At 40.0% G+C, this 288,358-nt stretch overlaps 3 protein-coding genes across 6 annotated transcripts; 2 read left to right on the forward strand and 1 right to left on the reverse strand.

The window, feature by feature from the left end:
• Positions 1–6,432: 6,432 nt before the first annotated feature.
• ANGEL2 (angel homolog 2) lies at positions 6,433–25,270 on the reverse strand. 3 transcript variants are annotated; one of them, XM_060754294.2, is made up of 9 exons: positions 25,187–25,270; positions 20,029–20,435; positions 16,411–16,667; positions 15,506–15,575; positions 12,689–13,110; positions 11,634–11,760; positions 10,567–10,630; positions 9,625–9,788; positions 6,433–6,841 (listed from the first exon to the last, which is right to left on the reverse strand). In XM_060754294.2, exons 2-9 carry the CDS (start codon positions 20,426–20,428, stop codon positions 6,690–6,692), a joined length of 1,656 nt encoding a protein of 551 aa, XP_060610277.2. In that variant the 5' UTR covers positions 20,429–20,435; positions 25,187–25,270; the 3' UTR covers positions 6,433–6,689. The 3 variants fall into 3 exon arrangements, with proteins under 3 accessions (XP_060610277.2, XP_060610275.2, XP_060610278.2); XM_060754292.2 differs by having other exon boundaries at positions 16,411–16,670; XM_060754295.2 differs by lacking the exons at positions 6,433–6,841; positions 10,567–10,630 and having other exon boundaries at positions 16,411–16,670.
• Positions 25,271–29,864: 4,594 nt separating this feature from the next.
• Positions 29,865–33,275, forward strand: KTI12 (KTI12 chromatin associated homolog). Its single transcript, XM_060754291.2, has one exon. The coding sequence runs from the start codon at positions 30,162–30,164 to the stop codon at positions 30,924–30,926; it is 765 nt and encodes a 254-aa protein (XP_060610274.2). The 5' UTR covers positions 29,865–30,161; the 3' UTR covers positions 30,927–33,275.
• Positions 33,276–38,259: 4,984 nt separating this feature from the next.
• On the forward strand, positions 38,260–161,056 carry RPS6KC1 (ribosomal protein S6 kinase C1). Of its 2 annotated transcripts, XM_060754289.2 has the most exons (16): positions 38,260–38,555; positions 44,122–44,157; positions 54,234–54,354; positions 69,072–69,187; positions 71,859–71,952; positions 74,288–74,344; positions 76,292–76,654; positions 97,896–98,017; positions 100,547–100,639; positions 115,537–115,584; positions 117,731–117,863; positions 128,009–129,535; positions 129,807–129,896; positions 151,856–151,938; positions 153,851–153,946; positions 158,816–161,056. In XM_060754289.2, the coding sequence occupies exons 1-16, from the start codon at positions 38,451–38,453 to the stop codon at positions 158,924–158,926; spliced, it is 3,195 nt and encodes a 1,064-aa protein (XP_060610272.2). In that variant the 5' UTR covers positions 38,260–38,450; the 3' UTR covers positions 158,927–161,056. The 2 variants fall into 2 exon arrangements, with proteins under 2 accessions (XP_060610272.2, XP_060610273.2); XM_060754290.2 differs by lacking the exons at positions 38,260–38,555; positions 54,234–54,354 and having other exon boundaries at positions 44,126–44,157.
• Positions 161,057–288,358: the final 127,302 nt, after the last annotated feature.

The raw sequence follows: 288,358 nt of genomic DNA on the forward strand, positions 1-288,358 counted from the left end.
CAGGAAAGCCTAGAGAAGACAATTATGCTGGGGAAAGTGGAAGGCAAAAGGAAGAGGGGCCGACCAAAGGCAAGATGGATGGATGGCATCCTTGAAGTGACTGGACTGACCTTGAAGGAGCTGGGGGTGGTAACGGCCGACAGGGAGCTCTGGCGTAGGCTGGTCCATGAGGTCACGAAGAGTCGGAGACGACTGAACGAATGAACAACAAAGTGCTAAGCAGATTTCCAACCAATTCAATGTGCAGGTTTGGGAGAGAGGCAACTCATTTTGCAAAGGTTCTAGAAAGAGGTATGTGCGCATCCAAGCATAAACAGGGTTGTCTATTCTTTAGTAAAAGGAGAAAAAATACAAATTGTACAATATATTTCAGATTTTATACTAATCTGCCTTCATGCAATGTTCTAATTTGCTTAAATTAGAGCTTTGAGTTGATTATATCATTTACCATATTTCTAAGGTGCTGTGTCCAGAGGAGGGCAACTAAAATGATCAAAGGTCTGGAGAGCAAGCCCTATGTGGAGCGGCTTAAAGAGCTGGGCACGTTTAGCTTGAAGAAAAGGCTGAGGAGACATAATAGCCACAAATAAATATTTGATAGGAAGTCATAGGGAGGAGGGAGCTAGCCTTGGAGACTAGGATGCGGAACAATGGCTTTAAACTACAAGAAAGGAGAATCCACATGAACATTAGGAAAAACTTCTTGACTGTGAGAGCTGTTCAGCAGTGAAACTCTCTGCCCCGGAGTGTGGTGGAGGCTCCTTCGTTGGAGGCTTTTAAACAGAGGCTGGATGGACATCTGTCAGTGGTGCTTTGAATGCGATTTTCCTGCTTCTTGGCAAGAGGTTGGACTGGATGGCCCACGAGATCGCTTCCAACTCTATGATTCTATAATTCTATGAAGATACTTATCCATATATACTCATGTATTAGTTGAAGGTTTGGGGTGGGGATGGGAGAAAATTTTGATATGACTCATGGATAAGGCAAGGAACATTCTAGAGCAGTGGTTCCCAACTTTTTTTGACCAGGGACCACTTGACCAGGAACCATTCTCCAACATTAGTACCAAAAGAGTTTTTGGTGAACTTTAGATCCGGTTTAGTTAATTGGGGTGCTGAGTCAGAAAATTGCATTGGATAGACCACATTAGCTCTAGTTTGTGATACAGAACATATGCCATCCAGTAGTCACCATCGGCTCACTCACAGAAAACCATATTTAATAAGCCTCGGCACTATAAGAGGGTTTCGCGAGACCAGTTGCTCTCGTTGCAACAATGTAGTAACTGTGAGGCCGTGGACCATATTTTAGTTCTTGGGGACCACTGGTGGTCCACGGATCACAGGTTGGGAATCACTGTTCTACAGAGAAGACCATCTCAGGGTGACAGCCACCCCTGAATGCGACTGCTCCCATTTTGACATCCAATCATTCAAAAAGGGAAGCCCTGGCACTCAAGTGTTGTAACTGGAGGTCAGCTGTTACCAACCATGCTACGGATTTTGAAGAGGCACAAATAGATGGTGAAAGGGAGAAAAGTGCCAAGGGGAAGGCGCACCAAGCAAACCCTTGTTGTGATCATCTTCCACTTGGAAATCTATGTCTTCATTGTAAAAGACCATGCAGATCCAGAACAGGTCTCTACAGCCATTTACACACCCATCGCCAAGAGCACTCTTGGAAAGTAATCATACTCAACCATGAGAGATCCTTTACAGACAGATAGATTGACACTCTACTCAGAGATGAAGATGGTTCTTTCATAAAATAAAATAAAAGGCAAAGTATTTGGTAATGCTCTTTTCAAAAAAAGGAACCATCCCCTTCTTTGATTGGCAAAGGAAAGAGCTTATTCCACTCCTAGGACAATCTAAATGAAACACCAAACCCCTCTACTATCTCTGCATTCCTCAGAGAAGAAGCAACAGAGAGCTTTCTATTAAATGCACAATAAAACACACTGAGCTCACCAACCCAGAGTAACTATACTAACCAAAGTAAAATTATTTGTATGTATCATAAAAATGTTTATTATGTCTTCTGTAACACTGTTTCTGGATGAGGAACAGGGACTCTACCTTGGAAACTCTTCTCTTTGAGATCAAGCCAATTGTCATAGCTTTAAAGCCATAAAATTTCATTTTTAAAAAAGTGATGAATTTCCAAGTAACTGGACCTGAATAAAAAAACACATAGGTTTAGTCACATCTCTAAGATGTGGATTAATTATACCCAGTGCTGTTCAACATCCATATTAATGATTTGGATGAGGGTTTAGAAGGCATGCTTATAAATTTTGCAGAAGACACCAAATTTGGGAGACATAGCTAATAATTCAGAAGACAGGATCAGAATTCAAAACAACATTAACAAATTAGGGAGTGGGGCCCAAAATGAGTTTTCCGGGCCAGACAACCCGGAAATCTCATAACAACCCAAAATGAATTTCAACAAGGAGAAATGTAAGACTAAACTTTAAAGGTTTCCCTGGACATCAAATCTAATCGATGGGGGTGATGCTCATCTCAATTTCTAAGCCGAAGGCCAGCATTGTCCATGGACACCTCCAAGGTCATGTGGTCAGTATGACTGCATGGAGCGACGCTACCTTCCAGCCAAAGTGGTACCTATTGATCTACTCACATTTGCATGTTTTTTAACTGCTTGGTTGGCAGCAGCTGGGGCTAACAGCGGGAGTTGACCCAGCTCCCTGGATTCAAATCGCCAAACCTTTGGTTACCAAGTTCAGCTGCTCAGCGATTTAACAAGTTGCACCACCAGGGGGGCCTAAACTTAGGCAGAAATAATTAAATGCACAGATACAGAATGGGTGACACCCAGGTCGACAACAGTCCATGAGAAAGAGATCTTGGAGTTTTAATAGACTACAAGTTTAACATGAGCCACAATGTGATGCAGCACCAAAAATGGCCAATGGGATTTAGGGCTGAGTCTAGATCAAGTAACATGCCCTTTATTCTGCTTTGGTCAGACCTTAGCTGGAATACTGTGTCCAATTCTGGGAACCACAATTTAAGAGGGAAATTGGAAACCTGGAGGGCGACTGAAATAATCAAAGGTCTGGAGACCATGAATCCCTGTAAGGAGTGGCTTAAGGAGCTAGGTATGTTGAGTTTGCAGAAGAGAAGGTTGAGACGAGACCTGAAAGCCATGTTTAAATACTTGAAAGGATGTCATAAAGAAGAGGGAGCAGGCTTGTTTTCTGCTGCCCAGGAAACTGGAGCAATGGGTTCAAATTACAGGAAAGGAGATTCAAATGATTGTAAGAGCTCTTCAACAGTGGAACTCTCTGCCATGGAATGAAGTGGATGCCTCTTCTTTGGAGGCTTTAAAACAGGCTTGATGTCCATCTGTCAGGGGTACTTTGATCGTGCTTTTTCTGCATGGCAGCGGGTAGGACTGGATGGCCCATGTGGTCTCTTCTAATTTTGTGATTCTATGATCCCATGAATTGTAGTCCATTTCCCAAGTTGCTTGATATCTCTGCTTAAAACAAGAGGGTGAAGGGCAGCCTATGGACAGTATAGATATAGAACCACAGAGCTACTGCCCCTTGGCGCCTTTGTATGGAAAACATATGCTCTGCCACTAAATAGCAGCCCTTTTAAATATGGAGATGCTCAGAGGATGATTTTACAAATCAAAATACCAAGGACAAAAGGTGAAAATGGAAGGAAGCCTTTTAAAATTCTACACAAGTGAACAGTTTGGTCACAATTCATACCAACAGGATGGGAGTAAAAGCCTGTTCATTCGCTGCAGACTTTGGGCCCTTCATCAGTAATCAATCTATTCCCATGTGCCTTGAATATATTATGTGTGTCACATTAAACCATTAGCAAATTCTTCTTGAGTGCACTTTAGAGGACTGAACTGTAATCATATTCTAATGATTAATCTCACAAAGTGTGTTTCCATCTGTTCAGTCAAACCCATGGGGAAGTTCAATCTGACTTTTTCTTTAATAAGGTAAAGGTAGTCCCCTGACTTTAAGTCCAGTCATGTCTGACTCTGGGGTGTGGTGCTCATCTCCATTTCTAAGCCGAAGAGCCAGCGTTGTCCATAGACACCTCCAAGGTCATGTGGCCGGCATGACTGCATGGAGCGCCGTTATAGCAACCTCTAAAAACAAAGGTTATTTCAGGTGCTTGGCCCCTCCACATTGTGCTCCAATGTTGGTTGTGCGTGCCTTTCACTGTTTCAAATAGAAATATATGAATGTCAGCTTGTGTTTTGCAGAACACAAGTGAGCAATGGCTTCTGAGAGCCCGATAATGGAGAATATTGCTCAACTGTATTCGTGGTAAAAGGGCTTTACCCTCTTGAGCTAGCAGAACTGCCAGTTTTGAGCCTCCAGCAGCCATATCAGAGGTCAGGAACATAAACACCTAGTTATCAAAATCCCCATCCAATGTGGGTAAGTATAGAATGAGAAGGTTCATTACGGGATGGCATGAGGAGCAATCCAACATGATTAGGTTTCTCTTGGGGTTTTTTTTGTCAGGAGCTACTTGAGAAACTGCAAGTCACTTCTGATGTGAGAGAATCGGATGTCTGCAAGGTCATTGCCTTGGGACACCAGGATGTTTTACCATCCTTTTGGGAGGCTTCTCTCATGTCTCTGCATGGGGAGCTGGAGTTGACAGAGGGAGCTCATCTGCACTTTCCCCGGATTTGAACCTCCGACCTGTTGGTCTTCAGTACTGTCAGTACAAGGGTTTAACCCACTGCGCCACCTCTTGTGTCCACATTTCTCTTAATTTTTTCCATTGGGACCCCTCCGTCTTCACTAGTTACTTTCTCTAGAACTAAGCTAAGCAAAAAAGGGGTTGTGGTAGTGCAGTGGGTTAAACCGTTAAGCAGCAGAACCTGCTGATTGGAAGGTCAGCAGTTCGAATCCACGGAGAGCGTGAGTTCCTGTTGTTAGCTCCAGCTCCTGCCAACTTAGCAGTTTGCAAATATGTAAATGTGAGTAGATCAATAGATAACAGCGCTCCATGCAGTCATGTTGTCCACATGACTTTGGAGGCGTCTACAGACAACACCGGCTCTTTGGCTTAGAAATGGAGATGAGCAACACCCCCCAAAGTCAGACATGACTAGACTTAATGTCTAGGGGAAACCTTTACCTTTACTTAAGCTTAGAAAAAAATACTAAATTAAGATATACACAAGAAGATGTAGTTGGAGCTTTTTTTGTGTATTCCTTGATTTAGTAGCGTGGATCGCTCTTTGTGTCATCTTAGAATGAACCTCCAATGGTGAATCAAATCTTGTTTTCTCTAGATATGGCATGAGAAACAATTCATTCAGATTAGAAGATACCCAAGCCTACTATCCTGTCATCCCAAGAATGGATTGCTAGACAAAGATCAATAAATGGTTCACAAACATGGATATGGGGCAGGAAAAATGATCCCAGACTTATTCAATCTGGCCATTTGGTGATCACTGTAGCCCTACATCAGATGGATCTGTAACTTGGACAACCAGTGTAGTGTAGCAGTTAGTGTTGGACTGGCAGCTAGATTTAGTCACTAGTGATAAATGAAATTCATCAAATGACGCCATGATACCGAATGTGTGAGCATTTGTTGTCTCTCAGTCTGATAAAGGGTGTTTATGAGGATTGACATAGTGAAGACTGTCATGTATACCATCACAAGCTCAGTGGATGCAACTGACAGGGATGTGTATTGGACTGTTAGTATTTGCTGTGGTTTGGTTCCAGGGCCCCACATGGATACCAAAATCTCTAGATGGTGAAGTGCCACTGCATACTATCCCCCCCCCCCCCCCCACACACACACCTATACACATAATAAAAGTGAAAAATGTATATGTGTGTATGTAGCAGAAGTGCCCACTTACACAGACAGGTTACAGCGAGCACAAAGAACATGTAGCCCAAACGTTGCCAATGTCCTCCCCAAACACCATATTGACCACCACCCAAGGAATGCTTTAATTCAATGACAACGCCATCCCAGATCTGACATGTTCCCTCCACCACAAGCAGGCATCACAGGGTTCCCTGTGTGAAATTTGCATGACCTCACCCACTGCCTCTCCTTAACCCTTTCTTATCCTGCCCTACAGCACACAACAAGCACAGAAGATTGATTGTGGCAGGGTTTGGGGGTGATTGCCCTGGGAATTTGAGAACTGTACTTCACCCTTATCCAGAGAGCACTGAACCCAGCCAACAATGGATCCGGACCATACTTGGCCAATCATAACTGATGTCATTGGGCTTTTGAGGCTATGAAGTGTGGTAAAGATATATGACTACTAATCTCCTTGAAGGAATAAGGGAAAATAACCAAACAGCCATCCTGAACTCCAATTATGTCCCCACAGGATTGAAAGAATATTGGTTATGCTAAGAATACAAATAAAACTGATCACTGTATTAAAAAAAAACACTTTATATCATAACTTTGAAAACCAATTGAATTTCTTAAAAAAATACAGCACAAATACTTTCCATTATTTTTAAAAAGATGCCTTGATGTAAAAGTAGAATTTGCTTCTTTATCTGTGTGATGGTGATAATTGACAAAATATGTTTTATTTAAAAAGCTCACAAAGGAGGCATGTTCTCTCCAGTTGTTTTGAGTCTTTGTGGTTGGAGGAAAGATAAACCAGTCTTAATGATCTGGGTGTTATTCCTCCAGCTGGAACTTAGCGAGGAGTGGGAGGTGATCAGAAGAGTTGTTCTTGTTGGGAAGTCCATTGACTGCCCACAGATCTTGCTCAGTGACCAAAGACAATCGACCAAGGAGATTCAGACCGCCATCAAAAACACGTCCAGCTCCTGGAAGAGAAAGGAAAGACTGAAGTAAGTGTGTGTGTACAACTTGCAGGTTATTGTGGACTGAATTATGCAGGCCAGGGATGTGCTGCTATAGCCCTCCAAGACATTTGTTAGCCTCAAGTTTCCATCAACCCTCGCTATGATAGCTTTTGGTGATGAATTGGCGGGATATGCAGTCCAAAAACATCTTACCCGTTGCTTATTCCTGATGTAACCAATTGCAGTGATACTGAAACTATGATGGCGCAAGAACCTGGATTTGAAGTGCTCTTCTGAAATCAGTAGCATTTCGTGTACTGCATTATAGATTATAATTTTTGCTTAATATAAACATGCTTAGTACTGCATACAGTATACTCTTTGTTCAAAGTGATTCACACTTGCAATGTAGCTATAATACGTACAACTATCCAGATAGTTTTAATGATGAATTTTAAACTTCAACTCTGTGTCTACCTTTTATTTAAGTATTTTGATTATGTGCTTTAGCAATGTTGTAACCTGCCTGGAGTCGTGAGGGGAGGCGAGTAAGAAATAATAATAATAATAATAATAATAATAATAATATAATAATAATCATCATCATCATCAATGCAAAGCTGTGGTGAGGGAGCTGTCATTCTCCAGATATTGGTGATACCACAACCTATACACCTCAGCTATCTTTGCTAATAACCAGAAATGATGGAAACTTTAACAACAGCTAGAAGGCTACAGGTTGCCTGGTTCTCTCATAAAATTAGTAAATTTTGTTATCCCATGCATTAGAAATGTGGAGGCAGGGCTGAGGCGGAAAGGCAGAGGCTTACCAGTGCTCTCAAATGAATTCACAAAAAAAAAAAAAAAAAGATGTCACATAAAGAAGAAACATTTTATTGCTGCTTTTCCTAGCCATTATTCTCCACCCGCTCCTGTGATACAGGAGAAATATGTAGCTGAATGAGCATGGCTTGCCTGAGAAACTGGAATTCTTTGTTTAAAGGTCAGTCTCTTCACCCAAATGTCAAATGTTTAATCAAATGTCTCATTTCCTCAACTGCAAGTTCATTTCAGCGTGTGTTTGCTTCAATGTACAAATGCAGCATACACAAATACATGATAAAATGCACAATTTTTTTCATGTATTTGTGTTTGCTGTATTTGCACACTAAAGCAAACACATGCTGAAATGAACTTGCAGTTGAAGAAATGAGACATGTGTGTGTCATTTTTATAGGCCCTTTTCCTGGAGAGTGTACATTTTCCCCTCTCTAATATTAAGACATTTTGTGAACAATTCTCGAGATGCACATCTCTGCACTCTTTCCCTTAAAGTGCACACTTCTGGATACAAACTTAGCTGCAGACTGGACTGCAAAATTTCCATGCTGAAGTTTGTTCTGGCATCCCTAAATTTAATAGCTCTGTATAAGAATTTGTGCCAGACCTATTCTTCCTAGTGTCCTAATAAGATTCTCCTTGAAGTCACATAGTAGCATTCTAGCACCACCTGGTGATTTTTTTCAGGAACTCCTGACAACCAGATTTCTATGTTTTACAGTTGGCCAGCCAACATTTATGGATTTGATTATTCACAGAAGCAATTAATATGGTTTCTCTAGGAATCCCTAGGATTATAAGTAATAAATTGGGCACTTAGGTTTGTAATGCTTCCTCTCCCTCACAGGGAGAAAAAAAATCAGAATAAAACCGAACAGAGGTCAGGAAATATGATTCCTTACAGGTCCTTACTTTGCCATGTATAACATCAGCCTGGACTACAGAAAGTAATAGCTTTTCTTTCTGTGCAGTGAGCAACTTCATTTGGTCATTTCTATGGATTCGACTAATTAAAAGCTTAAGAGTAGACAAGGTTCACTTTTAAAAAATCTATTAGCAACCCAACCCATGCAGGGAGCAGAGTCAGTTCATGCAACAAAGACTGTGAACCAAAAAAACACAAAAAAAAAAAAACGTGGAGCCTGCAGTGCAAATAACCAATTAGCAGGATGCTATAGAATGAGGGAAATAAAGCGAAATATAAATAAATATAATAATAATATAGGATATAATAATATAAGACTCGTCTTGTGCCAGATTAAAGGTAGTCCTAGTGGTGATCGGCACACTGGCTGCAGTGCCTAAAAACCTCGGCCTGGACTCATAAACAATCAGCTCTGACAAAATCACCACCTGTCAGTTGCAAAAGGCTACCCTACTCAGATCTGCACACATTATTTACTGGTATATCACACAGTCCTAGACACTTGGGAAATGTCCAACTTGTGATTGAATACAAAAGCCAGTATAGCGATCTTGTTTGGTGTGTACTAATATTCTTGTGTATCAAATAATAATATAGGATGTAGGCTGTTAGTATTAACATGTCAGCTAGAGGGGAATTGGCTGTCAGTTCAACAAATATTCAAAATTAAGGAACAACTGGTTGTCTAGCTCCCTTGTTTTCCTGTTTTCCAAGCAGCTCCATTGTGGGGGAGTAGTAGGCTTTTTAATTCATAGGAATGATGATGTTTTAGCTAATATTTTGATAACTTTTATTGTTAATGCTGCTTTTGTGTGTTTTAACTTACTCTGGTTGCTATTTATTTTGCTTGATGTGTTATTATTTGTTTCTTTTGTTTCTTGTAGGTTACTGTTATTCATTTATGTTATGAGCCACCCCAAGTCCCATGGGGCTAGTAAAAAAAAAAAAGATGATGATGATGATGATTGCCGATACTCCTCTTGTTGACTTGCCCAGAAAAGTAGGTTAACAGGTAGACATTTGCTACAAATTCCATCACCTGATCCATCAGTTCTGCCATCCTTTGCTGCAGAATAGAAGATGTAATCCACCGTGACTGAGCTTCTGGAGTGGCAAGTTGTTACTTCTGGAATTCCAGTTTCAGGAAAATAATGAGAGTAGACTGAAGACAGTTGAAAACTGTGGTGTAAGTCTGTTGGTAACCTAAAATGGAGCACAATGTTTGAGAAGCATCAGTGTTTGCTGTAACACAAAATTCCAGATCAAGCACACTAGAGTTACTCTCTGCAGACTGGGACAATTCCAGATCATTCTGATCACAGATACACTGTTCTGTCTCTATAGAGATCATGTGCAGAGAACAGCATCAGTACAAAGGGGAATAATGTGTACAAGCCCAAAGTACATATAGCAGCATTTTCCTGGAAATGAGAATTTCCTCAGTCCTTAATAAAAGTGTCAGGGTAATTATATTCTCAGCAATTACATCCTGGAGAAAGTATGATGAAATCTGTGCTTAACACTAAACTAGTTTAGCATTTATATACACAAAGCCTGAATCTGCATGATTCTTCAGTTTCCTCCACTCCTCTCATGTTGGGGTATGACGATGACTAGAATATTGATACATCCAAGCTGGGACAAACTCTGCTTCTTCACATAAATATTACATTATGTTCTAGCTTAACACTTCCACATATCAAATTACATTAAATGATGAATGTTTCTCTTATTCTTTTCTTTTTGTGGGTACTTTTTGATATATGTGTATATCTTATATTCTGTTGCTGGTACTGAAATTAGTGTGTCTTACTATCAAGGGAATCTTAGAATTGATAAAATACGCCATATCATTTATTAATAACACAAGTTTTAGCTCTATGTTTTAAACACCAATAACCCCCTTTGAGCATCAACAAAACAAAAATATGGCCAGAAATTTGCTTACAAGACAGCAAACAAATAATTTGTCAAAATTTACCTATCTGTTACTAATAGGATATCCTCTGATTTTTTTGAACTTTCTTCTTTAATCTCTTTTTTTTCTGGAAAAGAAAACGGAGCATCAAGCACAGTTTGATAGGTCACTATTGTTCATGTTCTCCAATATCTCTACACTTAATAACAGCAGATGTCTAGGGTATCGGATAGAAAACTTTCATACCATTTATTGCTAAATTTAAAAACAAAAATTAAAAAAAATCTTATAAATATATTGGGAATTGAGTCCGGGACTTTCTACATCAAGACTGGAGAAAGTGTAGCCCTTGAGATGTTACTGAACTACAACTCACATCTGTCCTAATCAGCACAGCTAGGAAAAAAGAATGCTGAGAGTTGCAATTCGGTAACATCTATAGTGCTACACTTTGCTTGTTCTTGTTCTGCATCAGTGGTCTGAAACTGTATTAAGTCTGGGAGCTGAATTTTGTTTATTCAAGTGGGAGCAAAAGTAAAAGGATGAACCTGATAGTTTAAAGCTCTTATTGCTGATACCTCAACCTAAGTAGAGTCTATAAATTTTAAATCGGGGAAATAAAGAAAGTAGGAAAATGGCTAAATGGGTGTGATGGGGAAGAAGTGTGGCATTTGGGGAGGTATGGGCTGGATTTGGATCCAGGGTTTGAGGTTCTCTAATCTTGTTCTAACATACCAAGGAGGCGTTCTTTGCAACCAATGGACCTCCTTACTTTGGTGAAACAGACCTATGGGTTGTTGCTTACCTATCAACCTCAAAGTTGGCCAAGGGCTGATCTGTAGCTGCTTGGCTACAATATATTGTTTCTACTGAATATACTCTGACGCTGATGTGTTCCCAAACAATATGTGTTATTAGGTCTAAGTTTTATACTCATGAATTGTTTATGTTTTGTAAGCCGCCCCGAGTCCCTTTTGGGAGATGGTGGCGGGATATAAATAAAGATGATGATTTTGTATTATTATTATTATTATTATTATTATTATTATTATTATTATTAAATACAAACATTACTGGGGGCAAGGTAAAATCATTACAAAGCCAATCCAGGTATCAGTACAGAAATTTACCTTTCTCTTTTCCCAGTTGCCTCTCCTGCTCCTCATACATACAGTCCTGAGAAATGCCAAGGCTCTGAGGCCAAATGGGGATAGTGAGTATCCTATTGCCCCTTGGAGACTGCTCCTGGCCAGATACCTTTAAAAAATCAAACAAGAACACAAAAAAATCTGGAAGGGAATCAATATTTACTTTTAACCTTGAGATAATATATATAGGCCTGGGTAGGTGAATGCGAAATGATCTAAGGCCTAAATAATCTGAAAGCATCAACTCCTATCTGATTGCAGAAGCTAAGTAGGGTCAAGCTAAGCAGTACTTAGACGAGGGACTACCAAAGAATAACAGGTGGTGTAGACTACATTTCAGAGGAAGGAACTATCAAAAACACTACTGGATATTCCTTCCTTATGAAATTCAAGGAGTTGCCACAGGCTGAAAGATGCCTTGAAGACACATATATAAAGACACAGGTACACCCATGTGGTTAGAAAGCAATTTATAATTCCTGTTTTTCTGGTGGGCCCGACAGCTCCCAGAAATGATGTTTTGAGCAACTGGAAGTCACTTTTGCTCACTAGGGCAGTGTTTTCCTTTCTTTTCATATGTCCAACAGCACATAGGGAGCAAAACTGGTTCCTTAGGAGTCACTTTTGGACATAAAAAGCAATGTGGAGCACCCATTCTTGGCTGATGTCAAGAGTACTTTCTGGACATAAACGCTATAGGCACTCAAGTGCCACTACTCTATAGTTGTGGTGAATGGATTTCCGAACATGCTTCACACAGTCCAAGAATAGCATATTCCAGAAGAGTAACAGAATGGCCAAATAACATTTTAGGATGACTGCCTGACTCTACCAATCAAGTCATTAGAAAACTTTCAAACAGGCTCAAAGTAATTGCGGATTCCACCAAATGCAATTCTGTAAGCTCCTGCCATGATTTCGGACCAAACAGCATACTTCAAAATGAATAGTGTTGCAAGCCAGGAGACACTAATTTCATCTCATGTGTGCTTTGTACCTACTTTTTCTTAACTCCATTTTCACAAATGGGTACTTACTTTCCCTATTGCCAGTCCTTCATAATTCAGCTTTCCTTCCGTTAGAAAATTGTACAGTGGAGAATGAGGGACGGAATTGAAGTCACCACAGAAGACAAGGGGGCAGAAGCGCCCGTCTTCCCGAATGGCAACATTGGAAATTTCTGCCAAAATCATGGCCAGCTGGGTCAACTTTATGTCCCCGCGTCTTGGATTATACAGCAGATGTGTGTTGGCCACACAAATAGTGGCACCAGTCTTGCAGTAAAACCGAGGCTGCAAAAGCAACACCAGGCCCACATTATCCCTGTCCAAGAGCGGGATGTTGCGGCGGAAGAACTCCACTGGGTTTGAAGACAGGAGGCTGAACTTGGAGGTCTTGAAGCAAGTGGCACAGCCATCTGGTTTCCTGCCAGTCCTCATCTTATACTCACAATGATAGCCTTCAGAAAAGGGGATAAAGAAAAGGGGGGAGGGCAGGATATCACATTGTTGTTGATTTTGTAATATTGATTTGCCAGGTTGACCAAATGCTCAAACTTTCCAAGAAGATGGACCAATTTCAGATACATTCAAAAGAGTAACTCATGACTGTGGGCTACAGACAAGATCATGCAAGTAGACTTCTCATCTCCTTTGTTTATCCTTCAGGTCTACTTCTGGGGATTCCCAGCTCTCTGGAGTGCATAAGAGGGGCATGGAGTAAGATTACTTTCTATGAGGATTGCACTGGCTAACACACATTTTTGTGCCTAAAATGTTAGCCCTGTTTCTGGGTATATTTTACCTGCAGATTCCAAAAATGGCACCAGGTTTCCCTTATCAGCTCTAGTTTTTGAGATTTAGAATATAATGCATCTACCAGCTGCCATCTACTCACCTACAGGCAATCATGATAACGATATCTAAGAGACTAGAGCTTATATGGTCTATCCAAGTGGTTCCCAACCTGTGGTCCATGGACCACCATTAGTCTGCAAGAACAAATATATGGTATGTAGCCTCATCATTACAACATTGTTGCCTCAAAACCATGCAGCAACAAGAGCAACACCTTCTTACAGTGCCGAGGCAACAGGGATGTCAGGAGGGAAGAGGCTGACTACCCACAAAAGATTACTACTACCACATCAGATCCAGATTATTAAATATGGTTTTCTGTGGGGAGCAGATAGCAACTACTGGATGGCACATATTATGTATCAGAAACTAGAGCGGATGTGGTTTAGCCAATGCGATTTTCTGAATCAGCACCCCAAATAACCAAACTGAATCTAAAGTTGATCACAAACTGATTCACAACTCTTTTGGTACTAACGTTGGAGAGTGGTCCCTGGTCAAGTGATCCCTGGTTAAAAAAAAAAGTTGTGAACCACTGGTCTATTCAATCAAGATTACTTCATAAATGCCCCAAATAACCCCAGAAACAGGCCTATTGGGCTATTCTTTTCAGTGGCTGTTTCCAAGATTTGGAATTCTCTCCCAAGAGAGGCTCAGTTGACCCCTCACAGTTCTCCTTTTGTTGGAAGGCAGAGACATTTTAATATAAACCTTTTAAAACTTATTGGTATGGTGCAATGGTTGTGATGGATTTAATGTGTAAGAAATTTCGATGTGCTTTTAACTATTCTAAATGTTTAAAGAGCCTAGCTGTTCAATGCTTTTTTAATTTTTTGTATTACTGATTGCGTTAGCTATACAGTTTTAACATGCCGTTTTAATGCTTAAGCTGCTTCAGGTGCCACATGGGAGACAAGAGAGATATAAATAAGCAACTATTCTGTTTGATGGACAGACATCACTAAATATACCAGGTGCTGTTAGATATACTTCAGAGGAAGGAACTACCAAAACTACCTCTAGGTCTTCTTTACTTAAAAACCTTATGAAATTCATGGGGTCATCATAATGCAATTTGAAGGGACACACACATGGTTTTACAGACAAAGCTTCTGGGACATTTTTTAAAAAACAAAAAACAAAATATATAGATATAGATAAAAGGTAAAAAGGGGTCGTGGTAGTGCAATGAGTTAAAATGCGAAGCTTCTGAACTTGCAGATTAGAAGGTCAGCAGTTTGAATCTAGGGAGGGAGGTGAGCTCCTGCTGTTAGCCCCAGCTTCTGCCAACCTAGCAGTTCAAAAACATGTAAATGTGAGTAGATCAATAGGTACTGCTTTGGAGGGAAGGTAATGGCATTCTATGCAGTCATGCCAGCCACATGACCAAGGAGGCGTCTACGGACAACGCCGGCTCTTTGGCTTAGAAATCAAGATGAGCACCACCCACCAGAGTTGGACATAACTAGACTTAATGTCAAGGGGAAACCTTTACTTTTAAAAGGTAATAAATAGCAATCTGATATTCATTTGAAAGTGTTTTTAAGAATGTGTGCTTTTATTTCGTATTCCATTTTATTCATTTTAATTCTGTATAAGCATTTCCACCAGAATTCACCAAGCTTTTGTAAGACCAGGAGGAATAACACATAAGTAAACTAGTCATCAAAGGAGATGTTCAGACATAGAGCCCTTATAATGAAGATATACAGAACAAAAATATTTGGAGTTCATTTTGCATCCGATAAAAGGTGCAAATGTTTACAGTGCTTTGGGATTCTATTATGCTTGCTATCATGGATGAAACCATCAGTTATAAGGAAACTGGAGCTAAAAGCAAATATGTAAAGGCATGAGTACTCTATAAACACTGTCTAATATAAAGTAGCACCTTTTTAACTTTGTAATTATATGATAAACAGGTACATATTTGGTCTGACCTTCTGGACTATTTGGACTAATTTTTATTCTACATAACAAAAATAATGACATATATACCCAGAGCTTCCAAGCTTGGCTTGATCTGTGTTCCATACTGGTCTTCTTGGACTTCTTGTAAACAAAGTACCTGTGGAGTGAAACAGGAACAATTGCAATTAACCAACCACAATCACATCTGAATATCCTCCCAAAATATTACCTGCATTGTTTTGGAAAGAAACCTGATTTGAGACCTTGAACATCACTATTACAAAGAAAACACAAAATAACACAAGCCAACAAAATCAAACTTTTTGTAATCATCAGAGATGAGAGCAGCACAGTTTAAATCAATTTTTATGGTGTTTTTAAATATGTCTTTATTTCTTTTTCCATCACGTCAACTTTTTAAAATATGACGAATGGTACATTACAGCGCAGTACTGAAAAGTCTGCACATTTCACATCATATCCGTGTAATACAAGCCAACAAGTATTTTTCATCAGATATAATTTTAGGTCATTCTTTTAGAGTTTTTTTGCGCTGAATTCAGATCTGCGTTTATTTTTTCTCCATCACGCGTAGTTTTTGTGATGAGACTAATAGAACATTTAATGCATTTACACACTGAAATTAATTAGATTGAATTGATAAATGCATTCATTATTTGATTAGCCTCAGTGCAAAAACTACACGTGATAGAGAAAAAAACATAGATCTGAATTCAGCGCAAAAAACTCAAATGATTTCATAGCATTGAACCATGGCAATTAAAGTGGTATCAAACTTCATTAATTCTACAGTGCAGATGAACCTATGCAGACAATGTTGTGTTTTGAGAAAGGAATCATTCAACAGAGAGAAATACATGGCGCCACCTAGATATCATTACCCATAAATATTAACAGGAGAAATTCCCACATATTCACTTACAATCTGAAAAATGTATACTCTGCTACACATATATTAGCTTTCCACTTACATCTGCATTGAGCTTCTTGATCTCTGCAAGAATGTTGGGAAACCGATAGTTCCAAGTGAGGAGGTGATGTTGGCAGTGTTTATACAGGTGGGAGTTGTCTTCTAACAAGTCCTGGGAAAGGATGTTGTATGACATAACAGTGAAATCAAACTTTTCCCGTGAGTCTTTATTATCCTGATTGAGTTGTGTTTCTTCTTCAATCGTCTTCATTTTTTTGCTTTGCTGACAGAAGTATTCCCAGTGTCGCTTAAGCAAACCTACTGAAAGGCAACAAAAAAGGCTTTTATTCCTGACATAAAAGCTTATGTTTTAAGTAATGATTTCTCTTTCTGAGAATGTAGGAACGAAAGACAGAAAATCTTCCTAGCAGTGGCAACAAAGAGTTCCTTTGATAGAGTATAATTTCCAGGAAATTATGTAATCCAGCTTTTGAGATTCTGGGTAGCACATTGGTTCCTTTAGGTACATCAAGAAAATTGTAAGTTAACATTTCATTAAATTTTATAGTTTGTGTCAATCCATTTATCTCTCTGATGACAGGCCAGTCTGGAAAGCTATCTTTTAAAGAAAATCTATAGCCCAGTGGTTCGCAACCTTTTTTTTTTTTTTTTTTTTTACTAGGGACCACTTTGACCAGGGACCACTCTCCAACAAAAGGGTTACGAATCAGTGTTTGTGAACTTTAGATTGGGTTTGGTTATTTGGGGTGCTGATTCAGAAAATGGTATTGGATAGAACACATCAACTCTATTTTCCAATACAGAACATTTGACATCCATTAGTCACCATCTGCTTGGCCACAGGAAACCATATTTAATAATCTAGAGGTGATGTGATAGTAATATTTAGTTGCCTCAGCACTATAAGAGGGTTTTGCAAGACCAGTCACTCTTGTTGCTGTGCAGTTTCAAGGCAACAATGTAGTAATGGTGAGGCTGCGGACCAGATTTTCTTTCTTGTGGAGCACTGGTGGTCCACGGACCTTACTTTACTTAGGCAATCCCTCTTAGCCTGAGGATGATGGTCCTCCAAGTCTGGTGTCTTGGTGGTGGGTTCATTGGTGAGTTTGGAGCCCTATTCTTGATCCGAATGTTCTCCCACAGTGAGGACATCTGTTTCCAGGTGGAAGGCGATCCCAGTCAGGGTTGGCTTGATGCACCTTCCTCTTGGCATATTTCTCCGTTTCGCCCTCCATATGTGCCTCTTTGAATTCCACTGCACTGCTGGTCACAGCTGACCTCGTTCGAGTGCTCAAGGGCCAGGGCTTCCCAGTTCTCGGTGTCTGTGCCACAGTTTTAAAGGTTGGCTTTAAGCCCATTTTAAAATCTCTTTTCCTGTTCACCAACGTTACATTTCCTGTTTTTGAGTTGGGAGTAGAGTAACTTCTTTGGGAGACGGTAAGCGAGCATTTGGACAATGTGGCCTGTTCAGCAGAGCTGAAGGAGTAGGATCATTATTTCAGTGCTGGTGGTCTTTGCTTCTTACAACATCCTGACATTTGTCTGCCTGTCTTCTCAAGAGATTTGCAGGATTTTTTGGAAGCAACACTGATGGAATCGTTCCAGGAGTTGAGTGAGATGTCTTTAGACAGTCCATGTTTCGCAGGCGTATAGCAGGGTTGGGAGAACAATAGCTTTATAAACAAGCATCTTGGTCTCCCTATGGATGTTCCGGTCCTCAAACACACTCTGCTTCATTCAGACCACAGGTTGGGAACCACTGCTATAGCTGTTTTAAAATAAACAAGCCATCAGAAACAGCAAGTGTCTTATTAACCAGGGATACTAATAATTAGGCCAGAGTTTCTCAAAGTGTGCTCCCTTAAATAGGACCACAGATTGAGAAACATTGAATTAGGCAATAACTGGCTTATTTTTACAAAGGTGAAGTCACCTTGATAACTGAATGCTTTATTCACGACAGCAAATTTCCTTTAGAACCTCACAGAGAAGAGTTATATCATAGCTAAAAAGTAAAAAAAAAAGGTAGGATAGCCCTGGGACACCTGAATAAATGATTCTATTAACTTGATTTCTACAAGGGAGAATATAAGGGCCTCTGCACTGTTAGAAAAAGTCTGTTGGAAAACTTTGGAAAAGAATCCCCTCTTCCATGCAGCCTTCTCAATATCTGATTTATAGAACTGGGTAGGGAGGGAGAGAGAGTTTCCCTCTTTTGAGTTGTGCAAGGACCCAGGTTGTATCTGATTGCGGTTATGAAATAAATGTGTTTTAGTAATTAATATGTCCCTATGAATAAGGAAATATGTTTGGTATCTCAGTGGATTTCATCACTGTTAGCAAAGTGGTGTATATATGTGGAACACAAGAAATAGTCAACACTTTTTAAATTCCACCCTTCTTTTATGAAACACAGGAACACAGTGTCTTGCAATTTTATTCTCACAACACACCTATCCGCCAGATTAGACTAAAGAAACGTTCACTGGCTCAAAGTTACCAGGTACACTTGATAGCTGGTAGTGCACACACTTATAATATCAAGGTTGCCCTTCTGCAATGCACTTTACATTGGGCTACCTTTGTATCAAGTTTGGAAACTCCAGCTGGTTCAAAATACAGCCAGATTGGTTACAGGAACATCCAGGTGAGAGCATATTACATCCATTCTAAAGTCACTCCAGTGGCTACCAATTAGTTTCCAGGCAAAGTATGAAGTGTTGGTTTTACCTTTAAAGCCCTACATAGTTTGGGTACAGGTTACCTATAGGACCAGCTTCTCCCATACAATCCACTCCAACCAGCAAAAATCCGAGTGGCAACCACCACCCAGAGGACCTTTTCATTGGCTGCCCCAAGACTGGAATGATTTGCTGGAAGAGCTCTGACAACTAAATGAACTTTTGCAATACAAAACTTATTTGAAGACCTATCTTTCCTGGCAAGCCTAACCAGCCAGTTTTAATCATGAATTTTAAACTCGCATCCTGTGTTTTAATCTTTGTTATGTGTATTTCAATATGTATTGTATAGAAATACATTTTAATGTTTGTAATTTATAGAAATACACATTAATATGTGTATTTTATAGAATGTTTACAATGATTATGCATTTTAACTAAGCTGGAACCCACCTCAAGCCACAAGAAGAGGTGGGTAAGAAATAAAATTGTTCTTATTATACCTCAAGGTTTCCTGAAGTCTAACAGTGTATCTACACTATACAATTAATGCACTTTGAAACCACTTTAACTGCCATGGCTCAATGCTATGGAATCTTTGGGTTCACACTTTTGTGAGGCACCAGCACTCTTTGGCAGAGAAAGCTAAAGATACTGTAAACCAGGCATGAGCAAACTTCGGCCTTCTAGGTGTCCAGTACGTTGTTAGGAATTGTGGGAGTTGAAGTCCAAAACACCTGGAGGGCCAAAGTTTGCCCATGCCTGCTGTAAACCTACAATTCACATGATTCCATAGCATTGAGCCATGGCAGTTCAAACTCCCTTAATTCGACAATGTAGATGCAGCCTAAATCCTGTAAACCACAGAACTGAAAGATGTCTTGTAGACCATCTGGTCTAATACTCTGTTTAAAGCATTATTAGTTGGTTCTCCCTTCCTTATGTAACAAACTCTTAATGTTAAGGTGCCATAGTACCTCTTGATTTTTTCGTGCTTTCTTCCTTATGTTGAGGAGATGATGGTGCTTTGTTTGAAGAAGAGGTATTCAGGAGTTCACCAGGACTGCAAATAATGTCCTCATCCCCACTGCTTTTTTTCCGTTTTAAAGATGGCTCGTCATCCTCCGATTTCATCTTAGCAGCACACAAATGTATGGAACAATTCTGCACAAAGGTGGGGAGCTGCCAGTTCCAGGACAGAGGAAGCCTCCAGCCAGTAAAGAAGTCCTGAGAATTTGTGTAGAGATCAAAAGCCCACGAATCGTGTCCGGTTCTCTTTATGCACTGAAGAGGTTGCCCATTCTGGAGGAGGCTTTGAGCAAGATTCCAGTGGAAATTCCTCTCTCTGCCCAGTCTCTGTACATGGCGGGACAGCATGGGATATCTAGCGGGGGGGAAACAATGCAAGATAAAGGAAAACAAATGCTCAAAGGGTTGGCTTGATGCATCTGCAGAAACCTTATCCAAATAACTACAAACAAGGCTTGCTAGCTAATACTAATAACAGAATGAGACTTATTAATAAAACAGCTATACAGCCTATATGTTAAATCTAAGATGAAAATGTGGGATTTATTGTCATTTAGATACTTTGGATTGCAAAACCTTCACTCCCTTAGTGACAAGATTTATAGGGCAAGCCACTTGGAGAACAAAAGGATCTTCACCTCTGGATTACACACAGGCTCCCCTTTTCTATATCAGTCACCTTCAGAGCCAAACTAGGTCAATTGCATGAATTCATTCCACATACATTGTTTTGTTACACAGAACTCAATGAAAACAATAGCTTTTGGGGAGTAAAGAATTTTCACCAGGACCACTGTTGAGATATCTCCTGCACTCCAATGCTATTCAGTTACTCACCATCTCATTACTTACAGAAATGTTGCATTGGCTTCATTCACAAAATTATTACTACCAAACATGGCAAAAAAGGATCCCCAGCCAACCACAAAGGAGCAACTACAAGCAGCTTAAGGGTCCCTGTTTGTCATTTCTGAGAATACTCTGAAAATCTCTTTGTCATACATCTGGTAAGCATAATTAACAGCCATGTGAAGACAATAATGTTTATCCAAACTAAAGCAAGCACGGTCCTGTTTATTAGCTTAGTATGACTTCTGCATATGGTTGTGAGAGCTAAACAGTGAAGAAAGTTGACTGGAAAAAAGATCAACTCATTTGAAAGTTGGTGCTGAAGGACAGTTCCATGGAAACTTCTAAAAAGTCAAAAGATGGGTCTTAGAGCAAATCAAGTCCAAACTATCAGTAGAAGATTGCTGAACTAAAGCTGTCTTAGGTCCCTTCCACACAGCTGTATAAAATCCATATTGAACTGGATTATATGGCAGTGTGGACTCAAGATAACCCAGTTCAAAGCTGGTAGTGTGGATTATCTGCCTTGATATTATTATGTGGCCGTGTGGAAGGGTCCATAATGTGGACATATCAAGGTATAATGTGCCTCATTAGAAAAGGCAATAATGCTTAGTAAGGTGAAAGGCAGTAGGAAAAGAGGAAGACCAAATTCCAGATGGATAGACTCAATCAAGGAAGCCATGGCCATGAGTTTGCAAGGTAGGGCTGTGGATGATAGATTGTCTTGGAGGTCTCTCAATCATAGGTCAATACCATAAGTCAATGTTGTTTTGCTCTTAGCTGCCTTCATGTCAACTTGAATGAAAGATATTCAAGTCACCCTATCCTTAATAGCCCTGCTCAAGATAATCAAATTCACTAAACATTGCCACTTTAAAAAGAGTTAGTAGCTCTTTTTAAAAACAAAACAAACTCTTGAGTTACAGGTTACTTCTCTACATAATAAAGAACCACTGGGATATATCACGTGAAGATCATGCACTAACATAGGCTCATATACCTGTTTTAGGAACTTGTGGTTAGAATCAGAGATGGAGGACAGGGGATATTATATGGAAGAATAATTTTATTGCACTACATGACCCAGCATTCTCAAGATGAACTGCGAGATTAGTTTTAATTATGAAGGAATAGCATTTTTTTTTCCTCTCATGAAAATAAATTAGCTTGCAAACTAGCTAACATTTAGCACCTGCTGCTGGGTACCTGGTAGCTCTTACTTCCCTTCAAACTGAGACATATGTAAATAAAATTAAGCAAATAAAATAAATAGATAAATGTGTACTACATGAGAGAAATGTTTCAAGTTATTTGGTTATTTTCTGTTTCCCAGAGTGGCTGATACTTGGGCAAGGCTAAAATGTTTTCAGTACAATGGGTCCTTGGTATACATTTTGGCCCCTTCCACATAGCTGAATAAAATCCCACATTTTCTGTTTTGAACTGGAATATATGGCAGTGTGGACTCAGGGAACCCAGGGCCCTTCCACACAGCCCTATATTCCAGAACTAGTTGTACCCACCACGTGTTGCTGCGGCCAACTTTCCCTCTCTTTTTCTCTCCTTCTTTCTTTCTCTTTTTTCTTCCTCCTTCTCTACCTCTTTCCTTCCTTCCCCTCCCTTTTTCTTTCTCTACTTTCTTCTTTCTCTACCTATTCTTGGACTGTAACTCCCAGCAGTCCTCCTGATTGAGCTATCTACCTAGTATCTATCTAATCTATATATCTTATCTATTTGGAGGATTGCTTGGAGTTGCAGCCCAAGAATAGGAAATATGTACGGATTGGGATGCTTTCAAATAAATCCAAGGAGAAGCAAGCTTGCAGCTTGGAAGCCGTGCACTTGGAGCATCCTTCTCTCCTAGAGGATGCTGGGAGCTGTCATTTCCGCACATGTGCTGTATCATCATTTAGCCTTTTTGGGTTTTTAAGTCCTTTCTGCTATTTTTTGGGAGGGGTTTATGAGTGATGGTCACTCGTTTGTCTGTTAGGGGAGTAGTGTCCAAATTTCATGTCAGTTCTTCCAGTTGTTTTTGAGTTATGTTAATCCTACAAATGAACATTACATTTTTATTTATATAGACATCAAGGTAGAAAATCCCACAATATCTTCTTTGAACTGGGGGCCCTTCCACACAGCGATATATCCCAGAATATCAAGGCAGAAAATCCCACATTACCTGCTTTTAACTGGGTTACCTGAGTCCACACTCAGATAATGTGGGATTTTCTGCCTTGATATTCTGGGTTATATGGCTGTGTGGAAGGGCCCTGGAATTTGATTCTGCAACCTCCTATGGATACCAAAATCCATGGATGTTCTAGTCCCATTATATACATACAACAGTGTAATAAAAGTGCATTCCTTTTAGTAAACAGCAAAATCAAGGTCTGCATTTGGGTTTTTTTAAAAAAAAATTGCAAGCCTTGTATGGTAGAATCTGCAACTGCAGAATTCATGAATATGACTGTACAAAAGGAGAAGAATTGAAACAGAAAGTAAACAATTGGAGAACAGTTGCCATTGATTAGGATTACAGTTTGTGTGTAATGTTCATTTGTGGGATTAACATAACTCAAAAACCACTGGACTAACTAACACCAAATTTGGACACAATACACTTCTCAGACCAATGAGTGACCATCACTCATAAAAACATTGAAAAACACAACTTAAGGGTCTTAAAAAGCCAAAAAAAGCAAAATGACACGACAGCACATGCAAAAAAACTACTCCCCCTGGCAAAAAAACACACACACAATAGCATATCCAAATTCTCTTCTGGACTACAGCTCCTAGCATCCACTAGACAGGACCTTTTAGGAGAGGAGGATGATCCAAATGCACTGCTTCAAGCTGCAAGCTTTCTTCTCCTTGGATTTCTTTCAGAGCATCCCAATCCCTGAATATTTCCAATTTCCTACTCCTGGACTGCAACACCCAGAATTCCTCGAGATAGATAGATTAGATAGAGATAGATAGGTAGGTAGATAGGTAGATGGATCAGGAGGACTGCTGGAAGTTGCAGTCCAATAATAGGTAGAAAAGGAAGAAAGGGGAGAAAGAAAGGGAAAGAAAAGGTGGGGAAGGAAGAGGAAGAAGGAAGGAAGGAAGGAAGGAAGGAAGGAAGGAGAGAAAAAAGAGAAGGAAAGAGGGAGGGAAGGAGAGAAAAAAAGAAGAGAAAGAGGGGGGGAGTTTGGCTAACAGCAACATGTGGCAGGTACAGCTTGTGTGTGTGTGTGTGTGTGTGTATGAATCTATGAACCAGCTAGGATGTTAAGATCATCTGGGGAGGCCCTGCTCTCGGTCCCGCCTGCATCACAAGTACGGTTGGCGGGGACGAGAGATAGGGCCTTCTCAGTGATGGCCCCTCAGCTGTGGAACGCCCTCCCTACAAAAATTAGATCGGCTCCCTCCCTGCTAGCATTTCGGAGGAAATTGAAGACCTGGTTGTTTGAGCAGGCATTTGAATAGGCAGTGTAACTAATATAGAAATATGGAACATTTGGATGACGAGACTTGATCTTGATTTTAACTATGAGACGATATGAGATGTTGATGCTTATTGATTGTTATAAGAGTTTATCCTTTTAAATGCTTCTTAACTGTTTTTATCATGTTTTATGTATTGCATTGTGGTTGTGAACCACTCCGAGTTGCCCTGAGGGCAGAGAAGAGCGGTATAAAAATGCAGTGTGTGTGTGTATATATATATATATATAATTAAGTTGGCCCTTTTTGGTCAAAAGATATTTAGCCACCTGCAGTCCTTTTATTTTATCAGTTTTATACTAATTTATGTAATGCTTTTGATACGAAATAAATAAAAAGTTAATTATAATTCAACCTGATGCCTACTGTTATTGATTCCACATTCCCCAACACATCCCTTTCAGCGCACTGAACTGTGGATGCTGAGTGGTGTCAAACTGAGGGCCTTTCCACACAGCCATATAATCCAGAACATCAAGGCAGAAAAATCCCACAATATCTGCTTTGAACTGGGTTATCTGAGTCCACACTGCCATACATTCCAGTTCAAAGCAGATCATGTGGGTATTTATACAGCTGTGTGGAAGGGGCCTGCACTAATCCTATAGTGAGAAGGTTTCTCTCCTTCCTGGGATCAGCATAAGTCGAAGGCACAAAGAGGTCTCTCACGTAAGAGGGACGTGTGGCCTTCTCATTCAGGCATATTCTAGGCTCCTTTCCCCAGTGGGTGTTGATATCTCCCTCCTGGGGGGCCTTTCTCACCTCCGGGCGAGGCCCCTTCCCTCGACTCCTGGCAGTTCTCTGGCTCCGGGCTCCTTCCCTCCAAAGCGGGCATCGCAGAAGGCCGCCGGCTCCTTGGCCTTCCCTCCGGCAGCGGGAACAAGAGGCGACTCCCTTACGTCATCAAGCCCAGCCCCGCCTCCTGCCCAAGCCTTACAAACGCTGCCGCGGAGGCTCACGGGGGTTGTAGTTTCGCTTTCTCCAGAGCTAGAATGAAATAGACGCACTGCTATATAGACTTCCGGGCTCATTGAGCTCCAATTTTGCTTCATTTCCAGAATTAGTGCATCTACATCAGGCATGGGTCAACTTGGGCCCTCCAGGTGTTTTGGACTCCAACTCCCATAATTCCTAACAGCAGGAATTGTGGAAGTTGAAATCCAAAACACCCGGAGGGCCGAAGGTTGCCCATGCCTGATGTGGATACACTACAGCCATGGCAGTGACATCTCCGGCCCATCCTCTGTTTGGGTATCAGCTAGCACACCAACGACTTAAATCAAGAAATAGTTTTCTAAGATCTACAGAGACACTCACTAGAACACCTCAGCAAGCAAGAGTCCAAAAGTGGCAGGCTAAAACCCAGAACCTCAATCAATGGCTAATATTATTATTATTATTATTATTATTATTATTAAACTTTATTTGTACCCCACTAGCATCTCCCGAAGGATTCAATGCGGCTTACACAGGCCGAGGCCTCAACACACAAGACAACAGTACAGTCTAAGCAAATCAAACAATTAAAAACAGAATAAAGCAAAATAAACAACAGGCACAATACACTAAACACAATAAAACTGGGCCGGGCCAGAGTAAAGGGTACAAGAATTAAAAGTGCTGATGTGACAGGAGGTGTATATAGGGCTTCCAGGGCAAGTGCGATGTGCGATGTGCAGCAATCATTGGTTCTGATAAAGTGCTTATACCAAATGAGAGACTTCCCTCTGGGCACACAGAAAACTGGGCAATTTGGAAGGCGCTGAACGAAATGCAGAGCCCATTTTAAGAAATGGCAGGCTAAAACTCAGAACCTCAATCAATGGCTAATACCAAATGAGAGACTTCCCTCTGGGCACACAGAAAACTGGGCAATTTGGAAGGCGCTGAACAGACTGCGCTCTGGCACCACGAGATGCAGAGCCCATTGGGGCTACAAAGTGGAATCCACAACATGCGAGTGTGGAGAAGAGCAAACCACTGACCACCTACTGTTATACGCCTGTGAGACATGGACTATCTACAGACGTCACATGCAATTTCTAGGACGATTCCATTAGTGCTGCCTCTGGAAAATATCTTGGGAAGACAAGCGGACAAATGTCAGCATGCTGGAAGAAGCAAAGACCACCAGCACTGAAGCAATGGTCCTCCGCTATCAACTCTGCTGGACTGGCCATGTTGTCCGGATGCCCAACCACTGTCTCCCAAAGCAGTTGCTCTATTCCAAACTCAAGAACGGAAAACAGAGTGTTGGAGGACAGGAAAAGAGATTTAAAGATGGGCTCAAAGCCAACCTTACAAACTCTGGCATAGACACTGAGAACTGGGAAGCCCTGGCCCTTGAGCGCTCCAGCTGGAGGTCAGCTGTGACCAGCAGTGCTGCAGAATTTGAAGAGGCATGAATGGAAGGTGAAAGAGAAACGTGCCAAGAGGAAAGCGTGTCAAGCCAACTCCAACCAGGACCGCCTCCCACCTGGAAACCAATGCCCTCACTGTGGGAGAACATGCAGATCAAGAATAGGGCTCCACATTCACCTATGGACCCACCGCCAGTACACTGATCCTGGAAGACTATCCTACTCAGACAACAAGGGATTGCCTAAAACACTACAGAATGAATGAAGTTTGAAAGCACTTTTGACTGCAATGGCTCCATGCTATGAAACCATCAGAGTTGTGGTTTGGAGAAGGACCAGGACCAGCCAGAAAGAGTCAAAGACCTTGTGAAACTACAACTCCCAGGAATCCATAGCTGTTAGAGTGGCATCAAACTGCACCCTGGGTCTAAGTTTGCTTTGTTCTTTTAAATCAGGGATAGGGTAAATCTATGATCGTGGAACGAATGCAGTTTGACTTAACTTTTAAGTTCGGTGGCTCATGGGAACTGTAGTTTAGTGAGACACCAGCTGTAACGAAACACCCAATTAAAGTATATGTTTTTGATATGTTTATTAATATTAGCTAAGAGGTGGCCAGAAGCCATAGCAACATAGCCACCAGGCAGAAGAACATTTTATTTATTTATTTATTTATTTAAAACGTTTATATCCTGAGCTTCTCTACCCCCGTAGAGGGACTCAGACTGGCTGACAGCAAGAATTCAATGCTAACAATAGAAATCTTAAAAAACAACATATATCATCAGTAGATTAACAAATACATATAAAATAATACATACATAAGGGGTGGAGCCAACTGTCACTGGAGAAAAAGAATGTTGGTTTAAAAAGAGAGTCAGTTGGTCACTGGAAGAGTTCAAGGATGGTTAGTCCTAAGGAGGTGGGACTAGACCAAAAAGTTTAGGCTCCTGACAGGTAGTCAGGAAGTGAAAGGTTGCATTGAATAGTGAGACAGGTGTTTAATCTCCCATGTGGAGTAGTTAGGAGTTGGAAAAAGCCCAACTAAAGATTCTGGGACAGTTAGGGAGGCTGCTGGAAGCAGTCCAGGAAAGTTAGTCAGTGAGTTAAGGTCTGGAAAGAAAAAGCTGAGGAACAGCTGGGAAATTGGTTAAAGAAACAAGCTAAATATAGTTTGAAACCAATTCTTATGTATTCACATAACTGTCTTTTATGAAGAAGTGAATAGTTTTAGAGAAACCCATTTTGAAACATTGTTCTGTAAGCAGCAAACAATTGATACTATGTAAACACTATGCCTATGACACAAGAATTGTTACAAATAAACTGAGTTATACTGTTTCATCTTCAAACAAAGCCTCTCTCTCTCAATCTCTCGGTTAGAGATCTCAGGCAGTCTCTGTGCTTTCGTTTCAAATGGTGGCAAGTGGTGGGATGGTCTAAAAAGGCCACCCTGCTTGAAGATTTGTTCTTCCTTTTCCATCACATATTTAATGGTGGCAGCAGTGGGATTGAAAAATAAAAGGTCCACACTCCCAAGTGAAAGAACAGAGAGAGTTCCTCACACATTTAATGAGAAATAAAGCCTCACACCAGCGTCCTATATTAATATTAATATAATATTAATAATGTTGTAATGTAATACAGCATTACAGTACAATATATTATATAATACTGGTAGTGTATTATATAGATTGTGGTAGTACACTATAATTATTGCATATTATATATGTAATATTATTAATAATATTGCAGTATAGTAGTATAGTACAATATAGTAATATATAATACCCATATTGTGCTATGCTAATAATATAATGTTTTGTATATACATATAATATTAATAATATAATATAATACAATATAATACTACTAATAATACAATATAAATATTAATAATACAATATAAATAAAATACAATATAATCTATATAAATAAAAATGTAATGTTTGTTTGTGGGATTAACATAACTCAAAAACCACTGGACGAATTGACAGCAATACGCCTAACAACCCAATGAGTGACTATCACTCAAAAAATTGATTTTGTCATTTGGGAGTTGTAGTTGCTGGGATTTATAGTTCACCTACAATCAAAGAGCATTCTGAAACCCACCAATGACAGAATTGGGGCAAACTTCCTACACAGAATCCCCGTGACCGACAGAAAATTCTTAAGGCCATCCAGTCCAACTTTCTCTAGGGCAAGAAAACATAATCAAAGCCCCCCTGACAAAGAGCCATCCAGCCATAGGTGTATGTATATACTCTCTCTCGCACACACACAGATTTGAAAGGGACCCCTAAACAAGGACAATTCTATATATTGTAAGCCGCTCCGAGTCCCCTTCGAGGTGAGAAGTGTGGCATATAAATGCCGTAAAATAAATAAATAAATAAATAAATAATGTTGCATGCTCCAGAGTAGGCCAACCAGACAATCTCTACATCAACACAAGCATAAAGAAATTACATATATTAGAAACCAACACTTTCTCATTACTTTATTTTCCAGATCACCAGACTGGGCCACAGCAATGCGTGGCAGGGGACGGCTAGTAATATATAATAATAATGTAATATAAGTTGTTGCTCATTTGTTCAGTCGTGTCAGACGCTTTGTGACCTCATGGACCAGCCCACGCCAGAGCTCCCTGTCAGCCGTCACCACCCCCAGCTCCTTCAAGGTCAGTCCAGTCACTTCAAGGATGCCATCCACCCATCTTGCCCTTGGTCGGCCCCGCTTCCTTTTACCTTCCACTTTCCGCAGCATAATTGTCTTCTCTAGGCTTTGCTGAATGTAATATAGTAAAACTAATATATTAACTATAATTACTACTGATAATATATATATATATATATATATATATATATATAATTATATACTGTTTTATTATTGTATATTTGAAGTTGTAATGTTTTTGATTGTGAACCGCTAAAGCGAGATATATATAAATAAATAAATAAATAAATCTTCTCGCAGAGAGGGTTCAAGACGCCATATTTGTTAAGGGTGTTTTCACGGGAAGCACAACTGCCGCCATCTTGATTGAGGGCGAAAAACTGAGAGAACTCAACGAGGGAAGGCACTGAGGAGGTAATGCACTGTTTGAAAATGAATACTACCGTCTATGGAGAGCTAGGAAGCCATGTTTGTTAAGGGTGCTTCACAGGAAACGCATCCGCCGCCATCTTGGCTGAGGGCGGACGACTTAAGACATTTCCTCGAGGCAAGGCACTTGGGATGGTTTGAACAGTAGTGTAGCGTTTGGGAAGCCATGTTCGTTAAGGGCGCTTCACAGGAAACGCATCCACCGCCATCTTGGCTGAGGGCGGAAGACATCCACATTTCCTCGAGGAGAGAGGGAAAGCGCGGGGATGCCGCTGGTGGTGTTGTGCGGCCTGCCGGGGAGCGGCAAGACCCGCCGCGCCGAAGAGCTCCGCGCGGCGCTGGTCTCGGAAGGCGAGGCCTCAGAGCAGCGCCGGGTCTTCGTCGTCTCTGAGGGAGAGGGCGGCAAGGGCGAGGCCCGCTCGGCTCTGAGGGCCGAGGCGGAGCGCCTCCTGAGCCGGAGGGACGTGGTGGTGGTGGACGCCGGTTGCGAGCTGAAGAGTTTCCGCTACGAGCTCTTCTGCCTCAGCAAGCAGGCCCGGACGCCGCATTGCGTGCTGCTCTGCCCCGGGGGAGCCCCGCGCCCCGACCGGCCGCCCTTGGAGGAGCCCGACGGGCAAAACCGCTGGGACCGGCCGCTCTTCGTGGCCCCCGCGGAGCCCTCGGAGGCGCTGCCGCTGCCCGAGATCCGCGCCGCCCTCTTCCAGCGCCGCCCGCCCGCGCCCAACCGCTCCACGCGCGCCGAGCCCCTCCAGGACGCCGCCTTCCTCCACCGCCTCGACCGCCTCACGCAGGACGTGGTGGGCGCGCTCATGGAGGCCCAGCGGAAGGGCGCCCGGCCCGGGGAGGTGGTGCCCCTGCCCGGGATGGCGCCGCAAGGGTGGCTGCTCCGGCGCCCCCTCACCCTGGCCGAGCTCAGCCGCCTCCGGAGGCAGTTCCTCAGCTACGCCAAGATGCACCCCGGGGAAGGGGAGGGAGAGCTGCCCCGCCTGGGAAGCATGTTCCTCCAGTACCTCAGCCAAAACCTCCAGTGAACAAGGAAGACTCCTTGCCCTCTCTCCAGAGGCTGCTCAAAGAAGGAAGGCCTTCTCCAGTTTGGCACCAATGTGGAAGGAGAGGAAGGATGCCTAGACACAGCTCTCCAGTTTGGGAGCGAAAGACTTGAAAGGGGAAAGCAATGGAAGGATTGCATTGATACCTATGCACAACTTTACAGCTTGGGAGTGAATGACTTGGATGCGAAAAGGAGTGGAAGGATGTGATGCCTTGACACCTATACACAGCTCTCCAGTTTGGGAGTGAAAGACTTGAAAGTGGAAAGCAGTGGAAGGATGTGATGCTTTGACACATATGCACAACTTTACAGTTTGGGAGTGAATGACTTGGATGCGAAAAGGAGTGGAAGGATGCGATGCCTTGATACCTAGACACAGCTCTCCAGTTTGGGAGCGAAAGACTTGGATAGGGAAAGCAGTGGAAGGATGAGATGTTTTGATACCTATGTACAACTTTACAGCTTGGGAGTGAATGACTTGGATGCGAAAAGGAGTGGAAAGATGTGATACCTTGATACCTATACACAGCTCTCCAGTTTGGAAGCGAAAGACTTGGGTGGGGAAAGCATTGGAAGGGTGTGATGCTTTGATACCTATGCACAACTTTACAGCTTGGGAGTGAATGACTTTGATGCGAAAAGGAGTGGAAGGATGCGATGCCTTGATACCTAGACACAGCTCTCCAGTTTGGAAGCAAAATTCTTGGATAGGGAAAGCAGTGGAAGCATAGAGTGCCTTTTACACATTTGCACAGCTTTCTGTTTTTAGAGTGAACTGCTCGATTGTGGAAAGAAGTGAAAAGATAAGGTGTCTTGACACATATATACACCTCTCTGGTTTGGGAATGAAATACTTTGACTTTGGGTTGCTGTAAGTTTTCTGGGCTGTCTGGCCATGTTCCAGAAGCATTCTCTCCTGACATTTTGCCCACATCTATGGCAGCCATACTCACAGGTTGTGAAGTGTGTTGGAAACTCGGCAAGGGAGGTTTATATATCTGTGGAATGAGGTCCAGGGTGGGAGAAAGAACTCTTGTCTGCTTGTGGCAAGTGTAAATGTTGCAATTTGCCACCTTGATTAGCACTGAATGGCCCTGCAGCTTAAAAGCCTGAGTGATTCCTGCCTGGGGGGATCCTTTGTAGCTGCCTTGACACACATACATAATAGAGGTCTCCAGTTTGGGAGTGAAAGACTTGGGCTTTATAAGTCAGGGAGCTGAGACTCCTTGATGCACATACCTCTCTATCAAGGAATTTGGAAGATCTGGACTGGATGTCTGAGGGAAGCCTGGAAACCTACACACACAGAGAAATATACATCCAGATCTCTCCACTAAAGTGCTGGAAGTCCAGGGTGGCGGCAGGAAGATGGAATGCCTTTCCTCTGCAGTGAGGAAGTGGAAGACTTGGACTAGTAGGCTGCAAAAAGCTAGGAAGCCTTTATACACATGTACACGCCCCCTTGAAGAAAATCTGGACATCTTTACACACACAGAATTCTGAAATTTAGAAGAATGTGGAAAAGCAGGAGGCCTTTACACACACACTTCCCGTTTGGGTGTGAAAAGTCTGAGAAGCCTTTACACACCTCTCCAGTGATGTATTTGGAAGACCTGGGTTGTGGAGGACTGTAAGAAGCCTGGATAGCTATATACACAGATCTCTTTCATAAGTGAACGGCTAGAAGACCTAGACCAGAAAGATGGGATACTTTTACACACACACACACCTCTTTAATGAGGAATTTGGAAAATCTGGACTGGAAAGCCGTGGGAAGTCTGGAGGTGTTTACAAATGTGTGTGTAAACACACTGTCCTCTTCAGTGAGGGTCTGGAAGACTTGGACATAGAAGGTTGTGGGAAGTTGGGGTGCCTTACATATACATCAACCCCTTCAGTGATGAAGTGGAGAACTTGGACTGAAAGACTGGAAAGCCGGGATAACCTTTACACACACCCACACACACTTCTCTAGTGAGGTCTGGAAGACCTGTACTGGAAAGTTGTAGAAAGCTGGGAGGTCTTTACATACACAGCTCTCCGGTGGGAAGCTGGAAGATGCTTATATACACACAGTCACACAATTTTTATGCACCTGGTGCCATTCTGATTCAGCCCTGAATGAGGCCCTTCAGGAGAGGTGACTACTACTAGACATTCAGCCCTTAAGAGAGAAAAAAAACCCCATCCTTTTTGCTTTATGTATCATGCAGTGGTCATATTTGAACTGCATGGTTCTTGAATGGAGCCCAGCTGCCTGAGGATATTTTAATTGTGGGAGGTGCTCTGTTGAAAAAATATTTTAAATAAATATTTTTCATTCTCTTTGTATTATTATTTTTCATTTGTATGCTGCCTTTCTCCAAGAGTGTGGCCCAGGGGGCTTCTAGAAAGTGTTATTTTTAAAAACCACCCTTGAACAATATAATTTTAAAACTAAATCAGGACATAAAATGATAATATCATTTAAAAGACATACAAAAGTGTAACCAGATAAATACCCCAGGAAAAGCTTCCTGTTTATATATTAAAAGCCTGCTTAAATAATATATGATGTATATCATTTTTTGATTTGAATTTAGATTCATGCCTAAATGGAGGGATGATGGCTACCAGAGGTTCAGCACTGATTTACTGTATGTTTCTTTTTTAGCTGTTTACATCATGCAGGGGACTCCAAGCACCATAATACATTTGAACGGCATGGTTCTTGGAGTGCTGCTACAGGGCCCTTTACTGGAGCACAGAAATATTTAAACATGTTTCATACACTTTGTATGGTTTATTATTTATTTCATTTCTCCTAGAGTGGGACCCATGACTGATTCCAGAAAAAGCCATCAAAAAAACAATGAACAATAGAATTAAAATCAACATATAAAACAAAACAATCAACTTTCCATGTTCAGGAATTCTGTATCAATTACACTATCTGTGGTTTGAATATATAATATATATGTGTGTGTGTGTATAATCTGCAAAGTAAATCATGATTTTGCCATTTTATATAAGGGACCATATTTTCTTACACTATTGTATATAATGGGACATGAACATCCAGGGATTTTGGTGTCGCTTAAGGTGGTGCAGTGGGTTAAATCGCTGAGCTGCTGAACTTGCTGACCAAAAGGTCAGCGGTTCAAATCCAGGAAACAGAGTGAGCTCCTGCTGTTAGCCCCAGCTTCTGCCAACTTAGCAGTTGGAAAATATGCAAATGTGAGTAGACCAATAGGCAGGAAGGGAACTGTGCTCCATGTAGTCATGCCGGCGACATGACCTAGGAGGCATCTACAGACAACACCAGCTCTTTGGCTTAGAAATGGAGATGGGCACCACCCCGCAGAGACGGATATGACTAGACTTAATGTCAAGGGGAAACCTTTACCTTTACCTTAAAGTTGAAAAATTCCAGTCTTCATTTGTCTTTCTATATACAGAATGAATTGACAAACAACAAACCTTATCGCCATGTTGCAGCTCCACATGTAGTTTGAACTTTCAGGTAAAAGTGGGCAGTTAAGATAGGATCGGTCCTTTGGAAATTCAATTGGGATGTCCAATGAAAACTTTGAAGTTGCCATGGCAATACTGTCTGCAATGTGTCAAACCTTGGAACTATAGTTACTCTAATGTGATCTCACAATCCAAAATCCGTAGAATCTGTTCTCATGTAGAGATGTACATATTGGACAACACAAGTTGCCATTAGGGAAACAACACATAATATATATATTACTATATGTTAGTGCAATTTAAACTGTGCAAATAATATCAAATTATTATTATTGTTATTGATAATGATATTTATTAATATCCTGCCTTTCTCCCCATGGGGATTCAAGGTGGTTTACATCTACCCACACTACACAGTTCAAAAAGAGCAATACAAAAGTTTAAAAAATTAAATAGTAACCATCTATTTTGCTTTTCAGATTTAAGAAGAGGTACACACAACGTTTGAACAGAGGCAAAAGAAAGCTTGCTTTTCCATGCCTATTTTTATATGAAGTGATACGTTTAATCTCCCTTCATTGTTTATAGTAGATAGCTATGATCTTTATATCTGTAGCAGGCTACTTTGTTCTTAGTACGATAATTTTTTCTTGGTTAAATAAAGCCTTTCAATAAAACAGGAGTGGTTAAAATACCCAGCTGATATCCTGTAAGCACCAAAACGGATTAAAAATTAGGTATGACCCTATTTGTTAGAGCAGAGCTTTTCAAACATACCATGTTGGTGACAAACTTTTTAGACATAGTAATGGTGGCGTAGTAGGTTAAACCGCTGACCTGCTGAGCTTGTTGACTGAAAGGTTGCAGGTTCAAATCCGGGGAGCGGCGTGAGCTTCCGCTATCAGCCCCAGCTTCTGCCAACCTAGCAGTTTGAAAACATGCAAATGTGAATAGATCAATAGGTACCGCTCCTGTGGGAAGGTAACGGCGCTCCATGCAGTCATGCTGGCCATATGAGCTTGGAGATGTCTATGGACAACGCCGGCTCTTCGGCTTAGAAATGGAGATGAGCATCACACCCCAAGGTCGGACACGGCTGGACTTCATGTCAGGGGAAAACCTTTACCTTAATTCAGTTTAATTCTGTTAATTCACATTTTGCTACAGTTTTTCAATGAATATCTTGTAAGAGTCACAACCAATTCAACATAGTTTATGGCAGCCACAAAAAAGAAAAGTTTCTGGATTATAATAACTACTTTCAAAGGAAGTCCCCCACACTTAAACAAGAAATAGCACTTTTAACCAAGAACAGAATTGGTTTTTTTTATTTTTTCCCTATAGGTAAAGGTTTTCCCTTGACATTAAGTATAGTCGTGTCCGGATCTGGGGGATAGTGCTCATCTGATTTTTCTGAGCCGAAGAGTTGGCGTTGTCCTTAGACGCCTCCAAGTTCATGTGGCCAGCATGACTGCATGGAGCGCCATTACCTTCCTGCTATTGATCTACTCTCATTTGCATATTTTCAAACTGCTAGGTTGGCAGAAGCTGGGGCTAACAGCAGGAGCTCACCCTGTTCCCGAATTTGAACTGCCAATCTTTCGGTCAGCAAGTTCAGCAGCTCAGTGGTTTAGCCTGCTGCACCACCAAGGGATCCCTATAGTGTTATAATAAACGTTAAAGCAGACATGGGCAAACTTGGACCCTCCAGGTGTTTTGGACTTCAACTCCCACCATTCCTAACATGCATCACTAGACTACATACCCCAAAATTCCATAGCATTGAGCCATGGCAATTCAAGTGGTACTAAACTTGTTTGGCCGCAGGGTGGTGACCCCACTGGACGTGGCAGTCCAGTCAGTGATAAGAGAGGCAGACTATGTTTAGGGCACCTAAACATGTGGGGTGAGCAGAGTGGGTCTTCAAAAGGGCTGCTCAGTCATGGATACAGCTGCCGAACTACTCAACTGCCTTGGACCTTGAGGTGGAACGACTTAGTCTGTATCAACTGCCCATGTGCCAGTCTGTAACTAGGAGCTTCCAGATTTCACAATCCTGCCCCCGTCGCCACTCGCTGATTGCCATGGGACTTTGGTTGTTTTGTTTTGTCTCCCCCCCCTCCCCCTGGAAGACACCTGTGTGTGATTTTTTTTAATGTGTGGAGGTCGGTACACACTGATCAATACACAGTCTTCATAGACTGAGGTTCCTTGGGTGGCATAGTTTACCAATCTGTTGCAGGCTCAGCCTTCTGCCTTCACAGCAGTTGTAACGTACCATGTTATCCTCTGCCTGCTGTTGAGGTCTTTGGGTCTTCGGAGCATGCTTGATCTGGAACCTCCCTTGAGGCCACTCCTGGGAGTGCACGACTCTAGTCGTTGTGCCTGCAGGTTCATTGGAACACGCAAGCCCCTTCACCACGATAAGGTGACAGTCCATCGAGGGACACACACATATATACACCAACATATATATACACAAATATATACACACACAAAGCACATATACACAGACTGGGCCACAGTAACGCGTGGCAGGGGATAGCTAGTAAAATAAATAAATAAATAAATATATTCTATAGTGTAGATAAGGCATGGGCCAACTTGGGCCCTCCAGGTGTTTTGGACTCTAACCCCCAGCCTGAATGGTGGGAGTTGAAGTCCAAAACACCTGGAGGGCCCAAGTTGGCCTATGCCTGGGCCAAAGGCATTAATAATAATAAATAATAAACTTTATACCCCGCCACCATCTCCCCAGTGGGGACTCGGAGCGGCTTACATGGGGCCGAGCCCAAACAACATATTGCAGCAGAATAAAACCAAAACAAAACAAAACAAAACAAAAACAAACATCAAAATTACATAGGAAAAAAAAACATTCCAATAAACACAGTCACGTAACAGTGGGCGGGCCACATGTACAGGATAAAACAATTAAAAGATTCTAATGAGATAAAAATAGGAGCAGGTTATTTGCAGGGAGCTCGTAAAAACAAAGAGTTGTGAATGAATGGTGGGAGTTGAAGTCCAAAACACCTGGAGGGCCCAAGTTGGCCCATGCCAGGGCCAAAGGTATTGTGAAACTACAATTCCCAGGATTCTATTTATTTATTTACTTTGCTTGTATACTGCAATTTCTCAGCCCGTAGGCGACTCAACGCGGTTCACAACAAGAGCAAAAGTCAATTATAACAACATACAATTTAAAAACCATTGACAGCATAGTATACAAAGTAATGACACATCAATAACAACGCATTAACGTCTCATAACTAGAGTCGTGATCCAATTCGTCAGCCATAATTCCGTTCCTATATTCATCGTATTCATTGTGCTGTTTATCCGAATGCCTGTTCAAACAGCCAGGTTTTTAGTTTTCTTCGAAACACCATTAACGAAGGAGCTGATCTAATGTCCATGGGAAGGGCGTTCCACAGCCGAGGGGCCACCACAGAGAAGGCCCTGTCCCTCGTCCCCGCCAGCCGTGCTTGTGATGCAGGCGGGATCGAGAGCAGGGCCTCCCCAGAAGATCTTCTACCGCCTTGAGCCATAGCACTGAAAGTGATATCAAACTACATTCATTCTACAGTGTTGTAGATTAAACCTTAGCTTCCTTCTCATTTCTTGGTTGCAGGATTTAGGACCAAGATGGAATAATTCCATCCTAGAATTAAAGCACTACTGATGAGAAAGAAGACACCTCTATTTCTCTGCATGGTAGAATGAGCCTGGCACTTGTGGTGTCATCCAGCTCTAGAGTTGCATGGATTGGTCTGGGGGAATCCAAAGAGGACAAGGCGCCACGCAGTAGCAGCAGCAGCAGCATCATCTTCCGGCTCCCCTTCGACCTCGGAGGCGGGACCTGTCGGGATGCGGAGCGGAAGCGCTCCGCGGAGGCTCTCCCGTCCGCCATCCAGCGTCGCCGGGGAGGCTCTTGGCGGGGCCGCAGCTCTCCTCCCGCGGTTGTGCTCCTTCCGCCTCCGCCCGGAGCCTGTCCCGGGCTTGGATCGGGCCAGCCAGGGCCTCAAGGGGACCTTCCTCCGCCCCCAGGATGCTCTCCCCGCGGGACCGAGGCGGGGAAGTGGCCCGCTTCTACACGGTCACGGAGCCCAAGCGCCACCCGCGAGGCTATACCCTCTATAAGGTTACCGCCCGGGTAAGTACCCCTGCTTTGGGGTCTGGAAGGGAGAGGTCTCTCCAGGAGGAAAGGGTTCCCCTTCTACTACACTGTAGAATGAATGCAGTTTGGCACCGCTTTAACTGTCATGGCTCAATGTGATGGCATCCTGGGAGCTGGAGCTTTGCATCACTAGACTACATACCCCAAGATTCCATAGGTAGTTCAAGTGGTACTAAACCGCATTAATTCTATAGTGTAGATAAGGCATGGGCCAACTTCGGCCCTCTGGGTGTTTTGGACTCCAACTCCCATAATTCCTAACAGCCGTAGGCTGTTAGGAATTATGGGAGTTGGAGTCCAAAACACCCAGAGGGCCGAAGTTGGCCCATGCCTGGTGTAGATGCCCCAGAGCTTCCCCTTTTGGAATAGCTTTGGGTCTAAGGATGCTACAGCAAAAGTGCATCTATTTATCTATTTAAAACATTTATATTCTCCCCTTCTCACCCCGAAGGGGACTCAGCATATATACGACAAACATTCAATGCCAGGACAAGAATTCATATACACATACGTAAACATTAAAACCATTTATCTCAATATTAAAATACACTGTCTGGGTCATCTGCATCAAATCTAATTGGCCTGGGTCATCTGCATCAAATCTATTAAAATACACTGTCTGGGTCATCTGCATCAAATCTAATTGGCCTGGTAATCTTTCCTGTTTCCCTGTCCTGAAAGCTTGGTCCCACAGCCAAGTTTTTACCATCCTTCTGAAGGACAAGAGGGAGGGGGCTCACCAGGAAGGGAGTTCCATAGCCGGGGGGGGGGGGGGGCAATCACCCAGAAGGCCCTGTCTCTCGTCCTTACCAATCATGCCTGTGACAATGGCGGGACGGAGAGCAGGGCCTCCGCGATGGTTCATAGGAGGAGGTGTGTTTTGACAGGTAAATTGGGCTGCCTGGGACCATTTAGGGCTTTATAGGCCGAAGCCAGCACTTTGAATTGTGTCCGGTAGCAAACTGGCAGCCAGTGGAGCTGGCGTAATATTGGAGTTGTATGCTCCCTGTATGTCGCCCCAGATATTAATCTGGCTGCCTCTCGTTGGGCAGTTTGAAGCTTCCAAGCAGTCTTCAAAGGAAACCCTACGTAGAGTAGTCTTTCTTAAATGAAACGAGAACGTGGACCACCGTGTCCAAGTCTGACTTTCCAAGGTACGGGCGTAGCTGGCGCACAAGTTTTAACTGTGCAAAAGCTTCCCTGGCCACCGCTTCAACCTGGGATTCCAGGCTCAGTGATGAGTCCAGGAGAACCCCCAAGCTGCGAACCTGTGCCTTCAAGGGAAGTGTAACCCCATGCAGCACAGGCTGCGACCCTATACCCCATTCAGCCTTGCAACTGACCAGGAGGACCTCTGTCTTCTCTGGATTCAACTTCAATTTGCTCGCCCTCATCCAGACCGTCTAACTACTGAAGGCAGGAGATTCTTACTCTATAACAAGCATGGACAAACTTGGGCCCTCCAGGTGTTTTGGACTTCAACTCCCACAATTCTTAACAGCACTCCATGCAGTCACACAGGCCACATGACCTTTGAGGTGTCTATGGACAACGCCAGCTCTTCGGCTTAGAAACCGCTGTGAGTCGCCTAAGGGCTGAGAACAGCGGTATACAAATAAAGTAAATAAATAAATAAATAAATAAATAAATAAATAAATAGAAATGGAGATGAATACCACTCCCCAGACTAGACTTATTCCAAGGGGAAAACATTATTATTATTATTATTATTATTATTATTATTTTACTGACACAAAACCACCATCTCTCACAGCAAACGAGATCCATGTGCTGGATTTCGTATCACAAAATCACAAGTCGAACACTTCGCAAGCATCTAGGACTATGTGATGTATTTTCGAATGATGCACTCAGATCCAAGTCAGTTGGCCTTTTGAGTTGACAGATTGTGATTTTGTTGATGTTTATTGTTTCCGAATGCTGGCTGAGACCTTTTGGCATGGCAGCCAGTGTGCCAATGACCACTGGGACCACCTGTACTGGTTTATGCCAGAGCCTTTTCAGTTCGATTTTGAGGTCCTGATAATGGCTGAGCTTTTCCTGTTGTTTTTCCTCAATGCAACTGTCACCTGGTATGGCGACATCAATAATCCAAACTTTTTTCTTTTCCACAATCGTGATGTCTGGCGTATTGTGTTCCAAAACCTTGTCAGTCCGGATTAAAAAGTTATTATTATTATTATTATTATTAGCATCCTCCCAGTCCCGCAGATGTGGGGATGAGGATCTGCGATGTACAGGGCTTGACGAATGCAAGGGTGGGGTTAAAATTACTAGAAGAAACATTAACAACCTTTGATATGCAGATGATACCACTTTGATGGCCAAAAGCGAGGAGCCGAGGAGCCTTCTAATCAAGGTGAAAGAAGAAAGTGCAAAAGATGGGTTGCAGTTGAACATAAAAAAACCCAAGATTCTGGCAACCGGACTGATTGATAACTGTCAAATAGATGGAGAAAACGTGGAGGCAGTGACAGACTTTGTATTTCTAGGTGCAAAGGCTACTGCAGATGCAGACTGCAGCCAGGAAATCAGAAGACGTTTACTTCTTGGGAGGAGAGCTGTGACCAATTTCAATAATATAGTGAAGAGTAGAGAGATCACACTGGCGACAAAGATTCGCATAGTTAAAGCAATTGTATTCCTTGTAGTAACCTATGGATGTGAGAGCTGGAAGGCTGAGCAAAGGAAGATAGATGCTTTTGAACTGTGGTGTTGGAGGAAATTTCAGAGAATGCCTTGGACTGCGAGAAGATCCAAACAGTCCATAGTCCAGGAAATAAAGCCCGACTGCTCACTGGAGGGAAGGATGTTAGAGGCAAAGATGAAGTACTTTGGCCACATAATGAGAAAACAGGAAAGAAGAGGGATCTATGGATACTTTGGTTTCACATTCATAGGGTCACCATAAATTGAAGTTGGCCGGATGCAGTTAACAGCATAGTTAGGGCCAGTAGATTGTCGTGGTTTGACTATGACTTTGAAGACCAGGGTTTGAATCTCTACTCAGCCCTGGAAATGTACTGGGTGAACCTTGGGAAGCCACACTTTCTCAGTCTCCGAAATCTTGCCAACAAAACCTTGTGATAGATTCACCTTAGTGGTACCATGAATTGCAAAAGTCTTGAAGGTATATAAACTCAGCAGCTCAGATTTATTTACTTCTGCTCACCAAACTGGATGCAATTCAGTGTGGGAAGAATGAAGCAGAGTGCCTTTCTCTCAAAAGATAAGAAACAACTTGCACAGCAGGGCAGAAGATAAGAAAACCAGACTCATGCATTTCCAGGACAGTCCTCTCACTTAATCATAAACCTGAGGTTGTGTGGTGGGTGGGGCGGAGAAGAAGAGATTTAAAAGAAGTAAGGTGTTCAGGGCAGAAGGCTACATGTATAGATTTTGCAAGGCATGCGAGCAATAAACAGTGAAAGCTGGAATGGTTCCACAAATCAGAGATAGGTTCTTAAGTCAATACATAAAAATCTGTAGACAGATCTAAGAGATTACAATTTATATCCACCGGTTTTACATGTAGGTTAAAAAAACAAGAGCAGGAAATTTGAGATTCCTTTTCTCCACCTGCACACTTTTTATGTTGCTCTTGCATAGCCAGGCTGATGCACTTCAGGCTTGGAGCACAAGGTCAGGATGGACAGGGAACCCTTCTTAAAATAATGCTGTAGAATTAACACAGCTTGATACCCCTTGAATTTCCATGACTCAATGTTGTGGAATACTGGGAGGTGTAGTTTGAGGAGACATCAGTGTTCTTTAGCAGACAAAGTGAAAGACCTTATAAAACTACTTTGTAAATATAGTTTTCCCAAGAGACTTTCCTTTGAATAACAAGAGATAGAGATGTCTAAAAAAAAATAGCTGCATAAGAAAAACATTACAGAATACTTGATCTGAGATATGAGAAATCATGACTGAATTTTGATCAACAAGGGGGAACTGTTCAGTGTGCCAGTGCACTTCCACAATGCTTTGTATGCCGACTGCAGGATTTCATAGTGAGAAAAATGGAGTTTGTTGCCTGGAGATGTTCGTGTTTGATGTCCAATGATTTTATCAGTGATGATAATTAATATTTTTTTCAGTATGAGTCCCTGCTCCAGGATTTGGCTTGAGAGGCTCTCTCAGCTCACCTTTCTTAGTTCTGGGCCGTATAGAACAAGTGGGTCCATCTAGAACAGTGGTTCCCAATCTTGTTTTGACCAGGGACCACTTTGACCAGGGACCACTCTCTAACATTAGTACCAAAAGGGTTTCGAATCAGTTTTTGGTCAACTTTAGATGTGGTTTGGTTATTTGTGGTGCTGATTCAGAAAATTGCATTGCATAGACCACATCAGCTCTAATTTCTGATACAAAACATATGCCATCCAGTAGTTGCCATCTGCTCACCCACAAAAAACCATGATAACCCTATCTAAGAATCTAGAGCTGATGTGGTCTATCCAATGCAATTTTCTGAATCAGCACCCCAAATAACTCCAGGAACAGGCCTAAAAATGAAGACACCACAGTTCTTCTGTTTCTAGGTGCCACATGGAATGGTTCCACTCAGGGGGAGGGAGGAGGAGGAGCAGCAGTCAGGGGCTTGTTGTCATGCCTTTCATGAGTAGTCAGCCTCTCCCCTCCCAACATCCTCTTTGCCTCGGCACTATAAGAGGGCTTTATAAGACCAGTCGCTCTCATTGCAACGATGTAGAAACAGTGAGGCTGTGGACCATATTTTAGTTCTTGCGGACCACTGGTGGTCCACGAACCACAGGTTGGGAACCACTAATCTAGTGTGTGTGTGTATACATACATATATACGTATACATACACACTCACACTACATACACACCCATCCTGAAAATAGTCTTTAAAGATTTGATCTAATCTATAATACTTACTTACTTACGTGATCCCTCGTAGTCCGAGGATGATGGTCCTCCAAGTGTAGTATCCTGGCGGTGGGTGACTGTGGAGCCCTATTCTTGATCTGCATCTTCTCCCGCAGTGAGGGCATCAGCTTCCAGGTGGAAGGTGGTCCTGGTCGGGCTTGGCTTGTAAATTCTTCCTCTTGGCACGTTTCTCTCTTTGGCCCTCCATTCGTGCTTCTTCAAATTCTGCAGCACTGCTGGTCACAGCTGACTTCTAATGACAGCTAATCTTTATAATAGTGACTACTTGGTTGAACCCACACAAACCTGCTTGACCAGCATTACTTCTGTTGCTGAAGAAATATTTCCTCTTACCATGTTTGGTCTAGAGCAGGGGTAAGCAACTATGGGAGGACAGGACCATTATGGCTTTACGAGTCTGGGAATTGTAGTCTGAAAAGGGGCCAATTGCTAGGAGTGAGTTTTTGTGATTTGGCCACTGGCTGAGTAAATTACGATAAGTCAAAAGCTCCATGGGGTCCTAGGAATGTAATTGACTCACCCTTGATCTGCATTTATCATTGGATCCCTTCCTTTATATTTATAAAAGTTCAACCACTGAAAAGATATCTGCTTTTGTTTTTCAGATTGTTTCACGGAAAAACCCAGAAGATGTCCAGGAGGTAATGTGTTTGCGCTTTATTCATATTCTTGTTTTTATCTTTTTGTTTTTGAAAAAGAAATCAGTTTTGACATTTGGCATTATATTTCGGAACGTATGTATGGTACAAACCTATCTGTGGGTCTGCTCTGTCTTTGTTACAGAAAAGTCTTAAATAGGCACTTGCAATAGTAAGTGGGGATAGCTGAGCATCATGATTTGAATCCAAGCTGCCCGAGTCCAGAAATCTTGGTAGCTAAGTTTAGTCCTGTCAAATAATAATAATAATAATAATAATAATAATAATAATAATAATACAGTTGGTTATTTGTATACAAGCCAACTCCAGGGACTTTGACCTGTGTGTATTAATGATCTTCTATCTCATATGTGAGATATATACAAAATTGTCAAATGGATGAAGAGCTTGGGAAATTATATATTCCCCTTTCATAATATTTACTTAATGCCAATTTAATTATACTACTGTGTCATGTCTTCAGTGCCAGCTGAGGGGGCAAAGGGAGGATATGTCATGAAGATACAGTAAATATATGGTGGGCTCCATGATTTTTTAATGCAATGTTAATTTTTTGCACACTGTAGTCTTGCTGTAAATGCATGTTTAATAATAAAACATGAGAGCTTGAACCGAGGCTGACCAGCAGAGAAAGAAAGTGAAAAGTCAGGTGGCCAAAGAGTATTAAAAGGTACTATAAGTAGCAGTTGTTTGTTTGCTGAAGAATTGCTATGTGCTGTAATTGTGTATGTTGTTGTCAACATTGTCACCATCACCATCATTATCATTGCAATGGCAGTAATTACTTGGTGCTATACACCATTTCTTCTTAAACTGTGCCCCCCCCCCCCCATGGGGTCCTTGTAGCTCAGTGTCGAGGTTGTGAAAAAATTGGCAAAGGTTTCTGAGTTCCACCTAGACATTTATACCCTAGGGGGGATAGGCTGGGGTACAAATAATAATAATAATAATAATAATAATAATAATAATAATAGTTCCCAACCTGGGCTTCTCCATGTGTTTTGGACTTCAACTCCCAGAAATTCCAGCCATCTAACCAGCTGTTAGGAATTGTGAGAGCTGAAGTCCAAAACACCTGGAGAACCAAAGGTTGGGAACCATTGATTTACACAAATCTTTTAGCAACAGTGTGCAGTGTCTACAGTAGACTCTGCAGAAATGCTTCATGGGTCCATCAGTGGAACAAAAAATGCTGCTTGTGCTGTTCTTTGCCACAGGAGGGGAAAATGCTCATGGTTAATATGCCGTGAGTTGTGAGGAACATCAGAACAAATCTGTTAAATGTAGCTTGACATATTTGTCATATACCAGGCTTCGTCAGGAAAAGTTTGTGTGAGGACAAATCATTTTTCTTTATGAGAAGAGTATGTTGGCACATGAAGCCAATGTCTGGATATGTCATGAGGAACCAGTTGTGAGAACGCGCTGTGGGACGCTTGCATCCCAAATTAGTAACAGAAGATGAGTCTGTAGGTAGTGAAAGGAGTGAGAAAGTGAGTCAGAGGAGGGTGGATTGAAAGCACTGAGTTATGAGGACATGATGATTCAAAGCTAGTACAGAAAGGAACAGCAAGCAAATTTGGGGAGAAGGAGGTTGCTGCGACTACAGTAAGAGGGGACTAAAAGAGAAGCGCTTTAAATAGACAGAAGAATATAAACTGAAGATCCAGATAGATGCTGCATTAAATAGATAGCATATGGTAATATGTTTGTTACAATGGGGGTAAAAGAGTTTCATCTATATTCGATGTGCTGATAGGAGAAGTTTATTTTTTCTATCTCAGATGCAGTCCTAATGAAAACTAGACACAGTCTCCAACCATATTAGAAAAGAGGTTTCCTTTGGTGACAGCTCATACCAGCACACGGAGAGATTTTACTGAGAACTGTGGTTATTGGATGGGGGAGGATTAAAACATAATTCTCTGTATATTACTATGATGATAGTAAGAGGAGGTGTGTTTGTCTGTCAGAGTCATAGTTCCAAGACCAGGCAGTTGAGAGAACTGAAGGATGGCATGCGCAGTAACAGGAATGTGCACCTGATGGCTATTTAGTTTCTAAATGGTATCATTAAATATTAGGAGCCTCTGGTGGCGCAATGGGTTAAACCCTTGTGCCTGCAGGACTGAAGACCAACAGGTCAGAGGTTCGAATCTAGGGAGAGTGCAGAAGTGCTCCCTCTGTCAGCTCCAGTTCTCCATGCGGGGAAATGAGAGAAGCCTCCCACAAGGATGGTAAAACATCAAAACATCTGGGCAACGTTCTTGCAGACAGCCAATTCTCTCACACCAGAAGCAACTTGAAGTTTCTCAGGTTGCTCCTGACAGTAAAAAAAAATAATTAATATTAATTTCAGTCACAAGATGACAGACTTCTATAATCAGCACACAGATTTTAAGTTGATAAAGTTTGAAGCTGGGAGAAGTATTCTGATCAGGTTTAGTTAGCTCTAATCAATAGGATTCACACTAGTGTATCTGACTATGATAGTCTTTGCTTGGAGGTTTTGGTGTATTAGATTAAGGGCTATCCAACTTATGTGGAACTCGGTATTTTTGAAGATAACTGGGATATATACAGTTGCCCTTCCACATTTGCAGATTTAACTTTTGTCTGTTTGATTAGTTGCAGATTTAATTAATATGTTGTCTTAAAGAATCTTTAGTTCCTCCAGCATGACTCTCTAGGAATTGATCATAGAATTGTACTGGAGGTCCTAGAGATTCCTAAAGAGGTGTTATCACAAACGCAAATGCGTTTGGCAGGGACGAGAGACAGGGCCTTCTTGGAACGCTCTCCCAAATGAGATAAGAATGACTCCATCCCCCCTGGCTTTCAGGAAAAAATTAAAATCATTGCTTTGGGACCAGACTTTCGGACAGCAGACATAATTAGCACTTTAGTCGGACATTGACTGCAATGGCGTTACGGCAGATGATACCGTGATATTGTTTTACTGTTTTTATTTAATGCTGTATATACTGGTTTTAATGATTGCTTTTTGTATTTAATTGTGGTTATATTATTGTAATGGTTATGTAGCGGCCTTGTACCATTATTAAATGTAAGCCGTCCTGAGTCTCCCTTCGTGGGTAGAGAAGAGACGGGGTAGGAATACCAGAAATAAATAATAAACAAATTATCTCAGGTATTTCAAAAAGTGTTTTTAAATCCATTTTTCCCCCCTACAGTAGGCTCTCCACTTTCACAGATTGTGCATCCCTAACATCTGTAAAACTGGAGGGCCTATTGTATTGTAAAGTCCTTTTGGCTGTAGCCCTGGACATAAATATTTCAGAATATTATCTTCTGTGTAATGTAAACTGCAATGAATACAATTCTTCCTCAGTTTGGTGCCCTCCAAATGGGTTGAAATCTTTGTTGAAAGAAGATAATGTCTGGTGATGAAGTTTTATGATAGGGTTGGGTAGTATAGTTGAGCACCAAATTGCCATTGCTCTTCTCATTACATAGGGGATTTTGCTGTTAGCAATGTACAGAGGAACATAGATGGTCTGCACATTCACAAGCCATAGGCAGCAAATGGTTGGGAATGATGGGCACTGTAGTTCCACATATCTGCGGGAAGACTGAATAGAAGATGTTATAGTTCTATTCACCTGTTAATACAGAAGAACAAAGTTTCCTTGTTAGTGTCAAGACATTCTTATGTGATAGTGACAAGGAGCAGTTTGTAGCCTGGTGACTGAAGATAATTGCTTGAACTCTCTATGGAATGGACTTCAAATACCCTGGAGTGCGGCTGAGTTGCTAGTTTATTTTCCAAGCTTATATGCATCTCTTGCCACTGCTTCTTCTCTTCGCAAATTTGATGGATTTGGGGGGGGGGGATTACTTCTGTGTTCCAAATACTTTTCAGAAGCAAACCTAGTGATTTCAGTGGTTCTTACTTTAAAGTTAAGTGTGCTTAAGATTATTATCTTTCTTCATCTTAGAAGGTAAAAGTCCAGATAAAACAATAATAGCAAATTCTTAAATACATTTTTGTTCATTGGCATTCTGTACTTTTTGGTTTTTCTTTTCTCTCTGCTGTTCTACAGAATATGTGATTGCTTGGATACACAGATGTTAGAATACATCATTTTCTTTTCTTTTCTTGAGAAAGAACCGTAAATCTCAGTTAATTTGCAATTAAGATGCAAGGTTCCCTTACCATAAGAGTCATTGATTGTATTTGGATGCAACCCTCAACCCCTATTTACCATTACATGAACAAACCTAATGTATTGTCGAAGGCTTTAATGGCCGGAATCACTGGGTTGTTGTAGATTTTTCGGGCTATATGGCCATGTTCTAGAGGCATTCTAGAGAATGCCTCTAGAACATGGCCATATAGCCTGAAAAACCTACAACAACCCAACAAACCTAATGTTAGTTCTCCATTGTGGTCTCTGTGAAATTGCACATATAGGCAGTGATTGATTAGTTATGTTATTACTTAATTTTTGTTTATCTGTTACATTTTTAATTTTGTTATAGTTATTAATTTTCTTTTGGGAACTGGGGGGTTGTTTATTTCTCTTTGTTAGTGTATTCTGGCATTGAATATTTGCCATTTTTTTGTTGGAAACCGTCCTGAATCCCTTTGGGAAGATAGGGTGATATATACATAACGTATTACTATTACTATTACTACTAGTATTATTATTGTTATCTGTATTCCTGTTTTGTACTACTTCAGATTTGCTCAGCTATTGCAGCCCAACAGAACTTGGAAACTGTACTTGATGCCCAGAACTTGGAAACTGTACTTCTTGTACTATTTCTCTCAAGATCTCCCATGATCCGCAAGCCATGTAGCTTTTAAAGACAGGTTCCTGTATGATCTTGTAAATGAAGCAGCATCAGATCTGGTTCATACTTGGATGCAAGACTACCAATGAATTGCAGATTCTGTAGACCACTGTGGGTCCCGACCCCAAATGGGGTTGGTTTAGCTCAATGTTGGGGTCATGAAAAATTTGGCAACCATGAAAGGTTTTTGAATGCCACCCATTTGCACAAATCAACACATTCAGTGTTTACAGTGAACTCTGCAGGAAATGCTTCAGCTGGACTCCACAAAAAAATCAGCCTTTTTTAGCAAGCCTTGTAAATGCTGATTTATTATCAGCAAATGTTTGATTTTATACCTATTTTATATACATATATACCTGGGATCACGTAAAAATTTCTCAGACGGAAAGGGGTCAGGAGTGGAAAAAATCCCAAGAATGCCAGCTGTAGGTGATATTTCAGAGGACAGAATTGGCAAAACTACCTTTGAGCATTCCTTGACTAGAAAAACACTATCAAAATCAAACAAACAGATATCTTTCAGTATTATGCTAATTCAATATTAAGATAATGAAACACGCTATTCAAATCCTGGCATTATGCTCATCTCTGTGTTGATGAACCAGCTTGTTGATTGCATTTAGATTTTTAAGAGTTTGTCTTTTCCAATCAGTTATGAAGAAGTTAGAAACGGTGGTTTTGAAAACAATGAAATTCCTACACAACTTTACCTGTCTTTGCAAATACACTCAAGTAACCAAACTCAGAGGTTCTTAGCAGATTGTGTAGTGGCCCACACAGTGACATCTTCTAACCCGAGGAACTTCATTCTAACATACCATAATTCCTCTTTTTTTTTTAACTACTGAAAACAGGCTCTTAAAGCAAAAATCACAGGTGTTTTATTACTTGTATATCATTATTAGTGTTTTAAAAAAATACAATCAGTTGCTCAAATTAGACATAAAGCATAAAGCATATTGACAGTACTTTGGAAAACCAGAGTTTATACATGAAAAATACACTTTGGCTCAGATGCAAGGTGCAGTGAAACATTTTCCTGCCTACCAGAAAAGAATTTGCTACTTGTCCGTATGGAATGTCTGATGTTTAAAACTGGGGGAAAAGGGAGAAATAGCTGGAAAATAGTTAATTATAGTATTGATAGAATTATTTTGGTGGATATCAGTCAACATTGTTTTGTGTGTGTATCTGTGTTTATATGTGTCTGCGTGTCTCTTTTTATGCTTTTGTCATCCTCATACATATGTACCACAACTCCTTCCGTACAAAATTACATGTATCTTGCATTACTAGATAGAAATATGCAAACCTTTAAAAAAAGGTGGGGATAATCTTTATACCCATTTTTTTAAAAAAATGGGGGGAGGGATATAATCCCCCCACTTTTTCAGAATGTCACATTTGTATTTTCCCAAAATTAGCTAGTTAAAGTTAGGAAGATATTATTTTTTAAGGAGCTAACATCCGAACAAATTACATCTAAATAGTGTCTAATTTGTTTTTACCTCTAAGACTCAGGCTTAGGAAGAATTTGGATTTTTTTTAGAGGGATCATTGACTTATAGAATGGAAGAGACCATATGGGCCATCTAGTACACAAAGGAAAAGCCATGAAGGAAAAACACAAAGTTTCCCTGGCAGATGGTCATCGAGCCTCAGTTTAATAGTTTCCAAGGAAGGAGCTTCCCCCGTACTCCAAGGCAGAGAGTTCCACTGTTAAACAGCTCTCACAGTCAGAAAGTTCTTCCTAATGTTCAGGTGGAATCTCCTTTCCTGTAATTCGAACCCATTACTCCTAGTCCTAGTTTCAAAGGCAGCAGAAAACAAGTCTGTTCCCTCTTCCTTATGACACCCCTTCACATATTTATACATGGCTATCATGTCTCCTCTCAACTTTCTCTTCTGCAGGCTAAACCTACTAAGTTCTTTAAGATGCTCTTCATAGGGCATGGTCTCCAGACCTTTGATCATTTCAGTTGTCCTCCACTGAACACCTTCCAACTTGTCAATATCTCTTTTGAATGGTGGTGTCCAGGAATAGATAGAAGAATGAAGATACTTAAGGCTAGGAAGTAGGATTGGCAAGAAGCAACGCAATGTGCAAGACTCTGAGATTTTCATTTTGTGGACCTAGAAGACTAGTTTTTATTTTCCATCCCTATTTTCTGAAGTTGTGCCTTGGATACTGTGTCCTTCTCTGTCAGCTCCTGGTTGTTACTCAAGAGGAAGGTGTGGTTAGTGTTACTTTTTACTCTCTCCACTAAATTAGCTGAGAAAGCTATCCCAAATTATTACTTAGTCCTGTAAATTCTTCAACAGAAGTTACTGGTCTAGAAAAAGTGGATTAGCATGTTCACCTACATATCTATATTAACCAAGCAGGTCATTAAAAACATCTTAGGGCAAATTGTGAGTAAATAGATGGCTACTTAGATCTCTTTGATATACTGGTGTGAGAGTCTTGATGAAAGTCTTTGAGATGATTGATGTGTAACATCTTGTCAGTTTTATGTACCAATGTCCATTAAAGCTAAAGCCAGTCACTTCACAATCCTGTTGGGGGACTCTCGCCACCCCCTTTGGCTTCAGTATCTTATCCAAGAGGCATTTTTATCCGTAGGTTTTGATTAAATTAATGGAGTCAAATAGTGAAATCTTGGTTTTATTTTATAGTTAAACCCTGCAGTACTATGAGATAGAAGCATACCTGAATAACTAGTGTTTCAAGTGCATTATTTGCAGGGCAGTGAATGAAAGAAACACATAAAAGGGTAGTCTTGATACAACACAAAGCTGATTCAATAAGTCAGAAATCTTGTTCACATGGTGCAGATCCTATCTGTTTGCATGATAAATGTAGTGATATATGTGAACATGTGGTGTACCTACAGGTACGCCTGATTCTTTCAATTTTAAATGGTATAGAGAAATTGCACACTTAAATGTGTGTGTCAAGAGATTTCCACATCTTGCCCTTTATGGTGTGTGTGAGAGAGGAAAGGGAGAATGTGCAAGGCAAGGGATATAAAAGTAGGTCTCCTGATGTTGTTGGACAGTTCTTCCCATCACCCCTAATTATTAGCTAGATGGGCAAATTGGATGTCTGATAGAATTTTGACATTTAGATAGACAGAAGTTCCCTAACTCTGATGAAATCCTTTTATACCGTCATAAATAAAAGCTTTGCAGCTACTCATCTTTAGTGTCAATGTTGCGCACCTTTTCAGTATTTCTTTTTATTGGGCTTAATAGGCTACAGCCTTTTTCTTTCTAACCCCAAAGATGCAATTATTCTCAGTTTCAGCGCCTGTGGTGCACATAAGGGGATTATGTATAAATCCCTTTCTTGCAAGTGTATAATTTCTTTAGTAGTATAATTTTAGTTCTTTTATTATTGGGGGATTTCTAATTTTACCCTCTAATCTTCAAGATGTACTTAACACCAGGCAGAAAGTATTTGCCATGCCCAGCAGAATCTGCATCATTCTGCTCTTTCAGTTGTCATCCATTATAAGGTACCACAAAACTATGTTGATGGTTCTGAATTTGGGATTTATAATAGAAGCATTTAAGTTTGGGTTGGTAGAGACCACAAGGGCCATCTAGTTCAATCCCCTGTCACGGAGAAGTGCACAGTTTGGCTTATATCAAGACCTCAAAAAAGAATTTGATCTACTTTTCTAATATTTAATAACAATAATAACTTTAAAAAATATTCTGCCCTATCTCCCCAAAAGGACTCAGGGACTTAGGGAGTGTTCATCTAAAATTCTTAGAAACCAACCTGCTATTGGTTTAGTGTGCATCATTTTAAGTCCTATACCCCTACAGATATTTTAGCTATTTTCTGGTATACAAAAGGTTTGATTTAGGACAGTGGTGTGGAGATATTTGGGTTTAACCATATGAGTTTCTTTCTAGATTTTTTTGTATGTCAGGAGTGACTTGAGAAACTGCAAGTCACTTCTGGTGTGGGAAAATTGGCCATCTGCAAGGATGTTGCTCATGGACGCCTGGATGTTTTGATGTTTTACCATCCATGTGGGAGGCTTCTCTCATGTCCCTGCATGGGGAGCCAGAGCTGACAGAGGGAGCTCATCCACGCTCTCCCTGGATTCGAATCTGTGATCTGTCGGTCTTCAGTCCTGCAGGCACAGGGGTTTAACCCATTGCCCCACCAAGGGCTCCTTCTCAAACCTTATTTGTTCAAACATCTGGAAAGGGTTAGTAAAGGGAGTAAAGAACATTACTTGAAGGCCAAACCATCTTGGGATATTGAAAGCCTCTTCCTGTGATAGGGGGACAGTATGGAAACCATAACATTGTTTGTCTTCATCCGTGGCTTATCATCAGTTTGCGTATTTGTAAATGAAGCTTGTCAAACTCCCTAAAATATTATAAGGGTGCCACCTGCATGTATGTAAACAAATCAAATATTTCAAAACATTTGTTTCTCCCCAAAGCAAAGTTCAAATCAGGTAAGCTATACTGGTTTGGGAATTCTGTACCTTGGCTACCAGATAGTAGGGATTCTTAATACGAAACCCCAAAAGTGACTAGTAGGGCTGACAAAAGGCATGCAAAAGCAACCAGTTAGCACTTTTATTTTTACATATGAGAAATCACCAAGGGTGCATCTGCACTGTAGAATGAATGCAGTTTGACACCACTTTAACTGCTATGAATTGATGCCCTGGGATGCTGGGATCTGTAGCTTGGTGAGAGTCCAGCACTCTTTGGCAAAGACATTTTAAAACTTCAACTGCCGTAGGATAGCATTCCATAACATTGTGCCATGGCATTTAAAGTGCTGTCAAACTGCATTAATTCTACAAAAAGCAAGCCATGGTAGATTTTTCTTCTTCTTCTTCTTCTAATATTACAGAAATGAGCTTTAAGGTTGCTGGTGTGCTTGAACTTCTCTGTTGTGTATCCATCACTTTCTGAGCAAAAATGATGTTTTCCGTGGTTTGAGGGACTGTATTGGACACTAACCATTGCGTAATACATTGATTAATTAGAAAGAAATGTAAAAGGGTGATGAAAAGAAACTTTCCAGTGACAAAGGTGTGGGCAGAATGTATTGCTTTAGCTAAGGATGCTAGTGATTTAAAAATATGTCTCCTAGGGAACTTACAGTAAAGCTACTATGTTTGTTTCTGCCATACTTGGTAAATGCTCAACTAGCAGTAATAATTGCTTTATGGGTGTGTTTGTTTTCTGTTTTGCTTCAGATAGTCGTTTGGAAGAGATACAGTGACTTTAAGAAATTGCACAAAGAACTCTGGCAGATTCATAAACACTTATTCAGGCATACAGAATTGTTTCCGCCTTTTGCTAAAGCAATAGTATTTGGTAAGCATAAGTTTTTTTAATTGCTTCACTCATTTGGGAATGGCTGATTGATGCAAAAATGTGGGTGGTCATAGTTCTCTATGTGAAAACACCTTATAAACCAGGAATGGGCAAAGTTTGGCTCTCCAGGTGTTTTGGACTCCAACTCCCACCATTCCTAACAGCCTCAGGCCCTTTCCTTTCCCCCCTCAGCTGCTTAAGCATCTGAGGGGGAAAAGGAAGGGGCCTGAGGCTGTTAGGAATGGTGGGAGTTGGAGTCCAAAACACCTGGAAGGCCAAAGTTTGCCTGTGCCTGTTATAAATGGATGAGTATATGTGAGTGCGTTTGTGTGGTTTTATATTAATCAATAAAATGAAACAATCACTATTGAAAAATAACTCAAGTTATATTGTCTTTCTGTCTGTAATATGATAATTTATTATTGTTGAATACTTCCAGATAAAAATTATGTATACTGTGCAGAGTTGCAAATCTGCGGTAACACTTCTGTGGATTCAAAGTAGATCTAACTAGGTGCAGTCTTTTATTTATCTTTTAACTGTAGTTGGATTTTCAAGAAAAGTTGCCCCTTCTTTTTGTACAAAGCTCCTCATTATAAATAAATATAAATAAAACATTATTTATATCCTGCCACCATCTCCCCAAAGGGACGCAGGCGGCTTTATTTATTTATTTATTGCTATCAGGAGTGACTTGAGAACCTACAAGTCGCTTCTAGTGTGAGAGAATTGGTTGTCTGCAAGAATGTTGCCCAGGGGAAGCCTGGATGTTTTACCATCCTGTGGGAGCCTTCTCTCATGTCCCCGCATGAGAAGCTGGAGCTGACAGATGGGAGCTCATCCTGCTGCTCGGATTTGAACTGCTAACCTTTTGATCAGCTGTCCTGCCAGCTCAAGGGTTTAACCTATTGTGCCACCAAGGGTTCCACTCAGGGCGGCTCACAAAAGCACTCCAAAGTGCAGCACACATAAAATACACAAATACAGAAGCATATAAAACGATGACAATATAATTTTACACAATTTTACATGCATGCTTTTGAAAATCATGATAAACCCCCAACCACAGCTTTTAGTTACATGTCTAATAACGAGAAGTTGGTAGAGGTGGAGGGATTAATGTCATAGAATGAAACAGCTTTTGGACTAGAAAATTTTAAAAGTCCACAGCTTTATTATTATAGCTGTAAAGTGCTGGTGTGTCACAGATCCAGTAACTGGATGGCCCATCTATTGTCTGTGATAAGCCCCAACCTCTGACCGTAATACCAGGGGGCAACGGTGGGAAGATAGTGAGGATCTGCCATTTTGTTATTTCCTTGTGACCTGGGAGTCAGAAGGTTCTTGTGTATACCTGTACCTCCACAAAAGGTAAAGGTTTCCCCTTTACATTAAGTCTAGTCAGGTCTGACTCTGGGGGGTGGTGCTCATCTCCATTTCTAAGCTGAAGAGCCAGCATTGTCCATAGACACCTCCAAGGTCATGTAACTGGCATGACTGTATGGAGCACTGTTACCTTCACACAGAAACAGTACCTATTGATCTACTCACCTTTTCATGTTTTCGAACTGCTAGTTTAGCAGAAGCTGTGCCTAACAGCGGGAGCTCACCCTGCTCCCTGGATTCGAAGTGCCGACCCTTTGGTCAGAAACTTCAGCAGCTCAGCAGTTTAATCCACTGTGCCACTGGAGGCTCCTTTCCACCGTAAATGGGCCTCAACTTGATATGAAGGCTATGTTCAAATAAATCAAATAAATCTTGACTTATACCATACTGTTAAAATAGGGATAAAAGGGCGGTGGCGGGGGGAGCATACCATAGCGGAAAACCTTGAAATAGTGGTTCGGTAGGAATGCAGTTTATATTAGTGAGCCAATGTGGTGTAGTGGCTTCAATGTTGGACTATGAAACTGGAGACCCTGTTCAGCCATGGAAACCTACTGGGTGTCCTTGGGCAAGTCATAGTTTCTCAGGTCTAAAGGAAGGCAAAATGAAAACCTCTTCTGAACAAATCTTACTAAGAAAACCCTGTGATAAGCCCTCCTTTGATTTCTAGAAGTCTGAAATGACTTGAAGGCATACAACCATAAGAATAACAACATGAGGAAGGCAGTCCAAGACTGAATAGAACAGCGTTTCTCATCCTGGGGGTCGGGACCCTTGGAGGACCCTCGGGACCCATGGTCCTCGTTCTGCTTCTTGGCAGAATGGGGTTGGACTGGATGGCCCATGAGGTCTCTTCCAACTCTTTGATTCTTTGATTCTATGAGAGGTCGACACAGACCATCAGAAAACAGTATTTTCTGTTGGTCATGAGGATTCTGTATGGGAAGTTTGGCCCAATTCTATCGTTGGTGAGGTTCAGAATGCTCTTTTATTGTAGGCAAATTATAAATCCTAGCAACAACAACTCCCAACTGTCAAGATCTATTTCTCCCAAACTCCACCAGTGTTAACATTTGGGTATATTGAGTATTCATGCCAAGTTTGATCCAGATCCATCATTGTTTTAGTCCACAGTCCTCTCTGGATGTAGGTGAACTACAGCTCCAAAACTCAAGGTCAGCGCCCACCAAACCCTTCCAATATTTTCTGTTGGTCATGTGTGCCAAATTTGGTTCAATTGCATTGTTGGTGGAGTTTAGAATGCTCTTTGATTGTAGGTTAACTATAAATCGCAGCAACTACAACTCCCAAATGACAAAATCAATCCCTCCTCAACCTCACCAGTATTGAAATTTGGGCATATCGGGCATTTGTGCCAAATTTGGTCCCGTGAATGAAAATACATCCGGCGTATCAGATATTTACATTATGATTCATGCCAGTAGCAAAATTGCAGTTATGAAGTAGCAATGAAAATGATTTTATGGTTGGAGGTCATCATAACATGAAGAACTGTATTAAGGGGTCGTAGCATTAGGAAAGTTGAGAAACACTGGAATAGAAGAAGACCTGTGCTGAAACTTGCAGCTTTAATATCTGGCTCCAAGTTATCTGTTGAATGATGTTGCTCTTTCCTTGTTAAATTCCTTCTTGGGGATATCTTGCATTTCTCAGCAGCTTTCTGCTTCCTTACTGATGTAAGCTCATTCAGTGACTTCTTGGTCAGCTCACCTGGCAGTTGGTCCCGGATGGGGAAGGCTGTATCTTTGTTGTTCTTTCGGATTGTCTTGGCTGGCATCTTGCTCCTTGAATGATAATTGAGAATGTCAGCAGGAAATGTTTAATCCTGTTTTAACCTCTTTAAGTTACATGATCCTACTAAGGTTAGTCTCTAAAGAGTGAGAGAATTAATTATAGCTATGAAGATAATCAGTAAATAATGATCCCAGCTCCTTATCACAAGATAAGCTGTGAAGAAAAGCAGGGCGAGGAGAATGGTTTCAACACAGAAAAAGGGGATTAGGGAGTCTAATAAAGGACAGATAGAGCTCCACTGTCTTTAATAAGTACAGAATGAAGGATTATGCATTCCTAGATATACCTCATGCACCAAGCCTAAATTACCAAGGAAATGGGCAGCCTTAAGTATGGCAGCTCACTAGGCTGACAAATCCTCAGAGCTTTCCCTGTTATAGGTTTCCTCTTTTTATTGTCCAGGACATGAAGTCACTCAACCGGGTTCTAGATATAGTTCTTATAAAAGCTATTGTGGTTTAGCTGTCCCCAATGTAGCAGGGGCCAGAACATAGCGGTTACAGGAGGTATTGCAATTTGCCATGCCATAGTCTCTGATACATCTCCTACAAGGGTTTAGTATACCCTTTGCAAGGTATTTGTTCTTCAGATGTAGGTGGCTGCCTACCTTGCCATTTGCTAAGCTGCATTATTGCTGCCTGCTGTTTCTGCCTCCCTCTGCTGTCTCTTAGGTCTAGTTGCAGTTTTAGCTGGATCTACATGGTCCTATATCCCAGAATCTGATCACAGATTATCTGCTTTGAACTGGCTTATATGAGTCTACACTGTCAGATAATTTGGGATAATCATGTAATATGAGATCAGATCCTGGTATATATGGCAGAGTAGATAGAGCCTTTGTTACCACTGGTATTGATCACTCTCTCTCAGTATTGGTGCAACTGGACCCAGATCAAAAGTATGTTCATTTGTCTTTATGCTGAGAGGTGAAAGGAAGGTTCAAAGCTGCACAACACACATTATGGAAATAAAGAATGTGAGAAGTGAGAGTCAGGGAAGCTAGACATAATAAAACAAGACATGGAAGAATAAACATGGCAATACTTGGATGACTGAGATAAAGTGGATAGGAATGGAACATTTTGAGACAGATGATCACACAATATTTCATTCAGGCAATAAAAACCTTAGAAGAAATAGTGTGGTATTCACAGCAAGGAGAGATATAGCAAAAGCAATCAAAGCATATCATGCAAGGTCTGACCAAATCAGGTAAAAAAACGGACTTAATCCAACTAAAGGGGAACAAAAAATAAATATAAAGATTTTATTTTGGCTTTCAGGAAACTTCAGAGGCTTTCAGGAAACTGATCATGCATCAAAACAGATTTGTTTGTTAATCATAGGTGATTGGAATGCAAAAACAAGAAACAGAGCAGAATGAAAGATTGTAGAAAAGTTTGGTTAGGGATCAAGAAAGGAAGCAGGAGACCAACTGACTGAATTTTGCTCGGCCCACAGCTAGTTTATTGCAACCACATCCTTCAAGTGACATCTTCTGATTGCCAATGTAGAAATCAATCGGACTATATAACTGGATGCAGAAGACAGAGAATCTCCATTCTTTCTGCAAAAACAAGACTAGGAGCAGATTGCGGCACATAGCAGGGACTGCTAATATCAAATATTAGAGTAAAGCTACAGAAAACTGTAAACCAACTCTAATTTTGAATACCCATAGAATTTAAAGGGAACGTGAAAATAGATTTGCATTATTAAGCCTAATTGACCAGGAGCCACTAGACCTCGGTGCTGAAGCCAGGGACATTGCCAGGAAGGAATGCAAAAAGAAAAAAAATCACTACCTAGAGCCAAAAAAGAAAGAGAAGTCTAAATGAATGACAGATGAAAATATTCAAGGCAAAAATGAAAGGTGACAGAAATAGTCAGAACTCTGAATGCAACTGTTCATGAGGTGTGCACAGAGAGGAGAACTAATATAATAATCAATGCAAAGAAATAAAAGATGGCAACAAAAAAGGAAGAACAAGAATCTTCTTCCACAAAAGAGAATTCAATAGGCTCCACCCAAAACTTCATTTCCCAGAATTCTGCTTTCTTCCCATGTTAGAGCCTCAATGTGAGTGTGGTCTCTACCTGTCTCTCTCTGGGCCGACCATGTGCCGGGGGGGGGGGGGGGCTTCTTCTTTGCCTGGCCATCCAGCCAGGCATTCATCCCTTCCTCTTTCCCTCCTGTCCACCCCGAGCCCCACTTGCTGCCCCCATTGGAGAAAGAGCGGGGTTTCTCCCTCCACTCTGTCCTCTCCATCTTCAGGGCCCTTTGAGAGAACCAAACTCAGCCCTTTTGGGGGAGATGCGGCATCCACGACAGAGATCTGGAACCATTTATGAGACCTACATAACTGTTCTGAAAGTCACAGATCAGTGTTTTGAATCTTGTTTTTTGCATAGGTGCCCCTCCTGTTTCTTAATATGAGTCGTATGTACGAATCTTGCAAAATACATACAAATAAGGCACAAATGAAATTTTGCACACCCCTAATGTATACTCCGCATGGAAGAACTACAGTATGCCCTTGTATTACATGAGGGATCTGTTCTGGAACCTTTTACATAATATGATTTTTGTGTAAAATCTGGAATCCTTTTCCTGATTATCCTTATATCTTCAGTAAGCTTATTTTGAACAGTAAAAAGAATAACATAGTAAGTCCTCTGTATCCATAGGGGATGCCTTCCTGGCCAGAGCACAGTTACATAAAATGGCAGATATGACCAAACACCATTAAATTATCTCACTTCATACCAAAGAGTTGCGTTGGGAACCAAACATGCTTAGGGGGGATAGACTGCAGTGTAACCATGTGAGGTGGAGTAAAATAGAATAGTTAGATTGCAGGTGAGGTGGGAGGACTAGGATAGAGCACTTCATGCTGCAAAGTATTCTACTAGTTCATTATATTTTCCTTCAGAGTTGTTCTGTGTAAGAATCCATTAGTGATAAAGCAGTTTTATTTTTTTTCCTCTTGAGACCATCACCTTTTTTGGTCTCGTTAATTTTATTAAATTGCATAGACAACTTCAGAATTCTGGGGAGAATGTGCTCAAAGGATGTATTATTTAACAAATCTGTTGAACTAGAGATTGTAAAAACACTGTGTTATTACCGTGGCTTGCATTTACAATGGTGTGCATCAGGAGTAACACTTGTCAAAAGTAATAGTGCAATAAAAGAGGTAATGACTATTTGGAAAGAAGATGGCAAGACTGAAACATTTTATGCATTTCGAGTAGAAGAATTAAAGAGACTTAACTGACTATCATTGTTCTCTGATCTGAAAACACAACGAGCAAAACCTTTGTTCCATACTCTCAAGAGATTTGTTTTTAACATAAGTGAGTAAAAACAAAAACAAAAACATCGATTAGGAAATTCTTCCTTCTGTATACCTTAAGTACAATCCTTTGCATATTTAGGTGAGATAAAAAAAATAAACAAGTAAGTAAATAGATAAATAAGTAAATAAGTAAGTAAATCATTCAATAAATAGAAGTGTGTTTCACTGAGATTTGTTTGTGTCAGGAGGAACTTGAAAAAATGCAAGTTGCTTCTGGTGTGAGAGAATTGGCCGTCTGCAAGGACGTTTCCCAGGGGACACCTGGATGTTTTACCATCTTGTGGGAGGCTTCTCTCATGTCCCTGCATGAGAAGCTGGAGCTGACTGATGGGAGCTCACCCGCTCCCCAGATTTGAACCACCGACCTTTTGGTCAGCAGTTCCACTGGGATAAATGTTTAACCCATTGTGCCACCGGGGGCTCCTTTCATTGACATAAATGAGACCTATTCACAGATAATTGTGTTTACTTTATATCAGTGGTTCCCAATCTTTTTTGGACCCGGGACCACTTTGATCAGGGACCGCATTGACCAGGGACCACTTTGATCGGAGACCACTTGACCAGGGACTACTTGACCATGGACCAGTCTCCAACATTTGTACCAAAAGAGTTACCGATCAGTTTTTGGTCAAATTTAGATTTGGTTTGGGGTACTGATTCAGAAAATTGCATTGGATAGACAACATCAGCTCTAGTTTCTGATACAGAACATATGCCATGGTCAGCGACAGAGAAGGAGTGGCAGGTGGCATGAAAGGAGCGGAAATAAAATAAATAAATAAAGAGGAAGGAGGCTTGCGAACCAGATTTTCGTCTCTGCTATATATCATTGCCTTAAAATTTTTTACACTGAAAGTCCATTTCAAAACTAGGACTAAGAAAATATGCTTTTTAAAAGTTGAGTTGCTTAGTGATAGCATTTCCAAGTTTTAAAATTATTTTTAAGTCCACCTTTTCAATGCTGGCTTCTAATGTGTGATGAATTAATTTTTAAAATTTATTTTGGTATTTTGGTGACTCTCGTTGAATATGTAAGTCAATTTATCCTGGCTTAAAAAGATAGACTATAGTATGGAAGGCAATTCAAGTCTTTTTCATTATTCTGTGTAGAAAGAGTGAATTCAGTGTATTGTCCTATATTGCCAAATTTTTCCATACACAACAGGGAGATATTAGCTGGCATGTGGGAACCACAACATTTACTGAAGTATAAAATAAAATAAATGTAAAGTTTTGGGAAGAACCTAAAACAGCAGAGCAGGGACACGGTATGCTCAGTCGCCACAGAATGCCAAAATAGAAAAATTGTGAATATGGACTATACCCAACAATGGCATGGCTGGTTGGAACTTGCATTGCACCTTCTAATTTTTTGTTGCAAATTTACTTCTTTCTTTCAAAACACTGTCTCCTTATCCTATTTAGTGTGTCCTTATCCTTTTCTTCTTTACTAGTTATAGGCTGCAGCTGTACTTTTTATCACCCCATTGAGTGTCTTTTTGTTTGTGGGTGCTTTCAGAAGTGGGTTTTTATTGTGCAGTTGCATTCACTAAATTTTCCAGATAGACATGTTAAAACCAGTTTCTAGCTCTCTTTCCACGTTTTCCAAACTTCTTCATATGGTCCCTTATTAGAAAAAAAAAAACATTAAGGAAAAAAAGGTGAATAGCTGCACAATTCCATTATAACAACAACAACAACTCTTGTTGATTGTTAGCATTCACAGCTTTCAGTCTCAAGGCATTCTTTGTCCTTTTCATTGAATTGTAGGAGACATCACGCAGATTGTTGACCATCAGCGCTGTGCTATCATAGAATCATAGAATGATTCACTTCAAAGGAACTGTAAAGGCCATCTAGTTCAATACATAGTTAAGCACTCTCAAGATCTCAGTGGAGATCCTCACTAAAGATCTCCAAAGAAGGAGAGCCTTCAAAGAAGTTCGTTCTACTGTGGAAGAGTTTTTGACATCAGACATATTTCCTGATGTTTAGATGGGATCTGTTGGCCTGCAATTTAAACCAATGGTTGATGTCCTCTGGAGCAGTAGAACCCAAGCTGGCTCCTTCTTCTACATGACATTCCATCACATATTTAAAGATTACACTGGGCAACACACATTTTGGTTCCTCAAATGTTAGACCTGTTTCTGGGTATGGTTGACTTGCCAATTCCAAAAAATGGCACCAGTTTCTCCTTATCAGCTTTAGTTTTTGAAATAAAGAACATATGCCATATTCCAGTCACCATAACCATATCTAAGAAACTAAAGCTGACACGGTCTATCCAATACAATTTTCTGAATCAGCGCCTCAAAGGAACAGGCTCAAAAATAAGACACTAAGATTTTTTAAAACTTTATTTTATTTAAACCCTGCCTTTCTCTCCGAGGGGACTGAAGGTAGCTAGCAATCACACACTTTGATCAATTTCAAACAAAGCAAATACAAACATTAAAAAACAAAAACAATTAAATAGTATTGTGTGTCTGGTTAAAAATAAAATTAAAACATAAGAAATATAATTAAAATTAATTTTAAAACTGATTCCCCCCCCTCCCCCCAATTCCACTGTGTTATCATATCACTTCCCAATTTTTTCTTCTATAGGCTAAACATACTCAGTTTCTTAAGATGCTCTCTGAAAGCATTGGTTTCCAGACCCTTTACTGTGTTCTCAACCATCTCTTGATACAGTCCAGCCTTTCAATACCTTTCTTGTAGTGTCCAGAACTCTACTCAAATGAAGTCTTACCAAGCTAGAATAGAATGGTACAGTGACTATTTCTGTTGATGCATCCTAGAATGGACTATTTTGAGAGCTAAATCACGCTGTTCACATATGTTTAGCTTGCGTTTTAATTTCCATGGTGATATCTGTGTATTTTTTCTGACTGACCCTGGATTTGCACGTCTCAATGCTAACCCTACCCAGGTTACTTTTTGAACAAAAATTTCTTGAATCCACCAGTTTTTCCAAGCTCAGGCGTCACACCTAGCAACTTGTGTGGGGGAGGTTGTCTCTCGATATCTAGAGCGGGCTTGTTTTAGCGCCCAACCTTTTTTTAAAATGGCCGGGAGCTATTTCATTTATTACATAGCAGAACAATAGTCATGTTAGAAATTATGAACTATTGTGTTTGATTGGTTAGGCACTGGGTTCAAAAGCTCATTCAGCCGTGTGATTGAGTGACCTTGGTACATACCAATCACTCTGTCTAATTGTTTTTATCAGGGCTGTAATGAGTATTCTTGCCTCTCGGTGATGTACTAATATATACTTACTTACCTTTCTAATGCGTGTACTTGAAGTTTTTTACAAATATGTTTTCTCCATTATTCAGACAATAAGGTACATACTCCTTCTGAAAAAGCACTCATTTCCTTCATTGCCCATGTTTTGGCAGCCAGGGCTGCTGCTTATTAACTACCCACACATAGCAGTGAGTTATCAACAGATCTATTTGCAGAAGTACAACAAAAAGATCTTTAGAAACAAATAGCTGGATGTGGGAGGAAATGTATATTGAAAATGGCCTAATGAAGACTGACAGAATGCCTACTTTACTGTCAAGTCAAGGGAGTGGAAAACTGAGAGTGTGGGATTGGGAATCGGATGGAGTGATAAGACTCCTGAACAGAGATGCACAACACTTGTCGCATTTTCTTGCTGGTCTTTCTTAATCTGTGTTATTAGAAAAGTATATGAAACTATTCCCCAAGTTGTGGTTGTAGCCTCTTTTGGTGCTATACTTTTTCTCCCAATCCTGGAGCTGCTAGAGATATGGGACACATGACCCTTGTAACCATGGAATCCACATACTCCATATAATTTCACATATCTGTATCCAGGGGAAAATTGTTTCTCTAGGAATTTGTTAGGTCCTTCAGGTGATTGTACGGTGTGCTTCCTGTGGAAGTTACCACAGAGTTATATTGGAGCACATAGCAAATTCCTAGAGATGATCCTTCCTTGGAATCTCTAGATCCTCCAACACAGTTCTGTGAAATGGTGATACTGGAAGTGAGATATAATGTAATGATGTTCATATCTGTGGTTTCAGGTAATTGCAGGCTAGTCAGGAACTTATCCTCCATAAATAAAGGGGGAAAAGTTCTTACTGTATTTCTCTGTAGAGTACCTATTATGGTTACTTAATGCCAAACCATAGTTTGTAGAGTCCCTGTGGCCTAAATTCAGCTTTTAATTGCATCTAGAATAACTGCAACTCCTTCCAACTGTATTATACTGTGTAGAGTCATTGAGTCATTCTAACTTATATAAATGTTGACTTAACAAGTTCCCATTAATTTAGTCTTAATATTTTAGTTTGAATTAACAATTGGATTACCCTGTCAAGAGCATTGCATAAATAAGTATAAAACTAATAAAATAGAGGGAGTATTTATTTATTTATTTATTTACTGTACTTGTATACCGCTGTTTCTCAGCCTAGCTGGCGACTCAACGCGGTTTACAACAAAATACCAAATACAATAGTCAACAGTATACAATTTAAAACCATAAAAACATAATACACAATATTGGTACATCAATAACAATCCAATGCATCTCCTGACTAAAATCGTGATCCAGTTTCGTCGTCCATATTACCAATCCTTTAATCATCACATTCATTGCACCGAATTAACCAAATGCCTGTCCGAACATCGAGGTTTTTAATCTTCTTCGGAACACCATCAGCGAGGGGGCTGATCTTACCTCCATGGGAAGGGCGTTCCATAGTCGAGGGGCCACCACAGAACAAGTGGCATTGTGGGCAAGCATACAGTTGTTTGTTCTGTTTCACAGTAACACAAGGTGGAGGATTCTTCTAGGTAGTGTCATTTTGCCTGGTTGTCTTTTGATCTGCCCACTTTACTACTGAGTCTGTTCAGGGACTTCCAAGTTGCCCATTCTTGGTTTGCCCCTGGAGGTAGACCCTTGTAGGGGGCCATCCATTTGGGATTTCCTGGTTTAGTTGCCCAGAGAGATACTCTTGCTGTTGATGGGGGAACATTAAGAGGAGTGGTGGTGGTTCTTATGAAGCTTTCCCTTGAGTTAAGTCTGCTTGAAGGAGGCTGATAGCCATGCAGTGGATGGCTTTCACAGAGTTCAACCTTATTTCTTTCACAGTTACCACCGACATCCTGTTGCACATTGGGGAGGGGGGGGGGAGCAATGCCAGCTAGCTTATAGAGTTTATCAACAGGTGTAGGTTTGAGGCATCCTGTGATTATTACAAAGAGTTGGCAATTATAGACATAAGCTATTGTTCGAAGCTGGCATACACACTATTGTTAGTGCCACATGTGATTCCTAAATATCAAACTGCTAACAAACCATAGTGAGGACCACTTTTCTACCTTAAAAGATTGCTTTACTGTAGTGACAGTCATAAACTCATTGATGAATGGAAGCTATGTACTCAGCACATTGAGAACAACAGAGTGAGCTTCATACTGTATGTTTGTTTTAAATACAAAATATGTGAATTGGGTGGCAGGAAACTGAAGGAGACACTGCCTATTGGTGGTGGCATCTTGCAAGCTAGTGGAGCAAATATGCTGCTGCTGGTAGGCAGGATATGTGTGAATGTGCCTTCAAGTGGACTGCTGATTTATTGTGAACCCATGCGATCTAGGTGGTCGCTTAGTAGGCCTGATGGATTCAGAAGACCTAAGTGAAATGTGAGTTTTAACAAATATTTGGATGGAACTTGCTTGAAGTTTCCCTTGCTTGGATTCTTTTTCCAGCAGCCCTTGATTCTCTGGCTCTTACCATAATATTTTCCCCTCAGCAAACCCATAACAACCAAAGAAATTTGAATTTATACACTGCTATTACCTTCACTGTGGTTGCATGCCTGTCTTCGTCTCTCACAAAAGGATGGAAAACTAATAATTCTTCAGTTCCCACTTTGAAGTATAATGAGCTGTTATATTTGTTATTCATTGAAGTTACAGTAGAGCACCATGTACAACAGGATGAAATCCTTTGATGAGAAAAGTTCATAATGTTTTCTTGAATTTAGCTTGGACTTTTCCATCCTCTCTACTAAAAATGAAAAAACATTGGCACAGAGCATGGGAACTCCAAGCTAATGAATCTAGAGTTAATGATACTGGCTGTAGAAAGGTGAGTGTAAGGAGAAAAGAAAGCATCATTGAACCAGCTGAAACTCATACCCACATAAATTGATATAACATGCAGTCTGAATTCATATTTTAAATTTCTGTTTGGCTTCCTGATCAACATTCTAGGAGGCTTCAAAAATGTAATAATATTCCACAGAAGATTCTCAAGACTAGAGTCCACAGAGTTCATAATGTCCTCCAAATGTGTGTGTTACAACACCTATCATCCCTAGTCATTATGAGCAGTGATGAGAATTTGTAATTACCACATCTGGAGGATGCTACATAAGAGAAAGAAGGTCTTTTGTGCTGAGGAAGGTTTACTACTCTATATTGCAAGTTTCAAAAATAATCCTTAAAAACAACTCAGAGTATAACATTATAGCCAAGATCTCAGCTACTGTAACACAGAACAATCCAGATCTCAGAGGATAAGCCTCCGTAAACCCCAAAACTTTACTTTTTTAAAAGAGCACAAATGACCCAAATGTGCAACCTTCACTCAACATTGAATACCAGAAAGATTGTGGACCTATCATATGAACATCCTAAATAATAAACAATGAAGATCTGCATAGTTAAAGCAATTGTATTTCTCATAGTAACCTATGGGTGTGAGAGTTGGACTATAAAGAAGGGTGAGGGAAGGAAGATTTTGAATTGTAGTGTTGGAGGAAAATTCTGAGAGTGCCTTGGACCGCAGAAAGATCAAACCAGTCCATACTCCAGGAAATAATGCCCGGCTGGTCACTGGAGGGAAAGACATTAGAGGCAAAGATAAAGTACTTTGGCCACATAATGAGAAGACAATGATGCTGGGGAAAATGGAAGGAAAAGGGAAGAGGGGCCGACCAAGGGCAAGATGGATGGATGGTATCCTTGAAGTGAATGGCTTGACCTTGAAGGAGCTGGGAGTGGCCACGGCCAACAGGGAGCTCTGGCATGGACTGGTCCATGAGGTCATAAAGAGTCAGAAGCGACTGAATGAATAAACAACAACAACAAATAACTGTCAGAGCAATGTTAATCCCACCTAATTTTCAGTTTTTTTTAAATAGTTTTAATTCATTGCTTTCCCTAACTGTTAACATGCTTTACAATCCTGGGGGAAGAAATGCTTTTAAAACAAGTTAGCATTTTCTTACTGTGCCCTCATTTGACTCTTGACTAGTATTAGATGGGTAGCTGGTGCTAGGGTTTATATATAGCATGGTGTATACTCCTATATAAGTCTAGAAATTTTGTTCAAAAATCAGCCAACAAAACCTGTGTTGATTTATCCATGGGTCAATATAAGTATCGTATCTTAACTTACCAAAAAAAGTACATTTCGTTTGTCTGAGTAGAGTGATGAAAGAGCTTAGTGCATTCTCAAATAACCTAAAATTAGCACTGATCCCCTCTACTCACTTTGCTGTGGCACTACATTGGGTCTTTTGAAATGCCTGGGTGGGGAAATAGTGGTGGTGGCCAGGGACAGCTTCCCCCCCAAGTCAGCACTGCTGGTTTTCCATCTCTGAAATTGTCCATAGATCATATCAAAATCCATAATTTTGACTCTGAAACCAGCTCTTGAGATCGACTTATACACTAATATATGTGGTGGCAATGATAACAACAACAATAATATACATCTTATTCCTTCCCTTAAGCTGTGTAGGAAGATCTATAACTGAACATGTTATGGACATTCTCGTGACCAGCTCTAAATAATTTAATGTGTGGACATTGACTGACATATGTTAGTGTCCCTTGACTAATCAAGAGTGCTGTGTTGCATTTCCTCGAAAATGATGGAGTCTTGGGTTCTGTTAGTGGCTGCCAGGTTGTGTCAGTTACTCAGTCACAGAACATAAGATTCTGGGGACATTTGAGAACAGGAAGTGTGAAGCTTGCTGCTGTCTCCTGAAGCAATTGTGTGACTTCGTAGACAGAGGCCTTTCTTCTCGTAGGGGGTCCTACAAAGAAAAAAAAAGCTCAATTATTTCTAAGAATGTTGATCTTTTTATGTTTCAGGGCGATTTGAAGAGAGCGTGATTGAAGAGAGAAGACAGTGCGCAGAAGATTTGCTTCAGTTTTCTGCCAACATCCCAGCACTCTATAACAGCAAACAGCTTGAAGATTTCTTTAAGGTTAATACTTCTGAGCCACTCTGTGTCTCTTAAATGATGCCACTTGGCAGTAGGAGGAAAGTCCTCATACTGCTTTATGAGAGTTGCTGCTTTATGAGAGTTGATAGGCATACTGTTTGACATAAACATCAGAAAAGTGAATGTTAACTCTGGTGTAATGATGGATTATTAGAAAATGCCTAAGGCTTGTAGCCACCCATCTTTTAGATTTCATTCTCCATCTATAAATGGGATTGCTAATGATTAGCCTCCCAGGGTTGTTTGAAGACTGGATTAGGAGGCTTGTAATGCACTTCATGGAGCTGCAATAAGTTGACAGGCAAATTGATGGCACATATACACACAATGCAAAGAAAACTAAGCCAACATTGATAATTCTGTACTTCCATTGCCCACATCCTAAGAGCCCCCAGTGGTGCAGTGGGTTAAACCCCTGTGCCGGCAGAACTCAAGACCGACAGGTTGCAGGTTCGAATTCGGGGAGAGTGCAGATGAGCTCCCTCTATCAGCTCCAGCTCCTAATACGGGGACATGAGAGAAGCCTCCCACAAGGATGATAAAAACATTAAAATCATCCAAGCGTCCCCTGGGCAACGTCCTTGCAGACGGCCAATTCTCTCACACCAGAAGTGACTTGCAGTTTCTCAAGTTACTCCTGACACGACAAAAAAAATTGCCTACATCCTGCTATTCACTTAGGAAATGCATCTAAAGTTAAGCAGGTGGAGTGTCTCTTGATAAAATTGGGGCAATAGTGTCCTTAATGCTGTAGGCCTTTCCCTCTGGGCTGTGACTCATTGGAAGTATTGGAAGCAGGAGAAGACTGTATGGGTTGAGCATCCCTTGTCCAGAATTCTGAAATACAACATACTCCAAAATCCAAATTTGTTCACATTGGTATCTGAAATAGTGACACCTTTGCTTTTTGGTGGTCCAAGGTACACACACCTTTTTTCATGCACAAAATGATTGAAAATGATATATATATATTCACACACACACACACACACACACACACACAAAACATGCATGAATTTTGTGTTTAGACTAGGGTCCCATCTTCAAGAGATCTCGTTGTGTATGTATGCAAATACAGGTATTCCAAAATCAGCAAAAAATCTTAAATAGAAAACACTTCTGCCCCTAAGCATTTTGGATAAAGAATACTCAAATGGTACTATGATGTGCTGTAATGCTTATAAAAATTCACATGAGTATGTGCAGCAGTAACCATCTGCTAGGTGCCTTGTAGTACTATCAGATTTGTATGGCAAAATACCTTTGTTGGTTCTTCCCTGCCATAAATTGTTAGTATATGCGAGGAAAGAAGTGTTTCTAGTTTAGCTACTAGTCCTGCTTCCACCAATGTCTGAGATTCCATCTTAGGCTCCATATCCCCATGACTTTAAAGGGCTCTAATTATGTCCCTGGTGGTGCAGCGGGTTAAACTGCTGAACTTGCTGACTGAACAGTCGTAGGTTCAAATCCAGGGAGCGGTGTGTGCTCCCACTGTTAGCCCCAGCTTCTGCCAACCTAGCAGTTAAAAAACATACACTCCAACAGGAAGATAACAGTACTCCATGCAGTCATGCCGGCCACATGACCTAGGAGGTGTCTATGGACAATGCCAGCTCTTCGGCTTGGAAATGGAGATGAGCACCACTCCCCAGAGTCGGAATCGACTAGACTTAATATCAAGAGGAAACCTTTACCTAATTATATTGTATTGAAGACATCACAACAAATTCTTGTTGAAGGGAGCTTCCTTTGCTCTGGGTTGTTGTAAGCTTTTTCGGGCTATATGGCCATGTTCTAAAGGTATTTTCTCCTGATGTTTCACCTGCATCTATGCCAAGTATCCTCAGAGGTAGTGAGGTGAAGCTTTGTTTGCTTCTGTATTTTTTCTGTGGAATTTTATGGAGTCTGTATAGAGTATCCAGGAGGCCTTCCATCTAGGCATTGAGCAGATCCAGACTTTCTCAGACACATTTGCACTGTGTACCTTTAGACCACACCACTGGATCTAATCATGGTGTGATATACTCATATTTACTCAAGTCTAATGTGCCATTAAATCTTATGCGCACCTCTATTTTCAAAACCTTGAAACCAAAAAAAGTATTTGTAGATGAATACAATGCACAGCAGCAACAGGTACATTCTTTTAATTTGGCTTTATTTACAGTTACTGCCTGCTTAGAATTCCTTCTTTAAAAACAAAAGTGTTAGAACACCAAACCTTTCTGCAATGGAAAAGAAAACCTTGGGGTTCATCTATACTGTAGAATGAATCCACTTTAACTCCCCTGGTTCAATGCAATGGGGCTGTAGTTTCACAGGATCTTGAGCCTTCTCTCCAAACTACAAATCCCAGGATTACATAGCATTGAGTTGTGGCTATTAAATTACAGATGACATCCCTCAAATAGGAGCTCCAGGTGCTCCTGAAGCAGCTTCCCCATTGGCTTTGACTTGCATAATGCTGACTCCCCTGGTTTTGTTCAGAGCTTGATTTTGAATGGGATGATTTTAGAGTTTTGGATCCTTTTCAAAGAGTTGGTGGGTCACTTTTCTTGTAGTTCACTGCCCTAAAATGAAAGATGAACAAATTCACAGGAAATAATTGATGAATGTGAGTTAATCATTTCTCTCTATCACTGTTTCTCTCAAGGATGGAGAGGTACATGATGGATCTGAGCTGATTGGCCCGGCAGAACCTCTTTTGGATTCCTTGACTGACAGCTTATCTATCTGCAGTTCTGAAGGTTGGCATCTGTCTAGTTTTGCAAGTTTTTTCCCCTTCAGAAAACTCTGTTGAGTGGTAGGATGCTCAAGAAATTAAAAATTTATATTTTCATCCTAATTTCCTCTAGATGGCAGCATTAGCATTTCGTCTACAATTTTCTGATTCAGGCAAGCATGAGAAGTTTCTCAGAATTCCTACAAATGCTGTTCTTTTGCTATATGGGATAAAGTACATGTTGACGTTACTTAGTCAAGTTATTTTTATGGAGTTCTGCATTTATAAAAGGTGCCTTTTAGTACTGCGTGTCTTTTTCTTTACTTACGACATTTATTTATTGTCATTTCCTAGTAATCTTAAAAAAACACAAATGTGAATCAATGTAAAAGCTAAAACCAATTATAACAATCACAAAATATAAATCAAAACAAAGCACCAAAGAATGAGTTGATTTGTCAAGTTCTGTTTAGCTCATGTTGTTATTGTTAACTTCATACCATCTTAATTCTGTATTGGATTGTGAAATTATTTTAATTTTCATTAAAATTGATATATATATTTCTTGATATACTTTATGAACACTGGAAAAATGCCTTTTAATGTGTTATAAAATGTAAGCATACAGTACAAACCCCTATACCCATGGGACTGGGCTCCACGGTTTCACCTACCCACATCCGACAATTTTTTTTCTCTAGGAGTTTTCTAGGATCTTCACATAAGTCTGTGGTACACTTCTTGCCGACTGAATAATAGTGGGACTTTTGCAAGGAAACATACAAAGATTTTGTTACAAGATTGTAGTTTAAATAGAGCATATTTAGACTACAACTTACAGTACTCCAATATCTTTCCGTATCGCAAACACTTCATATTGTTGTTGTATACCTTTAAGATATGTTTGTCTTTTGTTGACCCAAAAGTAAACCTATCATGGGGCTTGCTTGGCAAAATGTCCTTCTTCTGAGGTTGGGAGAATGTGTTGCTAAAAGTCACCCAGTGGATTGGCATGACTGAGCAGGGATTTGAAACTTGGTCTCCAGAATCTTATTCCAGTGCTCAGATCTCTGCACCATGCTGATTCCCATATTTTTTTACACCCCACAAGTTGACCTTTGAGTCATGCTGGAGGACCTACAGATTTGTAAAGAGATGTTCCCTCAGGTAAAACAAAAGTGTTTTTGAATTCACCTTTAACCCTAACAAAAATGGAGGGGCAGCCGTGCAGTTTTCAACAACAACAACAACAACAACATAATAAAACTTTATTTCTAAATGGTAACTCTCTCCCAAAAAGGGACTCAGGGCGGTTTACAATACAAAAACAGGAAAACATTCAATGCCTTACAAAGTAACAAACAACATCAGGAATAATATAAAAGAATGCACAATAATAACAGTAAACTTGTAATGGAAGAATTAAGCATTGAAATGGGGACTAGGTAGTAATAAACCAAATTAGACAATAAACTAGAACATGTGTAAACATTAATAAAATATTTTGTTAAGGTTTTTTTTCCCCATAAGGTTGGCTTCACTTTGCTCTTCTTAGTAGAATTGTCAGGAGCCTCCGGTGGTGCAGTGGGTTAAACCCCTGTGCTGGCAGGACTGAAGACTGACATGTCGCAGGTTCGAATCTGGGGAGAGCACAGGTGAGCTCCCTCTGTCAGCTCCAGCTCTTCACGCGGAGACATGAGAGAAGCCTCCCACAAGGATGATAAAACATCAAAACATCTGGATGTCCCCTGGGCAATGTCCTTGCAGACGGCCAATTCTCGCACACCAGAAGCGACTTGCAGTTTCTCAGGTTGCTCCTGACACAGCCAAAAAAAAAAAAAAAAAAGAGTGTAGAATTGTCAATTGTTAGCCATGGCATGGCGGGAAACCTCTTCTCGCTCCTCTAAAAGTTAGTAAAGGGCAGAAAGAATTAATGTACCTATATTGCATTTCTCTTTGCAGTCCTTAATGGTTTTAACCTTATTGCTTGGAAATGTGTTGCTTCATTAACAATAACATGTAATATGATAAGAACAGATTAGTTTGGAGGCTCCTGACTTCTCAGTTAGCTAGACTTTTAGAGTGCAGATAATGCGGACTTCTTGAATTTAAAAGTATGTTTGTTGTTCTGCCTTCAAGTCCTCTTTGACTTAGGGCAGCCCTGTGGATGAGAGACCTCCAAGTGTGTATCTCCTCTGACAAATGTTCCCTCCCTTTTTTATGCTGAGCTGCTATGAGTTCTTTATCCAAGTTCTTTCTTCCTTTAATTAGTGCAATCTCTGTACTTGTTTTCATATATAAAAATTCATCAACTTTCTTCTCATATGCTCCTTCCCCCCTCCTCTTCTTTGTTTTTGAAGCACGGAAAGATGTTGGCGTCCTTGATGATGTGACACTTAGCCAATCAGAATATGGAGGTAAGAATAAATGGAATGAATTGGGAAGTCCTTGACTGTTTCTTTCTTCTGGTGTTAATGCAAGCAGGGCAACTGTGGCATTTCTTATTGCTTCTGAGATTAGCTGAAACCTTGAATTGCACTCCACGCAGCTGAGTTTCTTTTGACAAAGCAGGTAACCTGGAGGCCAGTTCTGTAACTGACAAGACGCCTACACGGAAATGGTGTTTTGTTACTGATGTCCTTCGTCTCTGAAACAGTGGGTCTTCACAGGGTGCCTGTTGTGGGAGTGAGACTTGAAGGAGCTGGGTGATGAAAGGGATCTAGACAATGGATGTGAGTGAAAGGATGACAAAGAAGGTTTTAAAAAATGATATGAGGGCATGTTTTTGATAGCGGGTACTTAAAAACTTGCTCTTGGGTTGATGACTGCCTGTTCTTCTGTTATTCCATTTGAGAGAGCTCTGGACTGCAGATTTTCTGCTGACCTATTTAAAGTCCAATTTTTAAAACAACATCAGCCCTCTTATAAGTAATTGATCTTAAAATATCAAGGATATGGTGGTTGTACCGTAATGTAAACCATTATAGACGTGCAGTTTGGTTAAACCATTCCAAAAGGCTTAGCGGAGTTACTGGTTCTCAGTAGGAAGGGATACATATTTTAATAATTGTATGAGGAGAAACAAGCTTTCGGGACAGCACAATAAAGCACCGATAGGAAACCTTACCATGCCAACTAGATGTGGATGTTTTTAAACAGTATATTTTAATGTTGAGAAAAAATATTTTTAATGTTGATGTATTCATATACTTTATTCATGTCTCAGCACTGAATGTCTGACGTTTGTATGTTGTGCTCTTCACTGAGTCCCCTTCAGGGTGAGAAAGGCGGAATATAAATGTTATAAATAAAGAAATAAATAATACTCATTGCAAATCTGAATACTTGGAGCTTAAAAAATGTTAGTGGGTTTGACTTGGTGCCAGAATGACAGCAGTGCTGGCACAAATCAGGTCTCTAATGAGAGGGTATTCCGCAAAGAGGGTGCTACAGGAGAGAAGATCCTACCCCATTTGCTCCCATAGTGTATTGCCACCAAGAACCGCTCTTGGACAGGTCTGCTGTTTCAAAACATTTTTGGTGATGATGGCAGTGGCTGGGGCATGCAGATTTGGGTGGTACATAGATGCAGCCCACAGGTCAAATATGAATCACCACTGATTTAAGAGATACTATCTCAGAGTAAGAAAATGGTAAACTCTAAACAGTTCCAGCCCAGCTTACCTGTTCGAACATATTTCCCTCTATGATTCCGCTCAGAGATTAAGATCTTCTGGGCAGGCCCTGCCCTTGGTCCCACCCCCTCCACAAGCATGTCTGGTGGGGACGGGAGACAGGGCCTTCTCAGTGGTGGCCCCTTGGCTATGTAATTCCCTCCCTAGTGAAATTAGAGCAGCCTCCTCTCTTATGACCTTCAGGAAGAAGGTAAAAACCTGGTTATGTGGCCAAGCTTTCAGACATCAATATTTTTAGTGCAATAAGAGAGTAAGGAATTGTGAACGGACCAATTGAATGACTACGGATTTGATTTTTGGATGGTGTGATTTTAATAGCTTTTTAAAAATGGAGTTGTTTAATGGTTGGGTTTTAATATAAACATTACTGTATTATCAGTATTTTAACTTTATGTTTTATTTCTACAATGTTTTCTATGGTTTATGTTTTATTATGGTTAGGTTTTTAATTTATAGTTATATGTTATGTCTTGCTATTATGTTGGTGTTCACATGTATGTATGGCATTGAATTTTGCCATTGTTAAGTTAGAAACAGCTTTGGGTCCCCTCAGGGGGACAAAAAGTGGTATATAAATGTAGCAAATAAATTAATAAATTAATAAATTAATAAGATTGGACTAGATGAATTCCTAATGTCTCCCAATTCCTTTCTTCCATTCCACTTAAGGTTTCTCCAGTGACAGTGACTTGATATCTTTGACTGTGGATGTGGACTCTCTTGCTGAGCTAGATGATGGAATGGCATCTAACCAGAATTCTCCAAGTCGATCTCTCGGCCTCGGCTTTACCGCTGATCCTCCAGCACAGGCTTCTGCCATTTCGGATCATGAATGGAGCAAACCTGATGGCGAGAGGGAAAGCCGTGGTCTGTTTACTGGGAGTTTAAAGGCCAGGCTTGGCAGGCGAGACTACTTGGATAAAGCAGGGGAGCTGATAAAGTTGGCCTTGAAGAAGGAGGAGGAGGAAGATTATGAGGCAGCTTATGGTTTTTATAGGAAAGGAGTGGATCTGCTCCTGGAAGGGGTTCAAGGTATGATCTTAATTCTTTATTTTTTTGTTGTATTAGTTTTTTTCAATGTAAATTAAGTCTTTATCCCCCACTTACCATCAAACGTATTCACAGCTATTTTCCTACCACCAAGTATATTTTTAAAAATAATCTGCATGCTGATAGACATTGGAATGTTTTCCAGGCGTGGAGATGTTCGTTTTTTGGACTACAGCTCCTGGAGTCCTTCGGTGAGCCTGGTCACTGAATAGGGATTTTGTAAATAATAGTAAATAATGACTCCCCACCCTAAAGCTTGAATTTTTATACATATACTTTTCTTTTAAACACAATACCAGGGCTCATCCTACTGCTAAAACATGCCTGGTTTAGAATTTACACATGTTTACCCTTCAATCTATATTGCCATTTCCCAATCATTAGGCCTTATGTCTGATTTCTTCCTTGCCATGTGATGAATGAGCGCTGAGAAATTTTGTTCCAGGGAACTGACTTTCCAGATGCCTCCGGTAGTGTAGAATATAAGTGTTCCTGGCACCTTTCCACCCAATTAAGCCCATAATAAATAACAATGATGCAATATATTTGCATTGCTGTTTTCCGGAAGGATTTTTGCCTGTATGCCTAGGAGTAACCTTTCCTCTCAGTGACTGTGTAATAAGGAGTGACATAGTAAGGAGTTTGAAAGTTTCACTTAGGTTCTGTTAAGTGAGGTTTCAAATTAATTTTAACTATACTTTATGGTGTAGTGGTTTTTGCATTGGACTACAACTCAGGAAACCAGGATTAAAATCTGTGTTCCAGCATGGGAAAACACTGGGTGACCTTGGGATAATCATACAGCCCCTCTAATCAGATCTTGCTAAGAAAAATCCGTAATAGAGCTTGCCATAAATTGGAAGTGACTTGGTGACCCTCAACTATAACAACAACACTCATAAACTATCCTTTGAAGTTGACTGTTTTCAAAGTTATTCAGATTAGCCTCATTGGGTGAGATTCGGTTTATCAAAAGTAGAAGGAAAGCCTGAAAACTACTTATGGCAATGCAAGGGACGAAGAAAATACAAGCCATGGGTTTAGTTTGGGATGCTGGGATGGTAACACTGTGGCTTTTTGTATTTATTATTTATTTTGTATCAAAAGCATTGCACAAATAAGTATAAAACTGATAAAAATAAAAGGAGCACAAGCGGCTAAATATTTTTTGACCAAAAATGGGCAACAGCTACAGCATTGTCTGTAGCTTTAAACCATTCTTCCTCTGTACATAAGGCAGGTCATTGTGAACAAGCATACAGATGCAGAGTTGTTTGTTCAGCTCCACAGTCGTACAAGGCAGAGGATTCTTCTAGGTAGTGCCATTTTGCCAGGCTGTCTTTTGATCTGCCCACTCCACTTCTGAGTCTGTTCAGGGGCTTCCAAGTTGCCCATTCTTGGTTTGTCCCTGGAGGAGGACCCTCATGGGGGGGGGGGGGCATCCAATTGGGATTTCCTGGTTTAGCTGCCCAGAGGGATACTCTTGCTGTTGATGGGGGAACATTAAGATGAGTGGTGATTCTCATGAAGCTTTTCCTTGATTTGAATCTACTGGGAGGAGGCTGATAGCCATGCAGTGGATGGCTTTCACAGTGTTCAACCTTATTTCACAGTTAGCAACAACTTCTCATTGCACATTAGAGGGGGTGGGGGGCAATGTCAGCTAGCTTGTGAAGTTTATCAACAAGTGTAGGTTTGAGACATCCTGTGATTATTCTGCATGTTTTGTTCAATATTATATTCACCTGCTTCACGTGGGCAGATTTATGCCAGGTGGGGCAGGCATACTCAGCAGTTAAGTAGAATAAGGTCAGGGATGATATTCTTATTAATTTTCTGCAGGATGTTATTGCATGCAGCTACTTTGTGCATGCAGTATTTCCTAAATGTTAGTGTTCGATCTAAGGTGACACTGAGATATTTAGGCATTTTGCATGAAGAGTACCTTTCTGGTGTACTAAGACATGAGAGTATTTGATAACAAAGTCATTTGAATTTTTCACTAGGGTTGGCAGAATTCTTTCTCTTGAATTTTAGTTAAAACCTGAAGTTTGCAACTTGGCTGTTCCACACCTTCTCATTATGTCATTATGATTCATGCTGAAATATCCCCTCCCAGTTGTTTGTATTATTAAAGCAATGCCCTTCGATATAAGTGGGGACAATAACAAATTAAAGTAATAAACCCTCTCTGGAGTCAATCTGATGATACATAGCAACAATGTTATAACATAATTCATAATATTGCGTTATTAGTAATCAAGATGCCTCTAATAGTGTGACACCATTTTCTAATGCTGTAACATTAGAAAATGTTGATCATTTCCACTACCTTGGCAGCCATCTCTCCACAAAAGTGAAAAACTCCTGAGCTCTGCGAGTGCAGCATTTTTCCGAATGAAGCAGAAAGTGTTTGAGGACCAGGACATCCATAGGGATGCCAAGGTGCTTGTTTATAAAGCTATTATCCTCCCAACCCTGTTATATGCCTGCGAAATGTGAATTGTCTACAGACATCACACTCAACACCTAGAAATATTCCATCAGTGTTGCCTCCAAAAAATCCTGCAAATCTCTTGGGAAGACAGGTAGACAAATGTCAACGTGCTGGAAAAAGCAAAGACCACCAGCACTGAATCGATGCTCTTACACCATCAACCCTGCTGGACTGGTCACATTGTCCAAATGCCCGATCACTGTTTCCCAAAGCAGTTACTATACTCCTAACTCAAGAATGGAAAATGGAATGTTGGTGGACAGGAAAAGAGATTTAAAGATGGGCCTAAAGCCAACCTTAAAAACTGTGGCATGGACACTGAGAACTGGGAAGCCCTGGCCCTTGAGCACTCTAACTGGAGGTCAGCTGTGACCAGCAGTGCTGCACAATTTGAAGAAGAACGAATGGAGGGCGAAAGGGAGAAATGTGCCAAGAGGAAGGTGCATCAAGCCAACCCTGGCCGGGACCGCCTTCCACCTGGAAACCGATGTCCTCACTGCAGAACATGCAGATCAAAAATAGGGCTTCACAGCCATCTATGGACCCACTGCCAAGACACTGCACTTGGAGGACCATCATCCTTGGTCTATGAGGGATTGCCTAAGTAAAGTATGTCACAAACATATTATGTATGGGGTTTCAAATTGCTTTATTTCTTTTATCCCCTTTTGATAGAGAAATATATTCTTGCTTTCTTCTTTCTCTTATCTCAAAGCCTGTATAAAGGGGGACTTATTTTCTTCCCTTTTCCTGCCACATCTTTCAATTTTATTTCATTGACTTAATGTTAAGTATAGAAAGGATTGGGAATATTTTATTTCAGCAAATGGCCAGCATTGAAAGCATTGTATAAATGTTGAAGTGATGGTGGTAGAAACTGTAAATAACATTGCAGATCCATATTATTGCCACTTGGTGGTGCCAAGCAAGTATGAATTGGTGCTCTCAAATTTCAGTGGCAGCCTAGAAGAGAAAAAAAAGCAGGAGAACATTTGTACTATCCCTAGATTTGAGAGCATTTACGCTATTTGTGCCATATTCCTGTTGAAGTTTCCAATCACCTCTTATCAAAATGATTTAGTGACTGAAGAAATGGATTTAGTGACTGAAGAAAGGCTTCCCATGCTTACCGGTGGGCTGTTAGGAATTGTGGGAGTTGAAGTCCAAAACACCTGGATTTAGAATAATCTCCCTATTGAGGTTATGGAGGTTTCAATTTTTGGTTATTTTTCTGCCATCAGCCAAAGACTGATTTCTTTGTGCAGGCGGTTTCTGATTATTAAGATTGTCAGTTCTCTCTGTTTTTTAATGAATTAATTTTAACGACTTTTACTGATTTTATTATTTAGGTACAGTTCTTTCAGGCAGTTGGTGTTTTTTAATCATAGGTGTTCTCACTGGACTAACTTGGCTTGGACTCTTTTGGAGGCTGTCTGATTCTATTCCCAAGTCTATCACTTCCCCATTTACTCTCATTAGAAATCAAATACCTGTCATAATCCTTTTCCTGTACTGAAATAATAGCCCCCAAGGAACAGAATATGCTTGCCCAATTTCTGACAAATTGATATTTTGTTTTATCTGCTTTTAAAGTTGATATACATTAAAAAAAGAGTAAACTGTCAAGAAGACATTTCTTTCATGGCAGAAGGGGAAGAAAAAAATGTTCAGGCATAGTTTCCTCTCTTGAAAGGATCAGGTGCTGCCAAGTTTCATTAGCTAAAGCCTTTACATTTAGATTTGTACAATAACAGCCTTTACATTTAGAGGGCGTTCGAAAGAAGACTCTTTTAACCCCCAAGGTTGCATGTATATCATTGTTCTGAAATTGTTAGAAATGATAAAAGTTAGCTCAAAGTGAAACCCCTGTACAGTTTTCCATGGGTAGTTGTAATGTTTTTGTTGAATGTGAATCTTCACATTTTGTGTGATTGGCTTCCTCTTTCCTCCCTGAATCACTTTTGAGAGAGAAAAACAGACTTATTATTATTATTATTATTATTATTATTATTATTATTATTTATTTACATGTACATAGCAACACAGCACACATTAGGTCCAAGTGTCTGGAATTCATCCCTGAATATTGCGCTCTTCCGAAGGGCCTAGGATATTGTTGTTGTTTTTATTAGTATTATTATAGTAGAATCTCGCTTATCCAGTCTTTGCTCATCCAATGTTCTGTATTATCCAATGCAGTCTGTCTCCCGTCCGGATCCACAGCTGTTTCAATACATTGCGATGTTTTGGTGCTAAATTTGTAAATACAGTAATTATTGCATAACGTTGCCATGTATTGAACTGCCTTTTCTGTCGATTTGTTGTAAAAACATGATGTTTTGGGGCTTAATTTATAAAATCATAGTGTAATTTGACGTTTAATAGGCTTTTCCTTAATCCCTCCTTATTATCCAACATTTTCACTTATCCAAACTTCTGCTGACCTGTTTATGTTGGATAAGCGAGACTCTACTATATTATTATTACGTTTTGGGGCACTTTAAATGAAAACGAGGCAGATTATAGTCGTAACCCCAAGATCTCAAGGCAAGAAACTCATGGTTTCAAAAAAATGCTTGCAAGGACTAGGTGTTGAATGTGAATAATGTATAAATCCCATATATAAGCACATTTTAGGTCAAAATTATGGATTTAGATAAGACCCATGAATAAGTTGAGGGCCATTCCACAGAAAGGTGAAAGCACTAATGCTGCCCTTGGTTGAGAGGCTGGTGCTTTTGCTTAGGTTTTGGTGGGGTGGACTGTGTTTTTGTCTTTTCCCACTTTACTCAGGGAGAATTCCTTTCTTGATAAGAGTTGAGGTACAGTACACTACTCACATTGACCTGGGGATAATACCACAGTGTGGACATCGGTTCCCAGGTAGAAGGTGGTCCCAGTCAGGGTTGGCTTGATGTGCCTTCCTCTTGGAAAGGTTCCTCCCTTTTGTTCTCCATTCTTTGAATTCTGTAGCACTGCTGGTCACAGCTGACTTCCAGTTAGAGCGCTCAAGGACCAGGGCTTCTCAGTTCTTGGTGTCTATGCCACAGTTTTTAAGGTTGGCTTTAAATTTCTTTTCTTGTCCACCAACATTCCATTTTCCATTCTTGAGTTGGGAGTATAGTAACTGCTTTGGGAGACGGTGATCGTGTATTTGGATGATGTGGCCAGTCCAATGGAGATGGTGGCATAGGAGCATTGCTTCAATGCTGGTGGTCTTTGCTTCTTCCAGCACACTGACATTTGTCTGCTTGTCTTACTAAGAGATTTGCAGGATTTTTCGGAGGCAACAGTGATGGAATCATTCCAGGAGTTGAGTGTGACGTCTGTAGACAGTCCATGTTTCACAGGCATTGAGGTTTATATATCTGTGGAATGTCCAGGGTGGGAGAAGGAACTTTTGTATGTTTGAGGCAAGTGTGAATGTTGCAATTGGCCAGCCTGATTAGCATTGAATGGCCTTGCAACTTCAAAGCATGACTGTTTTTGCCTGGGGGAGTCCTTTGTTGGGAGGTGTTTGCTGGCCGTGATTGTTTCCTGCCTGGAATTCCCCTGTTATTTGAGTGTTGCTCTTTATTTACTGCCCTAATTCTAGAGTTATTTTTAATACTGGTGGCCAGATTTTGTTCATTTTCATGTGTTTTAGTGTTTTAAATTAGTGTTTTATTGGGATTAGTTGTGAGTAAGTAAGTTCAGTGTAGAGCTCGCAGTGTTCCATGACCAGTGTGATGGAGAATTCTGGAAGCTGAATGTACTGTCCTTAAGTTCTGGCAAAAGCCATCTGTGTGATGCTGAATTAGATGATCACAATCTTTCCTGATCACAAATGGGAATTTTGTATTTGTGAAGCAATAGGTGAGGTGTTCACAGATGTTACCTTTCAATACCAGATAAATATGGCTATGTAAATCAGTTGTTGTGAACCACAAGTAGGAAGGTATTATTTAGTATCTTGCTGTGAGCTTCCCATCGGTACCTGCTTGGCCAGTAGGTTAACAGAATGCTGGACAAGATACGTCTTTGAGTGATCCAGCATGACTCTTTTTTATGTTCTGTCAGTATTTCCTAAAGCCACACTTCTTCATTGTTTGGAACCTAACTATGTTAAAGTCCTGCACAATAATTTTTTTATACAGCAGATAGAGCTCTCATAAGTATTTGTCCAGACAGCACTGGATTGATTATAATTTTGGAGAATATTCAAATCTCATTTAGCAAGTACAACAAATAAGGAATTCAAGTCCTAAAATAATGTTATATTGTCATGCATTTTGTTATTTACAAATGGAAGCCATTCCGACCATATTCTAGTGAAATGGGCGTGTAACTGCCTGTATATCCTGACTATGATTCAATCGTATTTGCTAAGCATCCAGCTTTCTCAATAGGACGCACTGTATTTTATCAAGCTATTTATACTAGCTATCCCAAAGTCCAGTCTTGCTATATTTAAGGATGTAATTAGTGAGTTTCATTTTATAATGCTTATTAATCTCATGCTATCTTGATTTTGATTGATTTTACTGTGTTGTTATGTAGCGTTCTTCCTGGTCGTTGCTTATACTATCAACTTTATTTGGAAATAATACTCACTGAAAGAAAAGGAAGGAGAAAAGAGATAAAAATGTAGTGCACACGCTGGCAACCTCAGGGCTGGACTTCTGCAGTATGCTTTACATTGGGCTACATCTGTACCAAGTTTGGAAACTCCAATTAGTTCAAAACAAGGCAGCCAGACTACCGTACTTACAGGAACACTTAAGAATGAGCATTTAACCCCAATACTAAAGTCACTCCACTGGCTGTCAATTAATTTCCAGGCAAAGTACAAAGTGTTGGCTTTGACTTTTAAAACCCTTCATGGTTTGGGTCCAAGTTACCTACAGGATCGCCTCTTCTCGTACAATCCACCCTGCACACTTAAGTGCTTTGGAGGGTGAGGGAGATATTCCAGCCTGCCAGAACCCAATTGGCAATTGTTGTCCAGAGGACCTTTTGATTGGTTGCCCCAAGACCATGGAATGACCTGCTGGAAGAGCTCCGATAGCTAAATGAGTTGTGGGAACTGAAGAACTTTCTCTTCTGGCAGGCATACCTTGTTAGTTTTAACTATGACCTTTAAATCATATTCTATGCCTATTGTGTTTTAACTTTTGTCTTGGGTATTTTGATATGTGTATGTTTTAATATATGCCATTGTGATTGTATTGTTTTATGTTTTAATATGTGATTTTATAGATGTATTTAACTATATTGCACCCTACCTCAAGCTGAAAGGAGAGGTGGGTAATACCTAAAATTGATATTATTATTATTATTATTATTATTATTATTATTATTATTATTATTATTATTTGATACACAACAAGAGTAGTACACAGCAAGCAAGATAGCTATGCTGGCTTTTGTATTCAATCACACCTTGGACACTTCCCAAAGTGTGCCACATTTCTCCCAGGTATTGTAATGTAACTGGGAAACACCCCGTCCTCATATCTGTTGGGTTATCTGAGCTCAAATAAATGTGATCATTCTTTATTGATAGGTAGAGAAATGTAATTTTGTTATGATTTCTTCATCACATGGAGTCTATCAATAAAAGGATGTGTTACTGTTTTCCCTTCAGATCATTCTTCAGAACTGGCCCTTATGGTTTTAAAATCTCTGCACTATCCAAGCAAGGGAAACCAAAGGGCAAAGAAACATGTCTATCTGTTTGGCTTCACCCTTTCATCCCAGGCTTTGTTTGACCAAGAAATATTGGTTATAAAGCCAAGCTGTTAAAAATTGCCAGACCTTACGAGGCATAGACCTGTCTCTTGTGGCCAAGGACATCATCCTCAGTCAGCAGAGAATTTGAAATTCTTGGCTGAGCTATGTTGTTTTTGCTTACTCTCTCTTGTCGCTTCCCACTTACAAGTCTTTCCAAGAAAACTGATTTGCTTGTCACTTCAGGGCGAAAGTAGTCCTATGCCAGTCTCTTGTTGAAGGCTAGGAAGCTGCTGTCTGATGACTTCCCAAGGCATCAGAACAAGAAACCTCTTGGCCCAAATTTTGTTCTTTGGCTACACGCCAAGTAAAAAGAGCTATGTCCGATGAAATGGCTAGAGAGCACAACCAGCCAGTTGAAATTTTTATTTCTGCTTCAGATTTGAAATGATCTTTAAAACCTGTCCCAACAGTATAGGTAATAATAGCCTTCACCAATGGGATGTGGTGAATCACACCTTCAATCGTCCTTTAGTTATCCTGGTTGACACTATAGATCAACACATCTTGAGGACACCAGGTTGAGGAAGAATAAAATACGTCAAGAAGCTAAGATTGAGTAAATTAATCTATAGTTTTGGTGAGATCCTAGCCCATCACACTTTCTCTGATCCCTCGTGTTAACCAAAACGAGCCAGAAAATGTCAACAAAATGTCATGTCAGACTGGTGTTTTTGCAACTACACACTCTTAAGGGGAAGTTCTGCAGTGTCAAAATACCACCATATTATTTCATGAGATTGAGGCCCCAATTCATAGAGTCATAGAATAATAGAGTTGGAAGAGACCACATGGGTCATCTAGTCCAATCTCCTGCCATGCATGAAAAGCATAGGGGACTCTGTAAGGTAAACACTCGTGTCCCTTTGGAATGTAAATTCCAAAATCCCTGTTGTACTGACTGAAGTTTATGGGAGTTGTCAGGCAAAACATCAGAAAGTCACCAGGTTGTCTCTGTCTTAGGCTAAGTGGTCAAGGATGCAGATTGATTGTTCTGTCCACTCTGGGCTTTGAAGTTGACTTTCCTATAGTCAGAATTAATTCTACTGCCATTCGTTCATTCTCATCCTCATTTGGGGCTCTGTAGGGTAAGTGAACAGTCTTCATTCTGACTTGATTCCAAGTCCATATTGTGATAATATCTTTATTAAGAACTGAATAACTCCAGGTAATTAGATTTGGGAGTACCTCAAGGGTACTTTTTGTGAAGATAGAAGCAGCTGTGTTTTTCCACATTGATGTAGTTTAGCTTCTTACATTTGTACAGAAATTTCTTCTGACTCAGTACAACATTAACACCCATTACAGATTGGTTTGGCATAAAATTATAATGTTTGCTTTATTAAAAGTGAACCTTATTCAGGCAATAACTGCAAACTGAATTTACTTATTACTTTTATTTCATTGAGAACATAGCTAAGGGATTCTGATTAGTAAGGAAAATCTCTTTGATTTTGCCTGTTCAAGAGAAGCACATAGAAACAATAAAACCAGAAGAATCATAGAATCATAGAATCAAAGAGTTGGAAGAGACCTCATGGGCCATCCAGTCCAACCCCCTGCCAAGAAGCAGGAATATTGCATTCAAATCACCCCTGACAGATGGCCATCCAGCCTCTGTTTAAAAGCTTCCAGAGAAGGAGCCTCCACCACACTCCGGGGCAGAGAGTTCCACTGCTGAACGGCTCTCACAGTCAGGAAGTTCTTCCTCATGTGAGAATAATCAGTATTAATAAAATGAAGGTTTTTATTCATATGTGTGTGAGGAGGTCCACTCTAGTTTTCCATAGGACCAAGCAGGCATGAAGCACTCATTCCTACAAAGAGCCTAGGCCACAGATTGCATTGATCTGATCCTATACATTGTTTTAAATCAAAGTGCTTTTGTTACATATTTTAGAAATATTTTGGAGTTGAAAGTATGAACAGTTTGTTCCTCTCTCATTCAAAAAATCTATTCTGGGTTCCATTTCCCCATTTTCTCCCATTTTTCAAAGAAATCAAAAGCTTTGAGAAAGTGGAGTAGAAATCCATCTTCCCACCCTCCCAACTTTTATTCAGTTCTTTTCTGGGCCTTCATATCTCTGCACTTAATGCCATAGGGCCACATTGACTCTGCCTTAATTTGTATGGCTCTGGATGTTGAGAAGGAAGGACACGACCTGGCCTTTCTGTAAAATGGATGCTGGAGGTCCTGTCTTTGATCAGCGTGCAGAGCAGTCTGAGGTCGGCACACCCCTCCAGGCCCATTGATTGCCCTCTGCTTTAGCGAGCAGCCTCCTTCTTAATTGACCCTTTTCTGGGCAAGTCCTTGAATGAACCATGTGCTGCACCGATACATTGCCCTCTCCGTTGTCATTGTTGAGTTGCAAGAGAGAAACCTTTTCGCAATCTTTTCTTCCAAAAAAGGAAGCAATGAAATATTTCCCAATTTTTTAAAATGTTGATACTTCATTTATTATTTTGTAAGCTGCCTGCTAGAATGACTTAACTGAAGAGTTGGTAACAAAATTAAGTACAAATGTCAGCCATAGAATTTGAATAGAATAGACTTAGAATGTGTGCCAACCCAGCTGGCATGGTCATAGAGGTGAACATTGTATTCTGAATTATCTGGATGATCACCACCTCTGTTGCAACAGGTTGTTTACTCCTATTACAGAGTATTCTGGGAAACATCTCAGTTCTTGCATAGTTCTACTTGAACAAATGTATTTCTCCTGCTTCAGTTTGCACATGGAAAGATCTTCTGTATCAATGAAATTTGGTCCAATGCAAAGTACAACAGCAGAAAAACTCTTTATTCTTACCTTTGGCTTTTTTTTGGTAAGCCGTTTGCAAAAATATATTTTAAAAGTCAAGCTATTTGGTATCTTCCAGGCAATGTGCAATGCAAATATATTATCTCCCTGCTTTGTTAGCTGTTCAAGCTGCTATAGCCCAGTTTCTTAGAATCAGGCTTCTGCTGAGTTCCTCTTTGTTGTCTAACAAGCTCCTCTCCTGCTTCCCTGGTTCTTGGCCATCTCTGTATCCCTCTGAGCTGAGTTGAGAGCTCTTCCAGAACAGAAGATGGAATACTTCTCCATCTTCTTACTCCATCTCTCCCACTGTTTTGGGGCTGTCTGAACAGCTTCAGAATATGGCTATGAAAACAGCTTCCTCGTGTTCCTGTGGTGCTTAAGTTGGAAGATAGAGTGATTCTGGCACCATTTTGTTTTCTTGCTGGAGCTGGGAATTGGTTGTTTCTCCCCCTGTTTACTTTTCTTCATGCTGAGCAAAATCCCAGTTTTTTACAATGCAGTATGAACACATAATTCACAAAAGAAAAACAAAACACTCTTGTGCCAGTTCAGCTGCTTCTGAATGCCAGCCCAAAGAAGGAGGCCTGAAGGAATCTGGAATATGTTGCAGGTTGGATTTTGAGAATGGTGCATAGGAAAAGAGGAAACTTGTTCTTTCTGTAAGATAATAGCTCTTCTCATAAGTAAGCAACTACAGGGGTAGGATCAATTGGAATAATAGAATCATGGAGTTGGAAGAGACTACAAGGGCCAGCCAGTTCAACCCCATCCGGCGAATACACCATCAAAGCATTTCTGACAAATGGCCATTCACCTTCTGCTTTAAAACCTCCAAAGGAGACTTTACCACACTTCAATATAGCATATACTACCATGGAATAACTCTTACCGTCAGATAGAAGAACCCTAGTAGATCAGGAAGGTCTCTCTAGTATAGCTTTCTGTTCACATAGATGTTTATGGGAAGTCCGTAAGCAGGGCATAAGTATACCAGGTCTCTTCAAGCCTTATTCCCCAGCTACTTGTTGCAAGAACAATACTGTTTTTGATATTGGAGATAGTATGCTGTACTCATGATTCGTAGCCATAGATAAGATTGAGCTTTATGTCATAAGCCGTTCTGCATTATATATGGAATCTATCATAGGCAAAACTACTGTTAGGTGGATCTGTAATTGGTTAAGCGGATGAACCCAGAGGGTTCTTACCAATGCTTCCGCCTCATCCTGAAAAGAAGTTACGAGCGGAGTGCTGCAGGGTTCCATCCTGGGCCCGGTCCTGTTCAACATCTTTATTAATGACTTAGATGAAGGGTTAGAAGACATGATCATCAAGTTTGCAGATGACACTAAATTGGGAGGGATAGCCAATACTCCAGAGGACCGGGATTGTGGCGCAGCTGGCTGAGTGTCAGCTGCATTAAGATCACTCTGACCAAAAGGTCATGAGTTCGAAGCCAGCCCGGGCTGGAGTGGGTGTCCAGCCATTGTGTAGCCCGTTGTCGACCTTTGCAACCCGAAAGACAGTTGCATCTGTCAAGTAGGAAAATAAGGGACCACCTTGTGTGGGAGGCTAAATTTAACTAATTTATGAGGCCATAAAGAAAGAAGACTCCGGGGAATGTGGAATGCGGAAGAACTTCATCGGTGTCGTTGATGGACGATGAAAAGCAGCAGCTCCCCCGGCGGCCAGAAAAAAGTTAAATAGCCTTTGTCTGTTAAATGTTGTTTGTCAAACTGGCATTGAATGTTTGCCATATATGTGTTTACTGTAATCCGCCCTGAGTCCCCTGCGGGGTGAGAAGGGCGGAATATAAGAACTGTAAATAAATAAATAAATAAATAAATAAATAGGACAGGAGCAGAATTCAAAACGATCTTAACAGATTAGAGAAATGGGCTGAAACTAACAAAATGAAGTTCAACAGTGACAAATGCACAATACTCCATTTAGGCAGAAAAAATGGAATGCAAAGATACAGAATGGGGGATGCATGGCCTGAGAGCAGTATGTGTGAAAAAGATCTTGGGGTCCTTGTGGACAACAAGTTGAACATGAGCCAACAATGTGATGTGGCGGCAAAAAAAGCCAATGGGATTTTGGTTGGCATCAATAGGAGTAGAGTGTCTAGATCCAGGGAAGTCATACTAAACCTCTATTCTGCCTTGGTTAGACCACACCTGGAATATTGTGTCCAATTCTGGTGGTCCATGGACCACAGGTTGGGAACCACTGCCCTAAATAGTAGAAATCTTTCAAGATTGGGCTGTATTTCCGTACATTCCTGTCTAGATCTCAAAGATCATTATATATGTAATTAGTATTCCACTATTCTTCTAATTCATCTACTTTGGACATATGCTTGATGAGTGAGCAAAGATGGCCTTTCCAGTAATGACTCCGAGATTGGAATGACTCCTTCTGTGTTGGCCTTCCTGTCATATTCAAAGTCTTTTTTTTATTTAGGTAGGCCTTCAGTAGTTAAAATGGATTGCTGCAGAAGTGGCTTTGAATGGATTGGATGTTTTCTTTTATTTGTGTTTTTAGAACAGTGCTTTTAATTGTAGATTGCTTATATATCTGTTCTGTAATTTGCTTGTATTCGTTTTGTTCAGTGTTGGTGTTAACTGTCCTGAGTGCTAATTCTAAGAGAAAGGTGAAAAAAATCTGATCCTGTATATGTAAGAGCAAAAAATCGTTGCAACTAGACTTCTAGAACGGCCAATTTGAAGGAAACCTTCGTGTGTCCACTGCTGGGCAGTATGTGGGCAGGCATGGGTTTGCATGTTTCCATGACCACAGTATCAACCCCTTTTATCTGATCAAGAGAGGAAACACATTCTCATAATAAGAAAAACGCTATTGTGAAAGTAAACTTTCATTTACAATAACTGCAGTGGAAACTCCCTCTTTCTGAGAAATAGGGTAAAATGCAGAATAGTCCCAGTATCAGCAGGAAGACTTATCTGAGCCATATTTTATATCACGTGACCAAAGCCATTCTCTTTCTTTTGGTCCAGCAGTCTCCATACACCAGAAGCTCCTAATCTTTTTTATGTGATTGGCATTTATTGATGATCAAATTCTACTTTCCTCAAATGGCCTCTCCTGAATAAATGACTTCCACATTGAGGCTGCCTCATCCCGCGCTTTCCATTGTCAAGCCCTCAAGCCTCTGCTGTGAAATTAACAAGCAGAGTCCTTTATTGATAAAACAAATTGATTATTTCAGTTGCTTTTGAAGCCTACCAAGGAAAGTAGTTGACACGTAGCAAAAGAAAATGCAATTTCTCCTCTTGCTTTCAATTATTGCGCTTTATCGCTTTTTGGCTCACTCTACAGTAGTTTTAAGAATTAATATCCCTTACTTACACAGATAGGAAGGAGATGCAAAGCATTAATTTTACAACAGCTGCAAAAGGGGTGGAAATACATTTTTGTATTAAGAGCCATAAATAACTAAACTTCTCACATCCAAGCAATATTTACACATCACTTTCTTTTCTGGAGTAACTTCATGTGGGGAAATGTTGTGGACCAAATGGATAATGTAGTAAAGAGTGTATTGATGACATACTCTGTTTGACAACTGAAAGCTATAGTACAAGAGAAAATGTCATCTAAATGAGTGCTCATTGAACTTCTTTGTAATGTATCATGAATCCATATATAATCCAAGTCCTAGATAGAAAGCCTTTTTTCCATCTAGGAGTAAGTGAAAAACCTAAGAGTAGATCATTACGTGCATAACCCACTCATGTAGGCATCAAGATTGTGTTTATAACACTTCCTATTCTTATTTTGGGGAGATTTCAAAGTCAAAATTATGGTTTGTACCTAAGATACATTTTAGTCGTACTTAAGATGAGGCTCAGTTTGCTTGAAAACAGTACATCATATAAGAAACAGGAGGTAGATCTAGCGACAAGATTCTAGTATATGACAGTATATTTTGCAGAGAGTAAGGTGGCAATGGTGTTTCTTTCTTATTTCTAGTAGCAGAGACAATATATTTCTCAATACCAGTGACTAGAGAACATGAATGAGGGAATGTGATTTTCTAGACAGAGTGTTGGACTAAATAATAGTAATAGTAACAACAACAACAGCAACAACAACAATAATAATAACAATATAACAACAACAATACAACAACACTTTATTTATATTCTGCCCTATTTCACCAAGGGGACTCAGATACATGGCAAACATTCAATGCCATTTTGGATAGACAGGACAGAGACAGACAGAAGAGAACAGAAACGAGGTATATTGTGTTGACGTCCACCTTTTTGACGCCTTGGAGGTTGTGCTCGAATCCAGCCCAGGGGAGTACACAGGATGTAAAAAACCTATTCTTGTATTTTTGTTGTTTTGATTATCTTTCCACATCATCTGCCCCTGCTTTTTTGATACTTTATAGAAGTGTTTAACTTTTATTGGGTTTTAAATGATTTAAATGATTGTTATTTAAAATGCTATTGGGCTGATTGGGGCATAAACTGTTGTCGTTATGTGTCTTCAAGTCGTTTCCAGTTTATGGTGACTTTAAGGCAAATTATCACAGGTTTGTCTTTGCAAGATTTGTTTAGATCAAATTTGCTTTTGCCTTCCTCTGAGGATTGGATAGTGTGATTTGCCCACTCCATGCCAAGAGAGGATTTGAATCCTGGTCTCCAGAGTCCAGCACTCAAACCACTACACCACAATGAGGTTAAGACTAAGCACTCAAACCACTACACCACACTGAGGTTAAGACTAAGCTTTGTACATAAGGGTTCTGGGGTAGAGGACACAGAATAATCATGGGATCATAGAGTTGGAAGAGACCACATGGGCCATCCAATCCAACCCAACCCCTGCCATGCAGGAAAAGCACAATCAAGCACTCCTGACAGATAGCCACCCAGACTCTTTTTAAAAGCCTCCAAGGAAGGAGCTTCCACCTCACTCTGAGGCAGAGAGTACCAATGTTGAACAGCTCTCACATTCAGGAGGTTCTTCCTAATGTTCAGGTGGAATCTCCTTTCCTGTCATTTGGACCCATTGCTCTGGGTCCTAATCTCCAGGGCAATCTTAAGTGGTAGTCTTAAGAATCTTGCATGCCCTCGAGGTTCTTGGAAAAAAGACAGGATATATATCAGATAAATATGATATATTAGTGTTTGTTTTTTGTAGGAAATTCGTAGGATATGAGTGACTGATAAATGTCATAAAAAACATCTAATGGATATGTGCCATGGGTTGGCCACATCTCCTCAGTGCATGTTCACTTTGAGTCAAGGTCGCAATCAGTTTCTGGCAGTCTTTGGTGGTTGCCAGAACATCATCACTTTGACAGAGAGCTCTATTGACATAAGTCTTGGGCCCCACTTCAGATATCTTTTGTTTCTAGCCTGAAGGTTCCCTGTCCATGAAGGGATAGGGAACCTTCAAATGTTTTCACCCATAATTACAGGTTGAGCATCTCAGAGGGTTTTTGGATTTCTCATTCATACACACACACACACACACACACACACACGGTTTACTCATGAATTTTAACTGGTTAACCAAATCCCCATGCTAAGTCTATGAGACGCAAAAAATTAAGAGCCCCTCCAGAACTGGCAGCACTATCTCAAGCAAATATTGACAATTTACTCACACTGTCATTACTTGCAGCAATAGCCGATGTAGCGAAGCAACCACGTTGTGGGTGTGTGTGTGTGTGTGTTGAATGCTCTCATTAAGGAGGCCAGACTTGGTGGAGGTGGTTGACAGGGGCAGAGCTGCAGGCTATTGAAGGCTGCTCTGCCCCCTGCTGTGCTCTTTGCTTCAGCGTGAGTTAGGAGGCAGGTTTCAACCCCCTCCTCGAAATTTTCAACCCCCCCCCCCCCGAATTTTTTTTCTGGCTACAGCCCTGTATATATGTATATATAAACTGTGGAATGCACAAATATCATACTGGTGAAGTTGCCACAAGTACAGGTGCTGCATGTGAGTCTGCCCTTGTAGGTGGGGGATTAATAGGTTTTTTCCTGTTTTGTTGTATTTACCTTTTGGTGGCATAGGAGAATTCATTTTGACCTGACTAGCTTGATTCAGCACTAGCGCAAATAGAAGAAACATTCATTTTTTAAGATGCAACTTAGTTTGCAGTGAAGAAAACAGATGACTAGAAATGACTGGGAATCCTATTATAGTCGCTGTATGGTCTCCCCCCGCTTTTTTTCTTTTTTAATATTCTGTTTGCAGTAATGGCGAACAGAGCATCTCAAAATAACCACTTTCACATTGCAACAAACACATCATCATTTGCTTAAAAAGAGTTATAATTACAGTTGACGAAGCATGGCCACCATAAAAATGCATTAGTTTGGCTTGACACATTAATTACCTGTTTTTGCAGATGTTTTTATATATTGTTGTGCGAACAGTTTACAAAATAATTACAGGAAAGTCATATGGAAAACAAGCTAAGGGGGTGGTTTCTCGCCTAAATATTTTCATTCATGTGAATTTGTGTGAGGCACAGCTGCTGTATAGCAAATGGAGAGAGAGAGAGAGAGAGAGAGAGAGATTGAGGAGGAATCTCAAAGGGTTTTTATTTGAAGGTCTCTGTCATCAGCATTACCACACTTTTTATATCTTTCTTCAGAGGAGGCTATTTTTAAAAAAAACATTTAAACGACGTTGCTGCTTTTTAAAAAATCTGACTGATTTAGGTGAAAAAACTTTGATCTCTATCAAATGAAACACAAATATCTGCTGGTATCTAGGAAAACACCTAAATAGAAAATGAATATTTTGTTTGAAGTGGGATGACCTTGCATGATCTTGCTGTAAAGAATAATTAAAAAGCTTTAATGCAGTTAACACTTGTATTCCTAATGTGTTTTCCCCTACTAAAAGAACCCTCAAAGCATTAAAAAGAATCCCAAGGTATATTTAGGAATAATGTGAGGCTGAATACAGTGCGGAAGATATCAAGATATATGATGGAAATTGGAGTTTTAACATTTAAGGATCATTAACGATGTCTTTGTTTCCTGTTTTGATGTTTCTTTAGTGACATTCTGTAGAGAAATCAGGGGTTTCTTTGGCATGTGTAGTGCATTAAATATTTCAAACTCAAAAAAGCATTGTTATTTGCAGCAGCTCTTTATGGTTTTATTTAAGGGGAAGACAAATGTTCTTTTGTTTTATAGCTGACAGCTCAAAAACAATGGAACTGAAAATGTCGATGTAAGTGAAGTGTTGAGCTGTGTGTACCTGATTGTGCAATGTTTATGGGTAGCAAAAGGTTAAATGTCTGAGATTTCGTGAGTTGTGCAAAAGCAACCCTGGACTCATTTTGTGAATGACTGAAATGAAGTGGGGGAAAAGTGAAAAGACTTTCAGAGCTCCATACTTACGAAGTGAATCTGGAATTGCAAATGTTATGCAAATACCAGCATTCATTTGATTTTTGATGCTGATTGGAAAGAGTGTGAAAGATAAGGAAGTATACCATATATATTTCTATGTAAGTTGACCTTATGGATAAGTCAAGAGCAGGTTTTGGGGGGGGGGTCAAAATTATCATTTTTGATATGACTTGAGGATAAGTTGAGGGTCTTCCATGGAGAGGAGAAAAAGCCAGTACCAATCACCCATAATTTTATTTATTTATTTATTTATTTATTTATTTACAGTATATATATTCCACCCTTCTCACCCTGAAAGGGACTTAGGGCGGATCATAGAACATATATACGGTAAATATTCAATAACATTCAATGCCATTATACAGTGACAGGACAGATAACAGTACAGATAGAGGTATATAGGCTTTTTCTATCTTCGGCGTCTTGGAGGTTGCGCTCAATTCCGGAAACGGGGGGGGGGGGGGGGGAGGTGCTGTTGCTCCATCCTCTAGGCTGAAGAGCCCTGTTCACAGATTTCCTCCTTTTGATTGAATAGTCGGCATTTTCTGATATATCTGTATGGTGCTATTAAAATACCTTTCCACTACAGCGGTACCTATTTATCTACTCACAGCTGTTTTTGATCTCCTAGGTGGGCAATGAACTGGGCTGAAGGTCAGGCGCTCACCTCTGACCCTGGCTTTGAACTGCCAACCTTTTGATTGGCCAGATTTATTGCCCTTGTACTATTTTGCAACCCAGGTATTCAAAAATCCAATAGTAAAAATAATAGAGGGAGCTGGTGCTTCTTTTAGGTTCTCCCAGGATGGATCAATTTCCCTCCTTTTACCACTGTTCTCAGATATAGTTCTTTTTTTAAAAAAAAGAGTTAAGTTATAGTACCTATATTGACACATGGATAAGTTGACTCAGGCTTTTTGCTCCATCAAGGTTTTCAAAGGTTCCCCCCCCCAACCCCCAACCCCCAACCGTTAAATAGAGAATGAGGTCATCTGAGAACTTGATGTTTTATTTTATTATTCCTTGAATATTGTCAGGGCTGCATAGAAAACTTTTGGGGATGCTTACAATGCACAAGCTGCACAGTTCTCACCCTGGTCTGTATCTGTATGTATGTGTTTATAAAATTACTTTTTAAAAACATAATCTTATAAAAATAATACAGTATCTTAATGTGTAGATTTCTTGTTGTTAAATAATTGTTTCATTGCCTTAACTTTTCTTTACAGTAAAATTTGTAGTATTAAGAAATGGGTTTCTCTTTAATACCAGTGTCTCAAACTGGTTCCATGCAGATGTAGTCAGTTGCAGTCTAGTATCTTTGAAGAGCACTTACTTCGTGCAGAAGACATGGTGCGCTAATCCCTAATTTTAGTTGGGTCTTATCTGAGGCAAATGTGTTTTTCAAGTGGCAGCCTTTTGGCATGTTTGTTGGTTACTGGCTAAGGATGATGGTAGCAGTGTATTGGGCTGAAAGGGACCCTGGTCTAGCTGTCTCAATGGTTATAAAACCCGCAGATACTCCAGATTTTCCTGCAAACTCTGGATTATTCCCCAATTTTTCTTAAAACAGAACAAAGGTGGGCTAAGGGCAAAAGATTTGAGATAATTACCAATAGTTGCAGTGCATGATGTAGATTGCCAGCTCTGGATTTGAGGGAAGTATGGATTTCTTTATTTGTTTAGAGAAGGTCCAAGAAAGAAAGAAAGAAAGAAAGAAAGAAAGAAAGAAAGAAAGAAGGCAGGCAGGCAGGCAGGCAGGCAGGCAGGCAGGCAGGCAGGCAGGCAGGCAGGAAGGAAGAAAGTAAGAAAAAAGAACTTGTGTTTCCTTGAGGCAAGTGTGAATGTTGCAACTGCCAGCTTGATTAGCATTGAGTGACCTTGCAACTTCAGAGCCTGGCTGGGGGAATCCTTTGTTGGGTGGTGTTAGCTGGCTCTGATTTTTTTCCTGTATGGAATTCCCCTGTTTTTAGTGTTGCTCTTTATTTACTGTCCTGATTCTAGAGTTTTTTTTTAATGCAGGTAGCCAGATTTTGTTCATTTTCATGGTTTCCTCCTTTCTGTTGAAATTATCCACATGCTTGTGATTTCAATGGCTTCTCTGTGTAGTCTAACATGATGGTTGTTAGAGTGGTCCAGCATTTATGTGTTCTCAAATAATAAGCTGTGTCCAGGTTGGTTCATCAAGTTCTATGCTATGGCTGTCTTCTCTGGTTGAATTAGTTTGCAATGTTCCTTGATTCATGTTTGGGCCTTGCTGCGTTTGGTGGTCCCTTTGTAGATTCGTCCACAGCTGTATGGTATATGGTAGACTCCTGCAGAGGTGAGAAGATCCCTCTTGTCATTTGCTGAATGTAGCATTTATTGGATTTACTTAGTGGGTCTGTAGATAGTTTGTAGGTTGTGTTCCTTCATCAGCTTCCCTATGTGGTCAGTGGTTCTCATAATGTATGGTAGACTTGATGTATGGATCTTTGTCTGTACTCTCATGGCTTGTTCTTGGTCTTGCATTTCTTCTGATGTGTGTGGTGGAGTATCCATTGGCCTGTAGAGCCTAGTTTAATTGGTTCAGTTCACCTTGGAGGAGGTGAGGTTCGCAGATTCTTTTTGCACAGTCTGCCAGGGCTTTCATTGTGCTTCTTTTTTGACTTGAGTGATGCTTAGAGTTTTTATGTAGGTTTTCTGATAGATTAAACTTTGCAAAGCTGATGGTCTTGTAGCAATAAATGTTGTCTTTTGGCACACAGGAGAATCAAGTCCAACTCGCCGTGAAGCAGTGAAAAGGAAAACTTCAGAATACTTGATGAGAGCAGAAAAAATTTCCAGCCTGTATTGTAGACCCTCATCAGAAGATGGTTCGACATCTGGGGTAAGATCTGCTTTATGAATAGAATACTTTAAACATTGTGTGTATGTGCCCTTGACTGTACACATGCATACAAACGTTTTTTGCTGTTTGTAGCTACTTGTATCACCTTACGATTATCAGTAGAAAGTTAATAATGTTAAATGAATATATGGAACAAATTAGAGATAGTTTTCCTGGCCTGTTTGGCCTGTCGGGGATAACTTCATCTGTGTACAGAATTTCCACTTAATAAAGAGGAATATATATTAAAATTGATCAGTAATAGTGAAGTCTAATTAAAAAGATTGAAATGAAATCAGTATAACAGTAGTGGTATAATTATTTGTAGCTTCCTTTTAAAGAAGATCTTCTTAATGAAAAGAGAACCAGGATTTTATCTGTTGTTATTGTTTACCACCTCAAACATATTCAGTGTACTCAAACAGTGTTTCATGAACAAAATTATTAAAAATATAATGATTATGAAATTACTGTCATGTTATGTATGTAATGTAAATATATAAAAAACATAAGCAAATTTCATGTTTAGACTTGGGTCCCCTTTCCAAGATATTTCATTATGTATGTATGTGCAAATGGAAAAAATCCCAAACACTTTTGGTCCCAAGCATTTTCACATAAGGGATACCCAGCGTAATGGCTCATTATAGTAGTACTTCTGGCAGACAAAGCTAAGTCTGAATTGTAGAGCTGGAATCCTTGCATTTGGATTTGCAGTTGAGGCCCAAGTCATCCTTTAACAAATCTTGACTTTGCCCTTCTTCAACAGCAGCAAAAAATAAAAATAAAAATAAAAATAAATCCCCGAGGACCTTTCTGTTCTTAGCATAGATGTCTTTTATTGCAGTCACACAAAACTATGTGTGATTGTCAATGACTGCTCTCACGTAGCGAACGTTAAAAGTTGCAAACTTCCTGTCTGTCTACATTTGTATCATGGAAGGACAAAAAAGGGCAAATGAGTCTTTCATCTTACTTTGAACAACCCTAAGAAAAGTCAAAGGCAGCTAGTTGCTGAGAACAAGGAAAGTGGAGGGGAGATTATTCTGATTTACGGAATGGCAATTACTGCTCTTTCTATTTTTGTTTTGAGCTGTTTTTTTCACAGCAAGCAAAAAAGAACACAGAAACAGAAATGAGCATATGCTTGGCAGACTTCAAAATTTTATCCTTTTTTTGGTGGGCAGTTTAAGGGTCTTTCTTGAGGAGCTGCATGTGTCTTATGACTTGTAATTTGTCAACTCCTTCTTCTGCTTTAACCTTATTGTTGAGATTATAGCCAAACTTAAAAACAGATTTTTGCACATCTGGATTTCTGAAATTCTTTTGCTTGTCCCATTGATGCAAAGAAAAGCTTTGTATAAAAGCCAGAGGAAGATTATGGTCTCACCTCAACTTTTTTTCTGTTCCCCCTTTCCAGTATTCTGTGCTACTCTCTCAATGTGTTATATATCCAGTAATTTATAGACTGGCAATCTTTAGATGTTTTGGGGTACAGCTTAGATAGTCCCTGGTTATTGGCCATGGAGCTGCAGTCCAAAACATCTGGCGGGCTCATGGTTATCTGTTCCTGTTCTTCCCCATGTGAAGGAAGGGTCATATGCTGCCCCACTCCCAAAATTGGACATGGAAATGCCCTTGTCCCTAGACACCCATATTCCATGCAGATTAGGATTCCATGGAAATCTATTTATACAATGCATAGGTTTTCTGCAATTCTTGGTGCTAAAAGTTCCTTCCTATCTGTAGAGAGCTGGGCATGGAATGCTACCCATCATTTCAGAAGCGATTCCTTTTTAAAAACAATATTTCACTAGATTTCAACAGCCCAGGTGTCTTGAATTACAATACCCATGAGCCAGAGTCAGCATGGTCAATAAAGGTTAGAGATACCTTCTGACAGTTAAGTAACAGCAGGTTGGGTAAAGATAGTTTCTGATATATTTAAGACGTGTTGTTGAAGGCTTTCATGTTTGGAGTCACTTGGTTGCTGTGAGTTTTCCAGCCTGTGTGGCCATTCTCTCCTGACATTTCGCCCTGAACGTCGGGAGAGAATGCTTCTGGAACATGGCCACACAGCCCGGAAAACTCACAGCAACCATTTCCTCTGTCTCCTCTATACTTCTGCCTCTCTATTTATATTATTTCATGCCCACAGTTATGGGTATAGATGGTTCTTTTCCAGAAATGTTCCTGAGTTTCATTGTGTGTGCAAAGAGCAGGGAAATTGCCTAAATTGCGAGCATATTTTATATATATATATATATATATATATATATATATATATATATATATTAATATTTCCCTTTTTTTGGGCTATATTTCCATTTTCAGTGTCCCTGCAATTTATTTACTCTCAACTTCTTTTTTTCTTTTTTGCATTAAGGACAAACAGCAAACTTCTTTCATCTCCCCTCTCTCTGATTTATGATAAATTTAGTTTCCTTCAGCCTGGCATTTGCTTCAGCAGGCAGTCTTCCTTCAAGTACCACCCTGATTGATGTTGTAATCTTTGATATCTTCCATTAGCCTCCAGGATCACTAAGTTCAAGGCCTTCTTGGAACCTAAGGAGCCCTGCCGAGGAACTGAAGGCCTTTAGAGTCCTTGGGGTGATTGACAAGGTAATTCTTCAGTGTCTCTTCAAGAGTTCAGTCATAAATCGACTGCATGCTGACATTCTGTCTTTGAAGCTGTGGATCTTAAGGATATGAAACAAAGGGGGAAAATGACTCAAATGCATCTGCACTTTAAAATAACAAAAGCAGAAGGAAAAAAAGGCTTTTATCTAAGCAATTCATGTAAGGTCATGCAAAATATATTTGAGCTAAAGTATAAGGCACATGTTTGGTGCCATTCTGAGAGAAGAGAGCTGTTTTTTTAATGCCCTGCTTACTGTGAACTTGCAAAAAAAGGAGAAGAAGAAAAGTGGCAATAAGTTACAGGCTTCTCACATGAATGACAACTTTGAAAGAACATAAGATAGAAAAATTGCGCAGCCTTATCTCACAGAAAAGGTGGTACCCACCTCCGTTTGAATGCAGATAAATGGACACTTTGCATAGATGGCATTCTGAGGCTGGGATTTGTTCAGACAGATGGATCTTTTAGGAAAGTTCTATACACAGAATGCTAAATTCCTGCTCATAGCGTTTCTCTCCACATTCACACTTATGACCTGTTGTAATGATTTTCATCTGACAGCTGTCATGGGAATTAAAAGAGGCTCCTAGGGAGACTGGGGGGTTTGATAAGATGATCGTCCCAAAAAGGAGAGATTACTGTGCCAAGGAAGGTTGCTGAAACCTGGCTTTCCTCTGAAGATACCTCTGTTTGGTTTTGGAGAACCATCACCTTCTGTATCACACTTTTAGGATTGAGATGGAAATGCTACTAGCCACTTTCAGTAGTTCTTCTAGAGTCAGATGGGAATCATGCACCCTTGCTGATGTTGTTGGACAACAGTACCCAGCACTTCTCTCTACTGGCTGTGCTAGCTAAATCTGCTTGGACTTGAAGTCCAACAGCATGATTTTTAGACCTGATCTAGGTTTTTTCTTGCAAGAACAACCCTTTAAGTATCTTAAACCAATGCTTCTTCTATCTTATTTTTGCCCTGTTCCCCCTTTCCCCCTAGAAACTTGCCACAGAATTTATTTATTTATTGTGTCAGAAGCAAACTGAGAATACAATTATAATGTATCAAAAAATCAGAAACAAAGTAAAAAACTTGGCATTACGCCAAATTTCTTTTGACCAGAAACTGGCCACTTGGAGTGCCTCTGGTGTTGCTGTAAGAAGGTCCTCCATTGTGCATGTGGCAGGGCTCAGACTGACTTGTAGTAAGTGGTCTGTGGTTTGCTTTTCTCCACACTCGCATGTCGTGGACGCCACCTTTGTGACCCTATTTCTTAAGGTTAGCTCTGCATGTCATGGTGCCAGAATGCAGTCTGTTCAGTGTCTTCTAAGTCTCATCTGGTATCAGCCAATGATTGAGGTTCTGGGTTTTAACCTGCCACTTTGGACTCTCGCTCGCTGAGGTGTTCCTGCAAGTATCTCTGTAGATCTTAGGAAACTGTTTTTTGTTTGAAGGCATTGGCTTGCTGGCTGATATCCAATCAGAGGATTGACCCAAGACATCAATGCCTTGGTCCTTTTACCAAAGACTGCCACTTCCCAGCAATATCAAGTGGTTCAATATTGGCTAAACAGTCTAATTTCTCCAGTGATGTAGGGCATAGACATCTTGTGATAATGCAGCATATCTCATTAAGAGCCACATCCACTGTTTCAATGTGGTGAGATGTACTCTACACTGGGCATGCATATTCAGAAGCAGAGTAGCAAAGGGCAATGTCTTCACTGTGTGGCAGCCCATGACTGGTAGCCTTTGTCCAGAGTGAAGTCATCATGTCATTGTAAACATATTCAGGGGTAGCCATGTTGGTCGTGCAACAAAATTCACAAAATAGTGATACAATTAACCCCGTACCTTTGTGGTTTTTAGTTTTGCAGATCTGATGATTCAGAGATTTGAATAAAATGTTCTCTCTAGAACTCTCCAAGTCTTCCAGTGCAATTCTGTGTTCAACTTCTAATGGAAGTTGACCATAGACTCATGCTTGAAATTTCTAGAGGTGTGCTATCTTAGTTTTTTTTATTAAGTTATTCCTTTTATTTATGTTTTTTCATGGGCTCCTGTGCCCCTAGCGCCAGCGAATGTGGAGAGCTGATTATACTTTTGTTGGCTAACCCAAATGTACAACGATTTAATTTCTTTAGTCAATGGGGTTGAAATTTTATTGCCTGTCATTCATTATATTCCCTTTGTCTCCATCCCCACCTGGTCAAGAAGGGGATTGGCCTCCGCTGTGTTGAGACCCTCCAGACCATCTTAACTGACAACAGACTAATATTTGAGGCAAAATGTAAGCCTGTTACTCTGATATTGCCATTTTCTTCTTCTGTGTGACTTTCCACATCCTTACCTGGCTAAGAAGCCATTAGAGCTTTGAAAGCTTGCATGATGCATTTTGGTTGGCGAAATAAAAGTATCACTACAGGCAGTCCCCAAGTTACAAACAAGATAGTTTGTTTAGGTTTGTTTTTAAGTTGAATTTGTATGTAAGCCAGAACAGGTACATTTTAAATGTGGCATTCCAGCTAAAGTATATATATATACTTTAGGTGTGACTGGTAGGGATGAGAAACAGGGCCTTCTCAGTGGTGGCCCCTAAGCTGTGCAACTCCCTCCCCAGTGAGATCAGATTGCCCCCCTCCCTCCTGGTGTTCAGGAACTTACTCAAAACATAGCTTTTAAAGCAAACATTTGGAGAGTGAGATGAAGCAGCCAAGATAACTTAGGGATTGGTGCAGTGTCTAATGTTTTATGTTATATTGTTTATGGTTGATGTTTTATAGCTCACTGATTTTAATTTACTATTATATGGTATTTTAGTTATGTGCCGTGTTTTATACTTTGTGAGGCATTGAATTTTGCCATTTACTTTGCTGTGAATCGCTTTGAGTCCCCCTTGGGGTACAGAAGCAAAAATAAATAAATAAATAAATAAATAAATGTGTGTATGTGTGTGTGTGTGTGTATGTCTTGGGTAGCATAGGGAAAGGTTAACCCCTGTGGTTTTTGTTTTGCTGTCTATGCTGTCAGAAGATTGTATCTCACTTTCTGTCCCTGTGATAATTGGATTTTGAAAAATCTGGCTTATGGTGGAAACAAGGATTAGTGCTAAAGCTTCAGTGGAGACACCTTTTCTCCGTGATAACTCTTCCAAGAGTGGATTTCCTTACTGAGGGCTTGATTTCTCTCACTTTGTCTCCCCCCCGTTCTTAACTATGAGTCGTTTGTAAGTCGGATGTTTGTAACCCTGTAATTCAAAGGACCCAATGTAAAGAGCTTCAAAGGAAAAACTCAATTCCTCCCCTTTAAAAGTTTCCAATTACTTTGTGAAGGGTTAATTCAAAGAGGAATTGCTTTTCTAGAAGCATTGGAATGGGGTATATATTTTATGAGAAAATGGATAAATAAAAATGCAGCTACTTTGGCTGTGGCAAGAAGCAATTTGCAAACTTTAAAAATGCCAGAAGGTTGGAAAGAGTGAGGAGTCCGCCGATTATTGTCTGGAGCATGTCCAGAGTTCTCTCACTGATGTGAGAGCATGCCCAGGGCTCTAGATTGGGGTACATATTTGAGTTCTTTGGGTGAGAAAAGAATAGTATACATATATACATATAGATACAAATACACATATACTCTCACACAAATAGTTGGTTGTTATAACAAAGTCAATGTGTGGTCTCAAGAATAAGTAGCAATTTTTCTTTCCCTGTTATGATGTGTAATGCATTAAACTTGAAATGCCAGGAGACCTTTCAATATTGTCTTTCTGCTTGAATTATGAACTTCAGGGCACTTACATTAGAATCAATTTAGTTCCATTTCCTTCAGTGGCATGAGGTCAGGCTTGTAAGTCAATGCCTTTCCCCTTTTCATCTGCTTGCATCTGCTTATAAGGGTCTGATCTGGTCTGGTGTTTCTTTCTTTGCATATTTATTAAACAGCCTAGATGCGCAAGAGCAATTTTACCAGCTGATGATAGCTTTCAGCTGTGTATACTTTGTAAATCTGTAAGAAGACGGGACAGTCCAGGAACTACTTAACCTCTTAATCCTTCACCAGGAGGGATGGAGCAGATAGCTGTAAGTCTTGGGGTGCAGCCATGTGTGGGATTCATCCATTGTTGGGCACCGACCAGAAATGTTTGTGTAGCAGCAAGATGGAGCTAGACTACTTCAGTCTGTGAGGGGCTGGCAGTCAGCAAATTGAAGGCAGTATCTTTGCCTTCTAAGCCAACCTTGCAAACCAAAGAAAAGGACCCAAGATCAGCAAACGCAGAAGGACTCGCCAGCCTTGTGTGTGCTCTCCCTCAACTTTCTCTTGCTGGCAAGTAAAGAGAGAGAGACAGCGAGAGAAGGGAAGGAAAGCACAGCCAGCGAATGAGGATTCTTGCCTCCTGGAGGTGATCCATGCTGCAGAAGTTTGGGCAGGTGGTTTTGTCCAGGCTGGACCAGCTGGTCACCCCAAATGGAACCAATTCATCTAGTTCTGCCTGATCCTGCTAGGTTTTAATGTCTGTGTAGTAAAGCCAAGGTGGCAGTGGTATTCCACATCAGAGGTTGGGAAGTTGCTCTTGGTAAGAATGAATATAATGAAATGCTGACGTTATCCATAATGGAATGGACACAAAAAGATGTTCTGGGACACTGCACACTATTCTGCTGATAGTCAGACATGGATGGCTTCAGTGAGTTATTATCATGGGCCTTCTTAAAAGTAGTTTTTCAAATCTGAATTTCATGTTTGTGTGTGTTTGAGACAGACAGGTGCAAGAGATTCAGCATCAGTTTCAATTGTTTATAATACCCAATCTTGCCTAGGTTTGTGTTTTGGTTGTGGCATTTTGTTTGAGCCATGTACACCTTGTCCATCTTTCTTTCCTTCTTCTCTTGCTTTCCCACATATACCTTTCCCTTCCCTCCTTTGTTTTCCTTTGTTTTTGTTCTTTCCCCTCTCTTTTCCCATCCCTTCTGTCCTTCTTTTCCCTTCCCTTCTTCCCCTTTTTTCCTCTCCTCCCATCATACTTCCCCTTTTCTTCATCTATCTTTTTCTTGGAAGTCAAACTCTCTGAGCCCCAGGACAAGATATACACACACACCACTATCTTCAAAATATAAATCTTCATTAAATTGCTTACAACACAGGCTACAATCTTCTTCACATTTGGATAGTTCTTGGCAGAACAAAGTAATAAGGTCCCCCTATTTCTCCTAAATGCACCAAACCCCATCTAGTCCTGGAATAATAATAATAATAATAATATTAATAATAATATTAATAACAATAATAATACTAACAACAACTTACTTGGATCTGCGCGCATCATTCGAAAATACATCACACAGTCCTAGATGCTTGGGAAGTGTTCGACTTGTGATTTTATGATATGAAATCCAGCATATAGATCTCATTTGCTGTGACAGATTGTGTTTTTGTGTCAGTGAAATAATACTTTATTTATATTTTGCCCTATCTCCCCGGGGGGACTCAAGGCAGATTCCAAACATAAAAGACAACATTCAATGCCTGAACACAACAAAATTCAATGTCCGAACACAACAACAATACATCCATAATAACAAAAAATGACAACCCAACATATAAAAACAAATTATGCCTTAACAACTAAAATTAAATTAAAATGCAACCTGTTGTATCTGACATAAGACAAAACATTAAACATGGAACAGAAGCATCAGTTTCCCAGTTCCTTGGGGGCACATAGATTAATCATTGTTCAAGATGTCTGTTGAGCTGGTGGGGCAAGCAGGGCACAGATAAGTAGGTAAACAGGGTATATCCTGGTTACTGTTTGAATGAGAGACTGCCTACAAATACTGGGTATTCCTTGCCTAAGAAAACCCTGTGAAATTTGTGCAGTTTCTAAAAGTTGATTGGTGACTTAAAGGCACACAGATACCCTTTCTGTCCTGTATAAAAACATAAATATGCAGCAAAGGTGATCTCTTCTATGCTAAAATAGAACTCTTAATAACTTGAGAGAAATGGCACGTGAGGCAATTAGACAGTGAGACCATGAAATAGCATGCGGAGAAATGGTAAAAAAACCCCTGTCCAGCACTGCTTTCCTAATCAAATTATCAGCATCCTCCAGCTGCTTTGAAATAATGAAAAAAAATGATCAAATTGTAGATTTCTCATATTTTTGCTTTGGCCCCCAGAAATCTTCAAGGTTGTGAAATTAATTCCAGGTTTTACAATCTAGCTTAGAAATGGGTGTCATGAAATTCTTTAAAAACATTATGTTATTTTCCTATTGACTTGTAATGGGAGGAGACAGCACTGTAGCTCATTAATTACAGTTATAGTAATACCCTTGTGTATTATGCTACTATTGATCTGCCTTTTAAAAAATGTACATATTTAACCTTTTAAAATTACAGGTTTAATTGGCTACTTCCTGGGCACTCTGTGTGGTATGCACTAGGAAGCTGGTAATGTTTCTGTTAAGATGCGCCCAGAAACTAGGACTTTGAGTTTGAGCAAGTATTTCATAGCTCGATGAGGGAATACTTTTGGAACTACAGCTTCCAGAATCCCCTGCCAGCATGATGGTTCATGGAGCTTTAAACTAAACTTTCCCCAAGCTCTTCAATCACCTACTGGGTCATCCTTTGGAGAAGAATGGCACAAAGTTTCACAATTTGAGATGAATTATCCAAAATGTAGACAGGATTCAGTGGAACATAAAAATTTGCAGAGGATAGACTTTTGCATCCCAGAGTAAAGATATGCACTCCCACCCTCAGTGTACCCTGCTGCAGATTAATTCTTGTTTCTCAGGGATTCACAAAATCTTGCTGTATACTTTTAGTTTGGATAAAGAAGCAATTGCTGTCGCTGTTTCACTCCATCCTAAAGAGCCAGAGGAGATGTTATTTCTTTTGCAGCTACAGTTGTTTGGGCCAAAATACTCGAAAGGCACCAGATCCCATCTGGTCTTGGAAGTTAAGCAGAGTCAGCCCTGGAGATGGCTAGTGAATGCCAGGTGCCATAGGTCACTGCTTCTTAAACTGTGGGTCTTGACCCCAAATTGGGTTCCCTTAGCTCAATGTTGGGGTCCCAAAAAGTTTTCTGAACATCACTTCTTGGCTGTTTTCGACATTTACATGAATCTGTTGTACAGTGTTTAAAGTGGACTCAGCAGGAGATGCTGCAGCCATACTTCTTAAAAAGGGAAATCAGCCTGTTTAGCAAGCCTTGCAAATGCTAATTTGCTATCAAGAAATGTTTGTTTTTTATACTTATACCTGTACATGGAGCCCTTGGTGGCACAATGGGTTAAACCCTTTTGTTGGTAGGACTGCTGACTGACAGGTCAGCAGTTCAAATCTTGGGAGAGCAGGTTGAGTTCCCTCTGTCAGCTCCAGCTCCCCATGCGGGGACATGAGAAAAGCCTCCCAACAAGGATGGTAAAACATTAAACATCCAGGCATCTCCTGGGCAATGTTCTTGCAGACAGCCAATTCTCTCACACCAGAAGCAACTTGCAGTTTCTCAAGTCACTCCTGACATTAAAGAACAAAAACAAAAAACTTATACTTAAAATTTCTTGGGCCATAAGGAGTTCTGAGTGGAAAAATTTTAAGAAGCCCTACTATAGGCTATATTTCAGAGGATGGATCTTGCAAAACCATCTCAAAATATTTTTTGTCTCAAAACCTTTAAAATTCATGGGGTTGCCACAGTTTGACCAGAAACTTGGAGGCACATACATACAGATACCTGTATGCTTCAGCACCAGTCTTTCCTGTTTGGGGAAGAGATGTCTGTTGCCAGACCAAACAGGAAATGGTTTCTTCCAAACTATATTTTTTGAAAAGTAAATAAAAGGGAGGGTTTAAAAATTTTTTTTGAAGTGAGGAGGTCACAATTAAAAACTTGTGTTTTGAAAATACACAGCGGGGCAGGTGGCGGAGAGGGAGGCAAAGCCCTCATGCTAAATTGATAGCATAATTCCACTGTGTTTAAGCACCATCTGAGGAGGTGCATTTATTTGTGGCTTTGAGTTCATCCAGTTGTGTCCCTTGCGACCTTGGCAGGGAGTTGAATAAGGTGACTAATGGCTCACCATATTCCCCGTTTCGGGTGGCTTGCTTGTTGCCCGCCTCTGGGCCTGCGACTCCCTTCTGCCGAATTCTGCGGCATTCCTTCCGTCTCTTATCTTGGCGCTTTGATGCATATGTTCTGAAGGTGGCCACCGTGACTTGCGGTGGCAGCAGATGGTAACCCTTCAGGCTGCCACCAGCTAGGCTGGTGTTAAGTTGGAAACTTTGCTTTTGATGAAGAGTCAGCAGTGCATATGAAAGAGCTCTTGCTGCAGAAGTATCTTTTAATTAAAAAAAATTAGCATACTGAAACAGTTGCTAATTTCTATGTATTTAAAGGTTTTCTAAAATCAACTTCTCTTCTGTAGGCTAAATAGTGGTTATTTACCAGCCTTCCCCCACTCCTCTTTTTCCCCCAGAATTTTTTTTTTGAAAGACACATTTATTTACATGTACAACCCTGTTATTTTCTTTTTTAATAAAGCAAACTGCTAGCTCCCGTTCAAAATCATGTCAGGCATTTTGCAGGGAAGATTGGAGAGGGCTGAGGTGGGGTAGCATTGAGTGATTCTGGTTGAATTATCACAAAGTTTTTGTAAGGAATTCAGTTTGCAGTCCTTATGTGGAATCATAACTATATACTTGACTGAGAGTAAACCTCATTTAATTCAACGTGGAAATGACAACTGTCATCAGTTGTACTTTTTTTTTCAGGCTGATACCTTATGTTAGAGTCATAGCGCTTGTGCCAGTTGTTAATTTTTCAGGTTTAAATATAAAATAATGTTTTTTAAAAAAATTGCAGCTTTGCCCTCCTCCCAAATTACCATGTTCCTAGTATCTTAGATGCCCTAATCTTCCCTTGCTCTTCCATTTATAATAATTTGTCCTAATTTGCATGCATTTTTGGTGCTTTTATGCTGACTTGGAGGCTGAAACTACTGTCAAAGCACAAAGACTCCTTTGAAGACACTGACTTGGTTTTTCTAGTCCTACTTTTTCATCCTGATCTGCATATTTCTCTTTAAAGCATTTTGAAAGGTTTTTTTTTTTTTTAAAAAAAAGAGAGGGATTTGCTGAAGTGCTACTGATATTGACCACAGAGCCATGTAAAGCAGGTATGTGCAAAACATGGCTCTGGGCTGCATTGGCTCCGGGGCTGTTTTTGCAGCCCTCCTCAGATTGTCTATAGAGATGGTGAACAGCCTTTCGTGCAGTGTTTTAGAAGCAAAGAATCACTTTTTAAATATGTCTCAGTCTATGTGTTGTCAAAGGCTTTCATGGCCATATAGCCCAGAAAACTCACAGTAACCCAGGTCTCAGTCTCCTGCACAGTTTGACATTGACAATAACTATCTTTTCAAAGCCAGAAGTGAATTCTTGACCACTTCTATTTTTTTCCTCATGTGCATCCTCAGAGAGCTCAGTGTCAGAAAATAGAGGTTACTCATCTGTGATTCAATCTGAACTAGGTGTTATATGGCTTACCAAGAAAGTCAATGTAGTGGAGTGGTTTGAGTCTTGCATTAGGATTCTGGGAGACCAGCATTTCAATGCCGTTGCCCCAGCCTGTGGTCAACCACAGAAACCCACTAGGTTACTTTGGGCAAGTCACATTATGTCACATTAGTAAACAAATTGGGTTAAGAAAAACTTGTGATCGATTGCCCTTAGGGCCACCATAAGTCCAAACGACTAGTAGATGCTGGAAAATGTAGGTGCCTTCCTTTCAGACGGAACCTCCTTTGAATTAAGGAGATTCAGTCTGGGCTTCCAATAATGTTTTCATTCTTGATGATCTTGTCTTGTTTTCCCCTTCTGATGCATCTTTTCTCTCTGTGAAGGGCTGACTATACAGGTCCTATTACTCTCCATCCAAAAGGATAAAGGAAAAAAAGGCCCAGTATTTTGAAAAGCTACTCCCAAGTCAGTGTAGACAGTACTAGCTGGAGTTGATCGAAGTTGGAATTGGCACCAACCTTGACCCCAACCTTTTTCCTGGATATGTGATCATACTTAGAAACAATGATATGAGCTTTCTGGAAAAAAAAATGAGAATGGGAGAATTTTCCTGTGCTTGAAATAATGTTATTTGATCTGACATGTTTGGTGTGGTCAAGTGCATTCAAACTTGGATTTTTTTCAGTGTAGAGAGAATAGCATATACTTCCATAATAACTAGCAAAAGATGACTAAATCTAAAAGAACATTATTTTTGTAGGACATGTACTTGAAAAGAGCTGTAAATAATACATCAACAGTATGACTTTCTTTTGCTGAGATATAACTATGGTACCCTCAGCTTCACCTACTAATTCCCTGCACAATATTAGTTTCATTTTAAGTTGAGAAAAATATGATTTAGTACAACAAATTGAATATTCTTTTTCAGATGTCTAAAGGATTGATATGAGTCTGTGAATTAGTTGCCTGAATACAAGCAACTAAATACATCTTTTTATTGTCTACTTTACCTGGGACTGATTGAGGAAAAAGAGGTTTTCTGTAACAAAAAAAGCTGAGCACTGTGCTTATGCGTTAGTTTGTTTTCCTGAACGTACTTACCACCTTGTAAGTTCACATCTGATAGCCCAGTGGTTTTCAACCTGTGGGTCCCCAAGGGTTTTGGCCGACAACTCCCAGAAATCCCAGCCGGGGTCCCCAGATATTTGGCCTTCAACTCCCAGAAATCCTAACAGCTGGTAAACTGGCTGGGGTTTCTGGGAGTTGTAGGCCAAAACACGTGGGGACCCACAGGTTGAGAATCACCGAGTGAGAGGAATAACCAAGAATAACCTCAGCTCACTGTTATGCCCCTGAGTCTTCCACATGCGGTTCATCCCCTATCTATATGTCTTCCATTTTTCGTGAAACCATGACATCAGATTTCTATAGAGCATTTTCCCCCAGCTACAAGCCTTGCAAAAGTGGCACTTCTAAGGTTGGCAAGCATGAGTTGTGTGAAGTGCCTGCTGGGTCATTCCTAAGAATTTCAAGGAAAGTGCAGGAAATAAGGCAATACTAATATGTAAGCTGTGATCAGCTTATGATCTACCCTTGCTTAGACAATAAGTACAGTAAACCTGTCACAAACTAGTTAGATGTAGATAAGCAAATACAAGGAATTAAAGAGAGCATTATTTTAATTGTATTCGTCCTAATAATGATATGCTATCAAAGGTAATTATTTCACGATGGCTTGGTTACAGCAGTTGTTTTATCCTGAAATGAAAGTATGTGTTGTGTGCTTTTGATTGGGAAAGATGATCATATCAAATTAGTCCAAATTAGATTTTTGTCTTTAGAAAGGTGAGCAAAGCCATGAGCAGTGTTATTAAATTGGTGTGTTCTTGCCTACAAATGATGCAGCACTCTTGAGGGTTAAAGAAGCGATTATTTTGTCCTTTATGCTGACGACTTCACTACTGATTAGCCTACTGTTGGTATTTTTTTTTTAAAAAAATGCTTGGCTCCTTATGATCTTTGTGTATGCAATGATAATATTAATCCAGAGTCGTAGGCCCATTCATTAAGAAATGACTCTAAAATGAGGTTGCTTCATGTAAATTTGGAGAGCTGCAGATGTTGCGTGCAGACGTTTCTTTTTTGGAATTAGCCGTATGGCTAATAATTTCCAAGTGGCTAAAGCTCTTGTTAGCAGGAGTGCTGGGGTGTTAAGAATGGCCCTATAAATAACTTTAAGAAGGGAAGTTGAAGGTGCTTCTTTTTAAAGACTATTGTTAACTAAACATTATTGCCAAGCAGATGGAAAGCATTCACCAGCCTGATGTTTTCTCTCTAATTATATTATCTCCAGTCCTGTACGGCTCAGTTGAAGAGGTGTATCCAGGGGCCAATTTATAATCATTTAACCAACACCTGTTTGGGAGAAATTGACAGTCAAAGGGCACATTTAAAAAAATATCACATATGTTCTTGTATTTACTGCCTCAATGTGAATGTTAGTTCGTTGCAAACAAACTTGGTCAAAAAGACAAAGTCCCAGGGAAAACTGGTGTATCACTTTCTAACCATCTTTATCTATTTTAATTTGGCATGTCTTTTCCTCCCTGTGCCTTGTGGCCAAACAGGGAAACCACAACTCAATTTTCCTCTAATGATTTATCCTATCACTTCCTAGTTTGTTTTTAAATAATCCTGCTTTATAATCTTGCATAGCCCTGATAGTAAATTCAGTAGTTGCACTACTTAAGACCAGCACTTGCAAACCCATGTTTAGATATATTACTTTGCTGACCCCAAATTAACGCATGTCTCTAGGAATTGTGTGTCTATTAAAAAGAATGTCCCACACATCATCCATGTATAAGAAGACTGAGTAGGACACTCCTGTCTTTCCACTGTGTGGAAGGTAGTGGGGCTGGGATGGGGAACATGGCAGAGGAGGTGAAGACATTGAGTGCATGCTTCCCCTCTGACCTAAGAAATATGACTTTTTGGACCACTGTTTCCAGAATCCCCCTGCAACCAGGTATTTCTGGAAGTTATGGTTCAAAAAGTTACTTTTCTGAGATCTGCTTCCTCTCATGTGATACATGCCAAACACCCTGTGCTGAAATTTGTAGAATCAGAAGTGCCATTCACAAAACAGGTACAACTTCTGTTAAACTTGCCTCCCATCTTAGACATTGTTTCTTTTCAATGCAGAACTAGTTCTTCATAAGGAAATAAAAAAAAACATTTTATTTTCTAGTTCCATGTATTATCAGCATATCGGTTAGAAGGTTTCAGGCAGTATCCATTTGTGCTCATGTCCTTCATCTTGACTTCCCATCAGCATCTGTTTGGCGACCATGAGAGCAGAATCTGCACTGGTTAGGTTTGGTAGCTTGTAAGCAGTCTATCCCGTTTGGGTTAGACTGCTTACAAGAGACACCGTGCCTCTTATACTGGAGGCAATATACAATATACCATGACTGCTAGGCTTATTGCCCATGAATTTGTCTTGTTCCTTTTTAAAGCTGACCATGATGGAGATTGTCCCTAATCTTACTCACACCATTCATATTTAGAGTTCTGTGCATGGTGGGGAAGAGCAGAAGAAAATAGTGCTGGTTGCATTTGCAAAGTCTATACAGGGACTTTGTGTAAACGAGACTATCAATACAGGGATGTTGCAGTTCTCAGAGTATACCTTTCAAAGATGTCATATGATTTAAGCAACAACAACAATGTATCTTGTTCGATTAATACTGTTAGATTTATGAGTGAGTTAAACTTCCAAATGAATAAAGGGTTTTTATTTATTTATTTATTTCATGCATTTCTACCCCACCCTTCTCTCCCCCGAAGGGGGACTCAGGGCGTCCTCACACAAGCATCATATGATGCTATCAGCATATAAACAATCAAAAATTACATTTAAAACATTAACAATAATTAAAAACACATTATACAATTCATTAAACGATAAATTAAACATGCCAATTAAAAACCAAATCCAAGTCAGGGTAAATCCAATATCGCAGATATCCTAAGTTTTCTTTCCAATTACCACTTTCCACTAATCAAACCTCTGGTCCCAAAGCCAAGTCTTCAATTGTCTTCTAAAGGACAGGAGGGAGGTGGCCAACCTGATGTCCTTAGGGAGAGAGTGCCACAGATGGGGGGGGGCACTGCCAAAAAGGCCCTGTCTTGAGGGGGGCACTCGAATTTGCATGCTCAGCCATGACACAGCAGGGAATGCCACTTCTGAGCCAACCATTTATAGCTACCATCTATAGTGTACATATGTTAATTAAAAATCATGAACTGCCATTTTAAAATATCTATTTCTGCATTAATTGGAGATGCCTTTTGAATGGGTCTGCCATCCTAATTCAAAGATGAACTTGCTGTAGGAGGCTAGAATTGAACATGGCAAATATGTACTTCTTTTGACTGATTGCAAAGATCTGCTGACAGAGAGTTCTGTCAGCAGAAGTACAGTGCTGACTAAGATCTGATAGCAGAAGACCTCAAAGATGAGCAGAGGAATGGTAAACAAGGAATGAGCCAGGTTATGCTTATGTTCTGTGCCCTTTTTTCTCATTTGCCTGATGTAGAAATCCAGGGACAACAATCATAATGCTATGGTAAAATTAAGCCAGCGTATCAGGAGCCCTAAGTAATTTCCAACATCCCTACGCACAGCTTCAGATCTCCTGGTGCCTCAGTGGGTTCTTTGTCATCTCAGGCTACATCTTAGTTAGTGACGTATGGAAGCATAAGACCAACTTATGCCTTTGCATTCTCCTTTTTTGGTCATTGAGAAGGTTGATATTCTTTTGCATGCCCTGTAGTGACCAGATTTCCCCTTGCCACTAACCACATAACTGTTTAAATGCTGTAGCTCCCTATGACCACTCAGTGGCAGTGGAAAGCATAGAGGAGGGTTGGAGAAAGGTCTGGCTATATCCCTATAGACCAGTGGTTCTCAACCTGTGGGTCCCCAGGTGTTTTGGCCTACAACTCCCAGAAATCCCAGCCACTTTACGAGCTGTTAGGATTTCTGGGAGTTGAAGGTCAAAACATCTGGGGACCTACAGCTCGAGAACTACTGCTATAGACAAACATAGGCAATTGACATCATCTGTTGATACCTTTAGAGGACTTTAGTGTTTGTGTCTCATTATGGGGACATTGTCAGGTACCTCTTTAACAATCCCCTCCACCAGTCATAGAATGGCTTTGTGGGATTGCAGACACTAAATGGCAAGTCAGTAATGGTATGCTGTGTGGTACAAGATCTCAGCCTTGGTAAGTTAGAATTGCACTCTGATTGGGTAAGCACTTTTTAATTACTTGTTTCTTCTAGGTTTTACTTGTAATGGACACCAGAACTCAGGAGACATTTATACTTAAGGTAAGTCACTATTTCCACCTTAATCACTTAATGTACTGTAGAGTAATGTCTTCTGTCATCTAACCACTCATCCTCTTGTACTTCAGGCTACCAAATCCAGACAACAAAATGTCATTGACATGTTTTATGGATGTGGGAGGATTGTGTTACTCATCTTCACTATTAAGCCACCACAATAATTCAGTAGTTTGTATTGTTGGGGGCGCTTATGTTACTCTGTCCTGAGTTACTCTGCCCTGAGTAAGGAGGGAGAATATCACATTCAGATATTTTTGATGGAAGTATACCACTCAGAAAAATGAAGGTATTCTTTATTTGCTGTCATAACTGCTCCCCGTCTTCACGTATGATTTGAATACATGTGTGGATCAAGATTCAGGGATAATGTTTACATTTTGGAGGGCATACCTGATCTTTTCCTGGAGCTACATCTCATACCATTTTGTTTGGAGGATCCAATTTTGCATTGTTAATTCTTTTCCCTGGGGGAAGTTAACTCCTTGGCGAAAGGTTGTATTTCATGGGGTGATTTAATAACATAATACATGAGCAATTTTCAGGAACTGTTGGGGATTGGTAGGCATTTGCTCCATGCAGTGAGTTATTGAACTGCAAGAGCCAGATCTTTGGTGAAATTTCCTCAACCATGGACTAACCCTGCTCATTTAGGCTGACAGTGGGATGGTACAGTGTCTTGTTTCCATTGATCCTTGCTCAGACATTAAGGTTTGGATATATTTTTGCACCACTTATTGTTCCTTGGGCCTGACTTGGGTTGCACAGTCATTTCTCCTCATGACATTTACCCTTGAATCTTGACTTACTCTTTGATCCTCACTATTGGTTGGCTCACAGGACTATTATCCTTGGCCCAGCCTTGTTGTCCTTGTGATTTGATCCCAGGAGAGGATATTATCCAATAACATGGGGACAGGTTCATACAGGAAGCTCTTGAAGGTGTTTCAAAACTAAAAGCATGGAGGGAACACAGGGATATGTGTGCTAGCTCTTTTCCTTCTGCTACTCAATCCTCCATATTGACAAGGAAATTCTGAGGAAAGAATATATCCCTCTTTGACAGGCCACAGTCAGTGTTGCATGATTGAGAACCCTTTAGGGATGGGATGTTCATGATGGAAGTATCTTCTTATTGTTCCTAGAATCAAGACTTTGTGTCTATTTTCTTGCTTCTTACAATATCAAATAAATCAAAAACTCTCTACCCCGAAGTGTGGTGAAGGCTCCTTCTAAGGAGGCTTTTAAACAGAGGCTGGATGGCCATCTGTTGGGGGTGCTTTGAACTAGATTGTCCTGCTTCTTGGCAGGGGATTGGACTGAATGGCCCATGATGTCTCTTCTAACTCTACGATTCTATTATTCTATGAAAATGAAAATGCACATTTCACTGAATGAAGTGGTGCAGAGGTGGGAATGATAGTAGCATTGAGATACCATGTTGGCTGTTTGCTATGTATTAGATGTTGGGAGAAACAAGAAGGAGGAAACATGGGAATGCTGTCTTTTAAGCAGCCGCCGCCTCATGTTTTTGTAAGATTTGCTTATGACCTGAATGGAATGAAAGACAAGTCAGGTTGCATGTCCACCAGCAGCAGTGCTTCTCTTATTACTCTTTTCTCTGTGTGTGCCACATTGAAAAATCATAACTCTCTCCTGGGAACAGAGCATGTCACCTCTTTCCCTTGCTTTCAGTCTGATGGAAATGCATGCTTACTCCAACACATCAAAATGAGGGAGGGATGTTTGCCATTGGAATGCCGGTGAATTTAATAGTTTACTTTCAAACTGAAAGCACAGCACTCCCCTAAAAAAGAGGCTTCTTTAAAAATAAAGGGTCACGGGGAAATAACTGAGTGTGATCCTGGTGACTTGGTTTGCGAGAGATTCTAATGAAAACATTGACCCATGTAATTGATTTTAATGGCAGCTTTGTGCCATCTTCTGTTCTCTGGATATGCGCCAGATGCCATCAGCAGGGCCTCCGGGGACTGAGGGGCATAGAGCAGCAGATGAGTGGTGTCTCTGAAGCCTGGAGTAACTCGGATAGATTAGTTTGGTTGATAAGCACAGAGCACAGCATGCTGCAAAGGCAACTGAGGGTACATCTGACCTTTTTGTTCTCTGTCAGGGTCTAAGGAAAAGTAGCGAGTACAGCAGGAAGAGAAAGACCATCATCCCCCGCTGCGTGCCCAACATGGTGGCTCTGCACAAGTACATCATCTCGGAGGAATCGGTGTTCCTTGTGCTGCACCACGCCAAAGGTTGGTCTGCGGATTCAGATACGTTGCAGAAATGGGGAGAGTGGGAGAGAGTGTTTGCTATCCAGTCAATGACCTCCAAATATTAGAGAACTGTCTTTCAGGCTGAAGGTTTTGGACCTGCACAAAACACAGCCACAAAGTTCATAAGTGCATGCTCCTGTATGTATGCAGTTACTCCCATGCAGTCTTCATTTTGTGTGGTTGATAGTTTTTCCACTTTATGTTTCAGCGAAGCTCTTTTTTTGCCCCTGTGAACATCAAAACACAGAGCTCAGGAAGGGGCAGCTGCCTTACTACTCTGACTTCCACAAAACAAGCTTTCACTTTACATAGGCAGAACATTTAGTTATAGTTATTCTTTCAGTAAGGCAACAAAACAGATACAGTATCTGTTTTGGGCTGATTATTTTAGTCAAAATAGCACTGTCACATGGCACCATTAGCAACATAATAATTGTTTAGAAGTACCTTTTTCAAGTGAATGCAAACTTACCTATGAATGGAAAACAGTATTGTTATTTATTTATTTATAGTATTTATATTTCGTCCTTCTTATCCTGAAGGGGACTCAGAGCGGATCAGAGAACACATATACCGCAAACATACAATGCCGTTGTACACTGACAAGATAGACAGCTGTACAGAGATAGAAGTATATATAGGCTTTTCCATCTTCAGCATCTTGGAGACTGCTTGGTTCTGACCACGGGGGTGTGCTGTCGCTCCACTTTCCCTGCAGAAAAGCTTTGTTTGTAAACTTATTCCTTGATCGAATCGCTAGCATTTTTATGGCATTGCCTTATGGGTGCCTTAAATACCTCCCCGCTTAAGCGATACCTATTTATCTACTCACATTGCTGTTTTCGAAACTGCTAGGTAGGCAGAAGCTGGGCTAAAGGTCAGGAGCACACCCTGACCCAGGCTTCGAACTGTCAACCTTTCAGTTGGCGAGATTTACTGCAACTGGCAGTTACTCCGCTGTACTAAAGCCCTGCCCTTTGCTAAAGCTCAGACCTTTGGAGAGGTTTACTTTGGAGGAGATTTCCTATTGGTTATGCTCACTGGAAGATTTAGTTTTAAAAAAGCCTTTTGCAAATTTTGCAGTGTATGATGGATCAGAGGCACACTTTATACTTCTGGAATTTGGGTCTGTTTTTCTTCCCTCCATTTTTTTAGCTTGGGAGACCACTCTGCCTAACTCTAAATGCATTCTTAATTATGAACAATACCCGCTTTGTATTTAGATACCAATAAAAAACATCCCTCATGCTATATGTTCAATACCCACTCTAAAGAATTTTGTTTCCAAAACTGGAGAGGGATGATTTAAACGAAACATGTGTGTCCTTTACATGGCATAACCCATTTCACATTGGCAATGGCTGAACTGACTAGGATTGACTTTCACTGGAACCCAGGCAACAGCTGGGGAGCCACAGGATTCGTTTCCTGAATTTGATTGTAATTTGAAATTAAAGATGGGTTTTCAGAAAGAAGAAAAGAAGGCTCCTCGGTTTTGGCAAATATCCTGGTTCCCGTTATGTAGCGAAAGGTACCTAATATCTATTCAAGATACTTTTAAATTTCACTTTAAAAAAAACTACAAGAGCTTTTGTTGAGTCTACAGTCACACAGTTGTTCTGATCTGGGTGTTTTAAGAAAATAGCCAGTGGCACTGCATAGGAGTTCAAAGCAACACCACACTGTTGTGCCTTCACTGTCTTTAGGAAATTACTGGTTTGTTCAGGGAACAGGTGGCAAAGAATAATTACCTTTTGATTTCCTCCATCCCAATAACACACGGATTTAACTGCTCTGCACATTTAATTATCCCTTTTGTTTCTGAACAGAATGGAGGGTTTAAATTAAAGTGTTCCTAATATATATATTTAAAAAACCATAAAATTGTTTGAAACTGAGACTCAAAAAAGTCTCAGAAAGCTCTTGGTTGCCCTTGGGAAGCTGACAGTATTAGGAATGCAACGAAGCTGAGATCACTCCTTGTTCATCCTGCCCCTCTGCTTAGCATAGTCTCTGAAAATTTGATTTAGTGGCCCAAACCCAGCATTTCTCATTTGGGTATGGTGTTGTGTCCTGTTCACTGTGCAATGTACCAACACTCTCTAGAACAGTGATTCTCAACCTGTGGGTCCCAAGATGTTTTGGCCTTCAACTCCCAGAAATCTGGTAAACTGGCTAGGATTTCTGGGAGTTGTAAGCCAAAACACCTGGGAACCCACAGGTTGAGAACCACTGTTCTAGAACAAGCTGCACAACCTGTGACCCTCCAGATATTTGGGACTCTAACTCCCAGAGGCCCTAGCCAGCTTGTCCAGTGCCTGGGAGTTCTGGGAGCTGAAGTCCAAAACACTTGGAGGACCACAAGTTGTGAAGGCATGTTCAAGAATGTAGGTAGGTCATGCCTTCTGTAGCAAGTATGTTGTAGGCATATATTCTTCAACCCGGACCCACAAAATTTGTTTTGCACCCTAACCCTCAATCAGATGTGCACCAAGGATGTGTGATTGTGACCCTTTATCCTTGGTATTCTTGGAGGTTGATGAGATAGGAAATTTCATCCATGGTTTCTCTGCACATTCAGACTGTTATGGGTTGAGTAGGTAAATGGTTGGGGTTGAAGCTGAATCTTCTATAACTATGGGTTTTCCTTATACTGATACATTATCAACCACCATTTTTGGCTGGGATACAACTAAAAAATTCGGTAGTTTTGATAGTTTCTGGATTAATTGATACAGGATGTATGCTCCCCCCAAAACTGGGCATACAGGTGAAAGATGGGGTGCTTGTTATATGTTGCTGCTGAAGCAAACTATAGTTTGTTAGAAATTTAATGTTATTTCTGAATCCATTCAATGGCACAAAATCAAGTAACTGGTTCAGAGATTGCTCAACCTTGCTCCCGAGGTAATTTCCTTGTTCTAGTAAAATATAGCAACAGGGAAGGCATGGAATCTTCTTGCTTGTTAGTGGTTTAGTTGGGCAATCCCTTTTGGTACTTTCGCTGTTATAGTTGAAGCCGGGGTATAGGGTGGCAACCTGTGTTGGACGGGGTTACACTCCCCCTGAAGACACAGGTCCGTAGCTTGGGAGTCCTCCTGGATTCATCGCTCACGCTTGAGGCTCAGGCTTCGGCGGTGACCGGGAGGGCCTTTGCACAACTGAGACTTGTGCGCCAGCTACGTCCGTACCTCACTAAGGCTGATCTGGCCGGGGTGGTCCATGCCCTAGTCACCTCTAGACTGGATTACTGCAATGCGCTTTACGTGGGGCTGCCCTTGAAGACGGCTCGGAAATTCCAATTGGTCCAACGGGTGGCAGCCAGGATGTTAACTGGGGCCCATTACAGAGAGAGGTCAACCCTCCTGTTTAAGGAGCTCCACTGGCTGCCGTTTATTTTCCGAGCCCAATTTAAGGTGCAGGTGCTTACCTACAAAGCCCTGAATGGTTTGGGACCACCCTACCTGCGTGACCGCATCGCTGTCTACGAACCCACACGCTCACTCTGGTCATCTGGAGAGGCCCTGCTCGTGATCCCGCCTGCGTCACAAGCGCGCTTGGTGGGGACGCGAGACAGGGCCTTCTCCGTGGTGGCCCCCCGCCTCTGGAACACCCTCCCAAAAGATCTCAGACAAGCCCCTACACTGGCAGTTTTCAGAAAGAATTTGAAAACCTGGCTGTTCCAATGTGCCTTTTCAGATTAGGAATCTCCCAGGACCAAATCCCAGAAGCACTTTAGTTACCAAGGTCACCGTACACCACACACTGCACTTTTATCTTAATCCTACACCCCTCCGACACATCAGCACTTTTAACCCTGTACCCTACTTTGGCCGACTCAGTTTTTTAATAATGTCTTGTCGTGTTCTACTGTTATTGTTTTTGCTTGACTGTTTTTTTATTTGCTATGTATTGTATTGTTGTATTGTTTTTGGGCTTCGGCCTGCTGTAAGCCGCATCGAATCCCTCGGGAGATGCTAGCGGGGTACAAATAAAGTTATAATAATAATAATTATACATGCCAGCAGTGGTGGTTTACTGTGATAGCCTTTCCCATCATATTAATAACAGAATAATACTCTGCGAGTATTGGGCAATGTCTGGTTTAGTAGGAACAGACGAGAGTTCCAGTAACAACAGTAGACTAGAATTCAAAGACATAATTCTGTTAATATCCTTTTAAATAAAGATATTTTCCCTGCTCCACCAATCCTTCCTCCTTTCATAACTGCAGAATGCTGAATGAGTTGCGGAAATGTTAATGACAAGCATCCGGTTAACTGAGAATATGGATCAATAGTGGGGTTTCTTTCCCTTCCCCTAAGCATATCAAAACATCCTAGATCAATCTTGTGGAGTCTCTCTCTCACTCCCCATCTTGGTTACAATATGTTAAATGGCTTGTTAGAAGTGGGAAAATTCATAAAATATCTGTTAGCTTTGTCACAAAGCACTTGGCAAGATGTGATGGAAAGCCAGTCTGAGGCCCCACTACTACTTAGCGGTGTCAGTGCCAGAAATGGTAGAAACAGATGCTTCAAAAAGAGTCTTGAGGGAGGTTTGGGAGGGGAGACTTTGATGGATATCAAAGTTTAAGTGGCTGTTGGAAAGTGTCAAATCTTTTTAAGCGTAAACAAGCTGGAGTTCATATCAATTTGGAAAGCTCTCAAGAAACTTCAGAATGAAGATGTTTCCTGTTAGCAGGCTGCAACGCTATTGCAGAACAATGCTTTAGAAGCATTATTTCTTTCCAGTCAAAAGTCTGAAGGGTCAGATGTAATGCCAACCATACATTTTGGTCCAAGCATGTAAAACTGGGAAACATGGTTTTCCCCTGGCTTTGAAAAGAGATGTGTAACAATCTTGCTTGACAGGGCAGCCTCTCTTGACATGTCAAGAGAATCCATCATGTCTGTTAACCATCCCCAAGTTGTTTTTTTTTTTTTTTGCCTCCAGCACCATATCACAGTAGAGAGTTCTCCACTTTATGCAAAAATGTCTCTGCACAAAAAGGATACTTCTTTTTCTTTTTGGAAAGGAAAGCAAGATACGTATATGCGCACACAGCAAACATGATATAAATAGCTGATTGATTCAAAAGATGCAAATAACCAATAATAGTGGGGTTTCTTTCCCTTCCTCTTAAGCATATCAAAACATCCTAGATCAATCTTGCGGAGTCTCTCTCCCACTCCCTTCTAACTCTCCCTTCTATCCTTTTAACTTTAAAAGTCCAGGAAGTAAGTAAGGTAGCCACAATTATAGCTTAGAATCATAGAATTACAGAATTGGAAGAGACGCTAAGGGCCTCCTGTTCTAACCCCATGCTATTGAAGATGCAATGAAATCACTCATAAGAGATGGCCATACTACGTTTGCTTGAAGACTTCTAAAGAACGAGCATCTCTCAGCCTATAGGGTCTGATTCCATAGATGTACAGTTCATACAATCAAGAAGTTCTTCCTAATTGGGTTTAACTACTCAAAGAAAGAAAGAAGATCCTACCTAAATATTAGTAAGAACTTTATTATAATAAGAACTGTTTGACAGTGGAACATGCTGCCTCAGGACCCTTCCACACAGCCATGTAACTCAGAATATCAAGATATAACAACCCATAATACCTGCTTTGAACTGAGTTATCTGAGTCCACACTGCCATATATTCCAGTTCAAAGCAGAAAATGTGAGATTTTATTCAGCTGTGTGTTTTGGAGACTCATTCTTTGGAGTCTGGATGGTCTTCTGTTAGAATTGCTTTGATTGTGTATTCCTGCATGGCAAAGCATTGGGCTGGGTGGTCCGTGTAATATCTTCTGACTGATGCTATTACTCTGATTTGCACAATTGTATAATTTGTACAAAGATCTTTCTTCAACATCCAAAATCTGTCTTATCTTGCTACCTTTCAAATGAGAAGAAAAGAAAATACAATTTGAAAGATCAAGAGAAATAAAGATTTACAATCCTGCCTTTGCCCATATCCTTTCTCAATGTTTTTATAGTGGAGAATATGTAGAAATACTTTTCAGGTCTAAGGGAACTCCTGCATAACAACATCAACAACAACACTTTATTTATCGTCCACCCTACCTCCCCAAGGGTGCTCAGGGTGCAGCAAACATTCAGTGCTGTTTGGACAGACAGGACAGAAAGGAGGTATGTTGTGTTGACGTCCAGCTTCGGCACCTTATGGAGGTTATGCTCAAATCCAGCCACGGGGATGCTGTCGTTCCATCCTCTATGACAGCGCTTCTCAACCTTTGGGTCCCTAGGTGTTTTGGCCTACAACTACCAGAAATCCCAGCCAGTTTGCTAGCTGTTAGGATTTCTGGGAGTTGAAGGCCAAAACATCTGGGGACCTACAGATTGAGAACCACTGCTCTATGACAAAGAGCCATCGGGACTTCCTCCTTCCTTTTGATCGCTGGCATTTTCTGGTCTTTTTATTTATTTTATTTATTTCCTATACTTATACCCCACCCTTCTCACCCCCCCCCCCCGGGGGGGGGGCGCGCTGAGTGGCCTCACAACAAGCATCATAAGATGCATTACCATCTGAAAATAATAAAAAACATTCAATGGTTACAAATAAAAAACATTAAAACAATTAATTAAAAACAATTGATTAAACATGCCAGTTTAATCAATAGTTTTTATGGTGTCGTAAAACACCTCCCCCATTTTTTAGCAGTACCTAATTTCTCAACTTACTGCTCTACGTTGTTTTCAAACTGCTTGGGCTGATAATCAGGTGCTCACCCCGACCCAGGCTTCGAACTGGCAACCTTTCAGTTGGTAGCTCTGATTGCTGCTGGTGATTTAGCAACTGTGCTATAGCCTGGCCCTGTTAAACATCATTTTACCTATGCCTTTAAAAGTTCATTTTTTTTAAAAAAAAATCACATTATTTTCTTATAGTATCTAGAAACCTCTTACAGAAGCCTAGTTTTTCAGGAAACCCTGGTTGAGAAACCCTTCTCTATCGCATGATATGTAGATATGAGCAAGTTTGGCCCTAACCTGAATTCAAATTGGTGGTATTTAGATTTCACGAAGGCTTCCATCACCTGGATACCAAATATTTTATTTTCCTTACAAAAAGCAGCCATGTTTCATTCTAAATTGGACCACAGTGTCACCATGATACAGGGATTCCTCTCATTTCCATGTGGCATTTTTTCAGCTTGACGTTTGAAGTTATCTCCTCTTACAGGACCATAAGCAACTTAGGAACAACTCCTGAAAATAACTTAGGGGATGTCCCACTCCAGCTATCCTTATCACAGCTCTGTCCCACTCCAGTAGTTCTGCTCTTAAACCTTGGGTACATAGTAGAATATTTTGTTGCAGGTCTCAATTGTCACATGTAGTTTGGCACATTGATGGTGAACTTATGCTCTTCCAGATGTTGCTAGAGAAGAACTCCCATAATCCTAAAAAGTGGCCATTCTGGCTGGAATCCATCGACATTTGGAGATTCCTGAATTAGTCTTATAAAATATTCTGTGCATGTCTTAATTCATTGCTAATGTATTCCAACATAAATCTGACCAGGAAGAGGGAAGGCTGAAAACTTCTCGAAACTCCTTTGAAGCAATTGATTCCCCACCTCCATAATTTTACATAATAATGGACAGCCAATAGTGTATTAGATTTGCGTAATGCATTTACGTGATCTTATCTGTCGCAGTGCAAGATGGGAAAGATTATTAGTGTGTCATTTGTAAAGACATAATTATATACCCAGATGGAAATATTGCTCTTCTGTGACCTAGATTGGGCTTTTTGAAAAAGAAAAGGAGGGGGAAAGGGAATAGGATTGTTTATTCTTTCTCCTTTTAATGTGTACAGCTATTAATTTTTTTTAATATTTCTATTGTGATTCTTTCTCAAAATATTTATAGATAGGTAGGGCTTTGTTCTAACGAAGTTAATTCTTTGAACCAAATGGAATAGTAATAGAATGTGTGATTTTCCTTCATTTTTATTGTTAACTTTTACAAACAGTTGTGTAGAATCTTACTTAAAATTTTGAGAGTCCATTGATAAAATAATGACAGCTTTCAGGAAGCACGTGCAGCTAAGAGCTTAGAGTTGAATTTGTAATAGTGACAATTATTTATAAAGCACAGTAAGTGGACATTGCATTTCATGGAACAAAACACAGATCTCTTCCTTTTGAAGTTTAAGATAAAGGGTCCCCCAAAAATGTATGCATCCTTAACAGCTTACAATTCTGGACTTTTAAAAACAATTCTCTACCCCAAAAGGATCAGAGAATCCAATAATAGAAAAGAAAATTCAAGTGAGGTTTGCAAGTCTGTTCTTTGACAGCACAGGGATAACAATTTGATCCCCTTACGTAAAATTGTAATTTAAGATGGAATTTGTAACTGAATCAATCACTACTATGACATTTATTCTTCAATTTAAATGTATTTTCTAAGCCTTGCTGCAGTGGCGCAGCAGGTTAAACTGCAAAGCTGCAGAACTTGCTGACCAGAAGGTTGGTGGCTCAAATCAATGGGATGGAGTGAGCTCCTGTTGTTAGCCCCAGCTTCTGCCTAACAGTTCGAAAACATGTGAGTAGATCAATAGGCACTGCTTCAGCGGGAAGGTAACAGCTCTCCAAGCAGTCATGCCGGCCACATGACCTAGGAGGCATCTTTAGACAATGCCGACTCTTTGGTTAGAAATAGAGATGTGCACCACCCCCCCAGAGTCAGACTCAACTAGACTTCATGTCAAGGGGAAACCTTTACCTTTTACTAAGCCTTCAAGAAAGCACCATAGTTATTATTAGCTGTTAAAGGATGCCTACATTTATTTATTTATTTACCATATTTATATCCCACCTTTCTTACCCTAGAGGGGACTCAAGGTGACCGTACAACAGGCAACAATTCAATGCATACATACAAGTGTCAAATAAACGACTACAATTTAAAACAAACAATTAAAACAGGAATGATTAAAACATCAATTCAATTAAAACATCAATTAAAATCACACCATCCAAAACATAATCTAGGGCCGTTCCATTTATCAATCACATTGATTCTTGGTCACTTATTGCACTGTGACAAAAGCTTGGTCCCATGACCACGTTTTAAGTTTTTTCCTGAAGGTCAGGAGAGAAGGAACTCGTCTAATCTCATTGGGGAGGGAGCTCCACAGACGAGGGGCCACCACTGAGAAGGCCCTCTCTCTCAGTAACATAAATGTGGTGTTAGTGATACCAAAACAACAAAAGAAGCTGGGCTTGGAGAGGTCAGAGGCTTTTAGCTGTAGATACAAGGGTCACCATTTTGTCCTCCATATCCACGGTTTTTGCATCCATGGATTCAATCATCCACATCTTGAAAATATTCCAGAAATAAATTCCAGAAAGAAACCTTAATTTTGCAATTATATGTAAGGGATACAATTTTATATTATTGTGTATAATGGGACTTGAGCATCCATGGATTTTGGTATTCACAGGGGGTCCTGAAATCAAACCTCCATGGGTAAGGGGTTTTCTTAACAGTCACAGTTTTGTGTTTACTTTTGGTACACCAATTTGGGCAAGTTTTTTTTAAAAAAAACATGTACTGTTTCACAGCTTGCTGATATGTGCAGATGCTAGTCTGTAATTGTGTTCTGGTTCATGTGTGTTTGGTATTTTGTTTTTACATTTTTATTAAAATGTGAACTGAACTAATTTCAAATTGGATTCTACTTAAGAGAAGATTTTGAAATTTAACAAGCATGTCTATCTCCTCAAAATATCTTCAGATTTCTCAATTTAATTGCAATTGATTACCAATAAACATTTCCTATAATCTTCTAATTTGAAATTAAATGAAAATTATTTGTTTTCCTTGTATAAAGCAAAACATAAGATAGGCCTAAATTTAAAAAGCAATAAATTGTCTTATATTCTGGAGACAGATGAAACATAAAGCTAATTCAGATGTTGTGCAATTAAGTAGGGTTAAGGGATAAGAAACAGACTCTAGTAAAATATCTTCCTTTGCTGTAACATATCTAACATGCAAATCCTTCTCTTTCTCTTGCTGTTATTAGCATTTCATGGAGTATAACTACTAATCTTGGTTGCTTTCTTTTCTTTGTTGTAGGAGGCAAACTTTGGTCTTATATCAGTAAGTTTTTGAACAGGAGCCCTGAAGAAAGCTTTGAAGCCCCTCCGTCTAGAAGATCCAGCTCTACAAAAATACATTTGCACAAAGCCACCCCTAGTCCTGAAGATGTAAGAGTTAGTATGGATTCTAGAGGAAGCATTGATGAGAGCATGCTGAAGGTTTTACCATTGAAGACCAGTCTCACTCCAAGTTCTCATGACGGTAGTAGTAACCAGGAAGATGGCCAAGAAAGTTCTCCCAGGTGGATTGATTCTGGGTCCAGTTCAGAGGAAGAATGCACTACAAGTTATTTAACATTATGCAATGAATATGGTCAAGAAAAGGTTGATCCTGGCTCCTTAAATGAGGAGTCCGTTATGAAAGCAGGTGACGGCATTCCCAAAGAGCCAGAAGGCATCCAGTCACATGGTGTTGTTGCTAGTGGGAGTTTGGGATCAGCATTCACATCTCAGGAAGTAAACATTTTTGCTGATGATGCTGATCCAGAAAGAGCTAGTCCTACTAGGATATCAGAATCGCTCAGTAAATCTAAGAACAGCCCTATGGAATTATTCAGAATTGACAGCAAAGACAGTACTACTGAACTTCTGGGGCTTGATTTTGGAGATAAGCTTTACAGTTTTAAATCAGAATCGTTGAAACAGTATTTGTTCATGCCAGATCGAGATAAGGGCCTTGATGCTATAGAAAACAAATTGGGCCCTGCATGTCAGGATACGATCAGCAGGGGTTCAAATGATTCTGTGCCAGTGATCTCTTTTAAGGATGTAGCCTTTGATGATGTCAGTAGTGTGGATGAAGGAAGACCTGATCTTCTGGTGAATCTACCAGGCATGACGGAACCAATGAAAGAAGCTACAGTGGATGGTCCTGCCAAACAGATGGAGCAGAATGGAGATGTTTTGGACAGCAAACTTTTGGAAACCCCAGATGTCTTGCAACTGAACAAAAGTGCAGAGCCAAGTACAGTGCCTGAGCAAAAAGTAGACCATTTGACTGGAGAAGAAGCAAGAGCGAAGCCTAGTGATAACCAGAAAGCAACCAGGACATTCCACATGGCTGCTAGCGATCCAACTGGTAGTGGTGACAGGACTCTTTTTCCAGGGCCTGGAACAGGAGCATCTTCATCATTAGATGCATTCAACAGGGAAGGGAACTGGTTGATGCAAGCAGGAGCTAAAGATTGTAAGGCAGATATAGACAATGAAGCTGTGCTTCTGTTTTCTGATCATATGAATGACTCAAGGAAAGAGGGAACGGTTTCCTCTTTGTTGCAAAAAGCAGAAAACAACCAGTCAGATGTGGGGGTCAGAGGAGAGAGTGAAATACACCAAATTTTTCAGGACCTTGATGAGAGATTAGCACTAACCTCCAGGTTTTACCTCCCAGAGGACTGCGTTCAAAGATGGGCAGCTGAAATGGTTGTAGCCCTTGATGCCTTGCATCGAGAAGGAATTGTGTGCCGTGATTTGAACCCAAACAACATCTTATTGAATGATCGAGGTCAGGAACTTCTGCAAATGCATTTCTTTTTATTCGCTGTTGCTTCCAATTAACTGAGTAGGCGTTTTATCTTGTAATTAGTATCTTCATTTCCTGTCTAGAGCTTCATTATCAGTGCAGCAAATTCACCCCCAGTAATAGCTTCTAGTACTTAATGATGCCATTATTCTTAATGATACTGTTTTTAGCTACAAAAGGAGTAATTACAGTTCACTTCTGCAGAAAATGGAAGGGAAAAATGTTTTGATTTCTCCTGTCGTTTTGTTTTTAGGACACATTCAGCTAACGTATTTTAGCAGGTGGAGTGAGGTTGAAGATTCCTGTGACAACGATGCCATAGAGAGAATGTACTGTGCCCCAGGTTAGAGCAATCACCTCAAATGTTTCACTTGGAAAACAGATTAGCAGCTTTCATTTTCCCATGGAGCTTTCATCCCATCCCACCCTCTGTTCCTTGGGAATACAAGCTGTTCAATATCTGCTGGCATTTTTAATTTTTTTTAATGTTTAAAATGTTATATTAGAATTTGACATGGTGATAGCAAAGCGAAGCATTAGCAGGAGAATCATGCTATGGATAATGTATTGTCGAAGGCTTTCATGGCCGGAATCACTCAGTTCTTGTGGGTTTTTTCGGGCTATATGGCCATGTTCTAGAGGCATTTCTCCTGACGTTTCGCCTGCAACTATAGCAAGCTTCCTCAGAGGTGACCTCACCTCTGAGGAAGCTTGCCATAGTTGCAGGCGAAACGTCAGGAGAAATGCCTCTAGAACATGGCCATATAGCCCGAAAAAACCCACAAGAACTGCATGCTATGGATGTTAGATTTAACATGTATGCAGAATGTTACTGAGGAGTTTTAAATTAAGAGGATGTGGAATTGGGAGCCATGTTCTGTGTGTAGGCAATGGGAATGAAGGTAGAACAAAAGGCCCTTATTTCTGTTGGGAATATGTTTCTGGACTTTGCATGGACACACAACACTGTGAATAACAGCAAACGTTAATGGAATCTATGACTTTTGGTCCAACAAAACCACAGAGCTTTGCTGGAAGACCTAAAAATGTTTAGAAAGTACAGTTTTATTGGGCATGTATAAATGAAACTACAAGTTATTAGTTGTATGGATATATGGTTTGTATTGTATATCACATGTGTTTGTGGGTCTGGGGAAAGAGAGGATTTAATACATTATCAGTTACATTGCCCTTTGTATAATGACCCTAGAAACAATTTTCTGGGAGCCCTTTTGGAAGAAAGGGCAGCATGACAACAGTGAACAGTTATATGTGAGCTGTTAGCAGATTATTCCAAAAATATAACATTAATGGTTGCTACATTTGCAGTCGTAGCCAAAAAAATCCAAGCTAAATTAGTAAAGTCCACAGCGAAAGCTAGAAATGGAAATGGAGATAGTTTGGGATGATACAAATCAGACATTAGTTATTGTTATTGTTATAATGTATAAGAGCCAGTATATGGAATAACTTGTAGTGTTTATATTGGAAAGTGTTTATTGTACTTTTAAAGGTTGTAGAGTGTTCCCTCGCTACTTCGTGGTTCACTTTTTGGCGGACTCGCTGTTTTGCGGGTTTTTGCCTCCCAGTTTATGAATAGTTGCCATTGTCCAGAGCGGTGTTCTAATCCTGCCTCCTGGCAATGATGGAGTTTGGAAGGGGGTTTCACCTTCCCCCTCAGGAAAGAGGCAGCCAATCAAGAGAGATTGCAAAGCAAAGCAGAGATAGCTAGCACAAAAAAAGAGAGTGTGTGGTGCCTTTAAATCTCCCCTCGCTTCTGCCTCACCCTTGGAACGCGATATACATATATATAGTGTCTCTACTTTATGGATTTTCACTTTTTGGGGTGGTCCTGGAACGTAACATCCGAGATAAGTGAGGGAACACTATATTATTTTATGTCATGGCCTATGGCTGGTACAATAAACAATTCATTCATTATATGAGGTAGGATTCACAGATAAGTGCATTCAGATAAATGTTCTTATGTAGATCTAGAATGCATCCAGATATAGAAATACAAGGGATGTATAGAAATAGAAGCACTGTAACAATATCATGTTTCCACATGTGCATATTATAAAATCAGTGGGTTGAATCTAAACTTAAGTCTGGGTAAACAGAATAAGCATGTAAGAAGTAGGAGTACTGTCATTCCTTTGATACTTATGTTGCTCTTCTTATGTTTAAATAAGAGATCCTCCTCAATTTGTGGAGGTTTACATGGTCTTGAATGCTGTATTCCTCATCATGTGGAAAGCATCCATAGATAGAGGCTCTTCAGACCATCACTCTTCATTTGAGGAGAACAATAGAAGCTGAGATGGAGAGGATCTAGTGCACTTGTATCTCTTTAGAGTGCGTCAAATAGGGTGAAGTACAACATGAAACCAAACTGTGTAGACGAGTTAAGCCTATTGGGCTTCAAAACAGGAAGTTTAATGAATGATGCTGTGGGAGAATCAGGGAATGCAAGTATTTTATACTTTCTGTTTCTGCGGTTCACACTAGGCTGGGTTGGGGATTTCTAATAATTGGTATGTTCCTTTCTGCAAAAGGTTCCTGCTGAATGTCATCTCTCTGAACTAGTTTTCTGTGCTCAGGGAATACTAACATTCAGCCATATGACTTTACCCCTGCAATCTGATTTTGCGCACTTTAGATAAAAAATTAGTATCTCAGATAATATTATCGCATTTTAGATAAAAAATTAGTATCACAGATAATATTATCTGCAGGAAGGTGAAACGTGGTGGCCCATACTATGGGCCAACATGTTTCCAGTATAAATCTCCTCTGGTGGGACATGTGCAAGTTCCCTTAGAAATATTGTGAGAACTTTGAAAGCTTGCTTACCAGAACAGGAAGTCAGAAGGAAGGTTCCTTTCTGTGTTCCTCTCTAGAATCTTTCTTCCACGGCAGAGGCTGTGGAAGTGTTTTGTGACTTGGGGTTGCATACATAATACTGCTGGTTTTATATACCAACTGCACTGGTTCTCAGCTGATTTTAAAGCCCAATGTAAAGGTCTTAGATTCAATTTCCAGCATCTCCACATAGGGCTGGGGAAGACTTAAGCCCATCAGGATTGATAGCACAGGGCTAGATAGCACAATGGTTTGATTCAGTACGGTATGACCTCCGTATCTGCATGTGTGAAACTGTGAGCAACAGCAAACCTTATTGAAGGAATAACTTTCATATTCATTCTCTCCAAGACTTAGGAAATGCCTAGAGATGACACCTTGCCCCTTGCTACCTCTAGGTGTTGCTAGGTCTTCCAGTGCAACTCTATGGTCAAGTTCCAGGAGAAACATGCCATAACATTGACCAGAGAACCTAGAAAATGTCCAGCTAGAATGTATTTTGTTAGACTCAAGTAAGTGAAATAGGTGCCATTCCCATGGATATGGGGGAAGTGCTAATAAGACATTTCCTGTTGCCATTTTAGTTTGGGATGAGAGTTTTTGAAAGGACACCTTTGATCCATCAGATTCTGTCCCCTGCTCTGCCTCCCATTACTATATGATATTAGGCGCTCTTGAATGAGTTTAAACCAGGCCTGTGCAACTTGCAGCCTTCCAGGTGTTTTGGACCTCAGCTTCTAGAATTCCTTATCATTGGACAAACTGGCTAGGGCTTCTGGGAGCTGGAGGCCCAAACAGCTGGAGGGCCACAGATTGTGCAAGTCTGGTTTAGACTGTTCTTTTCCATTCATTTTTATACTGGGCAGTATCACATGTTGGCATTAAACTGTTGGAACTGGGAAGGGGCTTCCTATCTATTATTTTAACTGCATTTATTCATGTGTCCTTAAAACTGGATCTTGAGGAATGCAAACCCTATGGAGCTGAGGTTTGCTAGGCAGGAGAGAGTAGGACAGAACATTTTACCACTACCACCAGCTGAACATTGTATTCAGCCCAAAGATTGGGTGTTTGGAAGAATGCTTAAAGAATTCTTTCTTTTCTTTTGAATTTTTAAAATGACAGTCTACCAAAAAAAAATCAATAAAATATAATCAATCAAATACAGTCAAATTCATAAAAAGCAAAAGAGATTACTAGCAAAATTTAAAATTTTCATCCTAGTTGATTCCTGTGTGGACTTATCAACTTCTTTTATTAATAGGCAAATTGGAATGAAATTTTCTTTCTGATTTCTCATTCTTTAAGTTTTGTTATGCAGATCTAGGGAAAAATAAAATAAATTGTACTTTAGGATAAAATATGATTAGGAATTTGAAAATATATTCACTAATTCATATATACATACAGTTTGTGCTTTAAAATGTCCTTACAGATGGATATAAAAATAGAATCAAATTAATTCATGTATGGATACATGCACATCTCATGCAAACCTGAAGTGTGTTCATCCCACCACTCCTTATTCCCCACCTCTGATTTACTTGTTTATTTCAGGGTAATTTTTAGTTGTTAACTTATAACCTTGATTGTTGCCTTTCATTTTGTTACAATGTTAATATGATGTGTTCATTATTTATTCAGCCTTTGGCCATGTACTTGCATAAAAATAAATGACACAACAATAGTAGATCTAGACATTATGCCTTTCTTCTTGTATAAATGGGCAAACCTAAGTACTTCAAGTTAATATGGATACTGATATAAAATAAATAGAAATTAGCAGAATGAATATAAAATCAGTGCTAACAAGGCTATTACAGGCTATCAAGTAATCAAAATGTAAGACCAAACCCATTCCAAAGCTGCAAATAACAGATAAAAGCAATATACTCTCACTTTCTTTACAATCAGACCCATGTAAATAGGATATCTTACCCAGCACCTGGATTGATAGATAGACAATATGTGACCCATGTACCTTGTTTGCACCTCATCCAATTTCTCCTTGGTGGATGCAACAGATTTGTTGGCAACAACTGGGAGGATGGGGAAGTCAGTAGAGCTCTTCATCTCCAGGAATTAGACAATAGAGAGGATGTTTTGCAAACAGACCTCAAGGTGGCACTTGGCCGAACAAGGTGGCACCCTAGACATTTAAGAACTAGGCAGGCTCATACAAATAAAGGTAATCTTTCTGATATTTTGGTTTCAATCCAATCAATGCATTCAGAGCAACCTGAAGTTTCCAAACACGTTTTACACGACCCCACATAAAGCACACTGCAGTAATCTGACTTAGACTATATCAGAAAGATCTCATGTAATGGGAGTGGTGGGACTTTAAGGCCAAGGCCACTAGAACCCTGGTTCCAACCCTTTTGTGAACTGCAGAGGGAGTGGCCTTTGTCTATCAGGGATTTTAACAAACCTGATACGTATAACTAAACACCCTTCATCGTATTTCTTCTTGTGGAAGGTGAAACATGTTGATCAGATCTCAAGTTACATTCACCTATATTTACTGGGATTGCTCCACGCTGATATGTATGCTTATCCATGTATGCTCTGTTTCCCATCTCTACATTTTTGTACTGGCTTCCTAATATTTAAGCAAGTGTCCTTTGGAAGTGTAACTCTCTAAAACAATGGTTCTGAAACTTTGGTCCTCCAGTTGTTTTGGGCTTTAGCTCCCAGAATTCCTGACCATTGGACAAGCTGGCTGAGGCTCCTGGAAGTTGAAGTCCAAAACCACTGGAGGAACAATGTTTGGGAATTACTTTTTAAAAAAATTGTCAGGATGAAGCTTCCTGTTGTGAATTTGTGTCCTTATAAAGGAAATATAGAAAATAGGGAAAGCATATCTCCCCTGCCCTTCAGGCAAAGTCTCCTATAGTGGGTTCACAATCTAAATCAGATAGAACACATAAGGAAAAGAGAATGGCAGTGGTGGGAGAATTAAGTCCAGAGGATGTTGGCTGCTCTTCTCTCCCTTGAAAGCCAAAGCAATGGCAGTTGGAATATGGAAGAAGGGTTTTTTTGCAACCACTAGGGACAAGCCTTGGTGGATAGCTGGATGCTCTTCTCTCCCTCTCAGGCCAGAACAATGGGAGTTGTACCATTGCTTCAATGCATTGTGAAAAGCTGTGCATGATTGTAAGCCAGTATTGCCCAAACTCTGGTCTTCCATTTGTTTGGGACTTTAGCCTCCAGAACACCTGATCATTGTCCAAGCCAGCTGAGGCGTCTATGAATTAAAGTCTAAAACACCTTGAGGACTACTATTTGGGAGTCATTGCTGCAGCTATGCTTGGAACTCTTACCTTCTTGTTATTGTCTGTCAGGCATCCAATATGGTTGGTAAGGACCTGCCAGAGGAAATTTTGTTGAGGACTGTCTCAGATCTGGAGCTCACCGTGATGAGAACAAAAACAACAACAATAAAAAACCCCAAAACAACAACAACAACAAAAACAAAACAAAACGAAAAGGAGCAGAGCTATTGCAAATATAGGCCTTTGTTGACTTATTTGGTCTTTGACACTACATAATTATAGCATCTCCATATCATTTTAACTACCATGGTTGCAGTTAAACTCCCTGAGATTTGGGGTTTGGTGTCTTGTTAGAATTCTTTGACAGAGAATTCTAAACACCTGACTAAAGATTCTAAGGGATGAAACCATTGAAAGTTAAGTGCTATCAAATTGTTATGATTGTGTAATCTCATGAAGTTTCTCATGTCTCTCTAGGTAAGACATGATAGGAGAACACAAACAGATGCAGCATCACAGAATTTTATTGCTGCACATAACAAGGGAGAAATGTTTCAACATGGTCTTGTCTCTTGTAGCAGCAATCACCTTGTATTCTTTCCCAGACATTTCACCCTCAAATGACTTGGCCATATTTGTAGCTTAAGGGGGATGCTTTGGGCATAATTGTGCCCAATTTATATCAAGTGGTTTTAACAACAACAGAGTTCTCTGTCAAATTATATACAGATGGAAAACAAGGGTGAATGGTGACATTACAAAAATGTGGATTTATTGTCTATTCCACAGATGAGGAATGTGCAACCTCCATATGCTGTTGGTACTGCAACTCCCATTATCCTTCTTCATTGGTTGTACTGGCTAGGATTTTTGGGACCTGCAATCCAACATGTATGGGGTCACATTTTAACCTATTCCAAGGACTTTTTGGTTTTATCTTATGGTGACTTTCCAAGTTAGAAAATGATTATTTGGCCTCTCCATTTGATGAAGAAAGGAGCAAGGTCACCTTTATGCTTAACAAGTAGCCCATGAGATCATCAGAAGATAGAAGAAGCCGGGCCCCATTTCGTTCGTCTCCCAATTCCGTGCCAATTTGGGGGGACTGTACAAGAATCACATATCAACAATTTCTCCATTGAAACCAGGCAGTTTCAGTCAACATGTTGGGAAGCCACGGTCCTTTCCATATTAGGATGGATGCAGGGAAAATGGTCATATTCCACAATTTTTTTGCTGCAGTCAATTTTATATACATCTTGTGAGGTTGAAGGCAGTGGCAGGTTTGTCACAATGTACCAGTCCATTTGTAAGCTTGTTCTTGTTTGATGGCCATGACAACTTTGTGCCACTCAGTCCTGCTTTCAATTGCATGCAGAAGCATTTACTTAGAACAGGCAAAGGCACATCAACAGAATGTGGCCTTATATTTAGCCCAAGATGTCATTGCAGATGACTTTGATGTTCTTATAAACAAATATCAGATGCACACAAAGATGGCTGGAGGAATGTAAGGAGTAACAACCCAAAAAGTGAAATTTCCAAATTTTAGGTTGATTTTTGGGTAGAAACAGAATGCTGGAGGAGATAGAGCAGTTTGAGCAGTCTTTAAAAGTTAAACATATGGTCATGAGGTAAAGGGATCATTTCCCATAAGAGAGCCACATAATTGCATAAATAACAATTTGCTTCCATATTTTCCCCTATAGAATGCAGAGGAGTGTGAAACTCCAATGTGTGTAGACTATAGGGATGGGATGCTGTCTGTAGGCTATGTTTTTGAAGTTCATTTGTCTCTTCTTTAGCAACGATTGCCGTACTCCAGAAAGGAAGGTAGTCTAGATGTTGAAAATCCTGCTTTTATTACCCCAGCTGAAAAATACACATGGAAAGTGCTCATTTGTTTTCAGATGAAAGAAGGACCAGAGATTGGATATGTAACTGTCAGAATCCCTAATCTAGCATGATCATTAGCCATGATGAATGGAGGATTATGTGAGTTGTTGTCATTGTTGTATACTTTCAAGTGATTTCTGATTTATGGTACTCTTAAGGCAAACTTAAGGGGTTTCTGGGAATGTGTAATACATTGAGTGTCACCCAAGTAGGAGCCCTGGTCTCCAAAGTCATAGTCCAATGACTATGCCAACCACCACGCCACACTCTGAGAGAGTTATAAGTCTCCAAATGTAGTATATCCATGTCTGAAGAAGGCAAATATTTGCAGTATGTAAAAATGTTATTTTGATTTATAATGGGAAAAAATGTCTTACAACAAAAAAATGGCTCCTTTCTCAAATTTGCTTTTCTGTAAACAAAGGATCAGGTTGGTTTGAAAACATGCATTTTTAGTAAAACATCTTTGGCTCTAAAACAGGGAGTGATTTTTTTAGAGTTGATCAGTAGGTGGCAGCCTACTATTAACAGATTTCTGTGGTCACCTTGGCCTAGCGTTTCCCTGCGTTGCACGAATGCTCTTGATACAGAAGAGCTTTGTAGTAATTAATTGTGCTCATCTGCTCTGTCGGCAATACAGGTTGCTGAGCATCCTAGCTGTGATCATATGGTCGGCCATTTCCCCTAGTTCATAAGATAGGCGACTTAAAGCCATTTAACCTGAAATCTGTGACCTCCTGACATAGGGCTAGCCAAAATCAAATGCTTGTTTCCCAGATTAAAGTCCTTATTTTTTCATTCCATAAAACTTAGCAAAAGGAATGATTAATTCCAAAATCTACAATAATGCTTTGTAATATTTCTGTAAAATATTTGTACAGTAATAATAATAATAAAAATAGTCACCATCATCATCTTTCTCTTTATTTATAACCCACACTTTCTCCCCGAAGGGACTTGGTGGTTTCCAAACAAAAAAGTGGCAAACATTCAATGCCATAATAAAGACAAACAAACCCAATCAAACCAATAAATAAACAACATCAATCAATATAAACTTATAATAACTAATCAATAAGTAAGAATATTAGAAACAAAACAAAATAATTAGTTAAAAAGCATAATAAAATCCCATTAATCACATTTACTTCGTAATAAAATCTGACCACTAAAGTGTATTAAAGCATTTATTTATTTATTTATTTATTTACGACATTTCTGCCCCACCTTTCTCAACCCCGGAGGGGACTCAAGGCAGCTTTACACACAGGCAACTATTAGATGCCTTAAAATAATGTACAATTACAATAAACATTTAAAAATAGAATTATAAAATGCATTAAAACATTTAAAAACATTTAAAACAACACCTTAACTATTAACCAAGCTATCCCACAATCGCAATCCGGGCCGTTCCAGTAGTCATTGCACAAAATTCCATATCTATGTATTGCACAAGTTCTCAAAAAGCTTGATAAAATGCTTTAAAACCACCAACAGAGCCAGGGTGGATTTCCAGCATTCAGAGGGGCTCTATATTAGGATGTTATAGTCCTCCTCTCTATAGGCTAAAGTGCAAAGATGGGGCTTTTAATTATTATTTTTTAGCGGAGAGGATGGGGGGGCATTTTTATTTGTTTGGGGAGGGAGTTCCAGAGGCAAGGGGCAATCACAGAGAAGGTCCTTTCTCTCGTTCCCATCAGCCACGCTTGAGGCGGGGGTAGGAGTGAGAGCAGGGCCTCCTCCGCTAACCACAGTGCCTGGGGTGGTTTATATGTGGATATGCGGTTAGTATAATAGCCTGGACCCGAACCGTTTAGGGCTTTATAGGTAAAATAACCTGCATTTTGTATTTAGCCCGGAATCGGACTGGTAGCCAGTGGAGCTGCCATAGAAGGGGAGTAGTTCTTTTCCTATACGGTGCTCCAGTTAATAACCTGGCTGTTAATCTCTGAGCTAGTTGAAGCTTCCAAACTATCTTCAAAGGCAGCCCCACGTAGAGAGCATTGCAGTAGTCCAATGGGATATGACTAAAGCATGGACTACCAACAATATTTCAACTGTGTTTGTTGGCTTTACTGTTATATAAGATAAACAATATGATTTTTTATTGGAGTGCTTTCCAAAAATTGTTCTCTGTGCTGAATTGTCCTCTCTCAATAGTGCCCTTGGGTTTTGACACTGAATGTAGAGGTGGATTAGAAGTTCATTTGAGATTTTTTAAAAAGAAGTAATCTGTAGCATTTGCAATTTTCTTCATGTTCGGAATGGAAAGAGCATGCAATTAAAGCCATTCAAATATGAGAGAAAGTGGAATGAAGGTCTATCCAGGTCTAGAGCTTTGCGCGTAATTCTAAAAACCTGTCTGTTGAATCCCGTTGTACTCAACTACTTTAGTACCAATTAGGTTGGCTTTTGAAAGCCTCCTTCAACATCTATATACCCTTGTCTACATTGGCCAAGTAAAGTGTCTACATGATCCTATCAAGTGCTGTAAGGAGTCTACATGACATTCTCAGGAGAAGCATTGCATTCCTCCGTTAATCCAGTACAATAGGAAACAGAATTTATTCCCATGCTTCTTGGAAGTGCTTGGAGTTGTGGATAATAATAATAATAATAATAATAATAATAATAATAATAATAATATTTTTTATACCCCGCCAGCATCTCCCCAATGGGGGCTCAGAGCGGCTTATGTGGGGCCATGCCCGGACAACATATTACAGTAATAAAATCAAAGCATATACAACAAACAACAACATCATCAAAATTACATAAGGAAAAAAACAGTCATAAAATAACATTCTAATCAACACAATCACAGTAACGATAACAATGGGTGGGCCACATGTAAAAGATATAAACAATTAAAAGCCTGTAATTAGATAAAATAGGAGCCGGACATTGTGAGGCTAAACTTCCCATTTGGAAGTCGCGAGCTCCATAGCAAAAAACGTTGAGGGGTGCAAAATGTCATGGTGTGCAACTGCTCACCAAAGGCGCAGCAGAAGAGCCAGGTTTTAAGGTTCTTTTTGAATGTTTCTAGTGAAGGTGCTTTCCTGATCTCTCCAAGTAAAGAGTTCCAAAGTCGGGGATAGGGCTGATCCAGCAAGATCAAGTTTCCACGCTTCCAACAGACCTCTGGCTGTATTACCAGTCAGAAGCAGATCCCTTGCAAAGGCTTGCTGGCAAAGTCATTTTGATGAAATCACAACAAAGTGTTCAGCCATGTTACCCACAGATGTAACACCATCAGCAAACCTCTTGAAGGAGCTGCTGGTGGCCAATGACACAATGGCAGTGTCAGCACCTAGGTCTGGCTGGCAGGCTGGATGCCAAAGAAGCTCCAGGGATGATCCTAGATTGCATCAGGGCAGTTTCCATGCAGTTAACCCTGGAATATTTCGGTCAGTATAGATTCAGTCTACATTGCAGGCACCTCTCTCCTCTTTAAAATAATGGTACCAATTGAATTTTTCCAGCTATGGTGAGGAAATATGTAGTTTTTTGTACATCTTACTAAAATTTTGTACATCTTACTAACACCGCTGTGAGTCGCCCCTGGGCTGAGAACAGCGGTATAGAAGCAAAATAAATAAATAAATAAATAAATAAATAAATAAATAAATAAATAAAATTCGTGTTTCCCATATTTAGAATGGAGGTAATTTATGCATTTTTTTTAAAAAAAACACCTGAATGTGAGAAAAAGCAAAATTGACCTCTGCTCCCCTCCCTAGACAAGGGTTTCCTTGTCCCTTGGAACAAATACATCTCATGAAAGTTAGAACAGTATTGCAAAATCTTAGAGCACATCCTTTGCATCCAGAAGTTGGCATTTTAATAGCCCCAATGCATCTTTAAAAAACATTCTGGAAAAGATATTCTCTTAAGAGCTACCGCCACACAATGTAGAGAAGGGATGAGAATTGTAGTGCTCTAGGTCTTGTTGGCTACAATTCCCAGCATCTGTAATCAGCATGACGATTGGTGAGAAATGTGGGGCGTTGCAGTTCAATACCTGGAGGACTTGCACAGTTTCCTTAAGTAGAGGACCATTTATTTATTATTTATTTATTGTATTTATAAACCGCCCTTCTCTGCCTGCATGAGACTGTAGGTCAGGTGTGGGAATCATGCAGCCCTTCAAATATTTCTTGACTACATTGGCTATGCTGGATAGGGTTGCTCAACATTGCAGTGCAGTTTATTTGTATTACTGTGGAAGCTGGAAAGTGAAGGAAGTGGATACATAGAAAATCAGCTCATTTGATATACAGTGCTAGAGAAGAGTTTTGTGGATACCGAAGACCGCTGATCCTGTGGGTCCTAGAGCAAATCAAGTCTGAACCTTTCTAGAAGCCGACTAAACTGAAGCTGTTACACGTTGGCCATGCCATGAGAAGAGAGGACTAAATAGACAAGATGATAATGCTTGGTGAACTGGATGACAGTAGGACAAGAGGACCACCATAGCTCAGATTGAGAGGCTCAATCAGAGAAGCTATGGTCCTGAGTTTGTAAGACCTGAGCAGGGCTATTGAGAATAGGGTTTATTTATTTATTATTTATTTGTTGTGTCAGAAGCGAGTTGAGGGTACAATTAAAATGTATTTAAAAACACAAACAGAGTTTTAAAAAACTTGGCATTATGCTAAATGTCCTTTGACTTGAAGCTGGCCACTTGGAGTGCCTCTGATGTCACTGTAAGAAGGTCCTCTATTGTGCATGTGGCAGGGATCAGGTTGGATTGTAGTAGGTAGTCTGTGGTTTGCTCTTCTCCACACTCGCATGTCATGGGCTCCACTTTGTAGCCCAATTTATTAAGGTTAGCTCTGCATCTTGTGATGCCAGAGTGCAGCCTGTTCAGTGCCTTCCAGGTCATCCAGTCTTCTGTGTATCCAGGAAGGAGTTTCTCATACGGTCTCAGCCACTGATTAAGGTGCTGGGTTTTAACCTGCCACTTTCGGATTCTCACTTGCTGAGGTCACTGAGACTAGGGTTATTTAAGCCCCTTCTACACTGCTATAAAATCCAGATTATCAAAGCAGATAATCCATATTATCTGCTTTGAACTGGATTATATGAGTCTACACTGCCATATAATTCCATTCAAAGCAGATAATTTGGATTTTATATGGCAGTGTAGAAGGGGCTTCGGAGATCTTTCATTCAAGGATCACCGTAAGTTGAAGTCAACTTGATGGCTGTTAACAAGATTGTTGGAACACCTGAAGGACTGCTATAGAGGCTGCTGGAATGTAGTGCTCACTTTTCAGTCTTAGTGATACTGTTTGGGGCTTCAGGATTCATGTGCCCTGCATCAAGTAGAACTGGATGATTTGGAATAAGGTGGCTTCCAAAATGACAATTGACTAACTAGTACATAAACTTATGCAAGGCATCAGTTTATCCAGTCTATTTCCACCTGCACCTATGTTAATTCATGACAGCAAAACCATGAAGTATGTTGTGGCACTTTCAGCAGTAAGGTGTTTATTGTGGCATAAGATTTTGGGGTTTATCCCCCTGCTCCCTATGACCTTGTATACATGTAATTGTTACTCGTAATAGCATTGCATGCATCTTGTGAAGGGCACTGTTTTGGAACCATAACACATGTGCTGATCTTTAAGGTGCCACAAGGTGTTTTGTTGTTCAAACTGTTTGATCCTCATTTAAAAACACACATACACACCTTATATATGTGTTTTTAAATTAAGCATATCAGAGTGAGGGGTGTTTGGATAAAAGGGCAAAGTTGTCCTGATCTCATGATGCAAATGTTTCACTTCTGTTTAAACATCCCTTTGCTCTCCGTCTCCCCTGGGAATCCTTATCACATATTTGTGCTAAAAAAACATTAACCACCTGCCCTATGCTTTGTAATATCAGCAACCGATCTTTTTATCTCTTGGTTAATGTGCCTTGGTATTTTGAAAGGGGGAGGGGGGAAAGGATGGTGGAGGGAAAAATTCCAGTAACAGATTCACTCTACAGGGACAGAAAATTTTGAGCAAATGCCAAGCTAGCAGGGGGGCTATTATTCTGCTCTATAAATAAGTTTGAAAAAAGAAACAAAAACACACACATACACACAAACCTTTTGAATCAACATGTTTTGGTCTAATTGAGGGGAAAGCAAGAAAAGATAAATTTTGAAATGCAAATGATCACCTTCTGTTATTGACATACATTTTTTTCCTTGCCAACTTTATGATCTTGGATTTTAAAAGAGTCATTGCCAGTGAAAGAAAGCAAACGGCAGAAGCTGCCGCTGTGAGCTCGCAACTAATCTGAAGTTTATAAAAGTGCAATTTTAAGTAGTTTTGGGGGGGGGGGGAGGGGAGGGTAGGAACCATTTCCGGCAAAGAATGATAAAGAATATCCTGAATTTGTGACTGTTCCATTGTTATTGACTTGTCACACAGCAGTATCCATTGCTATATACAGAACTATAGCCTTAGTCCGCATAAAGCCCAGTGTTGTTTATTCTGACGGGCAGCACCTTGCTATGATTCCAGGCAGAAGGCTTTTCTGGTGTCTGCTGCCTTATCCTTCAACTGCAGGCAACAAGGATTCAACTTGGGACCTTCTATCTGCAAAGCATGTGCTGTGCAATTGAGATACAATTCTCTCTCCTTATCCTGGTATCATTAACGTCTCCAGCTTTAGTTGAGGCTGTTTTTCCTCTATTTTTTCTTTGCAGCTGCCAGCTATCTAGAGAAAAGAGTATCTGAATGTATGCAGAATGCTTTTTGTTTCTCCCTGTGAAACATCCACTGCCTCTTTCTATATGTCTAGAATGATAGGAGAGGGCTTGTGGATAAGAGGGCTTGCATTCCTGTCTATCAACTGACCCATCAGATCAACTTAGATCTCTTCAGCCATTACCTCTTGGTGCCTTTGAAAGCTCTTGAAGAACACTGTTGTGGCAAAGTCTTTTAGAGCTTCTTGCTGCTCAGCAACAGACCTTCCTTGCTCCCAGTATTGTTTAAGACTGGATTCTCAGCTTTCACAGGTTGACATTTCAGAGAAGAAGAAGAAAGAGAATTGCATGAGTATTTCCAAGAAAATATACATATGCAGTGATGGAAGTGTGAGCTTTTGTCCTTTGTGCACATAGAGTTTCGACAACTAGAGCAGGTGTGTGTAGAGTTGATCCTTCAAGTGAATGTGGAACCCCAGAAGAACTTCACAGAAGCATTGGAACTTCCATTGCTTGGGATTCATCCACATTACACAGTTACAGAGCTATTACTCCACTTTTAACTGCTATTGTTTCATCCTGTGGAATTATGGGATTTGAAGTTTGGTGAGGCAGTGGCATTCTCTGGTTGGGAATTTTAAATGCCCCTCTTTACTTACTTACTTACTTACTTACTTACTTACTTAGTCAATCCCTCACTGTCCGAACAAGATTGTCCTCTAAGTCCAGTGTCCTGGTGGTAGGTACGTAAGTGACTGTGGAGCATTATTATTATTATTATTATTATTATTATTATTATTATTATTATTATTATGTGGAACCTGCATGTTCTCCCGCAGTGAGAGCATTGGTTTCCAGGTGGAATAATAATATAATAATACTTTATTTGCATTCTGCCCTATCTCACCAAAGAGAGTCAAGGCGGATTCCAATCACAAAAAGGCAAACATTCAGTGCCTGAGTATGACAACCAATATACACATAGTAAACAAAATAACAATCCAACATAAACAGGTTATAACTTAACATCTAAATTACAATAAAAATAATCTATCATTTAAATTATCACAAATTATATCGACATAAAAAAACAGAATGTCAGACAGAAGCAGTGATTTCTCCACACCGACAGCATTCAATTGAATATATAGATTTATTGTTTCCAAGAATGTTAATTGGGCAAGCAAGGTAAAACAGAGCACGGATATGAGTAACAGATCTTAGACATATAGTGGTGATATCATCATCAGTATTCCCTAGGATGGCAATTCAAGTGGAATAATAGCGCTATAATAGTGTAGTGTGAGTGAGTCCTTGGAATGCTGGTTGTCACCTTACACTGTTCTAAGCCATATACTCACTTGGATGAAGAAATTCATATAAGTGCTTTCCTCACCTTTTTCTTGAATTAGACTACAAGATCCGAGAGTCACTTTTATATGTTTGCACTGTAACTCTGAGTCTTCTATGGCAGGATAGAAGATAGAGAAGCACGATAGATATTAAATTAAATCAATAAACAGAAATGTTCCTGTTCAACTGGCATGGCAACTGGCTGTGCTGTTTGGGGATTCTGTGAGTTGAACTCCAAAAAAGAACTTCACTGTGCTCTGCTAAAAGGATACGGGAAGAGATTAGTTGTTTTTCAATAAAATTGGAAGTCGCCAAGAAGGGCAAGCTGGGAATGAATGTTTATCATCTTTGATAACACAGCGCTAAACAACTTTGTCCTTTTCATATTGCCAGATGGCTTTAGAGGAAGTGTTAAAAACCATCTTGGAGTAGCTAGCAGGAAGAAAAAGAAAGATCTCTACCCTCCCTGTTAATCTCTTTGAGCACATGGAGGATATTTTCCCTTTCTTTCGCAGAGCAGACATGCTCGTGCAATTTCAATTAAATGCTCCCCATATTCCAGGCTTTCGTTCATTATGGTGAGAATGGATATCTCTTGTTTTCTTTATTTAAACAAACCTATAAAATGTGTGCATAAGCTTTGCTTTTAAACATAATGATAGAGATTCAAAAGAAAGTTCCAAAGTATTTTTTCCAGGGCAGGATAAGGGAGAAGCATGGAGAAGACAAGCCAGTGGGAGACAAAATCCAAAGAGGATCTGGAATTTTTGGCAGAACAGCCTTGTTCTGATTTTAGCCTGCCATGTGGACAGGATGGTGCAAGGTGTGATTCAGGCCAAGATTGAGGCCAAGGAAGGGCTCCAAGTTGGCAGTCCATAGATCAAGGATAGCAAGCATTGAATGTGGAATGGGAGGAAAACAGGATTAGAGCTAGAGGTAGAGAAGGCAGAAGCACAGGCAGGCAGTGAGGTCCATAAATACACGTGGTGCAGAATAAATCCTTGCTAATGTTATATCCAGTCTGTTTCTCGTAAGCAAAGTTGTGGGAAGTCAGTGAGCTAGAGGATTTCTGTGCTGTGTGTTTAGGGCCCAGTGGCTTTGATCTTGGGCTCGATAATGGCATGGAAAGTGATGTGAATACGTTATTGCTGCTCTGGATATGAGCACAGCAGGAGAAACTGAATGAAGTGCAAGGCTACTTTTATCAGGAGAAAGTATTCCCCTGCCAAGAGAAAATCTGGGGGAAAAGTATACCTTCAGCATCTCCTTGAAAACAGAATGATGCAGATACATAAACTGGAAGCTTTTTGTGCTGCTTGCCTATCCTGAAGAAGAATATAGTAAGCCTTCTCATAGCCCAAGGATGATGGTCCTTCAAGTCTGGTGTCTTGGCGGTGGGTTTGTAGGTGTCTGTGGAGCCCTGTTCTTGATCTCCATGTTATCCTGCAGTGATGACATCGCTTTCCATGTGGAAAGCTGTCCTGGTCAGAGTTGGCTTGACATGCCTTCCTCTTGGTGCGTTTCTCCCTTTTGCCCTTCATTCGTGCCTCTTCAAATTCTGCAGCACTGCTGGTCACAGCTGACCTCCAGTTAGAGCATTCAAGGGCCAGGGCTTCCCAGTTGCCACAGTTTTTAAGGTTGACTTTGAGTCTGTCTTTAAATCTCTTTTTCTGTCTACCAATGTTACATTTCCCCTTCTTGAGTTGGGAATATAGTAACTGCTTTGGGAAACGGTGATCGGGCATTTGGACAATGTGGCCACTCCAGTGGTGTTGATGCCGTAGGAGCATCACTTCAGTGCTGGTGGTCTTTGCTTCTTCCAGTACGCTGACATTTGTCCACCTGTCTTCCCAAGAGATTTGCAGGATTTTTCAGAGGCAACACTGATGGAATCATTCCAGGAGTTGAGTGTGATGTCTCTAGTCAGTCCACATTTTGCAGGGTTGGGAGAACAGTAGCTTTATAAACAAGCACCTTGGTCTCCCTTGTCCTGGTCCTCAAACACTCTCTGCTTCATTTGGAAAAATGCTGCACTCTCATGTGGTGTTGTATTTCAGTGTCAATGTTGACTTTTGATGAGAGGTGGCTGCCAAGGTAGCAGAAATGATCAACATTTTCTAATGTAACACAATTAAGCTGTATTTTTGGCATTAGAGAGGGATTGGCTGGTGCCTGCTGGAAGAGAGCTTTGGTTTTCTTGATGTTCAGCGAGAGACCGAGCTTCTTGTATGCTCCTGCATAGGTGTCTAGAGTGACTTGTAGATCTTCCCTTAACTCTCATAACTGTGGAACCCATATCTGTAGGTTTACATACCTGTGCTGGAGGGGAAAAAGTCTTTTTAAGAATTTGCTAGGTCCTCCAGGCAACACATCCCCTGGATGTTATTGCGCTTGGAAGTCCTAGCACATTCTAAGAGGATACTCCTCTAGGAATTTCTGTGTCCTCCAGTGTCCCTCTATGATATGCTATGACTGGAAGTAAGGTAATTTAATTGAATTTGGTTGTATTTCACATAACCATAACTACTGCAGATACAAGGGCATTACTGTGATAGTCTTTTTTATGTGGAGAAAGTTATTCAGAGTACAGGATTAGGAAATACTTACATCCTAGTTATGAACTATCAGAAGAGAAACAGTAAGACTGGAAGTAAGGTAATTTATACCATATCAACACCATAGAATTAATGAAGTTTGATGGCCATGGCTTCATGTTATAGCATTATGGATGCTGTAGTTTTACATGATCCTTTGCCCTCTCTGCCAAAGAGTACTAGTGCCTCACCAAACTACATTGCCTAGGATTTTGGAGTGTTAAGCCATGGCAGTTCAAGTGGTGCCAAGCTGCATTAATTCAACAGTGTAGATGCACCTTGAGTGAATTGGTCAGAGCTGGGAAAAGCTACTTCTCTGGGACTTTCCTGGAATCCCGGGCCCAGTGACTGTGATAGTTCTAAGATTCTGGAAGCTGTAATTTCCAAAAGAACGTTGCCAAGATGTGAAATGCATATCACTATTCGTTAGTAAATTACATTTGAAAAAGGTATATGAACAACTGGTATATCTTCCAGAAGGAATCACTCTTAACACCAAGAAACAGTTTTCATTTAGTTTCATGAAGCTTTGCGTTGCAATGTCAAGATTTTGCATCTTGTTTAGTGTCTTTTGTACGTCAAGTATTTACAGTGCCAGTTAATCCATATCAGCACCAAGTCATAACACAAAATGTGGAGATGTTGAAACAAGATGAATACTTGTGCAGGGCACATTGGTAATAGCTGGAAAATGCTTGGTAACATCAGAATACATGAAGTCATCCACAATATAAATATGGGATTATAAAACTGTGAAGGAATTAGAGAATTGAACGAGGAAGAGTCTGAGCTCAGCAGTGGAGTATATGCTTTGTATGTCAGATGTCCCAGGTTGAGATCCTAATACCTTCACTTCGACCAGGAAACCTTTCTTTTTGAAAACCTGCAGATCAAAATGAACTAGCGGTTGTCTGACTTGTTATTTGTTCATAATTGGTCCAAATCCAAATAGAGTATTGCATATTCTCCCCTTTGCTGATACTAAGAATGCCGAGATCCTGCTAGAAATAATTGCTGTGATAGGAAAGCAACCCCACTAGTCACTTAAGTTTGTAGGTCATTAGTGTTTACTGAGTGAATGACTTGGCTGATGTGAATGCAATGGCTTCATTATTAAGAACCAGTATTTGGGTTTAGATGAATGGCAGTGTTAAAGCTCTCTTTTGGTGGATGAGGACTGGAGAGCTTTTTCTCCATGAAGAATCATATTTAGCTGGTTGGATTATGCATCACTTGAAAGCTCTTCACTATCTATATTTTTCTAATTTCCCTCCGTGATGCATTTTGTGAGTAAAGGTAACCATACTAACTTGATGTACTGAGTCTATTACTAGCAATAGGCCATTCAATAGGACCCATTCAAAGGAAGGCAGAGTGTACAGCAAATGTTTACCTGAAGCTTTTTCCTTGATTAAGGAAAATACCATCCTTTTAATTCTGAAAGTGGAAAGTGCAATTTCGAAAAGCCCAAGCTATGAGAATAGAGATGCTAGGAGATGGAAGAGTAAAATAAAAAGTCATTAAGAAAAAGCATCCAAGGGATAACGTTCTGTCCAGTGATTTGAACATAAGACTTAGTGAACTCTATGGTGTTTACTATGGAGTCAAAAAGTAATCCTAGTTATGACTGGCTTTGGTGAAAGTTGAGTGATAATTATGTTGCCTTTAAAAAAATTTTTTAAAAAGTATAGGGTATTAATCCAGAACAGTTAGACCCCCATAACTGTAGAACGCATACCTGCCGTTTCAATTACTTGTGTCTGTTGAGGGAGAAATAGTCACTCCAGCATTTGTTAGGTTCTCCTGGCAATTCTATGGTATACTTCCCCCCAAAGTTATCATACAGTTGTGTTGGAGGACCTAGCAAATTCCTAGAAAAGCTATTTTTCTAGGAATCTGCATCATCTAATATGAATTTATGGTATGTTGGCTGGAGCCCCCGGTGGCGCAATGGGTTAAACCCTTGTGCCAGCAGGACTGCTGACTGAAAGGTCAGCAGTTGGAATCCAGGGAGCGGGGTGACCCAGCTCCCCATGCAGAGACATGAGAGAAGCCTCCCACAGGATGGTAAAACATCCAGGTGTCCCCTGGGCAATGTCCTTGCAGATGGCCAATTTTCTCACCCCAGAAGCGACTTGCAGTTTCTCAAGTCGCTCCTGACATGAAAAAAAAAAGGTATGTTGGAACTGGAATTGAGGGAATTCAGTGGCATTCCATGGTTTCATATCCATGGTTTCACCTAACTGTGGTCCAGCCAGGACAGAATCCCCCACAGATGAGACCCTATATTGGGAGAAAGGTGGGATACAAATTAAGTAAGTAAGTAAGTAAGTAAGTAAGTAAGGAAATAAATAAATAAATAGAATCATATAATATAAATTACTGTTTTGAGTTTTGAATCTATTTAGAAGTGCCCATGGGCTTTAACAGTTCTCATAAAATGGGGTAACTAAATATAAATGCAGGAGCATCCAAAGCCTTGCCTGTTACTATCATTTCAAGGAATAAAAAAGAAAGAAAGAAAGAAAACAAAAAAGGAAACCTGGTAGCCTGGATCTTCCATGCATTCAGCTGTGAAATTGAATGTAAGTGGGTTGAATGTATGGAGCACACCACATTCTGATCCTTACAGGGCAATCTCTTCCCACAACATCAGAGATTTCTCCCCAGAAAACCACAATTTTGTTCCTAATCATCACCAGATCTGTTCATAAGCAGAATCCTCTCAATAACCCCCCCAATGCGTAATTTCTTATATCTTGGTTTGTACGCTGCCCTATCTTAGAATCTCAAGATGGGCAGCAAGGTGGGAGAATCATGAAAAAAAACAACATTGCTAACTTGCTAAAAACCTGTCATCCTTTGTTGCTGAGAGGTAAATGCTTTCTCAAGGCTACTCAATGAGCTCTGTACTCTTGTCCTTTTACCATTACTGCAAGCACTTAAGCGACGCTCCTTGTACAAGACACTGAAATAGCCTCTTGGGTGCATGCTCCTCCTGCCTCTGCTGTGAAAGGAGAAGGGCATTTCTCTTCAAATTGTATTGCTGCAAAGACAGACAACAAGAGGGGGCAGCTATGTTTCCAGAATTACATTTGGCAGGAATTGTGTTTGTGTGTTCATGCAAATGTATATGCATGCATAAGTATGTCAAAACATATTAAGTCTTAGCACTTAATTGATATCCTTATCTGAAGTGCACATTATTTTGTCTATAATGACCCTAAAGGCACTAGATCCCATCTGATCTTGGAAGCTAAGCAGAGTCAGCTCTGGTTAGTACTTGATGGAAGGCCACCAATCAATACCAGGCACTGTAGGCTATATTTCAGAGGAAGGAACTGGCAAAACCACCTCTAAATATTCCTTGTCTAAGGAAATCCTCTGAAATTTATGGAATTGCCTTAAGTCAATAGAGGACGTTTGAAAGCACATGCACACACATAATGGTGCGTGGCTGTGCTGGGGAAAAAAAGTCGTAGCACTCAGGAGCGGGGTAACAATCCTAATTTCAGATATGCTCCATCAGCATTACATTCTCCTTGTAAATATGCATTTGAAGGTGTACTTGATCCTTGCATTTTAATTGCAAATGTCTTTTATTCAGAAGTTGGTGTTGTCTTTGAAGAAACGGAAGCTTGTGACTGGTGGAGTCTGGGTGCCCTTCTCTTTGAACTTATTACTGGGAGGGTAAGACACTGCAGATAATTATAGAGCAAAAGATGTATGGCAAGGGATATCCACATTATTATTTACTAAAGGACAAGATGCAAACCTCTATAGCACGCAGAATTCTTTAACATTCAGATCAACTGATGATGTTGCATTGTTTTGCTACATATATGTATTCTTTGGCTAAGGGACAGGGCTTGTGTGGGGACAACAGTGTCCAGAAACTTCTAAAAAATCCTAGCCAGCAGGGAAGGTTATATCTTCTGCATCTGTTTGAGATTGTGATGGGTGGGGAATTACTCTTGGCCATCACCATTTTCCTTGGAGATGATGAGAGGTTGGAGTATATATGAAGACAGAGTCAAGGCAAGCTACCCACTTAATGGAGCCTGTGCCTCTTCCCCCACTTCTTATCATATAAACAGAACAGAGGAAGGAATTCAACTATGTAATCTCCTGATGGCGCAATAGGTTAAACCCTTGTGCCAGGAGGACTGGTTGACTGACAGGTTAGTGGTTCGAATCTGGGGAGCAGGGTAAGCTCCTTTCTGTTGAGCTCTAGCTTCTCCTGCAGGGACATGAGCGAAACCTCCCACAGGATGGTAAAACATCAAACATCTGGGCGTCCCCTGGGCAATGTTCTTGTAGACGGCCAATTCTCTCACACCAGAAGCGACTTGCAGTTTCTCAAGTCACTTCTGACATGAAAAAAACCCTATGTAATCATTCCCCAGTTTTTCACATTCACTACCAAATTCTCACAACTCCTTCAATAAAAATCTGCCAGCCATATTGAAGTTTTGGGTACAAGGCAAGCTGGTATTTTAATACAAATATTTAATTAGAAGAAAGTGATTCTTTTTAAATCATAGTTGGTGGCAGGTCTTCCTAGAACATCTCCCAGGTGAGATCGACGTCTTTGGCCATGAGAGGACAGTTAAACTAAAATTGGATTCAGTTATGTCTTTTGAGAGACAGAACTTAGGCCTCTGAGAAACTATCAATTCTCTTGGAACTACCGTAATACCAATAAGCATTCATTGCACAAGAGTTAACAAACTTAAGAATATATAGAGAGGGAAAGACAGAAACAACAACAACAACAACTTTATTTTTGTGTCCTGCCACCATCTCCCCGAAGGGACTCGGGGCGGCTTACATGAGGACCAAGCCTAAACAAACAGAGTTAAAATAAGCATGATAAAAATACATATACAAACATCATAAAACATACTTCATCATACAGCAACCAATAGCTGAGCTTATTGGACATTTCAAAACTAGGGAGTGGGGCAGTGACTTGTGCAATACAACTGCAAGAATAGGGCTGATAGAAAAATGCAAGAGCCAAATGATAAGTTAGGGCTGGAAGGGCCAAGTCAAACTGGTGCACTACAACTACAGGACAGGGACAATAGTAAAGTGCAAGAGATGAAAATTAAGTTAAGGCTGGAAGGGCCAATTCATCTAGTGAACCAATTAATCGAAGGCATATTGGAACATCCACGGTTTTAGGTCTTTACAGAAAGTGGACAGGGTGAGTGCTAATCTAATCTCCCTGGAAAGAGAGTTCCATATCTGGAGGCCACCACCAAGAAGGCCCTCTCCCTTATCCCCACTAACCTTGCTTGTGATGGAGGTGGGAGCGAGAGAAGGGCCTCCCCAGCAGATAGGAGAAGATGCAATCATGATTAAAAAAAAAAAACAACCATTCTTCAATCATCTTGAGATGTTTCCCCTGATTATTCTCTGGAGTTCATCCAGTCGATCAGGCTCCCAAGCTTGCATGTGAGAAAATTCATGAATGTTAATCGTTATCTTAAAAGAAAAAAAGACAGTACACTTATAAGTATGGTGACGTATATTACCTATTTTTCCTATTATTACTTTGTTTCACTAATGCATCACATTTCTTGTCGGTTGACTCTAGACCTTGGTAGAGTGCCATCCAGCAGGAATAAATACCCATACCTGTTTGAATTTGCCAGATCACATCTCGGAAGAGGCCAGATCACTTCTTCAGCAGGTAATTCCCTGGTTTCCTGTCGTGTTTGAACTATACTGGACAGACCCTTAAGAATTCAAATCAGAAAATATACTTAGTGTTCTGTAGGTTATCTTAGTGGGATTTCTGTTTTGCATCTCCCCGCTAAACAAAGATAAGAAGCTCCTTATCTTTGTTTAGCATTTCAGAGAAACAGAAGCAGATAGAACTGCACCTGTTCTTTAAAAGGAACAAAAGTATCAAAGACTTGACAAATGGGTGGCCAGCAGAGCAGTCTACACAAATGATATGCCCATAAAAGTCCATGATATCATAGGCCAAGATCCTGCATGGCAGAACATATGGGTTCTGCATGTTACACTGTTCTGTGTTATGCTATATCTCTCCAGCATTAATTGCCTGATTGAGAACAATGAGGTTGGATAATGTCTATCTATGTTCCCATTGTTGTTCATTCGTTCAGTCGTCTCCGACTCTTCGTGACCTCATGAACCAGCCCACTCCAGAGCTCCCTGTCGGCTGTCACCACCCCCAGTTCCTTCAAGGTCAGTCCAGTCCCTTCAAGGATGCCATCCATCCATCTTGTCCTTGGTCGGCCCCTCTTCCTTTTGCCTTCCACTTTCCCCAGCATAATTGTCTTCTCTAGGCTTTGCTGTCTCCTCATGATGTGGCCAAAGTATTTCAACTTTGTCTCTAGTATCCTTCCTGCCAATGAGCAGTCGGGCTTTTTTTCCTGGAGGATGGACTGGTTGGATCTTCTCGCAGTCCAAGGCACTCTCAGAACTTTCCTCCAACACCACAGCTCAAAAGCATCTATCTTCCTTCGCTCAGCCTTCCCTAAGGTCCAGCTTTCACATCAGTAGGTTACTACAGGGAATACCCATAGGCAGACTCTGGGGGGTTTCAGTGAATTTTGCAATAATTTTGTGTCTAACTATAGGGATATAACCAGATACACCACAATCTACTCCACTCTCATTAATCACTGAATGACCATGGGGAGGGGTGGGATGCAGCAGCTAAATGATGTGTCCAGGCTAGAAATGGGAAGGTCTGGGGAAAAAATCCAGAAAATGAGGGGTGGGAGTACGGAAAAATGGGGGGAAAACGGGAAGAAAAACCTCATTTTTTCCAGGTTTTTCCCAAGCCTTTCCATCTCTTGTCCAGATAGGAGGCTTGGGTTGTTGTGAAGGAGTAAGAAAATATCAACATCTCCATTACTGACCAAACAAACAAACACACATGCACACATCATATATCGGACTCAACTTTATGGATATTATTAGGAGAATGCCAATCATATTGGTTATGCAGGTAAAACTGGATAGTTGCCAAAAGAAAAACCTTTGACCCTTCAACCAGGAATTTCCAAGTCCCAGAACAGTGGTCTCAACCTGTGTGTTCCCAGGTGTTTTGGACTACAACTCCCAGAAATCCCAGCCAGTTTACCAGTTGTTAGGATTTCTCAGAGTTGAAGGCCAAAACACCTGGAGACCCATAAGTTGAGAACCACTGTCCTAGAAGCTTCAGCCAGCAAGGCCAATTGTAAGGGATTCTGGGCATTATAATTCAAACTACTTTGAAGGCCAGAATTTCCTCAACTCTGTTTTAAAGCATGATTCATGGGAAGAGGTTTAAAGAATAACAGAGAATGGAATAAGAGATTTTTACAGCTGCAAACATAGCAAGAGTGTGAACTTATTGCAAAGCCCTACTGATTTCACTGATCTTTAAGTGGATCTCCTGTAATGAGTGATCCAAACCTATCCATTGTGCATGGGATAGTTTATAACTCATGTGGTATCGTGATAAATTCACCCATAACTTAACCTCACTTAATTTAAAAAATCACCCCTTACTTGATTCACCCATTTGTGGCTTCCTCTTAGCAAAAGGGGTTGAAAATAAATGGAATTTTACCACTGGCATCTTTGAAAGCTTTTATTAAATAAATACATAGCAACGTTCAGTTCCTCTGAGACCATTAAGCCCAGTCATTTGCTATTTCCCTCCTCCCAAGTTCAAAGTCGCCGGGGTTTGAACAGGAAGCTGTCCCAGCCCTCGGCTGCACGTGGATGACTTTTCGGTGGAAGGGTCTGCTTCATTGGCTAGTAAATCAACCTTCTGTTGTATGTCTATCCAAGGAAACTACCATTCATTCTTTGAGGAAGCTTTGTCAGGAAAAGGAAAAAGGGGCTCTTGGCATGGCCAGTCATTTGTCATTGTGATTTTCCTCTTCCACCCCCTCATAGGTTGCTTGGGTCAACCCATCACTAAATGCCTAGGAGAGGAACATTGTGCCAAATGTGTCCTGTGACACGGCTTCCAAAACCAGTGACCTCATTTAGAGGGGAAAGAAAACACCACCAAAAAACTTCTCTTTATCTAGCCAACTCTCCAATTCAGAAGTCTTATTATTTAATTCCATTTGTCTAAAGATTTCCAATGAAGTGCTTCAGGCTGTCTGAACTGGCACTCTGTCTACAAGGTATTTCTCAAAGGTTGTCCCAGCCAGCATAATAAACCAACGTGTTTTCTATCCATGTAGATCTAGTGCAATTTATTCTGCATTTGCTTTCAAAGATTAAAGTTCTTTTTCTTGCAAAGGGGGAAACCTTCAGAACATAAATTTCTTTGCCCTTAACTTCACCACCTGCTGTCACTTGTTACATTTTTCCAGAGGATGGCAGAGTGACAATGACTGCGGCTGCTTATCTGCCGGCTCATGTATATTCACAAAAGAGGCTTGTTTTGCTATCTGCCTTATCTTTACCAAGGGAGGTTAGGGAGATTTTAAGTGGCGGAGCCAACTTAAGATGTGCAAATGAATACATTTTATGGGGAAATTTCTCACTTTGAGTATCGGGTGTCTGTGTTTGAAGGCATGTGCCCCAAAGAATACCGAGTACTCCTAAATGACAATTGGAGGTAGGGTGTTGCATTATCCTTTAGTCAGTTCTTTAGAGGAAACCCAGAAATGAAATTATTCTTTTGAACTGTTTATTTAGAATGCGACAGTCTCATAAGATAGCAAAATGTAAACTTCAGCTCCTTTATCCTTGGTAAATATTTTCATGCCTCTTTGCTGGTTACTTCCTTTCAAGCAATCATTCTCCATCGGAATTTGCAGATATGAAGAGCCGGCTTCAGTTTCTACATATATTCATCCCCCCACCCTTGTCTGAATATATTGTAGATTTTTTCAGCACAAAATAAACAAGCTACTTAGTTTTCATAATGTTGCCCATAATCTGCTCCCTTTAAAAAGTGTTGAAGAGATTCTGGATGCCTCTTCATCTCCAGGATTTTAAATGGCTATGCAAGCTAAGATTGCAGGTGGGGCTTGGAGCTTTAAAAATTAACATATAATCTAATAAATATCTAAGGATCTAGTGCACTACAATATTAAAATGAGAATTAGAACACAACCAGTGAATAGGAGGGAAGTGTGCTGGTACTCCCAGCATTGCCCAAGCTACCGTATATACTCGAGTATAAGCCAGCCTGAATACAAGCTGAGGCACCTTATTTTTGCCACAAAAATCTGAGAAAACTTACTGACTCGAGTATAAGCGTAAGGTGGGAAATGCTGTAGCTACTGGTAAATTTCAAAATAAAATAGATACCAATAAAATTACATTAATTGAGGCACACAGCTTCTCCTCTTGGCATAAGAGCAGTTGCTGTGAGAGGCCATGCGCCTTCCTCTCTTGGCACAGAAACCCAGCTGGGTCACTGTGCTGAGAAGGAAAAAGAGGAAGGAGTGCAGCTTCTCCTCACTACTCGGCACAGCAACCCAGCTGGCCCAGCCTGGCGGGATGGTGCTTTGCTGAAGAGCCATGTGCCTTCTTCTCCTCCCATCTTGGCACACCAACCCAGTTGGGTTGCTGTGCCAAGAGGAGAGGAGAAACTGTGTGCCTTCCTCTCCTCTCTCTTGGCACAGAGACCCAGCTGGGTTGCTGTATCAAAAGGGGAGGAGACGCACAACTGGCAGAAGCCATGCAAAGGCCTTCTTTCATGCCCAAGCCTTCTCGCCAGGGCTCTCACTTGAATATAAGCAGAGGGGGGCTTTTTCAGCATTGAAAATGTGCTGAAAAACTAGGCTTATAATAAAGTATATATGGTTATTTTGTTCAAGTTGAAGCCTGTGAGAGGGGAGGAAGTAGCCAAAATGATCCTGGTGTTCTTATAAAAGTCACAGAGTGTGCATGTTATATCTCTCTCCTTTTTCCTAGGTAGGTACTAGGTAGGCATGTATGGAAGACTTGCATCTTTATTTGCCCTTGGTATGAAAATATGTGTTAACAGATTGATATACCCAATAAAAAATTGTCAACCACATCAAAACTTTGCATATTTGGGGACATTTTTTGTAAAATATTTGTATAGCATCCTTTTTATATGTGAGAAGGCAGAAAACTATTTTGTGCAAAAGATGCTAAAAACATTAGCTTTGCACACAACCATGCCTACATATAAACTGCTGAGCTGCTGAACTTGCTGACCAAAAGTAGAGTGAGCCCCTGCTGTTAGTGTAAGCTTCTGGCAACCTAGCAGTTCGGAGACATGCAAATGTGAGTAGATCAATAGGTACCGCTTCTGTGGGAAGGTAACGGTGTTCCATGCAGTCATGCTGGCCACATGACCTTGCAGGTGTCTACAGACAATGCCGGTTTAGAAATGGAAATGAGCACCACCCCCAGAGCTAGACTTAATTTCAAGGGGAAACCTTTACCTTTACCTTGGCATTTGTTTTTATTAATTCCAGATTTAGGGATTCTCTAGTCCTTTGGATGTTATTGGACTATAACTACAATCTACCTTAACTATGCATCAGATCTGTTTGATTTACTGAGCTGTCCACTATTCTAACTGTGCTTTGTCTCAAAGCTTTTGCAGTTCAATTCTGGAGAGCGTCTTGGTGCTGGAATTGCTGGAGTTGACGACATCAAATCTCATCCATTTTTTGCCCTTATCGACTGGGCGGAGTTAACAAAGTGAAACGTCTCATGGGACTTCTGCCTGTGCTTCTGGCTTTGGACAAAGAACCCTTTTTTGGCTTGCTGCCACTGTAAAAGCCTTTAGATGTCTTAGGCGAGGCTGAATAAAATTGAAAATTGGGACGATTGCACCAGAAAAGAGAGGACTGTTTCAACCAGAATGAATGACTTGGCAAAAGTCAGGTGGGATCTGCACTACTGAGCACTGAAATCAGCCTTCTTGGAGGCTGGAAAGAAATGGGAGAACGATTACAAGTCTAGAACATTGCTTCCCGTCTGTCCTTCTGCAACATTGCATCCCATTTTCTGCAGTGTTTTGGAAACAAGTAGTGTCGTGTTGCCATAGATTTTTTTATCCCATTAGCACTACTGTCAGCCACTTGGGGTTGAGATGGGGAAGGCATGACAAGCAGGAGATCAACACAAGAGTAAAGTCTGGGCAGCAAAACCGAACTTGTGATCACATTTAGTTCCTTTATGGGAAACTGTGTGAAACACACACAAGCTCTTTAGGTTTACTTATTTTTAAAGTGACGATAGTGTGGAACTCCAGTTGTCCATGCCAGTACCTGTTGTATATACCAGTTAAAAGTAGTCCTTTTTTACAGCCTCAATAGCCTTCTTCCCTAAGCTAGGTAAAGCTGAGATGGGTAGGAAGTTGTGGAATGGGCAAAGAATAACGTATTAATAACACATGCTAAATAAAATAACTTGGTGCTTCTGCAATACTTGACATATAATATATATATACATGTATATTTCCATGTGGGGATGAAATGAAAATTGTCTCATAGTATCATGCAATGTAACATCATAGTGGGTGCATATCGTCTGCCAAAAGTTTGAAGAGAATAATCCTGCTATTGTTATCTTGGGCTTTATTGTTTGTTTTAAAGCACTAACTCTTTAACCTCAAGTGAATATTGTGTTTGAAGTCACTACAAGGCAGGAAGTCTTTTCTCTCAGCCGGATAATGATTGCTTTAAGTCATGTAACTTGGACCAAGGAACTAGAATGCAGAATAAACACATGTAGATACGATTCTTTAAAACAAGAACTACATTGAGCTTTTGGTTTACCAGACATGGTTGAGCTGAAACTCTCATTGGTCATAAACAGAGTTACTGGACTAACAGCACCTGGAAGACCCATATTCCCCATTTGTGGATTAAGACATTTTAGGTTTGATCTGTACAAGCAGATAAATCAGCTGGTACAGAGTTTTTGAGTCTGTAGAATCGCAGGTGGTGACTTTGAACAGATCTAGAAGAGCCGTGGTGGTGCAATGGTTAAACCCTTGTACCGGCTGGACTGCTGACCTGAAGGTTGGGTTGCTGACCTGAAGGTTGCTGGTTCAAATCTGTGAGATTGAGTGAGCTCCCGTTTGTCAGCTCTAGAAGCCTCCCAGCAGGATGGTATCACATCCGAGCGTCCCTTGGCCAATTTTCTCACACCAGAAGCGACTTGTTCTCAAGTAGCTTCTGACACAAATAAATAAATAAATAAATAAATAAAAAAACCTTGAGCATTTGGATGGATGAAATACTCTTTGGCCATAAAAAAAGCCCTGCCATATATCAGCCATGGGAAGACAGTGTGGTTTAATGGTTTGAATACTGGACTAGGGCTCTGGAAGACCATGGTTTATATCCCTTAGCCATAGAAATGCATAGGTCTTGGGCTGTTCATACTCTTTGAACCTTTGTGGAAGGCAATGCAAACCTCCTCTGAATAAGTCTTGCCAAGAAAACTCTGTCATTGAGTTTCCATAAGTTGGAGTTGACCTGAAGTAACAGTAACAGTCAAGCCAGGAGAATATTGATCAACCGTCTTTCCCGCCATCTTTCCTTTCTAGTGGACAAGCAGTTATCATGGTTTTTTTTTCTTTTGTCTTACTTTGTGGTTATGTGCGGAAAGTTCCTCTTAAATTCTGTAGGTACGAGAACTCAGTAGTTCCTGATTTTATTTGCATGTGGGGATGGGCACTTGTTTTTGAAAATGTCATTTTGTCTGTTCCCAAATTCTATGTCATTCAGTTTCTTTGTTGAAACAGTAACTTTTTATGTTGTTTTAGTATTGTGTATCCCTCCTAAGGAGGAGACAGCCTCCAAATAAACCTGCTTAATTGAAAGAGAGGTGTCCTATATTAAATTGGTCTACTAAGACACAGTTGGAAATGTTTCACAAGTTGACATGCTACACTTAGAACTTAGGGAAATTGCTCACTTGGACTACAACTCCCAGAATCCTGCAGTTATCTTAGCTAAAATTAAAATACTCTTCTACTTGTCATCAGTAAAATACCACAATTGAAACTAATGGGTTTCTGCACTTTTCTTGGAATCTGTCAATCCTTTTGAATTGAGTTACCAAGAACTTGTTTCAGGTGGATTACGCCCACTGACTACTCTCCTCCTCATCTATTGCAATTATGGTAGTTGTGCCAGCAGAACTTAAGAACATGTTGGTAACTTTGCTTGGGGAGGGGGGGTGGTGAGGGAAAAACTCAACACTTCTCTAGATATTTTTAAACAGAGGCTGGATGACCATGTGTCGGGAGTGCTTTGATTGTGTATTCCTGCATGGCAGACTGGGTTTGGACTTGATGGCCCTTGGGATCTCTCCCAACTCTGATTTTATGACTCCAGTTTGGGAGATGGTAGTTAGATATCCCATTATGATATTTGCATTTAAAAATAAAAAGACTTCCTTTTTAAAAATGTTTTCACAGATTTATGGACTTTTCAAAGAGTGTTTTATCATTTTAACGTGACCTTTCAGAGATATAAAAATGGCACTCAACTACCGAAGAATAAGAAGTAATTCCTGCAGATATCATGAAGAGAACCTTACTTGCTGAGATCAAAAGTCAACGTTGCCCAGTTTTCCATCCATATAAGGGCCAGTTGCTTATGGGAAGCAAGTTCACAACCAGGATCTGAGTCATGGACCACAGCAACTGATAAACAAAGGCATACTGCCTCTCATACTAGAGGGGACATAGATTAGTTGTGATGGTACCTTCATGAATTTGTCGAGTCTTCCATGAATTTGTCTAATTTTTGATTAAAACTACTGATTTTGGGGGCCATCACTATCATCTTATTAAAGTGAATTTTGTCATTTGTGCTATGTGCAGAAACATTATCTGCCCCGAATCTCTCACTGCTCAGTTTCAATGAATGGTGAAATGTTATAATGACAGGGTGAATTTCTTCCCATCTACTTTCTTTACTGTTGGCATTCTTTTACACACTTTTGCTGCATTCCTTCTTAATCTTCCTTTGGAAAGAGCAGTATAAAATACGTTTAGCCATTCTGTGCCTTCCTGAGAATCTACAATGCTTTACGCTTGATATAACCTTCAGCAGTCCTCATCACCTGAGTTGAGGAATTTTAGGCTTTTTTCCCAAATGAAAGATGCATCCCAGAATTTTAAAGGTAGTTATACTATGGTAGAGCATTTCTCCCTCTTTTACTAGGGAAGCATGGTCAGCAAATATGGCAAAGTGGAGCTAAGCCAAATCAACTGATTTACAGGTCGGAAACTTTTGTGTTCCTAAGATTCAGGCCTAACCATTAGTGTGAGGCAGTTGCCTCATAGAGGTAGAAGGCGGCCTCACAAGCCATTTGTCCAAAATAATGGTTACTCGCTCTCATGGAACACAGCATACCCTGAACTAGCCAGTGGTATTGATAGTGCAGTCCGGTTGCCAGTGCGGATGAAAAGGCTCAGATACCAATCCAGTTGATTTCTGTACATGGAGGAAATTATTATTATTTTTATTTTAAACACTACAAGATGAGTCCACAGCAGACAAGATCACTCTGCTGGCTGTTGTATTGGGTCACACGTTGGACACTTCCCAAGTGTCTAGGATTGTGTGATGTGTTGGCGAATAATGCGTGCAGATCCAAGTAGGGTGGCCTTTTGCAACTGGTAGATGGTAATCTTGTCAGTGCTGATTGTGTTTAAGGGCAGGCCAAGGTCTTTAGGCACTGTCCCCTGTGTGCCGATGGCCACTGGGACCATCTTTACTGATTTGTGCCAGAGTCTTTGCAGTTCGATCTTTAAATCTTCATATCGTGTCAGCTTTTCCAGTTGTTTCTCTTCAATCCTCCTGTCACCTGGGATTGTAACATCGACGATCCATGATTGTGAGGTCAGGAGTATTGTGCTCCAGAATTCTCTCAGTCGTCGTCGTCGTCGTCGTCGTCGTCTTCTTCTTCTTCTTCTTCTTCTTCTTCTTCTTCTTCTTCTTCTTATTATTATTATTATTATTATTATTATCATTATACCCTGCCTTTCGCCCTGTGTGGACTCAAGGCAGCTAAAAACCCCACACTTTGGAAATAGTTTGAAAAACAATTAAATAGTACAGTGTGGATTAAGGTAAAAGCAGATTAAAATATATTAAATACATTTAAGCCTTTAAAACTCACAGTTCCCCTGCCCTTGGAATATCATTTTTCCCTTGTTGTACCACTAACAAATTGATTTTGGGGTAGCCATGTTCATTTAATAAATCCAGTTGTCTATGACTAGTACCAAAACATATCAAACCCACTTGACCACATACACATTGCATTAGGTTCCTTGTACACAATTGTGTGTGATTATCTCGGTGCTGTTTTTTCGTCTTTCCTTCAGCTTTATCCGGAGAGCAAAGGGCAAATTCCTTTAGTTTTCAGGCTTTTCAACAACTTTCTGTTCATCCTAGTTCAGATGGTAACCTTAGGGTTTTATGAGCTCCCACCCCATGTGCATCAGAACAGGCTGCATCTGTTAGATGCCAGAATTGGATATTAATGGAAATTGGAAAAGGAAAAGACTTCATTTAACCAAAGGAAATCTGGAGGCTCTTTTTCTTCCCCTTTTGAAATTGTTCTGCTCCCGTTTTCCCCTCGTCTCTCCCTTGTGATAAAAACACAACCACAGGACTGTAAAAACATTGTAGGATGCAAACAGGTCACCAATAGAATTACTACTGTGGACGGTTATCCAACATTACATCATTCTCCAAAACTTTATTTGAACGAAACTGTCCCATGGCTACATAACAGGAACTTGTCTCAGGTAAGCTGGGGTAACAACTTCCTGTGATGAGAGGTGAGGAAATTTCCAAAGCTGAGAGAAATATAAAGCTTCCTTGGTATAGTTTTAGAAGAGCATCTCATTGTGAAGGCAACTCTCCCAAGGGCTATGTTGTTGTTGTACAAGATAAGAAATATTGACTGTCTCAAAAGATAGTTTTGCTCTTAAAAAATACTTTGCATGCAATTTGTATGCAATAACAATTTCCAAAAGGTTGTATAGCCCTGATATGGAATTCTGAAATCTGAAATACTTCAAAATCCAGAGTCATCCACATGTGTTTCCGAGATAGTGACATTTTTGCTTTCTGATAGTGTGATGCGTGCAAGTTTTATTTCATGGAAAAATAAATGTTTACAGTACTTTGCATAAAATTACGTTCAGGCTACGTGTATGAAGTGTATATGAAACATGCATTCATTTCATGTTTGGACTTGGATCACATCTTCAGGATATCTCATATATATGCAAATATTCCAAAATCCTTTAAAAAACCTTACTGGTCCCAAGCATTTCAGATAAAGAATACTCCAACTGTATCATCTAGAACAGTGGTTCTCAACCTGTGGGTCCCCAGGTGTTTTGATCCAACAACTCCCAGAAATCCCAACCGGTTTACCAATTGTTAGGATTTCTTGGAGTTGAAGCCCAAAACATCTGGGGACCCACAGGCTGAGAACCACTGATCTAGAACGAAAACAGACAAATAATAAAAATAGTGTTGAAAATACAATTAGAATATATCCATTAAAGAGCCGTGATGAGAAATAAGTTAAATCATATAATATCTGAAAAACAACATTTAAATCTGTTCCTGGAAATAAAATCATACATGTCTCCCTTGGGAATGTATTTTCCAAATTGTGGTCCTGTAACAGAAAAGCCTGACAGTTACAGATATAAAAATTTCCTGAAAGTTTGTAGTCATGGGAGACAGATTTCAGGTTTTAAAAAAATCTTTTAAAAAATGAAAAATGTAAAATTAGCATTTTTTACTGATTGCAAATTGCTTAGTTATTTTAAGAACATAAAATATGTGACATGTGAAAAGTATACTTTAGTCAGTGCCCATAGAAATTCAAGTGGAATAATAGTAATGTACACCAATATAGGGTGAAAGGGATTTCAGAAAATTGTAGAACTGTCTGGCTGTGGATTACAATGCATTTACTGTGTGCTTTCAAGTAAACTTTGAAACTTTATTTATTTATTTATTTGCTCTATCTGTTTCCTGCCTTTCTATACCCTGAAGGGGACTCAAGATGGCTTTACATATGGCAACTATTCAATGCCTTTGAACAACAAACAGTTAAAATACATATTAAAATTGAATGCACATAAAGCATTGCAATCGCTTTCAAAAATCATGCCATCCACAATTTTTTTTTGGCCTGTCAGGAGTGACTCCTGGTGTAAGAGAATTGGCCATCTGCAAGAATGTTTAGGAGGTAAATTGCTGTTTCTTGAGACTTCCAGATAGCTTTGGGATGGTCCAGATAACTTACATGAATTATAGGTTCAAACATAGCCTGGGGAGTAAGACTGAATGCTGTTCCAAGGCTGTAGTTAGCCTTCTCCTCAGTTCAGGACCTGATGTGTGAAATCCTTTGTAGATTATATGGACTCAAAGTTGGCATCACACACCTGCAATGAACCCTCCGTTTGGCTTGTAAATAATTAAGCTTTTAAAATGTCCCCGCAAAGACATACTGGGTGGCACACCTTAGAGCCATGGCTGCTTAGACTGAAGGGCTCTTTCCCTAAATCGAAATCTAAACTAAATAAGATGCAAAGGAATTGGAAATGTAATGATTGCATGTTCTTGTGACTGCCATGTCATTTGTTTTCTCAAGGACAACGAATGGGAAGCTGAAAAAACCACAGCTTCCTCTTTGGTAGGATTTATGACAGCGATTTAAGTAATAAAGTGAGCGCTTATTTGCTTTCGTAGCCATCAATGCTTTATAAAAAGAAGTTGCAATAGCACTTTAATGCTGCTGTTAAGAAGGAGACGACAGGGAGTGTTCAATCAGGAAATGCCTGTAATCCAAATGAGAAGCATTTAATGCTCCTTTTCTCACAGCTTCCAGTCGCATACTGTTCTCAATGATGGACCAAGATAAAATTGAACTGTTTGCACACTCCTTGGAGTTTTAAGCATTTCCATAACTAATCTCTTACAGTGTTTTGCATGCTGAAAAGGTGGAGGAAGAAGCAGAGCATGGAAAAGTTTGCAGATTACATTTCTCAGAATCTTCAAGCCAAAATGGCCATTGAGAGTCACAATGATTTCTGAGAAACTGTACTCCCTAAAGTATTTTTTTTTCATGTTCAGGAAAATAACCTTCACTGGTTATAGTCATACCAGTCATGGAGATCTCCCACTTCTGGTTTAATACTTTATCATTAACTGAAAAGAAGGAAGATTTTCTAAAACACAAAATGTCCCCTGACTAGATTTGACACCGACAGGGTGCATCCACACTTCTTTGCTTGTCACATTTATCTCCTGCCTATCTTCCAGGGAGCTGAAGGTGGCATATATGTTCCTTGTGTCCATGTTTACCTTCATATCAACTGTGTGGAACAGTCCTCATTCACTCAATGTGCTTCACAGTTGACTTAAGATTTGTAGCCTGGCCTCTTCAGGCCTAATGGAATAGTCTGATCAAGACACTGTGTATAGAATTGTACAAATGGCCAAGCCGACACCAAAACATGATTTGTCCACAGCTTAGGTAAGCTAGAATTCACTACTGCTTTATTGTGACCACATGAAGCTTTCCAGAGGGAAGCTGTATGTGCCCTGTAAAACATTTAGGAAAAATGTTTATTGAAACCTACCCTTAGATGTTCTACTTTAACTTCTATTTCACCAGCCATGTCACAAAGGGGGAGGAAACTTGAACTCTTGCCACTGGGATAATTATTTAATTTATGTGTCAACCAGGTCCATTGTTGCCTTAATATCTCACTACTCTAGGGTAAGGCATTTCTCTCCTTGTGGAGCACAGGCATACATCCACTTTTGATGGAACAATTTCAACACATTTTTTTCTGTGAGAGGCAAAAGATAAGAAAGTGCCACAGCACCTTTACTTTTGCTTTACAGTCAACCCCACATTCACTTAGAGGTGCAAGACCCTGTGAAAGTGGAAAACAAACGAATGAACTTTTTTAACTTGAGAGAGAACTTCTTTAGGAATCTCTAGGTCAGTAGTTCTCAACCTGGGGTCCCCAGATGTTCTTGGCCTACAACTCCCAGAAATCCTAACAGCTGGTAAACTAGCTGGGATTTCTGAGAGTTGTAGGCCAAAAACATCTGGGGACCCCAGGTTGAGACCACTGCTCTAGGTCCTCCAATGCAACTTGATGTCAACCTCCAATGGACATTGACCATAGAATTGCACATGAGAACTTAGAGATTCCTAGAGAGACCATGTTAATCAAAGCCACACATAATCAAATTTGTAAAATCTGTAAATGTGGAGGTTCAATACTAGTGTCCTCTAATATTCTAGAGGCATCAGGCTAGTTTAGGGAGCCCAGGACAAATCTTGTGGCAGAGAAGACGCTAACTAGCTAACTCTTATTTTTGTTTCTGTTCAGAGACAGTGACAGGTGTTGGGGGGCAGTGAATCCAATATGGGAGCTACATGTCATTGCTACTCCACGCCCATCATTTGCCACCTGAAATGGTTACCTTACTTTGCCTAATGTTAGGGTTGGTCCTTGGCAGAAACTCATACCTTTCTCCAAGGAAAGTAATCGAGTTAGAGGTTGGTAGAAATGGTGGAAGTGGCAGCGGTAGTGGTTAATCTACTAGGTTTTTTCCTGCCCAGGATGAATTGCATTCCTCATGTCCTTGCCACTGGGCCAAGAAGGACTAATGTGAGTACGGAAGAGATAATGCTCCCAAGCTTCTATGGATGGGTGACACAGCTTAAGGCAGTGCTCCAGCTGTTGGGGACCGCAGGCTTTTGTCCGCCAATGGCAGCTCCACATCCATCTTCTTGGCCAGTGAAGTGCTCAGTGAGGATTAAAACTTCTGCTGGAGGGTTGATCTGGCCTTGTGTTGGGCACCAGCAGAAGGACAGCGAAGAGGGAGGGCATTCACCCTGATTCTTCTGCAGCTGTAAACCCAAGATCCTAGGTTTGGCTGATCTGGGAAAAGCCCTTCTGGGGGAAGTAAACCACACTGGCCAGCTGGCAAATGATCTGGCTAGGGAAGCCTAAAACTGAATTAGGGGAGGGCCAGCCAAGAAAACAACAGATGTCGTGATGGTCAGAGGCTCTTTCAAAAACCCGGCAATGCAAAACCTCTTTCTAATTTGACTGGGGGTTAATAAGCGGCACATTTCTGGATAGTCTGGCTTGGCAGTGTGTAAACTTCTGAGCAATTCTCTTCTCCCAAATATGATGGAAAGGCAAATTAATTGAATTATAGGCACTAATATGCAGGAAACTGTTTAGCTGAGTATTTTGTCCTGCAAGGTTTCATACAACAAGGACAGGATACGACCACTCACAACTCTGTTTCTACGTTTCATTTATATGGCACTTTGAAACCATTTTGCAAAGAATTTTATTACCTGTACTAGGATTGTTTTCACAAAAATCCTAAGAGCACTGTGCTCTCTCAACTCCATTGTATGTACTGCTTGCCATCTGGGAAAAGGCCATTACTCAACCAACTTGAAAAATCACAGGTCAGAGGAAGATAAAAAATATTGAAAGCATTGTGGTGGGGTTCTCAGCAAGTTTCTATAACTAGAGCTAGCTGACAAGGTTTGCTTTAGGATAGTGATTTCCAATCTTTCGTCCTCTATGTGTTTTGGACTTCAGCTCCCGGAATCTCTTACTATTGACCAAAGTGGGTGAGGTTGCTGGAAGTTTAAAGTCCAAAACTCCTGGAGGACCAAGGTTTGGGAATTACTGCTTGGACTTGACCAAAGAGTCTGTAATATTCAATTGACACATCTTTGCCTGGCATAAGAGGCTTAATAAAAAGCAAAAATACCAGTGCAGTCCATGAGTTACAGTGGCTGGTGACTTCCATGCCAGTGAAATAGTTTATCCAAACTGGATTTTTGTCCAGACTTTAAAGGCAGTCTCAAACATACTGAACCAATTTGGGCATAGAGTCCAATATTTTGAATCAGAAATATTGAGCAATTAATCAGGTGTCTCTGCTGGAAGTTAATCATAGAATTATACTGGAGGATCTACAAATGTCTAGAGAAGTGTTATTTCTAGTTATCTCTGAGTCCTCCAGTGTGACTCTAATGACCTCATCACACACCCCAAAATCAGTGTCCTAGGACACTTCCAGCCTGTTTTGGGGAAAGAGACCCACGCCTCCCATCACATGACATCATGTGATTTCATGTGGAGACCCCGCCTCCAACCAGAGTCCTTGGATGTTTCCCTCACAACATGGAAGGCTTCCTGATTTGTTCTGGCTCAATTGGAGCCAGCATGAATCCTCTCCAGAAGGGTGACTCTTCCTATGTGTGATGGGGTAAGCATCTCCAAGTGGGAGCTGTACCCGGGGCTTCGCCTGGCGTTTATGATGAGGTGATAAGATATTCCAAGACAGAATGTATTAATTAAATCCATAAACTCAAAAATGTGGAGGGTTGACTATATGCAAATGTATCTCATTTTTAATTTGTTAACTGGCTAATGAAGGAATGAAGGTATACATAAAAAAGATGTACTGGAGACCCTCTACTTCAAAATTGATTTCATTCAGATATTCAGGGTGAAAACTACATAAAAGAACAAGTGACACACATAACTGTCTGCCTGGAGCATCAGAGATATATTACTTTACACTCAAATCCAGACCTTGGCAAAGCTATTTTTTGGACTACAATTCCCAGAATTACCTGGCCAGCAAGGCCTGTGGCAGTGCTGGCTAAGGCTCTGTGGGAGATTTAGTGCAGAAAAGTAACTTTGCCAAACTCTGCTTTCCTTATATAAATCCTATTATCATCCAATAAATTTTAAATACCAAGTAAAAAGAAAATAAAGAGAAAGCTAGTGTTATCACTGGAGTTATCACTTGAGCAGAACTTGGGATAGTTGTAGTTTCTTCTCCATTGAGCTATGAAACTCAGTGGGAGATCTTGAACAACTTTGCTTATCTCGCAAATGTTTTCATTGTGGACTGGAACTCCAAGGGGTCACAAAGAAGTGGCATCCCAATTTACTTATTTAGGACAATTAAAGTTAAACTAAGAGTATCTTTAAAGGACATTTGTCTTTGTATTTCATTGACAATGACCATCATCTCACTTTATAAAAGTACTAAATTTTGGAGAATGAGACATTTGGATTTCTGGAGAAAGCTCTACTTGGCACTTATATGTGTATTTGCAGATGTTACAGATGAATGTCTCAAGAATGGGAATCCTTATCATTTAAAATTCTCCCAAGGAAGCTGTCTTTAGGTGTGCTCCCCCTTCCTCCTTCCCTCTGCTCCCTTCCCCCCCTTCTCTTTTGTCTCCTTCAGCAATTGGAGTCAGAATTCCCAGCCAAACTGGAGAGAACATGGTTGCTGTTCCAGACCCCAGATGCCAATATGTGGCGGCATCTGGCTCATTGGCAGGCATCGCAGACAGTTGTGCTGGCTGCTTGTGAGCCTGTCATGTGGCTTATTTTGCTGTTAGGCACACTGATTCTTTGAGAATGTGGACCCAACCGAGGGAACAAAGAAATTGCGTGTGTGCTTGTGTGTGTGGATTACATGCATTAAAGATGCAAGTGTACAAAGCAACATGACCACTGTCTGATCCTTGATGTTGTTCTTGCTCCACTGTCTGTCCCATTCTGATACATCTTCTTGTGCCATTACTGTTTTTCAGGTGCCTTAAGGCATGGAGCTCCTTGAAAGACAATCACAAATAGCTCTAAATGTAGGGAGAAAATTCTCTCCTTGGAGGCCATATGTTTGGCTTGTGAAACAGCTTGATATAAAAAGGTGACATTTCTAACTGGAAAACTGAATAATAAAAATACTAATTCTAAAGAAGGCAGCTATAAACATCACTTGCCCGTGTCTTCAGATAGGGATGAGACTGTCGTAACAAAGGCAACCTCTCTGTGGTATGAAACAAAGTTTTCCCTTGAACTCCTAGTATTTTAAGTTCCTGTGACCCAGCTAGATTTGAACAAGGTACTTTTCAAATAGTGCAAAGAAATGCCTTCCATGTTCAAGGTACAACACCAAAAATACCATTCTTCCCAAGAAGGATTTTGATTATGTGAAAGAGGAAGGTCTGTTTTGCTTTGTTTGCCTTTTCTGCCTAAAGAGTTTTTCTCAGCAATAAGTTAGCAAGGACTTCCGGGGGGTATGTTTGTCCTTGTTTGCCATATGCTGAGGAAAGGATAACTAGCTCATTTACCAAGTCTGGTGTGAAACATGTGCTTACTCTATTGTTGCCCAGTGTAGGAAGTCTGGCTCAGGTTATCACAGATCATATCTGGCAGAGAGATATTGGTATGGAATACAATTGCACTCTTGCCTTGTAATCTATGAAACGAGCACAATCCACAAAACCTGCATTCATTCAAGTGTTCTGCATGTTGGGTTGCGAGGCATTACTCCCCCACCCAAAACTCACAAGGTGTCACTATACATACAACCCTCAGATTTTTGACAAGATGTAGGAAGACCAAGGATGGTTCAGGACAATTAGCTGAGGTTGGACATTCTCACTCAAACAATAATTATCACGAGCTAACGTGCATTGTGTACACAACTAACGGGTCTTTATCACACTAGGCTGGAAAACTGTAATTGCAGCAGGACAATACAATCTTTGGCTAGTACCTATCACACAATGTCATGTTTCTCCTGTGGCTGTTTTGTATTTCAGTCAGTAATGCAGCACATCTTTCCATGAATGGCAAACATTATCAGTGGTTCCCAATATAATTGTTGCTCCAATACAGCTATTGTGTAGTTCCAACACAATAATTCCAATGCAATCGATGCCTTCCATTTCAGTTCTGATATTTTGGTTGTCTTATGATGTGATTGGGTACAATTCCCCCCTCACTGTTCCCAAGCAGGGTGAGGTTTCTTTTACTCATTTTTTTCTTTTCTTTTTAAAATGGTATCATTTTGTTCTAACTGTGCAATTGTGACAAAAGTAAATTAAAAAATGGAAGGTGAGCATGCACAGGGTAGGGCATACATTGGTAGGAAAGTGGAGTTAGCAAGGCAGTGTGGAGAGTGATTGTGGGACTGTGTATCACCAAAGTATCACCATAGTGAGATTTCAGAAAAGTATGATATTTATTTATTTATTTACTATATTTATATTCTGCCTTTCTCAACCCTGAAGGGGACTCAAGGCAGTTTACATAAGCAATAATTCAGTGCCTTAAAAGCAATATACACTACAATTAAATAAACATTTCAATTAAAAATTTAAAAACAAGGTTAGATAACATTAAAACATTTAAAACATTACAATTACTATTATAAACCACGCTATCCGCAATCATAGTCCAGGCCATTCTAGTAGTCATTGCACATAATTCCAAATCCATCTATTTCACTGTATTATTCTCCAAAGGCTTGATCCCAAAGCCACATTTTCACTCTCTTTCTGAAGGTCAGGAGGGAAGGGGCTGATTGCTGGGGAGGGAGTTCCACAGCTAAGGGGCCACCACTGAGAAGCCCTGTTTCTCGTTCCCACTAATCATGCCTGTGAAGGAGATGGGATTGAGACAGGGCCTCTCTGAATGATCTTAATCGCTGAGGTGGTTCATAGGGGGAGATACGTTCAGACAGGTAAACTAGGTCAAAGCTAGCACTTTGAATTGTGCTCAGTAGCAGACTGGCAGCCTGCTACCAGTGATAGTGATTGTTTCCATACCAATATATTTCCATTTCTATAAACAATGCCACTGCTGCAAGACAACAGACTGGTGTGATAAAGTCCTAAATTATCATAATGGACTTTGAAGTACATCCAACTTGCCATGGCTCAGTGCTATGGAATCATGGGGATTGCAGTTTGGTGAAGCACCAGAACTTTTTGGCATAGAAGGATAGAGACTTTGTAAAACTATAACTCCCCTGATTATAAGGTTTTGAACCATGGTGGTTAAAGTTGTGCAAACTGCAGCCTTAGTTCTACTTTTGGTTTTGGGGAAAGGAAGAACTTGCTTTTGTTAACTAGCCCTTCCAAGTGCGGCCACAATAAGATTTGTTTTCTTTTTTTTCCAGGTTGAAACACCGATCTAGCTTTGATATTTGGCAGCCTCTCTGCTGTCCATTTGAGATAAGCTAACAGGAGTAGTGAATGACCCCGTTAGGAGTTCCACCCATTACATTGCAGGAGCTCACGTGAGCCTTTTGTGTGTTTTGGTTTAGCTTTTCTGGCACGCTGCGCGGAACCTCTGTACTGTCTTGTGGCCATCATTCCAGGGATGGCTTTGTGACCTGCCCTGCTGTTTCAGAGCAGCCTTTGCCACAACGCCAGCGCGTGCTCGTTCTCTCTCTCTCTCTCTCTCTCTCTGTCACATTGTTGGCACAGGCCTTGGAAATGTAGTATCTAAAATTAAAGATTTGTATCCGTTTTGGAAAATCTGAGCTGACCTTTGTCCCTCAAATGAGGAGAGGGTGGTTACGAGGAAAGACTTGGCTCTATCCAGAGCAATTAGGAAAAATACAGTTTGGAGCAGCTTTGTCCACCGAGGCATTTTATGAATACAAGTTAAGGGTTTTAAAAATCCCTAATCAAGAGCTCTTTATTCATTATGTTGTCATTATTTCTCTCTTTGTTTACTACCTTGGGATCCTCCTGCCTCAAGAAACTCAAGGCAGAACACAGGGAACGAGCCCATTATATCTCCATTGCAACTTTGTAAAGTAGACTTTGCATAATGAATCCAAAGATACAAAAAAAAAAGTCCAGCTGGTTCAGGCAAAAGACTCTCTAATCCATCACTCTGCTTCACACAATGGCCAACCACCAACCAACCAAAGAACAAATTCTTTTGTCAAGACCTCAAGTTGAGCATCAGAACAATTTACTTTTCATATTGAAGTGACCCAGCTGCTAGCATCCCTGAGCAGAGATTGGAAAAATTAGTTTTCAGGGAACTAAAACATGGCCTTGCTAGTTGGGAATTCTGGGAGCTAGGATGGAATAAAATAATACAGGAAGTCCAAGTGCTGGAACCTGGAGGAAAAAGTAAAAACAACAATAAAAAGTAACTTTTCCAACTCTACACATGATAGCCGAACAGGTATCACATTGTAAGGGAGGTAACTTATTTGAAGGCCAGAATAATAAAAGACTCCTTGGAAGGAGTCTTTTATTATAAGAGATGTCCCCTCTTTGAACTTTTTGAGGCTTTTTCTTTGATCTAGATTGAATGACATGCCAGAAAATCCTGTATTTTGGTGTAGGACTTTAATCGAGACTTTGGGCCCTTCTAGGCAGGCCCCATATCCCAGGATTTGATCTCAGGTTTTCTGTTTATCCCAGATTATCTGGCAGTGCAGAATCATATAATCCAGTTTAAAGCAGAAAACCTGGGATCAGATCCTGGGATATAGGGCCTGTCTGGAAGTGCCCAGAGATGTATGCATGATGTAATTTATGAGTGTGGGCAATATTCACAATAGAGAATTAAAGCAGTCTGATACTTTTGTGTCACTTTTCAGCCATCCTGAAAATGCCTGATTTTGGAGTATTTCGGATTTTGGATTTCTAGGTAAGGAATACTCAACCTGACTCAGATAGGACAGCAGCAGGCAATATCAGGCGTCTGTGGGTCTGACCAGGAAAGAAACATGCCCCAAACCTCAGGTAGTTGGAGCCAATCAGAGTTGATAATACTGATTAAGATGGACCAGTGTTCTGACTAAATATAAGGAAATCTCCTTTAAATATATGGGCCAAGCAAATGTTGACCCCATAAAAACTGTCCTATACCTCCAAGTATCCTTCACTACTGGTGCCAGGGTGTATGGAGCTGAAGTTTACTAAATAACGCTATTGCCTTTGATTTTTTATCACAAGGCTTTAGCCATAGGCTTATCAATCTATGCTGAAGGGCCATCTTGAGTCACATACTGGGAGGAAGGTGGGACAGAAGTTAATTAATGGGGCCAATTAATCAATTGGGATTTTTATAAGGCCACAGTTTCCACCTGTTCTGATTTCTCAGGGACAGTTCTGATTTATCTGTCATGCCAATTTTCCAGCTGATTTAAGATGTCCTAGTTTTCCCCTTTGCCCTCATTTTACTTTAGTTAATGAAAATCAAGTTAAAATTCCAAAAGTAGTTTTCACTCAATTAATAAGAGGAAAAGGGGTGAAATATTGACCTTCCTTGTAAACTGAGGCAAAAGCAAACTGCTGCATGTGTTTTTCCTCATTGATAACTTCTGCCACCTTGACCACACTCTGATGTTCCTTGGTCACATATGTCCCAGTTTCAATCACACCAGAAGTGACTTGCCATTTCTCAAGTTGCTCCTGACACTAAAATAAAATCTGTGAAACACAGGTAAGACTCACTATTCAACAACAGAACCAACTGGTCTGTTTGATTTCAAACTACCAAAAGGATCTAAGCTTTAACCGTAGTTTTGCCTCATTAAGAAGTAGACTCTGAGGGTGGGAACAGACAAGAGCGGGCCATTCCTGCCTCACATGTCATCATTTCTCTTGGCCAGGCTCAAATTGTTGTTGGGAATTGGAGTGTGTTTAAATTTTTCCAGAAACCACCCATTGGTGGACACCAGCATTTCACTATTAAGGCAGAGACATTCCAGAGCCTTTGTTTTGGAAACTAATAATTAAAAAGGACCATACCTAATGCTCTGTGAAGAATGTTATGGGACAAAATATTTCAGTTAGAGGACATGCCACATTTATCTCTTTATATAACCCTCACCCTTTATACACTTAAAATGAGGGCTGAAAGTAACATTTTTTGAAACTTTCTACAACTTATTGTGTACATTTTGCTCACAGAATCCATATTCCTTTATTTTCTAACCCATGTTTCAGTGCAGTTGCCACCATCTTCCAGCCTGATCCTTGTGCCTTTATTACTGGAGCGTACAAAGTCTGCCCTTCCGATGTGGCTGGACTGCAAGTTCCATCAGCGCTAACCTGTAGAGCCAATAACGAGAAATGTTAGTAAATATAGTCCTGCAAAATCTGGGGAATTATGCTGGGGAAAATGGAAGAAGGAAGAGGGGCCGACCAAGGGCAAGATGGATGGATGGCATCCTTGAAGTGACTGATTTGACCTTAAAGGAGTTGGGGATGGTGATGGCCAACAGGGAGCTCTGGCGTGGGCAGGTCCATGAGGTCATGAAGAGTCAGAAATGACTAAACAAATGAACAACAACAAAGTGCTTTACTGGAATTTAAGAGAGCTAGCTCCCATGTGACTTTGGCCTGGTTACGGGGCTTTCTCTTAGCCTGACCTGCCTCATATGTTTATTGTGTGGATATAATAGGAAGGAAGAGGATCATGTGTACCAGCTCACTGGAGAAAGGGCAGGAATTAAATGTAGTTAATTGTAAATATTTATATCATATGACCCTGTATTCATGTGGGATATGCTACGAGACTTCATGTGGATATGGAAAACCATGGATAATAACGAACCCTATTGAAAGGAAGGTCTTCTAGCCCAAGAATACCATGGAGTTGTGCTGAAGGACTTAGAGAATGCATAGAAAAGATGTTGGATGTAGATAAATGAAACTGTGGATACTAGTTTGGTGAATATGGGGACTGTACTGTATTGAATATGGGGACTGTACTGTACTGTATTGTGTACTGTATTGTGCTAACAGAAGCTGAAGAGATCAAGAGAAGGTGGCGAGACTATACAGAAGATCTGTATAGGAAGGATAATAATATTGAGGATAGTTTTGACGGTGTGGTGAATGAATTAGAACCAGACATCCTGAGGAGTGAGGTTGAATGGGCCTTAAGAAGCATTGCTAACAACAAGGCAGCAGGAGACGACGGGATCCCAGCTGAACTGTTTAAAATCTTAAAAGATGATGCTGTCAAGGTGATGCATGCCATTTGCCAGCAAATATGGAAAACACAAGAATGGCCATCAGACTGGAAAAAATCAACTTACATCCCCATACCAAAAAAGGGAAATGCGAAAGACTGCTCAAACTTCCGCACAGTGGCCCTTATTTCTCATGCCAGTAAGGTAATGCTCAAGATCCTGCAAAGAAGACTCCAGCAATACATGGAGCGAGAGTTGCCAGATGTTCAAGCTGGGTTTAGAAAAGGCAGAGGAACGAGAGACCAAATTGCCAATATCCGCTGGATAATGGAGAAAGGCAGGGAGTTTCAGAAAAACATCTACTTCTGCTTCATTGACTATTCTAAAGCCTTTGACTGTGTGGATCATAATAAATTGTGGCAAGTTCTTAGTGGGATGGGCATCCCAAGCCACCTTGTCTCTCTCCTGAGGAATCTGTACAAGGACCAAGTAGCAACAGTCAGAACTGACCACGGAACAACAGACTGGTTCAAGATTGGGAAAGGCGTACGGCAAGGCTGCATACTCTCACCCAACCTTTTTAACTTGTATGCAGAACACATCATACGATGTGCGGGGCTGGATGAATGCAAAGCTGGGGTGAAAATTGCTGGAAGAAACATTAACAACCTCAGATATGCAGATGACACCACTCTGATGGCCGAAAGCGAGGAGGAGCTGAGGAGCCTTTTAATCAAGGTGAAAGAAGAAAGCGCAAAAGCCGGGTTGCAGCTAAACGTCAAAAAAACCAAGATTATGGCAACAAGAATGATTGACAACTGGAAAATAGAGGAAGAAACCGTGGAGGCCGTGACAGACTTTGTATTTCTAGGTGCAAAGATTACTGCAGATGCAGACTGTAGCCAGGAAATCAGAAGACGCTTACTTCTTGGGAGGAGAGCAATGTCCAATCTCGATAAAATAGTAAAGAGTAGAGACATCAGACTGGCAACAAAGATCCGCCTAGTCAAAGCCATGGTATTCCCTGTAGTAACCTACGGATGTGAGAGCTGGACCTTAGGGAAGGCTGAGCGAAGGAAGATCGATGCTTTTGAGCTGTGGTGTTGGAGGAAAGTGCTGAGAGTGCCTTGGACTGCGAGAAGATCCAACCAGTCCATCCTCCAGGAAATAAAGCCCAACTGCTCACTGGAGGGAAAGATACTAGAGACAAAGTTGAAGTACTTTGGTCACATCATGAGGAGACAGGAAAGCCTAGAGAAGACAATTATGCTGGGGAAAGTGGAAGGCAAAAGGAAGAGGGGCCGACCAAGGGCAAGATGGATGGATGGCATCCTTGAAGTGACTGGACTGACCTTGAGGGAGCTGGGGGTGGTAACGGCCGACAGGGAGCTCTGGCGTGGGCTGGTCCATGAGGTCACGAAGAGTCGGAGACGACTGAACGAATGAACAACAACAACAACTGTATTGTGCAGCTAACTAACTACGCAACTAAGTCTATCACCTTACATCAACATTCTCACTATTTTTGGCCAATTTGCTAAAATAGAGGAAGGCAAATGTAGATGCTGTGTTGCTTGCAACCTCAAATACATTGTGCATTCTCATCTACGACTTAATTAGACAGGCAGAATTGCCTGTCCTACAACACTTTGACTTCACCTGAGGCATGGAGCTAGCTGACTCCCGTCACACAACGTCAGGCCCTGCCGGATTCGCCATGATGCGTGGCAAATTCCAGCTTTAATATGATGAGATCTTTGGTAAATCAGAGTGTTTTAGTGTGAAACATTACTTTCACACACAGAAACGCTGTCTTTATGAGTTGGCAGAGCCTTTAGCAGTGCTCTTATTCAACAGGGCCTTTTAAACATAAGTCCTCTACAGCTCTGTTTATGCGTAAGTCATGCTGAACCCATTTCCAAATCAGGAAGCTTAGAACTGCAGACTCAGAAGACAGTGGCTGTGATGGGGAAAGAATTCTGGACGAAAGAAGATAGAATCCACCTGAGGGTATTTAAACTGAAATCAGCAGTTTGAAAGTCAGGATGAAAGCCAGGCACTTCAAAAAGTTTGCAGAAAGGATAAGGATGGAAAGTGATTTGTAAGTTAGACATGGAAGAAAAGTGCAATGGTAGTGTACAGGCTTTTCATAAAAAATTGGAAGATAACACAAAGGCCATCTAGTCAAACCCCTATTCTATCTATTGCACTGTCAAACTACTTTGAATGTGATTTTCCTGCTTCTTGAAAGGGGATGGGGCTGGATGGCCCACAAGGTCTGTTCCAACTCTATGATTCTATATTCTTATAGTTGAAAAAAGGTTCTTCCTAATGTTCAGGTGGAATTTGAATCCACTGGTTCATGTTCTAGTCTCTGGAACAGCAGGAAACTTCTGTTTTCCACATGACATTCCTTCATATTTTTAATGGAAGCTATCATATCACCATATCATGGTGAAGTTATCTACACCAGCAAAATAATTCAGCTGCAGTTCAGAGTATTTCACCCTTTTTTTCCATATTATCATTGATATCTAATTTGGTGTTAATACAAAAAGCCCTAGGTTCAATCCCAAGCAACATATCACAAGTAATAGGATATAGCTCTCCTAGAGAACTGTTCCCAGTCCAAGCAGACACAGTAGTGAGTGGTGGCTTTCATACATTGGTGAGCTAATCCAAGGAGCTGAATCTATGCTGGGGATAGTACAGTACTTAGCAGCTTGGATAGCTTCTTTAACATTTTAGACTAAACCTGGAAGTGGATTTATCAACTTCACAAATATGTCAGTAGCCTCCAACCACCAATAGGTGTACCACTGGTTCTAAGAGATGTAAATGCTTTTGTATTTATTATAAACAAAACAAATAACTTCCAATAATGATCTTTTCAGCCCCTGGCACCTCTATTTTGGACCTCTTCACACGGGGCAAATTTCGGCAGCAACTCCAGTTCTGCAGCAGCTTTGCTATGGAGCCTTCTGGCTCCCCCCCCCCCCCTCGCCCCACACTGTAGAAGTACTTCTGGGGTGGCTCCATGGCAAAACTACTGTGGAACTGGAGTTGGCAGTGGCAACACAGGAAGCTCCCATGGTTATATTGCCCTCAATGGGGCAAGCCGGCCGGTGGGTGCTTTCCATCATGTGATACAGTAGTCAAGAGGATGCGACACATGGGGGTGAGAGGTTTCCTGCCCTGAAGGTGTACCGCCAGAATTGTCACAATCCACAGCGATTCTGGTTGTATGTTTGAAGAGGTCCTTAAAACAGTCTTCCTTTACCCAGCACCTAGAAGTGTGTTAAATCACAACATCCATCACCTCTAAACAGCAAGCTGGCTGGGAATGGGCGGCAGGGGTTGTAGGCAGTTCATCGAGAACAGTGGTTCTCAACCTGTGGGTCCCCAGATGTTTTGGCCTTCTACTCCCAAAAATCCTAACAGCTGGTAAACTGGCTGGGATTTCTGGGAGTTGTAGGCCAAAACACCAGGGGACCCACAGGTTGAGAAACACTGATTTATTTATTTATTTATTTTACTATATTTCTACACTGCCCTTCTCAGCCTGAGGGCAACTCAGGGTGGTTTACAAAACCAGCACAATTCGATGTCACAATAATACATAAACAGTTAAAAGCATATAAAGCATATAAACATCCATAAAACTCCATAAACAATAAAATCAATAAAACATAAAAACATAAATCCTCTGTATCTAATTTCCAGAATCTTTATCCATCTAGAACATGTTGGGTTAGTAGTGTAGCTAAGTTAAAACTAGCATCAAGATGATCTATCTGAGATATTTTTGGACAACCCACCCTACAGACAGCACACAGTACTGAGTTGATGGGCTAAAATGCTGAAACTGTATTTAAGATAGCTTCCAATGCATGGCTTGAAGACATTATCTTTGTGGAGTAAAATTCCCCCATCCAGCATGTTCAATTCCCAGAATCCCTCCAGCTTTACTGGCCATGTTTATAAGGGGGGGGGGGATGCTGGTAGTTGTAGTCCACAAAAATAACGTTTTCAAGCTCAGCTGTCTGTTGACGTAGTAAAGAGAACTCTCCTAAAGGATTTTTTTTCAAAGTTTGATTCAGGTTGAGGTATATCTGAACCCACCACTTTTTCTGCATTTGTTTGACAGACATGACAGCTTATCCTCATTATTATGGAAAATATAGGGTTGGTGGTAATTACTATCTGAATATGAATGGGTGCCGAAGTGGGCACTGCCGGATCTGGCCTTTCTTTGACAAGGCATAACTTTCTTCTGAATTTCTGTGTTAATTAATGCTTATTTTTTTAAAAACCACTTTAATTGGCAGTAAACACCTCAACTTTTTGTACTCATTAAAATGCAGCCATTGATGTGTGATGGATTTTTTTTAAAAAAAGCTTAATTAACTTTTCTTTCTGTATATATAACCTATAATAATGACAAACATTGAAGGCTGCTTCTCCCCCGACTCCCCACTGCCACATTGCTATCACTTCAAGAAAAGGCTATAGAAGCAGAAAACACATCCTGACTCAGTTAGGATCAGATGGCATTTGGAAGATCGTCGCATCAATGCTAAGTGAGACACTAACAGATCACACACTGCCTCTGTATGTGCAACACCTGCCACATCCAGAGTCAGAAGAAGGACCCCAGATTTGAGAACTGTGACCCTCTTGTTCACTTGAGCTACAAAGCCATAAATCAGGAGTCAGATAATAAAAAAAGTAGCTGAGTTTGGAAATGTAATTTTTTTGGACCATAACTCCCTATGCTGATGGGATACTGGTAATCCAAGAAAGTAACATTTTCAAGCTATGCCCCTGCCCCCCCCCCCAAGTCATTAACATGAATAGTTCTCAAGCTATGAGGCCTACAAAACTACAGATGAGTTTCCACATCTGTGTCTTTGACTTTTATCACTTTGATTTTTCACAGATTTGATTCAAATGTTCTGTCTACAAATTTCTCATTTTCCAGTTTGATTCTATGGTCAACTTCCTCCTGTCACACTAGAGAGATGTTCTCTATAGGAATCTTGGGGTCACCTAATGTGACTGAAGGAAGATGACCATAAAGTCACACTGGAAGACCTAGGAATCTCTAGGTCCTCCAAGCCAACTCATGCCACAAGACCTAGAAATTCCTAGATAGGTATGATCTATAGGAATCTTTAGGCCCTCTAGTGTTACCATAGAGGCAAGAAAAAAACCCCCACATTCTTTATTTGTGGTGTTCTATGACTCTAACTCTAGCAAATGTGGAGTGCTGACTATATGGAAAAATGAGAAATATTTATTGCCTAAATATTTTTATATTTATCTTGGGGCAGATCCAGACAGGCCTTTTATCCCAGGAGAATCCGCATTTTAAAAATATAGATTTTTTTCTGGGGGCCTATCCACACCCATCCCAGAAAGCACACACTTTCTGGGATGGGTTTCCAGATGTTCTCTCCGGACTAGCCTGAGAGAACATCTGGATGCCCTTGCCCCAAGCCTCCAGACCCCTTAGAAAAGTAATGAAAACTTACCCGACCTCCATTACAGGCTTCGGCCGGCTCTTCCCTCCTTCCCCCTGCTCTCCTGGCACGTCATTTCTACATGTTGGGACAACTGGCCGAAGCCAGAGATGGAGGTTGGGTAACTTTTCATTACTTTTCTAAGAGATCTGGGGGCTTGGGGGGAGGGGTGAGTAGTCCCACAGTTTACCTGGCTTATTTAGCCTGGTAAATTGTGGGAATACTGTCTAGACTGCAGTACTCTGCAGTCCAGAACCAGAAATTGTAGGTTTATCCCGCACCCTCTATCTAAAGACTTAATTCAAGACTGTCCAGAATGTTTTCTGGACAGCCCCTCCTTTATTGCAGTAGATACCGCAATAAAGGTACTGTCTGGATGGGCCCTTGAATTTGTAGAATTTTTGACTTCAGGATTGCCTTTTTGATCATGGACTCATTCATATACTGCAAAGTTAGAGCACACTCATGCTACTTTAACCAACATGGATAGAGACACCTTACCATCACAAGAAAAAACACCCCTATCTGCCTCTCAAAGGACCTCATACCACAGTTTATCCCCCCCCCCCCCCCCCCCCATGAAGAGCTGGGTTGCATTCCTCTCTTTAAACAGTATTCAGAGGACTCCTTAATTGTGAGGATCTGGGAATCTCTGGGAGGGCATAAAAATGGGGTGGATATTATGGGGAGGCGGGTGTGGCAGGGGGATGGTAACAAGACCCCTATAGGTCCTATAATAATTTTCTTCGGCCAGCACCTTAATCACTCTGACTTGGACACCACCTCAGCCCTGTTGACTTCTAAATGCCTTTTTACTTTTAATGTTTTGAGTGTTTGCTATCATTAGATCTAGTAGTAAACATGTTCTAAATGTTTGAATTATATATTTAAATGTCTAAGTTTGTTATTTTTGAGTTGTTCTACAAGTACACCTGATGTTGTTTATTTTATTGTTTATTATTTGATTTGTTTGTTATGTTATGCTGGCATTGAATGTTTGCCAATTTTCTGTTGTAAACCATCCTGAGTCCCCTCGGGGAGATAGGGCGGTATAGAAATAAAGTTTATTATTATTATTATTATTATTATTATTATTATTATTATTATTATTACTGCCATGGTTCTTGAGAAATCGAGCCCCCCTTTGAGAATATGAACTCCGAAGAAAAATACAATTTGAATTCTGAAGTCAAATACAATTTTTATTTTATTTTTACATTTTATAAATTTTCACAGTCTTGAAAGGGTAGTTATATTTTGGAGATAGCAGTGGGACTGAGCTGAGATCACTATATTATGAAATCACTATATTATGAAACCCAGTGGTTTACTCAGCACATCCGTTCCGTAGCTGTGTTCAGTTCATACAGGAGTTAGTAAAAGACTGATTCTTCAAGCACCCCTAGCTAGAATGCCCTCAATTTAAGATGTTTTGCACCGCACACCACTATCTGTTACAAAGAGATGTAACCTCATTAATGCATGTGCTAGTTATGTTTAGCCTACACTATGTTAATATGCTCACTTTGGAAATTTCACCTACTACAGCATGGAGTCCTTTCAGGTGCTCTGCTTTGTACAGTAGATGGGCAGCAGAGTTTGGAAATAACATGTTACAAAGAACAAGAGTTAATTGTAATTAACTTCCATTTGCAAAGCCTCAGACATTAATATATAATTCTATATAATTACAAAGTCACGTGGGGACATGATTTCTTTTTCTTGTGTAACTGTAACTATTTTTAGTTAATTTTATAGATGTAGGATTTGTATAGTCTCACCACATAAGCATGTGTTTTTGCTTGTTCCACAGGCCAGCAGCTTATAGTGGCCTCACTTTGAAAGTAACTTAAAAGTAACTATTTGAATAACAATAAAGCATATAGATATAGGATTGTTGTAGGTTTTTTCGAGCTATATGGCCATGTTCTAGAGACATTCTCTCCTGACATTTCGCCTGCATCTATGGCAAGCATCCTCAGAGGTAGTGAGGTCTTCATTATATAGATACATAATGGCAATGCCAAACAAGTCCTTTAGATTGCTGTGAGTATCTGGGATGTATGGTCATGTTCCAGAAGCATTCTCACAGAAATGCTGGACCACTCTAACAACCAATAGAGAGAAGGGATTTTCCGAAGTAAAAGGGCAAGAGGCCACTATACAACAAAAAGTAATAGTTATATAATCATAAGAATACATGTAGTATCTATGCTATAGAACTACAACATGCAATGTACTATCAGCTTGCACAAAGTATATTTAACAGCGATTCACAATGCAAATCTCTAAAATAAAAAAAAAATCCCTTATGTGGGATAAACAATTAATTCCTACAGAAAAAATACACAAATTTGTGAGTCCTTTTTGCAAACCAAAAATTTATCCATGACAGATCAAAGTTTATAAGTCCTTTCTTTGCAAGTCTCTTAATCATAAATTTCTTGATATGAAATAAACAGCTGATTCCTACAGCAGAATGCACAAGCTTGTAAGTCCTTTTTTAACGAAAGTTTGTCAACAACCAAACCAAGTATGCCAGTCTTCTTTTGGAATCCACAGTTTATAAACCACAACCAGTTTCGACTATGTTGAGTCTTCCTCAGGTGGTAATTGATACAAATGTTGAAATCCTCTATCAACCACCATGTCAGATTACACAGAGAAGCCATTGAAATCCACAAGTATGTGGACAATTTTAACAGAAATGAGAAAACCATGAAAATGAATAAAATCTAGCTACCAGTATTAAAAAACCCTCTAAAATCAGGACAGTGAACAAAGAACAACACTAAAAAAGGGGGGAATTCCAGACAAAAATTAATCAGGGCCCTCAAAGGATTCCCCCAGGCAGCAACCAGCCATACTTCGAAGCTGCAAAGCCATTAAATGCTAATTAAGGTGGCCAACTGCAACATTCACACTTGCCTCAAGCAGGCAAGAGCTCTTTCTCACACCCTCGACATTTCACAGATATATAAACCTCACTTGCCTAGTTTCCTACAGACCTCACAAACTTTGAGGATGCCTGAAAAATGTCAGGAGAGAATGTTTCTGGAACATTGCCATACTGCCCAGAATGCCTACAGCAACCCAATGATTCTGGCCATGAAGGCCTTCAACAATACAAAGTCCTTTAGGGATTGAGATTTCATCATAACGAATTGCTTTTTAAAAGCAGCCCTTCACTCTATGGGCCCTTCCACACAGCCCCATATCCCAGAATATCAAGGCAGAAAATCCCACAATATCTGCTTTGAATGGGTCATCTGAGTCCACACTCAGATAATGTGGAATTTTCTGCCTTGATATTCTGGGACATAGGGCCGTGCGGATGGGCCCTATGATGAACTGGAGCAGTTTGCCACTTCTGTGTACTCCAAGGTAATCAAAATGAGTACTTTTGTGACTTACAAAACCTGCTTTTCCTGTTGATTCTTCACTGGGTTCTTCTTCAAGAAGAACCCAGCTGTTGGGAACTATTGTCCATGTAGCACATTTCTCCTGTAGTCCTCAGTTTCTTTGCTATTGCTTTGACTTCTACAATTACTGTTCCTTTAACCTTTTTCTCTCTCTAGTGGCAATTGCTTTCTAGAAGGCTGTGCTGTGCGACTGCCAATGTTAGAATCATCACTATATCTCACCTCAGGCCTGGGTGGAATAGTTTTCTTTTGCCACTGTGACAGACATAAATCTATGTATTCATGGCAATTCTGCAAAGTGCTTGGTTAAGAAAAGGGACCCTGTATAAATCAAGATCCATACCTTGATTCACTACTGGTTTTGTTCACCCAAAATATGTCAGGCTCTATTACATATGACCGAAGTCTGCATTAATAATGGAATATGTTAAGTCTATTGTCACCTTGACCTGACTGAGACTACCCAGTTTGTCTTCCCCTAGTCGGTGTCTTGTCACCATCTCAGCCGACACCATTTAGGACAAGGACTGCATTTGCTTGTAAAATCTTTGTATGCGCAATGTAATTTTAATGCCATTAGAAATCCAGTTGACCATGGACTTTGGATAAGGGCCACATTCCTTTCCTCTACTACAGACAAACACTAATGGGAAACCAGATGTAGCATACAGAACACAGCCAGCCAGTTAATGCTAATAGCTCTTCGTTTTAACCTCATCCTCTTGGATAAGTTTACTATATACTATTATGATAAAGGGCATTCTACATCTGCTTTCACATAGTGTCTACAACCAGACATATATGGTTGGCTCTTCCCATTTGCATGTTTGATGTTTGCAAATTTGATTATTCACAGATTTGATTATTCTCTAGGAATGTTTAGATCCTCCAGTAATCCAACCCGCAAGTAACACAAGCCAAAACAAAATCAAACTTTTTGTAATCACCAGAAATGAGAGTAGCAATGTTTTAATCAATTTTTATTCTGATTTTAAACATGTCTTTATTTTTTTCCATTACATCAACTTTTTAAAAATGACGAATGGTACATTACATATATTTGTGTAACACAAGCCAACAAGTATTTTTCATCAGATATAATTTTAAGTCATTCTTATAGAATTTTTGCACTGAATTCAGATCTGTGTTTATTTTTTCTCCATGATGTGTAATTTTTGGGATGGGGCTAATTGAAAAATTAATGCATTTATGCACTGATATGAATAGAATATAATTAATCGCAAGCCAACAAGTATTTTTGATCAGATATAATTTTAGGTCATTCTTATAGATTTTTTTTTTGCTCTGAATTCAGATCTGTATTTATTTTTTCTCTATCATGTGTAGTTTTTGTGATGAGGCTAATCAAACAATGAATGCATTTACATACTGATATCAATTAGATTCTATTGATATCAGTTAATTGTTCAATTAGCCTCACTGCATTACATGTGATAGAGAAATAATAAACACAGATCCTATATAAACATCTCTAAAAATGGGGTGTGACTTAGAATCACAGGTGTATCTTATGTATTTTGTTGTTGTTGGTCCTGGAATTAGGATGTGTTTTATAATAGGTGGTGCCTTACAACGGAAAGCGCATGGCATTAGGCCTAGTGATGCAATTGCCTCATTCAATGTTCAAGTCAGCAATTCAAGTCAACATTGCTGTTGTTGGGTACCTATATTGTTGACTTATGGTCACCCTAAGATAAACCCTGTCACAGGGTTTTCTTGGTATGATTTGCGCAGAGGGAGTTTGCCATTGCTTTCCTCTGAAGTTAAAAGAGTGTAACTTGCCAAAGATCACCTGATGGGTTTTGCATGATCAAATGGGGATTCAAACTCTGGCTTTCCACAGTCATAGTCCAGCACTCAGACCACTACACTATGCTGGACAGCTACTGCAAATGATCTGAGAAAAAGGTGCCATCTTGCCTTTCATCTCAGGCAGCAACATGCTTTGAGAAGGCCTTGATATCTGCTGTGGTAGGGGCTGCCAGCTTCAGAGACTAGAGACACAAAGTATACTCTTAGGACTTTTCCAAACTGATCATTCCAAGATGACAGCTCTCTGGATTTTGTTGTGAGAGAGGAGTTGTTTCTGCCACATTTTGTTGGGACTGTTGGTAGTGGTTTCTTGAATTTACATTCAGAAATAATGATGACGATAATAATAATTTCCCTTATTATACATCACACAGTCCTAAATGCTTGGGAAGTGTTCGAATTGTGATTTTGTGATACGAAATCCAGCATATATATCTTGTTTGCTGTGTTATACTGTGTTTTTGTGTCATTAAAATAATTTCCATTAGAGCATTGATTTGCTGAGGTGGTCTTATGGCTGAAAGGCATTTCTTTCTTCTCTATTTTTAATTTTTTTAAAAAAGAATTATAGAGTTATACTGAAAAAATACTTGTGCTTTCCACAGATCAACTGTGATCACAAACTTCATTTTAACATAGTAGCAAAAATATCTAAAATGCAAAAAGGAGGGAAAGGGAAGGATATTGTCTTGCTTTGCTGTGTCTCAAAATTTAAAGAAAAACAATTGAAATAAAAAAGTGAGAATTACAATAACAACTGCTACAACTACTGCAAACTACAAGATCCTCCTGACATACTTGCCCTTCAGGAGGAGCCCTAAAACCCTACAGTTCTTAGCATTTTCTGTTGATTTTAATAGGAGTTGCACTGATCAGAAAAACTTTCAATTGCATTGTGGGTCTCATATATAAATGGGCATATAGCTATGAACAAAATATTATTTTAAGATGCTTCACCAGAGAAAAGTAACTATGGAGCAACATTTCTAGTATGCCCCAAAGCTTGAGAAATGGTGGTTTAGAAAAGCAAAACACTGACCCTCTGCAAACTCCTAGGTCACAAATAGGCTGGCGTAATATTTAGATGTTGTTGTTGAATTTTCCTTCTAATGCAAAATGAAGGAGAGCTTGGCACTTTCCTCAAATTTCTGCCATGATTGAGAGATGAGCGAGCCCAGTAACTGCAATATCCTATGGCTTTGGATATTCAAGGATATGATGACCGGGTAATAATGCCCAATTTTACACACTTCAGATCCATTAGTAGCAATTACCTTCCCTGAGGTGTTTTGAGTTAGTTTTAGTGCAGCATTCTTGCGGTTGGTGGATAATGAGAGTAATAATGTATACAGCATTTTCAAGTCTCTCTGTTTTTCGTCGCAATAATGCCATTAGGATGCCTATTTAACAAATGTGTTTCAGAGTCAAAGTTAAGATTTTTGTTAACAGTTCTCTCTTCCACTACCTCTCATCACCAGCTTGCTATATCACCACAGCTCAGTTTCCCTTTCAAAATGCAAACAAAGTTACTAGCTGTGATCTGTGTGTATATATGTATTTTAAAATATTGTTTGTTTCCGTGATACAAGAAAAATGTAGTCTCCCTTCTGAGGGCAGATTTGTGTTTATCTGAACCTGCACAGTTAAGCAGGGAATAAGTCTGCTATCTCCTGAAAACACCAATGGATGGTTTGATACTGATGAAACTGAAGTGACAAGTTATATCAACACTAAAAAGGCAATGCCATCCCCAGTTGTGTTTAGTTGAAAAATTTCATCCATATGCAGAGAGCAATACCCGGGTGTAAGTCCCCATTGGCCCTATACTCCATTAGCTTTTCAGGAAGGCACGGGTCTAATGGAGTATCAAAGTAATTTGGGACAAAGTAGGGTTTACTTCGCTTTTATTGAAGGCATCGTTTGGACACCTCCAGTAAAAGCATGACAGGGCCTGAATTTTGGGCCTTGTCTGGAAGGGACCAAGAATCCCAAAAGTTCCCAAAAGAATGGCCATATATTCATTCTCCATTTTTTGACATGTTTCTTTTCTTTTCTACATTATTGTAATTATTTTCTTACATAAGGGGAATAGCTCAATAGCACAATTCCAATAATAATCAAAAGTTTCAAAGGTAAAGAAAGGGCAAGTATGCAAAAATGTAAACAGTAATACAATATGGCCACTGAATCTGTGGGGGATACAAAGCCAGACTTTCCATGATATGTGAAACTATAGTGAACCAAATTATTTTCATTGGGAGAAATGGCAGAAGTACTAAGAAGAGAGTGAAGTTTGTGCAGCAGATCATGACTGAACAAATGAAACTGTGGATAAATTAAGACTGCATATATCAGTTATGTGAATATGGGGATCATATTGTAATTTACCCTTGAAGGACCTGGGGGTGGGGACGGCCGACAGGGAGCTCTGGTGTGGGCTGGTCCATGAGGTCATGAAGAGTCGGAAGTGACTGAACAAATAAACAACAACAATTGTACTTTATGATTTTCTAGGTACATCCTTTTGTTACCCCATTGAAAATAATAGGGCTTGCGATTATTTATGGTTTCACATATCCGTGTAAAGTCTAAGAATATATCCCCCATGAACATGGGGGTCACACTGTTTCCTTTACATCTCTAACCTTGAAAGAGCAATTGAGATCCATATCCTGATGGACACAGAAAATTGTATGAGAGCCATAGAAATACAATATTTTCCAAGGGGAATTTGATATGGTGAAATTCTCTTAATATTACTATTTTGATGAACCTGAGGAAAATGTGTGTGTTAATTCCAGGAACCTGTCAAATAAATATAGATCTTTTAAGGTACAAGCTTGATCATCCCACCCATTAAGCAAACTCTAAGAAATAGGGTAACAAATAGGTTACAAACTCAAACTTATACTCTGGTTTCTCTTTAGTTCGCATAGATCTTTTGCCTTTACCATCTCAAACATCTGAGATACAAGGCAACTCACCCAATCAATTAAACAAACTAACATTTCTTTTATTCCCATGTTCAAAAAATAAAGAGGAATTTTAATTCAAAAAGTCTATGATCAAGGCAATGAACAGGGTGGTGAGCATGGTCTCTGAACTCTGTATGGGTTGCAACAACAAGAGTTTTTGCTAACTCACTGAAGTGCTTAGTAAAGACAGAGGATCCTTGATGTTCCAGTAGGGCTGAAGCCTTTGCATGGTCACCTGAGGGAATCCACTTATAACTCTATTACCTGGCAAATTAGCAGAGTGATTCAGTCAGGTATATTTATCACGAAGAGAACCGAAGATAATTAATACACTGCATTGAATGCAAATTGCACCCACAGCACTTATCTCATTTTCAATTAGCACAAACGTTACAGCACTGCAGGCTTGTTATGGTTTTACCAGGAGCTGGGTAATTAATTTCTGTGAGCTACATATCCGACACCTGATAATGTCGTTTATTAATAAATGTCACCCTAGGTATCTGTTAGGAGAAGTAAATAAATTAAATGTTCAGTTGTCTGCCCTGCGTGGATCTGTTCTTACACCTCACTGCATCTTTCCCTTGTTTATCAGCTGGAATGGCTGCAGAGATTACAGTTAAAAACAAAAAACAAAAAGATGATATCAGCAGTAAACTGTAGGGTTGCCTCTTTTTTCCTGGCAAAGATCCTATAATTGCGTGTTGATCAGAGTGTCAACAGGCAGAACTATTTCTGGAACGATGGCACAGCGATGGGGAGAGCTTTTGAAAGCTGAACAGGGCTGGCCTAAGACATATTGCATCCTGAAGAACAGTAAGCGATAGTCTTCTTCTTCAAGTCAAGAGGCCAGCTATATTCTTTTGGAACATGGCATATACAATCTCAGAAGTTCATCTCCCCATCATTTGCAAGGGCAATATTTTTTTAAACCTCAAACCCTGAGGACTACAAAAACAAATACTGAAGCCTCTCAACACATTTGTTCCAACTAATACATAACAATCAAATTACTGCTCTCTCATGACACCTCAGCCTGCTTGAGTTGACAACTTCACTCTGCAACTAGTGGCCACCACATTCTGACTAATTGGAGGCATATGGAGTTTCATATACACAGATGGAGCTCAAGATGGGCATTTTCAGTTCCAGTAGTAGAACATAGACTATTCCCACATTTAGCTTTCCAGGAGACCTCCAACCACTCTCTTAAGGGTCTATGACCTGCATCTACTTTAAAACATTTATGGGGGCAGATGGAGAAAGAGACATTTCCTCTAATATTTAATGGCATTGAGACCTTTGGCCTAATAAAACAGGGCTCTCCTAGGCTAAGCTTGGCCAAATGTTCTACATCCCATACCCTACCATGGCTTTTAGGAGTCTGCAGAAGTCTTCCAGACCAACTTCAAAGCCTATTCAGATGTTATGTGGAGTAACTTTAGAAAACACAAGAGGAAGAGAGCATACACATGCTGTCTCCCTTGACTATAATGTAGAGAGGAACAATCTGAAGGTGAGAGTCTTTGTTACCCATGAAGACTCTCCATAAAGTTGGGGACCAAAATAAATCAGACACTGAGGAGGCCCTTCTATTTATCATTGAGTCCAAAATCCTTTTAGTGCAAGAACTTCAGCTAGAGTATCCCCAGCTTTGGACTGACATCCTGAGAACAAGACCTTACCACCTCTCTATACCCCTAGTGAACTGCTCTTACTATCAAGAATGTACCTTCTGACATTCAGTGAAATCTATCTTTCTGTAACTGAAAACCACTACACCTCGTTCTATCCTCTGGTGCAGCAGAGAACAGACATGCACCCTTCTCCATGTGACAACGCTTGAGATATTTAAAGAATGCAATCATGTCATCCTTCAGCCTTCTCTTCCATAGGCAAAATATCACTATGTTGTTCACCTTTCCTCATACCTTTATCATCTCACTTTCCATCTTTTGCTTAAAGCTGATATTCAAGATGGCTTACAAAATCAAGCTATATATCACAAAAACATGCACACATATTAATGCAATACATGTAAGTTGGGCTAACAAAATGTTTTTTTGTAGATTATACATATCATGTTGGTTTGAACATTGGACTATGACTCTGGAAATCCCCACTTAGCCATAGAAACCTATGGGGTGACCCAGGGTAAGTCACACTTTCTCAGCCTTAGAGGAAAGCAAAGGCAAACCTACTCTGGATACATTTTGCCAAGAGAAATAGGGTTGCCTTAGTGTTGCTATATACTGGAAAGAACTTGAAGGCACACAACAGTAGCAACAAACCTAACTATAGGGATATTTAAAAATAATACATTTCTGCATAATTATAGGCAGTAGTGCTGGTTCCACCCCCTCTGATGGTGTCACCCGACCTGCTTTGCACCCTGCTAGCAATGCCACTGATGCCTCTCCAAGAACAACACCATCTCCTGTGTGATGCAGTATTAGGTAATGTGGATTTTTGCCTGCTACACATTCCTCAGCAGTGTGGCCTACAGGCTTTCTACCTTCTGTTCTCCCCACCACAAGCTTAGCCAGGCCTGCTTGGCTCTGTATTTGGATATAGGATTTGCAGTTAAGTGCTTCTTTAGAAAGATAAAGTCAGTGCTTGAAGGATTCTGTTCTAAAAATGCCTTAGTTGGATTAGTGATCTCTCTCTAGACAAGTCTACGCATTTTCAAAGGCCAAATGGCTTGCGAGTATCATTTAAGAGTCATTTACTTCATGAAGGATGATGTATAAAACCGACGTTTAAGCGGCAACATAATATTCATGTTAAAAAGATTAGGAAACATGGGCTTTATGTGGATTTTCTCCTTCCCTCCCAGGTACACTGGATTCTCTGGCTTTGGAGCTCCCAAATGCATAATAAAATATATGCTCGTAGCCACAGGCAATTTTCCATCTCTTCTAATTAGAGACTCATGAGCTACTGTATGCGATACGGGTCTCCTATCTGGCATTCGGCCCAGTCATATTTGTATTGGCTCTGGTCCTACCACTGTTACCAGACCCCCCCAGCCAACAAGATCTTAGCAAACCACCAAGGTGGCATGGGGTTGCTTCCTTGCTAAGATGCTCCTTGAGGCTTAAACAACTCTACTGAGAGTAACATAATGTCTTGTTATACTTTCCAACTTGAATGCCATTTCCTGTTTGGAGACACCACTAGCTGCCTCCATTTTTAAATGCAAACTGTAATTGTCTTTAGTCACATTATAGTCGAAAACCAACAGGTGAATTTCTTCTTAGCAATGCATTGTTATTCTAGCAATATGTATCCTCTATCTATCTATCTATCTATCTATCTATCTATCTATCTATCAATCATTTGATTTATTGATTTCTGCAATACAGGACCTAAGATGCTGAAAGCACCAAATCCCATCTGATCTTGGAACCTGAGAGGGTTATTTCTGCTAAGTAATTAGATGGCATACACATAGAACATCTGTATCATTAAATATCATAAGTTACAATACACTTTAGTGCTTACAAAGTTATACACTTGAACAATAATACATTTGATAATACATTTGAATACTTACAAAATTATACACTTGAAAGTATGTTCTCCTCAGGAGATACAAATTTTTTTTGGTTGGTATCTACATAAAAGGAACGAAATGTGGCTATAATTTTTGTTAAGAATGGTTATTTTGTAGAAATATTACAGTATTTTACACATAAGAGAGGGTACTCACATGATACTCTGCTCTAAGTTGAGTTCCGGCTGCGAGTATGGGAAAGGTCTTTGGTATCCCTCCATTTAAAGGGAAAAGAACTACAAGTTGAACATGAGCCAACAGCGTGATGCAGCATCTTTAAAAGCCAATGGGATTTTGGGCTGCATCAAAAGTAGTATAGTGTCTAGATCGTATAATTGTATAATTGATTGTTTTAATTGTTTATAACTGTTGTCTATATATGTTATTTTATTGTTGTGTTGGTATCGAATTGTGCCTTTTGTATGCTGCCCTGAGTCCCCCCTTGGGGGCTGAGAAGGGCGGGGTAGAAGTATGCGAAATAAATAAAATAAATAATAAATCGAGGAAAGTCATGGTGCTTCTCTATTCTGCTTTGCTTAGACCTCACTTGCAATACTATGCCCAATTCAGAGCACCACAGTTTAAAAGAGATATTGACAAGCTGGAATGTGTCCAGAGGAAGGCAACTAAAATGATCAAAGATCTGGAGACCATGCCCTAAGAGGAACATCTTAAAGAACTGGGTATGTCTAGCCTGCAGAAGAGAAGGTTGAGAGGAGACATGATAGCCATGTATAAATATGTGAAATGGTGTCATAAGGAAGAGAAAGCAGGGTTGTTTTCTGCTGCCCTGGAAACTAGGAGCAATGGGTTCAAATTACAGGAAAGGAGATTCCACCCGAACATAAGGAAGAACTTCCTGACCATACGAGCTGTACAACAGTGGAATTCTTTGCCTTGGAGTATGGTAGAAGCTCCTTCCTTGGAAGCTTTTGAACAGAGGCTGAATGGCCATCTGTCAAGGGTACTTTGATTGTGCTTTTCCTGCATGGCAGGTGATTGGACTAGATGGCCCATGTGGTCTTTTCCAACTCTATTATTCTATGATATTTACACATGTAAATATTAAAATAACCATTTAAAGATCTCTAGGTCATCCAGTGCAACTCTATTGTCGACCAACAAAAATGTTCCCTCTGGTAAAAAAAGGAAGCATTTTTTTTGCAGTTTCCCCACTTTTATGAGGGCCCATGTGGACTATACTTTATAGTTATTGCTATTATAATAATTGAATATAAATACTGAGTTTTGTCTGAGATTATTAAAAAAGAATGATAGAAATGAGTGGTACAGAGCACAACTTGTAACTACAAAAATAACTGAAATCAGTTGAAATTATGCCACAAAAAGATGAAATTATCTGCCCTCATGTTATAATCACAATGTAATTTAGTTTCACCTTTACTGTGGGAAGTAATTCATTATGTAAAACTAGTGAGAAATGACAATTGGCCATGACTGAGAGCCAAAACTCAGTCTTCTATAAATACCGTTTTTCATCATATAATAGTTGCACCCCCCTTTTTTTTTTAAAAAAAAAAAGATTATTATGCGAGCAAATATTTTTGTAGCTACAGGATTTCCCTTAACTGCTAGCTGAGGGAAAACCCATAGCTACAAACCTGCCCTAGCACTTACCATTGAGAGCTACAAGGAGGGTAAAAGGGGGTGGGAGAAGGCTCACCCACGCGCCTCCCCTCCAAGCTACGGAGGGTTGCCTTGGTAAGACAGCCATCTGTAGTTCAGAGGGGAGAGGCACGCAGGTGGATAAAGGCCTCTCCCACTGAGCTACGGAGGGTTGTCTTGACTGTTAATGCGTTGTGAATGTGAAATTGCAAGTTGCAGTGCTATAATGCAGTTTTTGGTCACTGCAGAGGTCAAGGTTCTTTATCACACAATGCCCAAAATCTCCCCCTAAACCCACCTTTCAAACAGCTAAGATCCTGAACACAGCCATTGCTTTGTTGTTGGAGAACAGGTAGAGTTGTTGGAGAACAGGTATCCAATCCTTCAAAGATGTCATCTGGAGGGACCTCCTGAGGAGTCCTGGAAGTCTCTGCGGATGTTTGTCACTTTATGTCTAAGTACAGGAAAGTAGCTGGATTTATTTACTGTATTTATACCCCGCTCTTTTCACTCCGAAGGGGACTCAGAGCGGCTTACAGATTTTGGCAAAATTCAATGCCTCATTATACATACAAATAATAAATATAACATATAAAATTATGAAACAGTTAAAACATATAAATGAAATAAAACAAATTAAAACATAGTTTCCCAATCACTCCCCCCCCCCCCCAGGGCAAACAAAAGCCTGCTAGTAAAAGTGGTCTTATGCATTATTACCATGGGGTAAGGAGATATGAGGTGCTAGTCTAGAAGGCTAAATGATTAGGGTACAGGTGCCACAATTGGATGTGTCTATTGAGCTTTCCGCTCTCCAATGGTATGGTAGTAGCCATGGTGTATGTGTGCTTTGCTGAAAAGATGGGTTGGGGATAGCACCAAGACTTGTAGATATGGAATCATAACTAAGAGCCAGACATATGTTTCCCAATGCTAGAGTCAATTATTGACTTGTTTTTATATATGACTATAAAGTTTTCTTCCTTCTGCTCCCCACCCCCCACCCATTTCCTGAGCTCCAGTATGAATGTACAGGTTGAGTATCCCTTATCTGCTTGTGACCAGAAATGTTTGAGTCCCTCCCCCCCTAATTTTGATATATTTACATATTCATAATGAATATCTTTGAGATAGATCCAAAGTCTAAATGTGAAATTCACTTATGTTACAAATATACCTTCTACACATGGCCTGAGGATAATTTACTACACAATATTTTAAATAGTTCTGTGCATGAAATAAAGTTTGTGTATATTGAACCACTGAATGGCTTTGCTTCCCATTTATCTCCACTACAGTTTGGTGGAAAGACCACTGCTGAATAACATTCGGGGTAAAGCTTAACGGAGCTGGTCCTTCAGTCATAAAAATGAAAGAGATCTGCTTCTCACCTCTCTTTTCTCCAGTTTGCTAGAATATTTCATTCTTTCTTACCAAGCAGTTCTTTGTTTTATTAAATTGTCCTTGTTGGTTCCAATGAGAAGAGAAGTAGGGAAACAACTGAACTACGTACAAGCTAGAGAGCCAACCTGGTGTAACAGTTTAAGCATTTATTACTACCAGAGTTTGAATTCCCACTGGCTCACCTTAAGAAAGGAGCTCATCCCACAAGGAGGAGAGGTGTGTGTGTGTGAAATCATCTTCTTTGCATGGTGTTTCATTTTTAAATTTACTCACCACAATCACACAGGATTGCCTCCTCTAATTTCTAGTTCAACAATCTGCTTCATTTCTCATCATATGGGCAGGTGTTTCAAGGAGACCAGCATACTTTAAAACCACTTCTATCAATGAGATCTGGAGACCAGCACATTTTTGAACTACATCTTTCAATGAGATCTGCCCCATCCTCTTTAAACCCCTACTCTCAAAGATACCATCACACTTTTAAATCACTTCTTTCAATGAGATCTGCCCCATCCTCTTTACATCCCTACTGTCAAGGAGACCACCACACTTTTAAACCACTCTTTTCCATGACATCTGTCCAATCTTCTTTAAACTCCTACTCTCAAGGAGACAGCACACTTTTAAACAACTTATTTCAATGAGATTTGTCCCGTCCACTTTAAACCCCTACTCTCAAGGAGACCAGCAGACTTTGAAACTACTTCTTTCAATGAGATCCACACCATCTTAATCACTAATGGCGACAGAAGAAGCATTGAGGGACATTAGCAGACTGCCAACATGAATGCCTACACTGAAACATCACAATATGGAGTGTAAACAGATAAATCCATTACTTCCCATCCCAGGGAAAAATACCAGTTTTGAAGTATTTCTATGTGCAGAGAGAAGAGTGGACTCAATTCCTGTTCATCTTTCAACATGTTGTGGGGATGGAATCCCATGGGCAACCCACAGAATGGGCCGGGCTTTGTTTGATGGGATCTGTGGGATTCCATCTTTGAAGTGTGTAGAAATGGAGAAAAACCTCTGCCTCATGAGGTTCTAACAACCTTTATATACGGCTGCTGGAATTGCTTGATGACGTCTTGCATTGTCCTGGGGAGTGGGGAATCTGGCGCCCGATGTGCCACATGACCTGGCTTGAGTAAAGGGTGATCCCACAGGGAGAAGTATGGATCACATGGCTTCTTCCCATTTTGCCATGGTGGCAGCATGCGCCGGTTCTGCCCTACTTCATCCATGGAACCCCTCCTGTGTCATTTAATGGGAGCCAGTGGGCTCCGTGGGTCACTTGGGCTAAAATGCCTCCGATTTTAGCCCTTTGTGATGAGGTGCTAAGTCATAAAACTTCACAATGCATTGACCTTGTGGTTCTCATAAGTCAGAAACAACCTGAAAACACACAACAACCATGACAGGTGCAATCTGGCCAAACTGAGTAGACTGAATCTCAGTAAGACAACGCTCCTTCCCATTCCTGGAAAATCACATTTTGTAGCCTGCTGCTAGTAAAAATATCAACATTGGTAGTTCTGTTTTACAGAACTTTCCACATGTATAGTTCGTGTTGCTAGGGAAGTCATGTCTTCTGTACATCCCATTTCTTTTCGTTTCCTTTGTTCCTATTCTAAACTGTTCCAGTCAGCAGACTAAAAATCTTGCTAAGGGTGACTAAGACAATGATAAAAACTGTAAGTGGGATTGGTTTTGGTAATAAAAAGTCCTTCTGGTTATCATCATGCTAATATTTCCAAGGTTTATCTAAGTAAATGTTAAAGTTTTTCAAAGGTTCATTTCTTACATAATTTTTTAAAGTACCGTATTCTATTAAGATAGAAAGGCGGGTGGCTGGATTGGGAGGGAATTTGCATTGGTAAGTGATCGGAGCATAATAAAGAAAGGTTACCTGTTTGTTTGTCAACAGGATGAAATAAAGAATAGTAAAGGGAAAAAATCCTTCTGAAGCACCATTCAAAGGCAATCAAATATGTATTTAATTAAAGCAAACATAAAAATTAAAGTTACATGTCGAATCAATAAACGGCACTTTTTTCTACATGCATTTTGAACAAGACAGATCAGAATCTTGCATGATGAAGACATAACGTGTCATAATAATTAGGAGCACAGACAAAGGAACAGCTAATCAACATGCAAATGTATGCAGTTCTGGCGATTCAGATGAGGCAGATTTCTACCTCCTTTTTTTTTTTTGCTTGATTCATCTTCATTGCTAATCATCTGAAGGCTGCCAAATGTTCACTGACACTAATGTATTATAGGTCAAGAGAGGCAGGTCTTCACCTATTACCCCCACAAACAATATGCTTTCCTTCCCTGTTTCCTCTTCAGGATTTTCAGCAATTACTGCCAGATGCAATCAGACTCCTTGAATAGGAGCAACTGGGGCTTGTTTGTGGCTTGGATTCATTAGAATCAGAAGGATGAAGAAAGGAATAAATTACTTAATTGCACAAAAAAGTTGCAGCCAAAGTGATGGCGAAAGAGGCTGATTGTGTGGATGTGTATGAGGCCACTCTTGGAATGGATGATCTTAGAATAGCTGGTAGTTTGGCCCGGCAGATTCAGACAGACTTGGGTGTCCTCCAAAACAGATGGCTCCACGTACCATCTATTCTTCCCTTTGTCAGGTTTTACCATTTATTTGATCTTGTTCGTCTATGATGCTGCTTGTATTAGATGTAACACAAATATGCATTCAGATCATACCCATTTACTCTTGCCTCCCAACTTTCATTCTTTCTGTCTTTATCTCCCTCTCTCTCCCTTTTTTGTCTTTTTGATGAGATGATCAAGTTGAACAAAGCCCTTGTTGTCCCGTTCTGAGAAAGCGCTGAAAATGTGACTATTGCAAGTAATGTGCTCAAGCAGATTTGCCCTTAGGGTTTTAAGAATTTGAAGCTGCTTCTTCCTCCCTTCTCCTCCTCCTCCTCCTCCTCCCTGATGATGCATCATTTTGCACAAATGGAGGAAGACTGATCAAACAAAGCAAGTAAGTATTCTGAGGTTTCCAATGGAAATTAGCAATCGCATCTGTGTTAGCCAAATTGTTCTGTCCTCTATTGCAACCCCTTCTTAGATATTCTTTTCAGATTTCAGTCCAAGTGTATGATGCATGTGGGTGGTCTTAAAAATTATAACTTTTCTCTTTCTATTATATACTCACCACATCTCAGCTCTATGGAATCATCTATTCCTGATAATATTTTTGTGCTCATTATTACACAATCTCTCTTATCAGCCTATACATATTCCCCCTTATAAAGAATGATTGGGACTTCTTAAAAATCACACTCAGTATTTATGTCTGAAATCTTTATTTTGGTAATCATTTGTTAATCGATAATTTACATTGACTCTTTTAGAAGAGAAAATGGTATTTAATACTGTAAATAAATAAATACATAAATAAATATTTTATAATCAAGTAACAAATGTAATAAGTAGAGATACCTTTTGTTTGTTGTTTATGAAACGTGTTCAGTAATTTGCATTTGTTTGCTTCTTTCTTTATGTCTGTTTGTCTGACTGTCTTTCTTCCTTAATTTTTTCCTTCCTTTGCCGGATTTATAAATGTCTTTTTACTGAAAATTTCTCAGTGGGGTGCCATGGATCAAAATGAGGATATACAAGAAGTTAAAATGCAATCAGATATATGAATAAAACAGTGACTGACATTTCTTAGTTAGGAAATTCTTTCTAAAAGAGACATATCTTCAGTGGAGACTAAAAAGAGAAAAGTCAGGATATGTCTAAACTCCCTTGGAATAATATTCTGAAAATGGATGAAAGCACACTAAAGCTTCTACTCCACATAAACTCCAAGTGGATTTCAGCCCATTCAGAATCTACAGGACTCAGGAGTGTCTCAAGATCTTAGTGGCTGGTCACATTGGAATTGTTTAGGGCTTTGTACATTTTCACCAAAACTTTCTTCCAGGCCCAGTAGCAAATTTTAGAATTACAGAACTGGGAGCGATCACAAGAACCATCCAATCCAACCAGCTCCATGCAGGATGAACAATCAAAGTACTCCAGAAAGATAGTCATCTAAGCCTCTGTTTAAAAATCTTCATAGAAGATGATCCCACCACACTCAGTGACAGTGTATTCCAATGTTGAACAGCTCTTACTATCAGGAAGTTTTTCCTACTATTTATGTGGATAGGTCCTTGTATTGCATGCTGATATAGCATAGCCGTATCCAGATCTCAGAAAAGTTATATATCTGGACTAGAACTCCCAAACATTCCAGCCACCATGGTTATTGCTAAAAATAGCTCTCATTTTGCAATATTTGTTATAGGCAGCGTACTTGTTGAAAAAAATACTTTTCATATAAAAAGACTAAGTTCAATCCTTGACTTCTCCCATTAGAAAGCCAGAAATGATAAAATAATAATAATAATAATAATAATGCAAAGACTCTGGCACAAGCTAGTAAATATGGTCCCGGTGGTGATCGGCACATTGGGTGCAGTGCCTAAAGACCTTGGCCTGCACTTAAACACAATCGGCGCTGACAAAATTACCATTTGTCAGCTGCAAAAGGCCACCCTACTGGGATCTGCATGCAGTCCTTGACACTTGGGAAATGTTCGACATGTGATCTAATACAATAGCTAGCATAGTGACCTTGTTTGCTGTGTACTAATCTTGTTGTCTTTCAAATAATAATAATAAACAACTTTATTTCTAGACCTTCCTCTCTCCCCAAAGTGACTAAGGGTGGTTTACACACAAAAAGGCAGGTGAGTACAAACGTATCAAAATAATACACAATATGTATTGTTGTGATGTGGTGTTGATGTGAAAGATCCCACTCCATGTAAGGACACGAAGAGTTAATGACTCACGAAATAGACAATATTAGGATCAATGCAACAATGATCTGATCCCATGTAACAATACAACTGTCTATGTTGTTGATACCAACAACTCTATCATGTACTCCTTTTATCAGTGATAACAGTTTATTAAACAATAGCTCCAGTCAGCATGATACACTTTTGGACTACAACTCCCAATTTCTCCCAGCTAGCATGGCCATGTTAGATAAGAGGTCCTGGAACATAATCCACAGCCTTGATTTCTCAGTTTAGTGTATCACAAAAAATAATCCAATTGGATAAACTTGGAAAATGCAAGGGTGAACGGTTGAAAATGTAATTTCTACATGACATACTGTGAAAAGCGTTGTATAAAACTGGGCACTTTAAGAAATCAAGTTAATCCCAGTTGTCTTGAAGGTTCTTGTTGTTCATTCGTTCAGTCGTCTCCGACTCTTCGTGACCTCATGGACCAGCCCACGCCAGAGCTCCCTGTCGGCCGTCACCACCCCCAGCTCCCTCAAGGTCAGTCCAGTCACTTCAAGGATGCCATCCATCCATCTTGCCCTTGGTCGGCCCCTCTTCCTTTTACCTTGCACTTTGCCCAGCATAATTGTCTTCTCTAAGCTTTGCTGTCTCCTCATGATGTGGCCAAAGTACTTCAACTTTGTCTCTAGTATCTTTCCCTCCAATGAGCAGCCAGGCTTTATTTCCTGGAGGATGGACTGGTTGGATCTTCTTGCAGTCCAAGGCACTCTCAGAACTTTCCTTCAACACCACAGTTCAAAAGCATCTGTCTTCCTTCGCTCAGCCTTTCCTAAGGTCCAGCTCTCACATCCATAGGCTACTACAGGGAACACCATGGCTTTGACTATGTGGATCTTTGTTGCCAGTGTGATGTCTCTACTCTTTACTATTTTATCAAGATTGGACATTGCTCTCCTCCCAAGAAGTAAGCGTCTCTCGAAGGTTGTACATGCATGCAAATCGTTGTTTCTTACAACCACAGTTACATTTTTTCAGGCAAATTCGAAGCATCCTCATTGTATGTTTAAAAGTAATTTTTATTTATTTATTTAATATAACATAACTCACCTTTCTTCCAATATAGGACCCAATGTGGCTTATAGAGTAAGTAAAACAAAACTGAATTAAAACGGTGCATGACCTGTAATCCATGGGTTTGATATCCATGGTTTCATTTGCCTAATTGCCAAAAATATTACTCCCAGCAGTGTTTGTGATCCTCTTTAGGTTCTCCAGTGCTATTCTATGGTATGCTTCCAAACCAAGTATAGTTAAAATATAGGGTTCACTATTATCCATGGTTTCAGGTATCCAGAAGTGTGTGTGCTGGAATGTATTCTCTGCAGATACAGAAATGGTATTGTACTTTTTTTAAAACCCAAACAATCTCAGTAAGGCATTTGAAACAGCTTAGAGTGCATGTAAAACAAGATAAAACTAACCCAGCCCTCAATAAAAGATTGTTCTGCAACATGCCAATTCTGAGGCAATTGCACAGAATGGGAGCAGGCACCAAAAAGACTTTCTCCTCACCAACCTTTAGTGGCGGTTGGATCAAGAGAAAGCCCTCCCGTGAAGATCTTAGAAGTCTTGGGCAGGCTTGTGTAGGGAGATACTGTCTTTTATGTGATATTCCTTCCTTCCGTCTCCAGTCATGATGCACTCAATAATCCTAGTTCTGGTGCAGTGATGTTGAGGTCTTAGCTGAGGTCATGTTTAAACATACAGTTGTTTCAGTTTAATTGGCACAAGTGAATCCTTTAATGCTTTTAAACTCTGTATTGCTCAAATGAGAGGACAGCCATGTTAAATATATAGAAATATTACCATCTTGAAGTAACAAAGAGAGGTTAAAAAGGTTACTAGACCATTTTTGTGTGTGGCTGCTAGTAGCGAAGGGCAGACATCACCTCACTTGTCTCGGAAGATTCCTCAGGAACTTATGCTGCATTGGTTCAGCATGGCAGAGTCTATTACCTCCTTTGTTTTGACATATTTAATACTTCCTGTTATCATTAATCTTTCCCCTCTGGCTGTATTTTCCTGTATGTGTTTTGTCTTGCAGATGTCCAGTGGTTGACTATTTTGGTAACTTTTGAGTATATATTTCTTTTCTTTTTTTCACCTGTAATGGAAAACCCTCAGAATGTCCAAAGAACATTTCTTCCACAGTTCACAGTTTGCTTGCATATGGAAAACAATCTCAACTATTATGCCATATTATTTAATATATCAATTAGGACAGGTTACAAGATGAAATATAAGAGGTTTTTTTTATTAGCAGAACTAGCACATTGATCAAATAATTGTTTTCTTTAAAAATATTTTGAAATGTTTTAAAAACGTCTTATCTTGTATTTATTTATTATTTATTTACTTACTATATTTATATCCTGTCTTTCTCGACCCCGAAGGGGACTCAAAGTGGCTTATAGCATAGACAATATTTCAATGCCTTAAAAGAATATACATGTACAATGTACAATTAAATAAACATTTCAGTTAAAAATTAAATGAGATTAAGAGCATTAAAGCATATAAAACATTGCAATTACAACTATAAAATCACATTATCCGCAATCATAGTCAGGCCATTCCAGTAATCATTACATATAAATCCAAGTCCATCTATTGCACTGTGTTATTTTCTAAAGGTTTGATCTGAAAGCCATGTTTTTACTTTCTTTCTGAAGATCAGGAAGGAAGGGGTGATCTAATATTGCTGGGGAGGGAGTTTGCCGAGGGGCTACCACTGAAAAGGCCCTGTCTCTCATTCCCACCAATCGCACTTGCGAAGGAGATAGGACTGAGAGCAGGGCCTCTCTGGATGATCTTAATCTCCAACATGGTTCATAGGGAGAGATGTGTTCAGACAGGTAAGCTGGGCTGGAACCATTTATTGGAAATATGCTTAAATATATCATTTTAACTATTTTAGTATGTTTAATTCTTTTTTACTTTTGTAAAATCATTGTAAACTACCTTGAATTCTATTTTGAGAGAAAGACTGGGTATAAATCTAATAAATAAATTAAAAAGATACGTAAATATGTTGTTAATTCAGTTTGATTCTTCTATCCACAGGGGAATATATTTCCAGACTTCGCATAAAAATGAGAAACCTCAGATAATGCGCCCTATTGATTAGGAATATCATAGAATTATATTGGAGGACCTAGTAAATGCCTTGAGATATTTTGTTAGACAGAAATAAATGAAACTACAGGTACTAATGCCATGGATATGGTAGTCATACTATATATAATTGTTGATTACAGTTGAAAGATAAATTCAATAGCTTAAAAGACAAATTCGTGTTACTTTTTGTTGCTCTGAAATAAATCTTTGTTTTTTATTTTGACTGCATTCAGAGGATTTTATGGTTTGAAAACTTGAACTGTACAACCCAACATATTCATACAATTATCAACCTTTATTCCATGTTCCTATATATCTTATGGTTCAATGTATTGTCGAAGGCTTTCATGGCTGGAATCACTCAGTTCTTGTGGGTTTTTTTCGGGCTATAGAGCCATGTTCTAGAGGCATTTCTCCTGACGTTTCGCCTGCATCTATGGCAAGCATCCTCAGAGGTGAGGTCCTATGGCTGCTTGGAACTATTGACTTAATGAAATAGAACTTGCTATATTAAACTTCACTAACTAGAATGCAGGATAGAGTAATACTTTTATTGACCAACCAAAAAGCATAAGGCACATGTATCATGTGCTTTTGTACATTTTGACTGGTCAGTGAATAAGGGTATCACTCATTTGTGGATTTAGTATTTGTTTTGTTTTGCTGCATGGCAATTGTGACTATCCCTGAATATGTTTCCTGGCTCTCTACCAGATTTGAGAGCATACAACCTCCCTGTTACGCCAGCTCCACTGGCTGACAGTCTGCTGCCGAGCACAATTCAAAGTGCTGCCTTTAGCTTATAAAGCCCTAAACATTTCCAACCCAGCTTACCTGTCTGAAGGTATCTCCCTCTATGAACTATCTCAGAAGTTAAGATCATCCGGGGAGAACCTGCTCTCGGTCCTACCTCCTTCACAGGCCCAACTGATAGGGATGAGAGACAGAGCTTTCTCAGTGGTGGCCTCTTGTCTATGGAGCTCCTTCCCCAATGACCTTCAGTAAAAAACTTAAGACGTGGCTCTGGAAACAAGGTTTTGACAAGTAATTGAATCAGTGCAATAAGTGACCAAGAATCAATGTGATTGACTAATGGAACGGCCCTGAACTATGTTTTTGGGTGATGTTGAATTTAATTGATGTTTTCATCATTCATTTCTTAATTGTTGGTTTTAATTGTAATTGTTTATTTGATATTTGTGTATGACATCAAATTTGTTGTAAGGCCTCCTTGAGTCCCCTCCGGGGTGAGAAAAGTAGGGTACAAATAGGATAAATAAATAATAACAATAACAATAATTTTTATTGCTTAGCCCTTAGGTCATAAGACAAAATTAAACAATGAATAAACTAGATATTAAGTGGAAAATTCATTTCCTATGATTAATGAATTTCTCTTCTAAACAGGCTTCTTACAGAGATATATCAAACTTGCAAATTAATTCAAGCTAGAAGCTTTTGCTGCTGGAAGGGATGTCTTTCAAGGATTGAGAACCAAATTAGAAGCTTCCAGACAGTGCTGTAGTTATAGTTGTATTATATTATGAGCTGCTTTGGGTCCCGTTAGGGAGAAAAGCAGAATATAAATAAAGATTTATCATTTATAATTATTAAGCAAATTTGAATTGAAGGACTGAACCCAAATTCATCAATGGTTCCTATTTATTTTGGAGAGAAGGGACTAGTGAGGTGCCACAGAGCTTGATCCTGGGCCCACTGCGGTTTAACATATTTATGACTATTTTGGTGATAGCGTAGGGGTCCTACCTATTAAATTTTCAGAAAGCATCAAATTAGGAAGGATACCTAATACTCTAGAGAACAGGCTCAGAATTCAAAATGATCTTAATAAATTGGAGAAGCTGGCTAACAGAACTAACAGAATAAATTTCAACAAAAATTAAATGCACAATAATAGAATGAGTAGCACCTTGATCTTAGTAAATCACAAGTTTAACATTAATCACCAATGTGGCTGTCAAACGGACCAATGCAATTCTGGGCTGGATCAACAGAAGTATAGTCTAGATCAAGGAAAGTAATAGCACTACTCTATTCAGCTTTGGTCCAATCTTGCCTGGAGTGCCGTGATTGAATACCACAGTTCAAAAAGGCTGTCGAATAGCTAAAACATGTTCAGAGGAGGACAACCAAGATAGTAAAGCAGGCATGGGCAAATGTTGGCCCCCCAGGTGTTTTGGACTGCAACTCCCACAATTTCTAACGCCTACCGGCTGTTAGGAATTGTGGGAGTTGTAGTCCAAAAGACCAGGAGGGCCAAAGTTTTCCCATACCTGTGGCAAAAGATCTAGAAACAACAACAACAACAACTTTATTCTTATACCCCGCCACCATCTCCCCGAAGGGACTTGGGGTGGCTTACATATGGGACAGGAAGTCCAAACAGACATAAAAGTAAAACAATTGATTAAAACAAAAACATAAAATAAGAGCATCGTAAAATACAACAATCTAGATTTAAACATAAGAGACTAAAACAGCAGCACTGAAGCTCCATCAGACAATGTCCAACAAAAACCAATTACCAGAGTTACTAAAATGGGCGTCCCCCAGCTATAAAAGGGTCGGGCATGGGATAGTGTAAAACAGCGTATCATAGGGCCGGGGACTTGAATGAGGTGCAGAGAACAGAGGGACTGGCATTTATAACTAGGAACTAGTCATTCTCAAATGCTTGCTGGAACATCTAGGTTTTCAGATCCCTGTGAAAGGAGGACAGTGTGTGTGAGTTTACCTAATCTCCCTGGGGAGGGTGTTCCAAAGTTGAGGGGCCACCACCAAGAAGACCCTTTCCCTCATCTCCACCAGCTGTGCCTGTGATGGTGGTGGAAGTGAGAAGAGGGCCTCTCCGGTGGAACTTAGAGCCCATACTGGTTCATTGGGGAAGATGCGATGACGAAGATAGGCAGGGCCTGAACCATTTAGGTCCCTGCACCTTGAATTGGAACCGAAAATTTATCGCCAGCCAGCGGAGTTGCTTTAATAGGGGTGTCGTATGCTCCCTTTAATTAGCTCCAGTTAGAATCCTGTTCTACCACCCTTTAATTAATTTCCAATGACTGATATAAAACAAAACATACTAAATGCACAATGTGTAGGAGAGAAAAGTTGTATTCTTTGATAAACATGTTTTTTCACCACTTAGAAGAGTACTTCTATAATAGAAACAATAATCTAACTAAATGTACTATCTAGTATGAACCATTGAGATATCACTAATCCTGACTCTTTTAACGTCAGTGACCACATGGCTATAAATGATTCTGGAAAGGGCATCTTGACCAACCTCTCATCTCATTTCACTAATAGGACTCCTTTGCGGGGAAAGAAGTGAACAAACATTTCTCTCTGATTTCTCCCAGAACAAATTGACAAGGTACATTTCTAGTGCAATAAACCGGTAATGCCTTAAGGTTATATTTTGATGCACTGGCTACACGTTGATAAAAATACAACCTGGGAGATTTCAGATGAAACATGTTCCATGACACGCCTATGAAATTCTAGGAAACCTCCCTTTACTAATAACTGTTGTAGCAGATAGGAAAATCATAACAAACTGGCTCATTCCACTGATCTTCTCGATTATTTAGTGCAGTGGTTCTCAATCTGTGGGTCCCCAGATGTTTTGGCCTTCAATTCCCAGAAATCCTAACAGCTGGTAAACTGGCTGGGATTTCTGGGAGTTGTAAGCCAAAACGCCTGGGGATCCACAGGTTAAGAACCACTGGTATAGAAAATGTAGATATACTGTTTTTTTTAAAAGAAATAAGTGTCTAAAGAAGTGCCATACTTTTGCTTTTACAGCCCTTGAATCCTGCTGATTTTCCAGATTTTTCTGGACTTCAGAAGTCCTGGTTTTCAGATCTCAATATCTTGAGGTACAGGCAAATGTATTAAAAATACCAGAAAGTCCCAGATTTTGTGCCTGACATTATTATGGAAACCCATACATGTTTTGTTTATTTCAGAATATTATGTGGTCAGAGACTTTTTTTTACTAGTTTCCCAGGCTGGTTTAAACTAGTGAAAAGGTAGGAAGAACTGGAACAATATTGATACTTTTCAATCAATCTGGATATGCCCTTGGCCGCCCCCTTCTGGGCACATTCCATTTTGTCCATATCATTCTTGAACTGTGGTGTCCACAGTGAGGTTTGACCAATGCAAAATAGAGTGGTCCTGTGACCTCTGCCAATCTGGATACTACATTCCTGTTGATGCAACCTAGAATAGTATTGCTTTTTGGATGCCGTATCACTCCATTGTCTTATGTTTAGCTTCTGGTCTACTAAGACCCTTAGATCTTATTTCACATTTACTGTTAACAACCCATACACTACCATCCTATATTTGTGCATTGCATTTTCTTCTACCCGAATGCTATATCTTTAATTTATTCTTTTTGAAATTAATGCTATTAGTTTTGACCCAACTCTCCAATCTGCGAAGGTCATTTTTGGCCAAATACATACATTTCCACCACCAAGAAACAGTAGTTGTTGTCTATCAGATACCTGAAACTTTTCTAGCTTTCATCAGTTTCAAAAAACTAACAAAACAGATGGGAATTGAATCTCCATGTGAACACCAATATAGTGTCACAGCAAGTTCGGTTGCGTGTGTCTGGTTTCTCTCTTCTCCTCCTCCTTTATCTTCAGCTTACTTCAAGCTGAGTTCAAAATGCAGAACTGGTTTCATTCAGTTAATGGGGGTGAGGAAGAGAAGAGGTGGTTAGAGTCATGTCTCTCACTGTAAAAAACTTCTGCATTTCTTTTAGCTCATGCATTCTTCCCCATTAACATTTGCCTTCTTGATCACACATGTTTCTATCTGTGAAATCTTGGGTATTCTAGAGCAGGTCCTCTGAATTAGTGAAATGTAAGTTTTGACTGATCAAATCCCCATTTATTTAGTGCTCTGTTCTAATTAAAATAATAATTGGATGCAGGCCTATAATTTTCTTAAGTCAGTATTTCCCAAAGAGGTCTTTTGGACTTCAGCTCCCAGAATCCCTGATCACTGGTCAAATCAGCTGATGTTTGTGGTATTGAAGTCCAAAATACTTGGAGGTCTAGAGTTTGGTAATCACTGATTTAAGGGTTTTACATACTCTATTTGTTTTGGTTCCTTTCTTATCATCCCTCAAATGAGAGGAAATGGGTGCTGATCTTAATTCCATCTTGCAACACAGAGTGTTACTTTTTAAAATCCCACAAGCAGTTTGTCCAAACCTGGCATTTTGTCCAAACAGGATAAACAAATGTGTGAAAGCATTATGTAGGCGATGCATGTTTAGCTGTCCTGACTAGTATCCCTATACCCTCAGCCCCAAACTAGTGCACTGTTTAATTTTTTTGGATGTGATTTCTACACATGTTCACTTGACTATGGGAAGAGAGTTTCATCCCACATGCATCTGGGATCTCTGATAAAGCCGAGTTCCAATCACACAGAGATTTCTGTTCAAATCCATGTAACACTGACTAGAGCGCCCCTTTGGATTTTACCACTTGGCTGGACAAAACTGAAAATAGAAATCAGGGCTGGGGATACATTGGGTACATAAGCAGGGTGCATTTTTTGAATAATGCCAGAAGTGGTCTTATGTAAACTTCATTCCGGATAATTGATTGGCCAACTGACTATGAGACTGGAGAGGAGCCATGTTGCTATCAGAATCTCCAACAGGTGGGATTTCTCTACTAATAGGAGATACATTGAGAAGGTTGGCTTTGTGGCTAGCACATTGTTCTTTCCCCCTTCATGCCCCTGTTTTCCATCTCTCAGAGAAAAAACAATGCACCTGGGATATCTTTCATCTCCTCCAAGAGACCTTTTTGTGGCAGAGAGTGATAATGAGGCTTACCAAGTTTGTTGCTTTGTTCAAAGAAAGATGTCACCCAGTACTTACAGCTAGAGATGGTTGCTCAGGAAGGTTTCTAATTCGGGGGTCTTAATTTTTTTTTTGTAAAGCATGAATTACAAGAAGTCAAAAGAATGATGCAAAGAGCGTTTAATAATGCACATTCACAAAAGAAGTGGTGTAACGACATTAATTAGGCAAGTCTTGCGTAAAGATGCAATGTAATTATATATTTGAGACAGTTAATTAGGGAGCTACTTGGAAATTTCAGTGAATATTAAGGTAATTATACATAAATACTATAACCATTAAGACTGCACCCATAATGAAAGCAATAACTAATTACATAAATAACAGCATACTTATGTTTTTACATTACCAACACCTAACAATACTTCCTCTTCTCCTCTCTCCCCCTTGCCATGCAAATGACAAAACTTCATTTTCTATTTCAGATATTCTTGCAAATTGTTAGAGAAACAATGAACTTTCATTTTGTTTTCTGTTTTCCTTCCTGAAATATCTCCCCCTCTCCAACACCTGTGACTGTGAACACCTCACTGCATGGAAGATGAGATTCTTGTTTGATGAATAGTGAGATTATCCTAAAAGCTTTCATCCCACAAGATAGTGAGTGTGTTCTTGCCTCTTCCCCTGCCCTCCGGCTCAGTGAAGCAGAGTCTCCTGTGTTGTTCTTCATGTTTTGAAGAATTGAGAAGGCTGTTGTTTGCAGAGGACATTAAACAGTTGGCAAGAGAGACCCCATCTTGGAGTCCCACTTATTTGCCTGCTGCTTCCTGTCCTGGACACAGCCAATGTTTTAACAGATACTGAGTAATTCCTTCCAGCATTTCTTTTCTTTTTGAAAGAAACCATACCATTATGACCTTCTATATCTCCTTGATTTTCCACTCCTTTGCTGAGAATTCAGAGTGGTTACTTACATGTCACCAAGAAACAGACAAATGAGGGCACAAATTTTCATAAAAGTCATATAATGTTAGATACTACTTGTTGTCATTGCTGTTGTGTGCCTACAAGTTAATTCTGACTTATGGTGACCCTATCATGGAGTTTTCTTGGTGAGATTAGTTCAGCAGGGACTTGCCTTTGCTGAATGTGTGACTTACTCAAGATCAACCAGTGGGTTTCCATGGCTGAGCAGGAATTTGAACCCTGGTCATAGTCCAGTGCACAAGCCGCTGTATGTCACGATGCCAGGGCTCTGCCGGTATTCAGGCAGAGGTGAATCAAACAAACATCCAGTTTGTATCCAACAGTTTAATTAAAACAGCACTTACTTTCTGGCTGTTTTAATAGTCCAAAATATAAAACAAAGATAGCACTCAGCCACAGAATATAAAACAAAAACTGATAGCAAACTCTACACCGTAGTCAAATGGTCCAGTCCAGTAGTCAAATGTGTTCAGTGAGTAAGGTCCAGGGATCAAGAGTCTATATCATAGCCAAAAGGCAGCCCAGAGATTCAAGGTTCTAGGGTTTCAAGAGTACAGGGGACAGGTCAGGATGCCAAAAATCCACAAACTTGGGGGGAAACCATCAACATCTACCACCAAAATAAGATAAATATTTTTCTCCCAAAGATCAGTCCCACGGTTAGCTCCTCAAAACCAGTAACACCCAGCTGCAACCTATCCCTTGCATGCCTCCATCCTTAATTGCTTTTACCTGTAAATTGTTACTTACAAATTACTCATTCCTTTAGAACTAAGACTTACATTAACCCTTCCATCACCAACTGCTAGGTCTGCCACCACCAACCACCATCAAAATGACACTGTACCATATTGACTCTTGGCTAGATAGTTGCTATCTTGTATTCTTTAAAGAGAATTATAAGGCATCTCACAATAGTGGGGTAATATATGACCAGGTGATTTATGTATCCCCTCAACCTACTGATCAAGTACTTACTCATGTTGGGGAATGTCTAACCTCCTGTAGTCCTTTTATACTTAAAAATGTTATTGAACTGGTTTGGGACTATAAAGCCCTTCAAACAGACAGCTGTCCTTTGGAAAGTGGACTCATGCCAGTTTCCTAATCTGCCTTTCTCCTTTCCTCCTCCATCCGTTAATCTCCTGTCTCTTGTAGCCTTCTTTCTTTCATAATCTATAATACAGAGATACAAGTCAGAGGCTTGGAAAAGTTACTTTTGTTTTTACTGAAACTGGGAATGCTTGAGCTGCAGATCCTGCACTGAGTCAATGACCCTTCCAATTCTATTTTTTTTCATCCCGTGGCTTCACTAGAGGCTGAAGACCCAGGGAGAGACAATGTCTAATACTGTTTTACATTGATATAATTCCATCAAGTTCAGTGGAGTTAGCAGTAACTTTTGATTTACATTGGATGTATAAGATGAAAAAATATTGTCATGTCCTTCAGTGGTGATATATGGCCAATACTTATCAGTGTTCAGAGAATGTAGAAGAGCAAAGGCATTCAGACAGCCAACATTCAGGCAATGAAATTATTCCATAGTGTCTCTATTCTCAACTCTGGCTTTTACAGTATATAATAATAATGTAAATCAGGTTTAGTCAGAAGCTGGAAGAAACTAAAAGTGAGATCACTCTTACAATAGAGAATAGATGGAGATTGTATTATCGCATCAGATGTGAGATCCTGAACACAACAAAGGAGTATTTATAGCTTGAATCACAGAAAGATAAAACCAAGTGTAACACAAATATTTATTTTAGTACTCTGAAACCTGTTTTTATTAGTATTACATATTCTTATTATTCTACTGCACTCACTGGTTGAAATGACTGGCGTATTCTATTCTATTCTATTCTATTCTAGTGCAAATATTTCCTCCATCAATACAGATCCTAATTATTCCACATGATAATTGCCTTCATAAATGATGTAATCACTTCATCTCTGATGGTCAGATTTCAATTGATGTGGCTCCCTGTTAGGCTGATTCTTGGATGGTAGATATGTTGCCTACCACCATAGCTTCACTCACAGCCTTAGCAGCTTTATTTAACCTTCCAGAACTTGCAGAGCTTTCAAGATCCCAGAGTCATCTTTATGTCAAAATATGGCAAAAATAATATGACCTCATTGGGATTTGCTATTTATTTGGATGGTATCTGATGGATAATCAACATGAGAAAGAGAAGACAAGGAATTGTCAGTTCCCCAATATTTGAGAATAGATGTAATGCAACTTTTAACTTATTTATGACTTAAAATATACCCACACTGAAAGCACTGAGACTGAAGTTAATGATTATTAACTCCAATTAATATCAGGCCAAAAATACTATAATATTTGAATCTGACATTTAATTCCTGAAAACCCACTTATTTCTGTGTCAACTTAACAGGAATTCAATTTGCCAAGAGAAGCCAAATACCTGCTGAGCAATATATATACCCATTGAACAAACTGACAGAATTCATAGTTGTGGATAACAATTGGCTTGCCAGAGCTTCAAAACCAGATATCCTTCTTGCTGATTGACAGTCCTGCTGACAGTAACCTAAGCCAAAGGTTAACCATACACTATGCTCTTCTTGGACTAAGCGGGGATGTTCTTTCTGACCCTATAATATATAGCAGTGGTTAATATGTCATTAACTCGCAACCCTATCATGATGGAATGAAGGCACAAAGGGCTTTATCTCCATATTTTATATTTTAATGGCAATTAAAATTTGCTCAACCATTTCAAAACTTCTTGATACAAAGTCAGTTAACAAACTACCTTACACCTTCCCCTGGCCCTGGCAAATAATTGTTTAGGTCTTTGCTTTTCTTAATCTGGGTTATGCAGCTGTATATTATCAGAATTTTGTTGCTAATACAGCTTTCCCGATTTATCAACAAAACAGCAGGTAAGGCAGTCAGTAAATAAAAATGAAGGACACTTCCATGTTGAATTCTGTCCCCTCCTCTCTTCTCTGTCATTGTCAAGAGTGAAAGAAATAATAGAACAAAATTGTATGGGGATCATTTTATAGTTGGCTTTGATCTTGAATGTCTAACTCGCTACACAAACTTTTGAAGTCATTTTTATAGGAAGCATTTCCCAAACATAACTAATTAATAGGCTAGAAATCTAGCTGGCTCCTCATTTTTCAGAGAATAGTACTATGTTGAACAGTAGGTAGGATTTGTCATTTGGGGAGAGTTTGTTGATTGTGGCATTGAGCTACCACTTTCTTCTTCCTCCTAGGTTTCATTGTGCTTTTTATGAATTTGTGAAGAAGTGTCCAATCAGTGTTGGAGGAACCTTGGTGCTGGATGTTGATGCTGAAGTCTTCACTCTGGTCTGTATATAATGGGAGTATAAATTCAGGGAACCTCCACTCTGATGGGCAATCAAGCTTTTATTCTTTTGATGATATATCTATTTTTATTATTTTTCAATTTAGATATTCATAAAAAACAGTGAAGCGAATCTATATACATGTATATATCTGTAGACCAGAACAATACTACCAAACGGCTATATAATAATTATATTTGGCTATGCCCTTCCCTCTTCCCACTCCTCCTGTTGTGGTGACTTCCTGTCCTTTGAACTGGAGAAATTCTTTTTTTTAAAAAAAAGAAAGTTCTTTTCTTCTCTCTTATTACATTGTTTTTCTATTCTTCTTCGGGCCTAATAGTTATTATTTATATAAATTCCATAGAAATATGTTGCTGTTGTTCATTCGTTCAGTTGTCTCCGACTCTTCGTGACCTCATGGACTAGCCCACGCCAGAGCTCCCTGTCGGCCGTTACCACCCCCAGCTCCCTCAAGGTCAGTCCAGTCACTTCAAGGATGCCATCCATCCATCTTGCCCTTGGTCGGCCCCTCTTCCTTTTGCCTTCCACTTTCCCCAGCATAATTGTCTTCTCTAGGCTTTGCTGTCTCCTCATGATATGGCCAAAGTACTTCAACTTTGTCTCAAATATCCTTCCCTCCAGTGAGAAGCCGGGCTTTATTTCCTGGAGGATGGACTGGTTGGATCTTCTCGCAGTCCAAGGCACTCTCAGAACTTTCCTCCAGCACCACAGCTCAAAAGCATCTATCTTCCTTTGCTCAGCCTTCCCTAAGGTCCAGCTCTCACATACGTAAGTTACTACAGGGAATACCATGGCTTTGACTAGGCGGATCTTTGTTGCCAGTCCGATGTCTCTACTCTTTACTATTTTATCGAGATTGGACATTGCTCTCCTCCCAAGAAGTAAGCATCTTCTGATTTCCTGGCTACAGTCTGCATCTGCAGTAATCTTTGTGCCTAGAAATACAAAGTCTGTCACGGCCTCCACATTTTCTCCCTCTATTTCCCAGTTGTCAATCATACTTGTTGCCATAACCTTGGTTTTTTTTATGTTTAGCTGCAACCCAGCTTTTGCGCTTTCTTCTTTCACCTTGTTTAGAAGGCTCCTCAGCTCCTCCTCGGTTTCGGACATCAGAGTGGTGTCATCTGCATATCTGAGGTTGTTAATGTTTCTTCCAGCAATTTTCACCCCAGCTTTGCATTCATCAAGCCTCGCACATTGCATGATGTGTTCTGCATACAAGTTAAAAAGGTTGGGTGAGAGTATGCAGCCTTGCCGTATGCCTTTCCCAATCTTGAACCAGTCTGTTGTTCCGTGGTCAGTTCTTACTGTTGCTACTTGGTCCTTGTACAGATTCCTCAGGAGAGAGACAAGGCTCTATATAATTTATATATAGAAATATATAAATTATATATATATATTTTACAATAATATATAAATTATATAAATCAGATTAAATGATGAAGCCTTCTATAAAAACCTTCCCCTCTTTCTTTTTTATCACAAAGTTTAGAAATGGCTCCCAGTCTTTGATAAAGTTTTTTGTGTTTTTTCTTTGTTCATCATTACTAATTTGTTGATTTCTGCTATTAAAACTTTAACAATATATTCCTCTATAGTCAGGAGATCTGCTTTCTTCCAATGTTGTGCATATAAAGTCCATGCTGCTATTATCACATAAGGCAATGCTTTGTAGTTTAGTGATTTTGTTCATTTATTTGACATTCCCAACAAAAGTAATTCAGGCTCCAATTGTATCTTTGATTGAAAAATTTCCTGCAGTATTTTTTGTACCTAGCCTTAGGGTTCTCTTGCTTTTATACAGGACCACCACATGTGGAAGAAAAAAAAATCTTTTTTGTTCTTTACATTCCCAAAACTTGTTGTTTCTTTCCTTATACATTTTAGCTGGAGTCAGGTAACACCTGCTCTTCATTTAAAAAAAAAACTAAGATAATAGCACAGAATTTTCTTTAAGTCAGTAGTCCATATTTTTCCCATTTATCTACTGTTATGTTGTGGCCATTTAATCATGCATTCCTTTATCAGTTTCATTTCCATCTTCAGTAATACTTTATATATTTTTCCAATAAGTTGTTCTTCATTAGTACATAATTCTTTTTCAAATGCGGATGCTCTCTTTAAAATTTGATATTTTTACATGTGTAAATCTTTCTTTCAGTTGCTTATATCTGTACCACTTTAGGTGAAGTCCTGCATCCATCAATTCCTCTTGAGTTTTAAATATGTATTTACCATCTTCTTTTGTTATTAAATCTCTGTATGCAATCCATTTTTCTCCTTTCTTCTTATCTAATTTGTAAAAAGCTTCTTCCACTGAAATTGATAGTGAGGTTTTCATAATTGTCTTGAAATATTGTGTTCTTATTTGAGAGTGTTATTCCTAAGTATTTTACTTTCTGTTTCTAATTGTGATATTTCTTTTAGTTTATTCTTCTCTTTTTTCTGTTAATTTTTTGTAAGAACTTTTGTTTTTGTTTTTTAAAACTTGTTATTTTTTCCAAATTTTTCTAATGTATGTAGTAAATTTCCTATGTTTTCTGTTGGGTCTTCTATTATGACCATTAGGTCATCTGCAAATATTCTCAGTTTGATTGTTTCTGTTGGGGTTCAGCCTGAGTTTGAACTTGAACCTGATTCTCTGTTTGTTCCTCCTGATGCTAATGAAAGTATATTTACCGATGCTAGTGGAAATGTACCTTTTGATGCCAATGCTCCTGAAATTAGTGAGGAAGAAACTGCTGTAGGTTTGGAAAATGCCAATGTTCCTGAAATTAGTGAGGAAGGAACTTCTGTAGATTTGGAAAATGAAAGTACCAGTGTTCCTGAGAATGTTTCAGAGGGAGACCTTGAACTTTCCCTCCCTTCTGCACCTGTTAACTGTAATGACAACAGAAGGGGCCAAATTTGGGAAGACAGAAGTAAAACACTCAGTTTGCGTCAATCCTCCCGAATTCAAGAATTAAAAACATTGGCTTCAAAACAGAAGGGCGGTTCATGGAACCGATTCTTGAGTTTTAATTGCAATACGCCAGGCTGATTGCCTCAGTTCAGGCATCGTTTCAGAATTGATGAAGACCTTGGCAGTTCTCCCGGTTCCCTGGCCATAGTTTGGAAAGATTTCTAGGATATCAAGAATGGTTAGTGGATTGCTAACAGATTCCAGTATTTTCCCAGTGAGGCTTTTGGTTTTGCTTTGTCCATTTAAATTCATGTTTGCTGATTTTGCTGTGGCTTTTGACTTGCATTTTTCCTTTATTTTGTAACCATTTTTCTTCAATAAAAAAGGATTGTTTTTCACAGCCAAGTGTGGTGGATAGTTATCTGAGGGCCTCGTTCCCTGCTCTGGATTGCAACAGTTTCATTCTTAATTTCCAGCCCTTTAATTTTTCATCCTTTCTTATCTTCCTTAAATAACACTTCAAATGCCAAGGTGAATAACAATGGGGGCAATGGACATCTTTGTCATGTGACCTTTTGAATTTTTAAGAAAGCTCTCAATTCACTAACATTTTGGAAGTTTGTGTTTTGTAAATTGCTCTAATTCATTTTATTATGTTAGTTCCAAATTCCGTTTTCTAAGATTGCATGTTAAAACTTCCAATTTAAATGGTCAAAGGCTTTTTTTTTCATCTATGAACACTCTTTCATTATGTTTATCCAGGAATTCAATTGTGCCTCAACTACTCTCAAATTGTCTCTAACGTGTCTTTTAGGGTAAAAAAAAAGACTGCCTGAACTTTTTGTATGAATTTATCAAGGAACCTTTTTTAGTCTTTCTGCTAAAATTGTTGTAAAGATTTTGTAATCATTATTTAATAAAGATATTGGTGTATAGTTGCTTGGATTAGTTAATTCTTGTCCTTCTTTTGGTATAAGTGTCATTTTGGCCATTCCCCATACTTTATCTAACCTCTTGCTCACCCATTTTTTTTGTTGCTATGCCCTATTTATTAAAAAAAATGAATGTTCAAGCTCATTTGGTGGGAACTAGAGAGATGGCTTCCTCATTGGCTGCTCCCATACTATAGAACTTCCTCCCTAGAGAGCACAGGATGGCCCCATCCCTGCTTGCCTTTCATTGGCAGGTAAAAGCATTTCTCTCCCATAAATGGATGGGAGTTGACTATTAAAGGCAATGTGATTGGGATTTTAAGGTTTGTATAAGTTTATTTCTTTATTGTTGTATTGTTTTTAATTAGCATGATTCAGTATTTATTGTTAGCTGCCTTGAGTTCTAATATCAAGAGGAAGGCAGAAAAAAATCCAAGCAAATAAATAAAACAAAGAAATACCTCTTGTATGATGAGCAACCATTGATAGATTCATCCTCCATCAATTTGCCCAATCCCCCTTTAGGGTTATTCAGGTAAGTGTCCCTCTTCTTGTGGGACTGAATTCCAAATATTAATTCTCTACGATATGAAGAAGAACGTCCTATTACCAATCAGATTATTCTCCTATGGATGACTCCATTGGGTCCAATTATTATGAAACAGTAGGCAGAGTCTAATACCCTAAAGGCACTACATCCTGTGTGATCATGGAAGCTAAGTAGGGTTGGTCCTGGTTAGTACTTGAATGGTTCCTCTTTCAGAGGAAAGAACTGGCAAAACACCTCTTAGGCCCCTTCTACACTGCCATATAAAATCCAGATGATCTGATTTGAACTGGATTATATGGCAGTGTAGACTCAGATAATCCAGTTCAAAGCAGATAATCTGGCTTATATGGCAGTGTAGAAGGGGCCTTAGTTATTCCTGGTTATAGAAAATCCTATAACATTCATGAGGTCTCCATTACTCATCAGGCAATGTGAAGGCACACACACACAATGAAACATTATGAAAAATGTCTCCTTCTGTACTTTCTCCACATCCTGCATAATTTCATATATTTCTGTCATGTTTTCCCCTTTTAAGCAAAAGAAGCTCCTGATATGGCATATTGCAAATAAAATTAACATTAAAATGTATCACAGGATCCAGTCATAATTAGAAAACGTATTTGCTTTCTTTCAAATGTTTCATAGCTCTCCTATGTCTTTGCTTGGTGATCTGACAAGCGATTTTTATTATTACTTTTCCACTATAGCTAAATTAATTGGATGGGGTTGGGGTTAAATTTCATAACCAACGTGGAGATTTTCTCTGGCAGAAAAGCAGTATATCAATAGCTTATAAAATACAAATAAAACTGTGTAACAGCTGCAACAATCCATTTGTGATCTTTTTGTGCTTTTGTGAATGAGGTTTTATAGAGTTCAGTAGCATGAAGACTATGGCTGCAATGAATAAATCCCACGAGGGCTGCTAATCGTTTTAAAGCAAAGTCTCCAAATACCATTCAGTTTTCAATCCCCAGCACAGACCAATTGCAATGTGTATTCCTCAAATCTTAGCAAGAAAGCCTTCCATTTTCAGGCACTGATCATGTAAACAATGTTTGGATGTAAATATGCATTATATGGTATTTTACTGAAAGCGTGCCATTTGTATGAATGACTGTGTTTTATTCCCCCCTCCCAGAACTGTGAAATCTTTAATTATCTAAGTTCTAATTAAGCCTTTATAGCTTCTGAAAACAAAAGCTTATTTTATGCATGTTTTATGCTAAGGTTTTCAGATGCAGTTATCTCACAGGCAACAATGTATTATGAATATAAAACGAGAATACAGCCTATGATTTTCCTTGATTTTTATGGATTACATGGTTCTCACTTTCCACTCACAGAAACCTCCACAAACTCCAGTTCTTCTTCTTAGGGAACCTAAATTCATCTTGGCTTTTTGGCTTCATGCACATCATGGGAGCCAAAGCGAGGATGAATAAAGACTGGCTTGTTTAAAATTACCTGCCAAGGAGGAAGGTGCAGACTGAAAGGGAATTTTCTGCGGTATTGTGCTTCTTTCTTTTTTTCCTGGTGGGTTGTTGGCTTGTGATGTCTACTGAGGTCTACAGACAGATTTCTTGGACAATGATATTATGGAACAGCCTGGATCTATTGCCAGTCAGAACCCAACCAAGAGTTAGGCACATTCTCTAAATGTTTCAAAAGAACTACACAATGAGGTTTTTGGCAGCTTTGTGCTCAGAACATTGCCTTTCGTCATGGAAATTGAAACGGGTTCCTGAGAGTGCATATTCCTTTTTGTTTTGAGGTGATGTATCTTTTCTGTTCTCTACTTTCTGAAAAAAGTTGCTTCCATGTTAGAAAGGACAGTTGTGTCCTCATGATGCTTTCCTAATCCCTAAGGAAGGCTAGAGAGTGCATCTCACCAGGAGGAATGGATGAGCATTTCAGTTCATTTTACTTCCCATGTTTACTGAAATTTGAAAATTTCTTCATATTTGGAATAAGTTTTCAAACTGGTAATATTTTTTCATATTCAGAATGAAGTAGCCATAAGTTTGGAAAATTCAAATTTGGCAGAAAGAGAACAGATCATAAAATCATAGAGTTGGAAGAGACTTTGTGGGCCATCCAAATCCAACCCCCTGCCAAGAAGCAGGAAAATTGCATTCAAAGATGTCCCCATCCCAATATCACAAGCTTTTCTTTGTTACCCTGAGTCTTTATAGTGAACTGATAGCTTGAATTTTGCCATTCATCACCATCAAAAAAGACTTTCAGATACTGGTTTGAGTTCTTTCTTGATTTGAGGTTAGAAGAAAGCTCAGTTGATTTTGGGTTCAGGTTTCGTTTCACTCCCTGCACCAAAGCTACAAATACTCATTTTCCTTTGTAGGGCAACTGGAGTAATACAATGGATCAACATCAGACAAGCTTGGCAAACTGGTTTCTATGTCCATACACAGCAGACGGCTCCTCTTCAGCATTCAACTCCTCCTCCTTTTTTGGCCCTATATACAAAGTGCTTTCATGTGATACCCTTTAACATATGGTTAATCAATGAATGGGAATACTGAAAACACCTGACCACCTTTTTCTGGACTGGATTGGACAGAGCCTAATTCAGCCTTGCCATTATAGCAGGTTGGCAAGTACTGAAATCCACGACGTCCACCCAACAGAGGTTAAGATAAAGAAGGAGGAGGTAGCCAGTCGGATGAACGCTGTGGCATAGTTGGAAAAGACGATAGTTTGTCACATGAAGGAACCATATTGCTGGCAGCCCTAGGTTTGTTACAGTTTCTACAGCTGTCTGAGTCTTCCTGCCAAAGTGTGTGCTTTTACAATGGCATGTTCCTGTTTGTTTCTTTCTCTTCCCCCGTACTGTGCAAAGCCCACACAAACAGGGAAAACTGGCAATATGGGGGGCATAGGGATTGGGAAGGATCTTGTTGATTATTCACAAAGCATTCAATCAAATGGAATGTGTAAATAGTACTCTAAAATAATTTCTCCCTCCCTTTTCTATGATTTCCTTTGGATCAGCAATGCTATTTTTTAAGTTCAGTAATAGTGACATTAAACAGTGTTGGAGCTCTTGGCTGAGGTAAAGGAATCTCATGTCAGGGCTACTTAGATTATTGATTTCTGTCTTATACATTCATGCAACTTATGAATTGCCCTCTCCTTAGAGGTTTCAGGGCAAAGTACATAAATATAAAATCCAATATAGTAAAATCCACTTAAATGCAGTTAGAACAACAAATGGAGAGCAAATCTAAAACAATGTAAAACCATCAAGACTAAATTAATTAAAACATACCTAACTTTCCCTGTAACAAGAGGCCTCAGGGTGGCACATAGGTAAAAATCACTGTAAACAAATTAAAACAACAAAAAACAAGTAGAGTAATATATATTAAATACAATTAACTGGTTTAAAACAGATTAAGATTAAAAACCATTTCAAAACTATGTGATTTTGAGATAAATCAGCAAGTCACAAAAACTTTCATAAATATACATGGTTTTACTTGGCCCCTAAAATTAAACCAGCATTTATTTGGGCCTTCTAGGGGAAGACATCCCATGATTTGGGTGTCAAGCTGTGAAGGTCTAATCTTGTATCCTCATACAACATACTGAATTTAGAGGACCCCCCCCCCCCCAAGCCCTGAAGGCTTCAGTCCCTCTGTAGCAAATATATAAAGAGAGGTAGCGCTAGTGTGATGTAGTGGTTTGAATACGAAGGTCCTGTTCCACACAGCCATATAACTCAGTATATCATCCACAATATCTGCATTGAACTGGATTCTCTGAGTCCACACTGCCATATAATCCACTTTATATAGCGGTGAACTTTATATAGCGGTGTGGAAGAGGCCTATGACTCTGGTGACCAGGGTTTAAATCCCTGCTCAGTTAAGGAAACCCATTGGGTGATATTAGGCAAATCAGAACCTCAGAGGAAGGCAAAAGCAAAGGCAAACCTCCTCTCAACAAATCTTGCCAGGAAAACCCTGCAATAGTCTCACCATAGGGTCACCATAAATCAGAAACTAGCTGAAGGTACATAACAAGAACAGCAACAGCAGCAGTTCCCTTAAATATTGCAGACTCAAGCTGTTCTGGGGCTTTAAATAAGTACAGGCAGTCCCCAAGTTATGAACAAGATAGGTTCCGTAGATTTGGTCTTAAATTGAAGAGGCTACAACTAAAAAGGTCTGCCCAGAAGCTGTCACATCCTGATCCTCAGTATATGAGAGGACTCAATTTAGGTCCTCTGGTAATGACCTACAAAAATTCACCATCTGGCCTCCAGCTTCTTGAGCTTTGATGCCTCTTATCAGACCAATGTAGCCTTTGAAATGCCCAACTGGGATTTAGTGAGGGAATTTTTTTTGGAGTATGGATAAGTGAAACAATGGCTACCAAATTCATGGATAAGAGGGTCATACTGTAGTAGCATGCTGCTGTTGTGATAGCTTAGCAGGAGATATGCACTGAATTGATCCCACCAAAATTTGAGAAAGTGCGCCATTGCGCATTGCCTGGAGATATTCCACAAAAACCAGAGAGGGCTAAACGTGGAGATCTGGCAATCCTACTCTTTTGATTTATTTTTTTTGAAAACATTACAAGTTCACCCAAAACTGTTAATTTAAATTAAATTAACCCCAGGTTTCAATGATCAAAGCTCTGAAGGTGAAGTAAAGAACAAAACAGTCATGTAAAATGTGACCTAGGCTGGTATCTTCAGTCACCAAAGACCAGGAGCTTTATTCTTTTGCCTTTTCTCTGATACCACGGAAGGGGGTCTTGCTGCCATCTCCCCATCTGATGGGGCTGAGTAGAATGGTAGCAGATGGACAGTGGTTCTTGGAGGAGAAAACTCCCAGAATCCCACAGCCAACATGGGCCACTAGCCATTTTGGTTGGGAGATTCTGAGAGCTGTAGTCCAAGAAAGTGACTTTTCCAAGCTCTGCCTGGAACAGTGGAACAAGCCCTGCTGTCTCACTATTCCCTCTGATTTTTGTTCTACCATGTTTTGTTGTGATTTTTAAACTTTTTTTTGTAAGCTGCTCTGGGAAGCTATTGTAGGGAGAATGATAATTTAAGCAAGCAAACAAGCAAAAAGGAAATCTTGGCCAGGAAAAAAATGCCTTTGTTATGGCCTGTAGCTCAGCAGGTGGTCATCTCTCTTGAAGGCAGTATTCCTATGGTAGCAATTTGGCAACTTTATGTCATTTCTGTCTACACTGAATCTTGGGCTGAGTCCTGTCCATACCAAATGGACCTGGAAAAAGCCATGGGGGAAGTTCTCACTGAAATGATAAAAAAATGGATCCATTTAGGAACTTGAAAAAGTTCATTTTTTAAAAAAAAAACCCTACCCATCTGTAACTGTTTTTTTCTGATGTTGTTGTTTTTAATCTGTTTTCATTTTATTTTATTGTGTGTGTTTTACTTTGTATTTTCGTGCTTGTCCCCTTGTGAGCCGCCCTGAGTCCGTATGGAAGATGGTGGTGTATAAAATAATAATAATAATAATAATAATAATAATAATTATTATTATTATTGCCAAGAATCCATCACCTAGCATGGCCACTGTTTCTGAAATTGTGTTATCACCAATCCTTGTTTCCACAACAAGCCATTTTTTTCAACATCCAATTATCACAGGGACAGAAAGTGAGAGGAAATCCTTTGAACAGGGCACAGACAGGGGTGTTGACCCTTCCTTATGCTATCCAAATATATGTATATGTGTGTGTGTATATGTGTGTATATATATATATATAGTTGGAGTTACACTTAAAAATGTACCTGTTCCAACTTACAAACTAATTCAACTTAAGAACAAACTTACAGAACCTATCTTGTTCACACTGTCTGTATTTGCTGCCTGCTAGAAGACTGCTGCCTTTCCTATTTTATTTGTGACTTTCTAAGTTTTGTCCGGCATTTCTCGCATTGTTGAAGTTGCAGCATATTCTCCTTTCTTTATTCAGAACATGTTTGTTGTTAGTGATGCATGTGGCATCACCTTTGCTTAGGGATATTTTCCCCCTTACAATTTATGATTTCCCTTTTTTGTTTCTTGTTTCTCTCCTCTTTTTGTCCATATAACCCAGAATATTAAGACAGATAATCCACAATATCTGCTTTGAACTGGATTATCTAACTCCACACTGCTTTATAAGCCAGTTCAATGTGGATTTTATACAGCTACGTGGAAGGGGCCTAGGGTGGAAAAAGGTGGAGCAAGACCTGGAAAACTAATTAGATAGAGCTGTAAAATGGCTTCACTGTTCATTGACTTATAGGACAGAGAACACTGGAGCAGTTCAGTATTTTCGGCAGCTGCTGTCCTCTCTTTCCAATTGTATTCCTTTCAGAACTAGGAAGTAATCTGTTATTTGTAAAAATACACCTTTTTTCTTCAGTGGCCAGTTAGATATTGCAGTACTATTTGGCATGCTTTTATTATCTTTGCTTGCTTGATGAAAAAGCCTGTGAGTTTTGAAACTGAGTGCAAAGCAGTTTTGTGTTTTTCTGTTGGTATAACAAATGTGTCACCAAAATATGGGCTTTGGGGTTGATACTAATGAGTTTCCTTTCTGACAGAAGAACAAGCTCTGCTATTGTTCTCATGTGATTAGTCCATACCAAAGCCCATATACTCTATCGGTCTACCTACCTACCTAACTACCTACCTACTTACCTCCATTTATCTCTAACCATATCATCTGTCTGTGTTACATGATTTGCATTTGACAAAGTCCTCATGTTGTAACTCATCAGTTTCCTTCAAATGTGTGTTGAGGTTACCACAAAGTACTTATGATGATACTATATTTTGTGGCTTGTATGGATGCTGGAACATATTTCTTTCAGATATTTCTTTAAAAAGTATTGAATAATTTGAATTCATTTTTGAGATAGATGATAGATTAACTTTAAAACTATAACAGTAATTAATTTAGCTTGGGGGCTTAGAATTTGAAAGAAATAACTTTCAAAAATGGGAATTTCTTCCCCTAGTCCTACTATTCACAAATAATTATTTTTACATCCTCATCCATCACTTTTTTCCTCATTTAACCAGAACAAGGCTATATTCTAAGTGTGGTGCCTTATTAAAGAGTAGGAAACAGCTTTATTTGGTATATGAGCAATGACTAATTCTTCTTTATAGGAAACGGAAGGCTTCTTATGCAGGAAGTAGGAGTTAAGAGGGGTGAACATACTTCCACTGCAAGAAGTAGGGACATTTGTCATGGAAGACAAGGGGAAGTTATATTAGCGGTTTCAGCTCTACAAAGATAGGATTATGTAAGCCTAGATTTTGAAAAGTAATCCAGAATGAACTTCATTTTAACAATGAGTGCAAAGGGCAGTCATAACTTCTTGTTTGGCTCATGCCTAGACAACTTCCTGTCCTAATAAAGACTAGTAGTGCAACTTACAAAATCTGATAAACCAAAGTGGGTGGTGATGGTGGCCCCATGGTTTCCCTCTGGAGGAAGTTTCAATTTTGTTACATTGCAGCTTCCCATCTATGGCAAGTTAAGCTTGCAGTTTACTGCATTAATTTGGAATAAACAACATTAGGATTGAAACCCAAGTCAATATACTGACAATTCAGCATCTTGACCTAAATGTAGGATGGTGATAGGAGCTGAAAGAAAGACAGAGGATGGCATTAAAATACAAGTGATAGATACTATTGGAGTAAACATATTGAATCAGAACATACACAAGTGCTGGATTTTGCTTTCCCCAATGATTACATATAATAATAATAATAATAATAATAATAATAATAATAATAATAATACTTTATTTATACTCCGCCACCATCTTCCCAACGGTGACTCAGGGCGGTTAACATGAGGCCAAGCCCAAAATAATTACAACAAATCAAAATAAAGTACACACAGCAAATAATAACCCCACACAAGACAAATTAGTACAAAATCAAATACAGAAAATGAAATGAGAAAACAAAGATAAGCACAGCAGGCTGGGCTGAGTTACAAGGGGTAGAATAAGATATAAAAGTATAAAAACCCTGGGTGAGATGAATGGATAGGGTAGAGTATATGCTCTAGCAGCTGTAATGAAATTAGATATAGACCAGTATTTCAAAGAAAACTGGATATCTTGACTATTCAAAGATTATTTGCAGAGAGTTTTAAAAAAAATCAGTACTGTGGTTGCATTTTGGTCTTAAAATGTTCAGTAATAAATTTCACATTTCAGAAATTTTCCTGTGGCAAGTCTTAGTTCTGTTATAAAAAATTCACTTAGTAAAGAAAATGAACTCATCTCAAGTCATTCATGCAAATTCCTAGAAGACTCTGTGAACCCAAATGAAATGGAAGGTGATCGTAGTCACTTTGCATCCTGAAATAAACATGCAGCACGAATAATAACACAGACACCTAAATTCAATTAGTTTTCATTAGAATAACCAACAAAATCAATGGAATGTCTGCCGATTTACCAAGTTTCCAGTAAATGAGTAAGGTCAGCTCTCATTACTTTCAGTTGCTCAATGCAGGCGACATTGGGAAGATTTGCCAGGTGGGCAGTGGGGGAATCCATCGTCCCACACCCCGCATTGCCCGAAGTGACACCTTCCCCATCTCATGGCAGAAAGCGTCTCTGCCCGTTTCCCCCCCCTGCTCATTCCGTTGTAGGCAATGAGAGCATGGGAAACCTCCCATGTCCTCATTGCTCCCTCTTACAAAGCTTTCACCACAATTCAGGGACAGAGCCCTGTCGGAAGTAGATATACATTGTTTGATGGAATCCGGTGGGCTCTGTCTATGAACTGTGATGAAAATGTAGTACGACAGGTAAATTTACTAGCGTGATGATGTCCATAGTTGGAACTCACAATTGGATTTAGACCAACATTTTAAAGAAAGCTAGAAATCTGAAAAACTAAAATTTAAAGTTGCCATATAATCCAGTTTCAAAATACAGATTAACTGCATTGAACTAGATTATATGAGTCTACACTGCCATATAGTCCAGTTCAATGCAATTATTCTGCATTCTGAAGTCTTTGCTTTGAGGATGCTTGGGTTGAGGGTGGAGGGGCGACAAGCTGTGCCCTTAAATCTGTTTTCTCTGAAAGATACATAAAAGCAAACATCATCCCAGTCAAAAGACCACGTCAAGCTTGTGTATCTGCTTCGGCAGTCCCCAGGTGTGGTCGGACGAGGAAAGCTGAATTTGCCAAAAATGACAGATGAAGCATGGATGAAATCTTTTTGAGTGCCTGCATATGATTTACACCCTGTGTGACTAGACAGGGCCGATGCTGAAGCTTTAATTGTTCCTGTGACAGTTTATATGTTTGTACTTGCAGAGATGATTTTAAAAGTATGGTAAATGCCGAGAAGGCCTTGGCACTATTATTCAACCACTGCTGGCTCAAAAGGAGCAGTCTGACAAATTAGTATGCTTTAAAAAAAAAGAAATACCACCACTTCTATCATTCTCTTTTTTATGGTCACATGCCTCCCTATTCTATCCCACTTTCTTATCTGGGTCACTCACTGAGACAGGCTAGATGCTCCAGCATCCTGTCTCCTGTTAATCTGGTTTGATTCTCATCTTACAATTTAATGGTGGCATTTGGAAGGGAAACATGGGCTGCTGGGGGGCGGGGAGGCAAAAGAAGAGGATGAACTCAGTGTTTGATCTGCTAGTATATACCTTAAGAGCAACACACACACACACACACACAGATGAAGGTATCAGCTGGGTACTGCCTACAGTTATGTCAAACAAAGTATGCATTGAAGTGCCAACTTTGCTTTTGTGCTGTGACACTGAATGCTGCCAAAAGTTATTAAAAAAGCTTGTGTGAACTAGCGATGGCAGCTATAACTATCTAAGTTATTGCCTGGCAGCTGAAAATGCTTCTTCGTGATGTTGGCAGCACACACATACACACAGGACAAACAAATATATATGGTGTCTCCATTTATTTGTTCTTATTTCTAGTAACTGAAGCTACCCAAAGTAAGCAATGGGAGTGATACAGCAGAGGGCCATTTGCTCTTACAAAAGAGGCAGCCGCTTAGCAAAGTCAATGGAGAGTCTCTCAAGCAGCTGCTGATACAAGTCATATTTCCTTTGGACTGTGCCCCAATCTCTTTCTCCCCCCACCCCCTCCTATGGGTCAATGCGAATCCAAGAAACCTTCCATGAGCGGATGGCAAAACGGCAAACGTACACACGCACACATGCACAAACAACACCAAAAAAACCCCTGCAGCTTTTCTGTGTTATTTCCATGTTGGCTCTGAACGAATGAGTACAATATAGCCAGCTCCGAGGCCTTGCCAATCCTACATCTGCTCTCTAAAACCTCCAGCAAATAAGAATTACTGTGGGCTTGTTTAACCAACGCTTACAATATACACACGTTTCCTTTCCCCCCTCTTTTTTTGCTGCTTCTATCTGCACGCTGGTGGCAAAGGTTTGAGAGATAATGGAGAATGATACCCATCAGGCGCTTGCTTGCTTTTCTCTCCCCCCCCCCCCCCCGCCGCTCTTTTTTTTAGGAGGGATGCAGTGCGGTGGCAATCGCAAGCTAGCCTTGTCTCCTGGCAAGAGAATCAGAGATATAAAATGTATTTTATTGTCCCGGGCTTCTGGGAAAGAATCTGCCCTGGGTTGGGTGGCTGGATGTGAGATTTGTGTGTGTGTGTGTGTGTGTGTGTGTATCTGTGCGCACTGGTAGTCTTCTGTTGAGTTTTCTCTTATTCAGCTGCCTGTTAAATAATTCATACAGCTCATGAATTTCGTATTTAGGAAGTACTTTTTTTGTTCACCCTCTTTTTGTTTTCTTGTCAAATCAAGCCATGTGGTATGGCCTGGTGTTTAAAAACATGACAGGATAAGAGCATACTGTTTGTCATGATATATGTCACAATTTACTTTGTATCTGTCTGTCTACACACATGGAGACCCTCAACTGAAACTGAGGTTTGCTAGAAATAAAGAACATTCTAGGATCACAGAATATACAGTGTTCCCTCACTTATTGCGGGTGTTACGTTCCAGGACCACCCACGAAAAGTGAAAATCTGCAAAGTAGGGACACTATATATGTGTATTTCCAAGGGTGAGGCAAAAATGAGGAGAGATTTAAAGGCACTGCACACCTTTTTTTTGCTAGCTATCTCTGCTTTGCTTTGCAGTCTCTCTTGATTGGCTACTTCTCTCCTGAGGGGGAGGGTGAAACCCCCTTCCACACTCCATCATTGCCAAGAAGTGGGATTAGAATGCCGCTCTGGGCAATGGCAACCATTCATAAACTGGGAGGCAAAAAACATAAAACAGCGAGTCTGCAAAAAGCGAACCGCAAAGTAGCGAGGGAACACTGTATTGGAAGATCCGGACTGCTAATCTGGCATTAGGTATCTTTCACAAATAAGCAATAGTAACAAGAATAATCAAGATCACTCACACTTTGGTAAATTCTAATTTGAGGAAACTTTCTTCTTTACATCCCTCAAAAAGGGATGTTGAAGGTACATCTAAATCCATTTTCTTATAAGATAACTGAAATGGGATCTGAGTATCTTTTGTCTTGCTTGTGCTGGATTAATCCTTCAACGTACACAGAGGAGAAATCTAACAGATATATTTCTTGCCAATGAAGGGGGTTTACATCCATATGTCGATCTGGTTATTTAAAGGAAGAATAAGCAGTGGTATTTTTTAGAGCTGAGTTGTTACTGGAAGATGGATCCAGATAGTTGGGTTCATGTTATGGATCTTACCTGGCTCTTACCGCACTGTAGGTCTCCCACTGTTGCTTCCTAGAACTGTGGGAAGATAAGAGTTGAAATAAAGCTGCTGAGCAGGCTGCCAGGTAAGGACTATCTGAGTCTCAGAGATTTGAAGCCAAAATTTCAGACCTAGAGATGACACCTTGTAAGGGACAGACCAAACCAGCATACATTAAGCACCAAATTCATTCAAATAAGTATAACAAACAAGGGAAATATGTATTCTGAAGGCAGTGTTTTCATCCTGAGGTTCCTCTCCTTCCTCCAGAGGATCAGAGAAGAGGGCTCAAGTCATGTTTGGATTCAAGTCACTGATTTCAGTATGTATTAGACTTATGGAGTTTGGAGCAATATCCCAGGCACTTTATACAGAGGACTTTTCCATTAATTAATTTATGTATTATTTTGTACATTTCTATCCTGCCCTTCTCCCCACAAGGGAGCCATTTAAGTTTTGGCATTTGACAATAACTCTGGAGGTTTCAAATCCCTGTTTGGCTATGGATATTGACACGGGCAAGTCATACCTCTCAGCCTTAGGGAAAGGCAATGACCTCTGAACAAATGTTGCCAAGAAAAACCCATGATAAATTCGCCATAAGTCAGAAATGTTTTGAAGTTGCATAACAATAACAGGTTTCATTAAAACTAGATGGGGTCTTTTCTTAAGTAAATCTTTGTAAGCTCAGAATAAAAAACTGGTCAGTTAAAATTTGAGTTATTGCTGTTTTTTTTTTGTCCCTGTTGAAGAATAAGTTGAAAGTGTGTATTTTATGAGTATACCTGTGGTTCTTAGTGGTATAGTCAGGACTATGTTTGAATTCATTCCATACACCAAACAATTAGGCATGTATTGGTTATACTCAGGTTTCAACCCACCCCTGTGAGGGGTATGGAATGGTCGAAATAGGAAGCTACCTAAGTTATTTCTTCATCTAGCTTAGTATTGTCTACTTTGACAGAAAATAGCTTTATATGGGGCGGCCAGTTCATGGTCCTCCAGATCTTGTGGGACCGCAACTGGATAGTTGACAATGCTGATCAGGTCTGCTGGGAATGGCAAGCCAGTAGCGCCTGGAGAGCCATACTTTTCCCGCTCTACTTCTCAGGATATCAAACAAAATATCCTTTCCCCATCATCTACTACCTGATGTTTTCAACTAAAGCTGTCAGGGACTAAAAAGGGGATTTATTACACCCAGAGTGTATATCCTATCACAGAAACATTTTTCCTTATAGATGGTATCTATTATCTGATCAATAGGATGGTGTTTATGTGCTCAGAATTCGTTACATTGTCATATAGATACAATGACATGTATCCCAGTGGCTAACAGTAACCTTCCCTAATCTAGTGCTTGCCAGATGTTTTGGATTACAGCTGCCACAGTTTTTGTGTACTAGATGCTGTTGTCCAAAAAAGTCCAATGGCCCCCTTCAACGGGTGGAAAAATCAGATTTTTTTTTCATGTCAGGAGTGACTTGAGAAACTACAAGTTGCTTCTGGTGTGAGAGAATTGGCTGTCTGCAAGGACATTGCCCAGGGGACACCCGGATGTTTGATGTTTTACCATCCTTGTGGGAGGCTTCTCTCATGTCCCCGCACGGGGAGCTGGAGCTGACAGAGGGAGCTCAACCTGCTCTCCCTGGATCTTGTGAAGATGGAAGTAAGAGCTTCTCATTTTCATATTCCCATTAGGAGACAAATAGTTGCAATATACATTCAATGATGCTTCCAGATAATAAAAACAGTGCATTGCATAATCAGTTCCTGAATTTAGAAGATATGTATGAGCATGTGAAATTACAGGAAAATACAAACACTTCTGCTTACCTGAGGTTTGAAGCCAATCAAAATCACTGAGATTCTCACAGAATTCAATAAAACTGCTTGATTGTCTAAGGCCTGTTTTATTATTTTATCGCTAGATAGAGATTATTTAATTCGTATTGAATTAAATCCTTACTGAGTTAAATAAAGCTCTTATTTCAGAGAAAAGTATTGTTGGTAAATTGCCTGGATTGTTTTTTAAAAATGATATGTGTGTAGAAATCCTAGAAATAAATTAGTAATAAATGTTCTGCCTATTACCTGTTTTGAGTAATATACATAAATTAGTAATAAACCTACAGAAATAAATTAGTAATAAACCTACACCCACGTTCTTCTCATTGTATCACATTGGGTTTTATTAGAGATGCAGTTAAGCCTGCCCTTTTCAGAATGTTTACCCTAATTATGAATTGAATCCAAGACTTTTTGAAGTTCAGACTCAGTTCATAATGAGTTTGCTCCTGGCCCAGGTCCTCTCCAAAGCCACCTTTCCCCTATTTTTACTAAAATTTATATGGTGAAGATGGGAAATGACTTAATTAGGGTTCATTTCAAATCAGACTTAAATATGTTTATTCTTGGGTCCATTCTAGGTCTCATTAGACAACAGTTTCTGACACTGAGAAAACTGTGAGACCTCCCCATGTACCCTTTGTATGCCAAAACCGCAGGGCAGGGCAGTGTACTAAAGATGCAGACTCAACTTTTCTCATAGGTTGCGGTATCCACAACCTATGAGAAAAGTTTAGCTGGTATGTCTCAATGCTTCTATTTCCTTTTAATGAAGGCCAGAATTGCAGAACTTCAACTATAATAGGTATAGACAAAGTGCAGATCTCACATACCCCTTGGGACTCTTTTTTGGCAACCTCTAGACTTGCTCTGCCCCTTCCTCTTCCAAAAAGATTTAATGACTTTTTCCAGGACTGTTCTACCATTCCTCTAGGAATATTTACATCTTGATGTCCTACAATATTTCTTAGATAAATACTGAATTACAAACTTGGTCATGATGACAAAAGGTATTCATGATGAGGTACACAACAAGCATTTTGGCTGATTTTACAGGGAAGGCCAAGATTCCAGCCCTTTTGCTTGAAATTCCCACTAGAAACCCTGGAAGGCAGAAAAACATGCCTGTATGTTCCATAGAAGATGTTTGGGGACAAAAAAGGTTGTTTTTGTGAGAACAAGAGTTGTAGGCGTACGGCCTTCCAAGATCTCCAGGAGGGCTAATGTATCCCTCAAGTCTTCCACAGTTTATTTAAAACTTTTGTATCTTGATCTTCTCAACCTCCGTAGAGGGACTCAGACCGGCAGTTAGCTACCCTTCCCTCTTACCTATACAGAAGGAAACTATATAGCTTCTTTTTGCTATACCACATTTTCTCAAGTCTATTACACATCATTTTTTTTGGCTAAAACACATTGCCAAAATTAGGGTGCACATCAGTATTGAGTATTATGCTAATCTAAGTGCCCAGCCATAAGGAAAGGGGAAGTTGCTTCAGAAAGGCCATGAGGCTTGAAAACAGGGAGTGGCTATGGGAAAAAAGAAGGAAAAGACACAAAGAAAGGAAGCTACTTACCTTAAAAAGATTTTCTGCCTCCCTGCCTGAAGGTTAGAGCTACTGAAGCCAAAACAGAGTTTTCATGAGATTTGTAGTTCCCTTTTGCAGCTCTAAGTAGATTTGGGGGTTAAAGTCTAGGACCCCAGCATAGCCCCCCTAGGATGCTCTACATTGCAGAGTTAATACGTTTAGTCTTCTTTGCTAGAGTACTGTTTCCACACTAAATTACAAATCCTATGATAAAATAGAACTCAGGACCCCTCCAGACAGGTCCAAACCGTGAAAGGAACCGGGGTTTAAAATCCGGATCCCTCTTGTGATCTAGGCCGCACAGCAGCTCCAAACCCCAATGTTTCCTGTGTGTGCATGTGCATGTGCGTGTGTGTGTGGCTACATGCCCTCCTGGGTTGCCCAGAGGCCAAATGGGGGGGGGGGCATCTAGCCAGCCCCCTGCTTTCCCTCCAAACTTATCAGAGGGGCCTGGCTGCATACTCAGGCCCCTTGGAGAAAGCTCCTGAAATGTCAAAATGATGCATTGGGAGCTTTCTCTGAGGGACAGAGGATTCAGCCAGATCCCTCTGGTAAGTTTAGATGGGAAATGGAGGACTGGGAGGGGACGATGGGTATGCCATCCTGATCCTTTGGGCTTTTAAAGCCCAAAGAACTGGGATAGCCATTGGGAATGACACCAGACACACGGAAGGCAGTCCCAAAAGTCAATCCCCAGAGGCCCAACACCTGGAAAGATCCGGATCTTTTCAGGTGTTTTTTAAAACTCTGGAGTAAACTAGGACATCTTAGGTTAATCCACAACCTATCATGGGTTTTGGGCCTGTTGGAAGGGCCCTAAAACAGTCAAAGTGCTGTGAAACTGCACTGTTGCAGCACCTTAGTGTATAATCCTAAATCAGGGGTTTGTTATTACAGGAAACTCAATAATTGTTTATAGCCTGGATGTCTTTCCCCTACTGCCAGCAAAAACATCATGCAAATAGCATTGTATGAAATTAACATGTTTACATTGAATATTGAATTTCCCTGGGAAGCTCTCTCTTTTGTGTGTGCTTGGATGGGGAGTGATGGAGAAGTGACAGTGTACCATGCCCCACAATGTTTTTAGCCTCATTTTACTTTAACCAAAACTCAACAGGAATAATAGAGAAATAAATGGCACAAATAGAGTAACAACAACCATAAGACTTCTGATATTTGCCTGCCAAGACAATGAGTTCATAGCTTACATTTCAACATACATTCTTATTTTTCTTTCTTAAGCAGGTTACGAAAGCAATGCCTCCTCTTTGGCAATGTAAGCGGGTGCCTTGGATGTCATGGAAATGCTGACAGACCTTCTCTGTTACGGCACGAGTGGCACCAGTAAAAAAGCAGGGGAACAGATGCTGCCACCACTGCCCCTGGTGGGGGAACGGCGATGAAACAGAAGGGCATTAGAGTTGGTCGATGGCAAATTAATCCTTTTGTACTAGCAGCTGCACTGAGCGAGATGTTAGCATTCATGCTTCGGTTCTTCCAGTGCACCAAGCCCTGGTAGAGATGGTTGGAAGAGAAGAGACAATGAAAGGTCACCAGTTTCAATGGAATAATAACCAGGGAAGGGGGCGGTATGTGTGTGGGAGGAAAGCATTCATGGGCATGTTCTGTGAATGTATAAGACCCCCTCTTGTTTTTAAAAAATATTTTAGTCCATCAATAGAAGATTTCATTGCACAATTTTTAAAATCAGTGATTATATTAAACATTGATTAAAATCCCAATATACCCCATCGGACACTAAACATCACAAAACTAAACCCCCACTTCCCTCTATAAACACTATAATAAGAAAAGCTAGTTAAAAAAAAGACTAAGATCAACTTCTAACCTCTTTACTTAAAGACATATGATGGAAATATTGTTATCATCCTGCTAATTTCTTATATTAAAAAAATCTCCATTTCTGTTTCATAATCTCATTTTTATATACTTAGTCTCTAAAACGTACAAACATTTTAACATTTCCTTTCCTTTCCTATGAGTTAGGAAAGTATCTATCAACTTCTTTTTTATTAGACAAGATAACTTAGCTATTTCTGCCAGTTTCAAAATGTTTATAATCTAATTTTTCTTGAGAGTAGTTCTTTGTTTCCCCATTTTTGTTTATAGACCAGCCCTCCTTTACCTTTCAGCAGACCTATTCAATCTTGGGTTCTTTATTTAGGCTTAAGAATGTCAGATATATGTGGCTGTCTTACTGGTATGGAAGAAAAGTATATAAGTATATATATATCTCTTTTCTTTATATATAATGCTTTGACAGCCCAGTGTCTGAATCCAGTCCACGTGCAGTGAAGTCTCTGTTCTGATTGGCAAAGAACGAAAAGAAAAAGAATCTTCTTGTTCATTTCGGAGAAAAATAAGGAGGTCAGTTCAGTGTTTCAGAAGAATATGGTGATTTTGGCAATGGATCAGTAAAACAGCAATCTCATCTTCTGGTTCCAAACAATTAGACTCCCAGCGCGATGCGTCAGATTACAGATGAAGACTGTGAATGATATCAGTAAAGCTTTTGTGGGCTCTGTTCCTTACCTGATTCTCACAATTCTTTATGGAAACTTGGAGGGAGGTGTGCAAACAATGGCTCAAATGTGTCAAAGCTGGCACCCAGTGGTTCTTAATGTCTGAATAAGAGCTGCTGCCCCCTCGCCATCACCGCCTTTCTTCAACAAGAGATGCTGCCAAGCAAGTAGTTGCTTTTAAAGCATTTACAAATGGTAATGCACCAACAGCTGGTCTCAATCCAACTCCGCTATTGTAGGGATATTTTGAAAGCCAAGGCAGAGAGTTTGAAAACTCCTGCCAAACTCCCAGGGAGAGTAGGGGAGCTTTTTACAAGAGCAGGAAGAATGGGAGAAAGAGAAAAGTTGGTTTGCGATTTCTTCGAAAGATCTGCAGTGTAAGTATCCTACGCAGTTCAAGTTTAGCCTGGCATATTAGAAAAATATTTTGACTTTGACGAAGACCTTGGGTGATGAGTACTGACAGAAATGGAACCAGCGTAAAGCCATTGGGAAAGAACAGTATCAGATGATTCTGTTGGGTGTGAGAACGTAAAGGTATGCAGAACGAAAAAATCTTCCATCCTCCAAAACCTGAAAGGGAACCTTCCAAACATTCTAATGAGAACTGAGCATGCTCAATTACTACCCAAAATGGAGTGTTGCATGGAAAAATGGAAAACTATTGGTTGGGAGGAGAGAGAGGACTGCACTCTCCACAAGAAGAGGGTAGGGATGGATAGATGGCACTCTAAACCAAAATGCTCCCTATTAGTTGGTGAGAAGTTGTTGCCGTATTTTTGCAGAATAGTCAAGAACAGGGAGAATTGGTAGTTTATATGTACATATCAGTTTTTTTTATCCTTTGAATAGATTCTATTGAAACTGCCAACTTGTTAATGTTACCAGCTGGATTGAAATTACTTATATGTATGTTTAAAATTTGTCATCCTTTTTATAAGTTATACACAGCTACTAACCAGATTTAATGTTAACTGCTGGGTCAATATATTAACCAATTAAAATAAAAAGTGGACCCCTGTTTGTTCAGTTGATATTTTAGAGATAATTTCATGAAAGTAACATATTCCCTCTTTTACATGTTACAAAGATGACTTTGTATTATTGGTAAAAAAAAAAAAAATCTGTTTTGAATGCACTGACTGAGTACATTGATGGGTATGGGTCCTTGACAGGAATCTTGCTTTTGATTAAAAATCTTTCCTGGGTAGTTTTTCTAACTAAATTAAATTAAAAAATGTACATGTACAAATCTCTTACACAAATTATTTTAATGCTTGAGAAATTAGTACACAAACACACATACACACAACCTAATTCCCAGGGGGGTTGCATCTTTATGTTTGGTAGTTTTGGGATTTTTGATGGCTGAATAGCCTCCAAAATTTATTAATAAAGATCTTTGTGTTAAAAATAACTACAGCAAGTCTAAAAACTACTGGAATTTCTTTTTGGTGGACAGTTAAAGATCAATATAAACATCTCAGTCTTTTTATGCTGTAAATCTTTCTTCAATGGTAAATCTTTCTTTTCTTTTTGGAGATATCTGAAGTGGTGCTCGGCACCAATATAAGAAAAAAAAAATCCTGCTGTCTTCTTCAATAAGCTTCAGTAATCGTATGTAACTGAAACATTACAGTTATGATCTTCAAAAATATATATACTTTCCTATTTTACAAAAGTAACACAAATTGTTTTTAAGAAACTGCTGGTTTGAGATGCAGGCTGAGCATCCTGGGTGGTTGTGATAGAAATATATTTGTTTTCTGGTGGTTCAGTGCACACAAACTTTGTTTCATGCACAAAATTATTTAAAATGTTGGGTATAAAAGTACTTCATATACTATGGGTATATGAAATATGACTAAATTTTGTATTTAGACTTGGTTTCCATCTCTGTTATATACAAACCTGAAAAAAAATCCCAAATCCAAAATGCCCATGGTCCAAAGGAGTTTGGATAAAGTGTATTAACACCCACAGCAGAACTTGAGTGGGAGGAAGGGTCATTGATGGAAGTTCCTACCCCCTCCCCACAAAAATATTTTGTTGTATTTACAGTTATAATAAATAGATTCATAACACATAATTATTGGCAAATGTAAGATTCTGGTCCCCTTTTGACTGCAGTAATTGATCATAGGATTACTCTCAACATCTTCTTCCCAGTGCCCTAAAATGCTGAACTCTGTGATCTTGGTTGGGACATACTGAACGGCAACAACACTCTTAAACAACGAATATTTATCTGTCTCAAAACTAAAATTGATTGTGTTGCTATATTTAGGAAACGGTTGCGAATTTTATCTACACAGACTACATGGAAGATATTTAGAACTTAAATCCATCTTTTCATTCCATAAGCAGGTGCTCACAACAGCTGAGAAGCTCAGTCAGGGTGCATCTACACTATAGAATTAATGCAGTTTGCCATAGCTCGATGATATGAATCCCTAGAATTGGTAGTTTGGTGATGCATCAGCACTCCTTGGCAGAGAAGGCTAAAGACTTTGCAAAACTACAACTATCACAAATCCATTGTACCGGACCATGGCAGTTAAAGTGGTATTAATTCTAAAGTGAAGATGCACCCTACGTCTTCTTTCAAACTGGTGTGTCCATGTTATAGTCTCTGTTTGTTCATGGTCACAACTGTCCACACTCCTGGTATTACAAGAAGGATTACTACAAGGAGTGTTTTCTAAAGAAAGTCCAGTGTGTTAACAATCCAGGCATTAGAAAAGTCTAATACAAGACAAAAAAGCATCATTGGCATTAGAATTTATAACTTGATCAGGGGCCCTTTTATACTACAAAATTGTAGCATTGCTTTCCAATGCAGGTGCTTTGTTTCCAATCTATGGAATTCTGGGATTTGTAGGCTGGTGAGTGACCAGAACTCTTGGGCTCAGAATTCAAAATATTTTTTCCCTAAATTACACATCCTAGAATTCCATAGGATGTTGTCATGATAGGTAAAGTGAAATAGACTGCTACAATTACGAAGTGTGGAAGGGTCTAGTTGATAGGTACCTTATAGGGCTGTGCAAAAAGTTGTTTCTGTCGGATCTATTTCAAAAGATTCATATGTATGAAATGCAGGCTGTGCCCATGCAAAAAAAATTAAGATTCAAAACACTGACCTATGACTTTTTGGAAGAGTTATGTAAGTCTTGTAAGTGGCTCCAGGTCTCCATCATGGGCACCACTCCTCCCGCAAAAGGACTAGATTTGTTTTCCCCCAAGGGCCCCCGAGGCTCTTTCCTCAAAGGGGGCAGCGAGGGGGACCCACGCGGATGGAGGGGACCCTGGCTGGATGGTAGAGCAAGGAAGAAGCCCTTCTGGCACATGGTTGGCCCAGGAAGAGATAGACAGAGACCATCACATTGATGCTTTAAAGTGGGAAGTGAGCAGAATTCTGGGAAATGTAGTTTAGGGTGGGGCCTTTTGAATTCTCTGGCCCAGGAATCCTCATCTTCCCAAACTACATTTCCCAGAATTCCTCCCTGAAAGTTTTGGTGGGGAAAAACCTGTGTTTATTCTCTAAAGGGATTTCTAGATAAATTGTTGTTGAGAGTTGAATCAGCCCTGAGAGGAGGGCAAAGTTGAGGGTAAACTCTAATGTTTACCTAGTAGGTTGTTTATTATTATTATTATTATTATTATTATTATTATTATTTCAAAGGCTGGATAGACATCTTTTGGGGATGCTTTGACTGTGCTTTTCCTGCCTGGCAGAAGGGGGTTGGACTGGATGCCCCCTGGAGTATTCCAGTGAAATAGTACTGTTAAGTTTATGTTGGTGAAAATTCCTTTAAAAACAGTGGATGTGTAAATCTTTCTGAAACTTGAGGGGAATCATGCCCTGGTTATCATTGAAAATAGAAATTCAAGGAGAAAGCTCTTGTAGTTTTTTTTAAACTACCATGGCCACCCCCAGTTCCTTCAAAGTCAAACCAGTCACTTCAAAGATACCATCCATCCATCTTGCCCTTGGTCAGCCCCTCTTCCTTTTGCTTCCATTTCCCCCAGCATCATTGTCTTCTCCAAGCTTTCCTGTCTTCTGATGATGTGACCAAAGTACTTCATCTGTGCCTCTAATATCCTTCCCTGCAGTGAGCAGTTGGGCTTTATTTCCTGGAGTATGGACAGGTTTAATCTTCTTGCAGTCCAAGGTACTCAGAATTGTCCTCCAGCACCACAGTTCAAAAGTGTTTATCTTCCTTGGCTCAGCCTTCCTTATGGTCCAGCTCTTGCATCCATAGGTTACTATGGGGAATACCATTGATTTAACTATGCATATCTTTGTTGCCAGTGTGACATCTCTAGTCTTCACTATTTTATCGAAATTGGTCATTGCTCTCCTCCTAAGAAGTAAACGTCTCCTGATTTCCTGGCTGCAGTCTGCATCTGTGGTAATCTTCATTCCTAGAAATACAAAGTCTGCCACGGCCTCCACGTTTTCTCCCTCTATTTGCCAGTTATCAATCAGTCTGGTTGCCATCATCTTGTCTTTTTTGATGTTTAAATGCAACTCAGCTTTTGCATGAGAATAAATTAATCAATTCTTCCTTCTCATCCATACAGTATATGTATCAAATCTCCCAACATATAATGTGCATGCTAAATTTAATTTTTTAAACATTTCAGTTTTTGTAAACATAACACAAATGAAAAATTGAGATTTTTGAGGAAATTTGGTATGGAAAGCTGTGATCCATGGGTATTTTAGGTCCAGGATAATGAAGAGATTATTTTGCAATGAGATTCTTCACTTGAATTCTAGAAGACTCTTAGGTGATGTTTTTTGGAACTTATAGATATCAAGCTTGAGTATCATTGCCCCATTTTTAAATTATTCAGCATTTTGGAACAGAGTTTGGATTATTGCCACCTGTATATGTCTGGGGAAACATTTTATTACAAGAAATTACTAAAAATTAACCCATATTTTGGATCTTTCTAGGATTTCCATTCTTTATATCTATGTAGAACTTGTAAATTTGCTTTTAAAATATAATTACCAAGTTACAACTCCAAGGATACTCAAAAGTAACTAGTTACTATTATAGTTATGATGTTTAAAAATATAGCTGGGCACTCCCGTTTCCCCAAAGTAACTGAAATATTTACCTTTTAAGGAAAAGCAAAACTGGATGCTACAATGAGTGATATATAATACAAAGAAACTCTGCAGTTTGGTGAGGCAGCAACACTCTGGCTGAGAAGGCTAAAGACCTTGTAAAACTACAACTGCCATGATTCCATTGATGCATGTCAGTTACAATGGTATCAAACTACATTAATTTTGCATTGCATTTGAATCCTAAGTAGCATTTGACCTCCACCATTCAGCAAGGCCATGCACCCATAGCAGAAAAGGGACTTAAAACTTACAGTTACATTACGAAATGAATGAAGTTATCCTTTTTTAAATTACAACTGTAAGGTTATGCCAGTGTTTCTCAACCTGTGGGTTGGGACTCCTGGGGAGTTGATAGGGGGTGTCAGAGGGGTCGCCAAATACCATCAGAAAACACAGTATTTTCTGTTGGTCATGGGGATTCTTTTTTTTTTATATATAATAATTTTTATTGATTTGTCACAATTATTACATTCTTTATACATTTGTTATTACTATTGCGTTTTTGTACAGCAACCTCTTTAACATGTTGTTTTATTATTTTGCTTTAACATTTTCTCCCTTTTTATTTCACCAATGTGCTCCCCTCCACCCGTCTCAAGCCACAATTCTTACATATCTTCTGTCCAAAATCTCATTTCTTCTTGTGACGGTAATTTTCCTTCCTTGTTTTTTAAACCATTTACCACAAATCTTCCCCATACAGCATCAAAAACACTTTGTTTCCATATACCTTTGGTCATGGGGATTCTGTGTGGGAAGTTTGGCCCAATTCTATTCTTGGTGGGGTTCAGAATGCTCTTTTGATTATAGGTGAACTATATATCCTAGCAACTACAACTCCCAAATGTCAAAGTCAATTTCCCCCAAGCTCCACTAGTGTTCACATTTGGGAATATTTAGTATTCGTGCCAAGTTTGGTCCAGATCCATCATTGTTTCAGTCTAGAGTCTGGCTATAGGTGAACTACAACTCCAAAACTCAAGGTCAATGTCCACCAAACCTTGCATTTTTTGTTGGTAATGGGAGTTTAGTGGGCCAAGTTTGGTTCAATTCCATCATTGGAGAAGTTCAGAATGCTCTTTGATTGTAGGTTAACTATAAATCCCAGCAACTACAACTCCCAGATGACAAAATCAGTCCCCTCCCACAACCCCACCAGTATTCAAATTTGGGCAGATTGGGCATTTGTGCCAAATTTGGTCCAGGGAATGAAAATGCTTTCAACATATCAGATATTTACATTATGATTCATAATAGCAGCAAAATTACAGTTATGAAGAAGCAACAAAAATAATCTTATGGTTGGAGGTCACCACAACATGAGGAACTGTATTAAGTGGTTGTGACATTAGGAAGGTTGAGAAACACTGGGCTATGTGATGTGACTCCAAGACTGCTGCTATTGGCTAAAGAAAGCATTTACAAGTAATTTGTTGTTTGTAATTGATTACATCAAAGCTTTACACACAAGATTGAAATATTTTCACCCATGAAAGTAATTATCTCTATTACATTAAAATGATTTCATGTGCACACAATATGAAACACGTTAAGTGTAATTCTAAATGCTAATAGTCTTATTTTTAAAATTATATTAAAAGCAGGGGTATTATCTGATTGAAGAAAGCTTCATTCATAAAGTCGTCATTCATTTGAGTCGTCAGAGGATTGATTTATTAAATCTGGCACATTTTGTTATATTGAAGACAATACATACATGTATCATCTTGGAAGATTTACCAGGAGGACATCTTCCAAGAAGGGGCATGCCTTTTGTGTGTGAGATAACAGGGGCCATCTAGAGTTGTTTTTTTTTAAAAAAATCAGTATCAAAATTAAAATATTTGTATACTTATTTTAGAAACCTTTCACCAAATTACTTTTAAAATGATTTTCTTTCATAATTTGATCTGATTAACAGTATAACTACATCCATATCTACTCAAAAGTAGGCCAAATTGTGTTCAACAGAACTTTACTTCCAGGAAAACATTTATGAGATTGCAGACTAATTGATTAAAAGTTGCAGGCTTAATTACGAAATGAATCATTCAATTAACTGCCTCCTAGGAGTTTTAGTGGGTGGGCAGGGATTTAAAGAAATTATATATAGAATTTTAGAGAAGATAATTTCCCCGACATCAAGGATAATTTCTGAATAGGTTAAACAGAGGCTAGTTTGTCTTTTTTTTTTTTTTAATAAAGCACTCAGGATTTTTCTTGCTCTCCAGCTTATTTTGCATTACCCATATTCTTTTGCTGCTTCTGAATCTCCAGGAAATTGTGAAGCTAAAAGGATGTTTTCTAGCTAAATATAATTACTGATGAAGTCCGTCTGTGGTCAATGTACTTCAGAGAGAGATAGGAATTACTATGAAGGCTTTCTTTATTGGCATTACAGCTTATATATGCCATCTTTTCTTTCTTGTTTTTTGCCCCTTTTTCTGAATGTAAGTGGAGTTTTTCTTTTTCAGCCACATCGATAAATGATAATATTTGTGGGTGCATTTTATTTCCACTGAACATTTATGTCAAACTTTGAAAAAGAATTATTAATTATTTTCAAAGTTAAAGAAGGAATGGGAAAACAAAAAAGCAAAATGATGAACTGTACATTTTCCCCTGTGTCTGTGGACTCATTGCCCTTTAGTTTCTGCCCTGGTAAGATATTTGTATTTAAAAGATGTTCCCAAAGAATGGCACAGTGCCTGTTGGCTCGGACTCGTCTCTTTCTCTCCCTCCCCACTTCTTTAACAATCATATGGCTTGATTCTGTTTTCCAGATCTTTCCGAGAGCGGCTATTTGAAATAAAAATGTTTGTATCCATTTCCCTATTAATGGCCTCTCATTGTAATACAACCTGCTGCAGTTAAAATGGCAAAACAGATGCAACAATGAAAATTCAAAGTGATGGACACTCAGCTTTGCCTGTAAAAGCTGCTAACAATTTAGAGAACTGGAGTGGCTTTTGGAGCTCCAAATACGGGAACCAAATGCGCCAATGAAAAGCAAAAGAGAAACGGCTGATTGTGAATTGGAGAAATTGTACTAGGAATACAACCCAGGCCTGGATAATTCTCTGCCTTTTAAGGTTAGGCTTCATCTATTGATGGGCATCAAGTGCAGAATCATGTGTAGTCGAAATGGTGCCAAAAGCTTTTCTTTTTGAGTTTGTGCCGTTACTGGTGCTTCATATTGAATTTTAAAATGGGTGTGCCTGCCTGCATCACACAAGGCGGCATGGTTGGTCTTTCTTCTGAAAAAGTGAGACAGGCTCCATGGCTTTCTTTCTACTCCATCAGGATAACTGTGGGTTGCATTAGAAAAAGTTACACCTCAACTATTCTGGATTGTAACTTGCTTCTCACTATCTATCACAATTTAAAATTGTTTCCAAAAGCTCCACACTAGAAAAATACATGTTAATCTGGAAGAGCGAGAACTTTGTCAAAGATATGATGAAAAAGTCAAGGACGTGAAAATTCTAGAATGTATTTTTACCTGGCCCCAACAGCACCAAAGGGCAAAGAGGGACATAAACCAGGTGTGCAGAGAAGTCTCAAATTCTACTTATAGTGAATGAATGAATTTCATGAATTTTTTGTTTGCCTCTTTTCTAGAGAGTACTAAAAATCAGCCGTTGTTGGTTAAGGCATTGTATTGAACTGCTCTAGGTTAAAGGTAAAGGTAAAGGTTTCACCTTGACATTTAGTCTAGTCATGTCCAACTCTGTGGGGTGGTGCTCATCTCCATTGCTAAGGAAAAGAGCCAGTGTTGTCCGTAGATGCCTCCTAGGTCATGTGGCCGGCATGACTGCATAGAGCACCATTGACTTCCTGCCAAAGTGGTACCTATTTATCTACTCACATTTGCATGTTTTCAAACTGCTGGCTGGCAGAAGCTGAGGCTAACAGCAGGAACTCACCCTGCTCTCTGGATCTGAACCAACAATGTTTAGGTCAGCAAGTTCAGCAGTTCAGCAGTTTAAGCCACTGTGCCACCGGGGTCTCCCTAGGTTATGTCTCTAGGTTATGTCTCTAGGTTATGTCTTTCTAATTGGAGAGTTACCTGCTAAATAGTGAGGTGACCACTTTTGTAGATCCCAGCTTGAAGGATTGTTTCCTCACCTTGAAGGAAAATATTGGAGCCCACCAGAAAGGTCCCTTTTCTGCATTTGTGGGGAGGGAATCCTTTCCAACTTAGTGGATGGATATATTTTGTTTTATATACTTTGTGTTTGTCCAGCTTTGCCATTATATCACTGGGAAGGTGAAACTGGTGAAGATGACTCGCAGAAGTCTTGCCTGACAATCACAAAGGAAGAACCAGTCCCAACATAAAGGATTTCTTCTCCACAACTTCATGGTGAGTACCAATGCACTGTTCTTTCTGGGCTCTTCCTTCGACTTCAACGTCTTTTACCGCCCCCCCCCCCTTTGCCTTTTTCTCCACTTCAGTACTTTTTCAGCCTGTCCCTCTATCCCTTTGCTAACTTTCCAGAAAGCAGGATCATCTCCCTCTGCTACAATGCTTTGAGAATTCAAGAGTCCTGGAGCCATTGTAGGAACCAGCCTGGGGAGAAATGAATCAGTCATGGAAAGGCCATGGAATCCACTATGGGAATCTAAGTTGTCCAACTCCCAGTTAGTTCCCCTTAACTGGTTATTGTAGAAGCATCTTTTAATGAAAGTTGTTGCACTTTCTCCCCTCATTGTTGTGTTTAAACTATTTTAATTTAGACTTGTTTTCTGCATAGAAAACACCAATCTCTACACAACCCCCCTCCATTGCTTTTTAAATTTTTTTGGCAAAGTATATGTACCGAATTGCAAATATTCTTGTTCCACCAGCATTCTCTTTGTCGAGATTGGCTAACATGCAGGAGACTCATTTTAAATCTTACAGTCAAAATATTTTTGAATATTTATCTGTTCAGTGGTTATTCTTCATTGTAATTTCTCACATCATTCCAATGGATTGTGGCTCCAGGAGGCTTCCTAGGCCCAGCATCCGTGAGGATCCAGGAGGCCAGGTGAACCCATTACTGTCTGTCAGATCATGCTTGGCATGGCTGCCACAACTGGTCCAATTGGTATCCAGAAGAGCTCACATGTTGTGTTTATTAGACTATGATAATGCCAAGCTCTTGGACAGTGGCTCCTAAACATGGGTCTCCAGAGATTGTTGGTCTATAGTTGTCATTATACCCATCCATAGACCATCTTGGTTAGGATTATGGGTGTTGCTGTGTGGAAACTCTGCTTGGTGAATGCTGGGACTTTACCTTTGTAGCGCAGTCATATTGCATTTTCTTTCCTCTGATTGAAGAGGAATACCAGAGAATTATAGAATTATAGAATTATCAAGTTGGAAGAGACCTCTTGGGCCACCTAGTCCAACCCCCTGCCAAGAAGTAGGAAAATCGCTTTCAAAGTACCCCCAACAGATGGCCATCCAGCTTTTGTTTGAAAGCCTCCAAAGAAAGAGCCTCCACAAAGAAGGAGCCTCCACCACACTCTGAAGCAGAGAGTTCCTCCGCTGAACAGCTCTCACAGTTAGGAAGTCAATAATGTGCAGGTGTAATCACCTTCCTGTAGTTTGAAGCCATTGTTCCACATCCTAGTCTCCAGGGCAGCACAAAACAAGCCTGCTCCCTCCTCCCTATGGGAGCAGGCTTATTTTTCTGCTGTCCTGGAGAGCTGAGAACATAATTCCAGGAAGAAACTCACAAAGGCCCTCAGCTTCAATACCTAGTTTGAGCCTTCAAATCCATGAAAATCTCATGTTACCCCATCCACCACAATATTCATAGTGCATATATACATACTACCAGGGTGGTATTTGAGATATTTATAATCTCCCAGTACAGGAACTTACTCCAATGATAGATTTTATTTTTTGCATGCCCTTCTTATGCTGTGTGTATTTACATATTTGTAATATTTATTGTTCTTTCTAGGCAAGGTATGATCTGCATTTTAAAGCCAATGGAGCTAATATACACTTCCCATATTTATGACTACACTGGGACAGTTCTTTGGTTTGGAAACGTCTTAACTTTTGCCTTGCAATTGCATATAAAAGAGGTTACATGCCAAAATGGGCATATTGGGGCAAGTGACATGCCAAATGTATGTGTTAAGTTGCATATGAAAAGAAAGATGATTTTTCCTGAGGTTTTGTTTTTTAATTAATTCTGAGGTTACCATGGAAATGGAGCCAAAAGGACTTCTGATTGAATGTATGCGAATAAAATGCATATGGGATGCATAGTTGTCCATCCTCACTCACTTTCCCTTTTGAAATGGATTACTCCCATCTAAATTATTTGGGTATCTGCTGTACAGGTGGCCAGTCCAGAAATGTTATAATATAATACTTTTTTAAAAAAACCACACACACTAATTATTTGTAGCCTGAAAGGACTGTCAACATCTCTGTGCTTGTAGCAGTTCAGGTCAACTTGAAGTCACATCTGAATGGTGGCTGAGAACTGGAAAAAACATGCAAGTGGATAAATACACAGTATGAATGGGAATGCAACTCCTATTGTCTTCCAAGAGTCAGGGAGCATCGGTTGCCCTAGTGCTGGAAGAAGCAACTCTGCTCCTGCTTGCTCAAAGGAACTCAGTCTCTGTTGTACACAATACAGAAACAATACAGAAACATCATTCCTAATATAAAACACTGTTGGGGAGTAGGGACACATGGGCAGGCCAAGATGGCAGATGGCTTTTAGTGGCCTGCTGCTTTCCATCCGTCTACCTTTTAGCATTTGTGCAATTTAAAGCTTTCGGTTACTTTTTTTCTTTTTCCTTTTTTTTTGGTAACCTTTTCTGTCCATTGGCCCTAGTGGGAACTTTAGTTGTCAGGAACAAATGCGGAGCATTTTTAGCAAGAGGCCACAGCCAACAACATGGAGCTGTGCCTTCCTGATAGCAGCAGTATAAAAGAAGGGCTAATCAAGAAGGGATCAGATGATTGCCGTTAGACCCTTCATATCCAGCATCTTCTGACCAAAACCTTTTGACACTAGTTATATTGGAATATAATTTGACAAATAGGCAGTGAAGTTCTTATATTGGGACATATGGCAATATATGGACAAACTTTAACTCACAGAAGACTCCAGAATTATCTAACGGCAATTTGGGAAAAAGTTGGGGGAAATCCCTTTTCTGAAACTCTCAAGAGCTCCCAAAACAAAACTAGCAAACAAAACCTCATGATGGGGTTGCTACAGGTTGAAGGCACATATCAGCAATAAACAACAACAAAGAATGAGAAAATAAAAACCCACAAAATAGTTGAGATCATGGGCAGATCTAGCTGTAGACATACTTCTATGGGGCCCTCAAATGAGGGTATTGCCCAAAAGACCCTCATTTGGGGGCAATAACCTCATATGCTGCTAATGAAATTTCCTTTAGTCCCGTGTATAGCATTGCAGAGAGTGAGATATTGAAATAGAGAAAACTCTCACTGAACAGTTCTCTGACTGAACTATGACTGGGATTTTGTGTACAATTCTACAGCTAAGTATATTACATTGATCACCTATGGAATGGATTTCCTGCACAGCTGATGCCGGGTAAAGTAGGTTGGGGTGAATTTTGATGTGAAAGTAGCATTAAAATTATGAACCATATTCATGAAACTTTAAATGGTTCATGAATATGGAACCATTATGAATGGGTAAAAGCATACTTGACCAAATAACCTATCATGGTCTGACTCCCAACCTTGATGGATACATAATTCCACCATGTTCTGATCATTGACATAACAGATTTACTTCACTCTATGCAGCGGATGCCTGTTAATGTAGTTTGAGGAGGTCATAATCTGGCCAAAAGCATGACTCAGGAACATTGTTCCCATGTTCGCTACTCCTCCTTTACTGGGCATCAGCTGTATGGAGAGAAGCTGTTTTTGCTGGTAATCAGAGCATACGTGAATGATACTTCTGTCAGGCTTGAGTTAACCATACACAGTAGTTGACACAGAATTCTAGACTATATTTATAAGAACTCAGACCCCATCTACACTGCCATATAGTTTCAGAATGCAGTTTTACTGCATTGAACTGGATTATATGGCAGTGTAGATTCATATAATCCTGCTCAGTGAAGTTAAACTGCATTCTGAAACTGCATTATATGGAAATGTTGATGGCGCCTCTGTTGAGGTGTTAAGTTAGGGCAATGCTAGATATTTGTACCCAAGTCTTCTATAACTTTGTGGGAAGATTAGGTAGGGGGAGTCTGATCATGCTTTCTGCCCTGAACCCAGTGCCAGTGTTATGCTGCTCTGTTCATGAACAATGGGGATGGCTATATGGGAAACCCCAAAGCTAGGTTGGGACCCAGCAATGAAATGGCAATAAAGCGAAGCATTCATTTGTTTCCAGCCAGAAAGCATTGAAACCATGTACTGAAGCAAAGAGAGGCAGAATGGTGCATTGTTTGAATGTTGGGCTGTGATTCTGGAGAACAAGGTTCAAATGCCCATTCAGCCACAAAAACCCACTGGGCAAATCACTCTCCTTACTCTGACACGAAGGCAAGGGCACAGTCTTTTTGAATACATTTTGGAAAGAAAATCTCATGATAGGTTTACGTTATAGGTTGCCATAAATCAGTAATGGCTCAAAGGCACACAACAACGGAAGCAATATGAGGATTCTGGCACAACGGTGAAGCGATTGTGATGAATCTCTGTTTCAGGAAATGTGGTTTATTTTCTCTGTGTGGGTCACTGAATGTCCCGGTTCCCATGCACTACATCCCACAGCGCCTCTCTAAGTGTTTATATAGAATTAAAACATAGATGCAAAGGAGCCCCACAGAGCCCATCAGATGATGCAAGATCATCCTGTGGATTCTCTGTTTAAGCCCATTTCCAAAGTGTTTTAAAAGACGATTTCATAGAAGCATAGAATCATAGACTCAAAGAGTTGGAAGAGACCTCATGGGCCATCCAGTCCAACCCTCTGCCAAGAAGCAGGAATATTGCATTCAAATCACCCGTGACAGCTGGCCATCCAGCCTCTGTTTAAAAGTTTCCAAAGAAGGAGCCTCCACCACACTCTGGGGCAGAGAGTTCCACTGCTGAACAGCTCTCACAGTCAGGAAGTTCTTCCTCGTGTTCAGATGGAATCTCCTCTCTTGTAGTTTGAAGCCATTGTTCCGCGTCCTAGTCTCCAAGGAAGCAGAAAACAAGCTTGAGATTTTTTTTTGTCGTGTCAGGAACAACATGAGAAACTGCAAGTCGCTTCTGGTGTGAGAGAATTGGCCGTCTGCAAGGACGTTGCCCAGGGGACGCCCGCATGATTTGATGTTTTCATCATCCTTGTGGGAAGCTTCTCTCATGTCCCCGTATGAGGAGCTGGAGCTGATAGAGGGAGCTCATCCGCCTCTCCCCGGATTCGAAACTGCGACCTGTCGGTCTTCAGTCCTGCCAGCACAGGGGTTTAACCCACTGCGCCACTGGGGGCTCCATCTGGTGAAGATAAAGGAAGTGCTTTTAGGTAGGAGAGAGAAACCTCTGCGAGGGAGCATTTTAAAAATTAGAGACAGCCTTTGGGGAGAAGTGCTGAGTTTTTAAAATAGCCTCTGAGAGACAGAGTGCTAGTGTTTCGTGATCCTCTAGTTGGGAAGAACTGAGAGTTCTGTATAGCCCTTCAAAACCACTTTGGAATCGATGGTTACCTGCACATAGAGATTGTTTTTTGAATTGACAAAAAAAAAAAATAGGAAAAACTCAGCCATTATCAGGACCTCCAAATCAAACTGCAAAGGCTCTGGCATAAACCAGTGCAGGTGGTCCCAGTGGTCACTGGCACACTGGGAGCTGTGTCAAAATATCTCAGCCGCCATTTGGAAACAATAAACATTGAGAAAATCATGATCTGTGAACTGCAAAAGGCTACCTGACTTGGATCTGCGCACATCATTCGAAAATACATCACACAGTCCTAAACACTTAGGAAGTGTTTGACTTGTGATTTTTGTGATATGAAATCCATGTGTCATACTGCATTTTTGTGTCAATGCTACGACTACTACTACTACTACTACTACTACTACTACTAATAATAATAATAATAACTTTATTTATATTCTTCCCTATCTCCCCGGAGGAACTCAGGTCAGATTCCAAACATAAAAGGCAAACATTCAATGTCCAAACACTACAACAATACATCCATAGGAACTAAATTTGGCAACCCAACATATAAAAACAAATTATGATGTAACAACTAAAATTAAATAAAAAGCTCAGCCTGTTATATCAGACATAAGACAAAATATCGAACAGTAGCATCAATTTCCCAATTCCTTGGGGTCAAATAGATTGTCATTGCTCAAGATATCTATAGAGCTAGTGGGGCAAACAGAGCACAGATATGGATGGTAGCTATTAATCAGAGGTATAATGGTAGTATTACCAACTACTCTTCCCCCTCCTTGTAAGCCAGTGAGCAAAGGAACTGAGGTACTGAGAGCACATGTTTTAACATCATACTGAAACAAATGATGTTAAAACATGTCTTCTGCAGGCTCATATGTTTATAAATGCCTGTGTTATAAGGATGAGTGAACAAGGTTTGGTGAATTAACTTTTTTTCTCTTAGATTGAAGTACACAACACTCACTAATATTTGGAGTCAATAGACATCTATTTATACAGAAAAATTTAAAATGTTCAATTTAGACAATTTGACCATCGCAAGAGCAAATTTGCAGGACATAATGAAAATCATATTGTCTTTTTGCGAGTAAAAAGGATAGAGTCTTATGCCCTGAGCTTGGAAAAGTTACTTTTGAGACAACTCTCAGAATGAGCCAAGCAAGATTCGCCCATGCTGACTGACACTGATGAACGTTGGAAGTCAACAACATTGAGAAGGCTATATATGTCACACTTCTTAGTCTTTCAGGATCAACATCTTTAAAGTAGTGCTTAACCATTTCTCCTCCTAAATGAAACTTGTGAAAAATCCTTTTGTCAGGAGGGTATCTATCTCTACTAGATCTAACAAACTACAAGTCTGAGAATTTCTCTCTCTCTCTCTCTCTCTCTCTCTCTGTCTCTGTGTGTGTGCACACGCGCTCTGGAGACCAAAGTTACCTTTGTTGATTTGTATAAGACTCAAAGACAAGGCAACTCCCAAATTAAATGAGGAGAAATGCAGTATAACACATAATATAAAATATAAATTCACTCTTATTTGTAGCTATGACATTAGGATGAAAAATGCCATAGAGTGGCATGATTTCCTTCTTTGTCCAATCACATAAGACCTTTGTTACTGTTCTGGCAATGAGAGCTGAAACCAAGCTCACAAAAAGTACTCTTGATTGTGGGGGTCTACAATTTATCAATCTCGCTGCTTGCAGAGGCTGTGTATTTAGCATCAGCTCTAATATCATTGTCACCTTTACTATGAATTCCACATATATTTACATTTGCATGCCTCTATCGCTCAGGCCGGGCCTCTTTGTAATGAAAATCTATGCAGCATTTGCACAAGCATAGAAGCTTGCCATCTGATTTCCATTGTGTTTTGGCGCAAACTTTGATCTTCTGACTCACAGATGCGAGAATATGTTGATATTCTTTGGCTCATTTGATCTCATCCATGCATCTGGAATGAAGTCTAGGTCTCTCATACATTCTTGAGACCAGGTTAGGCATTTATAAGATACAGTTTGGGATTGTTAAGCCTCTTACATTTTTTTTATCAGATTCCATGCACCCAGGACACAAATTTATAGCATGGGTTGCTATTATTATTAATTTTTCCTCCCTAGTAGGGATTATGGCTGAGCAAGAAGCATGAATTTGATAATGGATTTTCAGCTCTATTTTTCTGAGGTTGTTTTTATTTGAGTTTATGGATCACACAGTAGCTATAAAAAGTCATATTATATTTTCAAGGTCTGTTTCATTATTTATGATCTGCATGTGGAGGTGTCTAGCAAGCTATTGGTGAACTGAACAAGACTAAAAGATACCTGGGGTCAAAAGCATTTGAGGAAATTACAATCAGTATCAGAAAAAGGAAAACGTGAATCTCTAAGAGGATAGGTGTGAGTAGACTTGTTTCAGAAAACAGTGGTTAAAGGTCACAGTTAGAATATTATGTGCTTCTTTTGTCTTATATGTATGACATTCTTTCATAAACTTATTTCCTTACATATGCAAATTTACTGTAATAAGAGCAATCGTACACAATCAGTAAAGAGACACTGAAATATACAGATTTGTTACCAACGTGGTTAGGTTATTGCCTGGGGCCCATTGACCCCAGAAAAGGAATGTGATTATTATCATTCTTTTTATTCTTTTTTTTTGAAAACAATGTTTTTATCCTGAAAACAAAGAATTTTACCATTGTTGAGCAGTTCTTGAAAAATGAATACAAAGTAAGGTCTCTCTCATTTCCACTGGTCAGATTAATATATGCATGGAGAAGACCATATAGGCATTGAGGGGCCTTTCTGAAGGAAGCAACCCTAGTTTGACATTAGTATGCTCAATTTAGAGTTTAGAATGTTGTGTAAAAATTGTTAGTCTCCATTTTAAAACACCTGTGTGAAGATCTTGGAATTCTTTTGAACAAGTTAAACATGAGCCAACAATGTCATGTGGCGGCAAAAAAGCCAATAGGATTTAGGCCTGCATAAATGGGAGTATAATGTCTAGATCCAGGGCAGTCATGCTTCACCTCTCTTCTGTCTTGGTCAGACCACACCTGGAATACTGAGTCCCATTCTGGGCACCACAATTGAAGGCTCCTTCTTTGGAAGCTTTTAAACAGAGGCTGGATAGCCATCTGTCAGGGGTTATTTGAATGCAATATTCCTGCTTCTTGGCAGGGGGTTGGACTGGATGGCCCATGAGGTCTCTTCCAACTCTTTGATTCTATGATTCTATGAGATGTTGACTCTAAGCTGGAATGTGTCCAGAGGAGGGTGACTAAAATGATCAAGAGTCTGGAGAACAAGCCTCTTGAGGAGCAGCTTAAAGAGTTGGGCATGTTTAGCCTGTAGAAGAGAAGACTGAGAGGAGACATGATGACCATATATAGCCTTTATAGGCTTATTATTATTATTATTATTATTATTATTATTATTATTATTAGTCATTATTGTCGTTGTCGTAGTAGTATCCCACCTTTTCCCTAAGGCTGGGACTCAAACTAACTTGCACATTAAAAAGATAACAATCAAAATAATCGAAAAGTCAACATTAAAACCAAGTTTAAGAATTAATCATATTAAAAACATGTACTCTGAAATATTTGAAAAGGTAAATCATACAATTTAAAATCGGCACAGAACTTGGAGATTTTTGTTAAAAACGTTCCTTCTCAAAGCCCAACTGAAGATTTTTTTTCACCTACTGATGGATGGACAGCCAGGAAGGGTCATTCCAAACCCCTTAGAGAGGGAATTCCAAAGTATAGGGGCAGCCACTCTTGTATTCCAATGAGAGTGATAGTACTGAAAATAGGGCAACTGTGTGGGTCCAGGCAGGTTCATATGACAAAATACAGTTTGTCAGATAGCCTAGACCTGAGCCATATCAAGCTTCATAGGTCATAACAAGAGGTGTGCATGAGGCAATTAAGCCAATTGTACTGTTAACTATCTGACCTAGCATTTGTTAGAGGACAATTCATTGAGTGTCAGGATTTCCTCTCCTTGAAGGACTGCTAAGTCCAAATCTGCTTGGAAGATACAGACATATAAGAAGGAAGAGCATGTAGGATCCTAGCAGTTGCTCAGTGTGATAAGATGCACTCTATTTCTGTTTAAATTACAGTCATGGTGTCTAAAATCACATTGATACTTATGTCTCCATTGCCATTTGTAGTAAGGAAAAAAGTTGGCAGGAACAGCATAATATGTTTATGAACAACAGCTTTGTTCTCCTTTGGGGGATTGTACATCAGTTCCCAGCAATATTGTCCTTCCATTTCTATATAGCTTGTTGTATATGTTCTCTTCATGCTCTCTCAGCTGGCCTAATATATTAGCTTAAATAGTGAGGGTCAAATGGTCTTACAACCATTTTCAAAGGTTAAAAAATTTCTAAAGAATTAGAGAATTTAGAGATAAATAATTTTACTAAACTAAGAAAGGAAACGAATATGAAACTGTTAGAATATGCTAAACTTAAGTTATCATGGTTTGGTAGGATAACATTGGTTAAAATGAAGATGCTACCTAAATTAAATTTCTTATTCAGAATGTTACCTATAAAAAAAATTCAGATCAAGAATTTAAAAACTGGCAAAATATGTTAAATTTGTATTGTAATTTTCTAATTACAATACAAATTTAACATATTTTGCCAGTTTTTAAATTTTGTATTGTATTAGAACAATAAGCGCAGTATATTTTAGACGGGGCAAGTTTAAACTAAATTAGGTGCTTCTTTATTATTACACCTATCATTATTTTATGTTATTAATTATGTAAAACGATTGTATCTTTGTTGACTTTACTTGATGACCTTATTTTTTTTTCATGTCAGAAGTGACTCGAGAAGAAGTCACTTCTGGTGTGAGAAAATTAGCTGTCTGCAAGGATGTAGCCCAGGGGATGCCCAGGTGTTTTGATGTTTTACCATCCTTTTGGGAGGTTTCTCTCATGTCCCTGAATGGGGAGCTGGAGCTGACAGAGGGAGCTCATCTGCGCTCTCCCTAGATTTGAACCTGCAACCTGTCGGTCTTCAGTCCTGCTGGCACAAGGGTTTGACCCATTGTGCCACCAGGATCTCCTACTCCAGTGGCGCATTAAGAAAACACGTTATTACGGTGTACTTTCTCGGTGCAGATACTGTTTCAATAAGTTTTCTTGCATATGTTTTTTTGTTTGTTGCTATGTTTGGATTTTTGTTTTCTTGAATAAAAAGTACACACACACACATATGTTCATACAATGCACATGAAGAGCACTAAGAAGCACATGGGGTGTGGGAAGAGAGACAAAAATGGACAGCATTTCACACCAGCCTTTGCCTGTTGAAGAAAACTTGGCTTTTTATTAAACTAATGCAAAGAAGGCTCCTGCTGAATTTGACTTTTGAAAACAATCGCTTCCTGCTTTCAAATGTCACCCTGCCCCAGTGCTAGTATCTCTGACTTCTTTGTCTGAGGAAGCTTCTTTAGACACTTGAGTATAAAAAATTGGAATAATGAAAATTTCAGTTGAGTTCAAAGAGAAAACAGCAAGAAGAATCGAAGGGCTGCATGTAAGAAGCTCAGCTGATGCTTTTCAAAAGCCCATGCATTTGAACTATGCTGAGAGGAGAGGTGGTGGGTAAACAGCAGAATATCTGGGAATTGAAAATATAGTAGAAAGAATATGGATTGGTAGAATTCTTAGTTTGCTACCATATATATTCAACTGTAAGTGATGTTGTAGCCTGACGAGCATCCTTTCGGAGTGCTCAGAGGATGAGGAAAGGGATGAAGGGTTGCAACCTGTGTGGAAGATAGCAGGGGCATGGAAAGAAATGTTTTGGAATCTCCAGGCTACTTCAGAGTTTGCCTGAAACTGTGGAGAAGCTTGCTGTTTGGGAACAGTTTGGACAGGTCCAATGCAGATCCACTGTCCTTTCCCATGCATTCCTCAAGGAAAAGGGGATGGATTGGAACTGTGTGGCAGCTGCCAGAAGGCCACAGGGCTCTGTCCTCAAAATGACAGAGATGCAGAGTGGCCATTGATCTAACATACACATAAAAAGAACATGGTATTATTTATTTTATTTACCATATTTATACCCCTCCCTTCTCAATCCCGAAGGGGACTCAAGGCCGCTTTACACAAAGGCAACTATTCAATGCCGTAAAAACAACATACAATTGAAATAAATATTTAAATTAAAACCACAAATTAAAACATTTAAAACATTAAATAAACTATTGAAACCATGCCAACCACAATCGTAATCTGGGGGCATTCCAGTAGTCATTGCACATATTTCCATATCCATTTATTGCACTACAATTATTATTTGAGGGTTTGGTCCTAAAGCCATGTTTTCACTTTATTTCTGTGGGCCAAGAGGGAGGGGCTGATCTAATTGTCATTGGGGAAAGAGTTCCACAGCCAAGGGGCCACCACCGAGAAGGCCCTGTCTTTCGTCCCCTACCAACCATGCCTGAGAAGGAGGCGAGACCGAGAGCAGGGCCTCCCCAGAAAATCTTAATTTCAGTAATGGTTCATAAAGGGAGATATAGTCAGACAAGTAAGCTGCCAAAACTATTTAGGGCTTTATAGGCTAAAGCCAGCACTTTGAGTTGTGCTTGGTAGCAGACTGGCATCCATAATGCTGATTCACCCACTCCATAATTCCATTTCGGATATAGTTTAGGTGCAAATCTACTAGCCATACTATCCATCCTGAATTTGGTATTTTTCTGTTTCTTATTCCAATCTTTAATATATATATTTGTACCATTTTTGAAGAAAGATCCTAGACTAATGAAAGCAGTCCTATGTCAGTTCATTTACTGAAAACTCAAAATAAACAAACCCCAAAATCAAATCCAAATTGACTCATTTGTGGGTTTTTGTGCGGTAGTGGGGGCTGTTTGACGAAATTAGAAAGTGTCCTATCTATTTGCAGCATTGGGAATGGGTGAGGAAAATAGGTATATAACACAAAAAGTACATATTACCATATTGACCCTATTTATTTTCACAGCAGGTGCAGTAGAGCTTGTGCTATCTATGACCACTGGAAACAAAGGCAACCAGAACTGTGAACTTGCTTTCACCTCTTATAATTCCACAGTGGCATCAAAGGTTAATGTAGAAAATAATTCAGGTCATCATGACTTGAAACCAGTAGACCATAGAAGACTCCTTCGAAGTCAAACAGGTCTTACAAGCAGACTTTCAGTTCATTAATGTTTCTGTGACTAGAGCAAGTTCAGATCAGATATTATTAATTGTGTTTGAATAGATCACTGCAGTATAAAAATAAAAAGGGATTTGTCCAAGACCACTCATTGGTATTTACAGGTAATGTGAACAATTAAACTTTGGGTCTCACCGATATCATTGTAGCAAAAGTTGTTTATCCTTTGTCCACCAAACGCAGCACCCAAACACGTATTAAGGAACATGAAAGGCATGGCAGACTTCTTCAACCAGAGAAGTCAGCCATAGCAGAGCATCAGATGAACCAACGTGGACACAGCATATTATTTGAGAACACAGAAATGCTGGACCACTCTAACAACTACCATGTCAAGCTACACAGAGAAGCCATTGAAATACACAAGAATGTATACAATTTCAACGGAAAGGAAGAAACCATGAAAATAAACAAAATCTGGCTACCAGTATTTAAAAAACTCTAAAATTATAACAGTAAATAAAAAACAAAACTCAAACACAGGGGAACTCCAGAGAAGAAATAATCAGGGACAGCTAATCACCTCTCCACAAAGAATTCCCCCAGGTAGTAAGAGAGTACTCCTAAAAACTATCAGGCCATCAAATGCTAATCAAGGTGGCCAATTGAAACATTCACACCTAGCTCCAACAGACAAGCGTTCTTTCTCCCACCCTGGACTTAAACCCAATTTTCCTAGTTTCCAACAGACCTCACAACCTCCGAGGATGCCTGCCCAAAAAAACCTACAACAGCCCAAAAAAACCTACAACAACCCTTTGGAATAGTTGCATATACATAATGAGCTATCATAAAAATGGGACCTCAGTCTAAATATGAAATTCATTTGTGTTTCATATACACCTTATATACATCGCCTGAATGTAATTTTATATACAATAAATAATTTCATGCATGAAATAAAGTTTGTGAGCATTGAACCATCAGAAACCAAAGCTGCCATTATCTTAGCCACCTATGTGGACAATTTTGGATTTTGGAGCATTCTAGATAATACTCAACCTGTACTAATTTCAATAGTATGCCCTGATATATTCTCCTCCTTCCTACCTCTTTCCCTTTCTTCAATTCATGTTTCTTTCCATCACAGGTGAAACAGAAGTTTATTTGATTAGGGATCTGTGGTGTTTGGTGAAGTTGATATTTTGTTTCCTGTTCTGTATGCAGGTCTTCCAGTTTTGTGTTATGAAAATAATATTGGTGCGGCTGCTATCTATCATGGATAAAGTACCTAAAGTGTGCTAAGTAGGATACACATAAAACTCCCATGACAGAGCTTCTGTTGTTGCTGCTGTGTGCCTTCAAGTAATTTCTGATTTACGGTGATTCTATCACTGGGTTTTCTTGGCAAGATATTTTTAGAGGAGGTTTGTTATTGCTTTCCTATAAGACTAAAAGAGTGTGATTGTCCAAGGTTACTCAACAGGTTTCCATGCACTCAAACCACTACACTGCATTGTTTTCTGTACTTTGTTATATAATAAAGAAATAATGGGCATGTGAGAACTTTGTTTTTTATTAGGACCCTCAGACCTACCAAGCAGATGCTAGTTCAAAAGTATTCCTTTTAGAATTAAATGAGTCCAAGCACAGGAATTTGGATGCCAGAGTTCACAATACCTCTCACAGACATTGTTATTCCCTGCTTTTTTTTAAATGAATGAACACAGAGCATGGTGTGTGTGAGCATTGTATTGCTCATGTCATCAAGCAGTTGAGATGCTCAACTATTTATCAATATGGTTCAAACTATTCACACATCTACGAGTAGATTTCAACTAGAATCCTTCTTATGCTGGCTGAGGGATTCTAGGAGCAATGGTATAAAAAAGGCAAATTTCTCATGCTATAGTTTGAATGCGATCAGTGTGTCCTACCAACTGTTAAACAGCATTCAGTTCTTTTAATTTCAAGCATTCACTTAACCTAGTTTCCTTGATGAAAAACAGAAGGACTTAAGTGTTTAGACTGCATTGGATCATTCTGTTTTCTGTTAGATATAGAGCCTCACTACAACATTGTCCTTTCAGATCAGAAAAAGCTACCCAACTTGCTTTGGAAACACTGCAACAAATGTCCTATGGAAGGACAAACTCAAACACAGATGTTCTCCATGGTAGGCTATCTGTCCTGCAGCTCTCTTGCTTGATGGACTCTGAAGTCAGTCAACCCTCCTTTAAAAGGTTTGGCTCAGGGCAAAGCAAAAGCAGCTGTGAGGCAGGTGAAGGGTTAACCTAAAGCATGCAGCTGCTAATGTTAGTTTCAGAGACAGACCCAAGTCTTCAGGGATAATCTGTCCAGGCAAGATCTGACATGAGATGTGACATTTATCATCCAGCACAGTAGGGCCACTGGGTATGTTAACCAGAGCTATTGAAGACACCTCTCCTTGCTTCTTTTCTTTTCTGCTTTGCCTAAATGAATGTACTTCAAGATCATTTACATCATCCATCCACTCATCCGTTGTCTTACATAGGATTAATGACTTGCTCATTATATTATGGGCTTTTCAGCACTGGTAAGGGAGGTTCACAATGCCTCAAAATTTAAAAATGGTATATTTGGACCCAAGAGACCTTGAATTCAAGGAAAGCTCGAGAATGGGCTGTTTTGTGTCTCTTCCTTTGAAAGTGGTCATGTACTGATATTGTACTATCACCTTAGAGCAGAAATTCACAGCTGAGTATAGGGCAGTGGCTTCCTTGTCAATCAGGCTTCTGAGTATCTCGTCCAAGGCACTATCCAAGGTGGAGGCCTCAGCACCTTGGAGAGTTCATTTAATATTTGGAATAAAGCCTGATACCGATTGAGGTGGAAGGCATTGGTAGGTTGCTGGTACAATACTGTTCTTCAGTGGCTCCATTCCTTCCTGGAGGGACATTCTCAGAAGGTGGTGATGGGGGACTTCTGTTCTACTCCTTGGTCACTGGCCTGTGGGGTTCCTCGGGGCTCTGCATTATCCCCCATGCTGTTTAACATATACATGAAACCAGTGGGAGAGGTCATCTGGAGTTTTGGAGAGCAGTTCCATCTATTCACAGATGACACCAAACTCTATTACTATTCCTAATTCTAAGGAAGCAAATTCCTATTCCTGACAGCTGTAATGGACTGGATGAAGGCAAACAAATTGAAGCTTAATCCAAACAAGACAGAAGTGCTCCTGGTCAGTCAAAAGACAGTTCTGGCAATAAGGATTCAGTCTGTATTAGATGGGGTTACACTCCCTCTGAAAATGCAAGCTTGCAGTTTGGAGATACTCCTGGAGGCTTTGGTATCAGCTATGACATTTATGATTGACTGAGGAGGGCCTTCTCTCTGTCTCATCACCCACTCAAGCATGTTTGGTGGGAACATGGGGAGGGCCTTTTCAGTGACTGCTCCCAGACTAGAACTTACTCCCAAGAGAGACAAGGATGGCCCCACCCCTGCTGGCCTCTCACAAGCAGGTCAATACTTTTTTCTGCACGCAGGCATTTGGAGACAAGGGGCACATTGCTGGGGAGGTTGTGGATGGGATTTTTTGGGGGATTGAGTGTTTTAAAATGCATTTTCATTGTATTTCTTGTATTTTAACTATAAATGTTTATAGTTATAGTTTTTAATTTTTGTATTTGCTTTGTTTTAAATTTGATCAAACTGTGCAACTGTTAGTTGCCTTGAGTCTCCTTGGGGAGGAAGGCTGGGTATAAATAAACAAATAAGTAAATAAAATGGTAAATATGACGATTTTCCATCTAGTTCAGTGTTGGATACAGTGTCTGGGATCAGCTTTTAAAGATTCCAGAACAGGAGACTTCCTAGAGTTTCAAATTCCTGGGTATCAGATTCATCCAGTCCTAGCATAGCTGCTCTTGGCTGAGCTCTTTGACTGCTCTAATTCCCAGCATTTGAAAAATAGAGAGCTCTCATTGCATTTACAGCACAATTCCACACATTTATCCTTAGCTGCAAGAACCACGTCTAGGCATGCGGGGCTAAGATTCTACTTTCAGTCTGTTCTGATGCCTTCTGTTGTATTTGTGGCCTCAGAAACCAGTTCATCCATGGTCAGCATTAAAGACTTTGATAGTGAGTGTTCAAGAAATGTGTTGTTTGTCTGCCTGAATGAAATCCAATTTTCAACAACACTCCTTTAGTTTTGCATGGCATTCATTTGAAGGATGGGGGAAAGACTATCGAGCTCTATAACAATTGATGTTGGCATTCTCTCATTCTCCTAGGATGGAATCTGTGATGTTACAATCATTTCTTTGCCAAGAGACCGTGCTGAAATAAACACTGTATTATGACTATCTCTGTAAAACTCAAGTGGAGTTGTGGTGGGGTGGTGATGGTGGAATGAGGTTATAGAAAAAGTGGGAAGAAAACTTGCATGCAAATATTAGCAGCTTCATTAATTAGCAAAAATAATGAGGGAAGAGAAAGAAAAATTATAGGTCAAGCACTTCTTGCATTACCTCAATAAAATATTTCCCCCCCTTTCTATGGTTGGGAGAAAAGCAACATCTTCAACAGACACAGCTCAAAGAAAGAATTCTCACAGCGCATCCTTGAAATTATAGAACATGCTGCCACTAATGTCAAGGGCAATTTAGTTGGTCCGATAATCAGAAGGGTCACCGTATTTCAGCAGAAGAGTTTGTGCTTTACAGTTGAAGTAGTTTTAGTTCCTAATATGCTCAGTTAAATAATTATGCATTGGGTTACCATATATCATATTTTCAAGGAACTCTATAAGACATATGCATATTTGTACTTTCTGAATGTGGACTTCCACAGGGGTGTGAAGCCATCCAGCTGATAGACCACAATGCTGAATCCAGGTGTTGTAAAACGCAGATCGAGCAGCTGAATTCTCTAGAATAGAACAAAAGTTGCACCTTATTCCTTGTTTACCCATGGGCAGCTTTATATTGGTAGTTTTATAGGAGTATTGAGGGAAGTAACAGTATCATCAGAGGCGGCCCTAGGTAATTTTCAACGGTAAGCAAACAGTATTTTGCCCCCCCCCCCCCAAACAATCACTGATATATATTTTCTGTTCGTCGTGGGAGTTCTGTGTGCCATATTTGGTTCAATTCCATCATTGGTGGAGTTCAGAATGCTCTTTGATTGTAGGTGAACTATACATCCCAGTAACTACAATTCGCATATGTCAAGATCTATTTTCCCCCAAGAGAGCCTCAAGAGCGCCCCTGGGCAAAATCAACTATACTGCAAATGCTTACTTTGTGTAATGGGTTGAGCCGCCCCTGAGTATCATTCTATTCTGCCTAGGTCAGGCTTCAAATGAAATGTCCTATAGTGGGGAAGATAGAGATAAAACGCGGGTTCATGAAACCTGTGTTTCATGAAACCTGTGTTTCATGACCCTTCTTATCCCTTTGTATGGCTCTTTATCTTTGGGCTGGTCAGGACTTGAAATAGATGACTACAGAAAAGATCACCTAATCACTTTAGTAGAGACATCACACTGGCAACAAAGATCTACATAGTTAAAGCAATGGTATTCCCCATAGTAATCTATAGATGCGAGAGCTGGACCATAAGGAAGGCTGAGCAAAGAAAGATAGATGCTTTTGAACTGTGGTGTTGGAGGAAAATTCTGAGACTGCCTTGGATAAAGAGAAGATCAAACCAGTCTATATTCCAAGCAATAATGCCCAATTACTCACAGGAGGGAAGGATGAAGTAATTTGGCCACATAATGAGAAGACAGAAAAGCTTGGAGAAGATAAATGATGTTGGGGAAAATGGAAGGAAGAAGGAAGAAGGGCAGACCAAGGGCAAGATTGATGGATGGATTGATGGTATCCTTGAAGTGACTGGCTTGACCTTGAAGGAACTGGGGATGGCAATGACTGACAGGGAGTTTGGACATGGGCTGCTCCATGAGGTCACAAAGAGTTAGAAGCGACTGAACGAATAATCAACAACAATCACTTTAGCCACAGAATGCTCAATGCAAGTTGGAAAATAAAATAAAATGGCAAGAGAAGAGATGGATGAGATAGGTGGAAAGGATGGTAAGTCCTGGTGTATGGCAAAGTTGGTCAGCATTTTGTCTCCAAAACAATTTCCTGGAGGTCCCGCTTGTGAAATGCTCTACATCTGCTGGTGGTCCAAATGGGAAAAACAGGGTCACACCTTCCGGTCCACAACTCATTGATTCTATAAGAATAAAAACTGGCTGGGTCAGTTTTATTTATTTATTTACTTTATTTACTTTATTTGTATACCGCTGTTCTGAGCCCTTAGGCAGTTTGACAAAAGCATATGACCTGTCAGTGATCTACTGACAATCTTTTGCCAAGATAAAATGAATCTTTGCTGACTTATAAGCTATAGGTTTTTTTGGGGAGGGGGGGGGGATATGTGTGTGTGTCAATTTGTTATTTGACATGTTGGCTAAAACTCTGTCACTGCTTTCAAAGCACAGAAGCTTTGCTCATCCGTTGCTATGAATTTGGCAAAACTAGCCAGATGGCAACTGGAAAGCTGTGCTGGAAAAAGTTTCCATATGTGACACTTTTGTTGCTAAATGAGGATTTCATTTCTAAAGTACAAATTTCACACTCAAATCTCCAGAGTAAATGGGTTATGTTGTCAACAAGGTTGGAAAAGTTTGCAACAGTCTCTTTTATTACCCAGGAGGAGAAATCTACCTACATCCTGCAGCCTGCAGCTATTGGGCTGTTTTAAACCTTTCTCTGCATGCTCTTCTTCATTTGGTTAGGAGAGCAAGAAAGATTTTGTGTTGGCTCTATCAAATCCACAGCAGGCTTGTCAGCAACAGCTCCCCTAACATGGTCTCCATGGAATTTCCCCTGAATAATGCTCCAATTTGCTCCTGGAAGCTTTAGATGAAATTTCCCATTCTCAGAACTCAGTTGTGTTCTTGTAAATAACCTATCTCAGCCAAGACATCTGCCAGAGTGTGATATTCCTCCCACCCTCTGTTGTCTAAACTCAAGTTGTCATTTTTCTCTCTTACTTTATACAACAATAAAAGTTAACCTTCTTGCTGCAATAATTTATCTGAGTGTTAGCAACAGGGGTAGCCTTATAAATACTTCAGAAGCTTTTGTGGCTTCTTGGGATCTGCAAGCCTCAAGGAATATATTTTTATGAAAGTGGAATATAGGCAGTTGCGATACACTGAGTTAGGTCCATGTAGTGCAGTAGTGTCTACATCAGGGGTGTCTCACCTTTTGGCTTCCCTGGGCCACATTGAAAGAAGGATTGTCCTGGGCCACATATAAAAATCTATTGACACTAACAATAATTGATGAGCAAAACCTTTTCCCTGTGATATCCACCACCACAGATAAGCAAAGAAAAGTTCTCATATAATCATCCTAAAAATGTGTTGCCACATTCAGAGCATCTTTTAAAAAGTTGAGCAGGTCTTCAGGCTGAACTGTTTCCAATTATAATGTAAATTATGGGAAATACTTCAGTATTTGTAGATGTAACATATTCTGATTATTCCATTCCATCCTGTTGTCATCTATTTATTGACTTATTTATTTACTATATTTATATCCTGCCCTTCTCACTCCGAAGGAGACTCAGAGTGGCCTTACAATCAGCAACAATATGATGCCGTATCAATAGAAAATAAAATGAACATATAAATTAAGACAAAAAAAATTAAAACCAATATAAACATTAAAACATATTATTACAATCACACAATCTAAGGACAAAGTTCTGGTTGTTATTGCACATAATTCCACTTCACTTATTGCACTGCACTATTGGTCAAAGGCTTGGTCCCAGAGCCAAGTTTTTACTTTATTTATGAAGGTCAAAAGGAAGGGGGTTGACCTGATTTAGCTGGTGAGGGAGTTCCATAGCCAAGGGGCCACTGCTGAGAAGGCCCTGTCCCTCGTCTCTACCAACTGCATCAGAGAAGGAGTTGGAATAGAGAGCAGGGTCTTCTTAGATGATATTAATCTCCGAGATGGTTCATAGAGGGAGATATGTTTGGACAGATAAACTGGCCTACAAAGTTCACATTAGAGAACCATGCAATCGAGTTATAAAATATCTCACAAAAATCTTCATGATTTACATCTGTTTATGATTTCATGTCGGGCCACATTTATAGTCATCCTGGGCTGTATGAGGCCCATGGGTGTCAAATTGGACATGCCTGGTCTATGCCACTGCCTCTCAAAGTGGTATTCCCTGGAACTTTGTCCCTAGTGGGTTTCCAATAAAGAAACAGTTGTGGCCAAATATGGTGTTGGTTCCTGGAATATTGGGGGGGGGGGGGGGAACCTTGGTCAACCCACATCAGAAGCTTTGATCTACACCATGAATGGGCAATCTCTGGTCCTTCATAAATTTTGGATTACAGTTTCTACAATCCCTTACAACTGACCATGCTGAATAGGACTAATGGGATCTATAGGCTCAAATATTCAATGAATCAAAGATTGTCCACCAATGCCAGCTGGTAGCAACTCTTCTTTAAATCCAAGGATTATCCTAACTTGCTAAGTCAATCATTTTTCACAGGCAATCTATCCTATTTTTTTAAAAAAATCTTTCTTTATAGGCAGACAATCCTTCCATCTTTTTCTAATAATATCTTCTTTCCCCCCCAATTTCTTTCCAATATTTCTCACTATATATGTCTCACTTTTCTAATTGTCTACTGTTACTGTTACAGCATGGATACCAACCAAATTTACATATGAATATCACATGACTTATATCTAACCCTATCCATCTGTCTATCTAGCTGTCTATCATCTATCTCATATTTATCTATGTTATTACATTTTTTCAACCCACCTCTTTTTATGTAATATAACTAAACAATTCTTTAAGGAAAGGTTTCTTTGATAAATCAAACATCCCACATCAGGTGGCAAAGTAACATACATATCATTTTCACACCAAAATAAGTCAACTGGTTAAATGGATTTCTTATAAGTATTTATATCTAATGAGACGTTTTCTACCAGATGTCAGCCATTGTAAAAAAGTAAACAATCTCATAAACTTTGTTCTAAAACTTGATTTCAAGCACACTATCCACTTCCACATCTTGTTCAACTCCCTGGGCAAAATGCCACCCTTCTTTCTTCTCCCCTTTTAGTATTTCTCTAACCTCCAAGATCTTCTTTGGTATAAAAACCTTTGGTCTTGATAGAGTTCTCCAAAACCACACTCTTCTCTCTGATATTAAATCTTTTGATCTCAGCAGGTTCCTCAAGACTCTTCTCCAAATTCAAGCACTATTCTTTCTTAGATAATACAGAGCTGTCCTAGTCCATCACAGATTCATGCCTCTGGGTAGAATCTCCAAGTGCACATACTTCAGTTTCTCCAAAAGCTCTGTTCTTCAAGTGAGGAAATGGTAATAGAGGAGTCAAAGCTAGGCATTTATACTTGCATGATGAAGAAAGTAAAGTAACACTAAATAAGGCTGCAAATCTCATTAATCCAATTAATTTGACTTGCAGTAGATTCTGGTTTCTTAAAAAGAAGAAGCTCTTCACACAGCAAACTGTTTATCAAAGGAGGGGTAATTCCCTGGTATTCCTGTATTACTATTGAACATTGATTAGAGCTGGACTTGGACTTATGGGACTTTGAGGTCCAAGGTGACCACAATCTTAGATTGTTTCCACAAGGACCTGAACCTTCATAGATGATTGATTTGCAGTGGTAGTTAAGAATTCTAAAAGGAGTACATTTCTACTATACTCTCTATCTGTTGTAGAGCTAAAATGCAAGTAAGGATCTCTCCTTGATGACCTCCACTAGAGCTTCCACGAATACCTGCCTACTTTGAAGACAAAGACCTGCCACTCAATGCATACTTTACTATCTGCCTATTTTCAACAGCTGAAACTATGTTTCTATCTTTCTCTATTGCAGCGTTTCTCAACCTATGGGTCGAGAACTCTGGGGGAAGTCGAAAGGAGGATGTCAAAGGGGGCCCCAAAGACCATCAGAAAGCACAGTATTTTCCATTTGTCATGGGGGTTCTGTGTGGGAAGTTTGGTCCAATTCTATTGTTTCTGAGATTTGATTGTAGGTGAACTATCCCAGCAACTACAACTCTCAAATGTCAAGGTCTGTTTTCCCCAAACTCCACCAGTGTTCACATTTGGGCATATTGAGTATTTGTGCCAAGTTAGGTCCAGATCCATCATTGTTTGAGTCCACAATGCTCTCTGGATGTAGGTGAACTACAACTCCAAAACTCAAGGTCAATGCCCACCAAACCCTTCCAGTATTTTCTGTTGGTCATGGGAGTTCTGTGTGCGAAGCTTGGTTCAATGCCGTCATTGGTGAAGTTCAGAATGCTCTTTGATTGTAGGTGAACTATAAATTCAAGCAACTACAACTCCCAAATGACAAAACCAATCCTTTCCCACAAGCCCACCAGTATTCAAATTTGGGCGAATCGAGTATTTCTGCCAAATTTGGTCCAGTGAATGAAAATACATCTTGGATATCAGTTATTTTACATTACAGTTCATAGAAGTAGCAAAATTACAGTTATGAAATAGCAACAAAAATAATTTTATGGTTGGGGGTCATCACAACATGAGGAACTGTACTAACAGGTCATGGCGTTAGCAAGGTTGAGAAACACTGCTCTAATGGGAGATAGAAATCTACCTCCTGCCTGGCAGTAGCCTAAAGCTTCCCATAGTTCTTGTTCCTGTTCCTGTCCCTACTGGATGAACAGAGGCGGCCCTAGGTAATTTTCAATGGTAAGCAAACAGTATTTTGGCACCCCCCCCCCCCCAACCAATCATTGATATATATTTTCTGTTTGTCGTGGGAGTTCTGTGTGCCATATTTGGTTCAATTCCATCATTGGTGGAGTTCAGAATGCTCTTTGATTGTAGGTGAACTATACATCCCAGTAACTACACTTGCTGCATTTGCTCCCTCGCCTGGCCCGCTTTGGGTCAGGAGGCATGCCTGAAGACCCCGGCGTGTGCACCAAAAGTCACCTCTTCTCCTGACTTTCTCCTCAGCCATTGGGACTGAGAGACAGAGAGAGAGAGAGAGAGAGAGAGAGAGAGAGAGAGAGAGAGAGGTGGAGATGCCCACTTTTCCTGAAGGTAGGCGCAAAAACAAAGGAGGGAGCGGAGGTGGGAGATACCTCCAGCCGGAGAGGCTCTCTCTCTCTCTCTTGGTCCCAAAGGCTGAAGTGAAAGTCAAGAGAAGAGGCGACTTTTGCTGCGCTCGCTGGGGTCTTCAGACATGCCTCCGGACCCGAAGCGGGCCAGGAGCGGTGGCTCTGCCCCTTGGCCCACCTGTGGATTGGGGAGAGGAGAGGAGGTGAGTGGAGAGCCGGGGGATTGGGGAAGGAAGCCAGTCATGGGGAAGGGATCGAACGCGGAGAACGATTAAGCGCCGGCTCTGCTCGCACACCCGGTGGCCGGGTGGAGCAGGAACGAGAGGGGCTAGGCGAGGCTCAAGGGCCCGGCCCCTTTCAGAAGAGGATCACCCAGCAGCGAGGCAAGAAACCCGAGGCTCCCCCCGGACTGCTAGGGCTGTTGTGAGCTGAGGGGGCGCTCCTCAAGTGGCAGTCGAGGGGCATTTACAGAGGCGCCTCTGCGCCCCTGGCAAAAAAAGAGTGTTCTGCGACCGCTTACTTCGCGTAATGGATGAGCCGGCCCTGTGGATGAATGAAACATGTAGAGGGAATCAGAAAAAGTACTTTGAATGGAAGTTTACAAGAAGTGCATTGAGAGCAAATATCCTATTTTGGATGCATCTCAATCCATCTGTTTCTTCTAGTTATAAAAGAAAAGAAAAGAAGTAGCAGCGGAGGAGGAGACAAAAAGCTGGAGGGGAATGAAACAGACTCAGTGAATAACATACTCGAGAGCTCTCCTGCACAATGAGATTAGCGTGATGTGATCATTTTGGTGCCAAGGTGCTAACACAATAATACATCCCAGTTTGCCAACTTTTCAAATTGAATGTATTTGATTATTTGCTTTTAATTAGGGCGAGTTTTGGAGGATGTACAGGATTGTTAGAGATCCATGCAAAGCCTCCTGCAGGAGGGCAATGCATTCTCTGTAAAGATGGTACACCATTGTCCTTTTTGGGCTGTGAAGAATGAGATTTAATGGAAATGTTAAACATTTTAGCCTTCTTTTTCTCTTGTGCTTCTGTGTTTAAGCTGACTGGTGCCTAGGAGCCATGAGAAAATAAGACTTCAGTGTCATATACACTTACCAGAAAATAAATCTCATGGAAGCCAGTGGGATGTATCGTACATTTAGTCAACATGTGTGGGGTTGCAGAGTATTTTTTATTTTTATACATTTTTAAAATTTTTGAACATTAGTTCAATGATACAAATCTCAATAGCAATCTTACAAGTTTAAATAGAACAAGCTGATAATGATATTCGCCTTAAATTCTCACTCAATTTGATATGCTCTATCTTCTTACTTACAATTTCCGCAGCACTTATCTACCAATTGTGTCAAATCAGTTTTTCTCTCCCTCTGCCCTCACTCCTTTTGCTTTCCTTTGAGACTGAAAATGTGTGACTTGCCCAAGGTCACCCAGTCCCCTTCTACACTGCCATATAAATTCCAGATTATCAGCTTTGAACTGGATTATATGGCAGTGTAGAAGGGCCCCGATGGGTTTCAGTGGCTAAGCAGGGATTTAGACCCTGGTTTCCAGAATCACACTCAGCACTTAGACCACTGCACTGTGTTGGCATTGTAATATTGTCATACAGTCATATTGTATATTGGTGTATGACAAACAATATGTTGTATATATTATTTTTAGTGACCTACAATGAACATCTTTATACTATTTAATGTGTATCTTATTTTTCACACAGTGCTGGCACTTGAATAATTAAGGGAAATATTTTCCTTATTTCTCATTCACTCCCCTTTCTCGGCTTCCTCTTTTTTCTCCCCATGCCACATGTTCTGCTTTAGTTGGAGTGGAGTGAACCAATTTAACCTCATGTTTGGGCAAAGTGTGGACACCAGACTGGCACTAAAGTGAACTGGTCTGCTGTAAACATGGGCTAGCATGGTCATCCCCATTTCCCTGTGCTCATCAGTGCAGGGCAAAGGGATAGATCATGCCCGTGTTGTGCCCATTGCCACTGCAAATGAGCTCCTGGGTGCTACAGAAGCCATTTTCTGACATCAAGTATTAGTCTTAATGACAACAAATCACTCTTCCAATGTCTAATATTTAACATTAACAAATTAATTGATAGTCCTAATGTTCTAAGTTCTTAGTAGTTCTCACTTTCATCTTTGGAGGACTTTAGAAATAGATTAAGTGTGACGCACAAAATGAGGTATCCAGGTAATGAGATCATTCTTACCATCCTGTTTGTGACTCTTGTCTCCTTTTCGTTTCTCTTGGATGAGAGAAGTGAGGGAGAAAAAGAGAACAAAGGTAAATAGAAGAAGAAACAAATGGATATAATATTTGTATTTTTTGCCTTTTTTTCTTATTTGCTCCTTATTTGCCTAACTTTCTTTCTCAGCTTGTCACTTCCACCTGTCTACTGAGATCTGGTCAACCCTCCCAATCTGCTACACCTATATCTTCCCCTTTCACTGCTAGTTTTAACACCTATATATTCCCTTTTCACTGCTAGTTTTAATACTTATCTTGATGTTGTGTGGCCAATGAATACACTCTAGGCTTTTATACAGTTCTCCCTTAAATTCTCCTTCCCAAAATAATGAAATTCCTTGGCACTTATACATACATGGTTCCTTTTTGGCTACAGAAATAACCAAACCTTATGAATATAGGGAATTATATAGCAATGAAAATCCCTTTCCATCTTAATCTTTGATCTAGTGTTGGACTCCCATATCTTCTAGATCCAGTGGCTTAACTTGGAAATGGAAGATCACAATTAAAATGTCTTCCAGCTCAGTTTTCTTAATTGTGTCTAATATATCTAGAAGGGTTGAATGGATGTAAGCATCCTATTTTCATATTGATTATGCATATCATGAGCATTCAAACAGGACAAATTGGTGAATATTTATAATGATACTAAGTGCATTCCTTACTCAATAGGACCTCACAACCTCTGAGGATGCTTGCCATAGATACAGGCAAAATGTCAGGAGAGAATACTTCTGTAACATGGCCATGTAGCCTGAAAAACCTACAACAACCCAGTGATTCTGGTCATGAAAGCCCTCAACAATACAGGGTTTTTTGTCTGAGAAAAGAGCAGCCTTGTAGTGTCCAGAGAACTGAGTGTGCTTTGTGAGCTACATGGGATGAGCCCATTGGCCATGCCCCTTGGACAAAGTCTCTGCAACATTGTTCCATCTTCATATGCTGCACTGGCTTGCCATTTTGGGCATGCAAGACTTCCCTTGTAACAATCAGATAATAGTAAAAATAGCTGGTCTTGAACATCTGTGTAACGTGCTCAAACCAATTGATCCTACAGAGGAGTTTTCTAAATATAAGCGGAAAACGTTATATTTGATGGATATATATGATCACCGAGCCAACATAGTCAATTCAGCTCCAACTTCAGTTTCTATTCACCCCAACAAGTCTGTTCAATGAAGAGGGACAACAGGTTCAACTGTTGTCCCTCATCATTGAGGGTCAAAGCTTCACCACCCATAGATGAAAGCGTGTACCAGATTTGTACAGATCATAGAAAAGTGGCATGGTTCCAAAACACAGAACTTGCAGTGATCATATATATAAGAATGAAGAAGGAAATTGGTATAGAAAAAAGAATAGCAGGGAAGTATAGGAGGACAATTTTTCAGAAAACAACTCTCACCAGATGAATATAAGTGGGCAATACATTGCTATATCAGCATCATGTTGTCATCCTTCTCCCAACATTTGATGACAACTGTAACTTTCCTTTGAAGAAACAGCATGATAATTGAAGAAAGCAAAAAACAAAAACACTCTGTCCTAAACTGCTTGCTATTGACTGCCTCAGTTACTTAGTGGCTTTAAAGAACTTGTTTGCCGCCCTCTAGAAATTAGGAGATGGGGCATACATTGTGAACAACAGCACAAGCCTTTTTACCTACATACTTTTTCAGATGGACATGTATATTTAAAATCCCCCCACCCCCTCAAACAATAGAAAGAAACAAATGGTTGACAATAACAACGGCAGCAGCTCTCCAACAAAAGCATGCAATTATTACAATTATACTATCCTTGATTAGGCTCCCATGCATTGCATTTCAATGTAATTGATGTTGTAGGTTGACACATTGGACACCAAATATTCTCGCCTGTCCCTTCACTCTTTTGTTTCAGGGACTGATTTGCATTTTCTATGCTTTTAGTAATGAAGACTTAGCACTTTTCCTCCATTAGAAAAAAAAGAGAGGGAGAGGGACACACACACACACATACACACACACACACAATAATCTGCAGCCCGGCACTTGTTTAAGGATTCTGACCCCCCAAAATACCACTTTGCTTCACACATTAGCTGCTTACAAAGAAGGGAGCTAATGTATCATCTAATTGGGCAAACCACTGCATCTGATTTCTCTCAATCAGACTATTAGCTTCGTAATTACCCATCTGCCTCCTGTGGAAAAACGGCAAGGCGAACACCCAGCTAATAACATTCTCAAGAGCTCTCTAGCACAGTGAGATGAGCACAATGTTGCGAGATATGGTCCCTAACCATTTAAGTGCCAAGAAGGTCTTCACAATGTGGTGGTGTTGGGGAGGGGGAGGGAGCGAAGTTTGCCAACCTTCCCAGTTTGAGCGTGGTTAATTATTCATCTTTAATTAGTCTGAGCTTTGGGGGTAGGTTTTGTTTTGTATATGTGCGTGTATGTAAAAGGAGATCCAAACGAGAGTGAAGAAAGCTCCCTAAATATCCCACCTCTCAGATTTGTTTTTTTCTGAGAGAGAGAGTTGTCTGTTCAAACATCATCATTCTATGCATTGGGACCAACTGGGGTTGCAGTCTTCTGTGTAGCAAAGAGTGTCCTCAAGCATGTCTGGGCATATACATCCATGCCAAACATATGCATGCCGACATTACATAAAACTTCAGATTCAATGACAAATCTTTGCCCTCTTTAAAACTAGCCCCAGTCCTGCTTCCCCTCTTTCTCTTTAATATCAAATCAAATAAATTATGCATTACTTATTTATTTAATTCATTCATTTATCTCTCTCTTTTCCCACAATAATGGGACTCTGGGCAGCTTACATCTTGTTGAAATTACTAGGTTAAAAATTATACAAAAGCATCAATAAAATACAGATATAAAAGTTATTGAAAAACAAGTAAACCATTTGTAAAGTCAAAAATATTAGAAGACTGTATGCAAACCAAGAACATGCCATGGCATGCCATTAAAAGCTCATCACAGTCAATTGCTAAAAGCCCAACAGAATAAGAGTGTTTTTACTTAATGGAAGAAATAAAGGAAGGAGGGAACTATATTAGCATCTATAGGGAGAGAGTTACAAAGACTTGGAGCAACCCTCTTCCTTGTTCTCATGAAACAAGCTAGGGCCCCCCTGGCACAATAGGTTAAACCCTTGTGCCAGCAGGACTGCTGACCGAAAGGTCTGTTGTTTGAATTTGGGCAGCAGGGGAAACTCCCATCTGTTAGCCCCAGCTTCTCATGCAGGGACATGAGAGAAGTCTCCCACAGGATGGTAAAACATCCTGGCATCCCCTGGACAACATCCTTGCAGACGGCCAATTCTCTCACACCAGAAGTGACATGCAGTTTTTCAAGTCACTCCTGACATGAAAAGAAAAAATGAAACAAGCCTGAGAAGATGTTGGGACAGAGGAAAGATCTTAGAGCTTTATCAGGCTCAAAGAGGGTGATATGGTTCTTCAAATTGGCTGTAACTAAGATGCTTCCCCCACTTTCCAGCATGCCTTTATCTCCTGACACTGATGTTGGCTTAACAAAGTGTGCAATATTATAAATAATAATAATAATAATAATAATAATAATAATAATAATAATTTATTTATTTATATTCTGCTCTATCTCTCCAAAGGGACTCAGGGCAGATTCCAAACATAAAAGGCAAACATTCAATGCCCGAATACAACAATAGTTGTCTTTTCTTTAAGTGGGTTTTTAGAAGAGATTTCAGAGAGGACATTATAGTTCTTTGGTAGAATATAGTTCGTGAAAGTTCTTGACATGATCCCTGGCATCTTTAGACAGAGCAGATTCAGTTTCATACATGAAAAACAGTGTTGACAAAATGAACCAATTGTCTCGTTTGGTATAATGGAGCTTGTCCTTTCTGTGACATCTAGTTTGAGATTAAAGGTTTCTATAGGCATTCAACAGATTCCAGTGGTAAAAGCTTTTCTTGAATTGTACTATTTCAGACTACAAGAGATTCCTCTCTTTATTTGCTCTCTCTCATTCTTTCCCTCTCTCCCACACCCATTCACCCACTCATATCCTTGCATGTAGATGCCTTGCACTAAATCTACAAGTTCAAGTCCAAAGGTGTGAGTACAATCCTGCAGAAGGTCAGCACTACGGAGAGCTCACTACACAGCACCCAGTGGCAAACCAAGCAGTTGCAATGTGACTCCAATAATTTTCTGGTGCCAGTTGTCAGTCCTGCATCTAGCTGTCAGTTGCACAGAAAGAAAACCCTATTTAGGCTTGAAAAGTACATTTATACTTGTGATGGTTGCCACAGGAATAAGAAGCTGCCCTATACTGAAACAGACCCTTTGTCTCAGTCTCTAGATGCCTACTGTTCACCGTAAGAGATTGGTGGCACAGTTGTTCCCTTTTTAGGGAAGATCTGGGCAGGACATTTGTTTGAAGTGAATCTGAAAGCGCAATATTTCATTTTTTTTCTGTTTCCCTGGACTCTTTTCTAATAACAGGGAGAAGCTGGGGGAGGAAGCAGGCTTGTGCATTTTGTCTGAAATTTGAGGCGTTTCTGCTTTCTGGATTCTAGGGGCCCCCACGATCCATTTTCATGGCCAAATAACCATATTTGATCTGCAGGTGGAAAATGCTGCTCAATCTGGCCCATTGGCGGCAATGGAGGGGCTTCATGACCCCACTTCCTGTCATTTTTAGGGTTGTCAGGGTGAAAATGTCCACACTTGGAGGACACATTTACCACTGCAGGTTCACCAAGTTTTTAAGGTCATTCCCTGATTTTTAGGATTTTTTTTCTTTCTAGAAATAAAATCTTTCAAAATTCCCGAACAGGTATACCATGCTGACCCCTCCCTGTAACTTCTCCAGGAGCAGCAGCAGGGTACCATCCCTTTGTGCCAAATGTCAAAGATGCGCCTCCACACCCAGCCCACTACTACACTTTCTTTACTAATAAAAAACAGCAGTAACTTCTTCCAAAGCTTTTGCAATTTGTATTTCTTGTTCTCACAACATACTGGAAGAGGCCAGCATCCCACCATCCACAAGCACGCAAGCAAGCAAGCAAGCAAGCAAGCAAGCAAGCAGCATGTCCCCTTGTTAGAAAAACACTCCTGTATGATCCAGAAATTATTAGGCATTGGTGGTAAGTTTAGGTAGGTAGGTAGGTAGTTTTTCTGAGAATGAGGCATTGCTGTTTGCTGGAATTCTTATAATTATTAACAACAATATTCTTTTAAAAGTACTACTTTGATGAAAGAGAGGAAGGAGGAGAAATAAGAGAAGAAGCTAAAGGCTTTATCAGAGGCTAAAAGATGATGCAAAGCTCAGAGCCACCCGCCACACACCCACAGACCTGCACTTTCTAACTCCCATTCTCACTAAAAAGGTTCCGGAAAATAAAGGAAAATAAAAAAGATGATATGCTAGAGAGAGGCCATGTCACGACTGTTTCTTGTACTCTGATAGGTGCAACCGGTAGGACTCACAGGGAAACCCTGTATGAGCATGCAGCAGCCTCTCTGCATGCTGTGTGATTCTGAATAGAGCAGAAGAAGCTGTGACTGGCAGTCACATGGGTCCGGCTCTGTAAAAAACAACAACAACAAAAAACCAAACCAAACCCATGGTGGTGGAGCCCTTGCAGTTACAGGCAGCCGAAGAAGTGGAAAGAAAATGGCTAAAACGAATCCATGCACAAGTTAGTATCTACTTCTATTTTCCTTCTCTGTTGCAAGCCTTGGAAATGACAGCTTACGGTCACAGAATCAGAGAAGCATAGAGTGGAAGGGTGTTTCCAATATTGAGTTCAACCTCCTGCTCCATGCAGGATTTCTAGCTAGAGCACTCTCAGCAGCTATTAGTTGTCTAACCTTTTTTTCAAGATGTCCAGAGAAGGAGATCCCAATTAGTTACATTGCTGATCTGTTCTTACTGTGAGGGTTATTTCTAATATCCATGGAAAAACAGCAAGGAATGGGGCATTATGGCTTCCTTTGGAAGTGAGTTCCAGAGTCTAGGGGCAGCCATTAAGGAGGTCCTATCTTGAGTCTTCCACCAGCCTTTGGAGTTGTAATGGGTTATACCCTTGTGCTGGCAGGACTGAAGACCGATAGGTCACAGGTTCAAATCCAGGGAAAATGTGGATGAGCTCCCTCTGTCAGCTCTAGCTCCCCATGTGGGGACATGAGAGAAGCCTCCCCCAAGGATGGTAAAACATCAAAACATCTGGGCATCCCCTGGGTAACATGCTTGCAGATGCCCAATTATCTCATACCAGAAGCAACTTGCAGTTTCTCAAGTCACTCCTGACATGAAAAAAACCCCAACAAAAAACAGTAATGATATTAGGGGCCAAATAACCTGGCCATGATCCATATAGGGATCGATAGGTCATCACCAGCACTTTGAATTTGTGTCCCAAACAAATCAGTGGAGGCATTATAACAGGGGAGTAGTATGGTAGCCCCAGTTAACATTCTGGTTGCATCTCTTTGTACTACCTGAAGTTTCCCAACATTTTTCAAAGGCAGCCCATTGGAGTGTATATTAAGGTAATTAAATAAAACAAAAAGGATATGCGTTCATAAGGCAAGCATGCTACTTAGCGTTTTTTTTTGTAAGAAAGGTGTTATAGAAATTAAACAAACACAAGAAAATACCAGTTGTAACCAACTTAGGCCTCACCTACAGTGACCATATAATGCAGTTTGAAACTGCATTATATTGCTGCATAAATAGGGCCATAGTTTGAATACAGCTTGTATAGATGTGCTGTATGTAATAGCAAGCAGACCTTTTTGGGATTAATTTCTTTCCAGAAGCTCCTTTATGTCCACCACAAAAATATTTGCTACCATTGTACCTGAGGCTATATTTGGGATGACCAACCTATGCAAAATTAGGGTTCTTGTTCTGGCTTGCAGCCAGGGCCCGGGGTAAGGACAAATACAGATTTAGTGTTCACAGAATGAGGCTCCAAACTTTGTTGAGAAATTAATGTAGCTGGACTGAAAAGGACTTTAGAAAGAGCCATTTTGCTGTGGGCATAAGCTGTCAATCTCCTCTCCTTTTTTAAGTGAGTGGAAGATTGCAAATGAGGCTGGCATGTATTGTGTGCTCTTGTTATCTTTTATTCAGTGAAGACCTTGATATATGCTTTATGTTTTAGATTCATTGGGGCTACTCTAGAACATTGGCCTATGTCAGCAATTAAGTGGTACACCTGTAATGGCAACTGTAGGTACAATAACATGATCTCTTAGATTAGTGTCTGCGGGTAGATATCTGGGCGATTTGCAGTTAATCAGGAAGGTTTATTAACAGAAACAGTATGATGTTCCCCACATTCATTTCCTGCTTTTTCTTTTCTTTCTTGAATTCCATTTTATCATGCCTTTCCATGAAGACAAAAACCATTCTCAAGGAGTTATTAATGGAAAAATGCAGTAAAATAAATTTTAAAAGAAATTAAATAAAATGAAAAATAGTGGATTAAAAAAACCCTCAAATATAACTCAGAATAGAGCAGCAAGAAATTATTTGCTGCATATAGCTAATCTCTTTTCCTGTCCACCAACATTCCATTTTCTGTTCTTGAGTTCAAAGTAGAGCAACTGCTTTGGGAGACGGTGGTCAGGCATCCGGACAACGTAGCCGGTCCAGCGAAGTTGATGGTGGAGGATCATCGCTTCAGTGCTGGTAGTCTTTGCTTCTTCCAGCACACTGACATTTGTCCGCTTGTCTTCCCAAGAGATTTGCAGGATTTTCTGGAGGTACCACTGATGGAATCGTTCCAGGAGTTGCATGTGACGTCTGTAGACAGTTCCCGTCTCGCAGGCATACAGCAGGATTGGGAGGACAATAGCTTTATAAACAAGCACCTTGGTATCCCTATGGATGCCCCAGTCCTCAAACACTCTCTGCTTCATTTGGAAGAATGCTGCACTCACAAAGCTCAGGCGGTGTTGTATTTCAGTGTCAATGTTCACTTTTGTGGAGAGGTGGCTGCCAAGGTAGTGGAAATAATCAACATTTTCTAATGTTGCACCATTAAGCTGTATTTCTGGCATTGGAGAGGGATTGGCTGGTGACTGCTGGAAGAGCACCTTGGTTTTCTCAATGTTCAGTGACAGGCCAAGCTTCTTGTATGCTTCTGCATAGGTGTTTAGAGTGGCTTGTAGGTCTTCTTTTGAATGCGCACAGACAATGTTGTCATCAGCATACTCGAGTTCTATAACAGATGTTGTTGTAACCTTGGTTCTTCACTAGGGCTGCTTCCACATAGCCACTAAATCCAGATCAGAATGTGGATTGAAGAGATCCTGAGAAGCTCCTACTGCATCCATAACCATGAAAGCCTTCGACAATACATTGAAATCTCACAGCCTTCAGTGAAACCTGATTTTTGTATGCGGCTGTTATAAGGGTTTTAGACTTAGATATAAGTTATGATGTAATTTGGTTTCTAGCATATATTGTGTCCTTCCTCTCTCCCTCCTTGAAATGTCATTGACATCATTGAAATCATTTGTACTAAATGCATGAACTCACTTAAGATTCTGCTGTTTTGTTTAGAGTTGTATATAATGGCTATATAGAATCAAAATATCTGCTTTCAAAAAGGAAAGCTAAAAGAAAACATGGAATACTGAATGAGAAAAGATTAAAGGAAGGGGAAAAAAATCAAACAATACCAGGGGTGCAAAGATATAACGCGATAAATTCATACCATGATCCATTAGCTGCCTATTGAACATATAAGTGAATCATAGGAATGTATCTTGACTTGAAAACTCTGTGGTTGAATGCAGGCATCTCCTGGATGCTCTCTATTGTAAACAGGTATAGAAGAATTGCATTTCTAGCATACATTGCTTCATGAAACTGTGTGGTCTTTTTATTATGATAAACATTAATTTTCCACCCTGTTTAAGGATAAAACCCAGACAAAACAGATGCAAAATGAATTTAATTGTAAAAATCCATTAATAACTATTTAGTCTGTAAAATATCCAGTCAGTTAAAATTAAAAATTGGGAGTACAAGAATAGAGAAAAAACAGCAAGAACAACTTGGAATTTAGAGTTTTCCTAAAAAATTGTAAAAAATAAACTGGACAAACTAACAATGGAATCTGATTCCAGATGTTTGAGGCCTTGTCAGAAAGGATCTTTTCCTTGGTTGTCTCCAGTTTAACTAACTTCCCTGTGATCCAGTAAGTAGGTGTTGTTGTGGTGTACTTTCAATTCATTTCTAACACATAATGATTGTAAGGTGACTGTAAAGTTTCCAGACCCTTTACCATCAAGCCGGTCTTCTTCTGGACATGTTCAAGCCTGTCAATTTCTTTCTTCTATTGTGGTATCCAGGGTAGACAGTAATCCAAGTGCCCTCTGACAATAACAGAATAGAGTACGGCTGTCATATCCTTTAGTCTAGACCAGTGGTTCCCATTTTTTTGACCAGGGATCACTTGAAAAGGGACCATTTTGACCAGGGACCACTTTTCAACATAAGTACCAAAAGGGTTACAAATCTCTTTAGATTCGGTTTGGTTATTTGGAGTGTTGATTCAGAAAATTGCATTGGATAGACCAAATCAGCTCTTGTTTCTGATACAGAACATATGCCATCCAGTAGTTGCCATATGCTTGCCCACAGAAAACCATATTTAATAATCTAGAGCTGATGTGGTAGTAGTAATTTTTCGTAGGTAGTCAGTCCCTCCCCTCCTGTCATCCCTGTTGCCTTGGCACTATAAGAGGATTTCGAGAGACCAGTCACTCTTGTTGCTGCATGATTTCGAGGCAATAATGTAGTAATAGTGAGACTGCTGACCATATTTTCACTCTTGGAAACCACTGGTGGTCCACAGGCCACAGGATGGGAACCATTGATCTAGACATTGTTGACATATCCTAGAATTGCATTGCTTTTTTGGTATTGCTGCTGTTGCATTTCAGGATGGTGGATCTGAGAGAAGGCTTTCCCCTGAGATTGCAAATGTGAATATAATCCTTCTTAGCCTCAACTCAAGTTGGACAAGCTTTATGGGTTATAACCAACAGTTCTGATTTTGTCTGGGAAAAGCCCGTGTAGCTCTCATAACAAAGGAGCTGCATGTTATCTCACAAGATTCCTGCAAGGATGCCTGAGGCAGTAGATGTAAAATCCTTTGAACTCTCGAAAGTATTACATAAATGCTAGCTGTCATTGAACATGAAGTATAACTGTAGGAAAAATAAGACAGCACATGGCAATGCATATCAGGATTTTGATTGGGACAGAGAAGGTCTTCTACAAACAATTTCAACTGATGAGCAAGCCCGCCCAGGAGAACCCCTTAGTTGTGATCTGTCCGTTTTATTTTCAGAACTAACCATTCTCCATCTACCTCCATACTGTGTGACATTTTCCAGGAATCACAGAAATGGAAAGGATCTCAAGGTTCATCTAGTGCTACTACAGAATCTAATGCTAAAGCACTCCTCAGAAGTGGTGAAGGGGAAACATGCTCAGGTTTGGGTTCAAAAAAGAGAGGCATAATGAATTTAGGACAGCAGTCTCTCTAATAAGACATTGCCAGTCTTATGGTGCATCTTGATATGCCAGAAACAACAATGTTGATCTAGAGTGGAGTACTCTGGCAAATCAAAAGATACTGCAAATCATGAAGAAACAATCATTAAGCCATAATGGGTAATTGCTGAACAAGTACCACATGGCAGTGTTTAATCTGCCTTTCCTTGAAAGTCCTAATATATTATTAACTCTACAACTTCCAAATCTTCCCTTGATACAGAATACTTTCCCCTTACCATGGCTCTATCTTACATTGGCTTTGTGGCCAGTCTTTGAGCTTCCCCTTCAATTGTGCTTTTACCTCTGTTTAAAAATGAAGGAGATTGACTACCTTCAAATGTGCCTCTTCCATTGGTTGAACAACCACTAGGTACTTCTTTCTACTATTCATTTGGATTTGGGTCCTACTGAGAGAATGTAAACTCACATGAAAGCACATTGTGGGTTCCATATTTTTTCAGAAGGGAGAGACTTTGGAATAAGGTGATAAATGCAATGACACCAGAGCTTAGAAAAACTTACTATTTGGGACTATACCACTAGTGGCCATGTTGACTGCCCTCACCAAACTGTTCCAAACTCTGAAAATAACAATGATGAGGACAAACAAGACCAATGGTGTGTGTGGGCATGGGTAGGAGAGGGAGATAAGCACCAAGGTCCCTTCTTGAGGGCTCACCAATATTGACTCCTTGATGTCATTGCGAGACTTCCATGAATCACAATTGCATGGATTTTTGTTTTGTTTTACTGTATTGAAGTCAACTTATGAAAGAACAAAGTAAAGGCTGTGATGCATATCCTTGACCAAATGTTATGCAATTTTTTTAAAATATTAAAGCAAGGAGGGAAAGAAAAAGGAAGAAAAGAAGGTGCTAGAAAAAGATTTAGAAGCAGCACTTGTGGGTTGCCAAGAGAATAAAGGTGGATGAAGCTTCGGAGAGGACATGTGTTTTAAAATCATTATGGCTTGCAGTGTCACAAATGTTATAAACAAACAAAACAGCTGCACAACATGATAAAATCACTTGAAAAGTTCATTGATTTTGCAGTAAAACTGTAAGCACTTCACTTTATAATGACTGTTTTGCTCATACTCTTAAATTTTGTACTTGAGTTGAAAGTACAGGGTTTTTTTTTTTTTTAAAAAAGTAGGCACCAGAAGACAATGAAGCTTGACTGGAGAGATACTTTAATCATGAGCTAATTTACAAACCAAAGCAAAACAAGATCATTTGGGTAGAAGATTATTAGAAGATGCTAATTCTTTGCTTAAATTATTTTTGCTAGCCTAAAAACTCCCTTTTCTTATTTCCATAATTATTTTTTATGATTTACATTTGTGACTGTGTGGTCTGTATCTCATACACCCCCAACATAGATGCTGGACTCTTTACTCAATATATGTGTAAATCTGAACTCTTGGCTCAACACACACATACACACACACTATTTATTTATTTATTTACTTACTATATTTGTATACTGCCTTCTCAGCCCTAAGGTGACTCAGGGCGGTTTACAGAGGCAATGATTTGATGTTCAAGAATGTCATAAAACATTTAAAACATTAATACATAGTATTTTAATGATCAAATCATAAATCAAATCAATAGCATTTTAATTATCAAATCAATTGCCTTTTGTAGCTGTCCTCAAACATTTGTGTTTGGTTTAAAGATATATTTAAAGTAAGTAAGCAGATTTATGGAAAAGGCAGCTGTGGAAAAATGGAACCCTGCTAAGCACAGACTTCCTTGCAAAATTAAGACAGATTTTTAAAAACAAAAATGAAAGAAGCCAATTGTAAGCCAATAGAAATACCTCTGCTATCAGGGAACTTAGATTTAGTACGACATTTAGTATGTGAACATTTGTTTCATTTTTTAAAAACTTCCCCCCTCCAAAAAAGTAATCTTAGGCTATTTTTAGGTTTATGAATATTCACAGGAGCATTATCACAAAAATGAATGCCAGATTTACACATTATATTTTCTAAGTCCACGTACTGACTGCTTAACTGGATGCAGTTCTAGCATGGCGGTGGGTCCATTGTTGGCTTGAACAAGAAAGGATGGCAGTGAGCATAAAACCAGACTTCCGATCATATTCCACCTGAAGTGGCTTCTGTATCTGTGAAGGGAATTTTCTGTTGATAGTTGTTTGGCAGAATTTAGCAAGATCCTTAAGCATATTTCTCCTCATCCTCATCTATATTCTGCCTTTCTTGATATGGGACTCATATAAAAAATAAGAGAAATTATAACAATACAAACAATCAACATAAATGTGTAAATATAATATTTAAACAGCTCACAAACTAAAACATTAAACATTAAAAAGTGTTAAACATGACTTTAGAAGTTTTCAAAGCCACAACATAGCATTAACAGCCCAACCCTCATACGTTTGTAAAGGCTTGGTAGAGCAGAAATGCTTTTACTGTCTGTCGAAAGAAGAGCAAGGACGGGGCCACCCTGGCCTCTTTATTTCTTCACCCGTACATGAAGACAAACCTAACTGATTCCATGAAATAAGTCTTGCAGAGGGTACAAAAATTGTACTAAAAAAATATCCAAGTTCAGAAGTGCTTGGTAATCTGCATATTGGTAAAAAGGTAAATCTAATCATCTGTTCCCTTTTGAAACAATATGTTTGAAACCCTTTAATCCTGATGGCCACACCCTCTTTGATTTGGAAATCATCCTATATAGCTTCCACCAAATCCAAGGGTAACAGAAGGAAGGGAGAACTTCTGGATTTATAGACTGGAGACTCTTGCCTGTATGAATGTTATTCTGGAAGACAACATTGATTTTAATCTAATTTTTGTTTTTTCTTTCAAAAAACAGCTTTCTTGCCCGCACACTCCCATCCACAGTGAAAAACTGATCCTTGACTCTCAGTGTTCATTGAAAAGTGATTGGTTTTACTAAGGAGTTGGAAGGATTCCCATGGACGAGGCATGGGCAAACTTTCTAACTTGGGGGCTGCATGGTGGGCTGGAGTGGGGTGGGTGGCCTGGGAGGGAGGGGATTATCCCTAAGTCCCCTCCGTGCCCTTTCCTCCCCTTCCTCTCTCTTTTGGAGGCAGAAAGTGAAGGAAAAGGGGAAAACATTTGGATCCCAAAAGGGTTAGCCTTGGTCAGGATGAGATGGTGGATGGGAGAGAAAAACTTAAACCCACTATTGCTTTCTCCTGATATATAATCCTAGAGCTGGAAGAGACCCCCAAGGGCCATCCAGTCCAACCCCCTGCCACACAAGAAGGCACAATCAAAGCACTACAAATAGACAGCCTCTGCAGAAAAGCCTCCAGAGATGGAGTCTCCACCACACTCCCAGGCAGCCTATGCCACTCTCAGCTCTTACTCTCAGGAAGTTCTTCCTAATCTTTTCAGTTGAATCTCTTTCCCAGCCATTTGAAATCATTGCTCCCTTGTGCCCTGGTCTCTAGAGCAGCAGAAAGGAAGTCCCCCCCCCCCCCTCAATGGGACACCTTTTAAAATCTTGAAACATGGTTCTCGTGTTCCCTCTCTATCTTCTCTTCTTTCAGCTAAACATGCCCCAGGAGGAAAGGAGGAAGGAAAAAGAGAAGGAAGGAGGGAAGGGAGGAAGAGAAGGATGGAAGAAATGAAGGGTGGAGAATAGAGAGAGGGAGAGAGGGAGGGAGAAAAGAGAGAGGGAAGGAAAGACAAAAGGGAAGGAAGGAGAAAAAGAGAGTGGGAAAGAGGGAGGAAAGAGGGAAGGAAGGAAGGATGAAAGGGTGGAAGAGAAGGAAGGTGGGAGGGAGAAAGAAAGAGAGAGGTAAGGAAGGAAGAGAAGAGAGAAGGAAGGATAGGATGGTGAGAGAGAAGAGGGCCTGAGAAAAGAGCCCTAGGGGCCGCATCCAGCCCCTGAACCTGGGTTTGCCCATACTTGCCATAGACCCGTAAGCCCAATCTCCCTCTTGGAGCAGGAAATCCAGGTAGAAAATCCCCAGCAGGTAGCTGTCTAGCCTATTTTTCAAGATGTCTAGAGAAAGCGACACAACCAGTGCTCTACATAACTGGCTTCATTGTGAAATCACTCTTATTGTCAATATATTCCTTTTAATGTCGACGTGAAATCAACTCTCCTTTAATTGAAAACCATTAGAATTAAAGGTAGGTAGTCCCCTGACATTAAGTCCAGTCATGTCTGACTCTGGGGTGTGGTGCTCATCTCCATTTCTAAGCCGAAGAGCCAGCGTTGTCCGTAGACACCTCCAAGGTCATGTGGCCGGCATGACTGCATGGAGCGCCGTTACCTTCCCGCCGGAGCGGTACCTATTGATCTACTCACATTTGCATGTTTTCGAACTGCTAGGTTGGCAGAAGCTAGGGCTGACAGCGGAAGCTCACGCCGCTCCCCGGAATCGAACCTGCGACCTTTCGATCAACAAGCTCAGCAGCTCAGTGCTTTAACCCACTGAGCCACCGGGGGCCCACCATTAGAATTACAAGAGGGTAGATTTCAACTGAACATCAGGAAAGCCTTCTTGA

The sequence above is a fragment of the Anolis sagrei genome, chromosome 1 (assembly GCF_037176765.1).
Source record: "Anolis sagrei isolate rAnoSag1 chromosome 1, rAnoSag1.mat, whole genome shotgun sequence".
In the NCBI taxonomy this organism is placed as follows: domain Eukaryota; kingdom Metazoa; phylum Chordata; class Lepidosauria; order Squamata; family Dactyloidae; genus Anolis; species Anolis sagrei.

Excerpts from the sequence above, each read along its gene's own strand:
- KTI12 (XM_060754291.2), top strand. The coding sequence starts at position 30,162 with ATGCCGCTGGTGGTGTTGTGCGGCCTGCCGGGGAGCGGCAAGACCCGC.
- ANGEL2 (XM_060754292.2), bottom strand. The coding sequence starts at position 20,428 with ATGCTGTCCCGCCATGTACAGAGACTGGGCAGAGAGAGGAATTTCCAC. Across the intron at positions 16,671-20,028 it reads AAGCACGAAAAAATCAAGAG|TAGGTTTGCTTAAGCGACAC; the intron begins GTACTATGGCAC and ends GTTGCCTTTCAG. Across the intron at positions 13,111-15,505 it reads GCCAAGCTTGGAAGCTCTGG|GCTATCATTGTGAGTATAAG; the intron begins GTATATATGTCA and ends CCTTTTCTGAAG.
- RPS6KC1 (XM_060754289.2), top strand. The coding sequence starts at position 38,451 with ATGCTCTCCCCGCGGGACCGAGGCGGGGAAGTGGCCCGCTTCTACACG. Across the intron at positions 44,158-54,233 it reads ACCCAGAAGATGTCCAGGAG|ATAGTCGTTTGGAAGAGATA; the intron begins GTAATGTGTTTG and ends GTTTTGCTTCAG. Across the intron at positions 117,864-128,008 it reads TGTGCTGCACCACGCCAAAG|GAGGCAAACTTTGGTCTTAT; the intron begins GTTGGTCTGCGG and ends TCTTTGTTGTAG.